The sequence below is a fragment of the Furipterus horrens genome, unplaced genomic scaffold (genome assembly GCF_987537825.1).
Source record: "Furipterus horrens unplaced genomic scaffold, mFurHor1.1.pri manual_scaffold_5, whole genome shotgun sequence".
In the NCBI taxonomy this organism is placed as follows: domain Eukaryota; kingdom Metazoa; phylum Chordata; class Mammalia; order Chiroptera; family Furipteridae; genus Furipterus; species Furipterus horrens.
The window spans coordinates 179,866,675-180,104,449 of record NW_028327175.1 but is presented as its reverse complement, the minus strand read 5'-3'; the positions used below and the strand labels follow the sequence as shown (position 1 = coordinate 180,104,449).

General features: G+C 41.0%; 3 protein-coding genes and 1 pseudogene across 5 annotated transcripts; 2 read left to right on the top strand and 2 right to left on the bottom strand.

Annotated features, from left to right (window-relative positions):
• Nucleotides 1–8,854: 8,854 nt before the first annotated feature.
• Nucleotides 8,855–43,599, top strand: CPN1 (carboxypeptidase N subunit 1). The gene is made up of 9 exons (XM_090279528.1): nt 8,855–9,341; nt 13,297–13,493; nt 17,805–17,960; nt 20,870–21,052; nt 22,314–22,425; nt 33,106–33,245; nt 35,117–35,216; nt 37,396–37,514; nt 43,323–43,599. Exons 1-9 carry the CDS (start codon nt 9,119–9,121, stop codon nt 43,419–43,421), a joined length of 1,329 nt encoding a protein of 442 aa, XP_090135654.1. The 5' UTR covers nt 8,855–9,118; the 3' UTR covers nt 43,422–43,599.
• Nucleotides 38,090–38,966, bottom strand: LOC150010489 (large ribosomal subunit protein eL36 pseudogene; annotated as a pseudogene).
• Nucleotides 43,600–56,551: 12,952 nt separating the features above from the next.
• Nucleotides 56,552–156,978, top strand: DNMBP (dynamin binding protein). 2 transcript variants are annotated; one of them, XM_090278396.1, is made up of 17 exons: nt 56,552–56,670; nt 82,282–82,435; nt 87,809–87,931; nt 94,155–96,149; nt 135,782–135,975; nt 136,805–136,904; nt 137,659–137,806; nt 138,405–138,422; nt 138,786–138,985; nt 140,105–140,235; nt 141,233–141,337; nt 146,320–146,448; nt 148,177–148,509; nt 148,907–149,086; nt 151,137–151,335; nt 153,318–153,865; nt 155,352–156,978. In XM_090278396.1, exons 2-17 carry the CDS (start codon nt 82,291–82,293, stop codon nt 155,535–155,537), a joined length of 4,734 nt encoding a protein of 1,577 aa, XP_090134522.1. In that variant the 5' UTR covers nt 56,552–56,670; nt 82,282–82,290; the 3' UTR covers nt 155,538–156,978. The 2 variants fall into 2 exon arrangements, with proteins under 2 accessions (XP_090134522.1, XP_090134523.1); XM_090278397.1 differs by lacking the exons at nt 56,552–56,670; nt 82,282–82,435; nt 87,809–87,931; nt 94,155–96,149 and adding an exon at nt 114,946–116,260.
• A 15,048-nt stretch (nt 156,979–172,026) lies between these two features.
• Nucleotides 172,027–234,013, bottom strand: ABCC2 (ATP binding cassette subfamily C member 2). Of its 2 annotated transcripts, none has more exons than XM_090278394.1 (32): nt 233,491–234,013; nt 231,526–231,699; nt 214,892–215,017; nt 212,980–213,114; nt 212,665–212,772; nt 212,157–212,212; nt 210,717–210,951; nt 210,083–210,246; nt 209,115–209,292; nt 205,807–206,061; nt 204,659–204,724; nt 202,171–202,308; nt 201,512–201,658; nt 199,877–199,961; nt 199,094–199,163; nt 197,485–197,611; nt 194,749–194,925; nt 193,158–193,325; nt 190,378–190,558; nt 187,983–188,106; nt 187,575–187,710; nt 186,670–186,889; nt 186,364–186,518; nt 183,526–183,681; nt 181,829–182,028; nt 180,255–180,381; nt 178,617–178,718; nt 178,044–178,187; nt 177,019–177,177; nt 176,024–176,190; nt 173,348–173,542; nt 172,027–172,274 (listed from the first exon to the last, which is right to left on the bottom strand). In XM_090278394.1, the coding sequence occupies exons 1-32, from the start codon at nt 233,521–233,523 to the stop codon at nt 172,145–172,147; spliced, it is 4,638 nt and encodes a 1,545-aa protein (XP_090134520.1). In that variant the 5' UTR covers nt 233,524–234,013; the 3' UTR covers nt 172,027–172,144. The 2 variants fall into 2 exon arrangements, with proteins under 2 accessions (XP_090134520.1, XP_090134521.1); XM_090278395.1 differs by having other exon boundaries at nt 199,094–199,160.
• Nucleotides 234,014–237,775: the final 3,762 nt, after the last annotated feature.

Here is a 237,775-nt window from a genome sequence, read left to right as displayed (position 1 = left end):
TTATTCACTCTACTGTTGTTGCCCTGTAAATTGTTCTTTATTTCAATTAGTGTACCCTTTGTTTCTGACTGCATTTTTTTATGCTGTTGAGGTCTTCACTAAGTCCCTTGAGTATCTTGATAACCAGTGTTTTGAACTCTGCATCTGATAGATTGCTTATCTCCATTTTGTTTAGTTCTTTTTCTGGAGTTTTCATTTGTTTTTTCATTTGGGTCCTATTTCTTTGTCTCTCCATTTTGGCTGCCTCCCCGTGTTTGTTTCTATGTATTAGATAGAGCTGCTATAACTCCCTGTTTTGGTAGTGTGGCCTAATGTAATAGGTCTCCTGTAGGGTCCAGTGGCATAGCCTGTCTTATTACCCAAGCTGGGTACTTGAGGTGCACCCCTCACATGGGCTGAGTACATCCTCCCCTTGTAGTTGAGCCTTGGTTGCTGGTGACAGGTCAATGAGAGGGATTTACCCAGGCCAGTCAGTTGTAAGGATTGGCTGTGACCACTGACCACCAACTTCTGCCCTCCATGGAGGATCAGCTATACAGGGGCAGGGTGGTGGTGCTCTGACATGGTTTATAGCTGTCAATTTGGTGCACAGGCCCTGAGGTTTACTTGATGGTGCAGGCCAAGGTCAGCTCCCAGCTGTGTTTTCCCCTGAGCTATAGAGCCATCTGAAACAGCTGCTACGTGTGCTGGGCTTGGAGATTCCCAGGTAAAGCAAAGCTGTGAGTCTAGCTTGGCTGCTGCTGCCATGCCTAGGACCACTTAGCAAGAGGTATGCGAACTGAGGGCTCACTGAGGCTAGCTGTTGCTTGTTTGAAAGGATTTAGGAAGTTGTGAAGTTTAAGCCAAGACCAGCCATTCATATGGAAAAGCTACTGTTAACAGCTGTAAGTTATGTGGGATGGAGCCTCAGGGGATCTCCAGGGCAGGGCAAACAGTGTTAGCCAAGTTGACGGAATCTCATATATGGCACCTGCCTCCCAGGCTGTGGCTCTGTGGGGGGAGGGTTCAGAAGAGGCACAATGGCCTCTGCTCACGTTTCTTTCTGGGAGAAACCTGTCCATCAGCTCTTGCCTTGATGTCAGATACTTCGGTTCCTCCCTGAATACCACTGGTGCCTTCTAAGCTGCCATCTCAGTGCTGGAGCTTAGAGGGAATGAATCTGCGTAAGTTTGTGTGGGGGTTCTTTAAGAGGAACTGCTTGGGACACTAGAAGTTTCTTCCACCAACTCAATCCCTGCTGGTTTTTGCAGCCAGAAGTTATGGGTACTTATCTTCCTGGCACTCGTACCCTGGGCTGCAGGGCCTGGTGTGGGGCTGGGACATCTTGCTCCTGAGATATCCCTCCTGAATTTTTATCCACCACATGTGGGTGTAGGACCAGTCCTTTTCATGTCTCCGCCCCTCCTACCAATTTGGATGGATATGGTTTCTTTAATTTCATAGTTTTCAGACTTCTATTCAACTAGATTTCTGTTGGTTCTGAGCAATTATTGTTCTATAATTTAGTTGTAATTTTGATGTGATTGTGTGATGAGGTGAGCTGTGTTTACCTATGCTGCCATCTTGACTGAAAGTCAAGTTCTAACTTTTGAAACCAATTGAAAGCAAAATAGAAGATCAAAAACAAAAATAAAACTTCCACCTTCAACAAATATGGAAAAAGTTATAAAAACAAAACTATGAAAAATGACTGCCAAATGAAGAATATTTTTACCTAAAATCTGAGAACACAGAGCCAACACATCCCAGCACAGACTCTGGAACAGAAGTCAATTTAACTAGAATTAGGCATCATGTTACTGAGCAGGGATTGAAAAATTACCATCTAAAGATAAATATGTAGTTGAAAAAAACATGAGCATAATAATCACCATCTCTTAATGAATTAGATCCTTTTTTTTTTTTTTTTTTTTTTAGATCCTTTCTTTAGTGCCATTACTTGTCAACTATTATTACATTTTTTTAAGGGACATATTTCTAAAGGTAAGTAATTATTTTAGCTTTCTTTCAACTTTTTCTTCTGTTAAATATTTTTTAAGCATGATTTTTATTTTAAAAGCATAAAGGCTATGCTTTTGTTTTTAAAAGCATAAATACTTTTCTGTAAAATTATTTATCTAGCCTCCTATCTGCAAATTGATTCATTTAACAAATATTTATTGAACACCTAGTATGAGGTAGTAATTATTCTAAGCATCAAGGACAAAGCAGTGAAAAAAAAGAAAGCCCTGCCTGGTGTGGCTCAGTGGATTGAGTGCCGGCCTGAGAACCAGGGGATCACCGGTTTGACTCCCAGTCAGGGTACATACCTGGGGTGGGGGCCAGACCCCCACCAGTTGAGGGCATGTGGGAGGCAACCACACATTAATGTTTCTCTCCTTCTCTTTCTCCCTTCCCCTCTCTCTAAAAAAATAAGTAAATGAAATCTTTAAACACACACACCAACACACACACACACATTATCTCCATGCAACCTACAATTTAGTGGTGAATGCAGACCAAAAAGAAGAACTACATAGTATTACGTAGGGACTATATGGTATAGTACATAGAAATTATATAGTGTGCCTAAAGGTAATGATAAGTGTTATAAAGAAGAATGGAGTAAAGGCTTAGAAAATGATAACAAGTAACAACAGCCAGGGACTAGTTTAGTTAAGGATGTCTGTGCCAACCACTCTAAAATGGTGCTATTAGATCATGGACTTAAATGATGTAGAGGGAAAAGTCATGCGAAGATTTAGAAGAGCATTTAAGGCAGGGAAAATAGGAAGTGTCATCGCCTTGGGGCAGGTACAACCTTGGTATGGTCAAGAAATAGAAAGGACATTGTGGTTATTGCTTACCAGGCCTGTATGTCATTGTAAGAATTGTTTATTTTATTCTAAGTGTGGTGGGAAGTCACTGAAATGTTTTGAATGTGGAAGTAATTTGGTTTAATGTTTTTAGAACAATTGGCAATTGTGTTGGGAATAAACCAGCAGGGCAAAAAAAAAAAAAAAAAAAAAAAAGGAAACGAGGGATATTCAAGGAAGCTATTGTCATTATCCAAGCAAAAAATTTATGGTGACCCAGACTAGGACAAGAAAGGTGAGAGAGGTCAAGGTAAGAGAAGTATTCAGTTTCTAGGTATATTTCAGAGCAGAGTCAGTATAACTTGCCGATATGGGGAGTGATAAAGAGAGGGACTGGGGATGAATCCTAGATTTTGGCCTCAAATTGGATCAGTCATGGTAATAATCTCTGCTAGTTTGGTAATAATCTCTGGCAGTCTGCCAGGTTTTAAGAATAATCCTTAAGGATTGATAACAATGGTTGTTCTTAGCTGATGAGGTGCGGGGGTAGTACAACTTTTCTATATTGTCTGCATTTTTATAACAAACATAATCCATTTTTTACACAGCGCAGGAAGTTATTTTAAAAACATTATTTTTTTTAGGTACCCTTAAGAATGGGAAGCCAGACTGGAAGCAGTTTTCACAATGTACAATACCTGGCCTGAAGGGATGGAGGCATTGTGGGGTTGTGGAAAGCACCACCTCCCTACTTGAGGTAAATATCCTTCTACTTCCTCCACCCATTTTCAAGTTTTAAAGAACTCCTTTTGTGCCACATTTGTCTGGTGGGTTCTTTCTCCTGCTCCATACTTGTATTCACTGGGATTAGTTGAGTAGGATTTCGGGCTCACTGCCCCAGAGGGCACGGGGCCAGACCCTCCTCCACTACTTACTAGTTACTTGACTCTGGGCTGTTGTGGGAATAAATAACTAGAAGTAGCTGGTACCCTGTGAGGAAATCTGGAACTGTGAGGTATTATTGATGTTTGCCTAAGGCAGAGTGGAAACTTGGTGTTCTGGGCAGGGACCACTTTGAGGACACTGAGAAACCAGAAAGAAAGAAATGCCTAAAATCAGGGTGAGGAGGAGAAACAGAGAACCCTGAAGATGCCATTGGTTTGAGCCGATGGTCATGGGCAGGGCTGGCTTCCCAGGATTTGAATCAAGATCCCGGGAGGATGCCAGACCAGTAAGTGCTATGCTCTAGCCTCTCCTCAAGATCCCCAGCTCTGTCCAAGACTTAAGTTATTGGAAGTGTATTGGTTTCCCATTGCTGTAGTAAAAAATTACCACAAACAACCGAAGTTCATTATCTTAATAGTTCTGGAGATCTGAAGTTGGCCATGGGTCTCACTGGACTCAACTCCAGATGTCAGCAGGGCTGCGTTTCTTTCTGGATGCACTAAGGGAGAATGTGTTTCCTTGCGTTTTGCAGTTTCTAGAGGTTGCCTGCCCTTGGGCCCCTTCCTTCATCTTCAAAGCCAGCAGAGGCTGGTCGAATCTTTCTCGCACCTCACCACTCTGACTCTGACCCTCCTGCCTCCCTTTTTTACTTACAAGAACACTTGTGATTCCACTGGGCCCACCTGAATAATCCCTCATCTCGAGATCAGCTGATTAACAAACTCAATTCCATCTACAAACTTCATTCCCCCTTACCATGCAATATACCATATTCGCAGGTTCCAGGGATTAGGGTGTGAGCATCTTTGGGGGGCCATTATAACACCTATCACAGGGGGAAGCCAGGCTCTCTGACCTAGCTCAACTCCCGCATATCCTACAGCAAGCCCTCCCTGGCCCCCCAAAACTAAGTCAGGGGACCCTGCTTGGTGGTCCCAAGTGTTTACATCTTCTTCTGCCAGTGTTGTGCGTATTCACTCATCTGCATCTGTGAGGACAGAAGCTGCCTTTTTCACTCTTGAGTGTCTATCTCTTCACTAAAATGTAGGTTCAGCATGGGCAGGGGTCTTTGCTGGTTTTATTATAGATAGAAAATAATAATATAAGTAAAGACTTTAGCCTTTAGTATATATATAATGAATTGTATTTCCATCACCTAGTATGGTCTCTAGCACAGAATAGATGCTTAAAGCTGCTGCTGCTATTAATACTGCTAATAATATTTACCGAGCCCTTATTATGTGCCCGGCTCTGTGCAAAAGGCCTTACATGCATCATCTTATTTGATCCACTCAGATCATGAGGAAGAAGCTGTTTTTGTCTTTATTCTATGCAGAAGGAAACTGAAAGTCAGATGACCTAAAAGGAAGCTGAACTTGTTTTTAACATCATAACTCTCTGCATTATGCTAAGTCAGACAGAGAAAGACAAAATCTGTATGATCTTACTTTTACGTGGGATCCAAAATATCAAACTCATAGAAACAGAGGTAGAATGGTGGCTGCCAAAGGCTAGGGTGGGAGTGATGGGAAAAATGAGATGTTGGTCAAAGAGTACAAATTCCCAGCTATAAGATGAGTAAGTTCTGGGGATCTAGTGTACAGCATGGTGACTATAGTTAACAATACTGTATTATATACTTGAAAGTTGCTAAGAAAGTAGATCTTAAATGTTGTCACCACACACACACACACACACACACACAACTATGTGAGGTAATGCAGGTGTTAACTAACCTTATTGTGGTAATCATTTTGTAACACATACATATACCAAATTGTCACATTGTACACTTTAAACGTACATAATGTTATTCATCAATTTTTAAATATCATATCCATCCCTCTGACACTCAAGCTCCTTCTAGTTCTGGTTGCACTGAGAGGCATTGTGTGCCCTCTGGCTTCATGGCACATGCTCTGGTACTCTAGGTGGGATCTGGGGAAAGAGTGCAAACCTCAGCCCTGATACACAGAAGATATCCCCTATTTACAATAACTTGAAGTTCAAACAGGCAGGAAGGATGCATCTCTCTCCTAGAGAATGGGAGTCATCTGTTAGCATGAGCGAGGTCCCCATAAGGACTATAGGCACATTTGTCATAGAAATGGGAATTCTGCAGTGGAACAATGTGGAGTTATCTGGGGGCCACTAAGCTGAACCTTCAGTAGTGACAGTAGCTATTGTCCTAGATCAAGGACTTAATGTGTGACAGCATTAGTGCTGCTTTATCAACCTTCTCTCCTGATCCTGCCTTCAACCACCTGGGGTGTCAGAATCTCATTAGCAAATTATGGGATCTTAGCAGTGGGTGTAATCCAGTAGCCCTGTGGTACTGCCAACTTGGTACTTATCTTGGGCTAATTCTCTGGACCATGTGTGGACCAGATTGGCCTGGCTACAGTGTGTTCACCTAATATATCCAAGAAGGAATAGCTGGATAAAAAAGCATACGATTTCCTTGGGAAAATTTGCTGAAGGTAGGGCAGCAGGATGCAAGAGGAAAAGTCAACAATAGGATTCTTATTTCTTCACTCCACAAATGTGCACCTATGCCAGGCTCTGTGCTAGAGACTAGCGATCATCCTGGAGGGCAGCAACAGTGCTACCAGCAGGGCTGCACTATCGTTGTGCACCTGGCACAATGGCTAAGTGCATTACAGGCAAAGTAATATGAATTGAAGATGCAAAGACTGATTATAGCAGCAATTGCAAAAGGACATGAGGAAGACCCAGGATTTGGAGCTGGGTTAAGCTACCTGGGCAAACAGCAGAAGCAATAGCAGGAAGGCAGGTGATGAGGGCATGCTCAGAAGATAGTAGGTGGTGCAGTGGGGCTGCACTGGAGTGAGGGAGAGTGACAAGTCCCAACTGGTAGAAAGGACCTGGAGACCAGGCTGGGGCATCCACTGAAACTCAGTTTAAAAAAAAAGACAAAAATTCTTTTTTGAGATATAATTTACATACCATTAAATTCACCCATTTTAAGTGTACAAGTCAATGATTTCTAGTGAATTTACCGAGGTGAGCACCCATCACCATCGGCTGGTTTTAGAACCTCCTCATCACCCCACCAAGGTCCCGTACGCACATTTACGGTGAGCGCCCCTCCCTAGCCCCAGGCAGTTACTGTTATACTTTGTCTCTGCAGCCTTACTTTTGCAGGAAATTTCATATAAATGGAATCATACAATATGTGTTGACCTCCTTCACTGAGCATAGTGTTTCTGGAGCCCATCCATGTTGTAGTTTCTTGTATTCATATTTTATCCCTTCCTGCTGCTGAACAGTGTTCAATTGTACTAATATACCACATTTTATTTATATACTGGTTGATGGACATTTGGTTAGCTTCCACTTTGGGGCTATTATGAATAATGCTGCCATAAACATTCTTGTGTAGAAGCCTTTATTTTCTTGGGTAGATACCCAGGAGTGAAATTGTTGTGTTGTATGATAAATTTATAGTTAACTTTGGGGGGCTGTATTTAATTATTTTTATTTCTTTTTTTAAAAGCAGCTTTATTTGCAATATGATTTGTATGCATAAAATTTACCTGCTCTAAGTATACAATTCAATGAATTTTTGCTATATTTACAGAGTTGTACCACCACCACAATCTAATTTTAGAACATGCTTCTGCTCCTGAGAAGACACCTTATGCTCATTTATAATTGCTCCACATTTCCACTCCCAGCCCTCGGCAACTTCTCATTTACTTTCTCTCTATATATTTGCCTTTTCTAAACACTTCATATAAGTTGGATCGTATAATACGTGGTCTTTGTGTGTGACTCCTTTCACTGAGCATAATATTTTGAAGGCTCATTCATACTGTACAACATATCAGTAATTCATTCCTTTTCACGTCAATGAAATTCCATTGTATAGATGGGCTGCATTTTCTTTACTCATTCACCAGTTAATGAGTATTTGGATTGTTTCCACTTTTGTCTAGTGGAAATAATACTGCTATGGACATTCACAAATAATTTTTTGTGTGGACATGTTTTCATTTCTTTAACTAGATACCCTCAAGGTGAACTTGCTGGGTTATATAGTAAGTTTATAGTTAACCTTTCAAGAAATTGCAAAACTGTTTTCCAAAGTGGCTGCACCATTTGCATTCTCACTGGCAATATACAGGGTGGGCAAAAGTAGGTTTATAGTTGTAATACAAATAAATAATACAATGATAAATAAAAATACAAGAATAAACTGTTTTATGTACTCACAACTGTAAACTTACTTTTGCCTACTCCTGTGTGTGGGTTCCAGTTTCTCCCTATTCTAACATTTGTTACGTGTCTTTCTTATTATAGTTGTTCTAGTGGATGTGAAGTGATAGTTCATTGTGGTTTTAAGTTGCATTTCCTTAAAGACCAGTGACATTGAGCATGTTTAAATATGCTTATTAGCTATTCATATATCTACTCTAATAAAATATCTATTCAAATATTTTGCTCATTTTAACCTTGAGTTGTTTGCTTTATTATTGTGTTGTAAGAGTTCTTGATCCATTCTGGATATATTATCAGATATATGATTTAAAATTGTTTATCCCCACCCTGTGGCTTATCTTTTCATTTTCTCAGTGGTATCTGTTGAAAGATGTTTGAGGAGAAAAGGGACAAGACAGAGCTGTGCTTCAGAAAGATAGTCTGGCCCTGACTGGTGTGGTTCAGTTAGTTGGGTATCATCCTGCAAAGCGAAAGGTTGCCAGTTGGATTCCATTCAGGACACCTGCCTGGGTTGTGGGTTTGGTCCCAGATGGGGTGTGTAGGAGAGGCAACCTATTGATGTTTTTCGCTCACATCAATATTTCTCTTCCTCTCTTTCTCCCTCACTTCCCCTCCCTCTAAAAATAAATAATTTTTTAAAAAAAGAAAGAAAGCTAGTCTGGCAGCAATATGTGTGATGGGTGGGAAGCCACAGAGAGCTTTATTTTAATACACGTCTTTAAATAGTAATATAGGGAACCAGCATAGGCAAAGTTCCTCAAAATTCTCTGGGAATCAAAGGGTTATAAGCAGCTATTTATTGAAGCCTGTTTACAGTGCAGTTAATCAGTAAACCAGAATCAGTGAAACTACCCAATCTGGGGAAATGCAAAACCGCTTCAAAAGGTTTTACTGCATTAGGAGACAGAGAAATGAGAAAGGAGAGGTGGGCGACTATTCCACAGCTGCATAAATAATTTCCAGCTTCGGATGGGACAGTTCTGAACTTCCTTCCCAGGTGCCGTCACACTGGTTTTTACTGGAGGGAAACTGGGTAGATCTGCTTCCCAGCCCTTAGGTCTTGACTGGTGAAGAAGACAGGTTTTGGGGAGAGGTGGGACTCATTTCAGTAGTTCTTTCTGAAAAAGCCCAGTGAGATGTCAGGCCTGCTCTCAGTCTTCCTCCACGTCCTCCTACTCTGCAAGTTGGTTGCCCCGGTGACCTTTCGCCACCACCGCTACGATGACCTGGTGCGGACGCTGTACAAGGTCCACAACGAGTGCCCCCACATCACGCGGCTTTACAGCATCGGGCGCAGTGTGAAGGGGAGACACCTCTACGTGCTGGAATTCAGCGACAACCCTGGATTCCACGAGCTCTGTAAGCCCTGAGCAGTTGTGGGAGTGGATAGGGCAGGACCCTTGCTTACAAATCCAGGAATGGGGTGGTTTGTGGGGAGGTCTGTGGACCCCCGCCCCCCGTAAAGTATCACCTCTTCATCAGCCTGTGCCAAGTACATTTCCCTGCCTGGCGCTCAAACAGCTCCTGCTTCTGGGGAACTGCAAATCCCAATTCGGCCTCCAGTTCCTTCCTCTTTTCGGTTTCTGGTTACTCAAGACCTTCATGGTCACATGAATCTTCTTCCCTGCTCCCGTCTGTCCCCTTCTATTCTCCCATTACCCTTTCCCCCCCCCTTGGTAGTATTCTGCCTTTCCCTATGCAGTGCCTCTGGAGACAAAAGCAGAAACACTTAGCCCTTCTAATGTGCCAGGAAACTGAGAAGGGTTTAGGGATATTCCTTTGGGGAATGACAGTGAGATCGAGTACGGCATCTGAGAGAGGATTTGAGGTCTGGGGTATTAGTTTTATTGGGCTATTTTTTGTTAGTTTGCTTCTATTATAAAAGCATTGGATGTTTGGATTAAAACTAGAAATTAGAGAAGGGAAAAAAATGAAAAACCTCACTCATAATCTCACCACTCACAGAAGACTATTAATATATTGATGTGTATCCTTTCAGACTTTTTTGTATATGTAGTTACCCCCACCTTACACACACATAATTATATAAAATCAGAGTCATACTATAGCTGCATTTCTCACTTCATAGTCTTTTCTATTGATTGATTTTTTTTTTTTTTAGATAGAGGGAGGGGGTGGGGAGGGGAGATTTGTTTTTCCACTTATTTATGCACTTATGTTGCTTCTTGTGTGTGCCCAGACCAGAGATGTAACCTGCAACCTTGGCGTAACAGGAGGACACTCTAACCAGCTGAGCTACTCAGCCAAGGCCCTCATTTCATAGTCTTTTATGAATGACTGTAAATGTAGATTAGATCTACATCATCATTTTTGGCTGTATAACATTCTATTGTATGGTTGTATTTAACTCTTCGTTTACTGGTGGACATCTGTTTCTAATTCCTCACTGCCTTACTTATAGCGATTGTGACATTCAAGTTATGTCAGTTCCTCCTTCAAACTGTCACCCTCAAGTCGCTTTTCTGCTCCATTTCCACATCCTCCACCCTAGCCCGGACTTCATCACAACCTGCCTAAATGATTGTACTAGGCTCCTAACTGACCTCCTAACTCCTATCTGCCACCACTCTCTGAGCCTTCCATTTAGTGCAGCGATGCCAGAATAATATTCCTAAATACTGATATAATCTTCTCACCCTCCACCCCTGCTTAAAAACCTCCAATGACAATCTCACCTGGTGGATTCTGTCCAAGACAGCTTCAGAATATTACGTGGCTAATGGGGAGTGGGAGGGTGGTGGGAAATGGCTCAGGAAAGGCTGAATGAGTGATTAACTGAGGGTAAGGGCCTTACTTTGAAGCCTCACTTGTATAGTAAGCACCTGCTTTTACTCATGTTGTGTGTTCATTGTGGAAGCTTGTGGATGCAAATGGACATTGTAGGGTTAGCCACCCCTTACTCCATGCCCCGTTCTGGGTGCCCCATCTACTTTCTAGCATTCAAGCCTTTCTTTAGACTTTTTCATTTAGATCCTTCTTTGCTCTGATACCTATAACTCAGCTGTTCATCCTTTAATTCCTTTCATTTATTCATTATTTGTCCCACAAATATTACTGATTACTATAGGTAAGTACTTTCATAGACTCTGAATATACAACAGAGAATAAAACAAAGACCCTACCCTCAAGGCCTTGATTCCAGTTGGGTAAGACTGGCAATACATGGGTGACTAAGTAAATATATATATGTATATATATGAAAATAAGTGCTATGGAAAAAAATAAGCCAGGAAAGTAAGAGAATGTCATAGAGTACTATGGATTGAGTAGGGAAGAGGTCAATGCTACTTGGAAAAGCTTCTTTGTCAAGGTGATAATTAAGACATTTGCTGGTCAGAAACCTGATATTGGGAAGGAAAACCTTTCAGGCAAAGAAATGAGCAGGAGCTTGGCATGTGTGAGAAGCAGCGAGGAGGCCCCTGCAGCTGCAGCAGAGTGAACCATGGGAGAGCACGAGAAGAGGTCAGAGCAGGCAGGAGGAGATCACCTAGGAGCTTGCAGGCTTTTGTAAAGATTTTGGCTTTTCCTTTGAGTGACATGAGAAGCCACTGGAGGGTTTTAAGCAGGAGAGTGAAATGATCTAACTCAGACAATGTAAAGAGCACTCAGAGCCAGGGTGCGTGAGTACAGCCCTACAGCCGGTTATCTGTTTTGATAAATAAAGTTTCTTTGAAATGCAGTCCCGCCTGTTTGTTTCTGTATTGTCTATGACTGCATTTGCTGCAAGAGTTGGGTAGCTGTGACAGGGACAAAAACATAGTCCACAAATCCCAACTATTTACAATCTTGCTCTTTATGGAAAAAGTTTGCAGACCCCTGACTCAGGAATATGCACTTAAATGGGTGGGGCAGATGCAAGAAGTTCAAGTAGGAAATTTATTGTAATAATCCTAGTGTTAGAGTATGGGGGCTTAAACCAAAATGATAGGAATGGTTGTTATGAGAAGTAGTCGTATTCTGCATATATTGAAAGTAGAGACAGAAGAATTTAACATTGAGCACCTACTAAGTGCAAGACACTATGCTAGTTTCTATAGGGCAGTAGTTGCCAACTTTTGGACTCCACAGAAATTAAGAAATACATTTTTAATAAATAAGGGAGATTGGAGGGGACTAAAATATATTTTCCAAATTTTACTTTACTGAGCAAGGATGTTGAAGAATACTACCTGCCATCTGCTATCCCCATCCTTTCCTAAAAGAAGGGATATTTTAACACCAAGAAAAGTAAGAAAGACATAATCTAAGATAAAAAAAAATGCACTAAGATTAAAGACTATACAACTATAGAAAATTCACTACACGATCCTTGTGGGTTATAGACACTTCATTGGGAAAGACTACCGTAGGTATGCTAAAATAAATAACAACAAGTTTGTCCTAAAGAAAATTTAAAATTACATATAATAAAAAAATAAATAAAATGTGTAAAATCAGGCAAAATTCAGAATAGAAAGTGATTAGTACCATAAAAGAGAAGTTCAACAGTGAGTTCACTCCCAGCAGGGAGAGCCCAGGATGGCTTCCCAGAGCCTGCAGGATGTTGAGGAGGATTTGGAAATATGGAGATGAAGAGGTCCAGAATCAGAAAAATCATGGAGGCAGGAAGGTGGGTAGAAGGGAAATCATGGAGGGTGGAAGATAAATTACTTGGCCAGAGCTTTTCTCTTTCCTTTTCAAAGAGGGCAAGAATGATTTTCTTTAAGTGGTTCTGGAGGCTCTTTCCAGAGCTGTTAACATAGCCAAAGATTAAGGAAGGAGACAGAGGTAGATTCCTTCCTACTCTGTGCCTCAGAGCACAACATTCTCAGATATTATGGAGAGATTTTCATTTCCTAAGTATCAGGAAAATTAAGTTTTCAACCAACATGATTAGAAAGTGCCATGCTATCACCTAGAAAATTATATACAAGCAGGCAGCAAGCTACTGTAAATGCTCCCTGAGCTTTGGCCTCTATCACATTAATTAGCTAGGTGACTTCAGACAAGTTAACCTCATCCCTCCCCAGTACCCTCATCCTGAGGCTAATAATGACCACTTCACAAGTTTCTATGAAGATTACTAGTAGTGAGCATAAGTCCCTAGTATATAGTAGAGGTTCAATAAATAGTAGTCATTACTATTCCTGCCACGAATTATTGCAGCATTTGTAATTGCAATTTTTGAAACGAGTTCAGGTACTATTGGAAATGATCCAAATGAAGCCTAAGATTTTCTTGGAATCAAAGGTACTTGCAAGCTTTCTCCATTTATTTTTTTAAATCGTTCTGCATGTTCTTCTCACGCTTGCAGTGGAACCTGAAGTCAAGTACGTGGGGAACATGCACGGCAACGAGGTGCTGGGCCGCGAGTTGCTGCTGCAGCTGTCGGAGTTCCTGTGCGAGGAGTTCCGGAACGCGAACCAGCGCATCGTCCGGCTGGTTCAGGACACGCGCATTCACATCATGCCGTCCATGAACCCAGATGGCTACGAGGTGGCCGCCGCCCAGGTACTGAACCGTGCAGAGAATAGAATCATCTTAAGGAATAAAGTAAAAGCCAGTAGACAATGGTCCTCTCTGTTCCACTGTCACTGTCACTAAGTAATAGAAAAAAAAAAAACAATGGAAATATAATAAATTATGAAGACCCAACCTATGCAATGAATGTAGGCTCTCTCTGAGCTTCATTCCCCTCAACACCTTTCCAGCTTACCTCCTGTTGTTATTGAGAAGGTCAACAAGTCAATATTTGTGACAACACTTTGTAAACTGGAAAATACTATGCAGGTATGAAGAGATATTGCAAAATAAGCCTCCACTGAACTTTCAGCCTCAAACCCTAAATGCTGTGCTTCTTCCCACAAGGCACATTTGAATTTTGAGGCTGGGGGTGGGGTGGGGATGGGGCTATCAGAGAGATCTAGCTTTGCCCATAACGGCAGAGGAATTCCAGATTCTTCATACTTTATTTATGTAGGTTTTTTTCCTCTACTACTATAGTACTCAGCTTTTTAATTCTTTATTTTAGAGTTGCATATGCAGGGGAGACAGAAGGAAAAAATATATCTATGGGCTTTTCCTTTATTTACTAACATAAATTCAAAATGTCAGTGTGCCTAACTTTAAAGCAGTGATTCTTTTGTTGCTGTGCAATAGAATCGTAAGTGAATATTTTGAAATACACATTCCCAGATTCTCTCTCCTCCCTTCCCGCAACTGAATTAGAATATTCAAGGGTGAAGCCTTACACAATGAATATGTTCCTTTAAAAGCTATGTTTAAACCTGATTTGGGTTTTTTTGGGGGGGGTATAAATTAAAGTATTTTTTCATTTAAAAATATATTTATTTAAGGTAGTCTTGAAAATTTTTAATTTTTAAGGATAGACTTCACTGCTTTACTTAAAATATTTTCAATTTTATCGTGGTAAAACACTCAAGATGAGATCTACTCTCTTGATAAAATTGTAAGTGTTCAATACAGTGTTGTTAACTCTAGGTACAATGTTGCACAGCAGGTCCCCAACACATATCCCTGCTGCTCAACCAAATGCCTGCTGTTCAGTGCTTCCCACTTCCCCCTCCCCAGAGCCCCTGGCAACCACCCTCCACTCTCTGATTGCATGAATCTGACCACACTGTCTCTGTGCTTGCATGACCCAAGAGTATTTTAAACGTACTTGAGGATAGGTTAGGGAGGGAGTACAGGCAGGGAGGGGTCTGGAGCCAAGATATTGAATCCAACACAAACTTGACCCTTGCAATCTCACAGCTTCCTACTGACATGACTTAACAAATGAAAAAACCAAACTTTGTCCCTCCACTGGAAATCAGAGAGGTGCTTCGAGGCTTGAGTTTCGAAAAGAGCAGGAAAATATGAAATAGGTGGTGGGGGGCACCCCCTGTATTGCAGTGGGGAAACTGAAGAAGCACTCAGACCTGCCCATATCTTTTGTTGGATGAGGTGGGAGTGGGAGAAAGTGGGGGAAACCCCTGCTAGCCCACTAAATCCTACATGTATCTTTGGGGAGCCAGTCCCTTCCACTCACCTGCTCCACACTTGTTCAAAGGGAGATTTTGGACCTGAATCCAAACTCCCAGTTACCTGCCATACCCAGAGGAAACCTGTCTGCATAGCTATACCAGCAAAATCTGCCTAGTCATCAAACTTTAAAGCCAACTGTGTGTAAGGCAGAATGCCCCTTCCCACTCCCTCAAAGATGTCCAAGTCCTAATCCCTGGAGCCTGTGACTATGTCATGTTACATGATGGCAAGGGGGAATTACGGTTGCAGATGGAATTAAGGCTGCTAATGAACCACCCTTAACCTATTCTGGGATTATTTGGGTGGGCCCAGTGTAATCATCACAAGTCCTTTAGATGTGGAAGAAGGTGGAAGAAGGTCAGAGTCAGAGAGATCTGAGGTTGTTATGCTTCTGCCTTTGAAGACCAAAGAAGGGATCATGAGCTAAGGAATGTGAGTAACCTTTAGATACTGGAGCAGACTCTCCTAAAGCCAGTGAGAGAAACACAGCCCTGCTGACACCTGATTTTAGTCCTGTGAGACCCACTTCAGGCTTCTGCTCTCCAAAACTCCAAAAGATAATGTACTTGTGCTCTTTTAAGTCACTAAGTTTGTGATAATTTGTTACAGCAGTAATAGAAAACTAATACACCACCAACCCTGTTTATGGGAACCTTCTCTGTTAAAGGAATTCCTTACCTGCCTGCCTAACTAATGACCTTGTATGAGTGGTAATACGGACAGGTAAATTAACATAGCTGTTAATATGAACAGGTAAGAGCTAGTTGATACAAATAGGCAAGTAGTGAAAAACCCCTAGAAGCATAAGGAAAAAATCATTATCTCATAGAAGTGAAATATCACACTCCAAACTGAAAAATCAGATAAATGTTTTTCACTGGATAAAATTGGTGTAGAAAACGTAAGATAACTTTTAAAAAAATTAGGTTCTCCATAATATCTAAGAATAAAATATAGGCAGGATGCCTTGAAAAATGAAGAGATCTGAGAAAAATAAAAATTTCTTATAAGAATATGAGACTGGTAGTGTTTGTGAGTTTTTAGCTGCTCAGCATCAAACCAGTCACCCTACTTCTAGGAACAGCCACAAATGGGGCTCTCCTCCCTCATTCCATTGAGCTCCAGTGACACTATTCACCTTCTCCCAAAACATTAAATGGAATTTCTGTTTTGCAAGGGCCTTGAACATATCTCTATTCTATTGCTTTACATATTTCAATTATATAAATATCTGTCTCCCCATATATATTAGGAATTCTTAGAAAGCTAGAATAATGTCTCATTATCTTTCTTCAGTGTCTTTCAGAGGGTCTATCAGAGATGGACTTGAATAAATAAAATATTGGTTAATTAAATCGATAAATGAGTGAATGAATGAATGAATACATGACCAAATTAATAACATTTGAAGTGTTAGCAGAGAAATTTGAAGTATAAGCATGAAGTTAATATTACTCAGAAGAAAGATAAATAAGGATACTAAATTTTAAAATGTGGTGGTGGTGTAGCCACTTTGGAAAAATAGTTTAGCTATTTCTGAAAAAAGTAGTTCTATTACTAGTTATCTACCCAAGGGAAATGAATACAAACATCCATACAAAGACTTGTACATGAATGTTCAGAGCAGCATTATTCACAATAGCCACAAAGTTGAAACAATCCAAATGTCCATGTACGGGGTTGAAATAGTATCCTCCAAAATTCATGTCTACCTTGAACCTGTGAATGTGACCTTATTTGGAAGTAGGGTTTTGCGTATGTAACCAAGTTAAGATAAAGTCATACTGGATTAGGGTGGGCCCTAAATCAAATATGTCTGTTGTTCTTATAAGAAGAAAGGAATTTATACAGAGACACAAACAGATGGAGGAGGCCATACGAAGGTGGAAGCAGAAATTGGAGTGATTCATCTGCAAGCTAGGGAGTGCCGCAAATTGCTAGCAGCCACCAGAAACTAGGAGAGACAAAGAAGGATCCTCCCCTAGAAACTTCAATGAGCATAACCCTGCCAATGTCTTGATTTTAAACTTCTAGCTTCCAGAATTGTGGGAGAACAAATTTCTATTGTTATAAGCCACCTAGTTTATGGTAACTTCTTAGGGTAGCCCTAGGAAACTAATACAGTCTATTAATTGGTGAAGGGATAAACAAAATGTGGTAAATGCATATAATGGAACTCCTCATCGATAAAAAAGGAATGAAGTACTGACATATGCTACAACATGGAGGAACCCCAAAAACATTGTCTAGTGAAAAAAGCCAAACACATAATGTATGATCCCACATATGTGACATGTCCAGAAAAGGCAAATCTACAGAGACAAATGATTCCCTAGGACTGACGTAAAAATGAGGAGTGACTGTAAAGGGGCATGAGGTTTCTTTTTAGGGTGATAGAAATGTTCTCAAATTAGATTGTGGTGAAAGTTGTACAACTCTGTCAGTATCCTAAAATTCATTGAATTGTACATTTCAAATGGGTGAATTTTATGGTATGTAAGCTATATCTCAATAAAGTTGTTTTTTAAAAATAGAGTCCTCATTATCTCGAAACACCCTATTCTTGTTAGAGCTTCTCCTGGGAGCTATATCACTAGCATGTGGTCTACAGGGAAATTTGAACCATGCCACTGGGTCTTTGGATAAGTTAAAGAGGAAAATGCTATATCATTTGATGATAGATTAAGCTAATACCTAAAAAGAACTATACAGTGTTCTTCGAATATAGGATTTAGTCTGGAACCTTCACTTTTCACCTCTCCATTTTCCCCACAGGGCCCAGACATCTCTAGGTATCTGGTTGGCAGGAACAATGCAAATGGAGTGGACTTGAACCGCAACTTTCCTGACCTCAATACCTACATCTACTACAATGAAAAGTATGGAGGCCCCAACCACCACTTACCCCTTCCAGACAACTGGAAAAGCCAGGTATGAAGAGAAATTTGCATACAGAAGCAAGAAAATCAATATCTGAACTTTATTCTGGCAATCTTCACATCAACTACACAAACAAGAGTTAGGCATCAACTTGACTCCATATCAATGTGTCCAGAGCAATAATAACAGTGTCTTATGCCTCCTTGTATTTATTCCCTCCCCCAGTGTAGGGCCCTCTGTGGGGCACCTGCTCACAAAATGTTTGATGTTAGCGGCCATGGTAGTGAGGGAGGTGAAAGTGGTATTATATAGTTGCACAGTATTTTGTAAAATTCTTTCTTAGCCAGCATTTCAGTTGATCATCAGTGTTATCCATTCTTGCATTTTATAGATGTTATACTTATAAAAATAACTTAAATTCACACAGCTATATTTGATGGAATCAGGGTTAAAACCTAGGACTATAGCAGTCTATAGAGAAATCTTTCCTACATGTGAACTGTATGCTCATCAACAATTAGCTATAGAAAGAAGCTCAGAGAGTCTTACCTTTATGTACAGTTTTTCCTCTTCCCTTTCTATCTGAGTCTGGACTACTTTACTGTATGTACTCTCATTTCCCTTACTCTCCCAGTCAGAGGATCCTACTTGATGTTCCCAAGCCTTTCACCCCAGGAGGCCTGTAATGTCACTCCCAGTAAGGTGAATGGTTTCATCTTGCTGGTGGGCCTGCTCCCAAAAATAACTACTGTCATCCTGAGAGCATCACAACCACCCTGTTTTTCATACTGCATGGGATAGTTCTAAACATTCTATTTGTGGATATCTAAACTTAGAGACTGAGGAGAGAAACATAAAACTGGTGTAAGGCTTTCTATTGGGAGTTTTCTAGATGGAATAGTCTCAGTTGGAAATGAAGCAAAAGTCATGTTGATATGTTTAAATTTCAAATAGCAGCTATGCTCTTGGCTCAAGTAAGTACTAAATCAAAAATAACTTTGTACTAGTCAGCACATCCAGCCAAAAGAATGTTCTGATTTATTAACTTGTTGAATTAAAATAAAGTCACTGAGGTAATGATAGACTCCCACTGCTCTTCTGCCTGAATCTTAGAAGATCAAAAAGAGAATGAGAAGTAAGTCTTCATTGCATCTGATGGGACAGGCTTGAGGGAGAGAAGCAGTAAGAAGCCGGCTTTGTTTGGATGGATAACGGCTTAGGACACAGAGAAAGGACTGGTGCCCTTGGTATTATATCCATTCTGATTGGGTAAACTCAACTTTATTCATCAACTTCCTCTTGGCATAGAAAAGATGGGCCTTCACAGCTGACCATTGGTCCAGGAGGAGCCATTAACACATTAACACCACATAATCTCTAAGCACATTTACCCTGAGAAGAGGAAAAAAACTGAAGACTGTAAATTATTTACTTATAATGCAAGTCCAAGTGGATTCATGGATTTTCTTGAAACACCATCACTCACTAGCACTATAATGTGCAAACAAAAGGGTAGAATTTTACTACTTAGACAAGATTGGCCCATATTATACTATTTCTAATCCATAAAATTTGAGTATGACCACATGTCAACATTACAGTAGATGTGTTGGGGAAAGGAATAGGTTGAAAACCATTACTGCAAATCAGCATTTTCCACATTTATTGACCAGAGCCCTTAATTTCTGCAAAGGTATCTCAGAAGCCACTGAAGCAGTTGGTAAATAGGAGAACTCTTTCCTAGGGATCAGAGAAACACCAAGCTTGGGTGCCCTCTCTCTCTCTCTCTCTCTCTCTCTCTCTCTTTCTCTCTCTCTCTCTCTCTCACTCTGACTTGACTTTTTAGAGCAGTTTTAGGTTCACAGCACAATTAAGTGAAAAGTACAGAGAGTTCCCATATACCCCCTGTTTCCAATTACCAACATCTGGTGCCACAGTGGTGCATTTATTAAAAGAGATGAACCTATGTTGACTCATCCTTATTACACAAAGCCCATAGTTTAGATTAGTGGTCACTCTTTGTGTGGTACATTCTATGGGTTTGGATGACTGTATCATGACATGTATCACACACAATGGTTTCACTGCCCTAAGTGCTCTCTTTTTATCTATTTTACATACAGTGGTCCCTCTCTATATTGAGGTTCACTTATCATGGCCTCACTCTATCACGGGATTTTTAAAAATATTATATTTAATTACTTATCGTGGATTTTTTGCTATATCATGGGATTTTGCAGTACCGTATACGTATGTTGTTAACACGTTGCGTACTGGGGTATTTAAATGCCTTCTAATCCTCTGTTCCAGCAGGTTTTTAAGATTTAAATATGGTTATATGGCTAATATTAATGAAATGACTTCACGAAATTAACAATTAAGCTACTACTATCCTTAATTAATAAAAAAAAGCAAATGAAAAATTACTACTGAATGTCTAAATAACCTTATTTAATTGTTTAAAATTACGCGATCAAATGACGAAAATTCTTGCCATCCGAATGCATCGTGTTAAAGTTACATAGGTTTAAGAGTGTAGAATATGTTTAAGAACATAAGTAGTGTTTATAAAAGTGTGGAAAAGGTTAATAAGGGAGTGGGAAAGGTTAATAAGGGACTAGGAATGGTTTATAAGTGTGTGAGAATGGTTTATAAAGCCTTAAAATATATATAAATACTAAAATAATGTAAGGTTCCTACTTCATGGATTTTCACTTATCACGGGGGGGGTCTAGAACGTAATATCTGCAGTAAGTGAGGGAATACTCTATTAGGATTCCACATAAGATTTCATTTTGAAAAAGGGTTCCACCCACTTAATTTTTAAAACCATCATGCAAAAGATCAAACTTTCCCCATCTGCACTTCTCATATCTGGTAGGACCTGTCTTATTCAGACATGCTATCTTCTCAGGCCACTTACCGACTAACTTATTCGAAGGGCTGTCATCTCTCCTCAGGTGGAACCTGAGACCCGAGCTGTGATCCAGTGGATACGCTCCTTCAACTTTGTCCTTTCAGCTAATCTCCATGGAGGGGCAGTGGTGGCCAATTACCCGTATGACAAGTCCCTGGAGCATCGAGTCCAAGGTTTCCGCCGCACTGCCAGTACCCCCACTCCTGATGACAAGCTTTTCCAGAAGGTATGCAGAATGGTGGCTTGTCCAGCCAGCAACCTGGGTCTCAGGGGATGAACACAGGTCAAGTCAGTAACACGGGATCCTGTTAGGTACAAGTCCACAGAAAAGAATTGAAAACACTGCTCACTCATTGAAGCTTAGTCTAGTAAATTACATTTTCTTTTGAATGATAAGCCAAAAATTCATGAAAAAGTAAATATATAGGAAAGCTTTTATAGTATAATCACCACAGTGTAAAAGAAGTACTTAAGCTAACAGCAAGCAAGAAACACGCCAAAAGACTAATCATGCTGGTGGTAAGCAAGTGGCATTATATGTGAATTTGGGGGCTCTAATTTGCAATTTTATGGTAATAAGACTATAAATAAAAAGTAGACCATGAACATAAACATATTTACATGATAGGTCAAAACAGCAATGGAATAAAATTAACAGATTATTTTATAGTTAATATATTATTAATATAAGTTACGTAAATAATAATTAGCTGTTACAATAACATTATTAATTCATCAATTAATGAATTGCATAGAGAATAACACCAGTTGTTGCTTTGCAAAGCAAATATATCTCATTTTGTTCACTGTTATAAAGTAGCAATGAAAGGGACTTACTAGAGATTCTAAATATATTCCCCTCTCTCCAACACAACACTCTCACCCCCCAAACACAGTTCTTTTTCTGCTGAAGGCCTATTTTACTTGCTCCTTTCTTTTACAAAACTTTCCTAGAAAATAGTAACTTAGAAGAGATAAAGGAGTATAAAATGCCAGTTATAAAAGTAGTCACAAGGATGTAAAGTGTAGCACAGGCAATATAGTCAATAACATTGTACTAACTATGTATGGGGTCAGATGAGTACTAGACTTGCCAGGGGGATCACTTCATAAGGTATATAAATGTCTAATCATTATGTTGTACTTTTTAAATATAATATTGGATGTCAACTGTAATTGAAAAATACATTAAAAAATAAAAACAAATGAATTTAAAAAAATAAATGGTACACCTAGTAGGGAGCTTATATATTATCTAGTAAGACAGTGGAAAATTCAGAATACAGGTTTCTTAACTCTAGGCTACCACACACACACACACATACACATATACACCGTCTCTACTCTGCTGGTATTTTCTTTCACTAAAACAAATAATCTGTTGTTTATACCTAGTGGGGTTTCTCAGCTTTCCCCCACTTCTGAGTATGAACATTGCCATATGAACTGGGAACACTCAAGGTCATTTCTGCCCACTTTTCCTACAGCTGGCCAAAATCTACTCCTATGCACATGGATGGATGCACTACGGTTGGAACTGTGGGGATTACTTCCCAGACGGCATCACCAATGGGGCTTCCTGGTATTCTCTCAGCAAGGGTAAGGGGGGGCCTGGTCACAGTAGTGCTATGGGCTGAAGTAGGGTGGGGCTCACTTCTCCTGAATTTATCATTTTTTTTCCTCAGAGAAATGACAAGAATATTATAGCATTTTGCATTCAAATGGAGATCTGAAAACAACAAAGTCTTAAGTTAGTATTTAATGGCATTTTGTGGTTATGAAAATGAAAACAGGGGGCACCTTGTGGCCTTTTAGAACTGGTGGTTAACAAGGAATATTGGGGCGTAGGAGGGATATAATGTTGTCAAGTGGTTAAGTGTGGGCTTCAAGGGTACATTGGTTTGAAACCCAGCTTGTCCACTTACCAGCTACAGGGCTTCGAGCTAATTACATAACCTCTCTGAGCTTTGGTTTCCTTTTCTGTACATTAAGAATAACAATACTTGTGCCATCATTCTGATGGAAGTATTGGATAAAATAGTGAACATAAAGCATTTGAAGATGCTTGACTTATAAACGTGAGGCTGTGTCTAACTGGCATAGAGTTATGCTGCCCATAACAACAGGTGAACAGAGGAGCTGGCTGGACAAAAGCTGTTCCTCTGGTGTATGCACTGTACCCTGCCTGCCCGTCTCCCTTGAGCAGGAGTTTGCTTGGACATTGGCCATTGCTAATGTAGCAGAAATCTCTAGGAAGAGGTTTCTCTCTCTACTCCCTGGGCCTTTCCCATCACCAAGAGTTGAGATAGAACCTCTGTTCTATCAGTAGAGGGAACCTAAGGATAGAAAAGAGGCTGAAGCAGGAAGCTGGGATCTCTTAGGAATCATGTTTAGCACTTGTCTTTCCCTGTCCTCTCAGATATGACCTGACCAGAGCCCAGGTAGCAGAAGGCTTACTAATGAGGATTGAGCTGATAGCTGGTTTTATAGGGAGTGGGGAAGAGGAAGCTTGGGGAGTCACCATGTACTGGGAAAGTGGCTGAAAATTCACTTGAGCACAAAGCAAGAAGATTTTGTTGAACTTTACTTTTTTTAGTTTGCATTAGGAAGGCAATAGTTTTTTCCCCCAAAATATAAGATATCAAGTTTACTTTTTCAAATTATACTTGTTCCTCCTTTCCCATCATCCTCTGGGAAACCACAGCCCATGCCTCCACTGAGAATCGTTGCACCAAATTAAACTGGTACAATTTCAAGATTATTAACGTCATTAAAACAATTGTTCCAATAGCGTGGTCCCTGGACCAACATTTTCAGCATTGCCTGGCACTTGTTAGAAATGCAAATTTGGGAGCCCCTACTGAATTAGAAACTGGGGCTAAGACCTAGCAACCTGTGTTTGGCTGGAAGAAGAAGCCTTCTAGATGACTCTAATGCTGAGATATAATGGTCTATAGTTGTTTTACTACTTTCTGTAACAGCTGCTTGTACACATTAGCTCAGAGAGCAGGTAAAAGTTGATTAAATGGGTATTTTTTCACGTTACTGTCATTTTATTAAGGAGACTAAATATACACTGAAAACAATTACTGAATAACAAATAAAGTACAAGATAATGTTAAATACTATGAATATGTGGTGAGTCACTAAGTAACAAGTTTTCTATATAGACTTCCATTGTTGCCAGAATTTCAAAACTAAAAGGTTTAACATAGAAGTGTGGATTTCTAAACTTCTGGTTAAGATGGAGCTGTAAGCAGGCACACTTTGCCTCAGTGTGCAGCCATAAGAAGGATCACAACTAACCTCAAAACAAAAAATGCCTAGAACCGCTAGAGGATCAAACTGTATGGAAGTCTGACAACCAAGGATTTAAAGAAGAAATATTCACCCAGATGGGTAGGAGGGGCAGAGCCTGGGAGCCTGGGTGAAGAAGACACAGTGTAGTAGTGACAAAGTGGTGGTGGCCAGGGGGTGATGGCTGGCAGAACAGGTAGTCCCATGTTCATGTGTAGTGGATAAAAATCAGGAGGGATACCTGGGGAGTGAGTGATCCCATCCACAGGCCAGACTGCGCAGCCCAGAGTTCTAGCACCAGGAAAATAAAGCCTGATAATTTCTGCCTGTAAAAACCAGTGGGGTTAGGGTGGTGGAAGAAACTGCTGTTCTCTCAGGAGAATCAATTTAAAGGGCTACGCAGTCCTAGAAGATATACAAACCCACCCACTCTTGAAACTACCACCAGGACAACAGCTAGAGGGGCGCCAGTTGCATATGCGAAGTGGGTGAAGGGTCTGGAAATGAACGAGTGCCAAACAAGCCTCTAACAGCCAGGAAGCAGCATGGTCCCCTCTCCAACCCCTTCCCCACGTACAGAGCCACAAAGCAATGAAGCAAGTTGCCCTGTCCTGGTGAATACCTAAGATTTCACTGCATACAACTTAACAGGTGTGCTAAGACAGGGAGTCAAAGCAGCTCTACCTAATACACAGAAAGAAACACAGGGAGGCTGCCAAATTGAGGAAACAAAGAAATATGACCCAAATGAAAGAACAGAACAAAAGCTCCCAGAAAAAGAACTAAATGAAATGGAGATTGTCAACCTATCAGATGCAGAGTTCAAACACTGATAAAAAGGATGCTCAGAGAACTCATTGATGATGGCAAAAGCATAAGGGAAGAAATGAAGGCTACACTTAAGTGAAATAAAGAAAAATTCACAGGGAACCAACAGTGAAGGGAAGGAAGCTGGGGTTCAAATCAACAATTTGGAACATAAGGAAGAAAAAAACATTTGACCAGAGCAGAATGAAGAAATAAGAATTCAAAAAAATGAGGAGAGAATAAGAAGACTCTGGGACAACTCCAAAAGTGCCAACATTCAAATCACAGGAATGCCAGAAGGAGAAGAGGAAGAGTAAGAAAATGAAAACTTATTTAAAAAAATAATGAAAGAAAATTTTCTTAATTTGGTGAAGGAAATAGACATCAAGACACATCATAATTGAAATGCCGAAGGTTAAAGATAAGGAGAAAATCTTAAAAGCAACAAGAGAAAAGCAGAGAGTTACCTACAAAGAAGTTCCCATAAAACTATTGGCTGATTTCTCAAAATAAACTTTGCAGGCAAGAAGGGACTGGCAAGAAGTATTCAAAGTGATGAAAAGCAAGGGCCTACAACCATGATTACTCTATCCAGCAAAGCTATCATTTAGAATGGAAGGGCAGATAAAGTGCTTCTGAAACAAGGTAAAGCTAAAGGAGTTCATCGTCACCAAGCCCTTATTATATGAAATGTTAAAGGGACTTATTTAAGAAAAAGAAGAAGATCAAAACTATGAACATTAAAATAACAACAAACAACTTTCGACAACTGAATCTAAAGAACAAAAACAAACTAAGCAAATAGCTAAAATAGGAACAGAATCATAGATACAGAGATCATTTGGAGGGTTATCATCTGGGAGCGGAAAGGGAGAGTATGGGAGAAAAGGTGCAGGGATTAAGAAGCATAACTGGTAGGTACATTATAGACAGGGAGATGTTAAGAATAGTATAAAAAATGAAGAAACCAAAGGATGTATAAGCATGACCCACGAACATGTACTAAGAGGGGGGATTGCTGGAGGGAAGGGGTGTGCCAGGCAGAGAGGGGCAAGGGGCAAAAATTGGGACAACTGTAATAGCATAATCAATAAAATATACTTAAAAAAAAAAAAGAAGTGTGGATTTTCGTCTTAACTATATAACTTAGATGTAGGAGTTTTCCAGTAGGGTACCTGCTTTCCTGCAAAGTGTAAATGCATACTTTTTAATGCAAATAAATTTGTGCTATAAACACCATTGTAATCATCAGGAACATGTTTTGTTTTGTTTTTTGCTTTTTTTAAAGTTGTTTTTCTATTACAGTTGTCCCATTTTTTTCCCCATTGCTCCACCCCATCCAGCCCACCCCTTCTCCCACAGTCAGTCCCCACCCAGTTGTCCATGTCCATGGGTCATTTATACGTATTCTTTGACTAGTCCCTTCCCCTACTTATCCCCCTTCTTTCCCTCCCCCTTCCCCCTGATAACAGTTATTCTGTTCCTTGTTCAATTTTGACCATTTGTTTGTGTTGTTTATTAGTCTCCTGTATCAGGTGATATCATATGGTATTTTTCTTTCATTGCCTGGCTTATTTCGCTAAACATAATTCTCTCTAGTTCCATCCATGTTCCTTTTTTCTTTCTGCTACATAGTATTCCATTGTGTAAATGTACCACAGTTTTTTTATCCACTCAGATGGTCACTTAGGTTGTTTCTAGCACTTGGCTATTGTAAACAGTGCTGCTATGAACATAGGGGAGCATAAGTTCTTTTGAATTGGGGTTTCAGGATTCTTTGGGAATAATCTTAGCAGTGGAATCACTGGTTGAAAAGGCAGTTCCATTTTTAGTTTTTTGAGGTAATTCCATACTGTTTTCCATAGTGGCTGCACCAGTCTGCATTCCCACCAACAGTGCACTAGGGTTCCCACTTCTCCACATCCTCACCAGCACTTGTTGTTTGTTGATTTGTTGATGATGGCCATTCTGACTAGTGTAAAGTATCTCATTGTTGTTTTTATTTGCATCTCTCTGATGACTAGTGATGCTGAGTATTCTTTCATATGTCTATGCACCCTCTGTGTATCCTCTTTGGAGAAGTGTTTGTTCGGGTCCTTTGCCCATTTTTTAATTGGGCTGTCTGTCTTCTTGGTGTTGGGATGTGTAAGTTCTTTGTATATTTTGGAGATCAATCCCTTGTCTGAGGTATCATTGGCAAATATATTTTCCCATATGGTTGGTTCCCTTTTCATCTTGCTGATGTCTTCTTTTGCTGAGCAGGAATTCTTTAGTTTGATGCAGTCCCATTTGTTCATTCTTTCCTTTATTTTCCTTGCCTTAGGAGATGTATCAGTGAAAATATTGTTACGAAGGATATCTGAAATTTCCCTGCCTGTGTTTTCCTCTGGGACTTTTATGGTGTCATGGCTTACATTTAAGTCTTTAATCCATCTGGAGTTTATTCTGGTGTGTGGTTGTAAGTTGGTGGTCTAGTTTCATTTTTTTGCACTCCCTGTTCAGTTCTCCCAGCACCATTTGTTGAAGAGGCTCTTCGCATTCCATTTTATGTTCCTTCCCCCTTTGTCAAATATTAGTTGACCATATAGACCTGGGTTTATTTCTGGGCTCTCTGTTTTGTTCCATTGATCTATATGTCTGTTCTTATGCCAGTACCAGACTGTCTTGATCACAGTGGCCTTTGTAGTATAGTTTGATGTCAGGTATTGTGATTCCTCCTGCTGTGTTCTTCTGTCTCAAGATTGCTCTGGCTATTTGGGGTCTTTTTTGGTCCCATATAAATATTTGAAGTATTTGTTCTATGTCTGTGAAATATGTCACTGGTATTTTAATAAGGATTGCATTGAATCTGTAAATTGCTTTGGGTAGTTTGGATATTTTAATGATGTTGATTCTTCCCATCCATGAACATGGTATTTGCTTCCATTTATTTGTATCTTCCTTATTTCTTTCTTCATTGTTATGTAGTTTTCTGAATACAGATCTTTTATCTCTAGTTAATTTTTTTCCTAGGTACTTTATTTTTCTTGTTGCTGTAGTAAACGGGATTTTTTTTTTCTAGTTTCTATCGCTGATATTTTATTATTGGTGTACAGAAATGCCTTCGATTTCTGAATATTGACTTTGAACCCTGCTATTTTGCCAAATTCACTTATTATGTCGAGTAGTTTTTTAGTGGAGTTTATAGGGTTTTCTATGTACACTATCATGTCATCTGCAAATAATGACAGTTTTAGTTCCTCTTTTCCAATTTTTATTTCTTTTTCTTGTCTGATTGTTCTGGCTAGAACTTTTAACACTATGTTGAATAGGAGTGGAGAGAGTGGATATCCTTGTATTGTTCCTGATCTCAAGGGGAATGCTTTCAGTTTTTGTCCATTGAGTATGATGTTAGCTTCAGGTTTCTTATATATAGCCTTAATTATGTTGAGGTATACTCCTTCTATTCCCATTTTACTGAGTGTTTTTATCATAAATGGGTGTTGTACTTTATCAAATGCTTTTCCTGCATCTATTGATATGATCATGTGATTTTTGTCTTTCATTTTGTTTATGTGGTGTATTTCATTTAGTGATTTGTGAATATTAAACCATCCTTGCATCCCTGTGATGAATCCCACTCGATCGTGGTGTAAATCTTTTTAATATGTTGCTGGATCCTGTTTGTCAATACTTTGTTGAGCATCTATGTTCATCAGCAATATTGGCCTGTAGTCTTCTTTCTTTGTTGTGTCTTGACCTGGTTTTGGAATTAGGGTAATACTGGTTTCATAGAAAGAGTTTGGGAGCTTTCCCTCTTCTTGGATTTTTTGGAATAGTTTGAGAAGGGTAGGCATTAGGTCTTCCCTAAATGTTCTGTAAAATTCGCCTGTGAAGCCATCTGGTCCAGGGCTTTTGTGTGCTGGAAGTTTTTTGATTACTGTTTCAATTTCACTCTTTGTTATTGGTCTGTTCAGGCTTTCTACTTCTTCTTGATTTAGTTTTGGAAGATTATATGTTTCTAGAAATTTATCCATTTCATCTAGGTTGTCAAGTTTCTTGCCATACAGTTGTTTGTAGTAATTTCTTACAATCCTTTGTATTTCTGTGATATTGATTTCTTCCTTGATGTCATTGTTAACCCATTCATTATTTAATAGCATGTTATTCATTCTCCATGAGTTTGAATGTCTTTGGATTTTTTCCTTGAGGTTGATTTCTATTTTCAAGGCATTGTGGTCTGAGAAGATGCTTGATATAATTTCAATTTTCTTGAACTTGTTGAGGCTTGTTTTGTGTCCTACCATGTGGTCTGTCTTTGAAAATGTCCCATGTGCATTTTAAAAGAATGTATATTTTGCTTCTTTGGGGTGAAAAATTCTATATATATCAATTAAGTCCATTTGATCTAGTGTGTTGTTCAATGCCTCACTATCCTTGGTGTTTCTTTGCTTCAAAAATCTGTCTATTGTTGATAATGGGGTGTTAAAGTCCCCTACTATTAGTGTGTTGCTGTTGATATCCTTCTTGTAGTCTAGTATTTTCCTTACATATTTGGGTGCTCCTATGTTGGGTGCATATATGTTTACCAGGTTATATATTCTTGATGGATTGTTCCCTTAACTATTATGAAATTCCCTTCTTTGTCTCTTTTTATGGCCTTTGCTATGAAATCTGTCTTGTCTGATATAAGTATTGCTACCCCCGCTTTTTTTTCATGTCCATTTGCTTGGAATACTTTTTTCTATCCCTTCACTTTCAGTCTGTGTATATCTTTTGATTTGAGGTGTGTCTCTTGTAGACAGCATATATGTGGGTCATGTTTTCGTATCCATTCCGCTAACCTATGTCTTTTGATTGGAACATTTAATCCACTTACATTTAAGGTTATTATTGACAGGTATTTATTCATTTCCCTTTGTACCTGTGGTCCTCTCCCTCTCTTTTTCTTCTTTTTCTTAAAGCATCTCCTTTAGCATCTCTTGCAATGCTGGTTTGGTGGAGATGTATTCTTTTAGTCTTCCTTTGTCTGGGAAACTCCTTATTTCACCTTCCATTTTGAAAGAGAGCCTTGCTGGGTAGAGTAGTCTTGGTTATAGGCCTCTGTTTTTCATTGCTTGAAATATTTTTTGCCATTCCTTTCTGGCATGTAGTGTTTCTGTTGAGAAATCAGTTGATAGTCTTATTGGAGCTCCCTTGTATGTTATTTGCTGTTTTTCTCTTGCTGCTTTTAGGATTTTCTCTTTGTCTTTGAATGTTGCCATTTTAATTACAATGTGCCTAGGAGTGGGCCTTTTTGGGTTCATCTTCATTGGGACCCTCTGTGCTTCCTGGACTTGCATGACTTTTTCTCTCATCAAGTTAGGAAAATTTTCTGTCATTTTCTGATTTTTAAATCAGGTTTTCTATACCATGCTCCTCTTCTCCTTCTGGTATCCCTATGATATGAATATTTTTTCATTTCATGTTGTCCTGCAGTTCTCTTAAACCCTTTTCATTCTTTATCAGTCATTTTTCATTTTGTTGTATTGTCTGGGAATTTTTTTTCTACATTGCCCTCTAACTCACTGATCCGATCCTCTTCTTCATTTAGCCTGCTTTTGATTGATTCTGCTGTGTTCTTCAGTTCAGAAATTGTATTCTTCATTTCTTCCAGGTTCTTATTGATAGTTTCTATGTCCTTTTTTATGCTGGTGTAGTTCTCAGTGCGTACCTTGCAGCTTCCCTGGAGTTCTTTGTAGTTTCCGTGGAGTTCTGTGTAATTCCCCTGGAGTTCATTGTAGTTTTCTCTGAGTTTGTCAAGTTCATCGAACTTCCTTATAACCATTCTTTTGAATTCCATGTTTGATAGTTTGCTACCTCTGTTTCATCTAGCTCTCTTTCTGGGGATTCCTCTTTTCCTTTCATTGGGAGGTTATTTCTGTGTCTCCCCATGTTAGATGCTTCTTGTTTGTTTTTGTTTATTAGATTTGTCTGCTTTGATTTCCCCCCTTTGTGGTATGAGATTCTGTATAGGAGACCTGGGGGATTCAGTGGTGCAGTCTCTTTGATCTCCTGAGCTTGATGCTCTTGGGATGCCCTTTACATCATTTGTTTATGCTGTCTGGTTGCATTTCAGTTACTCTTTGGTGGATCCTTCTCTCTGGCTAGTTGATTGAGAGTCACTCTGCCCACCTTGCCTTGAGTTCTTTTGTGAGGTGCTGTTAAAACATAAACACACAACCTAGGGAGGAAAACCACATCCTCCAAAATATCTCCCACCCACAATCACACTATCAGCAGCAAATGAGCCAGTATTAATATAGATGTAAAGAGGTTAAAACTATTATACTATAGGAAAAACAGATAAGAGTTGTTTTAAAAGAAGGAAAGATGATTTTTGAGAGGGAAGATGGTAGAATAATAATAGTTGCAAGTAAGGTCAAGGCTATGTGAGACAGTAAGTAATATTTACATTGTATGTTGAAAAAGGGAGGGAAGAATGCAGAATGAAGTGAGAAAGTGAAAGTGTATAGTATTAGGTTTAGGTTTTTATAGCAGTTATATGCTGTATATTTAGTGCGAGAGCAAGGATAAACAAAACAGAAAACAAAAAATATTAAGGAAGAAGAATAGGAGGGAGGGAAGGTAGGAAACAGATTAAAGAGTTTTTCCCCAGTACAACCTTTGGGCACTGTCTTCTTTTTCTGGATCTGCCCCTGGTCAAAATTCCATTGGTTTCAAATCTTCTTTTCTGGCTGGCAGGCTGTGAGGAGATCTAGCTGGATTCTGAGGCTGCTATTCTCTCACTCGTGGGCCTGCCGCAGCTCTGCTGTGAGCCACACCTAGATGAGCACACCCCCACCCCCGGCCCGGTCCTGTGGCACCCTCTATCCCTCCTCAGGCTTGTCTAGCAATGCCGTTCTGCTGGCGAGCCCGTATGCATGCCAATAGTCCCTGCCCAGCCTCCGGTCTCTGCTCCTCCTTCAAAAAAGTCTCTGTGTTGCCTCCAAGATGCAGCACCAGCCTGCGTCCCTGTCTGGCGGAGCGTTGTTGTGCACCTGCGTGTACTGCTTGCCTGCCTGGGGTCCCTACCGAGTCTGCAGTTCCACTGCAGCTTTCCCGTATGGGCCCCTCTCCCCAGCTCAGTTCTGCTTTTTTGTTTGGTGGAGCCTTGTTGCGAGTGCCTGGGGCGCAAGGTTGCCAGTCCAGAGTTGCCAACCAAGGAAGTCCCCACCTAGACTCAGTTCATACAATTTCTCCCAGTCCAGGCTGTTCACTGTCTTCCCCTGCCTCTGGCTGTTTCAACCAAACCTTCTCTCTTGACTCCCTCTGGAACTTTGCTAGTCAGGCACCTATGGCAGGGGGCGGTATACAAGTAGATCCCGGCTAATGAGCTGGTCAGCAGCTGCCCTTTTCGGGTGCAGTGCAGCAGAGGCACTGGGATGGGAAGCCCAGTGTCTCTGCTTGGAGAGCTTGTGCCGAGCTTTCTGCCCTCTTCCCTCTGCTCCCACACTCCCATCCCTGTTTGTGCTATCTAAAATCCATACTCACTCACTCCACTCCATGTATCTACTCCAAGTCCTTCCGCGATGGGAGCAAGCAGACAACACTGCTACCTACTCTGCTACCATCTTCCCAATCCAGAAACATGTTTTAAAGTAATTAATTCAATTGAATGATGTAGGAGATAGAAGCAAAATATAGCTGCCTTCTGCTTTCTCAGGGCTCTGCATTCCTTGGATAACTATTTTTAAGGTTAGCGCTGTGTTCTCAGGAGGAGGTATGTGAAAACAAAATATTTGTCTCATCTCTAACCTCTCAGGTCTGAAGGACATCATTGTCCAAAATAGAAATATGTCTCCCAGAAAGCAGGACATGTACATAGTCTAGTGTTAAAGCACAACCGATAAGCAGACTTTGGACATGGTAACAGAGACAAGAAGTGAATTTTAAGTCATTAAATGGAAAAACGAAGTTCAAGGTAGAGGTGACAAAAATGGGCATTTATGAAGAGAGAAAACTGGAACAATAGAAAGGCATGTGAACTGGGATATTGTGGAAAAGTTTCATGGAGGAGAAATAAATGGAGATCAAGAGTAGAATAGAATTTAATTAGGTGTATGTGGAAAATTTGTGATTAAAGAGAGTTGAGATGGGGCATTTATTGGGTGGGAACCTGGTTGTACAAACCAGCCACTGCCCTCTTTCCCCTAGGAATGCAAGACTTTAATTATCTCCACACCAACTGTTTTGAGATCACACTGGAACTGAGTTGCGACAAATTTCCCCGCCAAGAGGAGTTACAGCGCGAGTGGCTGGGTAATCGGGAAGCCCTAATCCAATTCTTAGAACAGGTAAAACTGAATTCTTTAACTTTCATGGTTACAGAAAGAGAAGAGTTGTTCAATGGTATGTAAGGTTTTCTGTGTTGCTCAGGTCTGACTTTTGATCTGACTCATCAATCAGTTCTGGCTTCTTCTACCAATGCAATGTATCCGTTCAACATCATTGAGCATAACTGTCTGTCGGAAACTGTACGATATGCTGGGGATCTTAAGTATAAACAAACAGATATCTGTCCACGTGGAGTTTATGTTCTAGTAAGAAAAGATAGACAGACAATAAAAAAGGTAATAAAGTTAATTTTATACCATGTTAAATGCTATAAAGAAGGCCAAACAGAGGAGGTGACATTTAAAGAGACTTAAAGGAGGTATGGGAGAGAACCATGCAGATGTCTAGAGAAAAAAGGGTTCCTCATTGAGGACACAAAAGTAACTACAAGGCCAACAACAAGCATATAAAAGATGTGCAACATCGCCAGTCATTAGGGAACTACAAATCAAAACCACAGTGAGATGCCACCTCACACCGATTAGGATGGCTGCTATTAAAAAACAAACAAGCCCTAACAGATGTGGCTCCGTTGGTTGGGCATTGTCCCACAAAATGAAAAGTGGCTGGTTCAATTCCTGGTCATGGTGCACACCTGGGTTACAGGTTCAGTCCCCGGTTGGGGCATGTGCAAGAGGCAACCCACTGATGTTTCTCTCTCATATCAGTGTTTCTCTCCCTCTCTTTCTCTCTCCCTTACCCTCTCTCTAAAAATAAATAAATAAAATCTTAAAAAAACAAACAAGGACAGAAAATAGCAAATGTTGGCAAGGATGTGGAGAAATTGGAACCCTTGTACATTATTGATGGGTATGTAAGATGGTAGTCACTATGAAAAACAGCACTACAGTTCCTCAAAAAATTAAAAATAGAACTCCTGTATGAGCCAACAATCTGCTTCTGGGTAGATAACCCCCAAAACTGAAAGCAGGACCTCAAGAAGATATTTTTTCATAGTAGCAGCATTCATAAGAGCCAAGAGGTGGAAACAATTCAAGTGTTCAACAAGAAATATATGGGTAAACAAAATATGGTCTATACATAAAATGAAATATTATTCTGCCTTTAAAAAAGAAGGAAATTCTGCCACATGCTACAACATAAATAAACCTTGTGGACATTATGCCAAGTGGAATAAGCCAATCACCAAAATAGTAATACCTTATAATTTCACTTATATTACATATCAAAAATAGTCAAATTCATAGACAGAAAGTAGAATGGTAGTTGCCTGGGTTTGGGAAGAGAAGGAGATTGGACTTATTTAATGGGTAGAGAGTGTCAGGTTTTTCTTGTTGTTGTTGTTTGTTTGTTTTTTTAACTTAATCTGTGTTGTATTTGTAGAGTTTCAGTCTTGCAGGATGAAAAGTTCTGGAGATTGGTTGTACAACAATGTGAATATACTTAACACTACTGAACTGTATACTTAAAAATAGTTAAAGTAGTAAATTGTGTGTTATGTATATTTTATCACAATTATAAAGAACTTTTTAATTAAAAAAAAATATGAGGCCAGGACACTAGTGTGGCTGGAATAATCACCAGAGTATGGGAGAGGGTAGCAGGAGATGAGAGCAATCAGCTAACGGAGGCTGTGGCTTTTTTAGATAATGATTAAAAAGCTTCAGCTTTTGTTCTGAATTGGGCTTTGAATAGGCCTATGACATGATTTGACTTAGATTTTAACAGGATCATTTGGACCAGTTTAGGGACTATTAAGATAATCTGTGTGAAGATCAAATGTAAAAGCATACGAGACAGGGCTCTGGGGTACTCAAAAACACTGTACAATGTTCTATGATCGTAGTTACATTGTAGTTTTTTCCTACAGGTACACCATGGCATCAAGGGAATGGTGCGTGATGAGAACAATAATAATGTTCCTAAGGCTGTCATTTCTGTCAGTGGAATTAACCATGATGTCACTTCAGGTAGGTGGCCACTATCTAGTGGGGTGAGAAGGAAGCTTCCACTCCAGCATTATAAAGAAGCCAAATTGTAGCCAGTGAGACTAGCAGGGACATCAAGGTCACTGCGGGGTGGGAGACTGGAGGAAGAAAGGGTTCTAGAAATGGGAGCAGTGAATTAAGAGGCCAGGACCAGGAAGATGCAAATGCAACATCTATCTCAGCATTCAGGAGCCACTTCCTAATATTACTCTGCTAGGTGTATTTTCTGAGTTTCAAATTATTAACAGCTCACATACTGGTGTGAAACGTGGTAGAAAAGAAAAAGACTGTAAAACGGATGTTTAGTCTTGTCCCCGACCCAGTGTCTCACTATAGCCCCATTCAGGGCAAAGTTAGCAAGACGCATTGTATAAACTTGTTGTAGGACAAGACTGATAGAACCTAGAATGGCACAGAATATCTCATGCACAATGGTGTTGCAAACTGCCCCAGCCCAATTTGATCATGCATGACTTGTAGTAGTTTTTTGATTGTTTTGTTTTTAAAATAAAGCAGTAGCTACCAATGATTAAGGGGAGTGAGATCTGCCTGCCTCCCTCCCACAACCTCGATACCAGCAAGGCTCAAGCAGGCCTCTTACAGTTCGGATGATCTGTTTAAACTAAATGAAATGTCAGCATTATGGAGATAACTTATGTTCAAGATGATCCCAACACATCTTACCTGAAAGACTCATTAAGGGCAAAGGCAGTGATATTCTAAAGGCAAAATTCTGCAGCCTCATAGTCAAGTATCAGACCACTGGCTGGACCCAGCACTGGTTAGGGGTCAAAACTCAGGTATATCAAAGAGCTTCAGGGCTTGCTAGATTCATATACCTTATTCATGCAAGGGTAGGGAATGACTCTGAAACACTCTAGCCAATCAACATATATTGAATACCACTAATTTCACCAATAAGGGCCCACTTCCAATATCCATATGTTAAATTAATAAATTGCTCGTTTCCACACTGAAAAAAGTCATTGCTAACATTCATTATACTACTTAGCAAAGCATCTAGTATTGATTAGAAATAAGTATAGCTGAAGCCCTCATAATAGCTGCATCTGGAAGTGGACCTTTCTAATACGCTGCTAGCGACGACTGCTGGATGTGAACCGCAGTTAAGAGAATGACAACCCTGTGGTATGACTGAAACTGTCCAGCATATGCAGAATAAGATACTGCTTTTCCTCAAGTATTTTAAAGTAAATTACAGACATTTAATAGGGGGCAGCAAAGAGACTTTCTCAGAATTTATTGTCTGTCTTATTCTTAATTGCATTTTATTTCAATTATTCATTGCTGTATACTTAAAAGAAATTTAAAGACACGTTCACAATGGATTCAAAAAAGAAGTAATGTCATTAACCAAAATGCTACATCCCTGCCACAGAGAAACAGGCCTCCTTTTGAATTTTATTTTCCCCTTTTGAAGGTGATGGAAGAGATATTAAAAATGGAATTCTCAAAAGCAGACCTTTATTGGTCATTTGGTCCAGTCTCCCCCCCCCTCCAATAAAAAATCACACACACATGGAACACCACTGAGACAGCAGGTTGTCCAACCCAGGGCCACTGCGCCCATTGGTACAGGTTGTGCACCACACAATAGTGTATAGATTTTCCAGGGCCCCTCATTTAGGCTCTGCTTAAGTACTTACAGTTTTATAAAGCAGTCCATTTATTTTTCTTAAAGCTTTGTGTGTCACAATCATTTTTGTTTCTGTTCAGCAAAATCTTCCTCCTGGCAACTTAAACCCCAAATTCTCATACTTATTTCTTTAGGGACACATTTCTTCACAGTAATTTTTCAGACATTGAAACAGAGGTCTCATGCATTCTCTTTACCAGGCAAAACATTGATAGATATTCAACCTTTCTCCTAGTGACCCTTTACTGGACATGGGTTTTAAAGATACAGGGTCTAGAATTAAACCCAACATCCTAAGTGCAGAGCACTGTGAAACTTCTACTTCCTAGAAGCTGAGGCCCATGCTCCTACCACGTCAAATAGCCTGTGATGGTTTTAGATCTTAACCAGTTTCATCATGCTATTAAGAAAAATTAAGCTTGTGGTCAGCTAAAAGCCCCAGATAATTTTTCATATGAAGGCCCCATTCGGGGCAGTTTCTAATCATATTCCTGTAACTTTTAGGTGATCACGGCGATTACTTCCGGCTGCTGCTTCCAGGTACCTACATTGTCACTGCCTCAGCACCTGGGTTCAACCCAGAGACAGTGATTGTGACCGTGGGTCCCGCGGAACCAGAACTGGTGAGTTACAGACAACCAATGGCAGAGTTCTAATCCTTGCCAATCTTCCTCCTTTCAAAGTAAAAAAAAATATTCATTGCTCTCATATGCTAATTTTTCTTCAGTCACTTTCCTGTTGTATCCCTCACCACTTCCTTTTGACTTTTCATTTTCTTCTGTTTAACACAGCATGGTGATACTTCTAAATCCAGCTCCTTTGTCCACAGTCCATGGACAAATTACCCAATTGCTCTCGTCCTCAGCTTCTTCCTCTGTAAGTGGGTGATAACAGTACCTCCTTCACAAGAGGTTGAGATGAGAAAGTGCATATGAAGCATGCAGCAGAGTGACTGACGCATAGAAGTGCCCGACAGACGTAACATTCCAGAAACCCTGCCCAGATTCACGGGCTCCTGAGTTGCATTCTTCTGTGCCATCAGCAAGGGCTACCACCAGATGGCACTCTGCCCCCTTCTGGTGCCCTCATGCCCAGACCACTGGCTTTCCTTCCATTCAGCTCAGCCAACAACCAGCTACTCTCCAATATTCAACTTTCCACAGCTTTCTTTGTATGAGAAGCAAAGAACTTTTTTCATTTACAACCTGGACCCTTTTTTTTTCTGAACAGGGGATGGGGCTCTGTCCTTCTTGGCTGCTGCCTTCCTCTTAGCTGCAAGGACATTGTTCTCTTCCTCTTAGCACAGTTGTGTCCCCACCCTTTTCTTGATGAATTTCAGGGCCCTCTTGTCCTTAGATATCTTGAGCAGCTCCATGGCCTGCCGCTCATAGGGAACCAAGCCTTACACCTCTCGGATCGCCTGCCTCACAAACATGGCATGCTCGGTGAGGCTTGCTCATGTTCTGGGTCACCCTGGGGCCCTTGGTGAGGCGCAAGGCTGTAGGGTAGTGTAGAGCCGCGGCTGCTCCTCCTCAGTGGCTGCCATGGCGGAACCAGCCTGACCCTTTTGAACTTTGGTCATATTAGATTAGGATCTTAGAACTAAAGAGGCTCAGTGATCATGGATGCTAATCCTCAGATTTCTCAAACAAGGAAAAGATAATATGACAGTCTTATTTAATGAGCATCTACAGACCTGCTTTCCCACAAGTCAGCCCTTCCCTAGAGCCTCTTCACTCTGTCCAGTTCCTTCTTTGTACATCCCTAGAGCTTAGTAGACCCTTCCTCCTCTTTCCCTGTTAACTCAATATAGTCAAGCAGCTTGACTTTTCAAATAGTTATAGGTGGGATTTTTAAATGTTATTATTATTATTTTTAAAGATTTTATTTACTTACTTTTAGAGAGAGGGGAAGGGAGGGGGAAAGAGAGGGAGAGAAACATGCGAGAGATACACCAATCGCCTCTCACATGCCTCCAACTGGGGACCTGGCCAACAACCCAGGCATGTGCCCTGACTGGGAATCGAACCAGCAGTCTCTTCATTCACAGGCTGGCGCTCAGTACAATGAGCCATACCAGCCAGGACTAGGTAGGAGTTTTGTAAATTATTTATTGAACAGTTGCTATGTATCAGACACTGCATGAGAGCTTTCCAGAACTATCTCATGTAACATTTACAACAACCCTGTAAGGTAGATAAATGTATCCCCATTTGTGGCTAAGGAAACTGAAATTTTGAGAAGGTTAGAAACTCGTCCAATATTTCAGTGAGTAAGTGGTGGGAGCCACAATTAGAACCTGTCGGGATTTCCAGGCTGTCTTGTTAGCCAGCATGTGACAGGACCTCGTGCTAAGCTTATAACCTGTGTTCATAACCTCCCCCTTTTTAACACAAGATCAGAGTAAAGAGTTTTTAAAATCCTTTGAAAATTCCTCAGAAGTTTCTATAAAGTTTCCTTTTCTCCTTTCCCAGTCCCCCCACTCCCATCTCCTGCATATTTTAAATGACTTCATGTCAGGGCAAGAAGCAAAGAGTAACTCTTCCATTTGTGGCCTGTGCCCTGGTCTCAATTTCCCAACCGACATATTCTCTTTCCCTTTCTTCTTGTGGTACCCTCTGTTCCTTATCTATCCTAAAATCAAATGATGCTTAAGCAGCTGCATGCATGAGTCTTGCATTAAAACAAGTCTGTTCAGTGCCAAATGCAACTAACTGCAAATCTAGTGTAACATACCTTGCTTCAAAATATTTCAACTCCTTTGTCATATAGCCTTTAAACAAATTAAATACCCGTTACTGTATCAAATATAATTCAGAGAGGGGAAGATCTGTCTTTTTTTACATTAAGTTTTCTCTTTTTAAGTATATTTTATTAATTATGCTATTACAATTGTCCCAATTTTCCCCCTTTTCCCCCTTCCTCCTGGCACCCCCTTTCCTCCATCAATCCCTCCCCTCTTAATTTATGTCCATGGGTCATGCATATAAGTTCTTTGGTTTCTCCAGTTCCTCTACTATTCTTAATGTCCCCCTGTCTATTTTGTGCCTACCAATTATGCTTCTTAATCCCTACACTTTTTCCCCATACTTCTCCTCCCCACTCCCTCTATATCTACGGTTCTCTTCCTGTTCTAGTTGTTTGCTTAGTTTGTTTTTGTTTTTAATTTTCAGATTCAGTTGTTGATAGTTGTGAGTTGTCATTTTAATGTTCATAGTTTTGATCTTCCTCTTTTTCTTAAATAAGTCTCTTTAATATTTCATATAATGAGGGCTTGGTGATGATGAACTCCTTTAGCTTTACATTGTCAGGGAAGCACTTTATTTGCCCTTCCATTCTAAATGATAGCTTTGCTGGATAGAGTAATCTTGGTTGTAGGTCCTTGCTTTTCATCACATTGGATACTTCTTGCCAGTCCCTCTTGCCTGCAAAGTTTCTTTTGAGAAATCAGCCAATAGTCTTATGGGAACTTCTTTGTAGGTAACTCTCTTCTATTCTCTTTATCTTTCACCTTTGGCATATTAATTATGATGTGTCTTGGTGTAGTCTTCTTTGGGTCCATCTTGTTTGGGACTCTCTGTGCTTCCTGGGCTTGTAGTTCTATTTTTTTTTTCACCAAATTTGGGAAGCTTTCCTTCATTGTTTTTTAAGATAAGTTTTCAATTTCTTGTTCTTCTTTGTTTCCTTTTGGCACCCCTATGATTCTGATGTTCGTATGTTTAACGTTGTCCCAGAGGTTCTTAAGCCTCTCCTCACTCTTTTTTCCAATTCTTGTTTCTTCATTCTGTACTGTTGACTGTTTATTTCTTCCTTATGTTCCAACACATTGACTTAAACCCCAGCTTCCTTCTCTTCACTATTGGTTCTGTGTGGATTTTTCTTCGTTTCACTTAGTGTAGCCTTCACTTATTCCCTTATGATTTGCTACACTCAATCATTTCTCTAAGCATTATTGTCATCAGTGTTTTGAACTCTTCATCTGACAGGTTGGCTATCTCCTTGTTGCTTAGTTCTCCCTCTGGAGCCTTGATCTTCTCCCTCTTCTGGGCCATACTTCTCTGTCTCCTCAACTTGACAGCCTCCCTGTGTTTGCCTCTGTGTCTTAGGTAGAGCTGTGGCACGTGTTATGTTGTAAAGGGTGGAGCCATAGGTACTCATCAGCATAGGGGGACCCATTTCACTGTGGTGCTATATGGGGGGTGGAGGGATCAGAGAGTGAACAATGCCTTTTGCTCAGCACTCGCCCCTGTTCCAGTCACTTTACTTGCTTCCTGTACGTGACTGGTGCCCCTCTAGTTGTTTCCCTGGTGATGGTTTCTAGAACAGGTGGGTTTTCATACATTCTAGGCCCTCTAAACTAACTCTCCTGAGAGACATGCAGTTTCTTCCACCATCCCAACCCCCACTGTTTTTCACAGGCAGAAGCTATGAGGCTTTATTTTCCTGGTGCTGAAACTGTGAGCTGTGCAGTCTAGCCTGGTGCTGGGATTGCTCCACAGGTGTTCCTTCTGGCTTTTATAATGTGGGACCACTCATTCCACCAGCCATAGCTACTTCCTTGCCTCTGCCACTGCTGCCTCCTCACCTCTGCCACACCGAGTCCTCTCCGTCTGGCTCCCTGTCTCTGCCTTTCCTACTGTCTAAATGAGTATTTATTTATATCTTTGGTTGTCAGACTTCCATATAGTTTGATTTTATGGCAGTTATGGTTCTTTTTTTATTTTGTTTTGAGGTAGTTGTAATCCTTATAGTTGTTTGAGGAAGCAAAGTGTGTATCTATGCCTCCATCTTGCCCAGAAGCTCAGAGATCTGTCTCTTGGATACAATTCACAGATACTCTAACAACTAAGAATCCATTTATTGGTCACAGTAGAATCTTTCTTCCCATTTGAAAGTAGAGATCCACCTGACTGGGGGAAAAGAAAAAGATCATTGACTAGATGATTTTCATGCTATAATTAAGACTCTCTCAGATACCTCCCAGAGTCCAGGGTTCTCCCCTTTGTTTTTTCCCACAGCCTTCTAGATGTCATGCTCCTTTCATTTCCCTCTGTCCTTTCCCCATTTTGTTGTTTCTTGCTTTTTTCTTCTTTTTTAAAAGATTTTAGTTATTTATTTTTAGAGAGAGGGGAAGGGAGGGAGAAGAAGAGGGAGAGAAATATCAGTGTGTGATACTTTGGTCAGTTGCCTCTCACACACCCTCAACTGGGGACCTGGCTCACAACCCAGGCATGTGCCCTGATTGGGAATTGAACCAACAACATTTTGGTTCACAAGTTGGTGCTCAGTCCACTGAGCCATGCCAGCCAACACTCTTTTTTATTTCCCAAATCCCTGTATTACTACATAGGAAATAATAATGACAGTGCCATTGGCTCTGACTTCCCCTTCTTTGGGAAAGTAGCAGAAAAGCGGGCTATGGATTTTTGTGGAAGGGGCAAGAAATAACCCCATGGAGAGCCCTTTTAGTCATAATTTTTCAACTCCCAGCTGGCTTCAGCAAATTGAACTGTTCCAAGGGCTAGAAAGGCAAGGATACCTCAGGGGAGTGTGGTTAGAACCCTGAGCCACTCCCTCTGCCTGTGCTTCCTGGATGGTTCTACAGCTTCTGCGCAGCCAATATATCCCCATTTGTCAGTCAATGTCATTTTTATATCTCTGTGCCACTGCCAGAAGGAAAGTTTCAATGTATTCCTGGAAATGATGCATTAATACATATGGAAATTCAGATTTTAAGAATTCATACTAAAGTGTCGCTGGTGCGAGCCAAGTGTCGCTGGTTCGATTTCCAGTCAGGGCACATTACTAGGTTACATGTCAGGTCCCCGGTTGGGGGCGCAAGTGAGAGGCAACCATACAGTGATGCTTCTCTCCCTCTCTTTCTCCTTTCCCCTCTCTCTAAAAATAAAATAAATAAAAAAACACACAAATAAATAATTTTTTTAAAAAAAAGAATCCACACTAACGTTCTATGTCACCTCTCCTGTCTGTATTTCTGAATGATTATGACAGAACATTTAGTTCTAAGGGCCTGAGGCCAATGCATGCCTGAGCACAGCACCTGTGATTCACACAGTCAGCATATAGGGAATTATTACAGCACCCCAGTTCTTGTCCTAGGCAACATTATTCACAAAATCATGGTTTGAAGTGTCAATATAGTTTTTTTCTAATACATATTAAGTTCCTCCAGACATACTCTATGTATCACCAGTGATTATGTAGCACTTTTGGGGGGAAGATTAGCCAAGCCTATGTGATGCCACCAGTGCCGCTCTGGGTCATTGCTGTGATAGGCCTCCTTAGTCCCCTGCCTGCAGAGCATGCAACTCTGGTGAAACCAGGTCCAAACAGATCTTTCCCCAATTTCAATTCCAAGAAGTTGAAAACTGACTCCTCTACTCTCCTGGTTTCTTCTTCTTTTCTTCCAGGTTGATTTCCAACTCAAGAGAAGCATCCCTCAAGTAACCAAGTCACCAAAGCAGCATCTGGAGGAAGAGTCTTACCAAAGCAAGTACAGCCCTGGGTAGCCAAGTGAAAAGATACAGAGATGGCAGCAGCAGAGTCCCTGACTGAAATCTACAGCAATTCACAGCAGCCTGGGGAACACTTCAGAAAGGCTTTGGTCCTACTCTCTGATCAGGGGAAGCATTCATCTATTTTATTTTATTATCTGGGATGTATTTAAATAGAAATGTATTCAGAACATTTCAGAATGGTCTCCATCTATTCCAAGGGTAAGCCCTCTCTGATATAGAGTACTATATAGATTCAGCGGTGCTCAGTTAAGATCTTCCAGTTGTAGGGGAATGGTTTCGGTGCTGAAGGCTCCATGCCCACCCACACTGCATCCAGGGACTGGCTCTGACCAGCTGGCCACTGTGTTGCCATAGTCTAGTACAGAGTCTGAAATGCCATTGGTACTCCAGGAAGATTACTGAATAAATAGCTGAATTGCAGAGATAATTCATCATTGATATTGTTCCTCCAGGAAGACCAGGTGACCAAATTTGAAATCCCAGAGGGCCCTTTCAACAATAGTCAGTAGTTTCTTGATAAGAAATGGTTTTCACACACAAACACCTAGTCCCACTGTTACCCATTTTTGTACATGGGCCTTTTAGACAATATGTGTCTTTTAAGATATTTTCTGGGTATGTAAGTGTAATGCAAATGCTCCTGTGGAATGGCTCTGCCCGACCCCATGTCAGTGATACACAGCACTCTTGCTCAGTTCCCCAGATTGAACTTGTTTTTCTAAAAGTGTTTCTGAGCACAGTTACTAAAGATTGTGAAGAGATGTGCGGTCTGTCATCACACACCACTCAGAACACAAGTTCATAACGCCCCACTGGGCATGTTGGGGTTCCCAAGCCTTCTGTTCCTAGGGCTCATAGGGGTTTTCACCATGCACCCCATTTCAGGGCTCAGCCTCAGTAGGATAGGGCAGGTTCCAGTCCCCCCACCACCACTTGCTTCACCTCCCCCAGCCTCTCAGCCTCCCCACTCCCCAGTGCCAACCTCAACAAACCCAGCCCTTTCTTAACATTGAGCAATTTAGCTCCTCTCAACGAGTAGTCCTACACATCAGAAAACAGGTGCTCTGGCTGAGACAGCCCTCCCTCTGCAGGAGGCCATTCAAGATTAGGATTAGCACATGATTTATTTTTCTGTTACTTGAGCAATCTCTCAATCTGTGGTCAAAAAGAAAGCAGACAGAAATGTATCTTTCCCCATTTGGAAAGGGTATTCTCTCCTCAGCTAATTGGTCCTTTTTCTACAATTTTTTTTCCTTCCCAATTTAATCCCATATTCCTTGGTTCCTTTCTTCTTATTATAAAGAAGCGGCTACTTAAGAGGGCTCTTTTCAATTCAGTGAAACTTTATGCCTGAGGTTACCAGATACATTCAATTTTTCCAGATTGTCTGAATACCACTTACTTGTTTTCAGGTTCCCTGGTACATAGTCACTTAACAGAGCTAATGTTTGCAGAGTATGGTCACAGTGCTTTTCCTGGCATAGCCTCATTCATTCATTAATTCATTCACTCATTTGGCACTTACCAAGTCCTTGCTCTCAATAAATGCAAAAAAGACCAAGAAAAGATGGAGCATCCAGTGATCTCAGGGCAGCTATAGCCTTTCTGGGAAGACAAATAGGTCATTGCACTGCACTGTCATAATTGCTATGATTCAGCAGACTCTAGGGTTGGGGGGGGGGTGGCAGGAAGCCATTGGGAGGGCTCTGCTATTGGTTTGGGAAGATCAGGAAAGGCATCCCAGAGCTAGTGAAGTCAAAGGTGAGATATATGAAGTCAGACAAAGAGGCTTTGGCCAGGTGGAAAGAAACGGGGGAGCAAGAGTCAGGCTGAGGAGACTGAGAGTACAGAGGTCTGGAGGCTCCGAAGGGTGTGGCATTCAGGGAACTGCCAAGAAATTGAGTTTGGCAGGAAGAGTGATGGGTGGGAGCTGAGTGAGGTGCAGAAGCCGAGGCCACGGGCTAGGGAAGGACCTTTGAACCATATTACAGAGTTTAGACTTTATCTCAAGAAGAACAAGGGGCCATTAAAGGGTTCTCCTGAGGGTAGTGGCAGAATCAGATTAGAGTAGTCACCCTAGCTGTAGCCCCAAGAGAAGGCTGGAGCAGGGCAAGACTGAATCAGTGAAGAGACGGCTGAAAGTCAGATGAGAAGGTGGCCTGAAACCAGGCAGGACAACACAGGTGGAGAAACACTTAGGCAACCCCCAAGTTACTGGGTCCACCCTGGTTATCCAGAGAGCTTCCTGTCAGCTCCCAGGGCTTCCCTAACCTCTTCAAGTCTTCTAGTCTTCTCATTCAGATCCTTTCTGCCAGCCGCCCTGAGGGTCTTAAGCACTAAAGAAGATGTATCCTGAGTAAAATTCACTCACGTTGGATGTGATTATGCAGACAGAATATTATGTGGAAAATACAAAGTCTGGCCATGACCATATAAAAATTTCTCATAGCATATTGAGGAGGAATGTGAAGTCACAGTTAATAGAGAAGAACGGGTAGGATTCAAAGGACACCAAGGAAGGTCCTCCAGCTTTGAGTTCAGCATTTTCCTGGCCATCGCCCTTTCTATTTTATATCTAGGGTTTTATTTTAAAGAGGAAATCTTTTGCACAGAATGTCAGCCTCTATCGACAGTATTTCCTAAAGGGTTAGAATACTGTAGTTAAGGCCATGGATTTTGGGTTCTTACAGACCTGGGATTTAATCTTAGCCCTGCTCCTTATTTGCTGTATGCCCTTGAACAAGTAACTCACCTTCTCTGAGTCGTAGTTACTCACATCCGGGGAAAAAAAATAAAGGTAATATCTATCCCTCTTGGAGTTTGTGAGGATTGAAGATAATACTCTTATAAATCAGTAATGAGGGGAGAACAGCTCCTGTCCCAGATCCTCCTCAGGGGATTATCCCTTGCCAGGTTGGCTGATGATAAGGTAGACAGGGACATTGAGGACCTAAGGGTGCAAAGGAGGTTTTGAAGTAAGGGACCTGAGGGGCTGAACCAAGCCCACCCTCCCTTTTAAAATAAATCTCATGTCCTGGATGGTCTTTATTAGTTCCTCATTCTTTTTAGCACTTTTCCTTCTAAAGTGAAGATTTCATAACGTAATAATTCTTCTCTTCATGTGATTAGATAGGAAAGAATGTCTAGTTTTCAGATAGGATGATACCTAATAACCTTTGGACCTGGTTCTAGTTCCCAAAGAGGTTTCTGTTCCTGTAAACTGTAACCACACTGTCTTTTCATTTTACTGAAAAGACACTCAGTACTCAGAATGCAGCCTGGCATATATAAACTCATCATACATATTGGCTGAGTGAATGATCTATGGAATTATTTTCACATTTTCCCCCTTCTTCTCTCTCTTTTCACTGTTTTTCTTTTATCTAGTATAAGTAATTTTGAGCATCTTTTAAAAAATTATTATAAACCATGGTAGTCAGAATTATAAAATGACTCCTAATGACCCTTGCCCAATATAACCCTTTCCCTTGCATGTGGGCAGACCCTCGGACTATGATGAGATATCCCTCCCATGACTATGGTGACGCTATAATCAAGGTTGCAAGTCAGTTGATTCTGAGTTGATCAAAGGGGAGGTTATCATGGGTGGGCTTGAGCTAATCAGATGAATCCTTTATAAGCAGAGAGTTTCTCTGGTGACCTTGGAGGAAGAAAGCAGACAGCTAGGTTGTGAACTGCCTATGAAGAGGAGCAGCCCGTAGGAGCTGAGAACAGTCCCGATCAACAGGTAACAAGAAAACGGGGACCATAGTCATACACCACAAGGCAATGAATTGTGCCAACAATCTGAATCAGCTCAAGCCAGGCCTGGAGTGCAGCCTGTGAGAGCAGAGGATCCAGCTAAGCAGTGCCCCGACTCTTGACCAATAGAGAAACTGTGAGGTGATGCCTTCATGCTGTTTTAAGCCTCTATATTTGGGTTAATTTATTATGCAGTAAGAGAAAACTAATATATAAAAAAATTCCCAAAATTTTTGTAAATTAGGTAGGATATATAAATAAAACACAAATAACCAACTGTGACCATTGCATCGAGTGGCAGAGCTGCCATGCTCCTACCTGGAGTGAATGTACATAAAACAAGGCACAGAAAAACAAACAAACAAACCAATATGGAATTCTCCTTTTTTTTCCCCTTAGATTTTATTTATTTATTTTTAGAAAGAAGAAGAGAAAGATTAATGTGTGGTTCCCTCTTGTGCACCCCTAACTGGGGACCTGGCCTGCAACCCAGACACGTGCCCTGACTGGGAATTGAACTGGCAACCCTTTGGTTCACAGGCCAGCACTCAATCCACTGAGCCACACCAGCCAGGGCTAGAAGTCTTTTTAAATAAGATGGCTGATGTAGTCAACTTTACCCAGTAGGTGAAAGTGACAGCATTTTCTTTCTTATCTCTGAGAGCAAGGAGTTCAGCTTTTGGATAACTAGTATCTTGCCTCAAATAAGTACCATTATTTGCACCAAATTACATGTTACTGATTTGTGAACATGCACCATTGGCACAAATACTAAAATGAGAAAATGTAAAGCATGTCCAGAGACAAGAGCTCTTCTCTCTTTCCCAAAAGTCAAAATCAATAAACAGTGTGTAATATCCCAGCCTCTTCTATCCACCGTCAGGACACTTAGAAGGAAAATCAGGAGCAGGAGCCCTCTTAAATAGCCAAATTCAGTTTCTCACAGTTTAAAATGATATTGTAAAAACAATAAGATCCTAATACAATGGTGTCACATTTTTTTTATCTGTTGAAGATCCAGGATATGAATTCAAAGCAGCTCCTGTATTGGTTCATTCATCTGACAAAGAGTTGTGTCTCGTTTCTGAATCAAATGCTATGTGAAGATCTGGGAAACAGTGATAACCAGAGAGACAGAGTCTCTACCTCTTTAGAGGTGGAAGAATATAGAGAGAGGTAAAGAATAAAACAAGTTGATCAACAAATACATAAAGACCACAGAAAAAGAAGCAAGGATCAGACAAAGTGATGAGAGGGGAGAGGAGAGAGGGCTAATGGTGGGAAGAAGGGGAAGGGACTAGACAAAGAACATGTATGAATGACCCACAGACACGGACAACAGGGTGGGAATTGACTGTGGGAGCAAGTGGTGGGCTGGGTGAAGGAGGGCAAAGGGAGAAAAACTGAGACAACTGTAATAGAATAAAAACAAAAAATAATTTAAGAAAAGAAAGAAAACAAATACATAAAAAGAATTAGTATCTAAGAAGAAGTGCTGAGAGAGGAAATGTCAGGTGATTTACTTGAGATAGTATGGGTAATGAAGACTTCTTTGAAGAGGTGATATTTGGGCTGAGATGTAAAAGACAGGAAAAAGGAAAGCTTGCAAAGAGTAGGAATAAAAGTTCCAGGCAGAAGGAATAGCAAGCTCAAGTACCCTATGTCAGGAAAGAGCCTGATTGGTTCTAGCAGCTGCATCTCTTAGGTCTAAGGGTGTGTGTGTGTTAAGCCTTCTGATTTATGATCTAACATGCTAAAAGCCTAACCCAGCATAGGTCCAAGAAAAAGGATAACATCCAAGCCATACGGTGTCTCATCATAAATGAGCCAATGAGATTCACTTTTTCCATGGTCACAGAAAACCCCTTAACCTGACCAGCCATCTCAAAAACAAGCATTGAGAAAGCGGACAGCATGGCTTGGGACAATCTGCCATCGGAATGGGGGAAATCAAAGTTCAGGTGCCTGGAGCATCATCCTCACACATGTGGTACTGTGATTTGTCTAATACGCACGCTCCCCACGCACACCCTGCACTGACAGTCCATCAGGCCCACTTCCTGCCTGGAAGATTACTTCATTTCTGCTTTAACACTAACTCCATTCTGGCTTACAAACCATGAGTAAACATTCCCCCTGGGCAAAGGCCTAAACAAACATCAAATCTCTTCCTTCTCCCAAAAGTTAGGTTCCGCTATTTTCCCCCTCGCACTTTCCCTAATTCCTTCCATCACCACTTAATGTTCCTTCCCATGCTCCTTCCCCACGGGATCTTTCCTTCTCCTGCCTTCATCCTCTTCCATTCCCATATGCTCCCTGCACCCCTTACTCTCCCCCGACAAGGCCCTACTGTATGTGGGATGAAGCATTGCACAGAAGCAGGGGATCTTGATTCATGACTGGAGAGACGACCGTCAGTGGAGAAAACCTTAGGTACGGTGCTTGTTTCTGTGGACACAGTGCTTCCTATTGCACAGTCCCAGGCAGGAGGCAAGTAAAATCATCGCTTGGATCCATGTCTGCTCCCCAGGAAGAGGGAGGAAAGGCCTCTTTGATCATCCCATGTGAGGACTTTGAAATGAACAGTTCATCCTGGGCATTAGATCAAAGGAGTTGAGTGAATTTCCTTAAATCCTTTCTGGAATTAGATGAAGTCTAAATAAAGTAAGAAATAAGAGAATCACAATTTTATTATTTTTGCTTGTATACCCAAATAAAGCATTTTACACACATTGTAGTTTATAGCAGGCTTATTTTAGACTGATAAAAATTTTAATGGGGGCTGCTATGGACTGAATGTTTGTGTACCCCCAAAATTTATGTGTTGAAGCCCTAATGTGATGATATTTGGAGGTGGAGCCTTTGGGAGGTAATTAGGTAATAGCAGTGGGGAGCCCCCATGATGGCATTAAGGTTCTTAGAAGAAGAAACAGCTACCCACTTCCTTCTACAACAAAAAGAAGGCCATCCACAAGCCTCACCAGAACCCACCATGCTGGCTGGCATCCTGATCTAGGCTTCCCAGTCTTTAGACATGTGAAAAATAAGTGTTTTCTCATTTTGCTGGGGCCAGTAACTATTTCACCTCAGACTGGCATTTGTGAACCAGTAGTTTAAAAATGGGACCTTTAGTAGTTCAAATTAATAAAAATGTATGAGAGGGTTTCAGACATAATTGGATCTCGGTTCCCCAGTTATGTGGTCTGGAATCTTTCTCCATTTCTAGATTTCATTGCCTCTGGTGGTGACATCAGTCTCACACAGGTTCTCCCCACGAGGGGACTAGATGACAAATGGCATTTCTACCTTGTATTCTACCAGTCTAGCAACAAAATATTGATTCTTAGGCCTGAATCCATAGCACAAATTGGGTAATGTACCTACCTCTAAAACGATCATATTGATTATTATTGGTCAGTCTGTGGTTATATGTCCCCTCCTGGAAGGCAGAGAATGGGTATGGGAGACTGATAGTAGAGGACAGTTGGTTTCCATTAATTAAAAAGAGAACACTCTTACTAAATAAAGGAGCATGGATAGTCATGGACAAAAGCAACAAAGGATATTACAATTTTATTAAATTCAAGCACCATTTTAATTCTACTGTGACTCTTAACTCAAGCAAACTCAATCATGCAACATTTATTAGGCCTACCTATGTTCCAGGCACTTAGCTAGGCAATAGGGATACAAAGATAAATCCACTCATCCCTGAGAGGTAGACAACTTTTTACAATAGTGTCTGAAGCAGTTGAGATCAGTCCCATCACAGGCCAAAGAATCAAAATCCACGTTATCATTCAGTTCCCTATTTTGCTTGGCTAGTGTAGATCTGTTTTAGTATAGGAGGAAATCAACAACCCATTTCTGTGAAATACTGGACACTAATTTCAAACAGATAATTATCATATGGGGTGAGGGTGAGGGGACCATGAACTTGAGTGCAGTTCGACAAGAGACAGCAGCGTGGTCCAGCTGCTTCAGTAGGTAATGCATTCCCAGACTGTGCTAGAGAAGCATAGCATCTCATCCAAATAGCAGAGTCCCGCCTGGCCCCACCAGGAGTCAGCCTTCCTATGAGGTGTGCTATATAGCTCCTGACACATTTTCAGGAAGGACATTGAAGGTCACAATATGTTAGAATAGCCCTGAAGATAAACACCATATTGTCTTTTAGAACTCAGAAGCTTCCTCATAGGGTTCTTCCACTTCTAGGAAAAGAGCAAATCAAGAATTGGCTTTCCTCTTGCCAACTGGGGTCTATTCCTAAATGGAATCAAATGGCTGCTGTTGCCTTCTTCTAGGAATTGGCCTTGCCCTAGCACAAGTTCACTAGACAGATGCCCTCCCTCCAAGAGAACACCAGATTTTTTCTTCCTTTTTTCCCTCCATCTAACCCGAGTCCTCTCCTTTCTGCCCCAGTACATTCTGGCACCATTTTGATGAATAGTTAATAGTATTTCCAAGGGATAGCTCTTCCTTCCCTGACATCTTAGAATACAAGATATTATGCCTTCTATATTCTACCACTAAGTTGTTGAAACACATCTTTAATAATGAAAACAAGAATATATTACTTTATCTGCATTCTTTCCTCTTTTAGAGTTGGACCCCTGGCTATTCCAGGATTAACAGCTAGATGACTTATTTATTAGATTTATTTCATCAGTTTGCTACTCTCAAATTTTTTTCATTGCTAACAACAGCTTATGGCTCTGATGTGATAGATTCCAGAAGGGGGCTGGGGGAGTTGGCTTTGACTTAGGGCCAAGCCAGGCCAAACTGTTAGCGTTGGACACTTTAGATGTGGTATGTCCTGACAGGTTAAATTTAGGTTCGGGTATGAGATCAAAGGATCACTCATCTAAATAATTTTGATCCATGAGATTAATCAAAATGTACAGGAATCAAACCATTCTGTGTTCATTGAGGATTATATGGGGTAGGGGGGCACGGTCGGAATCCACCCTCCCCAATTTTTAAAATTTTAATGTTATACATATGGATATTATCACTATTGTTAACAAAGCAGTTTGAACACATCTATCTCTCTTCAATTGAATATATTTTATAAGGTATCAATGCATTGACTTAAAATCAAACTCCTTACCATGGTCCCAGGCCCAGGATGATCTTCACCCATTTGTTTTCCCATTTCATCTTATAACACTTGCTCTCTTGCTAACACTGGCTTTTTTTTTCTGTTTCTGAAACTTACCAAGTTGTTTTCCATTTCATGGTTTTGCATCTTCAGTTTCTTCTACCTGAAAGGCACTTCCTCAGCTGATTCTTTCTCATCACTGAGATCTCAAGTAAATGTTTACCCCCAGAAAATGCCCTGACAACCACTATATTCAAAGAAGGCTCTCACCTTTTACTTTGGCCCTTTGCAGATCCGATCATCATCTAAACCATGAAACATAGAAAACGTTTTGGATGACAACTTTCACTTTCTCAGTTCTCTTAAGGACTGTATATAACCTGTACCATTCTCCCTGCATAGGAGAGAAGTTAATTCATTCCATACAATCCGTGCCCAGGGCATTAGGGTTTAATTCCCTACCGTGTAATTCAACATATCATCTGGTTTATTTTCTTCATAGTACTCACCAAGCACTGTAATTATCTAATTTATTATTTGTTTATTTATTTATTATCTGTCACCCACTAGAATGAGCTGCATGAGGGTAGAGAGCTTGGTGTTTTGGTCAGGCTGAAACCCAAGCCAGCAAAACCCTGCAAAATACTGGATGCATCACAAGTTAGCCTTGAAAAGCTAATTACTGTCAATTCAATCTGGAGGTTCCTTATGAAAAATTTCAACAAAGAAGCTTTTTAAAAAAGGCTTTATGATCAATTGCTATTTTTGTTGTATTTATGCAAATAATTAGGTCAAATTCATTGAAACAAGATTTATGTAATAAATTAGCCTTAATTTGGCTATCTTTGATAAAAACGAGGGTGATTTTAGAGAGAGGAATTGTGTTTCAATAGAAACTATAATACATAGTTGTGGACAGTAGATTCTAGATCAGCTAATTGTCTTTAAATTCTTAGTTTTCACCTGTAAACTGGACTGGATCCTGAATTTTTCTAGTTTTATTAAATATTTGGCTATAATCCTTTGAACTAATGTTTCATTTTACTCCCATCCTTTGCCTTAGAATTATTGGGAACTAAAACTGTTTTATCCTCCTGAGTCTTATAATTACAAATGATGATAGATGACCTGATATAAACTTCAGGAAAAATTGCCACAACAGCTCATGTCTAATCTCAGTGACTGATGCAATGTAAGCAACACAGAGAATTTCCCTGAACACCTGATAACATTATCAGAGACATTCAAAGGGAAGACCAGGAGAATCTATCAGATTGTCACTGCCTGCCTTCCTTCATTCTAGTAAAAGAAGCTTTGAGCCTCACATTCATAGAAATCTTATCAACTGACGGATTCAGAAACTGGTTTCTAATTTGCTCTGATCATTAAGCTTTATTATTCTTTTGTTTTCATAGACATACTTGCTTATTAACACCATATAAGCCTCTTGTTGGGAACCCATCCACATTACTGCCTCCTGAAATGAGACTCAACAATTTAATTGAACTGACTTATTCTCGGGACTGAATGACTGGATCAATAAATATGGGCAATCTACCAATTTAGCTTCTGGAACTGAAACTTTTATTTAAAGTTTCAAAGGCAGGACTGCAAGAGACCAAAATTTTGCCACCCTGAAGCTGCCTCTGGGGATATTGATTTTAACCTGTTTTTTAAGAAACAAAAAACTCAGAAAGAACCTTTGACCCTCCCCACCTTCCTGCCCAGGAGATTCAGACAGAAAAACCAGCTTTAGGAAGGGAGCCTTTGTTAATCACCTTAAGAATCTTTACCCTAGCGTTAGTCAGGAAGACTCCAAGCCAGCTACCTAGATATCCCCTGTACCCCATTGTTTCTGAGTTGCTTAGCAATAATATTCATGCCAGCCCTAGCAGGGTGTCTCAGGTGGTTGGAGTGTCAACCCATACACTGAAAGGTTGTGGGTTCGATTCCTGGTCAGGGCACATACCTAGGATGCAGGTTCCATCCTTGGTTGGGGCACATATGAGAGGCAGCTGATTGATGTTTCTCTCTCACATCGATGTCCCCACCCCCCCATTGAAAACCAATAAACATATCCTTGGGTGAAGATTTAAAAAAAAGAATATTCCTACCATATATATTCTGCTCTTCATCAACCAACTGTAAATCGCCCGTTCTCAATTCTGAAATCTAATATGTACCTTGTCCACCCCCGTTTTTCTTTGTCTAAAATTGTCATATACCCAAAGTTGCCTCACCATCTTTGCTATTTTCATGCTTATGTGAATTTCCCATGTGCATGTTGTAAAAACTTGATTTTACTGTTGTTTTTCTTTAAGCAAAGGAGGAAAACAGTACAGCAGTTCCTCAAAAAACAAAATAGAGAATTACCATGGGATCTAGTCATGCCATTTCTGGATACATATATACACCACTTAAAACAGAGATTCAAACCTATCTGTATATCCATGTTCATAGCAGCATTACAGTAGACCCTCTCTATATCGTGGTTCACTTATCGCGGCCTCACTGTATCGCGGGATTTTTTCAAATATTATATTTAATTATTTATCGCGGATTTTTCGCTATATCGCGGGATTTTGCGGTACTGTATACATATGTTGTTAAAGTTATGTAGGTTTAAGAGAATAGAATATGTTTAAGAACATAAGTATTGAGTGTCGGCCTGCGAACCAAGTGTTGCTGGTTCGATTCCTAGTCAGGGCTCATGACTAGGTTGCACATCAGGTCTGCAGTTGGGGTCGTGAGTGAGAGGCAAGCACACGGTGATGTTTCTCTCCCTCTCGTTCTCCTTTCCCCTCTCTCTAAAAACAAACAAACAAACAAACAAATATTTTTTTTTTTAAAAAGAACATAAGTAGTGTTTATAAAAGTGTGGAAACGGTTAATAAAGGAGTGGGAAAGGTTAATAAGGGACTGGGAATGGTTTATAATGTGTGGGAAAGGTTTATAAAGCCTTAAAATATATATAAATACAAAAATAAATGTAAGGTTCCTACTTGGCAGATTTTCACCTATTGCGGCGGGGGGGTTGGGGGGGTGGGGGGGATCTAGAACTTAATACCTGCGATAAGTGAGGGAATTCTGTATTCATAAAAGCCAAAAGGTGGAAGCAGATGTTGTGTGAGAAACATCCATTAACCGATGAATGGATAAACAAAATGTGGTATAAACATAGAATAGAATATGATTCCATCTTAAAAAGAAAGGACACTCTGACACATGCTACAATGTGGATGAACCTTGAGGCCATTATGCCAGGTGAAATAAGCCAGGCACAAAAAGAAAAATACTGTTTTGATTCCACTTACATGAAGTACCTGACAGTAAGTAGAATGGTTGCCAGGAGACGGAGGCAGTGAGGAGTTAGTGTTTAACAAATACCGGCTCAGTGTGGGGAGATGACAAAGTTCTGGAGTTGGGTGGTAGTGATGGTTGTACGGCAATGTAAAAGTACCTAATGCCACAGAACCATACACTTACATGGTTAAAATGATAAATTTTAAGGTACGTTCATTTTATCACTTTTTTTAAGGAAAGGAGAAACGATATCCTGGTGAAATTTTTGAAATAAGAGATTCATCCCTGTTATGCATAAACCCTGTTATGCACACACAGGGACAGATTTCTTGAATTCTGACGAATCCCCTATGTAGATCTCAGAAATTGAAGGCGCAGAAATCCAAGCAAGCGTGACTTTGTGGCCATTACTACACAGGGGACTTCACTAACGAGTTCACAGCGTTCTCTCAGCCCTGCCCGGTTCTTGCATTCTGTTTATTTTTTGCTTTTAAATTCTCAACGCTGTCCTGATTTTCCTCAGGAAAAAAGTGGGACAGAGGCGAACGCCAAGTGTTGCGCGCGGTGCTAAAGGAAGCCGCCCGGGGAAGCGCAGAGGACAGCACCACAGACACGAATTGAACGGGCCTTCCCCAAACAGAATTTTGACTGGTTTCTAGGTCGAAGGGGGCCGGGGGGTGAGGGAGCTACAGGGGAGGAGAGGAACTCTCTATCAGCCGGAGCTTCCTGCAGGACCGACGCCCCGCGGGCAGAGGGCGCCCGGGCCGCCCTGGCAGCGTCTGGCGGCGAGGCCCCGGTGCCTCAGTTTCCCCGGGTAGAGGTCCTCAGCACCGCCCTCTCTGACGTCGATGGGTGGGCGGGGCCGGGAGGTGGGCGCCCGGACGAAGTGTGGCGCCTCAGGCCGCTCAGGGCGGAAGCCTGGGCGGGGGGCCGGAGGCGGGGCTGCCGCGCTGAGTCACATTGGATTGACCCGCCCGCCGCTTCCAGGCGGGGAGGTGACAGCGGCCCGGGACCGGCTGCCGCAACAGTCCGCTTCGCCGCCGCTCCGAGGGACCGCCAGCCGACAGAGAGCAGGTCAGGGGCCGGGCAGGGCTGCGCGGGGAGCCCGGATTGTTGTCGGAGGGTTGCGGGCGTAGGGGACCCGCGCGCTGAGGGACGCGCCGCGCGGCGGGGCCTGCGTCGCCCCTTCCCCACGGCGGCCGCTGCCCCGGCCGAGAGCGCCCAAAGGGCGGTGGGGTGCCGGGCCCGCCTCGGTGTCCTCAGGTCCGCGGTCAGGTTGGGTCCTGTGAGGTCCCGGGGAGTTGGAGGGGCCGGGTGGCCCGCAGTCAGAGGGATGCGGACGTGGGCTTTTTAAATGGTGTCAAGCAAGCCCAGGGCTCTTTTCACTGCACCGCCCTGCCACTCCAGCAATGAGGCGGAATTTGAGACCTGGGAAAGAATTCAGTCTTAGCCCAGCCTCCTTATTTTACAGATGGAGGCATTCCTCGGGCATGCTCCAAGTCACCTCCAGTTGGTATAGGAGTTAATGAATCTGTGTCAGGGAGGCCGGGAGGGATGATTCAAGGGGAAGACCAGTTTGGCTAGAGATGCTAGTTTGATGATGGTGCAGTTTTGCAGTTACCCGCAACACCTACCTGCATGCCTGCCACAGGTACTGATGTCCACCAGGCATCAATTTCTCAAAGCACGTAACCCTGAAAAGGATGACGATGATGCTGTCAGTTGAATGAGGACATATCGGGTTGCACATCAGCCAGGTCTGCTGCAAACTAGGCGCTGTGGAGAATGCTTGGAGTGTATGGTTAAACTTTAAATGCAAGAGAAACCTACCTCACTGTAAAAGCAGTCTCATGATCCTTAATTGTGTGTCTCATTCACGCACTAATGAGGGATATTTACAAAGTGTCTGTAATATTGGTAATTTGCCTTTAGGTCTGTTTTACAGTCGTAAGAACGTGTGTATTGAAACTTTTAATAATTAGTGATGCTGTGTTATATGGCAAGCCATTGGTAGCACTAATATTTAGGGCCCGAGTGTAGTTTAGCTCCAACTGTTTGCGTAGCTGAGTTACAGGGGGACAGTAGGACTGATTAATCCATAGCTGTATTTTGCAAGACTGAAGTACCTGTCAGCACACAGGCGTGGTTTCTCCAAGTTAGTGCTGAATTTATTGCTCTCAGCATGAATAGGCTCCAGATGGTGAGCAAGTTCGTTTACCCATTTTTCTCAAAATTATTGAGTTAAAGGATCTCTAAGACCTCCTTCCATCTCTAATGTCCCTGGTTTAACATGTTAATTTGAAACATGTCACTCATTGTGACAACAAAAAGTTTTAAGAAAACAGGTTTAAAAAAATTCTTCATGATGCATAGAGACTCTTCAAATTCATTATTATCCTCAGCCCTCCCAGTTACTTTATCAGTGTGGGGCTAACATAAGTGAAAAATCATTTTTCAAATTACAGATCCTTCTGTGTTGAATTCACTTACATTCAGAGGCTGCAATGAAGTGCTTTGTGTATGGTAGCCAATAGCTCAAATCTGACTTGGGATTAGGGCTTGTGCTGTGCGCAGATATCTTCTACAAAAAAGACCAGAACATTCTGCCTCGGAAAATGTGATAAGATGTCTTTTCAACAGTGTTCATATTGTGTGTATTTTCAGCTGAGATATAATAATAATCTTTATAGAGAATCTATCCTTGCAGCTTCCAAGCAGAGCCTTTCCCACCTCTTGTTTCTTCTTTTCTGGCTCCTTTCTTCTGAGTGCCCCTCTTCCCTGCAGAGACCCTTGTCACATTCCTTTCACCCACATGGCAATAGTCATAGCCTCCTTCAAGCACTGATAGAACTTACTTTACCTTTTATCCACTCAAAAGATAGAAGTCATAATTCTTGAGTCGCCATTTAAGATCTCTCCAAAACTAAGGATAGCTAGTCATTTTTAGAACATAGTGCAAGACTCCATGAGGCTCTAGTTCTGAAGGTCAAGTAGACAGTGTTTAGGTTTTTATCTTCCCTATGCTTGGAGGCTACAATCTAGAAAGCCTCCAGGGCTCAGAGGGAAATCCTTTCTGCAAGATGCATAGTGAATCTTCAAATTCATTATTATTCTCAACCCTTCCAGTCACTTTATCAGTGTTGGGCTAAAATAAGCTAAAAGTGATTTTTCAAATTAGAGATGCTTCAGTGTTAAATTTGCATGGAGGCATTTTTTTAAATGATAAAAAATACAATTAAAATTGAATGCAAATGGAGGTTTGCATACCTATTGCCATGTATAAAGCTTGAATAATTTTTTAGGCTTATTATTTTGTCGTTTCTTGAAGTCAGTTAATTATTACCTACAACATAGCATTATTACAATATTACCTGCTCTGAACTTTTAAAGTGCGCTTGGTCTTCAGCTAAAGCTGAATACTTACAAAAAGTTTCATATCAATTAATATTAAATAGTTTCTTTATTATACTTAGCTCAGGAAGACATCTGAATAGATTAATTTTCAAAATTGGATAACTTAGTCTTGTTGGTTAAGAGTGAATTATGAGATATCAGTCTCTCACCTGGAAAGGCAAAAAGGTCTAAAGTTGCAGCCATAAAATCAGATCGTAGAACAGCTCTGCAACGACAGAGCCGTTGAACAAACCAAGATGTTAACTTTTGTTTGGGTGCTTTATCATTGATGCTATAAAAGTTAACCGTAAAAGGTAACATAAACATAGAGTAGTGAAAGTGTATTATTTAATTTTTAGGTTTGTAGGGTTTTCTAACATGAAGGATGTGACCGCCAAGAACCAAAGCAGCTCAGTGGAGCAAACAGGGCATTGTGCTGGGAGTCTGAAGTTTGAAGGCATGGGTTTTGCCCCTGATTTGTCCATTCACTCGCCAAACATTCACTGAGCACCTTAGGTGCCAGGCACAGTTCTAGGTGCTAGGGATACAGCTGTGAATGAAACAAAGGCCTGCCCTCCTGCAATAGACATTCTAGTGGAGTGTAGGCAGACTCTAAATAACCATGTGAACAGATAGACAGTCACATAATCCAAAGTATTATGGAGAACTTTAAAGAGGTGTAAGTGGGAAAGCGTGCGCGTGTGTGTGTGTGTGTGTGTGTGTGTGTGTGTGTGTATGGGGCAGGGCTACTTTTTATACAGGGAGGTCACAGAAGACCTCTAGTAAGATCACTCTTGATCTACAACATGAAGGTAATGAGGGAGCAGGCAGGGGGCTGAAGGATGAGCAAATTCCAAGCCCTGATGCAGGAGCATATTTGTCATGTATGAGGGATGGCGAGGTAACGGTGGCCAGGCGGTGCCAATGTGGGTGAGGGGTAAGTGGCAGCAGCTGAGAGGCGGTGGGAGTGGGAAGGAACACGTCATTGTAGGCCATTGTGAGGACTTTGGCCTTTACTCTGAGTGAGGGGGAAGCAAGCCATTACAGGGTTTTGAACAGAGGGGCTCATGTTGACTTAGTTTTTAACAGGATCACTGCAGCTGCTGGGCCTGCATAGACAGAAGGGGGTCAAGGGACTTCCCTTTCATACTAGATGTGTGACCCTAAACCATACACCAGAATTTTATGATTCCAAGTAGTATGGAGTATTTCCATGAGAAGTAAAGAGCTTCAATGGCCTGAAAACTTGATGCTGCTCACACGCCTTTAGCTGAATCGCTCCAAACCCAGAGGTAATCAGGTCTTTTCAGTCAAGTTGTCAGGTCAGGAGAACAAAACACTGTTTCGGGAATATTCTCTGCTGATCCCTTTAGTACTTTGCTTATCCCTGAATTTTCCCTTCCTGCTTGAAAAAGGATGAAAAGCTGTTACTCATCAACTGAGTTGGCAACCGAAGTAGCTTTTGTTGATAGGAAAGTTGGAAGCTTTGGGGAAGGAAACCCAATTTTATATTTATCATAGGTCATTTGAATTTTCCTTTTTTTAACATGCAAGGAGTCCAAAAGATTTCTTTTGGTTTTAATTCCTTTATCCCCTTCCCATTCACCTTCTGCATTATAGGTATTCATTCTAATGCATTTAATGTGTTTCTCTTTGTATAGGAGCTTCCAAAGTGGGGGTGTTTGTTTTCTATGTGTGTATTTATTTTACTTTATAATGCTATATTCATTTTGCTTTTTCCCCTAAGTACTGTTTTTAACATCCATGCATATTTCTATTTGTACATCTAATTCTTTGTTTCTGAACGCTGCATTATACTCCATGCTGTGTGTACACAATAATTTCTTCTATACTGTCCTTGTGATAGATACTCAAGTTGTCCCTTCTCCCTAACACCATAAACGTTCTGCAGTGAGCATCCTTATAAAGCTGTATAATTTATCTGTGGGATATATACTTAGAAGGGAATTTCTGGATTAAAGGCTTGCGCATACAGAATTTGAGTATATAGTGCCAGATTCCTCTCCACAATGGTTGCGCCAGTCGCTCTCCCACCAGAAGTGCTTGACATTCCTTATCCCTGTATCCCCCCACCACTCAGCTTTCTCCGGCTCTTTACCTTTTCTAATCTCAAAGACGCAAAGTGATATCTTGTTCTTTCAATTTGTATTTCTTTGATTACTAATAATTTTAAACATCTCTTATACATATAGCTTCTTATTTATATCTTTGCCCATTTTCTATTGGAGTTGTGATGTATGTTTTTGCCGTTGACTTGTAGAAGTAATTTTGTAATATAGATAACCATTCTTTGTCTCATTTAGACTTTGCAGATATCTTCTCGTTGATCATCTATTAATTTTGCTTTTCTTGTCCTTTGAGTAAGAAAAATTCTTAATTTTGATGTAATCAAGTAAGTAAATTCTTTGACTGCTTTATGGTGGTTGACTTTTGTTTGAGAAGTTCCTCCCAGTCCTTAGGTCACAGCAGTATCTTTAATTCTCGAGCCCACATTGCATGTGGTGTTAGTGATGCAGCCCTATTATTCTGTATGTTATGAGCTATTTTTTCCAGTAACATCTCCAAAAAAAAAAAAAAAAAAAAAAAAAAATCCATGCTTTCCTCCATTGAATTGTGGTACCTCTTTCTCATATTTGGTTTCCATGGATACACTGGTCTGTCTCTAGAGCTCTGTTCTATTTCATTGATCTGTCAGTTTTTAATTGCTCTGTTTATTACAGTGAGTTTGTAATATGTCCTCATGACTAGCACAGCAGGTCCCCTATCTCCGGCCTTCATTTTTAAGTTTATTTAGCTACCCTGGAATACCTGATTTTTTTTCATATAATAAGTTTACCAAGTTCTTCCAAAATCATGTTTTTGAAGAATTTTTATTGGAATTACATTGAATTTATAAATTATCTGGGAGAAGCTTGACATCGTTTTGATATTAACTCATTTCCTCCAAGAGCATGTAATGTGTCTCTCCACTTATTTCAGCTCAAAATTTTAAAATAAATTTTGTTTTAGTTGGAAAAGATTTAAAACTAACAGAAGAGTTCTAAGATTAGTACAAAGAGCTTCTGTATATTCCTCACCTAGTTTCACCAATGTTAGTATTTTGCCATATTTGCTTTATTACTCGCTCTCTACATTTCTGTTCATATTTTTTTCTTGACCTATTTGAGTTCGTTGTAGACATCATGCTCATTTATCCCTAAATACTTCATTAGCTCATTTTTAAGTTTTTTAAATTAGAACTTCAAAGTTTTTTTCATAAAGGTCTAGGAGGGTATTCTCGGTTAAATTAATTTCTAAGTACTTTATGGTTTTGTTGCTATTTTGAATCATGTCTCAGAGGCTGCCTGCCAAAATCCTAAACCTATGCCAAGGTTAAGTTTCAAGCAAAAGAAGATTAATAAGTCTTCGGTATTTCTGGAACCTACATATATAAGCTTATGGTAAACACCTCAGGATTCCAATATAAGTTTACTTCACCATTAGATCAACTTTTTCCTCCTGTTGTTATGAGTCAGAATTTAAATAGCTGGTCTGAAGAATGAGAGAGGGCCATATTCAGCATGATAACTATAGTCGTCAGCATGATTATAAATATAAGATATGCAAGATTATAGTTTTCTTATTCTGTGGATCAGTCTCTAATCTGGGTATAAATCTAACCTAAGTATATCTCACGAAATATTGAATAGTTCAGCATGTAGTTCTTCAGCAATCATAACTGTTATGGTACTGGGCAGTTGATTCTCATGGCCATCTCTTTTGACTATCTCTCAGGCATCTCTATATGTTTGGGTTGTTTTTTTCCTAGTTGTAAAAATTACACCTTTTCATTGTAGGAAATTTGCAAAATGTAGAGAAGCAAATCTTTTATCTTGCCTTTTAGTACCAACCCCTGTGAAAATGTTGGTTCTCTCTCTCTCTATCTCTCTCTGTTTTTTTTGATGGGGGGACATGTTTGTGGAGGAGGAGAATGCACTTAAAATTGGGCTGCATAGTTGGAATCACCCCTCCTTTTTCAGAGGTAAGCCATCAACTCTTATGTGTCTTTCTTTGAGTGATCCTCTGGAAAAAAAAAATAAGAAAGAAAAGATTACTTTATAGGAGTTGGGTAATAGCTTGCTAATTACTTGGCAGTTCCCAACAGGCTATGCCTGAGGGAGCCACGGTGCATGACAGCCTGGCCTCATTGTCACAATATGGAGAAGTCATGGCACAAATGCCAGCAAATCACAGACTAGCTTAAGGGATAAGGGGAGGAGAGATCTATTTGGTGTCACTCTGCTTCAGTTCAGTTTGTGCCATCTTTCTTTAGACCACATTTACTTTCATCTTTCAGAAAATAAAGAATATGGAGAAGATAGTTGACTTATTTTCTTTTGACTCTGAAATAAACCCAACACAATTGCCTTGTTTCCCTGATCACCTTTGGCTGTTGTGATGAGTGGTGAGGGAGAGTAGTGAGAGAGGGCAATGGCAGAATTCAAAAGTTAACATTTCCATCAGCTGGTAGATTCAGTATCCAACTGCCCTCGTCACCCCTCTCCCCACCCTTTCACCTTGTTCTGTTTTGTTCATTTTGCAGGAACACCTGTCACTTTCTAAAACGCAGTTGTCTGCCTTCCCCTTCCCTCAAGGAGAAGGTTCTGTAAGGGCAGGAATCTTTGTTTTGTTCCCTGGTATTAAGCATCATGAGCTGTACCTGACACATAGTGTGCCCTCAACAAATGGATCATTAAAACAAATCAATCCTTTAAGAGGAAGCACTACGATACCGAGAAGGGAAATCAAAGGGAGAGGTGAGGAAAGAAAGTTCTCATAGTCTCCTTGAAATACATGGATTCAGTAAGCTGGTAGAGTCCCCGTTTCCACACTGACATTGTAAGCGTAACTGTCAACCCAGCCACAGGGCTAATTTCTCTACATCTGTTTTCAGCTGCTCCTGTGGAGTCACTGGTTTCTGAAAACGGTGTGCCAGTGTCTTGCTGACAAGCCCATCACGGGAGTAAGGCCGAGGGAATAATCAGTGCTGACGCTCTAGCCATGGGTTCTGGGCCCAGCACACGCTGCATTATTTTTACGAGGGGATTCTCTTTGGATAAATGATGTGCCCCATCAGCAGAAAAAGTTGCAATGGATGTGCCGAGTTGGGCTGAACTCCCCAGCCTCACGTCCCATGGCCTCCCCCTTTCTAGTTTATTCTTTCCTCCCATTCCCAGCAATGCAGAAATGTTTTGACTTTTCTGTCATTTCTGGATCTGGTTCAGGATTTCATGATGGACAGTCACGACATATGTATGTACCCAGTCACTTTATTATAAAGCAAGGCCTCAAATCACATTACTAATACTTTATAATGTGCTAAAAAATATACAGTTGTCACAAATACACCATAATGCTATCCTGTATAGACCATTATCAGACTGTTCTCATTTCTTATTCTATGGCTGGACACTTGTTACCTACCTATCACTTCTCCCAACAAATCTTAAACTCCACTGCCTGGCCCTCAAGTCTGATCCAAATCTAGCATATACGTATACTAATTTACTTCCCTGTCCCCACTTTTTACTCTAATCAAATGAATCTCTTTTTCTTTCCTACAACAATAATGATGGTAAAAAGTACTTATGAATTACAATTACGAGTCCTTCCATTTTACTGGGTTTCATTAAAAAATAAATAAAGAATAATAAGATAAATACCCATGTATCCAACACAGAATTTAAGATCTATAAAGCTGAGTTGGTTTTTATATTCGACCCCCTTTTGCCCTTTTATAGACTTAAAAAAAAAGGATTCCCTTTTATTTACATATGACAATACGATGATTGTCCCCTTAAAAAAGCAGCAGTAATTCCTTAATATAATCAATAATTTAGTCGTTCAAAATTTCCCCACTTGTCGCAACTTTTTTTAACCAATTGATTGGTTTGAATTGGGATCCAAGAAATGTACACACATTGCATTTAGCTAGTGTGTTTGTTTTTTAAGTGGCTTTTACTTGATAAGTTCCCTTTCCTTCCTTTTTAATTTCAGTGTTTTTATTACAGTTTACTTGTTGAAGAAACTGGCCTTTTGTTTCCTACATTCTGGAATTTTTAAAATGGCTTTGGACAAAACTTGATTGACCTATGGTGAGTTAACTCACCCTTACATCTTTCAGTCACTACAGGAGGTTCCAAGTTACTCAGCTTCCATAAATAGAAAGGATGGACTGACCCCATATAGCTTGATCTGGCTCAGAGGGCATTTCTGAGGAGTTTTCCAAAATGTTCCAGGTGTCAGGGAATGACATTATCAACAGCAGACCATCTCTAGTTCAAAACATTTTGCCTCCAAAGGAATTTTATAACTTCTATTTGGCAAGGCATTTTCACGTTGCCTTGCGTTAGGGGAAAGAATTGAGAAGTAAGAGAGTAGTCTGGTTTTCTTCTGTTACGTTTGTTGCTTTAAGGATTGCTGGGCTGGTTGCCAGAACCTCCTTGGGATATTATTGTCTTACAGTTTAGATCTGCTTATCAGGGAACAGAATCCCTGGAGGGTCAGGTAAGAGGAGAATGAGTTTACATTAAAACCAGACTTCTGTTAGTGGCTGTTGGGGTCCTGTATTCTTGAGCAGCTAGCTGGACTCTGGAGCATAGTACTAATACATATATTTTTCAGACTTATAGTTTTAATTACCTGTTCTTTTTGCTGCCACTATCTAGATGTTGTTCAGTCATTGTAATATTTGGACCACTATAGACATGAAAAAATTTTTATTTTATTCTTTATTTTTTAGTCTTGTTGCCTTCACTTGCTAGTCAACTGCGATAGTTCTGCAGGGTAGTAAGTCAATATTAAAGTAAAAAGAATAAAAATTGTTGAAGTGTAAATCTGGGTTAATTTACTTATTTGAAGGTTGCAAGACTATAGTATCTCAATGTCAGTATTTTAATTTAGTTTTAAAGCCAAATGGCTAATAAACCAAGGCTAAAAATCTAATACAGAATGAGAAAGACATTAAATAAACTTATTACAACTTTACTTCTACTTTCATTATGAGGCTAATTGGTTATTTTAAGTAATACCTTTGCTTTAATTAAAGGTACTAATAATACTAAATTAATGAAAATTGTGTTAAATTTTACCAGTACAGTATGTCCATTCTTGTATTCTGTAAATGGGAGTCAGGATTGGTCAGTATTCTCTTCTGGTGACTCCGAATGCTTACAAATTAAAATGTAATAATTATTCACAATAAAAGTATTAACCAGAGGTGATTTGCTGCTTTATTGATTATTCTTCCTTGCAGCTATCAGTTAACAATGAAAATAGGCACTTCAGATTCATACCCAATCACATGTAGCAACAATACACAAACATGAGATAAGGTGTGTGAAAAGCAGCCTGTAGACGTATTTGTGCTGTATTGTAAAGCTGTGCCTTGCAGACAACTACCGGTATTTTTGGTGAGGCTAGAGCTTAGGGTATATATGATAGGTGGAGAGTGTTCAGGAATGAGGTAGGGGGCAGGTCATGATGAGCTTTGTATGATCTGCAAAGGTGTTTTAGTTGTAGTTTCCTACAAGTAATGGATGGGAGGCCCCGTGGAACTTCAAGCAGTAGAGAACTATGAGATTTTGTATTTAAAAAGAGAATCCTATTTGCATGTGGAACAGAGGGAGATGAGACTGGTAACTGCTTAGAAACTTACCATATAGTCCCAAAGGAAAGATAGCAAAAATTCCTGTAGAACACCAGCAATCTTGAATTTGTATATTTCAAGGCCCAAAAAACAATTTTTAAAAGGTCAATTCATTTGAAGGATTTAACAGCAGTGCCAATGGTTTTCGTAGAAATATAGGATAATTTTTTAAGAAGAGTAAGTTAATCGATTTTACATTCCTCTTCTATCCTTAGAAGGCATTTGGCAAAGGTTTCCTTAGACCCATGTGCAGGGATCTCATTTGTAAACTGCTGCCAAATCCTTGTGGGTCTGTTGTGAACACATAACTCATTTAGAGCTTAGAGCCAAGGGGGATGTCAATTGCTTTGTCCTTGTGTCCAGCAACCACAGAATCATTATTCCCCCTCCCTCTCAAGAAGACAATAGCAGTTTTGAGCAGTGAGCCAGACCCAGAAGTTGTTGCCTCATCTGTATTATGTTACAATCAGTCTGGGTGATGATGATAGTCCTCCCCCTCCTCCTCCTCCTCCATTATCATCAGACCTTTCTCATAACCAACATTTACTGAGTGCTTACTCTTTGCCAGGAACTATATTAAGTGCTTCACTGACATTATCAAATTTAATCCTCATAACTGTCTATGAAGTAAATTACTATTCTCCAGTTTGTAGATGAGGATACTACGGTTCAGAAGGTTTAAGTAACTTGCCCAAGGTCACATAGCTTGAGAAAAGGCAGAGCCAGCAACTGCATCTAATTCTCTCTGACTGTAGAGTCTGAGCTCTTAACTGTTACATAGTATTACTTAATACATTTTAATAGCAAATATGGTTTCTCTTTTTAAATTTGTCCTTTTATGTAGCCCTGCCCAGTGAAAATCCATGTAGTCAAATACTGTATTACCTACCCCCCATTCCCAGCTCATAGCAGGTATAAAACACAGGTGTAGAACATTTTTAAAACACGAAGTGCAGGAAAACTTCACATGGGGAGGTGTAAAACAGGGAAGATATTTAGATTTCTAGCTTTTATTCAAGGCAGAATATTCATGTATGCCTTCACTATTTTGCTTGAAGTATAGCAATTTCTGAAATAGAGAAACTCATTTTTAAAAATTGATGTAATTCACATAGCATAAAATTCACCCTTTTAAAGTATGATTAAGGGAGTTGTTTTTTTTTTTAGTATAGTCACAGAGGTGTGCAACCATCACCACTGTATAGTTTCATCTAGAATATCTGCATTGCCCTAAAAGGAAACCCATGCTCATTAACAGTTATTCCCCATCTCTCCCTTCTGAGATACTCATGTTCAAACCTATTATATACCAAAACACATCCCAAAGCTATGAAAAATATTTTGAGAATATCTATCCACAATCCCCCTCTCTTTAATGCAGATAACAACATCTGTGTATAGTTTACTATGTGTAAGGTACTATTCTAAGTGTTTTACTTACATTTACTCATTTAGATTTCACTGTCACCCTATGAGACAGATTTGTTATTAAACCTATTTTACAGATAGGGAAGTTTAGGCACAGATAAGTTACCTCAAATCATTTAGCTCTAATAAGGGATGGAGCTAGCATATATGCGTATATCTGAGCAGTCTGGCTTTGTAGTGTGTACTTTCAATCATTACATATGTTTTAAGCCGATCATATTCATATTTCAAAATGGCATGAAGACCTTGAAAACATTATGCCAAGTGAAAGTAGCCAGTCACAAAAGACAACATAGTATATGATTTCATTTATATGAAATGTCCAGAGAAGGCAAATCAATAGAGACTGAAAGTAGATTAGTGGTTGCCAAGGTCTGGAGGTGGGTGGTGGACTATTGGGGGAAACAGGAAGTGACTATTAATGGAAATGGTTTCTTTTCAAGATGATGAAAATATTCTAAAATTGATAACGCTGAAGGTTTTGAATTCACTAAAACCCTGTGAGTTGTACACTTTAAATGAATCGTATAGTATGTGAATTATAACTCAGTAAACCTGTTTTAAAAATATAATATGGAGAAACAATCAGAATGATTTTTTTAGACTACTTTTATCTTCATCTGAAAAAAATTATATGTGTATACATATATATAAACACACTTTCTTTTTTTCCTTTTTATATTTAGGGTGCCTGATCATTGCAACCAGTTCTGATTCTAACCATTATACTTTCCTACTTAAGCATTTCGGGTGCCTGCAAAGTACCTAAAAATTAAAGCCCAACATTCCTAACCTGGATGTTAGGCCTGGAAGACACTGTACAGTTCTGTTGGCAAAAGTAGCATGATCATTGGGAATGTGAATATGTATTTTGATATACATCCTAAAGGAGTTCAGTGTGTTAAATCATTCATTCTGCACATATTTATGGAGGACCTTCTATGTACCAGGAAGTCCTTTAGGTGCTTGATAAACATCAGTGAATAAACTAGGCAAAAAGAATCCCTGCCCTATAGGGTGCACAGGGGATGAGGACTAATCTTTTAGGTTTCATAGAAGAGGTATCATTTGAATTCGATGTTAAAAGGTAATAGAAGTTTATTCAGATGATGAATTATGTATGTTTAACAGAAGAATGAGGTACTCAGCTGCTCCAGTCAAAACATTCAACACCTATATTGTTCTCTTTTTGGTTGTACAACAAATTACAGAATCTTAATAGCTTACTACAACAACCATTTACTTTCATTTTCATAGGTCTGAAGGCTGGGTGGCTGCAGTTCGGTTAATCTAGTCTGGGCCAGGCAGAACTTTATAGGCTTCCATTCAAGTTCAAGTCTGTTTCCCCTTCCCTTCTCCTGAGGGCCCAGGCTGAAGGGACAGTGACTTCCCATGGCATGCTCTTCTCATGGTAGGTTATAGGAACACAAGGGGACAGGCTAAACCGTAAAATGTGGCTTAAAGTTCCTGCTCATGTCATCTCCACTGACACTTTCTCAAGTCACATGGCCAAGTCCAACAAAAATGTTTCAGGGAAGTTCACTCTGCCCACAGTGGGCGACACTACATAAGTATACAGCAAAGGATATGGATACATAATTCTATTACAAGAAGGTGAAGATTTTGAATAGCAATTTGATCTACAAAGTGTATATTATAAGCACAAGAACTAGCTAAGCCTGGCATGAACATGGTATAGGAATGACTAAAAATTGTCAGGGTATGTCAAGGATGTTAGAGGTTTGGGGGGAAATTGTGAATTATGGTGATTCACTGATTCTTGTCTTATTTTAATTCACTGTTGCTGGTATGAATTTTAATTCACAACACTGTACAAAGACATAAATATATCTTGATTTACCTAAATCATATTTTACCTGTTCAAAGCTCTCCTCCACCTCGCTGTTGGAAAATTTAATTTTAGGCAACATTGGAACCCTTCTTCCTTCCCTGCACCCAGTGGTGTCAGAGAGATTCCTAGGTCTACAGGGTTCTAGAGAACTGGAGAAAGAGCTGTGTCTTTAGGCTACAGTGGCTGTTTACTAATATTAGAGAAAAATCTACAAGTCACATATACAAAAGTTTTAATCTGTGGACCCAAGCACTTTAATATGAAACATTTGCAATTAAAAAAAGTTATGAAATGTTTCTATCTCTGATGGAGTAACTGGTATCAGACATCCACGCTCACTGTAAATTAAACAACTGTGAAACTGGGAAGAATATGTAAGGCACTTTTTGTGGGCATTGAACAGCAGGCAGCACAGGGAGATGATCTTCGGAGAGAGGAAACACCAGATGAGCCCTGTTGTCACCCTGACTCTGTGCCTGGAGGCACTTTCCCAGCTACAGCCCAGAGATGGGGAACAAGTAAAAGCAGTGGTCTCACGGAAGTGAGGAGGCAGATATCAGAGTTTAGGGCTAGTGAGATGGCTGAGGTTTGTAGGAGGAGCAATAAATGGATATAAGGTCATGAATTTGCTTAGGGATTTACCTCAAGTCCGTGGCCAATGGCTGGGCCAGACTGTGAGGTCTGACACAGAGTGGCTGCCGTGGAGCTGAGAGTTGAACAAAGACACCCGAGGGTGCACAGCGCTCAGAAATGTTGGCGTTCTAGACCACCCAGAGTGAGAGACCTTGATGGGCACTTACGGCGTTCATTTGAGACTCGAGATAGGACAACTTTAGGAATGGTAATAACGTCCTAGAATGAAGGCCACACTTTAAGACAAAACTGAAATAGACCCACCTGCATGGCACAGAACTAAATCTAACAGGATCAAGAGGATTCTTCCAGTAATTTAATGGCTTATCAAACCAAAAATTCAACACATTAAAGGAACCAACATAATCCAGACCATCTATAACATATTATCCACATGTTTAGCATACAATAAAAATTGCTAAAATACAAAGAAGTGAAAATATGGCAAATAAGCTAAAATGTGACCCCTACTATAGTGGAAAAGATGCATCACATGATGTGATGGCCCAGGTGATGGATTTAGCACATAGGGAATTTAAAACAACTGATGTAAATGTATTTAGATATTTGAAAGGAGAGATGGACATAATAAATGAGTAGATGGGAACATGAGTAGAGAAATGGAACTATTGTATTAAAAAGAGCCAAATGGAATTTCTAGGACTGAAAAGTACAATGGATGAAATAAAAATTAGCTGGATGACTTTAACAGAGCAGGAGGGACACTGCAGAAGAAAGGGCCCAATGAACTAGAAGACAGATGAACAGAAGTTATTCAAAGTGAAAAGCAGAGAGAAAAAGATTGAGGGCAGAGCCGAACAAACCTGTAGTGACTGTGGGACAATACCAAGTAGTTTAACGTACGTCTGTTTGGAGTATCATAAAAAGGAAGAAATAATGACCAACATTTCCCCAAATTTGGTGAAAAACATCAGCCCACAGATCCAGAAAAGTCGTGAACCTCACACAGGGTATAAATATGAAGAAAACTACACTTAAGCACATTGTAATCACCTGCTGAAAACCAAAGATAAAGAGAAATGGGGAGATGTTGGTCAAAGGGTACGAACTTTCAGGTATAAGATGAATAAGTTCTGGGAATCTGATATATGGCATGGTGACTATAGTTAACAATACAGTATTATATACTTGAAAGTTGCTAACACAATAGATCTTAAATGTTCTGGCCACCAAAAAACATTGTAATTATGTGAGGTTATGGATATGGTAACTAATCTTGATGTGATAATCATTTCACAGTATAGAAGTGTATTGAATCGTCATGTTGTATACCTTAAACTTACACAGTGTTATATGCCAAATATATTTTTTAAATGCAACTTTAAATATAAAGGCATAGATATGTTGAAAGTTCAAAAAAATAGAAAAAGGTATACCATGCAAACAGTAAGCAAAAAAGCTGATGTGCCTATATTAATGTCGGAAAAACTAGACTTCAAGGTAAGGAGCATTAGTAGAGATAAAGCGGGACATTTTCTTATGACAAAAGGCTTAATTCATCAGGATGATATAAAAATTCTAGCTCTGGCTGGTGTGGCTCAATGGGTTGAGTGTCACCCTGTGAACTGAAAGCTCACTGGTTTGATTCCCGGTCCGGGCACATGCCTGGGTTGCAGGCCAGGTCCCCTGTTGAGGGCGTGTAAGAGGCAACCAATCAATGTTTTTCTCATGCATGGATGTTTCTCTCCCTTTCTCTCTCCCTTCCCCTCTCTCTAAAAAATAGATTTAAAAAATCATCTAATTAAAAAAAAAATTCTAAATGTAAATTTAACCTAATAACACAGCTTCAAAATACGTGAAGCAAAAACTGACAGAATTAAAGGCAAAAACAAACAAATCCATGCACAAGTCAGAGATTCAACACCCCTTTGCTAGTACTGATATAGATTTAAAAATCAGCAAGGATATACGTAATCTGAATGATGCCATCAGTCACCTTAACCTAACTGATAATTATAAAACACTGTTCTCAACAACCGCACAATATACATTCTTTTCAAGTGCACATAAAGCACTCACTAAGAGCATAAACAGTGCAACACAAAATTAAAATAGCACATGGTATGTTTTCTGACCACAGCAGAATTAAACTGGAAGTTAATAACAGAAAGATCTCTGGATATTTGGAATATTTACAAAGTAAATAACACATTTCTAAATACCCAGAGTTAAAAGAAGAAATCATGTGGGAAATTAGAAAATATTTTTTATTTAATGAAAGAGAAGGTACTACATTAGAATCTGTGGGATGCAGCTGAAGCAGTGTTTAGAGGGGAATTCATAACTTCAGATGTTTATATCTGAAAAGAAGAAGGGCTTGAAAATCTCTTATAAAAATATTCACAGGAATGAGAAAAAGAAAAATTTAAAATAACAAAAAATAATAGAAAAAAATTAGTGAAATAGAAAACAAACAGTAGACATTTCAGAAAACTAAAAGTTGGTTCTTGGAAAAGATTAACAAAATTGGTAACCTCCTAGCAAGACTTAAGAAAAAAGAAAACACAAATTTCTAATGTTATTATAGGTTATACAGATATGAAAGGGTTAATAAAGGAATATTGTAAACAATGTTATGCCAGCAATTTAAGCTTGAATTAAATGTACAAATTTCTTGAGAAAATACAACTTATCAAAACTAATATGACAAGAAGAAATGGAAAGTTTGAATTTGAATAGGCCTGTATCTGACGTCCATATAGGTATGTTATTTTCTTAACATCATACTGTCACCCCTCTATTCTGTCAGAGATATATTTTATATCAGGTGACCCTTTCTATTGTTGAATTTTAGGGATGAACATCCAGATTTAGAACATTAAATCCTTCTCATAACACTAAGGAATCCACGATTCATTGGGTTTGCTCTGTCTTAGCGTAACTGATTCATTCAAATAGAAACTGGAAGATTCTTTATATACATGTTCCGTCCAAGTTCTTTCCTAGTTTCTGTAAATGGCAAGTTTTAGTTTATGTCATTTGTTTGTATAAGCTACTGGTCCCTGTTTTCCATAGTGCTTGGCTATTGGTGCTTCTTAAAAAGATCCTAATCATCCACCCTGAAGATGAGTTATTTTAAACTCCAATTGCAGTTTTTTTTTTTCTTCCTCTCTATTTTTCTTCCTTCAGATCTTTAGTTTTCTGAATTCCTTTCCTGATTCTTCTAAAATACCAAGAATACTTTACTACAGTAAGATAGGCCAAAGAGTAAAGAAACTCCTCATGTCCTTTTAAATCTTCTTTAACAGAAAGACTAGGTTGTACTTCAAACAGATAAGAAAAAGAAACAAGATGTTTATCTCACTGCTCTCTAACATTTATCTTCATAGCTTGGAACATTGGATTAAAAAATGTCCTTGGCCTTTCCTGGAAACTTCCCTAAACACTGCCTGTTCTCACATGTCTGTTGTGCTTCTTGCTATATGCAGCCTCACCCTCAAGTTTCATTTTAGAGTTTCACCTTAATCTGCACTTCTGCACCTGCTAAAGTATGTATTACCCGGGCATTTATTACATACACAGCATAGGGGAGCTGTTCATTTAATGTGTCACTAAGCTACTTAGCTTAGACATGTCCAATGTATTTACTTATGAGTCAGAGATTCTTAAATTTCCTCCCATAATTGAGATTCATGCATAAGAAATGTGAATCTGAGAGGGTAGTTAAGGAACTCTTAGGTTGACCCATTTGAAAATGTTTCTTTAATGTAAATTTCTTCAAATTTGGTAGGTCTTGGGAACTTAGTCTTGCGACATTCCTCCACCAGTGCAGTTTTGTCAAAAAAGCCAAAATTGATGTAGAAATTTATAAGCAAAAAGTAGCTTAAGAACATCGCCTTATTGTGGGGGTGGGAGGTTTGGGTAGAATCCTTAGGTAAGTTAACACAGCTGTACCATAAGAGCCAGTCCTGAAACTTCCTTAATTTAAATATATTTGTATTTGAGTGTTTTAGATAAGAGTTGTTCAGTTTGAATCCTGCAAAGGACTGAAGGGCCCTTCCATGAATGGCAGGAACTCTGATGTGTATCTTGTTCCCTCTGCTGAAGTCACTGCCTTCCAATTTGGGGTGTTTGAAAAAAGCAAAAATGTAATATAAGTTCAACACAGTTTATGACAGCAGATTCCTCTCCTTTTCTTCCCTCGTTTCTCTGATCTCCTGCCTAAGTCAGAACAGGCTTTTCATTTTTTCTTGCAGTCCTGCATTCCGTAGCCTGTAACCTCAGTGCATGTGTGAGTCAGTGCTGCTGTCATCAGGAGGCCGTGAGTGGGCAGAAGGAGCAGGAGGACACATGGGCCCAGGCCAGGCTCCTCAGCCTCCAGGCTGGGTGGGGGGCAGGACCATGATGGGTTCTACTTTTCCTCTTCACCCAGTGCTAGTGACTGACTGCTGACCTTCTGTCCAGCCTGAACTCCTGAGGCGTAAACCAGAGGAGGAAATGCTGTTTTCCTTGCTTTTCTCGTTTCATTCCTGAAACAGATTTAGACTTCATTTTCTGACACCTCTTATTCTTTCACACAAAGGAAAGAGACAGTTCTTTTTAGTCCTATAGTGTTAAGAATGAGAAAACTAGGCTCCTGCTTTTGAGGTTAAATATTCTCTTTGCTAGGCCTTGACATTTTAAAATGCATTCCCATTCCCAAAAGATAATGTTTTCTGGAGATTTCAATTCCAAGACATATGGAAATTTCCAGATGCTCAGGAAAGCATATGCCCGTGAAGAAACCTATACTGCAGAGTGCCCACAAAGAGCACCCTCCTGCCCTGCTTCCTGGGGCAAGCAGAGATGTTCCCATGCGCTCCCGCACCCATTCTGTAGGAGCAGACAAGAAAGGAGAAACCGTTGTCTGTTGTCTTTCAGTTAAGGAAACCCCCTCACGTAAGTTCTTCTGGGAGTCTAGAATTTACACTTGTGCTACAAATTGGGTAACATTAGGAAGAATGCAGAAAGTGTCATTGTTGCTTTTTGAAAGAATATAGTACATTTTGAAAGCTGGGAACCGGGCCTGAAACACAAGCATGTGCCCTGACTGGGAATCAAACGGGCAACCTTTTGGTTCGCAGGCCAGCTCTCAATCCATTGTGCCACACCAGCCAGGGCTCTACATATTTTTTAAAGCTTTCAAAATTTATATCTGTAAATCTTATCTTTCCCCTTGATTTAGAATGGTAGATTTAGGAAACTAATTTTGTAGTTTTCTATATTCTTTTTTTAATGCATAGTTTTCATAAATCCTAAAAATCCTTTTGGGCACATGTCCATCAGGGGCCCAGCAGAATGTAGAAAGAATACCAGAATTGGTTAATTTGAGATGGTCCTACTTAAAACTGAATGGGCAAGTTTAGGAAAAATAATGAAGAATTGCACTGGCTAGTAGGGGAGCCACACCAGGCCTAAGGGGCAGGGAACCATTTGTTACCTGACTCAAGGGTAGGAGCTATTTTGTGGGGGCCTTCCGAGGTAGCTGTGGCCTTTAGTAAACAGTGTTGCCAATTCACAGCCCAGCAGAGAGGGAGCCAGGGGAATGAATACCCTGACCTCGCCACCCTCTACCTTTAGATCTGCTGGTATCACCCATTGGCTGAACCCAGCTGGAAGACTGAGGCAAGGGAGCACCTGGATGCAGTTCTTCTGGGTCAGCCTCATGGAGCACAGAGCAGGGTGGGGGGTGGAGGACAGACCTAGGAAGCTGGGTGGAAGACACAGCACTTGCTTATCGTTTAGGGTCCTCAATCTGTCCCAGGTTCAGATCTTTTCTCAAAAGGCTGCATTGAAAATTGCTTATCATGTTTGACATTCGTATCTGTTAGGGTAAACGTTTTTAGTTTGTGATCTCAGGAGATTTTTTTTTTTTGTGAAGTATGTCCAGACTTGTAGATATGCTGCTTATTAAAAATTACTGAAGTTTCCCAGGCCTTCTTTCACACTCTCGCACCTTTTATGACATACATAAAAAAAAAAAAATCTTTTTATTGTGGGAAATATACACTCGTATATAACAATTTACCATGCTGCCATTTTAAGGGTACATTTTTGTGGCATTAAGTGCACTCACATTCTTGTGCAGCTGTTACCACCATCCATCTTCAGAGCTTGTTTCATCTTCTCAAACTGAAACTGTACCCATTCCTCCCCACCCCCTGGTAACCACCGTTCTGCTTTTTGTTTCTATAAGCTTGGCTGCTCTTGATACCTCTTGTTAGTGATATACACTATTTGTTTTGTTTTGGGTAGGGCTGCACTGAGGACTGTTTATAAATAAGTGGGGTGAGATACAGTTAAAAAATTTTGAAGTTTGACCTAAAGTATACTGTGCCATACATTTAGAAAAGCTGGATTAAAAGAGGTCCTGGCTAGATTGTCTAAGTCTTTGATGTGCAAGTATATTTTATGCCCCTCCAAGACAATATGGTTTATAGCCTTCCTCAAGTCAGTCTATCTATCTTTAAGCCTAAGAATCTCCTTCTAAGATTAGTGGTCAGTAGTCAGGTTATCTGCAGGGTTTTCTATTTTCCAGTTTGGAGCAGATACAGTACTTTGGGATAGGAGTCCAGTTGCATAGGACAATAGAGGAGAGTCTAAAGGCTCTTGGCAGCCACAAACAGGATTAGAGTATAAATATTTAAAGAATACTGAGTTAAGGGGTCATCCAATGATCAGCCTACCCTATAGAGCCAAATTTTTAGCCTGCATGGGAATTTGACTTTATTTGACTTGATGAATATTTGTTTAACATGAGAAAATAGGAAGATCTTGTAAATTCTTAAGTAACTGAGTAAAAATCAGCAGTTTAAAAGATTAACCAGGTTCACTGACAGATTAGTGGGGAGAAAAGATTTACGGTATATCTTTGGCCAAGAAGAGAGGAAAACAATACTTCCAAAAAACAAAAAATAAAAAACTCTCTATAAAAAGATAATAAACTCTAGTTAAGATAGATATGCTGAAATACTAAGGGGAAATGTCTGTGGTTTATTTTTAATTGCATCAAAAATAAAATAAAAAATGTTTGAAATGCATCAAAAATAACCTGGATTAATAAATGGATCAAGAGATCGATGATAAGTGATAATGTGACTGCAATAAGATATTAATGTATAATCTAGGAAGTGGGTATAAAATTTTTTTAACTTCACTGTTTGAACTTTTCATAATAAAATATTGGAGAACCAAAAAGAGAGAAAAATGAAAGTTGAGAAGATTTTGAAGGAGGAATCAGTGAGATTTAAGAGAAGCAACGTTTATGGTAAAAAGAACATGGATATTGGAGTCAGACTGAGTTCTGGTTCTGGCTTTGCTATTTGCTAGAGAGCTAAGTATATTGCTTAGTGGTGGCACTAGGGTTTGAACCCATGCACCCTGGCTCTAGTGCCCTGGTCTCTACCTTGCAGAGCTGCAGCGATACAAGCTCCTAGCTCAGTGTCTGGCACCTGATAGGTTCTCAAATGGTAGTTTTTGCCACTAGTGTACATTTGTGGGTTCCAGAGGAGGACATTAAGAAGTCTTAAGATTTTAATGGTTGACCTGGAAGATTTATATGACAGTTATTCAAGCTGGAAGGTAAAACTATTTGTGGAGAAGAGGTGGTTTAGTTTTAGATAAGTGGAAAAGTAAGAGATTTTGATATGGTTTCATCTATTTTCCTAAAGTTGAGTAAACCATTTGCTCACCAAATATTTGAGTGTTGTATGTGCCAAGCACTGCTCCAGACCAGTGAACAAAACACACAAATATCTCTTTACCTTTAGAGTTTTACATTCTACAAGGGTTTGAGGAATTAAGGATTTTTATATCTCCAATGCAGAAGGAATCTGCAAACATGGAAATACAGGCATTCACCAGCAAGAGAAGGTGTTTTCACAGCAGACTTCTGATGTCCCTAACACCATGCCATGCGGGCAGTTATTTCCTCTGCTGTCTCTCAAGTACATCTGTGCTCTGATTTCCTCTGCATTTCCTTTGACTTCCATCTGGAATTGATGGCATAGTTTATATAAGCTGTTTATGGTTGTTTCAAAATATATGTTCAGACTTCTAAAATGGGCCAGATAGGAACAATTGTAGTTGCTTTTCATAGTGTATTCTATGAATAGAGAACACTGGGGTGAATTTCATGACATTTCACGTAAAACAAGGCATTAAGATCTTTCGGGTCGCATGCATGAATCCTGTAACATAGCCAGGCTCTGACTTCAGTGCCCTTTCAGGGTGTGTATGCCTCAGCGATTACACACTCATTCCAATAGGGTAGGAGGTCACTCAGTAAACGCATTAATGGAGCCGGACCCTCCTCTGCTTCTGAGTCATTTTCTGGTAGAGCAAAGAAGTTCTCAGGGAGAAGTTTTAACTCCTTAAGATGGCAAAGGTTACTCCTCAGTGTGAAAGGGTAGCTCTCTAAATCATCCTAAAGGGCCTATTCTAGTTCTTTACTTGGTATTGAATATTTTAGATAATGAGGTATATATTTAGTCTGATAGTGAGATGGAATTTAAGAAAATGTAGTAGAAAAATAATATTCACCTTGTCCCAGTCTTGAGTTGTTCTAATAATGTATAGATGGCTAAGAGGTTTGCAAAAGACTATGTTTGTTTTAGAAAAAAAATATTTATGACACCACCCTTATGTGGAAGTCTGACATTTGGCAACTTCAGCCCTTTGGAAGATGGCCAGAAACTAAGAACAGGGCCTCAGAGCGCATAAAAAATAACCGTTGAAAAACTCTAGCACTAACACATGTGTTTTACCACCACAGAAGAGTTTGTTAAGCTCTCATTTGGAGCTTGTTTACTTTTTATTTATCTGGGAACTTTCAATAATTTTGGCAGTGTATGCGTGGTTCCTCCCCTTCTCCAATAGATTATAAACAACAACCTAGGAAGAGGTTGGAAAAATTGACAGAGGAGATGAACCGATAGCAGAGCGAAGGCTGACATCAAAAGAGAAAGACTTAGAAGCTAAACAGTACTGATATTGTGTGTTACGACACAGTACAGTAATGTGTGGTTTTCTAATGAACTTGGCTCCATCAGCCCAGGAATAAGTCATGTGCAGTGTCTTCTTTTAAAGAAGGCAGAGAGATGCATAGTGTGTCTATTTTTAAACATGGTCCAAAGTTAACCAAGTTTGACATGTTGAAATGGTAAATAGTGTTTACACTTGAAATAGCACATTCTTTAGTGATGCCATATCAGTGACACAGATTATAGCTTGTAGCTGATAGTGAAAATGATGTTTAGTAATAATTGCAGATACATATGAAGCACCTACTGTACCAGCCCTGTCCTAGGCTTTGGAGACAGACAGTTCTGGGTTCCCAATTTCATCTCTGACTTACTGTGTGACCTTGAACAGATTACATCACCTCTTGGAGCCTGTGTCCTCACATGGAAAAAGGGAAGCAATAATACATGATAGGATTCTTGTGAAAACTCAGTGAAGGAAGTACATGGTACAATGCATGGCACATAGTAAGTGCTCATTAAATATTAGGCATGATTATAAATTATTTTATCATTATCATCATCCTCTTGATGATTGTTATAAAAGTATGATTACCTCCATTTTTCTGAACAAAAAAACTAAAGTCCAGAAGTTTAAGGAATATGTCCAAGGTGAAAATAGCTAATAAGTAGTGGAGCTGGGATTTGAACATTAGTCTCTTTGACTCCCGAAGCTTCATACTTTGCATTATGCTGCCTCTTCAGTGTATGATTATAGTTAGATTTTAAAAAATATTTAAATAAAATATGTGGTACGAGAGGGCAGAGGATGTGGGAAATGTTACTAGCCACTTCTCTTTTCCACTGTAGACTCAAGTCATCTCATTACAGAAAAAAGTTCCATAACACAAAGGTGTTAAGTTTTTACTCAGCATAACAAATTAAATATGTAATGTTTAATTGTTTTGCAAAATATATATTATGTAAGATTCATTAAAATCTTTTTGGTACTCTGCATTAATATACTGAACTATTTATCATATACCTGACATATTTGTCCATATCATTGTTTTTTTAGATTATAAACTTAACAGTTATAACCATTTCTCTCTCTCTCTTTTTTTTTTTTTGTAATTAGGCACTTAGTGTTTTTTTTTTGATATGGTTATAGTTATACATGAGATACAAGTTAGAATCCTCATCTCTACCAACACCAATAAATACTTGATAAAAAAAATAAAGAAAATAAAGAAAGAAAGAAAAATAGACTTGGGGCCTGCACCCTTGGCTACACCTTCTAAAAGACGTAGGGAGAAATGTAGCTACTCATGGCTGACGTTTACAGGTGGGTATATGTCCCCTAGTTATTTCTTCCATTTCTATTGCTTAAACATGTACTTAGGCTCCCTGGCCGCACAGGTCAAAGTAATGGACACATCACCTCGTTCCAGCACATACACTGTAACAGTGTAAGGGTGCTATGCAAATTTGGGCCATAGGTGTCTGGACTGAAAACACATATTTGAAGCCCTGGCTGGTGTGGCTCAGTGGATTGAGCGCCGTCCTGCAAACCAAAGGGTCACCTGTTTGTTTGATTCCCTGTCAGGGCACATGCCTAGGTTGCGGGCCAGGTCTGTTTTGGGGGTCATGTGAGAGGCACACACCAATGTTTGTCTTCTCTCTCTCTCCCTCCCTTTCCTTCTTTCTGAAAATAAACTCTTAAAAAAAACACACACACACATTCTTGAGCTGGTATAGTATACAAAATCTTGTCTGGAGACACCATCTGCATACCTGTTTTTGTTCTTTTTATGAATTTTTATTTGTCATTATGTTTGAAATCTCAGCCATTGAAGCATGGTCCCGCTGCTATTCTTCATGTCTCAGTAAACTTTTTTTTGCAGACATAGTATCAGTAGGTAGGAGCCAGAATGCCTTCAGTCTGAATGTTGGCCCTGTTGCTATGAACTAACCCTGAGCTTGGACAAAATAAGTTTTCTAACTTGCTGAGCCTCAATATCCTAATTTTTAAGATGATTATGGGAAGTAAATGAAATGCCATATTTAAAATCCCTACTTTTTAAATACTGTATTTTTAAAATACCCTGTTGTCTGATACTTGAAAAATGTTAATTTTCTTATTGTCCTTTTTAGGCATATTGAAAAGTCTGTATTTCCCAGCTTGTATCTTTTCCATTACTCACAGGTATAGGTCACTTTTTTTTTTTCTTCTTTCAATTCCAGAATGACTTCGAAAATCAAATGAAAAATGTATGAGAAAATTATTACTTTAAAAGAAAGAAATGAGACTACTTTGATTTTTTTTTTTTTTATCCTCACCTGAGGACATTTTTTTCATTGTTTTTAGAGAGAGAAGAATGGAGGGGGGTGGGGAGAGAAAGAGAGAGAGAAACATTGATTGGCTGCCTCTTGTACACTCCCTAGCCGGAGTTTGAACTCACAGCTTGGGTATGTGCCCTGACCAGGGGTCTAACCAGAAACCTTTCAGTTTATGGCACGACGCTCCAACCCACTGAATCACATCGGCTGGGGCCTACTTTGATTTTTTTAAGCATAAATTTTTTATTTGCCAGATTTGACTTTATTGTAAGTATCTTTATATCTTAAGCTTTATAATTCTCAAGATATAGGTCTATATTACAGTGTCTTAAATAGATATGCTTTCTATTTCTTTTGACCTTTCTCTCCAGGTGTAAAACATGGAGGCCGGCTCAGTGGTTCGAGCCATCTTTGACTTCTGTCCTAGTGTAGCAGAAGAACTGCCACTCTTTGTAGGAGATATTATCGAGGTGTTGGCAGTGGTGGATGAATTTTGGCTTCTAGGAAAAAAGGAAGATGTTACAGGTAAGAAGTTCATAATTCTTCATGTACAAAGTGGACCGTAAGCCCTCCCTTCTTTCCATATTAAAAATAAAGCATATATGGGAAACCCAAGTCAATAAAAACTTCAGGGAGGGGGAGGGGGAGAAGGAGGGAAAGAAGGGGAAGGGTCTAGTCAAGGAACTAGTATAAATGACTCATGGACATGGACAACAGGGTGGGGATTGACTGTGGGAGACGGGGGAGGCGGGCAGGGCAGGGGAGAGCAATAGGGAAAAAATGGGACAACTGCAATAGAACAACAATAAAGAAAAAGAAACAACTTTGAAGATGGTCAAGAATCTGTAGAAAGTGATCCACATTCTGGAAGGCCTGCAACAAGCAGAACACCTGAGAATGTTGAATGTGGAAGGGCTGCAGTCAACAAAGATCCATGACTGACAGTCTGAGAACTAGAAGCTGATCTGGAGATTCCAAAAATTACTGTGTCCAGGATTTTGACACAGGATCTTAGCATGAAACGTGTCATGGCAAAATTTGTTCCAAGGCTTCTGCTGCCAGAGTAGAAGGAACATCTTGCTGCAGTTGCTCATGACTTGATTCAAACCACTACCAATGAACCAGATTTCCTCAAGAAGGTCATAACTGGAGATGAAGCATGAGGCGTTGTTGTCCTATGTACGATATTTCCTGTATCTTCTTCAATAAATGTCTCTAATTTTTCATTAATAAAACAAAACAGTCAGAATCCTTTCATGTTTTCCATATATATTTACTGAGGCTTCTACCAGCAAGGAGAGAACGTCTGTTGTCATTCCATCTCTCCTGATTGGTTCCTTCAAAAGGTTGAAATGGTTAGATACCAGCTGCCCCCACCCCCCTAATTTTATATTCATTTCTTTCCCATCCCTTCCCAGGTTTTTATACTTTGTATTCAACATTGTTATTTCTTTTCCAAAAATATGCATCACTCTTCTTTTTAGAACCCCTGTCGTTTGCCGTTGCTTTTCACTGCTCGTTTTTATCTCTAATTCATGGAATGTAAACTTTTTCCACCCTGTTTTCTCTGGCTGTCTTCACTTAACATTTTCCACCCTTTCTTTCATTCTTTTAAAGGGACCATGTTGTATCCTGTTTACTTCTTCCTAGATCCCTGGTTGACCTCAACTTACTAGAGCTGTCTTTTCCCCTAGATGCATCTACTTCCTGTTTTCCATGCACCTGGTTTCCTTTTTCTGTTCTTTAAAATCTACATTAGCACGAATTTCTTTCATTAATTAGCTTAAGGAAGGGTGGAAGTCTTTCCCCCACACTGTGCCCCTATGTTAAATCCAATCCTTAACTTACATATGTTCATGTAAGTCTGGGTTGGAGTATGTATGTTATACAGTCCTTAGAACAGACTTGGTGACACTTAACCTGCATTTGGTAGATAATAGATTATTCCGCAGTAGACATGATATCTGAGCTGAGACAGAAATGATGAGTAGGAGTTAGCAAGGCAAAGAGGGTAAGCAGAGAGACTTACTAGCTCTAAGCCCCTGGAGCAAGCGAGAACTCGGAGGGACCGAGAGAAGTTGAGAAAGGCAGGACATGTCAGTGACTGAGGAGGGGAATGGTTCTCCGGAGATAAACAGAAGTTAGATTGTGAAGGACAGGGCATGTCCTGGTAAGGAGTTATGGAAATGGGAAACCACTGAAGTGCTTTAAGATTTTTATCAGATTTTTAGGGGCTGTCCTACCCCACTGAGGAGACCCGGGGAGACCCTGGGGCAGGCGGCACTGTCGGGGCCTCCACCTTGATGTCTACAACCAAATTCAGTACTCCTGACCTGTGAAGTACGTATTCTGAAAGGCTGGAAACTGACAGAATGATAGAAGTATCTATGAATGAGCTCAATACTGCCTTCAAATGGAGCTTTAAAAAAGTATTTTTTTTTTAGCTTGTTAGAAGTTCCTCAGAGGTAGGAGAGGATATGACAGGGGTGAATGGTGATGGAAGGAGACTTGGGGCGGTGAACACACAATACAATATACAAATACAATATACAGATGATATATTATACAGCTGTACACCTAGAACCTATATATAATTTTATTAACCAGTGTCACCCCAATAGATTTAATAAAACATAAAATAAAATTATCTGAATCCCCCTCAAAAAAGAAGTTGCTTGTTTACTTTGTTCTTGGCAAAGCTGAGTCTAGTCTGCCTGTTGTAAGTAGTACACATTCACAATTAAAGCCTTAACTTCCATCAAGAAATATAACTGCCCTTGCAGAAATTTTCAGGTCCCTATTATTATGCCTATATTGCTCTTAAAATCCAGTATTTCTTTAATTATTTATAGAAAGAGCCTATATTTCCTGATGAGTAGTTGGAAAACTGTACTATAAGCATTAATAATTATAATAAGTTGCACAATAGCAGTGCAACGTTAATATGCAGTGGGGTAAATATCTGAGGTCTCAGGTGACTTCTGTGCCTTTTTAATAAAGGGTAAAATAAACTTTGTCAGAATAAAAGCTGTATCATGAATTGTGATGCTTTATGTGGGTTTTGTTTGCTTTTATTGAATGGAGTGCTTTGCAATTTTAATTTTTTAATGGTGTTTGGTATCCCTGGAACATTTAAGTAGTTATTAGTGATTAAAACAATATTTTTATCAGATTTTTAGAAAGCTCAAGCTGCAGATTGAAGCATGGTAGGAAGGAGCAAAACCAAAGGTAGGGAGGCAGGATGGGAGGTTGTTGCAGTAATCTAGGTGAGAGGTGCTGATGGCTTGGACCAAGTGGTGGGTCTGGAGGTAAGTGGAGGACAGATAACAGAGATATTTAGAAGGTGGAATCAATGAAACCTTCTGAAGTTTTCCAACTGAGAGGCTCTGTTTCTTTAACACTGCCTGTTAAAACTCTATCAATCTTTAGATTCAAATGCTTTTTTTTGCGGGAGGAGGGGCATTCTTTTTAACAAAATTTAATTTTTTTTTTTTTTTTTTTTTTTTTTTTTTTATGGAGAAGGGAAAGGAGGGAGAGAGGGAGAGAAATATGTCCACGGGTGAGAGAAATATCGGTCAGCTGCCTCTTGCACATCCCTGACTGTGGTCCTGGCCTGCAACCAGGCATGTGCTCTGATCTGGAATCAAACCGGCGACCTTTCAGTTCATGGGCCAGTGCTCAGTCCATGGAGCCACATCATCCAGGGCTCAAAGGCTATCTTTTTCATAAAAATTTTCATATTATTCCTGATCCATTCTCTCCCTTCTCTGAAACCCCATAGCAATTTGTATATCTGTTGTGACACTGTATGTAAAATTGAAATTTTGTTTATGTCTGAACTAGATTTTCAGATCTTTGAGGACCAACACTTACTCATTTTTCCTCCACAGTGTGCCTTGTATAGATGATGCTCGATAAGTCCTTATCGGACAGAATTGCATTCTCTGGATTCTTTTAAAATTATTTTATTGATTATGCTGTTCCAGTTGTCCCAATTTCTTTTCCCTCTGCTCCCCTCCACCCTGTGACCCCCCTCCCTCCAGCTGTAAACCACCCCCCTTAGTTCATGCCCATTGGTTGTGCATATAGTTCTTCTCAACATCTTCCTGTCTACTCCATTCCCTCCTACTATGCTTCTTAATTTTCCTGCATCATCTCCCTCCCTTTCCCCCTTGCCCCTCCCCACTGACCTCTGCCCAAAATGTTCCCCATACCTATAATTCTTTTCCCCCTCTCATTGCCTACTTAGTTTGCCTTTGTTTCGATTCCCTAGCTTCTGTTGTTGGTTGTTGTGATACAGTTTTCATTTTAATGTTCATAGGTTTGATCCTCCTTCTTCTAAACAAGTCCCTTTAACATTTCATATTACAGTGGTTTCGATCTGATGAACTCCTCCAGTTTTACTTTGTCCTGGAAGCACTTTCTCTGCCCTTCTATTCTGAATGACAGCTTTGCTGGGTAGAGTAATAGTGGTTGTAGGTTTTTGCTTTTCATTACTTTGAATATTTCTTGCCAGTTCCTTCTTGCCTGCAGGGTCTCCTTTGAGAAATCAGCTGATAGTCTTATTGGGACCCCTTTGTACATAATTCTTTTCTTCTCTCTTGCTGCTTTTAAGATTCTCTCTTTATCTTTAATTTTTGACATTTTGATTATAATGTGTCTTGGTGTGGTTCTCCCTGGGTCCAGTTTATCTGGAACTCTCTGTGCTTCCTGGACCTGTAAGTCCTTCCCCAAGTTAGGGAAGTTCTGCTTCATTATTCTTTCACATAATTTTTCAATTTCTAGTTCTTCTTCTTCACCCTCTGGCAATCCTATAATTCAAGTGTTCATTCGCTTATAGCTGTCCCAGAGGTTTCTGAGCCTCTCCTCATATTCCTCACTTTTCCTTTCCTCTTTCTGCACTGGTTGACTATTTGTTCCTTCCCTATGTTCCGATTTGTTGATTTGATCCCTGGTTTTCCTTTCCTCACCACTTGTCTCGTATGTATTTTTGTTTATTTCAGCAGGACTAGCCTTCATTCCTTCCCTGTCTTGCTCAAAATTTTTTGTTAGTTCTGTAAGCTGCCTTATGACTATAGCTGTGAACTGAGCCTCAGAAAGATTATCTATTTGTTTGTTGGTTAATTCACATATTTGCTTTCCGGTCAGCTGGGTGATTGGTATTTCAATCATGATTCCTGCCATCCTGACCGTTTTCGTTTATCTTTCCTCCTTGGGCGGGGCTGTCACACCTACACTATCGAGGGCAGAGCCCTGTGCACTTGTCACTACTGGGCAACCGTTCTCACCACACTGTGACACTTTGTGTGGGGGCAGGGGTCCAAGATGGATTCCTGCTGTTCACTCTCCGCTGAGAGACCAGGAACCTCCTCCTCTGTCCCCATGCCCTCTGGGCCTCACAGTCCAAGGCAATAGGGGTCTGCCTTCCTTGGTGTTGGAATCGTGAGCTGATGGGTTTGGTCTGCAGCCAGGGGTGCTCCCCAGGTGTTTCTTGCCTCCACTTAAATATGGGTGCCTGTGCTTACCGCTGTCCTGCCACTCGTCGCTGCAGCTGCTGCTGCCAGCACAGCTTGACCTCTCCACCCCAGCTTCATCCCTCCTACCCATCAGGATGAGCATCACTTCTTTTTATAACTTTATACGTTGGACTTCCATGTAGCTTTATTTTCTGGAACTTCTGGTTATTTCTGGTTTTGCGGTATTTGTAGTCCTTCTTAGTTGTGGAGAGTGACGGAGCATGTCAGTCTAGGATTCCATCTTGGCTGGAAGTTACATTCTCTGGATTCTTATTGAGTTTTTAACTGGGCCCTACAGATGGGCCCAGAAAAAGGTTTTTTGTCCTGATACACAGACCTAAAAGGAAATTTCGGTATTGAAAATGTTTGCTTTTATTTTCAGGACAGTTTCCCAGTAGTTTTGTGGAAATTGTGACCATTCCCAGCCTAAAAAAGGGAGAGAGGCTGTTTGTCTGTATCTGTGAATTTACATCTCAAGAATTCAACAGTCTTTCTCTCCATCGAGGTAAGTTGATCATCAAGAGTAGACTTTAAAATAAGATTGACGGAGTTGGCCCATTTTGACCACTAGATTGTTTTTGGAATTTTTTAAAGTGTCTAACCTCTGGAAGGTCTTCAGCAATACCAAGAAACTGCTGACAGCGATGACAATGCTTTATATTTTAGCAGCATTTTACAATTTCCACAGAATTTTCTCACAAATACATTCTCATTTGGTCCACAACACAGACCTGGGTGGTAGCAGAGTAGGCATTATTAGCTGCATTTAATAAATGATGAAAATAAAATTCAAACAGGGTTACCTGCAGATGAGAAGTTTTGGCCTCAGAACGTGAAGTCCTATCACTCGATTACAAATCCACTGCCCCATGCTGTGGCCGCACTTCAGACTACAGTTATCTTTTTCCTCATAAAAACCAATATAGCTTTCCTAACCACATTACTATTTACTAATGTATAGTAGTAGGGCAGGAACTGTGGTATGGAAATTGAGAGATAGTTGTAAAATAGCCCCGTCTGCAGTAGGTAATGTTATTCAAGTTCTCATCAGAACCAGCTTAATAGGAAACAATTTTAAATGAATAGTCATAGCCAGGTGTCAATGATATTCCAAGTATTTCTCACTTCTTGTACTCTTGATAGACATATGAACTTCTAAAGATGGACTGTAAACTGTTTCGACAAATGTACTTGATCAAGTCCATGCATTACTGCATAAGCACAGACACCAAGAATGTTACACAGTGATGCTGATAATGATCAATGCAATTTTGTGATGACTCAGAGAACAGTCATCAAAATGGTAGAATTTATTGGATATGTTATTAATATTGTTACTTGCTCTTTTGAGTAACACATTAAAGGGGTAGACTTAATTTCTTAAATCCTGTGCACATATGAGAGATCTGAGAGAGGCTGGGGGGTGGGGAGGGAGAGAGAGAGAAGGTGGGGAGACAGAGAAACCTCACAAACCTTCTTCGTCCTTGGTGAATGAGAAGAAAGAAATATTGGATTTTGAGGTTAATTAAAAAATCTATTTTATGAGTTTCTTGCAGTTCACTTTACACTGAGACTCTGCCTGTGTTCTGTATACTTCCTTGCTAATCAGTGTTGGGAAGGCAGGCAGAGATAGATCAAGATGTTGTAGCAGGAACCTTATCTGTCCCTACTCACCTCCCATTGGAGTGCTGTGGCCCACATCAGGCCAGTCAGGTGTGAAGGAAGGGCTTCCCCCAAAGCCGTGCAGAGGATGTGGGTGGCATGGACTTGTCCTTTCTGATACCTGGCTCCTGGAGCAAATAGTGGGTATGAGAATATACTGTGTGACTTGGGGAGGTGAACACACAATCCAATATACAGATGATGTATCATAGAATTGTACACCAGAAACATATAACTTTATTAACCCTAATTCAATTAAATAAATAATATAAGAATTAAGACAAGAATATACTATGTGGGAATATGCAGTATGTCTACAATAGTTGAAGAATTTGAGGATGTGGTTTCTGGAAGTAGCTTTTTGCTTCATAATAACCTCTTATGCAATCAAGTGTTAGGTATTAAAAAGAGAGAGATTTTCTGCTGAATGCCTTCTATAGAAAAACTAGTTCTAATGTGTTCTGAATGTGCTTTGAAGTTAAAATGCACCTCAGGAATCCCAGATTCTCAGGAAGACCCTGGTGTGAGTCACCTGTACTAAGGTCAGGTTGGGTTCTGGAATCTGTAGATCTTATCTTGACTAGCTTTTAACCAATTAAGCCTAATCCATTTAAAGAAATAAGTGGAGCCTAGGGGAAGAAGATATGGGGCAGGGTGGGGTGGGGGGGCCGGTGAGGGGGATACATAGGAAAAGAGAGTTGAAAGATGTGTAGTAGCTTCCAGTGCTTTTATCTTGTCCTCTCTGATATTCTGTTGCCACTAAATGCACTGACTGTTCAGCTCGCTTTCCTTCTGTGCTTTTCACACATCTCTAGGCTCTGTGTGTCTTCTAACTGGAATGCACAAGCCTTTGGGGTGGGGGAGGTTTGGTGTACCTATGCAATTTGTCCTTCTCTGAGAAGTTTAACATGAGGCACAGGAATGGTTTTGGTCTGCTGCATGGGCAACAGCAGACCCTCCATATCACCCTGCCCAGGCTCTGTAGCTTCAGCTTCACTGGAGAGGACACTCCAGCGTCATCGCAAGATGTCGATTCAACACGGGAGGAGACAGATACTGTGTCACTCCCGAGTCGAACTGCACAGCCATTCTCCGCGGTGCAGATAGACTCTTAAGAAGCTACACCATCGTCTCTCGAGACGGACGGCTGCCGACGACAGGAATGGTTTTAATTCCTCTTGTTTTCTATACATGACAGTCCACATTAACAGCTATTAATTTTACTAGTTGACAACAAAATCTAAAAAATGAAAGTATTGTTTTATACCATACATGGTTTTTAAGACTCAAGTCCAGGCTTCCTGACTTTCAAGTTTAGTGTTTAGAATGGCCCTTCTACTTCTTAGACTGAAAATCTCCCATTCGATCAGTGTCTCAGCTCATGAGTAGTATACACTCCTTTATCCCTGTGCTCTAGTATTATTAATCCTGTTGTTTCTTTATATTTCCTTAGTACCTTCACTATAGCAGTGAAGCTTCTCCTGTTCTGTGAAAATAAAACTTTGGTGATTTAATGTATGTCAAGAGGAATTTGGAGTCCTTAAGAGCATGTGGGATAATGTTTGGGATCTGTTTTGTTTTATCATACTGCCTTGAGTTAACTGTTATTTACTTATATTTCAGAAATATCATTGGGATTCATAAGAGAAAATATTACATATTTTTAATTCTAAAATATTTAAAAATCTACATATAATTATAAATATGTATTTAAAAGAGACATTATAGCTTAGAGGAGGAGAATTCTGATATACCTAAATTTAAATCCAGCTCCACAACTAAATAGCTGTGACTTCGGGCTACATACTGAAGTTCTCTTGACCTCACTTTCCTTATCTATAAAATGAGGATAATGATATCCTACCCTGGGGTAGATGTGAGGATTAAATGAATTTATACATGTAAAGCATCTGGCACAAGGTAAGCACTGAATAAAGATTAGCTATTTCTATTATTCTTAGCCTGGGGTTCTGGTAGTTCATAGATGTGCTTCAGGGGACCTTTGTTTCCCAATAATTAGGTGAAGTTTTGTGTGTCTGTACATTTTCCCAGGGAGAGTCTACCTAATCAGAACCCCAGTGATTCTTCCAGTAGGTGTCACCCTTTCTCCTTTGCCAGAAGCTCTCTGATTGATTTGGACTGTTCCCTGTATTTTTTTTTTAAGATTTTGTTCATTTATTTATTTTTAGAGAGAGGGGACGGGAGGGAGAAAGAGAGGTAGAGAAACGTCCCTGTGTGAGAGATAAATCAATCAGTTGCCTCTTGCATGCCCCCAACCAGGGACCTGGCCCACAACCTAGGCATGCGCCCTGACTGGGAATCGAACTGGCATCCTTTTGTTTCTCAGACTAGCACTCAATCCACTGAGCCACACCAGCCAGGGCTGTACCTTGTATTTTGAGTTATATTTAAACTCAGCAGTAAGGCTATGTCTTAGAAGGATCAATGCAGCCAGGGCCACTGATGGTTCTAAAAAATAAAGAGAGGGGGGAGAAAGAGAGACCTCATTCCTGTTCCCGCCAATAAAATGAGAGTATTACAAGGAAAAGATAGAGAAAGAAGAGAAAAAAAATTAATGGGGGTGATGAAATATCACTTATCGTTGCTCTACATAACAAAGAATGTTTATCCCTTACTTATAACCTCATGTTTCTAGGCCACCTCCTCAACCCCCAAAAGGGACCAATAAAAAGTAAACTGGTCAATTTATTTATAAACTGATCAGTTTGTTTATAAATACATTGATAAATGATATTTGTCAGTCAAATCTGTGATGTGAGCTATCAGGATTAAGGTTCCATTATGGCTCATATATAAACCCAAGTAAAATATATGGTTAATCTCCATAAAGTACATAGTCCCCCTGGCGTTAGGATTCAGTGGGGGACCTAATACTCAGAATCAGACTATTTATATTCAGAATCTAAGAAGATTTGCATTCGTTCTTATCATCTTATTCCTAATGCATTTCTGGTTCAAATGAAACAATCCAGCCAGAAGAAACAAGTAGTGTGGCGGCTGGGATTAATTGTGTTTGAATGAAAGGCTCATGCTGACTTAAGAGTCACCATACTTCCTACTTCTGTGTTCTCAAATCTGTCACTGTACTCCGGGAGTTCCTCATGCTGTTGTTTCAGAAATCTAGAAATGACCGCCAGGTAGCCTCCATTCCTAAGGAGTCACCTGGGATACCAGGGGGATTAGCTGCATCACTCTTGCAGATGAAAATGAGAGCCTTCTGTAAAAAAGTCAGTAACAGGACTATGAAATAAGGGTGTTGAGCAACTATCTCTAAAGTGCTTTGCAGAATCTAAATGATGACTTTTTAAAAAATTCACCTTTCGTCCTGGCTGGTGTGGCTCAGTGGATTGAATGCCGTCCTTTGAACCAAAGGGTCCTGGTTCAATTCCCAGTCAAAGCACATGCCTGGGTTGTGGACCAGGCCCCCAGTTGGGGGCGTGCGAGAGGCAACCACATATTGATGTTTCTCTCCCTCTCTTCCTCCCTCCCCTCCCCTCTCTTTAATAAAAAAAAAAAAAAATTTACCTTTATTATATAGAAATAATCAATAGAATGACAGTCTACTAGGTAATAAAGCTTAGCAAAAGAGTCACCCAGCTGAAAATAGGAAAACAAAGCTTATTATAAGGGCTTCATGGAGATCTGGCAAAACAAGGAAAATATTGTAATTCTATAATTTTAAGAAATCCAGTTCATTTCAAAGCCAGTAGAGTAGGAGGTATGGCACGCTTTTATTCTTCTTACTCACCAAAAGACCTATTGTGTATGAACAGTAGTCATGTCTCCAGTGAGTTCCCTTTGTGGTCTTGATGGAATGGCCTTAGAGCTAGTTGTGTGTGTGTGTATGTGGGGGAATCACTTGTAATACTCAGGACCACAAGCTCTGACTGATAGACATTGAATCATACATTAAAGGAATATAGAAACATAGGACAAAGACCCTATTTTTCAGGAACAACTAAGAAAACAGTATCAAATCAGTGAAAATGTATTGGGTGTCTACCACTAAGTACAAAAATTTTACATTAGGTGCTGTGTAGTATATAAAAATACAAGTGTCAGAATTTGTGACGTAAGTGATTGCTTGACTATAAAATGACTCGTATGATTTTACTAGGCGGTTTGCTCTTCTGGTCTTATTTTATTTGGGCCAGTTGCATTGCATTCCTTGATGGAGAAAATAAATGAAGAGTTTATTGCCCATACCCTGTACCTCCAACAATGAACCCTTTTCTGGAGATTTCTTTCTTTGTTCCATATTTAATGTTGAATATAATTTAGTGTGAGAAATTAGATTCCTCTATTTAAAGGACCGTAGTGAACATGAATATATTCTTTATCACGTATAAATTAATTCAGTGGTACAGACTGTGAGAACATTGTTTATATTAGCATTTCTCAAACTTTTTGATCTTAGGATCCCTTTATACTCTTAAAAATTATTGAGACCCTAAAAAGCTCTTGCTTATATGGGTCTATTGATATTTTACCATATTAGCTATGAAAATGAGGAATTTAAAAAATATTTATCAATTCATTTTTTAAAACCCATGACATGTTAACATAAATAGCATGCTTTATGCAGAATAACTAGTTTTATAAACAGTGAACATTTGGTTCTCACAACATTGCTTTATACTTTTATAAATTTCTTTAATATTTGGTTTAATAATAGAAAGCTGGATTCTCATATTTGTATTTGCTTTCAATCTGCTGCAATACATAGTTTTGACTGAAGTGTTTGAAGAAAATATGAGAGTTTTGACCTCACAGACCCTCTGAAAGGATCATGGAGACCTTGCCCCCCAGTCCAGGTCTCGTGGGTCACACTTTAAAAACCACTGGTTTACAGGAATTTTCAGTATATTGCATTAAGTTGTCAGAATTCACTAAGTCATCAGAAGTGTTTGTTTATTCCTTAAAACTCTAGGTGTGTATTTCCTTGAATTTGGTAGATGTTTAAAATGATGATTTGTACTATTAGTTATAGTAATATTCTTCTGGGGTTATGACTGGAGTCATTCTCTTTGCTTCTCTTTCTTTAGGTGACCTAGTGATTCTCGATGGCGCTCCCACGGCCGGCTGGCTGCAGGGCCGAAGCTGCTGGGGTGCCCGTGGCTTCCTCCCATCCTCGTGTGTCCGGGAGCTCTGCCTCTCCTCGCAGAGCCGGCAGTGGCACTCGCAGAGCGCTCTGCTCCAGATCCCTGACTACTCAATGGGGCAGGCCCGGGCGCTTATGGGGCTTTCTGCCCAGCTGGAGGAAGAGCTGGACTTCAGAGAAGGGGACGTGATTACTATTATCGGAGTTCCTGAGCCAGGCTGGTTTGAAGGGGAACTAGAGGGTCGAAGAGGCATTTTTCCAGAAGGTTTCGTAGAGCTTTTGGGGCCCCTGAGGACTGTGGATGAGTCGGTAAGTTCCGGAAATCATGGTGACTGCATTATGAATGGTGAAGTAGATACCCCTACAGGAGAAGAGGAGAGGGGGCCAGAAGAGGAGGATGAGCAGCCAGGGACCTACGGAATCGCCCTCTACAGGTTCCAAGCCCTGGAGCCAAATGAGTTGGATTTTGATGTAGGCGATAAGATCCGAATTCTGGGGACCCTGGAAGATGGCTGGCTAGAAGGATCACTGAAGGGCAGGACAGGCATCTTTCCTTACCGGTTTGTAAAGCTATGTCCTGAAACAAGGATGGAGGAAACCGTGGACCTGCCGCAGGAAAGCAGCCTTACTGGGGTCCCTGAAACATCTTTGGATTGCTCAGAGAACTCTTTAGTAGTGGAGGAAAAAGGACATGAATTGCATGAGTATGAGGCAGAGAAGTCCAACTGTATTATTCCTGAAATATCTCCTTCTCCCCTGGCTCATCTGACCTCTGAATCTGAAGTAAACAAAATCTCTCACTGGGATGAGGGCAGCTCCAGGGGGCCCCTGAGAAGCCCAGGTACAGGGCATGAACAGTCTTCTGTCACAGACTCCTCCATGAAGGATCCTCCCGAGGTAGTCAATGGTGTTTCCTGCCAACCTCACGTACCTTTTCATCCCCAGCTGCCGAAAAACCAGTGTTATTCTAGAGCAGGAAGGAGCCACCCAAGCTCAGAGCAGTTCTCTGACCCTTTTCCTCTAGAAGCAAGGACTAGAGACTATTCCAGCCTGCCTTCCAGAAAAACATACTCGCAACCGAAAACCCTTAAGAGGCCAGTGTCTCCTCTTCACAGTGGCTCCTCTCCTTCAGCCTCTAGGGTGGTCAGACCTAGCCAGTTGAGCCCTCAACCCCAGAACATGGCAAGGTGTGCCAAAAAGCACCACACACCCAAAGAAAAAAATGCTTCCCGCTTTTGTTCCGAGATGAAGCCTGGTCTGCAAGACAAGGCGCCCACCTTGGAAGCATTAGTCCTTCCACAGGGAGATGGCAGCGTTGACCTGGATTCTAAGTTGACACAACAGCTGATAGAGTTTGAGAAGAGCTTGTCAGGGTCCGGCACAGAACCAGATAAAAGTTTGCGCCACTTTTCAATCATGGACTTTAGCTCTGAGAAGGATATATTTCGAGGTTCCTCAAAGCTGATCACCCAGCGGGAGCGGCCTGAGAGGAGAAAGGCCTTAAGGCCACCACCACCCCGTCCCTGTACTCCAGCATCTACTTCTCCCCACTTGCTGGTGGACCAGAACCTGAAGCCTGACCTGCCCTTGGCGGTGCGGCCCTCTCGCCCAGCTCCCCTGCCTCCTGCAGCGCAACAGAGAGTGAGCGCGGTACCCGCCAAGCTCCTAACCAGTAACCGTGCTAGCTGTGAGACCCTAGAAAAAGAGGCCCCTGAGACTATGGAAAAGACTTTGGACCACACTTCCCAGTGTCCCTTGGTATTGGTGAGGGTTCAGGAAATGGAACAGGACTTGGATATGGATAGCAGAGCTCAAGAAGAGCTAAATTCAACGCTGGAAGATAAGCAAGAGGAATCCGTAAGGGCAGAGACTCTTGAGAATCTTGAGTTCTATGAGAGCAACATTGAAAGTTTAAATATGGAACTCCAGCAACTTAGAGGTAAGTGATGAGGAAATAATATATACTTGTTTCTTGACACCTGTAAGTCCAAGTAGCAGCCTACCCATGTTTTTTAGGGATATGTTTCCATCTTTGATTGACTATTAAATATGATTAGCTTTTTCATTACCTAATTTCTTCTATCATCACAATTAGACTTCTCAGTCCCTATGTATCCTATGACCACTGTGGCCTCCTGACTTTGTTTGAGGCTCAGATACAGAAACTTAAACCTCAGTGGCATTTATACCTCCTATTCTGCTATGACATCCTTAGCAGTCATGCAGATGGGAAGTCCCCAAATATAACTTCCGTTAACTAGGCTCTACTGAGGACTGAGATGTTTAGGCTAAGACACATGCGAAACTACATCTTACGTCTTTGTGGTCTAGGGACTAGATTTCAATAATAATAATGGCTAACATTTATTAACTTATTAATAAGCATTTGTTACCATTTACTTACACAAAGGATCTTCACAGCCACCCTGAAGGTACTGGCAACTTTATAGATGGAAAAAATAAGTTATAGAGATTAAGTCAGTTGCCAAGGGAGCAAGGATTTGAGCTTATGTTTTTAACAACTCCTGCTCACTGCTTCCCATCTTGCACATTCAGAAGTTCAAACACTATCCTTTAATTCGGGGTGACCAGCCTCTGGAGACTTTGTATTCACCAGGCTGCCAGGAGAAATAATTTGCAAAGTAGGAAGAGTAAGAGAGTGAGACAACAGGAGAAGAAAAGCAGGTGGTGTTACAGAAAGAGAGGAAACCTGTATCTAAAATATGCTCAGGAGAGGACCGCTGTGCATGTGCACACCCTTCTGAGGGAACTGCAAACTCAGAGGCACGGAAGTAGGCTGGGGTCCTGGAGCAAGTTCAGTGTGATGAATTGGGGAGTGGCTAGGCTGCTGGGCCCATGGGTCAGTGCACTAAACAGGGGCAGCAGCATTTGCCCTCAAAGCTAAAGCACGAGGATGAGACCTCAGAAAGGTGCCATTTAATATGAGTACCTGAACTCTTGGGGGAATGCCAGATACCTTGATGGTTTCAGAATGCCTGAGGAAGAATTCTAAGGAAACTTTGGCTCAGCACTATATCCCCAAAGCCATAGCAAGCCCAAGGATTTTCCAGTGCCTTCAATACCTACAATTGAGATATACTTGTAAGTTATTCTTGCATTAGATATACAAGTGGCAGAACAAAAGTCTCCCACATTCCAGGTAGCAGGAATTTTTTAATAATGTTACTTTTGAGAATTAGTAGTGTTCCACATAAATGCTATATCTTCAGTCCTTAAGAACATCATGCAATGTTTTTCAATGGATATGTAGATTAATGGACTGGTACTAAGTGATGAAATCGGCGTAATTTTTAAATTCAACTGGTCTGCTTTTTCAGGACTAATTTAATAATTCTATTAGTGTTCTTACTGTTCTTTTGTTTTTTTTTAATTCTAAAGGATTAATACTGTTAAAGATCAGCAGTAGGTGGGTAGGGTCTTAATCAGAAAGACTTTTCTTTATTTGAATACACTAAATACCACATTCAGTGTATTAATGTTGACTTAATGTTGATTGTCATATCATACATCATATCATATATCATATATGAATTGCCAGTATGATGAAATTACTTATTCCTTGCAATCACTGACAGTGTCTCTTGAGGTCATCTTTTTCTGTCTTCATAAAAAGCCTTTTCAACAATAAAGTTAGTCCCTTGAAAGAGAGGAAATTAATCAGTTTAAATACCAGGATTTATCACTCAAATCCAGTCTTGTATAGCCTCTAATCTTGAAATTTAAGGCCTAAGATTTAAAGAACTTTTGGTGCAGCATTTATCTAATTCTGATTGGTGTTTTTGTTGTTTTTGTTTCTGTGCCTCTCAATAAAAGTTTTAAGAATACTGAGAAGATGGGTACTGAGTGTTAGTCAGTGTGTCAGTCAGTGTGTCATTTCCCACACACCCAGCATGTGTTCTATAGGCAGTAGACTCCTTAAATACTTGATGAATTTAAGTTAGTTTAACTGAATGAAATTGAAGTTGCCTGCTCTATACCTAAGAGCTTTCAAAGATTTTGTATCTCTGCTGTTATTTTGAACTTGAACTGCTAGGGGGATGGGGACTGTCAGTGCAGAGATGTCAGTGAGACATAGTTCATGGGTAGCAAAATAGTCCTGTTTTGTGCCGGAAGCAAAATGAAGTTATTTATGGTAGCTATTCCTCCTCCTCTAGCTCTTCCTCCTCCTCCTTCTTCTTCAAATAAGAAAATGTATGGGCAAATGCCTAACTATGCTTATCACACAATAGGCATTTAATAGGAGTTGGAGAAATTAGAAGAAAATACTATTAAGAAGCACTTCTGATTTCAAGACTTAAGTATGAAACTAGCTACATCAAAAGGGAATAAATACTTTGAATGAATTAAATTTAAGTATGACATGATATACAGATTTTCACAGTTTTTTCATATCTGAATCTATTCAATATTTATACCATTCTTCATATGGCTCTTTCTTAAAACTATGGAATTATGAAGTCAGGAGGATTCATTTCCTATAAACTTTTCTTTTCACGTCTGATGTGTTACCTTTCATAGTTTCTTGTTTGCTGCAAATACCTTTCAACTTGTTTTTAAATTTGCTTTACATAAGGTAAAAATAAGGTTTTATAGTCTGTGTATGATAATTCCAAGATATTAAGTAGTGGTGAGACTGTTTTTCATGCCATGTGGTTCTCATTAGTGTAGTCTAGACTCCCTGTATGTCTGACTATCTTTTACTGTATGTTAGTCATTGTATTTAGAAAATTATAAGACCTGAGAGGAAGGCACCTGACTCCAGAGAGGATTTGCATTTATTTGCTTCTTTCAGTTGTTTGTGGTCAGCTGTTTCCAAATTCCTGAAGGACAGTAATCTTTAGGGTTCAGGAACAAGAAATTATAATTCCTGGTAAATCTTAAAATTATAAATTATTCTGTGTTTTAAAAAACTATTTACATGTTCTTAAATGATAATAGTAGTGACCATAATAATTAACAGTGAATAATTTTCCCATATTAGGAATGTATTAAAATTTTTAGAGATTTTTATATATGTACATATGACAGAAATATATATGAAGTGCATTTTATTATTACTATGAATCAAAAATTGTGACAAGATTTTATATTTTAGTGACATGTAAAAGTGTTTTCTTTCTGATAATAGACTTTTTTTTTTTTTAAGATTTTATTTATTTTATTTTTTAGAGAGAGGGGAAGGGAGAGAAAGAGAGGGAGAGAAACATTAATGTGTGGTTGCCTCTCGTGCACCCGCAACTGGGGACCTGGTCCTCAACCCAGGCATGTGCCCTGACTGGGAATCGAACTGGGGACCCTTCAGTTCGCAGGCCAGCACTCAATCCACTGAGCCACACCAGCCAGGGCCTGATAATAGACTTTTAAAGTGTTTTTTACTTTTTATTTTAAAATCATTTTAAATTTACAGAAAATTTGCAAAAATAGGACAGAGCTTCCATATGCCCTTCACTGAGCTTCCCCTAACCCTAACATCTTACATAACTATAAAATATTTATCAAAATAAAAATTAACATAATAGACATTTGATAATATAAAAGATTTAAAAGAAGGGAAAATTAACAAAATAATTGTTATATTATTTTTAAGTTATAAAATAATTTCTGAAATATTTGGTATTTAAAATTTATCCTTTTTAGAAAAATTCTTGTTTATTCTATTACAGTTGTCCCTATTTTTCTCCCTTTGCCCTCCCTATCCAAGCCCCACCCCCGCTCCCACATTTAGTCCCCACACTGTTGTCCATGTCCGTGGGTCACTCATACATGTTCTTTGACTAGTCCCTTCCTCTTCTTTCCACCATTCCCCCTTCCTCTTCCCCTCTAGCAGCTGTCAGTCTGTTCCCTGTCTCCATGCCCTTGGTTCTGTTTTGCTCATTAGTTTATTTTGTTCATTCAATTCCTTTTATAAGTGAGATCATATGGTATTTGTCTTTTGCTGACTGGCTTATTTCACTTAGCATAATAGTCTCCAGTTCCATCCGTGCTGTCACAAAGGATAGGAGTTCCTTCTTTCTTTCTGCTGTGTATTATTCCATTGTGTAAATGTACCACAGTTTTTTAATCCACTCATTTACTGATGGGCACTAGGCTATTTCCAACACTTGGCTATTGTATATAGTACTGCTATAAACATAGAGGGGTATAATTCCTTTTGACTTGGTGTTTTGGAATTCTTAGGGTATATTCCCAGCAATGGAATCATTGGATCAAAAGGCAGTTCAATTTTTCACTTTTTGAGGAAATTCCATACTGTTTTCCACAGTGACTGCATCAGTCTGCATTCCCACCGACAGTACAGTAGGGTTCCCTTTTCTCCAAATCCTCATCAGCACTAATTGTTTGTTGATTTATTAATGGTAGCCATTCTGACAGGTATAAGGATATCTCATTGTGGTTTTAATTTGCATCTCTCTGATAAGTAATGTTGTTGAGCATCCTTTCATATGTCTATGGGCCATCTGTATGCCCTCCTTGGAGACATGTCTGTTCAGGTGCTTTGCCTGTTTTTTAATTGGATTGTTTGTCTTCCTGGTGTTAAGTCCTATGAGTTCTTTATATATGTTGGAGATTAAACCCTTGTCCCATGTATCATTAGCAAATATGTTCTCCCATACAATCAGTTCCTTTTTTATTTTGATGATGTTTTCTTTAGTCATGCAGAAGCTTTTTAATTTGATGTAGTCCCATTTGTTTATTTTTCCTTTATTTCCCTTGCTCTAGGAGATATATTGGCAAAAATATTGCTACACGGGATATCTGAAATTTTACTGCCTACGTTTTCTGCTAGGATTTTTATGGTACCATGACTCATATTTAAGTCTTTTATCCATTTTGAGTTTATCCTGATGTATGGTGTAAGTTGGTGGTTTAGTTTCATTTTTTTGCATGTACTAATCTAGTTCTCCCAACACCATTTGTTGAAGATGCTATCTTTATTCCATTGTATGTTCATTCCCCCTTTGTCAAATATTAACTTGAGACATGGGTTTATTACTAGCTCTCTATTCTGTTCCCTGATCTATGGGTCTGTTCTTTTGCCAGTACCAGACTGTTTTGATTACAGTTGCCTTATAGTATATTTTGATATCAGGTATTGTGATCCCTCTAACTTTGTTCTTCTGTCTCAAGATTGTTGTGGCTATTTGGGAGATTTTTGATTACTGCTTCAGTTTCATTAGTTCTTATCGGTCTACTCAGGTTTTCTGCTTCTTCCTGATTCAGTTTTAGAAGATTGTATGTTTCTAGAAATTTACCCATTTTTCCCAGGCTGTCCAATTTCTTGGCATATAGTTGTTCATAGTAATTTCTTATAATTCTTTGTATTCCTGTGGTATCAGTTGTTATTTCTCCTTCATTTTTAATTTTATTTGGGTCCTCTCTTTTTTTCTTGATGAGTCTGGTTAACGGTTTTTCAGTTTTGTTTATCTTTTCAAAGAACCAGCTTTTGGATTCATTGATCTTTTGAATTGTTGTTTTAGTTTCTGTGTCATTTAATTCTGCTCTGATCTTGATACTTTCCTTCCTTCTGCTTGCTCTGGGCTTTGTTTAGTGTTGCTCCTCTAGTTCTTTTAGATGTAGGGTTAGGTTGTTTATTTGAGATTTTTCTATCTTCTTTAGGTAGGCCTATATTGCTATGGACTTTCCTCTCAGGATTGCCTTCTCTATGTCCCCATAGATTTTGGGTTGTCTTATGTTAATTTTCATTTGTTTCCACATACTTTTAGATTTCTTCCTTGATTTCATTGCTAAACCATTCATTATTAAATAACATGTTATTCAGCCTTCATGTATTTGAATGTTTTTGAGTTTCTTTCTTGAGGTTGGTTAAAAAGTTATCCTTAAAGTAAAATGTTAAATATACAAGGCATTAGTTGATTGGTCTAATGGTATTACTTTTTGTTTTGTGATTAATATTCCAGATATAGAAAAAAGTTTCCATTTTGCATGGATATTGGTTAAATTGTTGAGTGTATCTAAAAGCATCTTCAGGTGGGGCCATTAGGGTACATGCTGCTTCATGTAAGCTTATTTTCTTTTTTATCAAATAAAATATTTCATCTGCTTGCTCTGAGTTTGGCTTTGCCATTGAAATGGATATTATTTTTGCTGATTCAAATTTTATACTAAATTTGTGACAGTATTCACATCTTCTCTTTACATTTCTATATTTACAAAGAACTGTAGTTCTATAGGAAATAAATAGAACTATAGCAAATAAACTCTGGAAAACACTGGGCAAACATTTGTGGGTAGTATTCAAATAATGGAATATTCACCTCTCTCAGCAAGATTTAGCAACCCTACGTAGACTCATGTGTCACAACTGCCAATTAAGGACTTATTTTGCTTCTAAAACTTGATATTCTTGGACCATCACTTATAAGATTTGTGTAAAATATACTGTGCAAATGAGCTTATTAATATTTATTTTACTTGCAAGAATGACTCACTGTTGGCACACACATAGCACAGCAACAGCTATAAGCAAAACCAGCTGATTAGATTTAATTACTTCTCTGTGTACTGCTGTCCCGGTGAACCTTTATCTTCTACTTTGTGTCAGTATTTTCTGCTGTTGCTTTCACCTTGACAGCTGTGGATTCCCTCAAATTAGTAATGTTTCTCCTCCGCTGCCTTGCGGCATACCTCTTCAGGGGAAAGGCTAAGGGAGTAAACCCCTACAGAAAATCCGGAGCCGGAGTCCCTAAGGCAGTTTGACGTTGTAGTCAACACCGGCAACTCCTGCGGCGCACCTGAAGCCAAGCTGTATTGACTCCGTCTTTCCCTTGGACCCTTCAGCTGCGAAGAGAGGGGGGGTCTGCTGCATGGGCAACAGCAGACCCTCCATATTACCCTGCCCAGGCTCTGTAGCTTCAGCTTCACTGGAGAGGACACTCCAGCATCATCGCAAGATGTCGATTCAACACGGGAGGAGACAGATACCGTGTCACTCCCGAGTCGGACTGCACAGCCATTCTCGGCGGTGCAGATAGACTCTTAAGAAGCTACACCATCGTCTCTCGAGACGGACGGTTGCCGAAACCGAAAGTAATGTTTCTACACTTACTGTTAAGCTTGATTCTCACAGGAGTGTTATAACATTTTCTCTGGGTTCCCAGATTTCTCAGCTAATTCTCCTTAGGATTCAAAAAGACATAAATTTCCCAAGAGTTGCTAAGAAGGAATTCCCGCATGGAAACACCAGTCATTCTCAGTCCAGTTCCACCTTAAATTGACTTCAAGCCTTACAGTACCTTGGACGACCAGGGACCCCAGCTGTAATTTTGCAAGAGGGCTAGTCCTTTGGAATATTAGCTTATTACATGAAAGGTCTCCTGTTAGACTCCTCATCTTGCAGCTCTAGCTTTGAGTTTTGGGCTCCTCCCCAGAGGGCTGTTGATTGAAAGTTCCATTTTCTGGGATGGGCAAGCACCCAGGGGCATTGTGGTTTCTGTGGTTATTTAGCTCTCTGGATTCTACTTTTGCTTTTAGTTTTGGCTTATACATTACCATCTTGTCAGTGGTTTGATCATTTTAACATGTTTTTTTTTTTCTACTATTTTCTCTAATTTTTAAGCTATTTTTCTGTGAGAAGGTTGGTTCAAATAACCGAAACTTCAATTATTGGAACTAGAAAGCCCAGTATTAGTTTTAGATAAGCCAGTGTTTGGCTCTGAGAATTAGGAGTTTTAAATTTGGAGTCATTATGTGGAGTCAGTGTAGAATATTAGAAGGCATTTAGGGTGATAGTGCATTGGGGAATGAAATGTCACTTTGTTGGCTTCAGGGTGTTACTCGATTCGACCACTCATTCATTCCAGCAAATGTTTTTTGAGTTTTTACCATGTGCCAGGCACTGTGCAGGGTCTATACCACGGTAATCAACGTGAATGTGTTCTCTGCTTTCAGGAGCTTCTGGTCCAATGAATTGCTAGTTAATAAATTACGTCCATATCTAAAATACAGTACCTTCAAATCTGATAAATGGATTGACTTCTGAAGCACTGGAAACACATCAGGGTTAGTCCACAGACTCGGATTTCCCAGAACACGTTACTTTTGGAAGCTCTGACTAGGCCTGCATGCTGCACTGGGAGAATCTCATTTTGCATATCATAGTCCTTTTCTTTTCTTTTTTTTTTAAAGAAAACCTATTTATTATTTTATATTTTATTGATTATGCTATTACAGTAGCTCTGATTTTCCCCCTTGGCTCATCTCCACACAGCACCCACTATACCCTCAGTCAATCCCCCCCACCATTGTTCTGTCTATGGTCATGCGTGTAAGTTCTTTGACTACTCCATTTCCTATACTATACTTTACATCGCCGTGGCTGTTCTGTAACTACCTATTTACACTTCTTAATTCCCTCACCTCTTCACCCATTCCTCCGCATCCCCCTCCAATTTAGCAACCATAAAATGCTCTCCTTAGCCTTGATTCTGTTTCTGTTCTTCTTGTTTGCTTAGTTTGTTCTTTAGGTTCAACTTTTGATAGATACTTTTTTTTTTTTTTTTTTTTTGCTATTTTATTGTTCATAGTTTTGCTCTTCCTTTTCTTAAATAAGTCCCTTTAACATTTCATATAATAAACCCTTCATCCATCCTTTGATTCTAAATGATAGCTTTGCTGGGTGGAGCCATCTTGGCTATAGCTCTCTGCTTTTCATGACCTTGAATATTTCTTGTCAATTCCTTCTAGCCTGAAAACTTTCTTTTGAGAAATCAGCTGACAGTCTTATGTGAATTCCCCTGTAGGTTCATAGTCCTTTTCTGTCTGTAGGAGGGGCTCACATGCCTGAATCTGACAAATAGGGTTTGCGTTCATTTCTTTACTCAGTAAATATTCCTTGAGTACATGCTGTGAGCCAGCCACTAGCTGTACATTGATTAATAAAACAGGCATAGTCATAGTATCATTCATATTTGTGTGTCTTTGAAACTCTAGTGATTATACTGATAATAACCTGTACATTTAATCACTGTCTGTCTTGCTGCCTTTGAATCATGGCTGTAGTTCCTTTTGGTGTGGGCTGTGACCCATGGTTCTGGATCAGTGGATGGCAAACTAGACTGAGTCAGCCTCTTCTACATCAGGAAACTTGTCCCTAACCTTCTCTCTTGCTTTTATAGTAATGCCAAGAGGAGAGATGACAAGAGACTCTTGGGGTAATTTTTAATTTTAATTTAAATGACTATTGCAAATCACATCAGAATATGTTTTTCAGGAAATTAACATTTTCAGCAAGATATTGGATTGGACCTAAAGCTCATTAAAGAGAGCCATTAGATTAATAAGTTGGAGAATTAATGATATGGAACAATGACATCTTTATACTACAGTGATATATAATACCCTAAACAGATTTTTTAAATTTGAAAGTATGGTTTTTCTACATACAGAAGCAAGTTGTTATTCTGAAGACTCTTTGGAATGCTTCGAGTATAAGAATTCTTTCTTAAAACTAGTAAAAGGTAATAGATTTAAATAGCCAAATAATTTTGTGGTCTTTCAAGATAAATTTTTATGTAAAAGAAATAATAACCTTTCTTCCTACTTTGTCAGTACATAAGAAAAAAGCAAGTATCCTTGGCTGTATAACATCTGGTTTGGGGTGTTGCCTCGGTAAAAATTAGCTCAGTTACTTCTAATGGACTTTATCTTGGTATAAAACAGCAACCATAGTCAGAAGCCATTAGAGACTGCTAATTCAGGACAGAAACTAGTTTTTATTTTAGGATAAATGGTTTAATATATGTGAAGAAATTTAACTTGAAATAGTTAGCTTAGTTTTAATTAACCTGTGAATCACTATTCTTTGCAGTTTGCAGTATGGGTTTTTTTACCCTCAGCTCCAGGCCAAGGGGTGGAGAGACTGGAACAGATCCAGGGACTTGAAGTATCGGTTTCAGATTTCACTGAGGATTTGCAGTACCAAGTGAAAGGACTGGTGTCTTGCTAGCATGGACTCCCCAACAGACTAAAAACTCTGGGCAGTCATTTTTTCAGTAAATATTAAGCTCCTATACTATGTGCCAGACAATATTCTGAGGTTACAGCAGTGATCTCTGCCCTCATGGGGAGAGAGAAACAAGAAGTAAAAATCTGTACATAGTAGAAGGCAAAAGAATCTGTGGACTCAGGGAAGACCTCACTGAAAAGTGACATTTGAGTGAAGATTTGAGTAATTATAGGGAGCCAGCCAAGCCTTTTTGGGGGCGGTGGGTAATTGTTCCAGGCAGATAGGACAGTAAGTACAAGAGTGTGTCTGGTGTTGGAGGAATAGCAAGGGGGCCTTTTCAGCTAGAGCAAAGACATGGGCTTTGTAGTACACCGTTCAGGGTAAGACAAGAAACCACGGGAAGGTTTTGAGCAGTAGAGTGATATGATCTGATTGACAACTTTACAGAGTTACTCTGGCTACAGTGTTGCTAACAGAAGTGTCACAGAGAGACCAGTTAGGAGGCTAGTATAGTCATCCAGGCAAGGGATAATGGCAACCTTGACCAGGATGGTAGAGTAGAGATGAGAAGTGCTCAGTCCTAGGTCTGTTTTGAATTAGAGCCAATAGGACTTACTGGTAGATTAGACATGAGGTGTCAGAGAAAAATAAGAGTCAACAGTGACCCTGAGGATGATCAACTGGTAGGACTGGAGTTTCCAGTAATTTCTCAATTAATAATGAGAACTGCAGGAGATGCTGGTTAGTGGGGGAGGTGGGACTGGGCAGAGGTCAAGAGCTCAGTTTTGGTTACGTTGAGTTGCCAATAAGACATCCAGGTAGAAGTATTGATTAGCCAGTTTGGTATACAGGCCTAGAGTTCAGGAGGGGAGAGGTTAGGGCTGGTGACATAAATTTGGGACAAATAGATTTTGGCAGCATATAGATGGGCATTATTTAAAGCCTTGACATTTAGTGAGATTACTTTAAAAGGAAAAAAGTATACATAGAGAGGAAAGACTAAGCCTCACGATGCGTCTGGAAGATAGGTGCTGAAAGCGTAGAGTAGTAACAGCAATTGTAACTAACTGAGCAATTATCGTCAAACTGTATGCTAGGTGCTTTTATGTACTTCTTTTTATCCCCCAAAATGTCCACATTTGAAAGATAAGAAAACTGAGGTTTGCCCAAAGTCTCAGTAAGTGACCCAACTGCAGGTCTGTTTCATTACCTGGCCTTATGTACTGTGCCACGTTTTGACGTAAAGAAGGTGGTAGGAAACAACACTTGAAAAATATCGGATCCATTAGGGCTTAAGGAGGTGGGATCCCAACTGACTCTTGGCCATCTTCCCAAACCTTATGCCAGGCATAATATTTTTTTTAGTATTCTCAGCTATTGAAACTATTTGCTAGATTACAAATATCCATGAATTTAAGAGCGTGTATATATATACATTGTTATATATTTTTAAACTGTTCACTCCTTCTTCACAGGTATACTTTTGACTGCTAGCTTATCAGGAAGTAACTCAATTTCCAAAATGTTTAGCCGTTCATGCTAGTCACCTCCCCAAGCTGCTCACAGTTCCATTTCCTTTATTTGAACCCTCATTTAACTCATATTTATAACCCTTTACATTCATCTTAAGGTTTAAACTCTAAAATATCCTCAATGAGTCACACAGCCCTATTCCACTTAGAACATTTATACCCTTGAGAGTATATCAGATTTCCCCCAAACACCTCTTATTCTTCTGTATTCCAGACGTTGTTTCCTTTTCCAATACTCCCAGATTCTTTTCTCTGTGTTTCTGCCTTCCCTTCTCTTAGTCACTCATCAGTGCTTGGTTTCTTCCTCATTTGCAGCACTCACCTTTAGATCTTAGGTGTCTTTCTTTCTCATTTCCAGACCCTCTTCCTATACAACCAGAGACTATAGCAGCATTAACATCTATGAGTAACTTTAGCCATAAGGATGGATCTTCTTTACAACTTCTCATTAACCCTTAGGCTGAGAGGCAGCAGCACTCAATCGGAGTGAAATCACATTCCCAGTTATATGAATATTTCTTCGGTTCCTACTGTGTGCTAGGCAATTGGTATACAGGAGAAGCCATGGGTCTCGCCAGTGTTTAGAAGTGTGACTGACAAGGGAGATGAACTAGCAAAGGAGACAGAACAGCCAGTCCAGGGAAGGAAGGATTTCAAGAAAGAGAAAGTGATGGTGTCAAAAAGCTGCTTAGATGAAGCCTTATTTGAAGAGAGGTCTTTGCACAACGCTCTTCCTGCACTTTGAATTCCCACCATTATGTATTAAATTCACCAATAAAGAGTGAGCCTACAGAACCTTAAGGTCCCACCCTCAATCTCAGTAACAGCAGAACCCCAGGCCCACACCTCTGTATACTCAGTTACCTCCAGAATCATCTAAAGGACCATTGGATTCAATGACCTTGTCGAAAGCAGCTTCAGTAAAGTGATGAAGAAAGGGCAAAAAAGCCTTATAGGAGTCCCTCCGTTTTTAACAGGAGCTAAGGCAGAGTGTGTGGATACAGATTCAGACCAGATGGGAGATTTGGTAATGAAAAGATGAAGAAACAGGCTTAGAGAGTTTAAGTGACTTCTCCAAGATTACACAGCTTATAAGAGGCAAAGTCAGGATTGAAACCCAAGGCTAGCAAAGCCTGCGCTCTTAACCTCTCAGCTGTACTGCCCTCTGCCTCATGTCTAGCATGTGCTCAATAAGTGCTATAAGCATCAACTCATTGAACATGTCAGTACCTACTGTGTACCCCATGTACAGAGCTATGTTGGAGGTCGGAAGATAAGTTAGACATGATCCTTGCCCTCAAAGAGTTTTCAGTATAATAAAAGGATATAAACAAGCGTAATGCAGTTTTGTGCCACATAAATGACATTTTGGTCATTGTTGGTGGTCTCATAAGATTATAATGGAACTGAAAAATTCCTATCCCCTCATGATGTGGTAGCCATGGTAACATCCTAGTGCCAAGCATTACTGTTTTGTGGTGGTCTCAGTCTATCCATAGTAATGCTACTGACTCAGAAATGTCTAGGGGAACATACCTGGGCCCTGATGAGCTTCCCACAGACACCTACCCTTTCTAAACCAAGGTCACGACTGACCAACTCTATAGTTCTTTCATTATGATTGCAAGATGGCCTTCAGCAATAACTATGAGAAACTTTGAAATAAAAAAAGTTTATTACAGGCTCTGGAGGGAACAAGGCCCACCAGTGGGCACACGGAGAGGTGGAGGGTAGAGAGAGAGAGAGTTGGCCTAGGATTCTGCTTTTATTGGGGTCGAAGGTAGGGGCCTTAGTGACACCAGAAAAGCCAGTGTCTGTGCTGCCTGTCATCGACCAGACCCAATAAGCAGAGACAGGGATTGAATCTTTATGGGCACTTTATTCAATGGTCGGGCGATCTGAGAGGACAGTGGATTTTACCCTAACAGACTGTCTTAAATTCCATTATAAATGAGGCTCTTTTTATAAGGAGAAGAAAAGTGTAGGTAAGGGGTTTGGAATTCAGGAAAAAGTTAATTGGATAAAAGCTGCAGCATTCCTTCATCTGTGTCCTGGGCGGTGGTCATCTCACCTAGGAGTACAACGGCTCAGATACCATCTTGATTGCTTGCAGGCCTCCTGAGGCACAAAGGTGGAATTGCTTATGGTCTCCTGGAGTCAAGGTGGGTCATACCTCCAGTTCTTGAAACAATAGCTTTTTACATGCATTGATTACTAAGCTTACTAGCTGTTACCTGAAACTAAAATTTTCCTACGTTTGAGCCCCCGTCATTCGGGTTCTGCAGGCTTATTCTTTATTGGTGAAGTTAAAACATAAGAGTAGGAATTTAAAGTGAAGAGGAAAAAAAAGTGCCCCAAAGTGTCAGTATGAAATCAACCAAGACCTCTCTAAAACAAAGGGGTCTCAGTGGGGGAGGTAGTCTGGGCCTTTATCTAGTCTTGGGCTGGCCTTGTGTTTATTCCAGATAGCTGTCTTTGAAGTGGATTCCTCTTTGAAATCGATGCCTCAGAAATCAAAGCTTAAGTCAGGAACTTAGGAGGCAAAAAGAATAACCCTCTGCCAGGGTTTCCACATAATTCCTCACACGTTTGTGTTCATGCTGGTGTAAACCAACCTTCTGGGCCGCCAGTCATATATAAAAAGTATAGCACCTACAATTACAGTAGTACCATCTACGTTTGTGGAAGTGCACTCTATGATGTTTGCACAAGGACAAAATAGCCCAGTGATGTATTTCTCAGAACACATCCCCATACTTAAGAGGCCCATGACTGTGCAATAGCACACATAAGATGAGAGAGATATTTGCAGTCCTCTGGAAAATGACAAAAAGTCTAGGGATCACATAGTGTCATTGGGCAGTCTTAGAAAGTGAGGAGGGTAAGTCATCGGACTGGACGTGTGGGCCAGGAGAAACTTTCCTCTACCCTCAAGGTTCTTTTGTCTGGCCTAATAATCAAATAGACGTGAGACAGATTAGCAAGAGAAAATAACCAAATTTTATGCATACATAAGAGAGTCAGAGACCCCATTTGCATGAGAAGTCCAGAGACAGAAAGGAAACAAAGGCACATAAAGATATTCTGAGCTAGGGATGAGGGTTTCTTGGGGGCTTCAAAGTGTCATTAACGAGTGGTAAGAAGAGCAGATGTTTAGTGAATAGAAGTTTGTTCTTCTCTATAGACAAGTCCAAAGAGGATCTGATAGCTCCTGTTATGGGCAAGGCTCCTCACTTCAAGTTCTTCCAGGTAATCAAGGGAGGGGCAGAAGTTTCTACCGAACCCTCAGCTAAAGTAACCTTTAGCTCAAAACAATCCACATACTGCAGAAGCACAGCTTGGGGTGACTAGTTCTGAACCCCCACAGGCAGTTCCAGAGACATTAACAAGAATTTAGGGAATTACCTGTCCTTGCTAGTTTTACAGCCTCATCCCTTTTCTTCCTTAACCTTCCCTTTATCTTCTTCTTTTCTCTCTTCCTCCAAATCCTGCTGCCCTATCTTCACTTCTAGTATTTACAGCAGGGTTTCTATCCACTCTGGGAGTCTCATAGAGAGTCATTATCGCTGGACACCCACCTTCTAGTAACAAAGGACAAACATCAAGGGTGGAGTGCTGCTTTGGGGCTTTTGAAATAGGGGAGGGTTACTCTCGTGTCAAGTGAAAGGGAGAGCTGAAGGTCTATAAGGTTGGATTTCACCAGCAACACTGGGATTGAGAAAAGTAGGAAGGTTATTCTCTTCTTTTCTCTCAGGCCACATTTCTTTGCTCACAGATTTATCATATGAAAAGAGCAACTCAGTCACAGTTTTTGATAGTTCTGAGTTATAGTAACGTGGAGGTAAAGCCCAGGGAGTTTAAATCTTTATGCAAACTCTCTCTTTAATACTCTAAAGGCAATAGGAGTTAGAAAAGGAGAAGAGGGCACTGGTGCTGTGGCTCTGTTGGATGGAGCAGTATCCCGTACACCAGAAGGCTGTGAGTTCAGTCCCTGGTCAGGGCACATACTTAGGTTGTGGGTTTGATCCCCAGTTGGGATCTGGGGCAACAGATTGATGTTTCTCACATTGATGTTCTTCCCCCACCCCCAGTCTCTCCCTAAAACCATTCAATATATCCTCGGGTGAAGATTTTAAAAAAAGGGAAAACAGGATGGCAGGATGAATCCCATATTGTAGCCAGCTACTCATTCTTCACTTATTCAAAGGTCATTTCTTTTAGCCTCATGTAACTTCTTCTACTGGGCCATTTGATAACTAGTATCCTTATTGCCTATAATTTATCCTCTTTTTTAGTCTCTTCTCATTGTTGATTTACTAGGTGCGTTTCTCATCATCCTATCTTTATCAAAGATCCTTAGTTGCTAAAGGGAACTTTGTTTTCCCTAACAGTTAGGGAAAGATTAATCTCTACTTGTAATCTTTACTTAGAAATAAGTAAGACCATAGCATTTTAGATTAAAATGGCAGAGAAACCATTAGCTTCTTCATTTTACACATAAGAAAACTGATAGCCAGAGAAGTTAAATGTAGCTACAAATTGTTTACTGGCAGAAATTGAACTTATAATGTCACTCTGCATAACACATGGTGAAAGCTATCCTCCCAGATGATGTTGCCATCCAGTTGGTGTGGTGAACCAAATCAAAGTCTTTATTGGGTTTAGGCAATAGGTTTTAGATTATTGAGCCACTCGGTACTGGACAGCTTTCTGTTACAGTGTGGGTCTAGGTGGTGAGGAAAAAAGAGGGCAAGGGTGTGTCAAACTTGCCTCAGTAATAATGTCCACCTCTGAATTAGGCCGTGATAGGGTGTATTTGTTTACTTGGTTTGAGGGAAATTAAGGTTTCACTGTATTTTGAGATAGTCTGCTGCTACGAAGTCAAACAAATCTGGGTTCAAATTGTGGCCTTACCTTGTACTAGCTTTTGTGATCCTTGACAGGTTTTTCAAACTCTCAAAGATCGTTATCTGTGATAAAATAAGGATAATGCAAGACACTTCTTGCAGGGTAGTGAAGAGCAAATAAAATTTATGTCAACTACCTAACCTTAGCCTGACCTTAGTACATAGTATGCACTCACCACCTAGACTCTTGCTGCTACTGCTCTTGGTTTGGAAGGTGTAAGGGAACAGAACAGAAGAACAAAAAAAAACTGAATGAAAATCAGAAGATGTGACAATCTACAGGTTCATTCAGTAACTTTTAGTAGAAAATCCAAAAGGTGTGCATAATAGCACATTAAGAATTTGAGGAAAGTAAAAGGAAGTCGTGAGGAACATGAACCATGGGTTTTTAAAACTACAGGAATCAGGGATGTCATTGAAGCCTCTGCCTCATTTTATGGGTGGGTGATTCAGTTCCAGAGAGAATGAGTGGTTTACCCACATGTAAATATCTAATTATTGACAAAGCACATAACCACAATCGCCTCGGGGTTTTTTATATTATTTTACAAATAGGGATTAGATAAAAGTTCAAGGAATCATTCCTGGACATGATGACCAGATAGCTAAAAGAGTAATCTTACTAAAGACTCCCTTAGCATGTTAACTCTCCTACTCAGAAACCTCCAATGACTCTCTATTATCCATTGGATGAAGTAAATGGCATTCAGGTCCCTTGGCATCCACCCTAACCTACCCCTCCATCCTTACTGCATTACTCTTCCCACATATTATGTCCTTCAAACTGTTCCCCGTATCCTAGCTCTCCACATGTAGAAAGTCTGTGGATATCCTGCTTATGACTGAAGGCACTGTTCAAAGGCCACCACTTCCATGAACCCTCCAGTGGCCCCATCAGGACTTTGCTCTGTTGCCTTTGCCATTGGTGTTTATTATAGTACTTATCACACTCAATCTTATTTTATAGTGTGTTGCTCCTGCACTGTAAGAGGCAAGGACCAACTAGGTCATCTTTTTCTCTTCCGCAGTGCCTCACACATATTAAGTACCTCTCTCATGTTGGTTAAATTCAAATAGGTATTTTTATACCCCACTTTCTGGTTTCTAGCCTCCTTCTTTATTTATCCAAGTCTTAAATCTGCTGTATGAATTAGTTGGAAAAGATATTTAGGAAGTGAATGGTTTTGATGCTTCTCTGGTGCGAGGAGTATCAAGGGAAGTGTGAGTGTATATAACTGTATTCTTCTGGCAAAGAGTTTCATGCTCTAAAATTCCCCATACAGCAGATCCTTCAGTGGGATGTCCAGCGTTCTGCAGGCAAGAGCTTATGGTTTGAGTGTACACTAATTGACAATTTGAATCTCATAAAAGAGCTCTCAAAGGAGAAAGGGTTCTGCCTCTAGCTAAAGGGACGGGAGTCCCAGAGTTTCGGATGTCTGAGGGTTAGAAAGCTAAACTGGGAGGATGAGGATTGAAGGTCCATTTTGAGCTGTCCATGAAAACATTTATTTATTTAGTTGATTCGTCGTCGGCAGCCGTCCGTCTCGAGAGACGATGGTGTAGCTTCTTAAGAGTCTATCTGCACCGCTGAAAATGGTTGTGCAGTCCGACTCGGGAGTGACATGGTATCTGTCTCCTCCCATGTTGAATCAAGTGCGATGACGCTGAAGCTACAGAGCCTGGGCAGGGTAATATGGAGGGTCTGCTGTTGCCCATGCAGCAGACCCCCCCTCTCTTCGCAGCTGAAGGGTCCAAGGGAAAGACGGAGTCAATACAGCTTGGCTTCAGGTGCGCCGCAGGAGTTGCCGGTGTTGACTACAACGTCAAACCGCCTTAGGGACTCCGGCTCCGGATTTTCTGTCGGGGTTTACTCCCTTAGCCTTTCCCCTGAAGAGGTATGCCGCAAGGCAGCGGAGGATTTTTGGAGTCAGAGTTTTCCTTCTCTGATGTGCCCTGACTGGAAGATCGAACCAGCGACACTTAGCTCGCAGGCCGACGCTCAATCCACTGATTACTACAGGATTAAAGAGGCAGATGAGACTGATATACGACCTCACCTCGGGCTGTTAAAGGGGGCCGTTTCTCTTTCCCACTGCTTTTTCTGCAAAACATTTAGAGCAGTAGAATACTTCTACCTTCAGTTCATAAAGCAGCCAAGCCAGTTTGACCAGCTTGAGGGAAACACCAAATAAGGCTGCCAACTCCAATCACATGAACACTAGTTACTAATTATCTTCTGGTCTCTGTGGGGAAAGATATAGGTGCTCACTGATTGGATCCTGAGGTTGAAATAACTCCACATGTCTCCGTGCTCCAACCGGAGCAGCAAGAAGAGTGACTCCAATGCTTTGGGAGACATTTTAAGGACAGATACAGCCGTAGGCTAAACTGTACCTGTCCACACTCCAGCCCAACCCAGGCCCATGGAAGAGAGAAGTAAAACTTGTATCTTTAAACACACTGAACATGTGTGAAACCCATGAGATTAAAAAAGAAAGAGGAGCTGAGAAAAAAGGGCACTGGGGCTCCAGCTGGGAGTATGAAGATTGCAGGAGTCTACAGAAAAGGGACCTTACAGGGCCGGATGGACTTTACAGAGAAGATGACTTGGATTCCAGGTACCAAATCAGAAGGCGGAATCGGCCCTACAGGAAAAGGCATTGTGGATACTGGGATTTTGAGCAGAGTGAACCAAGCTATATGGGCTATGAGGAAGTGAAGGAAAATGGAAAGGACTGTATGTACCAGCCAAGTGGGACTCGAGGCTATGATTGTTATTGGAATTCAGAAGATGAAGATTTGGGGAACCCGAGCCCTGGAACTAAGGATAATTGGCTTACAGGAAGCCCGGGTGTAACCTGGAAAGCTGGAGGATATGGGGAGACAAACAGCTTCGCAGGTTGTAAGAATCTGAATTATAATTCTGAGGACTGTAAAGAAACTGAACAATGGACTGGCTACAGGGTTTTGGATGACTCTTTAGGGAATTTTGGTCAACCTCAAAAGTGGCATAAGGACCACAGGAATTTTAATTACAATCTTGAGGATTGTAAAGAAACTAATATTTATTACAATGACCTCAGCAATTTGTATCATGTTCCTGGGAGTTATACTAATGGCCAGCCTGTGGATTTGAACGGTGTCAATGAAGGTAAGGAATTTGTCAGATACTATGAAGGGGACAGAGATGTTTATCAAAATGATAAAATCTATCCCAAAGCAAAGACTCATATCATGGAACAGAGTAATTTTGAGACACAAAATAAAGTCTACTGTGATACTCTGTCTGCAAACTGTGATTATGAACTTCAGAACTACAGAACAGATTCTGTCCATCAGATGAAAAATTTGGAGTATAATGGCATTGACAAACCAGGAATGACGGCACTTGGGAGCCGAGGGATCACCCTGGATGTGCTGTGGAATCAGCGGGCTGTGGGAGACCAAGGAGAAGATCATTGTGGCATTCCTCAGGGCTCCTCATTAGAGAATAACACCTGGCATTTAGAGCAAGGGGGAAAGTTAAATGGCCCAGAGACCTGGAAAAGGAATAGTTGCTTCCGTCGCACAGCACCCAGCACCCTGAGATGCTCCGAATTTGTGCAAAACAGAAAGAGGACCCAAGGTAAGAACGCAGTTAGCCAAAACGAAACAAAGCAAAACCAACAAAATAAATAAAGAACACAGTTACTTTTCTTAGAAGTAAAATCTTGGAAATAGATAAAAGGTACCAGGAACACCTGCGTCCTTAGGGAACTAGGATCCCGGAGTTCTTAGTAAGTGTATCTTGAGTGGTAGCAACCTTAGAGATTTAATTCCTTTGGGAGGCACTTTATAGAGCGGAAACATATGTAGTGCTATAAATGTGTGATGTGACTTTCAGAATTAGTGTTCTCACGGGACCTTTCCTTCACCTTTCTTGATTCCATCAGGCATCTCTAACCCCAAATATATTTTCCTTCTTACTTGACGATTTCAGTTTTATGGGGATGGCAACTTCGTTAACAGGCACCAAGCAAAATTTACTTTTCTGGCATGTTCTTTCTCTGAATCCTTATACTTCTTTAGACATTGGTGGAAAAGAAGACTTGTTTTTTGTTTTCGTTTTTTTATTGTTGACACTATTACAAATAGCTCCCATTCCTCCACCCTCCTATTGCCCCCCTTCAACTTGTTTTACGGATTGCTCATTCCTTGACATTCAGGAATCTTAAGTGAATGATGAGCACTGGAAACTCTTGTGGAATCCAGAAGATTATACTCTTCTTGGTGCTTTGTACAAGTTAGATATTCAAATTATTTTATCTCACTGAGCCTTAACTAAGTTATCTGTAAAATGGGGCTATTAAGAGTCTTTCAGTATGTAGAGGTAATTTCTTCCTTGCCAGTTTGTCTTCTTTCTTCCAGTTCTCTGAAAAATGTTTATTTTATTTATCTGCTTATTTATTTATTTAGTTATTTTTGCTGCTCTTGGTTTTGTAATTACTGGATTCGTCATTAAACCTTTACTTTTATGATATACGTTACCCTCATGCCAAGTAGATCCTGGTTCTGGCCAATTTGGGGTTGTCCAGGTTATGGCCAGGGGATGGGGTTAGAGTCAGAAAATGGGAACCATCTGAAAAACCCATCTGACACCTTCCTCCTACAAGGAAAGTTTCTCATCTAAGTCTCCTGCAGCACAGGCTCACTGGTTAGACTGGTGGGGGTTGGGGGGTGTCAAAGACTAAAAAGCTAAGTTCCTGGTGTGAACCGGGAACTGACAGTGGCTTACCCCATGGTCTGCCAACACAAGCTTGACCTCACTGGAGTTTCCAGGCACCGCTGCGCACAAAGCAGGCTCTCTGTCTTCATTTACACTGGTAAAAATGAAACCAAACCCGGCTTCAGTTGGGAGGCCAGGTATTTAGCAGCTGGCCACTTTTATTTTTCAAGGTGGATTTTTGCTCTGAAATGATAGGTATTGGATGACTTCCAAATTACTTCCAGCTCAAAAAATGTCTGATTCTGTGATTCTGATGTTGGGTTTCATATTGTTCTTATTCCCTTCCCCCACAGCTATTCCTTAAGTGAACTTTGTTTCCTATCTTTATTTCCTTATTGTATTAAGCCACCTAACTGTAACCAAAGTGTGTTTATTCTGTTTGACTAACAGGAGTCAAACCCTTCTCTCTGGGGTGTCACAAGGTGCCCTATGACCTCTCTGAAACCAGCTCAGTTCCACCTATATCATTTTTATTTTTACAACTTTTATATTTAAGGACTTAACTTTTGGTAGAATATTCATATTCAGCTCAATTGATGCCCCTTTTTATACCTCTGGTATCTTCTGTAACCTATAACAAAATTTTGTTTTTTACCAGGATCTTTGTGCTCTCTAACGTTCTCTGCTAGCTGTCTTACAGCACATGCGCCACTGCTTGTCCTGAACCCTACACAGCACAACACACAATTACGGAGAGGAAACAAGTGTTACTGGTGTTCAAATCTCATCTCCACCGTTTACTAATAGTGTAACGTTAGACGAACTACTGAACCTCTGCACTTTGGATTCCTTATTTGTAAAGGAGTCCAGCTCGTGGTGAGATAATTTGAATAAAACACTTAAATCACATGTCTGGAACATAATAAGTGCTCATAAATTATGATTTCTTCATCTCTTATGACCCACTTTCCTTTCCACTTACAAGTTGCCCACCCCTGCCAGACTGCTTCTGCATGGTCCCCTCCCAAGATCCTCATTAAGCCCCAATTGGGTGCCTGACCTCTGACCCTGTGTTTGCAGGTGTAATTATCCAAGTGGTATGGCCTGTCCCTTTCTCCTCTCTCATTCTGCCTCTTACTCCATCTGAGAAACAAAGAGCTGTTTTGTGGCTGCCCCCAGCCTGACTCCAGGCTAGAAACCAGGTCTGTTCTACCAGGATTTGCCTTTTCCTCTCCTGTCTTATCAGTTCATTCTCCCCTGGAGGCCTCCATCTTAGACATTGTTAGCAAGGTCTTTTGGGGTTTTGCCCTTAGTCCTAGGATGTGACCCCCAGCCCTGGGCAGTGATCCTTACTCCTAGGTGCTGCTCTTCTGGGGTCTCAGTGGAAAACTGGAAGTATTTATTGAACCTCCTAACTTGGAGGGACTCAAATTTCACACTGTCTCCCCAGCCCCAGACAGTTGTGAAGGTCTGCCAGGCTTTTCTGGCCTCCAGCTGTTACTGCTTTCTTCCGAGTTCCCCAAGTCTCTTTGCCCGGCACAATGCAAGGATTTAAGGTGAACTTCTACACAGATTTTTGAGGCTGTTCTTTCTTTGGCTTCTTCCTTCTCAGGATTTCTTTCAATATCTAGCCACTTTTGAGCCCCATACTTGAGCCTTTGACTTCTCAGCCCAATGAGACTGCTAGTGCTTTTTTCTTTATTCCCCCTCATGCTAAAAGACAAGGGATTGCCTGCAGGGAGGGGAGGAAACCAGAAAATTATGGGTCTTACCTAGTTTGCTTCCCTTGTTTCCAGTCTCTTCCAGTTTCTGCCTGCTTTTGGTTGTTTCCTTTATATAGTTATTTTTTAAAATATCTTGTCTAGAGTTGCTAATTGAGGTTAGTACAATGTAAGCTACTATTCTCCATGGCTAGACCAAGTCAGCACTAAGGTTTTGCACTTGCTAATAACATAAACAGTTATGATAGGAAGGGAACCTGCTGCTTCACATTCCACATTAACTGGGTTAAAAGTGATATTAAGATATCAAAATGAAGAACTCTTGCAGAGAGAAATACGAAACTGGAACTCAGATGATAGTTAAGGCTAGCAATTCAGAGTTGGGTGGCTGCCTCACAGAATCCTTTTATATTATTACTTGAAGGACTTTACATACACCAAGTCCAGTGTTTTATAAATAATGGATAACTATCCACAAGTGGGTCTTGAAGTCCATTTAGTGGGTTATGACTAGTATTTTTGAAAAAATAAAATAGAAGTGAATAGAAAATTTCAAGCATATCTCATGTAGTAAAAGTAAGCATGTAATGCTTTTGTGCGTGTTTGTAACACATGCATACATGTATTATGTAAATGTATATATCAAGTCACAGTGTGAAGTGTGGGTCACAATAAAGAATGTTTGAAAAAGCTCTTAAATCCAAGCCACTTATTTTATAAATGAAGAGACAGAGCTCAGAGAAATTGAAATGTGTGTCTGAAGTAACCACTCAGTCCTTACATCAGAAATAGAATCTGTGTCTCTTAATTGAGTGCATCCCAGAGCTGAAGCCAGATGTGCAGCTGTGGGTTCATTCTGCACAAATGAGCTTAGAAGAACAAGTAGGTATTGTGTTAGGGGAACCAGAGGAGGGGCTTCAAATGGAGGGGATGCATCTGTGTCATAGATGAGGTGAGGGAGGAACAGGAGTAACAGGCACAAAGTGTATTACAGGGAGTTTAGGTGATGAGGCTGGAAAAGCAATCTCTTAAAAGTTTGGACAGCAATTGCAGTGGAGCAGCAGAATCCAGGAAAATCTTCTGCTTTGTTCTTCTCCCAAGATAAGAAAAACTTGAATAGATTGGAAGGCACTTCTACCATTGTTGCACAGATAGTTCAAAGTTTTTGGATCTGATAGTCAAGGTTTCTTCTCATTGCAAGCATGTGAACATGATATCTCTGTATCTGCTCTGTGTATTCAAACTACTGGAATAAAATATCTGCTAAAGACATTAGCTTTTTATCTTGGTTAATTTCATACTCTGATTACTAGCCATGGGTATAGCAGATGCCATGAGGTCACTGCCACTGTAGAGACAAGGGGGCATATTCACAGACATTAACTAGGCAGTGACAAATGGCCAGCAAAACAACGGTAGATTTAGTAATAGTAGTGGTAGTAGTACTGACTTAATTTACATGCTTTAGAGTTTTCAGAGCACTTTTTTTTTCAATTTTTAAATATATTTTATTGATTATGTTGTTACAGTAGTCCCAATATTTTTTTCCCCTTTGCTCCCCTCTGCCCAGTACCCCCTTCCTCTCCAGCAATCCCACATGCCTTAGTTCATGTCCATGGGTCATGCATATAAGTTCTTCCGCTTCACCCTTTCCTATATTATTCTTAACTTCCCCCTTTCTATTTTGTACCAACTAATTATGCTTCTAAATCCCTGTACCATTTCCACATTTCTCCCCCCTCCCTCTCCCAGCTGATAACCTTTCAAATGATCCCCACACCTATGATTCTGTTCCTGTTCTGGTTGTTTGCTTAGTTTATTTTTGTTTTTATTTTTTAGATTCAATTGCTTTTAGTTGTGAATTTATTGTCATTTTAATGTTCATAGTTATGATCCTCTTTTTCTTAAATAAGTCCCTTTAACATTTCATATAATAATTGCTTGGTGATGATGAGCTTCTTTAGCCTTACCTTGTCTGGGAAGCACTCTATCTGCCCTTGCATTCTAAATGATAGCTTTGCTGGATAGAGTAGTCTTCATTGTAGGTCCTTGCTTTTCATCACATTGAATACTTCTTGCCAGTCCCTTCTTGCCTGCAAAATTTCTTTTGAGAAATCAGCTGATAGTCTTATAGGCACCCCTTTGTAGGTAACTCTCTTCTTTTTTCTTGCTGCTTTTAAGATTCTCCCTTTATCTTTAACTTTTGGCATTTTAATTATGATGTGTCTTGGTGTGGTCCTCTTTGGGTCTAGCTTCCTTGGGATTCTCTGTGCTTCCTGGACCTGTATGTCTATTTCCTTCACGAAATTTGGAAAGTTTTCCTCCCTTATTTTTTCACATAAGCTTTCGACTTTTTACTCTTCATCTTCTCCTTCTGGCACCCCTATGATTTGGACGTTGGCACGTTTAAAGTTGTCCCATAGGTTCCTGAGCCTCTCCTTATTTTTTTCAATTCTTGTTTCCTCATTTTGTACTGGTTGACTGTTTTTTTTTTCTCCCTTATATTCCAAATCATTGATTTGAACCCTGGTTTCCTTCTCTTCACCATTGGTTTTATGCCGATTTTTCTTCATTTCATTTAGCATAACCTTCATTTCTTCCCTTATGCGTTTGCCATACTCAAGCATATCTGTCAAGCCTGTGAGTATCTTTATCACCAGTGTTTTGAACTCTTCATCTGTTAGGTTGACTATCTCCTCATTGCTTAGTTCTCCCACTGGAACCTTGATCCATTCCCTCTTTTGGGCCATACTTCTCTGTCTTCTCATCTTGACAGGCTCCTGTGTTTGTTTGCCTCTGTGTCTTAGGTAGAGCTGTTGCTCCTGTTATATTGTAAGGGGTGGAGCCTTAGGTATTCATCAGTGCGGTGCGACCTGTTTCACCACGTTGTGGTGCTGTGTGTGGGGGAGGGGTCTGAGAGGGAACAATGGCGCTTGCTCAGCACTTGCTGTTTTCCAGGCACTTCTCCCACTTCCGTGTGGGACTGGTGCCTCTCTCGCTGTTGCCCTAGCCATTGTTCCCAGAGTGGGTGGGTCTACAGATGTTCTAGGGCTGTGAGGGCCCTTTAAACAAGCAGACTCTGCTGAGAGACCAGCACTTTCTGCCTCCATACCACTCCCCACTGGTTTGCATAGTCAGAAGCAATGAGGCTTTATTTTCCCTGGCGCTGGAACCATGAGCTGTGCGGTATGGTCTGGTGCTGGAAGTGCTTCCAGGTGTCCCTCTTGACTTTTTAAAATGTTTGACTGCACTTTCTGCCGGCCTGCCACTGCCACCACTGCTGCTGCCACCACAGCATGTCCTCTCTCCGCCTGGCTCCACATCTCCTACCTGTCTGGATGAGTATTTCTTTTTTATATCTTTGTTTGTTGGACTTCCATGCAGCTCAATTTTCTGGAACTTCTGGCTGTCTCTAGTTTTGAGGTAGTTGTATTCCTTCTTAGTTGTGGAGGGAGACGCAGCGTGTCTGTCTAGGCCTCCATCTTGGCCAGAAGTCTCTCAGAGCACTTTTTGCAGCTCTTATCTAATTTCATTCTGTTCTAATAAACATTCATGTATTTTTATCTAGTAAAGTTATTGAGGGCCAAATAGTATGTTACATTCTAGACAAAAATTACCTAAAGATCCTGAGGAGGGGTGAGGCTGTTGTTCCAATCCAAGTGGACTTGAAATCAGGTATTCTGTAGACTAGCTTGTTCACTTTCTTTCGTGGGCCATCTTTCTCTTGACAGTTTTGCTTTTCTCTGAGCTTCTGCTTTGGTTTCCTCTTACTACAGACCAGCACTTTCTGTTTACTCATAGTTTCTGCTCCCATTTCACTTTAGATTAAACATAACCATAGTTGTCCCAGTACTGTGTTGGGCCATTCTTGCTGCTCTGCTTCTCTTCCTATCTGATCTGCCTCATAGTTCTGAATTCAAATTCCCAGGAGAGCAAGAATTTCTTAGTTAGTCCTTGCCATAAGAATTAACCATTCATTGATTAGGTATGCATCCATGGTCAATGGAAATTGTGAAGTCTGGGATAGGGGTCATCATCTAAGTTAAATCATAGCTACAGCGAACTACTTACTGATGGCGCCAGTTTGGTATGTAGTGGTCTCCGAGATATGTGTGTGTGTGTGGAGGGGGGGTGTCGGGCAAGTGTTTTGACACTTGGCTAGCCCAGACCAGCCCCAGCATTTTATAAGAGGGTGTGAAGGAGGTATCTTTGGTTGTCACAATGGCAGGTTACAGGCGACTACTTGTGTTTAGAAGGCAAGGACCAGGGGCACTAAAATGTCTGAGGTATTTAGGACCATCCTACACACTGAAGAATTGTCCTGCCCCAAATGCCACTTGTGTCCCCGTGGAGACATTGGAGACTATGAGTAAGACTTGTGCTTGCCTTCAGGATCCCACAATTTCAAACAGAAATAACATATAAACATAATTAAAATACAATTTTATAAATGCTGTAAGGGGAACAATTAGATCACTTTTCCCAGCTTGGCCCTACTACCTGTGTAACCCTGTTTAAATTATTTTATCTCTCTATGCTGTAGTTTCCTCATCAATAAAACCAGATAACGTACCTACATGATAGTATTATTATGAGACTTAAGTGAGTTTATAGAAAAACAAGTACTTGGAATAATGCAGTAGAGTCTTGCACATAGTAAATGCTAAATAAACATGAGCTGCTGTGATCATCATCATCACTGGACTGGCACATAGATTCCACATCCCCTCTGAATTCAGTTTAATAGTATTAACTCGTAATTATACTTGGCACTGTATGAAGCATAGGGTTATCCTGAAAAGGATACCTACCCCACACACATGCACACACATAGGAGTTTACAGATCAGTTGAAGAGACAAAATGTAAAAAATATGAACAATTAAATAAAACACACAAGTATATAACATAGACAGTAAATGCAATGGGCAAGCATGTGGAGGAAAGCCCAGTTTTTACCTGGGTTATAGGAAGAGTTTAGGAAGATGTTTGAATTTAAGCTAAAGCTTAAAGGAGTAGTAGGGGGTTGAGATATGCAGAGAGAAGCAGGGAGAACATTCCTGGTTGAAGAAACTACATGAGCACAGATACATAGTTGTGGTGACAAAGAGGAACACAGTGGCATGAAGAACTAAAGTATTGAAATCTTAGAAACCAAATGGGAGCCTGAGGAGTAAGTCAGAGCTGGGCCTGCACACGGTGAGTCATCCTCTCAGATGTAATCACTGAGACTGAGTAGATGACTTCTGGGAGGAAGGGAGTGGCTAGGGGAGAGAGCAGGAGTCTAAAAACTGAGTCTAGGGGTTGCCCACTGCTTGGGGGCAGCAGGAGGAGGGGGGCCAGTAAGAGGGCAAGATCACTTGGGGGTGTCAGGAGAAAACCAGAATTGAACGTAAGAGAGAATGGCCAACACTTTAAAATGTCATGGGAAAATCAGAGATAAAGCCATTGGATTTGTAAAGGAGGTTATTTGATTACTGAAAGGACAGTCTGACTAGAATAGTGACAATACGGAATTAATTGCAAAGGGTTTAGTGGGGGGATGAGGTCATAGAGGGAGAGCATGAAGACCAGTCTTTCAAGACCATTCACAAAAAGAATCAGAGAGATTTGACTATAGTTGAGAGGGTGGGGGGCACAGAGCTGAACAAAGTTTCCATGTGCTTTTTTTTTAATTAAAAATATTTTTACTTTTCAATTATAGTTGACATTCAATATTGTATTAGTTTCAGCTGTCAGGATATGGGTTAGATATTTATATAACTTACAAAGTGATTCCCTCAGTAAGTCTTGCACCCAACACCATGTATAGTTATTAAAATATTATTGACTCTATTCCCTAAGCTGTGCTTTACATCCCTGTGACTATTTTGTAACCGTGTTCCATTTTTAAAATTGTTAACACCGTTACAGATGTCCCCCATATCCTCCCTTTTGTCCCCTCCACCCAATTTGTACTTCTTAATTCCTTCACCTTTTTATCCAGCTCTCCACCCTCCCCACCATCTGGCAACCATCAAAATGTTCTCTGTGTCTATGAGTCTGTTTGTTCATTTATATTGTTCTTTTATTTTTAAAGATTTTATTTATTTATTTTTAGAAAGAGGGGGAGGGAGGAAGAAAGAGAGGGAGAGAAACATCAATGTGTGAGAGATACATAGATTGGTTGCCTCTAGCAACTCCCTCAACTGGGGACCTGGCCCGGCAGCCCAGGCATGTGCCCTGATTGGGAATCGAACCAGTGACCTTTTAGTTCCCAGGCCTAGTGGCTATATTGTTCTTTAGATTCCACCTGTAAGTGAAATCATATGGCATTTGTCTTTCTCTGACTTATTTCACTTAGCACAGTACCCTCTAGGTCCATCCATGTTGTCACAAATGGTAAGACTCATTTTTTATGGCCAAGTAATATTCCCTTGTATATATATGTACTACTTCTTTATCCATTTGTCTTTTGATTGGAGCATTTGCTCCATTTATATTTAAAGTAATTATTGATACGTATGTAGTTATTGCCATTTTATGAATTATTTTCTGATTGTTTTTGTAGTTCTCTGTTCCTTTCTTATTCCCTTGCTCTCTTCTCTTGTATGTTGTTGACGCTCTGTTGTGTTGCATTTGGATTCCTTTCCCTTTACTTCTTGTATATCTCTTGTATACTTTTGGTATGTGGCTATCATGGTTATCATTGGCTTCATATATACCAAGCTATGTTTATAGCAATCTGTTTTAAGTTGATGGTCGCTTTAGTTTGAACATACTGTATAGTCACTACCATTTTTACTCTCCCTCTCCATCTTTATGTTTTTGTGATTTTTAAATTTCTTTTGTGTGTATGTTTGTGTGTATCCCTTAATTTACTGTTATAATTACACATGACTATCTTACTTTTGCCTTTTAACCTTTGTATTAGGTGTATCATTGGTTGATTCACTGCTTTTATTGTTTGCCTTTGTCAATGAGAATTTTTTCCTTTGTAGTATTTTCTTATTCATATTCTTATTTCCTCCCCCTCTTCTCCCTCCTTTTTTTTCTTCTTCAAGAACTCCCTTGAACTCCTTCAGCTTTCTCTTGTCTGGGAATCTTTTTATCTGCCCTTCCATTCTAAATGATAGCTTTGCTAGGTGGAGTGATCTTGGTTGTGGGTCCTTGCTATCCACCACTTTGAATATTCTGTGCAAATTCCTTCTGGCCTGCAAATTTTCTGTTAAAAAATCAGTTGACAGTCTCTGGGAGCTCCCTTGTAGGTAACTAACTGCTTTTCTCTTGCTGCTTTTCAGATTCTCTCTTTGTCTTTAACATTTGGCATTTTAATTATGATGTGTCTTGGTGTGAGCCTCTTTGGGTTCCTCTTGTTCAGGATTCTCTGCACTTCCTGGACTTGTATATCTATTTTCTTTGCCAGATTAGGGACGTTTTCAGTCATTATTTCTTCAAATAGGTTTTCAGTTCCTTGCTCTTCTACTTGAGGTACACCCCTATGATGCGGCTGTCGTTACGCTTAACGTTGCCCCAGAGATTCTTTAAACTATCCTCATTTTTAAAAATTACTTTTTCATTTTACTGTTCCAATTGGGTGTTTTCCACTACCTTGTCTTCCAAATCATTGATGCTGTCCTCTGCTTCCTATAGCCTGATGTTGATTCCATCTAATGTATTTTTTATTTCAATTATTGCATTCTTCATTTCTGACTGGTTCTTTTTTATCTTTTCTATTTCCTTTTTAATGTTTCCTATCTCTTTGTTGTAGTTCTCACTGAGGTCATCTATTTTCCCCTTAGCTTCATTGAGCATCCTTACAACCAGCGTTTTGAACTCCACGTCTGTTCAATTACATTTTTGTAATTAAAACGTGGAAGAGGATTATAATTCAGATCAAACTTATTTTTTGATGTATAGTTATAAAACATACATAAAGTGTTTTGAGAGCAAATGGAAGTAATAAAAGTAAACCACCTAATAGAAGCTGAAGAAAATCTGGTTTTGTAGAGTAGGATAGAAAAGTAGCCAGAGGGCCATGTAGATGAACAAATTTTAAAACATCACTGTAGTATTGTTATTAAATAGGAAAATATAACACTGGAAATGGCTATGCTCTATGGAGAAGACATATGACCCAGAATAGGACTTGTCATTTTATGGAAAGCACTGGCTTGGGATGTTTGTTTTTAATATGCAACGTTATTAGCTGTGTGGTCTCAGGCAAGTCATTTCATTGTTTTGTGCCTGCTTCCCCATTTGTAAAATGAGAATAGTAATAACAGTTTCCCTCAAGAGATTTGTTAAGTATAGCATCAGGTGTGTGTGTGTAGAAAATAAAGCTTTTCATGTCAAGCTTTATTGGTTGATTATAATCAAATTTTGCTTAGTAGGCAGTGATAATTATTTCTAATTAATTATTTTACAAAGTATCTTTGCCTTCTTGATAACATGACTTCCTCTGTCTAAAGATGACATAATAATAACCTCACAGTTTTAAGCACACCAATAGCACACCTCTCTAGGACTTATGTGTATGTGATAAGTGTTCAAAAATGGTGTTTCAGTTGATGCTAGTTTTAAACTTGCTGTCCCAGCAGCATAAGAAATTGCAGACTCTGATTCTCCTTCGCTCTTCTGTCTTGCGCCTGGAAAAGGAAAAGGGAAATGAGAGGCTTCCCGCTAGATTTCCCCCGAGGTGGATACCCTCCCAGCAGGGATTGGACTCCAGGCTACTTGCCAAAAGAGGCGGGGCAGTTACTGAGCAAAAGTCACAGGGAAAGTTTTTTCAGTTGCTGCAGAGATTCAGGGCCTGAAGTTTGGTGATCCTAGAAGAGTCACGCTAGAAGTGCCTTGCAGGGGAGCCAGTGACCACAGTGCTAAAAGTTTTACCTTGAGCAAACTTTCTCCAATTAGAAGCTGTGTAGGTGCAAAAAGGAAAAGAAGTGGTGGGGGCTGGGTGGGCTGGCTGGAGTGATGTGGTAAAATGGAAAACCAGGATTTACAGTTCCTCCAGTTGGGCCTGGGGAGGAGATGAGCAGATTTACAGACTGCTTCCTCTCGGGGTTTTCTAGACAGATTGCCCAGCAGGCAGTTGTGTTTGGCTTTTCTCAGAAGACTAGCAAGTTGTCGTTTCAACAGCATTTTATTACTCATTTTCTTCAACATTGTAAAGGGATTAGGTCAGGAAAGAAAGCTCAGTTTATTAAAAAGTGAAGAAAGAATTTGAAATGGATTAACTGGGTAATTGTAAGCTGTAGATATTAGAACATTCTCATTTACAGCATATGTTCCTTTTTTTACTTTATTATTCTTTGTTATATCAGCATTACAAGTTCACTATAGAAAAAAATAGAAAATACAGTAAATGAAAGAAAAAATGTCAGAATTTCTATCATGTTCAAGACTTTCATTTTCAAACATTTGCAGTGAACATATTTTCCCTTTTTAACAAAATTGCATTTATTTCATAAACTATTTTGTAATCTGCTTTTTTCACTTAATAATACACAATGTTCCATATTAATAAATGTAAATCTGTATCTCCGTGGCTATAATAGTATTCTGTTACACAGATATGCTATAATTTATTTACCCAGGCCCCTCTGGGAGAAATTTTGGTTGTTTTTCTTTAGGTCATTTCTAAATTTTTTATACATTGAAGAACATTCCTCTATGTACATTTTTGTGCACTTACCCAATTATTTACATACATTAAATTTCTAGAAGTAGACTCCTCGCTTAAAAGGCTTACCTTTTTTTTCTTTTAAGTAGAGAAAGTACTAAAGGTTTTTACTTGCTGCCCTTTCCCTTTGGGTGCCAAGTTTCTTGAGCTTACCAAGAAGGAGCTAAGGTTTCCAAGAGCGTGCTCTCTCTGTACCTAAGTAAGATGATCAATGTGTAAGTAAAAAAGATCTATCAAAGGACATGATTTAAAAAAAAAAAAAGGCCTTTCTCTTCATTTCACATAATTTCTGCCATAACTTACCTGCAGTACTATTAACTATTTACTACAGATTCAGTTCTGCTGAGGAGTTATTTACATTATACTCAGTGGGGTTTTATAGCTATAATCCTATGAACATATACATCTATGTTTAAATACATAATTGTTCACAGTCTTAATGGTGGGTGAACTGTAACTCTACAGGGGTTAAGTTGTGCTTTAGATCACTCGCACTGTGGTATCATTAGCTACCAGGTGGCCACCAAAACCCACAAACAAGTAGAATTCCGGGTCACGACTTCTATGACTTGCATGGAGACAGACTAGTTATTGGTCAGGAGCACAGCATGGGCTCAAATCCCGGTCGCCAGCTTGCTGGTCTAGTTACTGAACTTCTCTTCAACCATCATCTGGAAAGTGGGGGTGTTAGTGGGGTTGTTATAAAGATGTAGTAGCTAATATTTGTAAAGTGCTTAGAACAGTGCTAATACATGGTAAGTGCCATATAAATATTTGTTAAAATAAAATTTAAAGCTAAAAGGAATTAGGGAAGCAACCACACAGAGGCTGACCACCAAGCCAAGAAAGTCTCACAAGTTAATGCTACGAATTTAGAAGCTGTGGGAAGGGCTCTTCGCCCTAAGTTGTCCTCTCTCAGATTGCTTAGAATTTCACCAGTGGAGATGTATCTTAGCATGGCAGTTTGTTTTAAATTACTGGCAATACATTAATAGATTTTTGTGAGAATAAAATAATTGATCTTTCAACCTCATCCCACTTCCCTCCCTGAGACAAATTCTGATGAGTTTGGTGTGTTTGCGTTCCAGTCCTTTTTCTGTGCACTTACATAGTATATGTACAGGGTGGGCAAAAGTGGGTTTACACTTGTGAGTACATGAAACACAGAGTTCACTCTTGTGTTATTATTTGTTAATTATTGTATTATTCATTTGCACTACAACTGTGAACTTACCTTTGCTCACCCCTATATATTCAATATATGGAAATATGTGGGAGTTTTTTGCAGGTTTTCCTGTTTTTCTTCTCTCTCCCTCTTTCGTTCTTTTTTTCTCTCCAAAAATGGCATATTGTTCCGTGACTTTCTTTTCCTTGGTGTCTTTTAAAATGTGTTTGTGAGCTGTGAGCAGGGCTCCCAGTCCCTGTGAATACCCTGTGCTGTCCCTGCTGCCTTGCGACCAGCCAGCTGAGATATGCGTTCTGATGGCTTTAGGGCAAAGCCAGGGCCAGGCCTGGCCTGGGAGTGGGATGCAGAGAGGTACTGGTGCAGACAAAGTAGGCAAGTGCTGTCTGCCAACCAGCTGTGCCTCTTAGGTATCATAAGAGATGGATAGGCCTTTAGAATTCTTCCCTAAAAAGAGCACCCCAAGGCTCCTCTTCTGCTTCTCAGTCCAGTTAGTGGAGGAGTCCAGCTCCATCCTTTAGAACCGGCCCTGCTCTGATAGCCTGGGGGACTCAGGGCGATTCATATGTAAATATGGGAAAGCCTAAGGGAATTTTAGGGGCTCGGAGAGCATTCCAGAGCTCTGCAGAGGAAGATTCCTACTCTGCCTGCTAATGTTCGAACACTAGGCACCACTGTACAATGCGTCAGACTTTTGGCGCTGCAGGTACCTCCCGGGGTTGCCAGAGTCCACACAAAAGCAGGTAGAACCGTCAGCCTCCTTCTCGCTCAAGTGCAGCTGTGGGACCAAGCCGGGAATTCCAAGATTTTCCTTATCAAAGACAGCCGACTTTCAGAGCAAGAGAAGTGAGTGACTTTTTTACTTAACTCTACTTTAAAGTGTGGTTGTGAGAGCTGTAGGAAGCTGCGGGACGACTGACCCCCTCCTTAGGGCACTGAGGAATGAGCCTGGTGATACAGAACTAACCTGAGAAGGTGGGAGCATCTTGAAAAGGAGGGGAGTCGGGCTCGGGGTGGGTGGGGAAGAAACTGGAAAGGGGAACAAAAGAACAGATATACCCACCGTAAATTGTTTTATCACTGCAAGTAAATTTGTGCATCAGCCCCAGCCCCTAACACCTGCAGGGTCACCCGGGGAAGAAAGCGGGACATTTCACCCAGCAGGTGCTGGGCCACAACTTCCTCGTGTGCTTCCTCCTCCCCAGATTTATTGTTCTTGAAGAAAAGTAGACTGTTACGGTATCTGAACACAGGATTGCTACTTGGTGCATTTTACCTTACCTGGTGCAGATGGCATTTTCTGGCCCACTGTGGGAAAAGGAATACGTTCGTGTTGAGTTATTACCTTGTTCAATTCCCTCAGCAATTCTACAAAGCACATATTATTATTTTCATTTTGGAGATGAGGAAACTGTGGCCCAGAGGTGGAAAAATGGACTTTCTTGGGGGCGACCCCAGCTGAAGAGTGGAGAAGTGCAAGATTCAAAGCTTCTGGTCTCCTCTGCAACTGGCTGAGGGTAGAGACCGCACTTGGTTGTCCCAGATACTAAAATTGCAGCTTAGACATTTTGCTAAGAATATATTTGGAATAATGGGAAAGCAGTCTCACATTTGGAGTCTTTTCAAGCCAGATATTTTTAGTTTGACTTAATATTTAAGTATTAATTAATATGTGTGTGGAGCCTGCAGGTCACCTGCATCTTCAGAAACACCTAGGATTTTGTTAAAAATGCAGATACCTGGGTCCCGCCTGGACTTGCTGACTCTTGAGTCTCAGGGGTGGTGCTCAGGAAATGGCCATGTAACAAAAACGTCCCACTGGGGGGTTTTAATCATGCTAAAGTGTGTTTGGTTTTGTCTTTTAAAGGCTGTGTAAGAGTTTATAAATTCTCCTGCAAATAAAAGGCATGCTGGTAGTTTAAAGGAATTGTTAACATTTTTTTCTTTTAATACAAATAAAAATCTGACTGAGTCTCTTAATGTAAGTTGCTGGCTTCTGAATGATGAGTACTTGCTGGTGTTTTATGCTTTCAACTACTAAATTAATAGAACTTTGATTTCTGGAAGATAATAGTTTCCAGGGAATTTTTAAGATTTGAAGCAAATAAGCCCCCGATTGTTTCTAGTTGATACCAGGTTAGGGGGGCCAAAATGGTACATGATTAAGTACATAGGATTTGGATTTAAATATATTTAAGTTCAAATTCCAGACTGCTGTTTACTGACTATATACCTGGGGCAAGTTGGCCAGTCTCTCAAAGCCTGGGTTTTCTTATCTATTAAATGGGAATAATAATAATACTTAGAAGTTTTGGCATGAATATTGAATGAGTTCAGGGACATAATATGTAAAATGCATGGCACATGGTAGAAATTCATTAAATGTTCTTCCTTTCCAGAACTTCTTAGTCCTGTATTAAAAATAAGTTTCTTTTACAAATCCTGAATCATTACTTTGTACACCTGAAACTAACACAATATTTTATATCATTTATCTCTCAGAAAAATAAAATTAAAAATAAATAAATGATTTTCTCTTCTCAACTTGCCCCTTTTGACATTATATTTGGGACTGAGATTCTATTGCTTAGAAATTGGAAAGAAAATTTAAAACAAGGCTATTGAAAATAAGTTTTACATACACTACAGTTAATTTAGAATTATAATTTAGCACTGATGAAATAAGAGTTATGTTTGAAATTTTGTCATTCATTCTACCAAAAATAAGTTCAAGAAAGTATTTTTCTTAGTATCTTTTTAAACCTCACTTTGACTAATATCAAATTTACAGAAAATTGCAGTTGTACAAAGAACCTCCTGAATATCCTTTATTCAAATCTGCCAGTGTTTATTTAACATTTTGCCATATTTTTGTTTTCATTCTCTCTCCACGTATGCACACACACATACACACACAGTTTTTCCCCCTGAAGTATTTGAGCGTAGGTTGCATATATCATGGCTCTTACTAAGCTTCGGTGTATATTTTATATGAACATGGTATTCTCGTACATGAGCGTGTAGATATGCCATTTCAGGACATTTTAAATTGATTTAATCGTTAATATAATCTAAGAGTTTATATTACAGTTTTATCAGTTGCCTAGTAGCGTCCTTTGTAACAATTTATTTTTCCCAGATCAGGACCCAATTCAGAATCACACATTGCACCTGTTTGTCATCTCTTCAATTGTCTCGATTGGGAACTATGCCTCAGGCTTTCTCTTTCATGATGTGATATTTTGAAGATAACGAATCCTCAACTTGGGTTTGTCTGATGTTTCTTCAAGGTTCCTTTTAGATCATGCATTTTTGACTGGGATACTTAATCAAGGATATTGTGTTGTTTCCAGATATAACATATGGAAACACATGCTGTCTCTGTCCTTTATTGGTGATTTGAATTTTGATTACTGAGTTATGGTATTGTCCATTTCTGCACAATATAGTCATTATTTTCATCTTTGTAATTAATAAGTAATTTGTAATAACTAATTCAAAACTATACAGATACCCTGATCACCATCAAACACCACCACCAGCACCATAGTCATTCACTAATGATTTGTGCCTGAACTAAATTTTATTCTGATGGTTACAAAATGATGATTTTCTAACTCCATTATTTTTTCTATATTCTACCACAAGAGTTTTTTCTCTCATTTATTTATGTACTTACCTATTACCAATATGAGCTCATGGATCCTTATTTTAGTCAATGGAATAATTCAGTGCTTATTTATCTTGTTAGACCCTGGCTGGTTTGGCTCAGTGGATTGAGCGTCGGCCTGCGAGCTGTCGCTGGTTCGATCTTCCAGTCAGGGCACATCAGAGAAGGAAAACTCTGACTCCAAAAAACCTCCGCTGCCTTGCGGCATACCTCTTCAGGGGAAAGGCTAAGGGAGTAAACCCCGACAGAAAATCCGGAGCCGGAGTCCCTAAGGCGGTTTGATGTTGTAGTCAACACCGGCAACTCCTGCAGCGCACCTGAAGCCAAGCTGTATTGACTCCGTCTTTCCCTTGGACCCTTCAGCTGCGAAGAGAGGGGGCGTCTGCTGCATGGGCAACAGCAGACCCTCCATATCACCCTGCCCAGGCTCTGTAGCTTCAGCTTCACTGGAGAGGACACTCCAGCGTCATCGCAAGATGTCGATTCAACACGGGAGGAGACAGATACCGTGTCACTCCCGAGTTGGACTGCACAGCCATTCTCGGCGGTGCAGATAGACTCTTAAGAAGCTACACCATCGTCTCTCGAGACGGACGGCTGCCGACATTTATCTTGATACTTAAATTATACCAGATTTGGCCAGTGGGAGCCCTGTTGGACATGGCCCCTCATTTTGCTGAGCACTTCCTTACTTTCTACCATGACATGTTTCAGGTTCATTTATACCCTTCCTGCTCAGCTCTGGAATTCGCCATTTCTCCATAGAACTCTGGTTCCTTTTGGTGGAGAATGGTTTTTAGAAATCAGAATCTGGATTGCACTTTTTAAACATAGGAATTCCTGAATTCTTAGAGAAGGGGCAGTGGAGAAGATTTTTGGAGACTAAAATCTGCTGTGAAAGCCTAGTTTTCGAAGGTAGTTTGAACACTTGTATTTTGTATCTTAGGTCTGGGAAAAAAATTCTTGTAATTATATGGAGACTTACTAATATATTTACTTACCAAATCTAGAGTTGTTTTAAGTGGATCTTAAGGAATTTGAAATAAACAACAGAGATTGCTTCACTGTTGAAATTTGTTCAGTTGTTTATTTGAGTATTTAATGTTCGTTTTAATGAAAAAATGCCATCCCATCTATATAAATAAGTCTCATCATATGTCGCTAAGTAACAAGTAAATAAAACACTAATAACAAGATACATGTGTTTATTTTCATATTTAGATCATGAAGTGTGGTTCTGTAGAGGTTCTTTTATTTGGAAATACCATTAAAGAACTTTATGTTTATAGGTCATATGTATCTTCTAGGACATTTGAAGTAACAAAACCTACTTGTGAAGCTTTAGTAATGTTTTGGTAGGGAGAATCTAAATAATTATTGCATATTTTATTATATTGATGTTAATTCACCATCACATGGCTGGAACACAGTGGGTTCTGCAGTCACCCAGATCTCAGATGGATAATTTGTGCCTAATTCTTGTCTTGCCCTTATTTGGCATTATTATGTGCCACATAATATTCTTTTTAATGTGCTATGTCAGCAATTTTCAACTGGTGTGCTGCAGAATTTTTAACAGAGTTCAGGGGAACTGACCTCTTCTCCCTTAGATTGTCAAATTTAAAAAATGGTAGCAGCCAATACAACAATAGCCATCTGGTGTCAGTGAATCAGATTATACCTTTTTGTTGTTGTTGTTAGATTGGCAAAAAATATATTTTTTGGTGTGTTGCAGAATTTTAGTAATTAGTTTATGTGTGCCATGAGGTGGAAAAGGTTGAAAATCACTGTGCTGTATCAACGTTTTTAACTTATAGTTTGGTATTTCTGCTGCGGAGATCGTGGAATGGATTTTATACCTAATTAAAGGAAAGCAATTCTTGATGGGAACAGCACCTTTTCCAACCTCTTTGCCAAGGAAGTTGTGGACACTGATGTGTCCTCATAAAATGGGCCAGCTGCTCTTTTTTAGGACAAATTCTAAACACAGTATCACACAGATGGAAGAAGTTCTCTCTGCAGCCATGGCCTTCCAAGCTCTCATCAGTTCATGATTAGAAGTGGCTTGTGGGATCAGGTTTCCTGATTGTTGACAACTGTGGGGCCTTTGGTTCTCAAGGACTGTGTTCCTTTCAGATCAAACTGGTGAAGAATCCTGCTTTAGCACACAGAGAGATGCTGACCAGTTTACTTTTCCCTTCTAGAAATGACGCTTCTCACCTCTCAGTCTTCCTCAACGGTGGTCCCTTCTGGGGCTGTGTCCACTGAAAACCCAGAGCAGCGGATGCTAGAGAAGAGAGCCAAGGTAGTAGAGGAACTTCATCAGACGGAACGAGACTACATTCGGGATCTGGAAATGTGTATTGAGCGGATCATGGTGCCCCTGCAGCAGGCACAGGTGGGAGCTGTGGGAGTGAGTTAGCTTTACTTTAAACTTGGTTCTCCAAGCCTGAAGTATCAGAATAGGGGAGCTTTCACCACAGAGATTTATTGTGTTTGAAGCAAAGGCTATGGCTACTGCTCTTCATTCAAGGGTCTCAACATATGTGTGTCAGCTTCAGCCATCAGCCTCCTGTCACTTCTCAAGTCCACTCTTAACTTATCAGACTTACTGCAGTAACACCCAGGACATTTTGGCTCCTGAAAACAGTACCAGCGAGTCTGGATTGTTGTTTTACTGGAAAGGTCATATAATAATATAATGAAGCCTGGGGATGATGGGTTACTGGCTCTAGCACCTGATTGTATAAAGTTTATTCAGAAAACTCATAACTGTCACGTGCATGTGTTAGGTACTTTTCTAGATGCTGGAGTTAGAAAAACAGGCTAACAGTGCCCGGGGATCTACAGTCCTTAGTGCTTGTTACTTGACCCCTGGCCTGGTTTTGGGTTTGGGTTCCTGGAGCAGTCACTTCCAAGAACTTTTATAATAAGTGGGCAGTGCCATCAGACTCTGGGTGGTGGGTGAGAAGATGTGTCCCAGTATAATTATAGGCCTAATTGTTTCCACAGTCATTTCACTAAGGTAGTGGGGACAGTAGTTGGATCAAGGACAAAGGAGGACACTAAAGCTAATGCTGGATGTTTCTGTTATGGAAACTTCATGAGAGTGAGTGAAGATGACCTTGAATGTCTTTTGTATCATCCTTGAAGAGGTGTTTCTAATACAAATGATATGCTATTAATTTCACTTCCATGCATCTCTACATTTTGTTTCCGTTTCTCAGATACCAAACATTGATTTTGAGGGACTTTTTGGAAATATGCAGATGGTGATAAAGGTCTCAAAGCAATTATTGGCCGATCTGGAAATCAGCGATTCTGTAGGTATGAGCTCCTGCCGTTGTTTCAGAAACAGCTCTGTTTTTATGTTTGTTTGTTTGTCTTTTTAACTTCTTGGATAGGAGGCAGGAGCCGGGCCTTGCTGATACTGAGTAGTTCTGCTAAGAAATGAAGTTTCAGTTACTTAGTTCGGAGGTTATTTAGCCATCAGCTTCTCCTCTTTGCAGCCTACTTTGAGGCGATATAGAATGTTAGCAATAGAAAAAATTTTAGCTATCACTTAGTATGATGTTTTTCAGACTTAGTATGATGTTTAATAAATATAGAATGTATTATATATATTTAATATAATAAATCTCACTTAAAGTCCTGTGTGTTTAGTTTATGCATGAAGAAGAGGTTAGAAACTGCTGCTGTAGTAGGATCTCTTCATCCCTGTGAAGATTTCCCAGGGGCTTAGGCTTAGAGAGCAGGGGGGCCCTCATTGGTTCTCATCACATACCTACATGGAGGATACTTGCAGACTCCTTACTCTGCAAGGGACTAGAGACTGTTTCAGGGACCAGCTGTGTGTGTGTGTGTACACAGAAAACTGCATGGAAGACATGGTTCTCTTAAACTTTGCTCTAAGTAGAATTTTAAACCATTACATGTAAATTTCTTATTTAATTTGATGGATAGTCTTACTATCATTTTTTGTAGTAGGATTTAACTGATATTAAAATTTGCTTCTACGCCTTACATTTAGGATACTGAGAAGACAGTCTAAAAACACTGTATGTCTATGTGTATTTCAAAGGTCCTGTGTTTCTTGATCACCGGGATGAGCTTGAGGGAACATACAAGGTTTACTGCCAGAATCATGATGAGGCCATCTCACTGCTGGAGATCTACGAGAAGGATGAGAGGATCCAGAGGCACCTTCAGGACTCCTTGGCAGATCTTAAGTATGAGTTTTGACCACTTCACTTTGATCATAGCTCTTTAGTTCAGGCTTTTGAACATCACTCCCATGTATATGTCTAGACTTCTTCTGATACCCATCCATTTTATTTCAAACATAAATAATATCTTAATATAGGTCTTATTAGGTAACTTGCCTTTTCCCATCATATATCATGGAAATATTAAGTGGCTTCCTGCTTGTACTTTTGCTTAGTCACTTTTATCTCTACATACAAAGTATTAAGTGAGGGTTTTCAGGTAAGAAGTAGCCACAAAGGTAGTTTGGTCCAAATAAACAGAATATAGATAAGAAGAACAAATTCATTTATTCTTGACCATCAGGTGAGATTCTCCTGGTCTTAGGGAGGCAGGCTAACATATATATCTAACTAGATCAGAGTGAAGTTAGGGGCTTACTAAGTTTTAAAAATAGACTACATATGCTACCATAGACATTCATAATTTCTCCTTTATCCCATGTAATTTTTGTCTACCCAACTACTAGGCATTAATGTTCAACTGACGCGTTGTGAGAAGAATGTGAAAATCAGCATTATCTCTAATCAGCTCTCTTTTCTTTTCATGCTCACTGCCCTGTAGGAGCCTGTACAATGAATGGTAAGTTCCCTCACCACTTGCACAAACTCATTTCTTTATTTTCTTCCTGATTGACAGAAACCTAGAAGTATTGTAGATTTACCTTGCTATATTTTTCTCCATAGCACTTAACACCAAGTGACAGTTTAAATGATACTCATTTGTTTATTGCCAGTCTCTTTCCATCAGGACAGGGACTTTTTATGGTCAGTACTAAATCCCCAGCACCTGGAACAGTACCTGGTATTTATCAGGTGTCCAGTAAATATGAATTAATGAAAGTGGAAGTAGGATGAAAGAGCCATATTTAGGAATAACAAATACTATCTGTAGGCCCTGTATTATTTATTCACAGTAGACTAAAGTCTGTTTCCTTCTCTATAGGGGATGCACAAATTATATTAACCTGGGCTCCTTCCTCATCAAACCAGTACAGAGAGTAATGCGTTACCCACTGCTGCTAATGGAGTTGCTGAATTCCACCCCAGAATCCCACCCAGATAAAGTGCCTTTAACCAGTGCGGTCCTTGCAGTCAAAGAAATCAACGTTAACATTAATGAATATAAACGTCGAAAGGATCTGGGTAAGAAAAGCATACTTGCTCTTGAGACTGTTTTCCTCAAAAGAATTATTTTAGTAGAGATAGACAAGGCACATTTTAGGTTATAGGGCTTTGATGAAGAAACAGTAGTAGAATTTGGGAGAAATATGATATGAAGAAAGAGAGCAGTAATAATAAAAGCACAACCATAGAATATTGGAAATAGACATTTCTGATAAAGCTTATAGCAACAAGACTCTTTCCCAAGAGATATGAAGACTGATTAGAAAATGGCTCATCAAGGGTTCCTTCAAGCACAGGTGATTGCCTTCTCAACCTATTGAAGGCAATCCTTCTCAATCCATGCTTACCTTTGTTTGCGTGGCACATCTGGTTGGACATTTTACTTTTGGTCTTCTTCCAGAAAAGCCCAATATGGCCACATCTCTGTATCTCATCCGTCCTGCCTACACCCAGTAACCTGCCTGTCTGGTCTGAGCTCCTCCCGTCCCCTCCCAGCACTGCACAGTCAGTTGCCAAACCACTCACTTTTCCTTTATAGCGTAGAATGAACTAAACCATTTCTTTTTCAACAAATGTCTTGTCAAGGTTCTAATTTGAACACTCCAGTAGTGTGGTGGCCATGCTAAACTGATGCATTATTGATATCCTCAGAATCTATAATATAACTTCTCTGCCTGTCACTCCACTCTTCTCCTTGCTTTACCTAAAACTATTTTCTCTCCCTTCTACTTCACCCATTCACCCATGTTCAAATGTCATGTTGCTGTGGCTGTAAGAGCTTTCTGGCCATCTAGCCCTCTGTCTTGGTTCATATTTCCTATTGTAATTTCATCTTCCACAATGAAAAAGAGTCTTGTACTGCCCTACAGGATTCCCCTTGCGACCCATCTACTGTGATTTCCAGTCTTTTCTGCTGATAATCCTATAACTCTGTATAACATTTTTATGGGCTGAGATAATTGGATAATTCTGTCTGCCCATAAATGGTGATTTGGATTAATAATTTATCTTTACTCATTATAAGTTCATTGAAATAAGCACTAGCTCCAGTTCGAGTTGTCTTGCTTTGTAGCTTGTTTTGCAGTCCATCTATGCTCCAGAAAGAGCTTTCTTAACTCAATTTGACTCACTCCGTAGTCCTCAAGTATCGGAAGGGCGATGAAGATAGCCTCATGGAAAAAATTTCTAAACTGAACATCCATTCCATCATCAAGAAATCCAACCGAGTTAGCAGTCACCTAAAGCACCTCACTGGCTTTGCTCCACAGGTGAGGGTCTTGCGCGTGAGGGTTCAGCATGTCTTTGGCAGCTTCTCAGGGCTCCATGGAGCAGCCTGATTGTGTCAATTGGGATGACTCCCCTCTAAATGCCTCCCCTGGTGCTTGCTGGCTGGGGGACACAGGACCCTGCAGCTATGGGGTTGTCAGCCCACCCACCCAGTGCTCTCTCCGCACCTTGGTGAGCTGCCATTGTGCACAAACACGAATCAGAGAGCCAAAATCAATCATTATATAATAATTATTGTGGTTTTAGACACCCATAAGAAGCTTATAATGTATTTAGGGAGACAATTAAAATTGCAGACCTATTAAGCTAGAAGGGATGTAAGAGCTCACCCAGGTTCAACACCGTATGTCATGTAAAGAAATGTAAAGTCTGAGGAACTGAGTGATTTGAAAACCAATTTATAGACCGTACTGAGGATAGATCCAAGGTCTCCAGCTTTCACTCACTATACCGTGTGTACATGATACCAATAAGGGACAATGCAAGCTAGAAAAAAGTCAGTTGCTAAGTTTTGCAGTTTGTTCTCTACATGCTGTAGAGTACTTAAGAAAATGAGCTCAGTGAGCATGAACTTCATGTTGCCAAGAGATTTAATCTGAACCTTAAAGGAAGGGGGCAGGTTGGGCATAGGAAAGGAGAGGGCATACCAGACAAAGCAACAGCACTGGGGTGATGGCACAGAATCAACAAATGTGGCAGATGCCACAGAGAATGGTGAAGAGAGAGGCCTGGCCGACCAGAGCAAGGGTTTCCATCAGGAGCAGAGGAGGTAAGGGGTGGGGGTGGGGGGGGCGGGGGACTGTATTTTGGAGATCTTTCAAAGCCACATAGAGGTGTTTAAATTCAATTTAGTATGATTCAGGAAAATATCAGGTTTCAAATTTAAACAGGAGATGTGTTTAAGAAAGATACGTTTGCCAATAAGGAAGATTGAGGGAGAGTTCCGATCTGCTAATAGTACTTGTTTATTTTGAACAGATAAAAGATGAAGCATTTGAAGAAACAGAAAAGAACTTCCGAATGCAAGAAAGATTGATCAAATCTTTTATCCGAGATCTGTCTCTCTACCTCCAGCATATCCGGGTGAGTGACGACATTGCTCTAGTTAGGCTCATACACAGTGTCTCTTGGTCCGCTTTCCTGTTCATCCGGCATATTGCTGAATGTTGACTAATCTGGATTCAAATGACCATTATGTCATGACATATCTTTTATTATATTGCGTTGGCCAAAAATTTCATTTGCCATAGTTTTTCCTATAAAATAAATTTTTACCAATAACTTTAATGATATCTTTGCTGGATAGAGTAATCTTGGTTGTAGGTCCTTGCTTTTCATCACTTTGCATATTTCCTGCCAGTCCCTTCTTGCCTGCAAAGTTTATTTTGAGACATCAGCTGATTGTCTTATAGGTACCCCTTTGTAGGTAATTCTCTTCTTCTCTCTTGCTGCTTTTAAGATTCTCTCTTTGTCCTTAACCTTTGGCATTTTGATTATGAGGTGTCTTAGTGTGGTCCTCCCTGGGTCTAGTTTGTTTGGGACTCTCTGTGCTTCCTGGACCCATATGCCCATTTCCTTCCCCAAATCTGGGAAGTTTTCTTCATTATTTTTTTTGCATAATTTTTCAATTTCTTGCTCTCCCTCTTTACTTCCTGGCTACTTTATGATTCGGATGTTGGCACATTTAAAACTATCCCAGAGGTTTCTAAGCCTCCACATTTTTTTCAATTCTTGTTTCCTCCTTCTGTGCTGGTTGACTGTTTGTTTCTTCCTTGTGTTCCAATTTGTTGATTTGAACTCTGGTTTCCTTTCCTTCACCACTTGTTTCATGTGGGTTTTCCTTCATTTCAGCCAGGATAGCCTTCTTTCTTTACCCATCCTGTTTAACTTTTTCTGTCAAGTCTATGAGCATCTTTATCACCAATGCCTTAAACTATGCATCTGTTAAGTTCTCTGTCTCCTCTGTTAGGTGCACTGTGTGCTCATTGCTTAGCTGTGTCACTGGGACCTTGATCTGCCCCACTTCTGGGCCATACTTCTCTGTCTCCTCATCTTGACAATTTTCTGTGTTTGCCTCTGTGATTTGGGTAGGGCTGTCACATCTGTTACGTTATAGGGAGTGGAGCCTTAGGTATTCATTAGTACCGATGCCCGTTTCACCACATTTTGGTGCTGTATCTGGGGAAAGGGTCTGAGAAGGAAGAGTGCCAGCTGCTGCCACTTTTCCAGGCACTTCTCCCCCTTCTTGTACTAAGCAAGCTGCCTCCTTTTCAAGACTGATAGCTTTGTTCTTTGTCCCAATCCGCACTGGCTTTCACAGTCAGCAGCGATGCAGCTCTATTTTCCCCAGAGCTGGAACTGCAAGCTACATGGTCTGGTCTGGGGCTGAGATCTGTCTGGTTTGGGGCTAGGATCTCTCCTCAGGTTTAAACTGTATGACTTGGTTTTTCACCGTGGCTACAGTCACTGTGCTGCTAGCCGCGCCCACCCTCTGCGCTCCTGCCAGTCGCCGCTGCCGCTAGCCTTGCTGCCTGCTGAGCACTGTCCAGTAGTTGCTACTCTGCTCCTCTTTCTCTCTATCCCAGCACCACCCCTCCTACCTTTCTGGCTGATTATTTCTTTGCTGAACTTCCCTGTAGTTTCGAAGTTCTGGATTTTCTGTTTTTTAGTTTTGAAGTGGTTGTAAATTCCTTGTTAGTTGTGAGGAGATGCAGTGTGTGTATTTATGCCTCCATCTTGGCCGAAAGTCAGTAGGTTTTTTTTTAACATATGCTGATGTGACAGCTGTCACAATACAGTCTAACAAATTTGTTTCAAATGAAGTTAAAGACAACTAAGCACTACTAGAGCCATTTTACGGGAAAAAACTAAATGAACTTTTTGGTCAACCCAATAGGTTATTTAAAAGTTAAATAACCCTTAGAAGATCATCACTTTGTATTACTTTGCAAGTGATCTAGCTCTTCTTCCATCTCAATCTTCCCTACCACCTATTTTACTGTCTTCTGTATCTAGTTATGTAAGAAGCACTTAGCACAGTTCATTTTGTCACAATCACTTGAAAGATAGAATAGTAAGGGAATAATAGTTCCTAGAGAAGTCTTCCTAATAATATTCATTTTCAACTTATTTAGTTGCTATTCAGAAGGCCTCTAAAGTTGTTGGACCCATGACTGGGTCTGGAGAGCTGGAGGAGCTAAGGAGTTGAGGCCCAGGCAGCCCCTTGTCCCAGGACAGCATCTCCTTCGTGCAGTCAGAGCCAGGACTGGAATCCTTTCTATTCATAGTTCTAACTTCTCTACTGATTTCATAGAATGGTGTTTATATACATATTGATACGTCCTTTTCCCTCACATGAAAATCTTATCCTATGAAACAATTTTCTTAAAAAGAGGTCCTTTGCTTTAAGGAAAAAAAAACAACCCCTTTTTTTTTTAATTACGTAAAATAGTGTAACATTCAAAAGGTATCAAAGGGATACATAAAAAGTAAAAATAATGATTCTTCCTGTCTCCTAGTCATCTTCTGTGAGGCAGGCACCTTTTATTAGATTCTCCTCTCCTATCGTGTGTGCATGCGTGTGTGTGTGTGTGTTACACATTGTTGAACACCTTTGGTTTTGCACTTAAGAGCATCATTTTGGAAGTCAGTCCATACCTGTATACACAGAGCTTCTTGCTCTTTTTTTTAACTGCATAATATTTAATTGTACGACATGCCATAATATATTTAACTAGTCCCCTATTGATAGTCATTTAAATTGTTTATAGTTGCCCAAGAGTAGAAACATTGTCACAGGAATATCCTTATAGATACATAATATTCTGATCTATGTGAGTCTATCTGAAAGCCCAGAATACTAGATTTTCTTAGCCAAATCATGACAGTGTAAATTTTGCTAGATATTGTTAATGTGTGTGTAAAATACATGTTAATGTATGAAATGATTTCCCCATCTGTTGCTCACACACAATGTTATCAAAATTAAGCTGTCTTTGTCTAAAAAGATAGGTAATAAAAACATGCTATTTTAATATAATTTCAATTTTCATTTATTTGAAAGAGGTTGAGGATATTTAATTATTTTCCCTGTGATCTGTTTATATTTTGGGGCACTTATTTATTGATTTGTTTGTCTTTTTCTTATTGATTCATAGAGCCTCTGTATATAGTGGAGAAAATAGTCCTATGTGTCTAAGATGATGATTTACAAATACTCCCCCCCACACACACAATTTGTTGACTTACGCGTTTGCTTAAAGTGTTTTCTCTGTGTAGAAAAGTTTCATTTTTGTTGAGACTAATGAGACTTTAATGGTTCCTTAGTTCTGTGTCACACTTAAAAAAGACCTTTTCTATTCTGAGATAATAAAGACAAATATCTCCCATGGTTTAGTACAATGGTCATTTCATTTTTTTAATATTGAAGTTATTGATTTAGCTGGGATTTACTTTAGTGTACAAAAGGTTTAAGGGAGGGATGCGACTTTTCAATTTTTTTCACACCTGGTTACCTAACTGTCATCACTTACTGAGTAATCCCCACTGATTTGAAGGGCCCCCTACATTTTCTTTAAATACCGAACTCTGCCTGTTCATGTTTTTAAAGTGTAATTAGATAAAAATTAGGGTTCATAAAACTTTTAAGGAGCACATTGGCCTCAAGTAAGAGATTTGACAAGAAAATATTGGGACAACTACCAAGTATGTTCTCTTATCTGAGGACTTTACCTTACAATTTCTCTGTTTGGTACTCCCAGCTGTTGGCCATTTTTCTCCATGTTTTCTAAATGTATAGCAAGTGAACACCTAAGCCCCCAACTCTTAAAGGACTCATCTCCATAGCAATAGTTGGACATGTAACACTGACAGTCATTTGATGGGCATATCAATTTGGTTCTGATTGCTAACAATGGAAATTAAGGGAGAAAATGTCAAACAGTTTTGTCACTAACAAAATGAAAAAGCCGTGCCAATAATAATATTAGATAATAGATTGGCTGGTAGAGCCAGCAAGAACATAAGTTGAGGGACATTGACTGTATCATTTGGTCTCTACACTGGCATATGGACTGATATTTTGTGACTTCACAACATCCCTTTAAAAAATGTAAGAGGAAAATCATGTTTCACATTTGTTCTCCCACTCAGGTGAAATTAGAAAGATTCTCCACTTTTATCTTTCCAACAAAACACTGGCTTTATTTATTTGTACAGATAGAGGACTTAAAGACAAAAGGTCTAAAAGCTTGGTAAAATAAAATATCAAACCAATGTATGAGGCACTGATATTTTTGGCTTAGGGATTTCATTTACTCTTGAAATATATTAATGGGGTTTTAGATTTTATTTGGGTAGCACCAAAATAATAAACTTTCTCTGAACTTAAATAAAGAAGGCAAAAACCCAGCATTATTTCATGTAGCCAAAGAACACCAGCCTGGGATTTAAAAACTGTTGGGGTCAGTCAGTAGGTGCTTACCATACAGTCACTTATTTTTTCTTTTCTTTCTTTTTTTTTTTTTAGCATCAGTATAATTGAGTCCTGCCTTCACATTAATAAATTATATTATGTGTAAGGAGGTATTTTTGCAAGGAAAAAGGAAGAGCAAGAGCAATCAGAAGTGCCAGTGTCCGGTGTAGGAAGCAAGGTTGTAATTATCCACAGGGCAGTGGGCCGTTGATTTTAGAATGTGACAGCGTCAGCCATGACTCAGAGAGGAGAGGTGATTGTTCATTGTCATAATCCTGCAGGAGTCATCCTAACTCTAGGTTAATAATTTACTTTCAATGCATTAAGAAACCCTCCAATTAGGGACATAGGGAAATGCTAAAGAGATGATAAAAACCCTCACCAGTTTTTCCATAACTAGAAGTCAGGCTTTTCCCTATGCCCATAAACCATAGTTTCTGAGACTATGCTTGTTTCGAAGCTAAAATGCTGCCCTGTAAAGGAAATTGTTAATTCTGGAACCCTTTGTCTCAGGCTGCTATCCAGGATAAATGATGGAAGGGTAGGAAGTTCTGTTTGATCTTATTTGCATTTGTTTCTAACTGGCCCCCAGGAATCAGCCTGTGTGAAAGTGGTGGCTGCCGTGAGCATGTGGGATGTGTGCATGGAGAAGGGGCACAAGGACCTGGAGCAGTTCGAGAAGGTGCACCGCTACATCAGTGATCAGCTCTTCACAAGTTTTGTAAGTGACTGTCTTCAACCCCCTTTTCATGGTCCAGTCCTCTTTCTGGGTTCTTTCTGACATCCAGCTCATGCAGACGTTAACTCCACAAAGATGTATCCTGTGCATCAGGAGTCCTAGCCATCCTCTAGGGCAGCGGTTCTCAACCTGTGGGTCACAGCCCCTTCGGGGGTTGAACGACCCTTTCACAGGGGTTGCCTAAGACCATCAGAAAACACATATATAATTAAATTTCGTTTGTGATTAATCACTATGCTTTAATTATGTTCAATTTGTAACAATGAAAATACATCCTGCATATCAGATATTTACATTATGATTCATAACAGTAGCAAAATTATGGTTATGAAGTAGCATTGAAAATAATTTTATGGTTGGGGGTCACCACAGCATGAGGAACTGTATTAAAGGGTCGCGGCAGTAAGAAGGTTGGGAACCACTGCTCTAGGGCATTTGTATCAGGATTTTATATTCAAACATGATTTTCGATACGTTAAAAGGATAGGTAACACCTATACATATTCACACAAATTTTTTGTAGCTGTGATCAGCCTCATTTTAGGGGACAAAGGAAAACCAGGAAATGTAATCATGGATCACTGTTGATAACTGATCAAAAGAAAACAACTATTGGAATAATAACATAAAAAGGAATGTTTGGGAATAGTTAGGTTAACAAATAGATCTTTGAGATTATACAGACTAGAAAGAAAGTACTAAAGGCCAAATTGCTTGGGAAAATTCTAAATAGATATATAGTTAACCCTTGAATAACACAGGTTTGAACTGCATGGGTCCACTTATACAGATTTTTTTCAATAAATACTGTAAATGAGTGTTCTCTTCCTTATGATTTTCTTAATAACATTTTCTCTAGCTTACTTTATTGTAAGAATACAAATTATAACATTAGTAGTATAGTTTTGGGGAAGTCAAAAGTTATATGTGGGTTTTTGACTATGCAAGAAGTAAGTTCTATAATCCCTGCATTGTCTGAGAGTCAGCGGTATATCATATTTGTTTGATCCCGAGTAGGGAGAAATGGGCGGGCTTGATGGAGTCTTGGAGATGTCTGGATGGCTTGAAGCTGCAGGAAATGTGCACATTTAGGGAACTTAGAGGTGTTTTAATATGAGCATTTTAAAAAATAACTCACTAAGTACCTATGATTTTTATGTGTCAATACCCTGTCCTTAATGTCTGTCCCACTGAAAAGAATTAAAGAGAAAAATCCTTTGAAAAATGAAAACAGATACGTATTACCAACTAGTTATGATCAGAAAAGGTATTATGGGTATGAGAAAGTTTTTCTCTCCCAGATTTATGTAACAACTAAATTTTAAGTTCAATTCAAGCTACACAGACCTCTGTGCATAAGAAGTGATACCAGATAGACCGTCACATCCAGGTTGTAAAGCAACCATCATATTAATGTGTGGGGTTTAGCATTTGTTACCAACCACAGAGCTAGGGAGGGATTTGCATATTTTGAACACTCTTTGATGTGTGCAGATTGCTGGGTGAAGAGTTATAAATTGAGAAGTTCTGTGGAGTTTGTATGTATGTACATAGGGTATTGGGTGAGCAGGACACTTGGATCTGCATGGATGTAGCTTGTGCACTAAGAGTAAAGCAGGCGTTACAGGACATAACAAAATCAGCCTGAAGACTATTTTGGAAAATAGCAAGTGTGGAATACTGAGCCACGTGCCTTTCTTGTCCCTACAGAAGGAGAGGACAGAGCGGCTTGTCATCTCCCCCCTAAATCAGTTACTGAGCATGTTTGCAGGGCCCCACAAGCTGGTACAGAAGCGCTTTGACAAGATGCTGGACTTCTATAACTGCACAGAGCGGGCAGAGAAGCTCAAGGACAAGAAGACCCTGGAGGAGCTGCAGTCGGCCCGGAACAACTACGAAGCCCTGAATGCGCAGCTGCTCGATGAGCTCCCCAAGTTCCACCAGTACGCCCAGGGCCTCTTCTCCAACTGCATCCATGGCTACGCTGAGGCCCACTGCGATTTTGTGCGCCAGGCTCTGGAGCAGTTGAAGCCACTGCTTTCAGTGAGTTCCTTACTCCCTGCCCATGGAGAATTCATCTCCAAAGTTCTGGTGTTTCTCTGGAAATGGACAATAGAGCTGTTTGAGATATTATTCAAACTAGGTAGATTAAATATGTTTGTAAGTCAAGCCAGGTATGAATTGGAATTCTTAATCCCTTGATGGTGCCGATAAAAGCCATGTCTTTTAAATGGCTCTCTTTCTGCCATGAGCAGTCCCCAGAAGAGCCAGCCAGCTTGCCTGCTTTGTCCCTTGCATCAGGCTGCAGTGTTGGTAGTTTACAGAGTGAATGCAGTTGAACTTGAGCTTCCAGTTGGTTTTAACAAGACTTTGTCAGTCCTGGGATCTTTCATCCGTGTTCTCTTCTTTCCTCTATCCCTGCTCTTTCCATGGACTCCAGTTACTTAAAGTGGCCGGCAGAGAGGGAAACCTTATTGCCATCTTCCATGAAGAGCACAGCAGAGTTTTGCAGCAACTCCAGGTTTTTACCTTCTTCCCAGAGACTCTTCCATCTACCAAGAGGCCGTTTGAGAGGAAGACCGTGGACCACCAGCCTGCTCGAAAGCCACTCCTGGGCCTGGTGAGTGGAGAAGTAGAATAGGGACCTGTGGCCTAGTTAAGAATGTGAGCTCTGGAACTAGGCCACCTGGGTTCAGATCCCAGTATGGACACTTAGCTCACTGTATGTCCATGAGCAAGTACCTTAACCTCTGTACGTTGGTTTCTTCATCTGTGAAACACAAATAATAGCCCTGGCTGATGTGGCTCAGTGGATTGAGCCCTGGCCTGAAAACCAAAAGGCTGCCCGTTCGATTCCCAGTCAGGACATATGCCCAGGTTATAGGCCAGGTCCCTTTCCCTCGCTCTAAAAATAAATAAATAAGATCTTTAAAATAAATAAATAAATAAATAAAACATAATAATTATAGCTGCATCATAGAGTTATTATGAGGTTTAAATGAGTTAATATATGTAAGTACCTCAACCACTGTGCCTTGGTTTCTTCATCTGCAAAACACATGATAATTATAGCTACATCATAGAGTTATGAGGTTTAAATGAGTCAATATATGTAAATAAATGGCCTGGTGATTAGTGAGCACTATGTCATTGTTATTATTTTTACTATTGATGGACCCAGCTCTGTCTCTGCAGATTAGCAATTTAATAGGAGTTTAAGTATAATAAATGGAGAATAAAAGTTACTGAGTTCTCATCTATCATGGGCTCATTCATTTACTTACCCATCATTACCAGACATTACCAGTGTGCCTACTGGTACTTAATAGTGACCACCTGCAGTTTTCTCACCCTTGATACATATTTCCAAATACCCTCTAAAAAGCACTATCGGATTTTAGCCTGTACAGTAAAAAGTCAGTCAAGTGTTATTACTTTGATCAATTAATGAAAGGGACTGGTTTAAGAGTATGTCAATTAGGCCAGGCCTCCCTATTTTTGATCATGTTTTAGAAAAGGTAATTATAGTTTGTGATTGACTGCTTTTTTACTGTCACGTAGCCTTGCTCTGAGAAATCACCTAGAGGCCATTTTAGGATTAAACACCAGGCTTATTGAAGGAAGAGGGGGAAGGGGGTTGGAGAGAAGAGGAAACTCCCGGACTGACTCAAGGGCCTGTAGGAACAAGGGGAAGGGGTAACGGTAACTCCCAGTCCACCTCACAGGGCCTGTTGGAGCAAGAGGAAAGGGGGAGTGGAAACTCCCAATCACCCATGTGGCTACTAGTGTGTCTGCAGGCACTGTCTCTACACCTTGCCAAACATACCTTTTGGTTAGGGTGAGTTTACCCATCAACACATTCAGCAGGTTACTTATTTCTCCCTGCTTTCCCCCCACCAGGCCAGTCAATATATCGTTCTAGGTCCATCAACATTTCTTCTGAGAACAAGCAAATTCCATTTTTATTTCCTATGGGAGAGGCTATGTCCAGGTTAATTTGCATATGATTCATTTGCATATGTCAAAAGTCCAGGTGGGCAGTCCAGCTGCTACCACATTCTGACATTTACCTGGAGTTATTTTTTTTAAAACTCAATTCCTCCATATTTTGAAAACTTTGGTTAAGATATCCCAGATTATGAGGTCATAATCTAAAAGATAGGATTTGTCTTTGTTTACAATAGTTTTGCCCCAATAATCTCATAGACATTAATTTGCATTACCTTAAAAGGGGAATCAAATTTATTACTACTTTTACTTTACCTTATTTTTATGAGTAGTATTTGCTTTTATAGGTGGGGAAGTCAGCATGAGGAAAATCTCAGCTGTTTAGCTTCATAGAACAAACTGTAAGACCTAGGAATATTAGGTATTTTGAGTCCTTAGGTGGCACTTTAATCACATTTTTATTTTGTCAGAAGAGAACAGAATAAAACTGTGTTAAAGTTCCTTAAGAGCTGCAAAGGCACCAAAGCATGACATGAGGTCATGATTTTTACCCAGTCACACGGACTGACTTGGGCACAGACGCCTCTGATAGGAGCAGTGAACGGCTGGCTCTCATTTGCCCCTGTGTCTGAGGCTCAGACCATGGGTCAGGATTAAGTAGGGCTGCTGGAAGAATGACCAGGGAGAGCTCTGTTGATGGTATTTCTTGTGTTGCCTTTTAGCCAACTTACATGCTGCAGTCAGAAGAACTCCGGGCCTCTCTCCTGGTGAGGTACCCCCCAGAAAAACTCTACCAAGCAGATCGGAACTTCAACGCTGCTCAGGACCTGGATGTCTCACTTCTGGAAGGTGACCTGGTGGGCGTGATCAAAAAAAAGGACCCCATGGGCAGTCAGAACCGCTGGCTGATTGACAATGGAGGTAAGAAAGTTGGACATCAGATGACTGTAACTCTAAATGAGGACGAAGTGCTTTGGGCTGTACCTGAATCCTGTCTAGGCCAGGAAAAAATAGAATCTTTAATTAAAGGAATAAGTAACCTTAAAAGTTCTGTCCATCTCTAGAGAGTATAATGCCCAAGGCATGACTGAAACAAAACCTGTCTTCAGTCTTGTTTTTGTTTTTTACAAATTCCGGAGGAGATTCCGTCCTCCCCTGCAAGGCCTTGCTGTGTTTCACAGCTGGTGGGGCCTGAGCCCTTGCAACCTGTTCCGAGCAAACCACAGCCTGAGCTGCCTTCTTCCAAGTTCTATGAATGTGTTTTATGAGTGTGTGAATTGAAAGCCTATAAGAAAGGGGTTCTGTTTGCTTTTTGAGTTTTTTCCCCATAACAGTCCCACTTCATGACTATTTATGAAATGACTTTAAGAACAGCTCACAGCTTTTTTTCTGGTGGGGGGTGAGGTGAGGAAGGAGTACAGAATTTAAAGAAAAATGCAAAGAATAATACTGACTCACAATTCTTTCCCCACAATCCCAAAATCTGAAAAGCTTTGAAAAATCAAAGTTGTTTTTTGTTTTTTAAGAGCTCATTTGCCAAAACTTGCCTGATCTGAACTCATTTGGTGGCAAAAAAAATGTGGTCAAAGTGAGATGAGGCTATTCATAATCTTGACTTATTCCTTTTGGATTTGAATATAGGGAACTGACCCAGACCCTGATGGGGATATTATGAAACATATAATATATGTACTTGATTACCTTTCCCACATCCAAAAATCTAAATTCCAAAACACATCTTGTCCTAAGCATTTTAGATATGGATTATGGGCATATATAATAAGTATCTATGTTCACATTGCCCAGAATAGAACATTTTAACATTAATTAGTTTCATTAAAAATATCTGTGGACTCCCCCCCCCCCCCCATTCTCCTTCTTACCCCAAAAATAGAAATTGAAATGGGAAAGGAAGGGACAAAGGCTGGGGCCTTCCAGAGTGACGGGCAGGTGAGAACCACTGATGGGTTCATGGACAGATAAACTCTTTGTAAAGATCCAAGCTGTTCAAAGTTCTCCATCAGCCTTGGGGTTTGTAAAATGGTTGCAAGAAGGCCACAGTATCAGGATTGGCTGTTAGACCCTCTGTCCCTCACCATCTGCACAGGGGACCCGTCCCCATCATCCATCAGGTAAAACAAAGGTGTGCCAGTAATTTTTTAGCTACAGGAAACACATTGAAGATCAGGGCAGGAATGGCTGTTGCTCACATGGGGTTACATACTCTGGGTCCCTGCCTTAACAGATATTTCTTTCTTAATATTGCAAAACATTTTCCTGTTGATTAAGGATCTCAAGCCCTAATTTATGCCTCCGAGTTTTAGCGGCGGCATCTTAGGCAACTTACTGAAGCGAACATGTGCAGCACATGTGTGTTGTGTGTGTGAACAGCTGGTCACTTCAGACCCTTCTCACAGCATCCGCACCACATCTCCAAGCCAGAGGCGGAGATTCAGTGCTGTGGGTGGGAAGAGGGCCGAGTGGCATGTCTGAGGGGCTTGGCCCCAAAGAGGATGGTTTTTCAAATCCCTCTTTACGACACTGTTTATTTGAACACCCCCTTCGTGAAGTTGTGCCTCAGTTGTTTTTTCCAAGATCTAGATATTTTAAATTGTGCTCATTCTTCAGCTCGTCCTTGTTATGACTGTTCCCTTGACTCTGCACGAGGCCTCTGTATTGCTCACTGTTTTGAGGTTGTAACAGGAATGAACTGGCGTTTGGTCTCCACCTACCCACATTGTACCCTGGGACTGCAAGTCTAATCTGTTTTGTCACTGCGCATCTTATTTTGTGTGTCTCACTATTAATCCAGCTTTAAAACATAGTTTCTTCTGTGTTGATTCCTCCCTCCTCCCCTCTTCCTTCTACTAAAGGCTCTTCATGTGTATTTTTCTTCCCCATAGTCACCAAAGGCTTTGTGTACAGCTCCTTCCTGAAGCCCTACAATGCCCGTCGCAGCCACTCTGATGTCTCTGTTGGCAGCCACTCCTCCACCGAGTCGGAGCACAGTGGTTCTTCCCCCAGGTTCCCTCGACAGGACAGCAACAGCACCTTGACCTTTAACCCCAGCAGCATGGCTGTGTCCTTTACCTTGGGGCATTGCCAGAAACAGCCTCAAGATACATCTCCATTGAAGGAACTTGACCAAGGAACTCTCAATGCTTCCTTAAAGGTGGGCAGTTCAGAGAGCAGCCCTCCCAGCTGCCCTTCAGAGCCGCACTCCACCTCCCAACCCATGCCCTGGGACTCCACAGATGTGCCCGGAGATGCTGACCAGCCCGCCCCCTCCCTGAGGAGCTACCGAAACCCTAGGCATCCAGAAATGGCTGGCTACGCTGTACCAGGGCGAAATGGGCAGGGTAAGGACCTGGTAAAAGGATGTGCGAGAATAGCCCAGGCTCTGGAAGACAAACACGAAGAGCCAGAAAGCAGTGAGGCACAAGGCAACCAGGTGAGTGCTCCCTGCTCGCCATGCAGAACATGTGGCAGGTGCGTTGTGGGTGCAGGTAATGCTTTTTCAGGAGTGGGGCCGAGTCAGAGGCCTGGGGTGCGATCTGGCGATGGGCTCACGGACAAATGTTGTAAAGCACACAAAGGAAGTCACTGCTGTGGGAGTGAGCTCAACACCTCAGGCCCTTTCTGTGGCTGACTAGTCATAGGCGATTTCTGAGCCGCTTCTCTTTGTCCCTGGGCATTTACAACGGGTTATGATGGTGACTTTTCCAGCTTTTCCAATTCACTAATTCCTTTGTTGTGTAAAGTCTGCTATTTAACCTATTGTTTAGTTTTTTTATTCAAATACTGTGTTTTTAGTTCTAGAATTTAGAAATAAAATTCTAGCTCTGTTTCAGTTTTTCCTCTTCCTTTTTGTAGTGGCTTGTTACTGTTTTGAGGATTTGAATATAACCTTTGTATTTGAACATTTAAACCTGCATATTTTAAAGCCACTTCCAAGTTCACAGCTAAGATGTCCCTGGTTCACCTGCTTGTTTTCTTTGCTCAGTCTTGCAGCAGTGAGTTGCCATGTCTGTTCTACAACATTTGTCTGTGAGCTCATCTCCTGTGGGGGTTTGCCTTTGTTCAGACTGGGTCATGTCAAGCTCTGGATTTCAAAGCACAAGTTTTCACACTGGTTTCTCAGCTCAGACTCACCACGCCGCATTCCTCAGCACTGCAGATGACCCTAGTGCCTGCCTGTTGCTCTCTGATGAGTCTGTTACTACCCACAGCCCAGGCCAGACATCCCAGTTCTGGACCCACCAGTGGAGAGTTTTTCTAGACACACTGAGAGGGAAGGAGGGAAAATGGCCCTTTCTTAGACTGACTTTGTATGGGGAGCTCAGTTCTAGCCTCATCAACTCCCGCCCCTGACCAGGTCCTAAACGCCAGCCCTCAGCCGTGTGTTCACCCTTGGGCCACACTGGCCTCACGGCTTCTCCTTCTGATCACGAGCACCGCACTCTTTGCCTTATTTCTTTGTTATTGGCACCTAGAGATCATCCTTTTTAGCTTTCAGGTTAGTTGTGTATTTTTTTTAAGTTTCTGAAATTCAGAATTTGTATGTTTGGGGTATGGAAGGGTATCCTTATATCTCATCCATCTTACATATTGACTGAAGGTTCCTTCTTCTACCCTTTAAGGCAATTCTGGTGTGAATTTTGGTTTTCTTTGACTGTGTCCTGTGCATTATGGTAGCCACGAGCTAGATGTAGCTAACAATGATATAATTTAAATTTACGTTAGTTAAATAAAATTTAAAAATTAAGTTCCTCTGGCTTACTAGCCATGTTTCAAGTGCTCAATAGCCACATGTGGCTAGGGGCCACCATATTGGACGGTGCAGCTCTAGACCATCCCATTACTGTAGCAAGTTCTGTTGGACAACATTCCTCCAAGCAGTTTCCCATTGTCTAATTCATTTTTTCTCCCTCACACAGGTCTATTTTGCTGTCTATACCTTCAAAGCGCGGAACCCAAATGAGCTGAGTGTGTCAGCCAATCAGAGACTCAAGATCCTGGACTTTAAAGATATTACAGGAAATACAGAATGGTGGTTAGCCGAAGTCAATGGGAAGAAGGGCTATGTTCCATCCAATTATATTCGCAAAACTGAGTACACCTGAACCTGTTCTGCTTCCCACTCATCCTCACTGCCCTCACTTCCTTCTGCTGAAGGGTGCTGGTGGTCCACTGAGAGGCCTGCTCCAGTCACGGGCCCTGTCTGCATTGCTTAACCATGCCACAGGGGGACGAGAGACATCTTGTTCTTCTTGATTGGGTTCTCAACCTTGATGCTTACTAGAATTGCTAGAATTTGCTATGAATCCTTGGGCTTGAAAATTCTGTGACCGTAAGAAGAGTGTCAAGTCCTGGGGTCAGCCTATGGAAATGAGAAATTTCCAATCAGAAGACCAGTATCCTCCATATGCTGGGAGCTATGCAATAGCGTTAGAAGACATTGGCATTGGTTGTACCATACTGAGTTTGGGGTGGCCCCATGCTCCACGATCACCTGACAGAAACTGACTTGGATGAAAAGAATACTCTGGAAGCCCTTTTTAGGCTGTGCCTCTGGCTGCAGCAAGGAGTTTGCTGAGATTGCACTGGTGTTTCAAAGCTTCAGTGTCTAGCACACATCCACACATATATGCCCGCCCCAACTTCTACACATCCTTAAAACACTACCCTGTGTGATCTTTCTTATTTCACTGCATTTCCAGATTGGTTGTGCATCATTCAACTGCTTTCTTTCTCCTTTTGAAAAACATTGAGAATCTTTTATTTTCCTTCAACCTTGATCTGAAAGGTTCTCATTTCTTTTAGGTGCAGACATCTACACCTTTCTGACAGTCACCTCTACTTTACACAGTCTGTGTGATGATCTCTCCTGGCCACCCTCTTTTCTGCAATGCAGTAACTGATAGGTTTTCTTAGGAGAATAGGATCACTCCGTTAAAAGGACTCACTCTGCACTGGGCTGAAACCAGTCCAGTCTGGTGGGAGACTAGATACCTTTCTTCTTCCTCCAAGCACACTGCTATCCACAGGTGCAGAAAACTAACACACGTGTCTTATTTAAATTAGGATAAGCAATCCTAAAAGTAGCTTATCCTAGACTTGGAAATAAGCATTTTCTGTTTTACCTCTAACTTCCATGCTTCAGAGAGCAGTCTAAGCCAAAAAGATCCTCAAGTGCCTGATAGTACCTTTCTCTGGCCTCAGGGAGATATTTGCTAATTTTCACACGGAGACTCCCATGGAAGTTTTATTTGAGCAGGGCTTTTATTTAAGGTCTGCCCCACATATGAAGCCTACCTTGGAACCAGAAACTATGAATTTTGTCTTAAGAAGGGAATTAAGAACAGTCTTACAGCCCCTGTTCTTTCAAGTGCACCTTCGGCCTAATCATCCTGATGAACCAGGAGACACCTGAGGACTCGGGAGCCCCCATGTGTCTGTGGGTCTGTCAGAAGGCAGCAATGCGAGCCTCTTGTGAATAGTGTTTATATTTGGAGATGTTTCTGTTGAAGTAGTTATTTTATAAATAAAAGCATTTCTAAGGGCCACGAGTATATTTTCTTGATTTCCCTCCAGGAACCTTCCTCTTGGATTTCCTAATATCAGTGGAATCACTGTATACTCAAAAGACGCCTGTGCTGCAGGTGATTGCCTCTTCATTTTAAAGCATTTTATGTTATAAAATCCTGGCAGAACAGAAGAGCTGAATTCTTGAAGCTGGAATTCCTAAGAGCTATTTTTTTCCTGATATTACAGATGTGGAAACTAATGTGTTAGAGGTTAACAAGGCCATACGGCAGTAGCTGGGACAATAGGGTCCTGGGGCAGATGTAGCAGGAGCACTGGCAGAGGTGGGATTGAGGGCCATGTGTGGGTGACTGAAGCAATTGCATGATGTTAAGGGACATAAATGGTTCAATAGGTAGACTGGGAAAGAAACTTAAGGTCAACGCATTCATTTTATGGATTAGGAAAATGGGAGTCAACAACATTGTGACTTGCTCACACCAAGTTTCTGATGGATCCTGATTTTAAACTTGGGCCTCAGGCCAACAGGCTGAGTCTTTACACCTTATTTTGGAGCCAGACTTTCTGACTTCAATCACTTAAGAGCTTTGTGACCTTGGCAACTTACCTAACCCATGCTTCAGTTTCCGCATCTGAAGTAGAGCTGGTAATCCTGTCCATCTCATGGAGTTGTAAAGATGGAATGGAGAGTGCTAGAACATCGCCTGGACGTAGTCAACAGTAAATTGGACAGCCTTGAGGCCCAGGGATTTAGGTCTGATGAGTCTGATCATAAACTCCTGTAGTTTCTTCAGTGGCTTGCCTGTTTTAGGAAAGGTAAATGGCAACAGGATGATTTGGAGGGAGGATGATCAAAGGCAAGAAAATTAATTGTTGGGGGGAAAGTATCTGATTTGAGCAGAAGATAGAAAATGGAAAAAAAAATCCATAAAGAATATGAAATTGATGGACTCACTGGCAAGAGGCAAGTCCTTGAGATGGGAGCAAGGGTATGAAAAGATGAGTTTTGTTTTAAAACGCCACAGGTCTATCAAGTGTGGTTTGTTTTGTGCTGAAATTGGAAGATGCCTTTTATTTTCTTTTTTTTAAATGTGCTTTATTGATTATGCTGTTACAGTTGTCCCAATTTCTTTTCCCTTTGTTCCCCTCCACCCAGACACCCCCCTCCCTCCAGTTGTCCCCCCTCTCCTTAGTCCATGTCCATCGGTTGTGCATATAGTTCTCAACATCTTCCTGTCTACTCCCTCCTACTACACTTCTTAATTCCAGCATCATCTCCCTCCCTTTCCCCTCTTCTCCCTCCCTGCTGACCTCCCCCCATAATGTTCCCCATACCTATAATTCCTTTCATACTCTCATTACCTACTTAGTTTGCCTTTGTTTCAGTTCCCTGGCTTCTGTTGTTGGTTGTTGTGATAGTTTTCATTTTAGTGTTCATAGTTTTGATCCTCCTCCTAAACAAGTCCCTTTAACATTCCATATAATAGTGGTTTGGAGCTGATGAACTCCTTCAGTTTTATTTTGTCCTGGAAGCACTTTCTCTGCCCTTCTATTCTGAATGACAGCTTCACTGGATAGAGTAATTGTGGCTGTAGGTTTTTGCTTTTCATTACTTTGAATATTTCCTGCCAGTCCCTTCTTGCCTGCAGAGTTTCTTTTAGTCTTCTTGGGACCCCTTTGTATGTAATTCTCTTCTTCTCTCTTGTTGCTTTTAAGATTCTCTCTTTATCCTTAATTTTTGACATTTTGATTATAATACATCTTGATGTGGTTCTCCCTGGGTCCATTTTTTTTTTTTTTTTTTTTTTTGGAACTCTATGTGCATCCTGGACCTGTAAGCCCATATCCTTCCCCAAGTTAAGGAAGTTCTGCTTCATTATTTTTTCACATAATTTTTCAATTTCTAGTTCTCCTTCACCTTCTGGCAACCCTATGATTCAGATGTTGGCCCGCTTATAGCTGTCCCATAGGTTTTTGAGCCTCTCATTTTCCTCAGTTTTTATTTCCTCTTTCTGCACTGGTTGACTGTTCCTTTCCTATGTTCCGGTTTGTCGATTTGATCCCTGGTTTTCTTTCCCTCACCACTAGTTTCGTATGTGTTTTCTTTCATTTCAGCAGGACTAGCCTTCATTCCTTCCCCATCTTGTTTAAGATCTGCTGTTAGGTCTGTAAACATTTTTATAACCACAGCTCTGAACTGTGCCTCAGAAAGATGTGTATTCGCAAGAGGGAGGAATTAATCTATCTGCTGAGCCGTTAGATATTTGCGGTCTGGTCAGCTGCGTCACCGGGATCTCTATCATGATCTGTGCCATCCTGACAGTTTTGTGTTTACTTTTGCTTCCTGGGCGGGGCTGTCACACCTCCTACGCTATAGGGGGCAGAGCCCCCTGCACTCGTCACTACCGGGTGACCCTTCTCACCACACTGTGGTGCTTTGTGTGGGGGCAGGGATCCAAGATGGATTCCTGCCGTTCACTCCCTGCTGAGAGACCGGGAGCCTCCTCTTCCATCCCCACCTTCTCCAGGCCTCACAGTCCAAGGCAATGGGGGTCTGCCTTCCTGGCGTTGGAATCGTGAGCTGACAGGTCTGGTTTGCAGCCGGCGGTGCTCCCCAGGTGCTTCTCACCTCCCCTTAAATATGCGTGTTTGTACTTACCGCCGCCCCGCCGCTGTCGGCGCAGCTGCCACCGCCAGCACAGCTTGACTGCTCCACCCTGACTTTGCCCCTCCTACCTGTCCGGACAAGCACCACTTGTTTATAACTTCATATGTTGGACTTCCATTTATTTTCTGGAACTTCTGGTTATTTCTGGTTTTGCGGTAGTTGTATTCCTTCTTAGCTGTGAAGGGAGATGGAGCGTGTCAGTCTAGGCCTCCATCTTGGCCAGAAGTTTCCAGTGTGTTTCCAAGTGTGGTCTGCAGCAGCACCGTCATCACGATGACTTGGGACTTGCTGGAATGCAGGCCCCACCTACTGAGCCAGGTCCCCGGGTGGTTTGTGTGTCATTAACATTTGAGAATCATCCATCTATGCTTTTTTTTTTTTTTTTTTTTTTTTTTTTTAGTTCATAAGTATATTTGCCCAATAAGAGCATTTCTTGTTGTAAAATTTGGGGAAAGCTAAATAGATTTCTGTGGGACTTCTCAGAGTTATTAAAATGTGTTGCAATTTTTTTTCATTGTTGACACTGTTGCAGATGTCCCCATTCCCCCTCTTTGGTCGCCTCCTAGCTCCTGCTTCCCCTTCTCTCTCACCATCACCACTTTCTACGCTCAGAAAAGTAAGAGTTATGAAAACCAAGGAAGGAAAGGGTGCCAGATGTTTCAGACGCAACAGGGGGAAATGTTATTGAAGCAAATTTCCAAATCCAGTTTGCTGCTTACTTCCTCATGAATTTCCTCCGTTTCCTGACTAGAAGTAGCTCTTCAGTTGTGTTTTCATCCCAGTCCTAGGAGAACAGGGTGGGGGTAGGGGGAAATCTTGTCATCTGTAATGTGTAGATTTCTGGCCTCTTGAGATTACTGTGACAAGTAAGATGATGTCTGCAAATTTTTGTGCACTGTGGGCTCTAGAAGTACATGGTTTTAATAAGGATTGAATTTTGTGTCACCCTGTTTCAATTAATTGCGAAGCTGAGTCTGGTTTTGTGGGTTTTGTTTCAAGGTCAGGAATATAAACAGGCCCGGAAGAACACCATTGTGCTCTGAGTTGTTTCACTTGCAGACCCTTAGGCAGGAAACCTTGAGATTTATATACAGCATTCCAAATCCTCTAGTCACCAAACACTACTCACAGGGTTTTAAATTCTCCCGTCTGTTAGTATGTCATGGTGATGTTTTTACTGTCTTCACCTTTGCTAGTGTGACAGACACTCAGTGCCACAGAGCAGGATGATAATCTCCAATTCGAGCCTCTGCATTGTTTCACTGAGCCCATGGAAGTTTTTGCAATTGTTTGTGATGATCAATATTAGTGTTTTGCATATATCAAGAAGGGAGTTTTCCACAACAAACTGCAAACTTAGCAAGCTACTTAGGGTTCTCCATTTCCTACCACCACTCAGAGGTGACCCTCAGGGAGGAAGGAGAGGATTTAGTGCCCACCCAGAGGTAAGTGGAGGTGGTGAGGTGGTGAGAGGGTGCCAGCACTGATTAGGGCAGCAGCAGTGTGTTCATGTAAGGCAGGGGCGGGGAACACACCCTCCCCCCACAAAGGGCAGGAGGAGGGGTTTGAGCCGCACATATGTGACTGCAGACTGCCCCCTTGCTAAACATGGTGGCTGGAAGAGGGGCAAAGGCAAACGTGGCTGACACTGGCCCTCATTGGTTGGAAGGCTGGGCACTCCCACTGGCATGGGATTCTGGGAGAGAATTTTTGAAACTGAGTGGCTGGGAAGCAGAAACTCAGTTGGTTCTTTCCCCTCCCCCCAGGTGGGGGGGGGCGTGTCAACAGTCACCAGGAGGCCTGCCTCAGTGGCCAGTGAAGGCTTGTGAGCAGATGCCTGGGGGCACAGACTCCAAAAGATGCCAGAAGCTGGGCAGCCAATGGAGACCAACCAGCTAAGCCACCTACATTTATATGTTTGGATGGGAAAAGAGGTTCCTGGCGCAACCTTGAACTGAGCGGGCAGAGGATGATGCTTATTTTTCTTTGGGTGTCTTGGAATGGGCTTTGAGGCAGAAACTTGCCATTATTTCCACAGACCTTGGTGATAATAGCACTGTGAACAGATTTTTGATCTTGTGTTATTTTCAGTTCTTGAACCTGTGTAGTTATCATGACAGATATTTAAGTAGCTATTTTTGATATCATACTCTGACTTTTCCTTTCCCCTTACTTTTGTTACTCAGATATTTTAGTTAGAAACTTGCCATTAAATAAAAGATTCCTTTCTTTTCCACCAAACTCTGTCTTTGGAGATTTGCCTGGTAGGCGGCGAGTGGTAGAACCCTCCCCCACTCTAACATATGCACACATTGGTTGGGTTCTGTAACATTCATTTAGGAAAAATTCATCGGAAGTGGGCAGAGGCACACATGGGACTCAGCAACTGACTCAGCAGGACCATGTCCTGAAGCTGCCCGTGCACCACCACACCTGGCCATCCTCAGGATGCCAGAGGAGTCAGGCTCCAAGCCTTTCCCACGGCAGCCACTCCTCACATTCAGGATCAGGGAGCCGTTCAGGATCAGGGAGCCGACAGAGACTCCTGATCTGCCACAGCCTCCTCCAGTTGTAGGAATCATCATGACTCACTTTAACCACGGACCCTCCTATGGCCTCTCAGATGAGATTAAAAATGTGATGAGAAACGGAGAGCTTTGAAGATGCTATGCTGCTGCCTTTAAAGTGGAGGAAGAGGTCACAAGCCAAGGAATACAGGTAGCTTCTAGAAGCTGGAAACAGGTTCTGGCCTGAAGCCTCCGGAAGGAACCAGCCCTACTGATACATTGACTTTTTCCCAGTGAAACAGATTTTGAACTTCTGACCTCTAGAACTGTAAGATAGTAAACTTGTGTTGTTTTAGGCCACAGATTTGTGGTAATTTGTTACCGCAGCAACAGGAAACAAATACAATACCATAAACCAAACTAGCTTTGATGAAATTGCTAATATTCTCCCACTGAAGCCAGTATGACAATGACTGATCTTTGCTAAATCCCACTGTAGTTTGAATTTGTAGAGAATTACGCCATCTTTTAAGCTCAGCTAAAAGTGGCTTTTTTTTTTTTTTTTTTTTTTTCACTGTGTGGTTGCCTCTCACTCGCGCCCCCAACTAGGGAATCTGACATGCAACCTAGTAATGAGCCCTGACTGGGAATCGAACTAGTGACACTTAGCTCGCAGGCCGACGCTCAATCCACTGAGCCATAGCAGACAGGGCTGTTAAAAGTGGTTTTTAACTGTGTAACTGTATAACTGTGTAATTGGTTAGCTACATAAGTGTATCAGGCAAATATTTATGGGACTAGGAGGTTTCTTTATGATGCAGACCTAACAAACCAGTTCATAATGCAGCCACACTCAGGTGCTAATTAACAAAGGAGCCAAGCAGGCAAGGGTGTTGGCATCATGTATGGGGAGAGACATCTGTCCAAGGGTACACCAGCAGACAACTTGACAATCTCTGCAGATGGATACCAACAAAGTTGTTGCCTAGAGAGAACAAGTAGCTATGGGCTTATGCAGCAGGTGAATGTCCCAAAGACTCTGCTACAGCAGAGCTCATGGTTCATAGTGGATGCTCAGGAGCAGAGTAGCCAAATCGCTGTCATGGCAAGGACCAAGGTGTCCATCTGAGAGATTATCAATATGGTAACCAAGGCCTTGATTGTTAAGAATGCAGGAAAGGAGCTCTACTTTAGTCCATTTATAAAATTCTGTAAGAACAAGACTTCCAGCCAAGATGGAGGCATAGGTAGACATGCTTCACCTCCTTCCACAACCATTAGAAGGATTACAACTACCTCAAAACAAAAAAACAACCAAAACTACCAGAAACTGTGTAAGTCCAACAAACAAAGATATAAAGAACTAATACCCAGACAGGTAGGAGGGGTGGAAACAGGGAACCAGGGAGCTGAGGAAGAGTGGACACGGTGTGGTGGTGCTGGTGGCAGTGGTAGCCACAGCAAGGCAGTGGCTGTGGTCAGCCAGCAGAAAGTGCAGTCACACATTACAAAAGCCAAGAGGGACACCTGGGAAGTCATCGCAGTCCCAGGCCAGATCATGCAGCTCATGGGTCCAGAGCCAGGGAAATAAAGCCTTGTTGCTTCTGGCTGTGAAAACCAGTGGGGTCTGGGGTGGTGGAAGAAACTGCCGGTCTCTAAGGAGAGTCAGTTTAAAGGGCCCCCAGGGTGCTAGAACGTATGCAAACCCACCCACTCTGGGAACCATCACTAGGGCAATGGGTAAAGGGGCACAAGTTGCATACTGGAAGTGAGTGAAGTGACTGTAAAAAGGGTGAGTGCCAAGCAAGTGGCATTGTTCCATCTCAGGACCCTCTCCCACATACAACACCACAAGGCTGTGAAACCATTCACCCCGCACTGATGAATACCTAAGGCGCCGCCCCTTATACCAGGTGTGACAGCTCTACCTAATACACAGAGGCAAACACCGGAGCCTGTCAAGCTTAGGAGATAGGGAAGTATGGCCCAAAAGAGAGAGCAGAACAGGCTTCAGAAGGAGAACTAAGCAATGAGGAGAGAGCCAACCTAACAGACCCAGAGTTCAAAACACTAGTGATAATGAAGCTCATGATGCTCACAGACATGACTGAGTACAGCAAAAGCATAAGGGAAGAATTGAAGGCTATAATAAGTGAAATGAAGAAAAATCCTCATGAAACCAATGGGGAAGGGAAGGAATCTAGGGTTAAAATCAATGACTTGGAGCATAAGAAAGAAAGAAATAGTCAACCAGTACAGAATGAAGAAACAAGAATTGAAAAAAAATGAGGAGAGGATTAGGAACCTCTGGGACAACTTTAAACATCCCAACAACCAAATCATAGGGGTGCCAGAAGGAGAAGAGAAGGATCAAGAAATTGAAAACTTACGTGAAAAAATAATGAAGGAAAACTTCCCTAATTTGTTGAACGAAATAGACATACAAGTCCAGGAAGCACAGAGAATCCCAAACAAGCTAGACCCAAAGAGGACCACACCAACTCACAACTTAATTAAAATGCCAAAGGTTAAAGATAAAGAGAATCTTAAAAGCAGCAATATAAAAGAAGAAAGTTACCTACAAAGGGGAACCTATAAGACTATCAGGTGATTTCTCAAAAGAAACTTTGCAGGCAAGAAGGGATTGGCAAGAAGTATTCAAGGTGAGGAAAAGCAAGGGCCTCCAATGAAGATTATTCTATCCAGCTAAGGTATCATTTAAACTGGAAAGGCAGATAAAGTGCTTCTCAGGCAACGTAAAGCTAAAGGAGTTTATCATCTCCAGGCCATTATTACATGAAATGTTAAAGGGACTAATTTAAGAAAAAGATCAAAACTATGAACAATAAAATGGCAACAAACTCACAGCTATTAATAACAGAACCTAAAAAACAAAAACAAAACCAAACTAAGCAAACAACTAAAACAGGAACAGAACAGGAGATCATATGAAGAGTTATCAGTGGGGATGGGGGAGGGGAAGGAAGGGGAAAATATTCGGGAATCAAGAAACATAACTGGTAGATACAAAATAGGGGGAAATTAAGAATAGTATAGGAAATGGAGAAGTCAAAGACCTTATATGCATGACCCATGGACATGGACTAAGGGAGAGGGGAATTGCTGGAGGGAAGGGGTTAATGGGCAGAGGTCGGCAAAGAGGGGGGAAAAATGGGACAACTGTAACAGCATAATCAATAAAATATACTTTTAAAATAAAATAAAATTCTGTAAGAACCAAAATAGTCTTAAGTCATTTTTATTTTCTTCCTGCAAGTCTTTTTATGCTTATTTTAGTAAAAGAAATACTGCCTTATATATACTCCTGTTGTTTTCTTTTTTATACTTGTTCCCTAACTAGTTGCTTTCTGCACTGTAACAGTTAAGTTCTACAGCATAACCAATTACTTGCATATAGAGCAAAAAGGAATATTCTGAAAATGAAGTGCTTCTAATTCTTTTACGCAATTTTACAATCTTTTACTTGTATCTTCAAACGGTATTCAGCCTTAAAAAAACTGTTTAGTGTCTAATTTTTTAGTGTATTTTATTGATTATGTTGTTACAGTTGTTCCAATTTTCTTTTTGCTCCCCTCTGACCAGTAACCCCCTTCCTTCCAGCAATCCCAGCCCCCTTAGTTCATGTCCATGGGTCGTGCATATAAGTTCTTTGGCTTCACCCTTTCCTATACTATTCTTAACATCCCCCTGACTATTTTGTACCAACCAATTATGCTTCTTAATCCCTGCACCATTTCCCCATTTCTCCCCTTCCCCACTCCCAGCTTAACCCTCCAAATGATCCCCATACCTATGATTCTGTTCCTTTTCTGGTTGTTTGCTTAGTTTGTTTTTGTTTTTATTTTTTAGGTACTCTCGTTGATAGTTGTGAGTTTGTTGTCATTTTAATGTTCATAATTATGATCCTCTTTTTCTTAAATAAGTCCCTTTAACATTTCATATAATAAGGGCTTGGTGATGATGAACTCCTTTCACCTTACCTTGTCTGGGAAGCACTTTATCTGCCCTTCCTTTTTAAATGATAGTTTTGCTGGATAGAGTAATCTTCATTGTAGGCCCTTGCTTTTCATCATTTTGAATACTTCTTGCCTGCAAAGTTTCTTTTGAGAAATCAACTGATAGTTGTATAGGTTCCCCTTTGTAGGTAACTCTCTTCTTTTATCTTGCTGCTTTTGAGATTCTCTTTTTATCTTGAACCTTTAGCATTTTAATTATGATATGAGTTGGTGTGGTCCTCTTTGGGTCTAGCTTGTTTGGTACTCTCTGTGCTTCCTAAACTTGCATGTCTTATTTCCTTTGCCAAATTTGTTTAGTTTCCTTCATTATTTTTTCACATAAGTTTTCAATTTCTTGCTCTTTCTCTTCTCCTTCTGGCACCCCTAAGATTTAGATGTTGGGATGTTTAAAGTTGTCCCAGAGATTCCTAAGCCTCTCCTCATTTTTTTCAATTCTTGTTTCTTCATTCTGTACTGGCTGACTGTTTATTTCTTCCTTATGTTTCAAATTGTTGACTTATATTCTGGTTTTCTTCCCTTCACCATCAATTTCGTGTGGATTTGCCTTTGTTTCATTTAGCATAGCCTTCACTTTTTCTCTTCTGTATATCTGTCAAGTCTGTGAGCATCTTTATCATTAGTGTTTTGAACTCTCTGTTAGGTTGGCTATCTCTTCGTCACTTAGTCCTCCTACTGGAACCTTGATTTGTTCCCTCTGTTGGGCCATACTTCTCTGTCTCTTCAACTTGACAGGCTCCTGTGTTTGCCTCTGTGTCTTAAGTAGAGCTGTCGCATCTGTTACATTGTAAGGGGCAGAGCCTTAGGTATTGGTCAGTACAGGTGACCTATTTCACCATGTTGTGGCACTGTGTGTAGGGGAGGGGTCTGAGAAGGAACTTGCTACTTTCTCAGCACTCACGCCTTTTCCAGGCACTTCTCCCACCTCCTGTGTGGGACTAGCACCTCTCTAGCTGTTGCCCTGGCTGTCGTTCCCAAAGCGGGTGGGTCTGCAGATGTTCTAGAACCGTGAGGCCTCTAAACAAATGGACTCCACTGAGAGACCAGCAGTTTCTTCCACTGCCCCACCCACACTGGTTTTCATAATTAGAAGCAATGATGCTTTATTTTCTCAGCTCTGGAAGTGTGAGCTGTGTTATCTGGTCTGGTCCTGGGAGAGCTCCACAGGTGTCCCTCCTTACTTTTAAAAATGTGTAACTAAGCTTTCTGCTGGCCTGCCACTGCTGCTGCTGCTGCCGCCACCACACTGCATCCTCTTTGCTCTAGCTCTGCCCCTCCTACCTGTCTGGATGAGTTGTTCTTCTTTATATCTTTCTTTGTTGGACTTCCATGCAGCTCGATTTTCTGGAACTTCTGGTTGTCTCCAGTTTTGAGGTAGTTGTATTCCTTCTTAGTTGTGGAGGGAGATGCATGTATCTACCTACACAGCCATCTTGGCCAGAAATCCTTTAATGTCTAATTTATGTAGAAGACTAAATTCATGCTTATAATTGAATGTGGTCTTTGCTAACTAAATCTAAATTATAAAAGTTTAGAAATTTAAATATCAATGTTTGTACAATATTTTTGGTTAATTTAAAATAAAGACACAACCAGTGTGCATTTGTGATTAAATGTATTCTCATCCTATTACCTGAATGAAATGAATTTCTTCAGAGGGTATTTCAAAAGGCACTTATACAAAACTAGCCTGCAAAAAATTGAAGTCTGATTGGTACATTTACTTTTCCTGCTTGTGCCAATGTGTCAATGTGGAGTTACTTTGTTTTATTCAACTCTTTGGCTATATTCTTGGCATTCATTTTTCCCATTCAATTAAAAAAAAACATTTTTGAACAAAATTATGTGTATACTTGCTATATTCTAGCCACTGAAGATAGAAAAAAAAATGAGTAAGAAATTATTTCCACCTTCAAGAGGCTCATAGCTTAGTGAGAAAGACCCAAACAGAGAAATATCAGTCAAAGTAATAAATACAGTAAAGGGAGTTAGGTGCAGAGTATTTTTAGTTGTAAACAAGAGTCCCTACCTCTGGTAAACTTAGGCAGAAAGGAAGTTTTCAAATGATAGGTAGCTTGTTGTCTCTGGGAGAGTAAGCAAGCCAGATGTGAACATTTGAAGCCAGCAATGATGCTCAGCATCACACTACAATATCACTGGACCTTGCAGCTAGAACCACCACACTGCTACCCCTGGACAATAGCAGCGACTGTCATGACTGCCATCACCTTTCCCAGGACAGATATATCACTGGCATCTGAATCAAAGTCTGGCGCTGCCACATCCGATTAATGGAACCTAGTCACATGGCTGCACCCTAGTCTCCCACCAAGAATCTTAAGTTGAGGAAGTCCCCAAACACAGAACTGAGGTTCAGTTGCTGAGCTTCCCAAACAATTGAATATCCACTACAGCACTGAAACTAGGTTGGCAGTGTAAGAGAGGGGATCAGGAAAGGCTATTAGGAGAAGAGAACCTCGTAGTTGAGTCATAATGAGTTAGAGGTACTCCAAGCAGAAGGGATAGATAAGCAGAAGGCTAGAGTCAAAAGGTGTGTCTGTGTGAAAATCTAAAAGCCTTTTAATGTTGCTGGAGTTTAATGTGAGATACGGGAGTTAGAAGAAATGAGACTAGATCAAATGTTAGGGAACTTTGTTATACGATACTAAGGAATTTTAACTTTATTCTGGATTGCCATTGAATGAAGGGTTTAAGCAGAAGAGTTTTGCATATTTGATCACTGGTAGCCATGCGTGTATGAATCTGAGAAAAACAATACAGGAAATAGGGATTCCTGTGCCGTCAGACTATTAGATGAGATGAGAACCTGAATGATGGTGAAAGGGATGGGGGTAAAGGAATAAAACTTAAAGGGCCTGGTGGCTGATGTGATTGGAAAAGAACAAGTTAAGAGTGATGGGGAGACTTCTGGCCAAGATGGAGGCATAGACAGACATGCTGCATCTCCCTCCACAACTAAGAAGGAATACAACTACCTCAAAACTAGAAACAACCAGAAATTCCAGAAAATCAAACTGCATGGAAGTCCAGAAAACAAAGATATAAAAAAGAAACACTCATCTAGACAGGTAGGAGGGGCGGAGCTGGGCAGAGAGGATGCAATGTGGTGGCAGCAGCAGCAGCGGAGGTGGGAGGTCAGCAGAAAGCGCAGTCATACATTTTAAAAAGTCAGGAGGGGCACCTGGGGAGCATTCCCAGCTCCTCACTGGACCTCGAAGCTCACAGTCCCAGCACCAGGGAAAATCAAGCCTCATTGCTTCTGACCAGTGGGGGTTGGGGTGGAGGCAGAAACTGCCGGTCTCAGCAGAGTCCGCTTGTTTAAAGGGCCCCCACGGTCCTAGAACATCCACAGACCCACCCAATCAGGGAATGACAGCCAGGGAAGCAGCTAGAGGGGTGCCAGGCCGGTGTGGAAGTGGGAGAGGTGTCTGGAAAAGGGGTGAGCGCTGGGCAGGCGGCATTATTCCCTCTCGGACCCCTCCCCCAAACACAGTGCCACAATGTGGTGAAACAGGCCACCCTCTATTGACAAATCCCTAAGGCTCCACCCCTTACTACGTAACAGGAGCGACAGCTCTACCTGGGACATGGAGACAAACAAACACAGGAGCCTGTCAGAATGAAGAGACAGAGAAGTATGGCCCAAAAGGGGGAAGGGATCAAGGTTCCAGTGGGAGAACTAAGCAACGAGGAGATAGCGAACCTCACAGATGAGGAGATAGGCAACCTAAGAGATGCAGAATTCAAAACACTGGTGATGAAGATGCTCACAGGCTTGACAGATATGCTTGAGTACAACAAACACATAAGAAAAATGAAGGCTATGCTAAGTGAAATGAAGGAAAATCCACACAAAACCAATGGTGAAGGGAAGGAAATTGGGGTTCAAATCAATGATTTGGAACATAAGGAAGAAAAAAACAGTCAACCAGTGCAGAATGAGGAAGCAAGAATTGAAAAAAATGAGGAAAACTTCCCAAATTTTGTGAAGGAGATGGACATACAGGTCCAGGAAGCACGGAGGGTCCCAGGTGAGCTGGACTCAGAGGGGACCACACCAAAATGCATCATGATTGAGATGCCAAAGGTAAAAATAAAGAGAGAGTCCTGGGGGCAGCAAGAGAGAGGCGGAGAGTTGCCTACAGGGGGCTGCCTATAGGACTATCAGCTGATTTCTCAGAGGACACTTTGCAGGCAGGAAGGGACTGGCAAGCAGTATTCAATATGATGAAAAGCAACCTACAACCAAGATTACTCTATCCAGCAAAGCTATCATTTGGAATGGAAGGGCAGATGAAGTGCTTCTCAGACAAGGTAAAGCTAAAGGAGTTCATCATCATCAAGCCATTATTATATGAAATGTCAAAGGGACTTACTTAAGAAAAAGAAGATCAAAACTATGAACACTAAAATGACAACAAACTCACAACTATCAACAACTGAATCTGAAAAATAAAAACAAAATCCAACTAAGCAAACCAGAATAGGAACAGAATCCTAGGTATGGGGATCATTTGGAGGGTTATCAGCTGGGAGGGGGGAGGGGAGAAATGGGGAAATGGTGCAGGGACTAAGAAGCATAATCGGTTGGTACAAAATAGACAGGGGGAAGTTAAGAATAATATAGGAAAGGGTGAAGCCAAAGAACTTATATGCACGACCCATGGACATGAACGAAGGAGGGTGGGATTGCTGGAGGGAAGAGGAGTACTGGGCAGAGGGGAGCAAAGGGGAGAAAAATTGGAACTACTGTAACAACATAATCAATAAAAAATTAATTAATTAGTCTATTAATTAATTAACTTAAAAAAAACAGAGTGATGGGAATAAACCCCACCACGAAGGGGGGGTCAATAGGGCCTCATGTCTATCTCCAACCTGACGCTAGGTCAAAGGGAGGCATCATGCCACAAGCTGGCTCTTGCATAGAACTGTGGTCTGAAGTCACACTAGTTGCATAGTTTGAGACCCCTTCAAGGAGAATTTAAGTCAAAGAAGTCCTGGGAAATGCCCCCAGAGGACAGGCAGGCACTTTCACAATTTTTCTTAGGACAGCTCAGGTTCACCCAGCCTCAAAGAATGTCCACAGATACAATGCTAAGCAGAGTGAGCAGCTTACTGTCAAAATCCACCAGGCAAACAAGGAAACAAATCACCATGAATGAGAACAAGCAGAAACCTCATATTGAAACTGCAATAGTAACCAGGTAAACATAAATGAAAGCCTCATCAAGGTACCAATTCATACTCATCAGATGGACAAAGTGTTTCAAATTGGCATTGACCGTTTGGAATTACCTAATATATATGCATGTAAACATGTGCACACCCCTATTCCTGCATTATACCCTAAGTAAGTCTCACACATAACTCAGGAATTATATATCAGAATGTTCATAACAGTATTGTTCATCATAGAAAAAAAACCACCAAAGAACTAAGCCTACTCCTGACCAACACTGAAATGGATGCACTGTGGCGTATTCACAGGCCGCTATACTACAGAGCAGTGAGCATGAACTAACCCCACTGTGGGCATCAACATGGATGGATCTCAAAAATAACATTGAACCAAAGTCATAGAAGAAGGCATGCAGTATGAGCCAGGCCATTTACATAAGTTTTTTAAAAAGGTACACATCATTTAAAGATATATACAAAGTGGTAAAACTAAAATGGAAAGCAAGGGGATAATTATCATGAAATTCAGGACAATGGTTGTCTCTGGGGGGTAGGTAGCAGCTAGAAGGAGGTAGAATCGAAGTGCGGCCATCGGGGGATTCTGATGGAGCTGGTAGCATTCATTTCCTTAACCCAGGTAGTGAGTACATGGGTGTTCACTTACGATTCTTCTTTAAAATACACATTTTATACACATTCCTCTACATTTGATAGTTCCCCAAAATAAAAAAGGGATGATCCTTCTAGTCCCTTCTGAGCCATGGGACCTGCTGTCACAATGCTGTGCTGTTCCCATGTTGAATGCCAGCTTCTTTGGCCATAAAATAAAAGGGGCCAGGTCTTCCCAGCAGTTCTTCAGGGCTGCCATACTCAACAATCTTCCCATTGTCCAGGACCATTACCCTGAAACAAGGAAGAAGGAAATGCAAGTCTTAGAAAGCAGCATCTTGAATCTGGGCATTTGTGTGAATAACCAGCACTCAGTCGTGGTACAGTAGTCCCTCTCTATATCACAGTTCACTTATGGCCTCACTGTATTGCGGGATTTTAAAAAATACTATATTTAATTATTTATCGCAGATTTTTTGCTATCTCATGGGATTTTGCGGTACTGTATATGTATGTTGTTAAAGTTTTGTAGGTTTAAGAGTGTAGAATATGTTTAAGAACATAAGTAGTGTTTATAAAAGTGTGGAAAAGGTTAATAAGGGAATGGGAAAGGTTAATGAGGGACTGGGAATGGTTAATAAGTGTGTGGGAAGGGCTTATAAAGCCTTAAAATATATGTAAATACAAAAATAAATGTAAGGTTCCTACTTCGCAGATTTTCACCTATCACAGGGAGGTGGGGTCTAGAAAGTGATACCCGTGATAAGTGAGGGAATACTGTACAGTCATTCATACAAGGCTACAAGGCAGCACAAATGAATGAACTGCAGCTATCTGGATCAGCTCAGATGAAATCCATATAAAATGTTGAACAAGAGAATCAAGTAGTAGAAGAATAGACACTATCTGAGCCCATTTATATAAGCTTATAAAAAAAAAGGTATGCTTTGTTTAAGGTAGCCTATTCTCCCCAGTTCCTAAGATTACTTACATTACCCCCCATTTTCAAAGTAACCCATGTGAGGAACAGAAAGCAGTTTATAGGGGTCACAGCTGAGACCCTTAGCTGGGAAGGTCTGTAGCCAGTGCCTGCCACTCAGCCTGAGACTCCACCTCCCCGTACTCAATTATGGTGATAGTTGTACAGTTTTCCATTTTTCCCTCAAGGCAGTTTACTTAACCCTGTTGGATTTCATTAACTTGATCTGTCATTTTGTGCAAATGACTTGAAATTTCTCAGCTGCCATTTCTTCATCAATAAAATAATGGTGGTTAATCCTTCTGCTGTAAGATATCTCACAGCCGACGCTATTAGTGTTGACAAAGGGCTAAGCCGGATCTATCAAGCTCATCCCCACCCCACTCACTTGTCACTGTCCATGATGGTGTGCAGCCTGTGTGCAATGGTCATCGTGGTGCAGTGGGAGAACTCCTTTTGGATGGTTATCTGGATGAGGTGGTCTGTCTCGAGATCTATTGCAGCAGTGGCCTCATCCATGATCAGAATCTTGGATTTCCGAAGCAGAGCCCTGGCCAGGCACAGTAGCTGCCTCTGCCCTATGCTGCAGACAAGGGCAGAAACCAGGCATTAGCCCCAAGGCCCACGGAATAACCTGGGATGGGATGTTGGGCTGACAAGACTCGACGAGACATTGAAAACCCATGCTCCTAACTACCCGCCCCCTGCTGTCCCGAACGCCTTAGCCTCTTCCACTAGCTGATCATTTTTGCCTGGGCAATGTTTGCCAAACTTTTCCAAGTAATTAGAAGACCCAAGTACTTAATTTAAAAATTCATATTTGTGAGCCCCACAGTACTCCATCAGAATAGGGAGGAGCCAAGAAATGTGTATTTTTAATAAGCACCCCAGGCAATTTTCATGTTTAACAAGTTTGGAACACACTAGCACAGGAATAGTGCTTTCCGTTTGGCTGCAGTGATATCCCAGCACACTAACCACAATTCCGAAATAAGATGGATGCCCAAGTTCATTTCAGCAGTATTTGACCTGACACCATTAAGACAAGGTGACACCACACCAGAATGCCCCAGTGGCATTTCTTAGTGGTCTTAGCAAATCCATCTGTTATTTTAATGTGTAATTCTAGTCTCAAGGCTAATTATTTGTTCAAGGCCTTCTGCCTTGATTAGAGATGTAGCTATCTAATGAACATGATGTCTTGGTGTGAGATGCAATGTATGTGGAACTTGAATATGCTTGTGAAATGCAAATCACTTTAATTTGTGAAGAGCTGGTAATGAAGGCTGGACCTCTTACTTACATAAAGAAGCTCTGGGAAATGATGTGGAGGAAATATTCAGTAATTAGCTGATTGCTCTTTCCTGCTGTGGCCATTAGGGAACATATTAAACAGAGGGTGGCTAGACTAAAAGTTCTGTAATTCTCTGGGAGAAAATTTCTGCAGATGAGAAGTCACCCAAGATGAACTTCCAGTTTTTCTCTGTACTGTAAAAACAGAGGCAACTGCAAAACTATTTCCTGAACTTACACCAAACTCCTGCCTTGTTCTGCTGGGCCTCATATCACAGGCTGCTGCTGAGGCCCCATTGGGCTGGGCTGCTGTCTCTCTCTCCAAGCTGATTGATCTCCGATCTCTCATCACTCATCAGAGAAATTTAAGTTTCAACACCTCCAAACCAAGGCACTGGAAATGCCATTTAAGTGTCTCCCAGCATGGACAGAGAAGGACAATGTGATATTTTGTTCTTACAAACTGTAAGTATCAAGGTCCGTCTGTCACATCCTGGCAGAGGGTCCTACATGGCCCCACATGTCCACAGCATTTACTGCCTGGCATTGAGTCGCACAAGGCCTGTCTTCTCCATGACATTGTAAGTGCCAGGAGACCAGGGACTGTGTCTGTGTCATCTCCCTCTGTACCTCTAGTGTCTGCATACAGTAGATGCTCAATGTATATTTGTTGACTGAATGTTTGAATAATCTATTTCATGGGCTTAAAGACCCATCAAGTCCTACTAGTTCCCAGACCCACTGCAGAGGGAAAACAAACATGGCAGCCTTCTATCCCAAAGCTACACACTGAAGTGCTCTGGGCCCCTAATTCAGCTGGTCTGGGGTACAGCCTGGGTACTGAGATTTTTCAGAAGATTCCTGAGTGATTCTAGTGTGCAGCCTAGTTAAGAATCAATGCGCTAGGCATTGCTTCTCAAACTGTAATATACACAAAGATTCTGGTCAAGAGCCTGAGAATCTGCAATTATTACAGGTTTTTGGGTAAAGCCAGAGCTGCTGATCTACTAACTGAGTTACTGAGCCTCCCTTTTTAGATGAGTTTCACTTATTAGTGGTCCCTGCCCTGCTCACCACTCTGGGACTGCAGGAAGCACTGCCTCTGAGCAGTGGCTTTGGCTGAAGGCTGAAGTTCAGTGTGTGGAGGGAAAAACCCAATTGCCACAGGGAAAATGCTGGGTCAACTTATTAAGTGACAGGATAAGTGAAGGTCGAAAGTGTGAAGTGTTAGCCTGTATAAAGAATCTTTGGGAAGGTAAAAAGAACTGTGAAGTTGAGAGTCTCTCTGTTGGTTTAAGGTGTTTCAGGTGCCCATGGATCCTGCAGACACCATGTCCCCATCACCTGCATGACCTTTAGGCCAGGTCTGCTCAAAATGGATGCCCACAGCAACCCCTAGGATCCTTTGGGACGCCCACGTCCAGTCTATACCATATACCAGTGAAATCAGACTTTCTGCGGTTGGACCAGGTGTCACGATTGTTCTTATCCTGATTGCAGTGAGCAGCTAAGAGGAAAACCTCCAGAATGGCGGACCTGTGAACTCACTTTGCATGATGTCTTGAGAGGGCACATATACCAACAAAGGTTTTTCTGGCGTTTCCATGCACATTCACATCTGTCCTCTCATGACATCTTCACCGCATGCCCACTTTACACGGGAAGAGGGCAAGTTCTATGATGCCAGACACCCTCTAGCACAAGGAACCAAGCAGTCGTTCCCCTCACCTCCTCTCACTGCCTGTGGGGCAGGTGTGTTAGGAAACATTACCTAAGGTTGTCACCGGCCTCTGTCAGTTCATGGGACAAACCAAGTTGCAGGCTGGCCACAAAGGATTTGAGGTGAGCCAGCTCCAGGGCCTTCCAAATCTCCTCATCGGAGTAGTTATTGAAAGGGTCTAGATTCATCCTCAGGCTTCCGGAGAACAGGATGGGATCCTGCAAGTCAAGGGATGAAGGGGCTGTTGGGGCTAACGGCAGAAAAGGGACTAGCAGTACTTTGTGGCCAGGAGAGAGCGAGTAGGACTGGCCCGAGAGGGAAAGCTGGGTTGCAAGTTCCACACTCCTAAATAAAAACTCATGGTGTGGAGGTGGAGGGATCCAGGGTGGAACAGTCACAGGAGAAGAATTTATTATGTCTTTGAAGAGGCTGGAGAAAAGAGTGCATCAAACTGAGCTAACACCAGACAAACCAGAACCACCCCCAGAGACTTGGCTGCAGTGAGCAGAGGGATATGGTTCTGATGAGGACCCATATACCAGCCAGAAGCCTCCAGGGCCGTCCTTATTTGGTGGGGTCCAGAGAGGAACGAGGGGCAGCCTTTCTTGCCAATGCACCAAGCGTTGGCTTGCTGGCAGAAACCTGCAGCACACTCCCTGCCCTATCTTCTAACCCCGTCAGATGAAGAATATAAAGCTTAATGGTTTCAAGCTTCAGTGGTGAAACTGCTAATGCTGATTGCAAAGAGCTTTGCAAACCGTGATGGGCTATAGAAATGCTAAATAATCATCTGCTTTATTTGACTTCTGTTGTGTTGCTGCCACCTACTGGCTACATACAGGCAGTCACACTAGCATATTACCAAAAAAACGCAGAACTTGTTTTTGTAAATTCTGGAACCAGTGAGTCTTAGGGAAGGGACTAGCTCAGGTACTCTGGGCAGACTGCAGAAAGAACACTGCTAACTGAATCTACATCAAGAAGAAGATGCACACATTTCTTGCATCTGTCCCCTGCCAAGTGTGACTGTAAGTTCTAGAGCTCACCTGGGGGATGATGGTGAGCTTCTCTCTGAGGTCATGGAGCCCAATGGAGGCGATGTCTATGCCATCAATGACGATCTGGCCACCTGCAGCCTCTAGGATTCTGAAGAGGCTGTTTGTCAGGGATGACTTTCCAGCTCCTGTCCTGCCCACCACACCAATCTGTAAAGAGGTCCTTTGCAGGTTAGGTCGCCATGCAATCCTTGGTGGATATAAATGCCGCGTGGGACAGTCAGAATCACAGGTGGAAAGAGGCAGTGATTGGCTACTTTTATCTCTAAGATGTTAAACTGATTTTGGTTTTGGTGGGGAAAAAAGGGCCCAGATGTCAGAACGAGATGGCTGTCCCATCCCACCTCCTAAACTGTGGCTTGCTGAGAACTACAGTGACTGTTGGAAATGGACACATCAGCAGCTGTTATAATTATTATTGAAAACGATAGATTTTTTTTAAAAAAAATCCTTGTTTAGAAGGGAGGGGAAGGAACAATCAGGCCTGCCATCAGCTGAGAACCAGACCCTGATCTGGACCTCAGCATCCTCACCCAGACAGTTTTGGGTCCTACATCAGACCCCCAGATCCTCAGAGAACAAGAACATCAAACGAGGGTGCAGGACTTTGCAAACCCGAAGGAGAACTAGGCCATTCTCGCTGCAGGGAGAACCTCCACACTGATGTTCTCGTCAATTCTTTCCCCAAGCCGTGTGCTCCCTGACTTCCTCTTTACATTCCCTGGCCCTCTCACGAAATGAGCCCTGGTCAGCAAGGGGAGAACGAGGCAAGGAGGGCGGGGAAGGGCTGAGCTAAAAGTCCTTGCAGCCCCGTAAGTCCGCTTGATCACGTGTGGATATCCTGCCCTCTGGTGGTCGCGCTGTCTTACTACACTTCCCCGCAGAGGAAGTGCCCGGATCCTGTCACTATATCGCAACGATGAGGGCCCAGAGTTTGGTTGCCCACCCCACCTCTGTGTCCAATTGTCCTTCCATCACAAGGACTCACACCCCAGCCTTTCTTCAGCTCTACCTACCTTCTCCTGGCTCTTGATGTCACAAGTGATCCCTTTCAGTACCAGATCCAGTTCAGGCCGGTACCGTACTTGGTAGTTGTTAAACTGAATCTCCCCTTTGCTGGGCCACCCTGCTGGAGGCCTGTTCTCAGTCACCCAGGGTGCCTGGCAAGGAGACAGGAGAAGTGCTTTATATGGAGGCAGCTCGCTGAACAATCCCCATGGGGCTTGTGTCGCAGAGCAGTGGAGGGGTAGCAGTGTTTCAGCCCCCTGTGGGTGTCTACATTTAACAGACTGAACTAGACTGAGACTTCCAGAGGTTCCTACCTTATTCAGTTGCAGAAACCCTGTCTCACAAGATCTCCCAGTTGAAGCCACCATTTAGCTTACTACGTTCTAAGACATGACCTCCCCTAAACCATTTCCTATTCTAAGGTTCAAGAAATTGGGTCATTTGAGTAACAGCAAGGGAAACTTTTAGCGGAACCTTTATAACCCCCCACGTGTAGCCTCCAGATAAGGTGAGAACGCTTTCTCGAAGGAGTCACATATTTTTCTTTGCCTTGTCCCTGGGTTTCTCTAATACCTTCTTACCTCATTTTCCAGGTTTATGTACTCATTTATGCGCTCAACAGCCACAATGTTGGTCTCAACATCTGACGTCATCCTCACTAGCCAGTTCAGGGTTTGTGTGATCTACAGAGAAACCAGAAGACTAAAGATCATCTCAGGCTCAGAAGCCAATGCAGCTCATCGGACCACAAAATCAATTCAGGGGCTGCTCTGCGCTGAGCATTATGCTGAGCTCTACGAGACAGCAAGAAAGGTGTAGGTACCAATGTTCATTCACCTCCTTGAAGGAGGAAATGAGACCCGTGCATCGAATGGCTGGAGGACAACTCAGTGCTCAACTGTGTGGTGCTCACGTGAAAGGCAAAATGAGCTTGGGGTGCCTTGGGGCTAACGCTGGGGCTGGAGAGGCTGGCAGTTGGTGCAGTATGACCAGAACTTGGCTCTCCTGCCTGTAAGCTTAGTGTACTTTGCAGAAATGGTGGTGGGTGGCCTTCTGCAAATAGGGAAAAAATAAGAAAAAAAACCAGGAATGAAAATGCCTTCTAAAAAGCTGCCTCATCTCTGCTCTCAACAATAGCTCTTTTGAGAACCCAGCCCTCAGGGTGGATCCTTGTCCTCCATTACCCCAGTAAACTCCAGGTGCCATGCTGCCATTATAAAGATGCACCGAACCACCAGTAAGGGGGTTATCCTGATCCAGTCCAGTCTAGAGTCTTGGGAAGCTTCTTTCAGACAAAGACTCAAACCAGGGAGTTTTTGTTGAGTGAATGGTGGTTAGAGAGAGGGAGAGCCCAGGATCGTGGGGACCAAGAGTAGGTGAAACAACATGAAATCATTGATATTGACTGTTTTTGTTTTGGTCAGTCTGATTCTCTGTCTCATCTCTCCCAGGTTAACAAGCCTGGGTGGAGAAAGAAGCAGCAGCACAAGGAACCCAGTGGCACTATGGTGAACAACGGCATCCTCTGGGTGTCTGCCATGATCACCTTGGGCCTTATTAACTTCTACTGAAGACAGCACCACATAGAGTGTGCTGGTAGCTGGGCAAACCTCCAGTATATTAGTTTAAAAAGATACCATGAAAGATGACCAAAGGACCCATTAAATGAGTATCATATATTGAACATTTACTGTAGTGCCAGCCACTGTCTTAGGTGCTAGGAAATAACATCTAACATTTAGCCCCTAGTCACTCTGAGGATGTAGTATAGTTTTATTGAACTCTGTGTTCTCTATTAGGATTTCTCCAATTATTCTGAAATCTAAGAAAAACAAACAGAAGAAAATACTTACTAAAATGACTTTCTGGTTACTGCTATATTATGGAAAAGAAACTAATATATTCTCTCCTTTGACTAGATCAAGCAAAGAGGAAAACAGACAGGGAACTATTAGATGGACTCATATGAAATTGCTTTCTTAATTCCCAAGGGCAATAACATTTCTGTCCAGATGACTCCGGTACCTATTTAGAAAGAGTAAGGAGAGTGCCCATGGGTTACACAATTAGAAAGAGACGAAGCTGGGGTTTGAATCTCAGCCTCCCCTAGTGCCTCTGGATCTAGAAAAGAATCAAGAGCATGGACCTCATGGCACACTTTGGACACAATTTAAGACTCAATGCATTCATTTAACCGAACTCCCAACCCTCAGACTCACATTGAGTGCATTGGACAGAACAAAGCCCACAATGTTCCCACTTAGGGTATCTCTATAAATAACCATCATCAATGATGAAAAGAAGACAATCAAGTTTGCAACCAGCTCCAGACGCACTGCAAGCCACCTGTAGAACAACAAAACCAGAGAGAGAGGTGTCACTGGGAGGTATTCACTTTCTTACCTGACCCAGTAGTAGAGGTGTTTATAGAACATTCTAGAGGGCTTGAGATGGTAGAATAGTGTTCCTAGCAGGTGCTTCAGTTTGACTCTACCATGTATTCCTAAGTCTTTCAAGTTGGATTTTAGAGAATAAATTGCACTTTAAAGATACTAGAGAAGTTTGCTAAACTAAGGGAATCCTATGGTTCAATGTCTCCCAAACTTGTCAAATCATAAGAATCATCTGGGGCAGTTGTTAAAAGTATATAAAACCATGCAAAAAACAGTTTGGCTTCTACCCCAGGAGATTCTGACTCAGGGGGCCTAGGATGGGGCTCAGGAACCTGCATTTAAACAACTGTTCCAAGTGACTTTTGATCAGATGGGGAGATAATGCCATAGAGAATCCACATGGAAGCAGCTCAGCAGAGGGCAACAGAGCCTGTCTGATTTCATGATTTTAAAAAGGCAGAGAAGAAGGTGGGGTGGAGAGAAGTTGGCCGCGACTTGGGGGATCGACTGCAGAGAACCAAATAGGATATTACAGATATGGTTTATAAAAATTTTTATAAAAATTGACTTTCCCAAATAAAATGTATTTAATAAATTTGCACCAATAATTCTAGCACTGTGCAAATAAATATGATACATATTTACAATAGGCATCCAATAGGATTGATTTGTATGCCTGTTTCCTTCTTGAAAAGTAGCTAAGAAATCAAATACTTTTACAATCAAATTCCTGGTCTCTTCATGTTCCAACTAATACCTCCAGACCATGTTCAAAGCACTCAAGAATTTCACTTCCTCTACAAGACCTTATCTCTTCAGGGACCTACCACTTCTTGCCAGGGTCTAGTGATGCTGGAGAAATGAAGAGCGCTCACCCTCCTCAGGGACTTTCTTCACAGGATGTGAACTTTCCAATGTCATCACTGGCTTTCTCTAAAAATTCCCAGATCCCCTCCCTCCAACCTCTGCTGCTTTTGCCACCCTACAAAGAGTTGTCCTGCCTGTAGAAAACCATGCATTCACTCCCAGGAAAGCAAACAGAGAATACCCAGGCCACACGACCCCTGCGCAGTACCTGGGTTACACGGTGCTCACAGATGTTACTGGGCTTGCACCACAAGCCTGTGAGTGGGGCTGTGTTCTAGCCATTGTCAAAACAAAGAAAATGAGGTTTCCTTCAGAAAGGTAAAGGCGATTCACCTGGTGTGGTAAATGGCAGAGCAGGCACAGGAACCTGGTCTCTGACTCCAAAGCTCACGCTTTCTTCTCTCTCCTTACATTGCCGGTGTGTTTGGCCATAGTGACTTTCATATCACTGGCTATGTCTGCTGTCCCATAGCTAAGTCATACATGCAGAGCCCCAAAGTGCACATTTGGGTAAACACCCAGGGAAACCTCACCTGTTGGAGATAATCCAGGAAAAGACACACTTCTGGTTAGTGTCAATCAGCACCTCATTGTGTTTTAGAAATCGCTGCTGGTGCTGAAACGCACGGATAACAGATAAGCCTGACACAGTCTCACTGAAGAAGGAGTAGAGTGGGGATCTGGTGACAGAGTCCAGGCGTCTCAGCTGGCGGGAAGTGGCCACATAAAAAATCTGGACCCCAAAAGGAAGGAGTCAGTTAGTCACACAATCATGTCACATAGGCCGCACCTCTTCCTCTGTGTGACCCAGTGTTCTTCACCTTGACAGTCACAGCCCACACTGAACAGGACAGAAGCCTTTGGTCTCACCTCTGGCTGGAAGAACGATGAGAGAGGCTCAGAGTAAGAGGAAGGTGGGAAGATCTGAGGTTGGTGGGGGACAGCAGAAGATGAGGAAGAGACTGTAGCACAGCCTTAGTGGTCTGAACTTCCAAACCACGTAAGGAGTTTTGTCAGCCTAATCCATATTCTCCCCAAGGATCTGCATATATTGTCCAAATGACAGTTTTTGGGCAGCAGTTAGAAAAAAATGGTCTCCAAAACAGCTATGTAAATGCATCTGGGACCTAAGTGGTGTGGAAAGTGGAGATGGTCAGGAAGTGGCCAGAGAAAGGCATGTGGAGGTTTGGATAAAAATTGAACAGAGACAGGTGTTGTGGTGAAAGACAGTTCTGGAGCTGTGTGGAATGTGGAGGGTTTAAGAGCCAGAACTGGGTGTGACAGAGAGCGCAGGCTGGCTTTCTGAGCCACGAGGGCTGAAGGGGGAGGTTCGGTGGACTGGGTTAGTAGTGCTGCTAGATTCCATGAGGATTTGTTGAAACTAGGGAAGAGCGCAACATTTGAGAGTCAGAATTCAAAATGTTATACCTGAACGTTTTCTCAAGTATCCTGCATCTTATTTATTGGTTCATTATTAACAGTCAAAAGGCTGTTACCAAGATGACAACGTACCTGAGGGGGAACCCAATACAAACACCAGGAGGTGGCCCCTCACCGCAGGCCACAGGCCGTCCTTGACAGCAAGGCCAGAATTGTTTTCCTGTTTATCCCACAGGTAGGTGGTGCGACAAGAGTTCTTTCCACAGCTTTCCTCCCCTCATCAGTTTTTTTTATGGGCATGGAGTCCCTTCCACTTGCTCCAGTTTTTCTGTGAGTCTTGGCTCTCAAGCTACCAGTTCCCTCAAGAACACATTGAAATTGAGCCTAAGTCATTCAAAGACACCCAGTGAAACTGGATCTGCCCTGATGTGAAGAGATGGAGTTCCTGCAGAGACACATCTCCAAGCAGATTAGCCCAAGTCAACCAAGGAAGTAACCATAGCAACCAATGACCTAACCATTTTGGGAGTGGGGGTTCTTGTAGAGCTTCAAAACTTTGTCCAGGGCCACCCTCATGGTAGTCTGGGATGTAAATATCAATATGCCTCACTTAAGCTTCTCAGGGGACAGAGTTAAGGTTAGATTTGCTGTGAACCATGACTCTATTGGTGCTGCCACCTCAGCTTCAGACAGTGGCCTGTGGGCGCCTCTGGATATCCATATAGGAGTAAATAACAAAGATGCTGAAGAGGAGAGGGTGACTAGCGATAAACAAAGGAAAAGATGCTCAGGAAGGAGCCTGGGCTTTATAAATAGAGAGGAGTAGAGACCCAGCCATTTCCAAGCCTACCTGAACGGACACGTAAATGATGCCAAGAGGAATGATGATGATAATGAAGATTGGAGTGGCCATGCAAATCATGACGAGGGTGCTGATGATCCCCAGGAAGCACAAAATCCAGCTGCGCAAGGATGTGGGGAGGGTGTCGTCTACTGTGGAAATATCCTAGGGACACGCAGTTAGGAAAGATGGTATATTGATGAATTCCTACAGCATTTTAGCTTTTCCTGATTCTAGTAGGAAGTATGTTCAATTCTGAGTTCTCAGTGACTCCTTCATTTAATCACTTCATGATATTCATTTGCAATAGACTGTTCTGCTCACCCTGAAAACCAATCTAATTTCTGTAATGTCTTTATCTTTCTAAATCCTTCCAAACAGATATGGTAGTCATCCTTCAATAGATTTGGCAAAGATTTTTACCCTTGGCAGTGAAATTCCCATTTTTCAAATTTTTAAACCATTCATAACCACCCTAAGCTAATAGAGCCTTACAAGGTAAACCCTCCTCTAGCCAAGTCAGTTCAATTACTCTAACTTTACACAGGTCCCAATTCTGTTGAGTACCTTGAATAGAGCCTGGCATAGCACAAGCATTCAACGAACATTTGTTTGGTGGCTCCAGTCAGGAAGCCCTGCCACACACACACATCCCTGACTAAGGAACCCGGCAAGTTGTTGTTTCCTCTGTCAAGCATTGGACTTCAAGGGGAGAGGAAGGTGGATTCCTGCCTGGTTAGTGTTCTAACCAGAGATAATGGATGTGTCTTACCACCATATCACCTTTATGTCATGTTGAATAAATAATTGAGCAAATGAGTGGATGGATGAATGGTGAGTATACACAAGAAGCATAGGTTATATTTTTGGGGTTCCCCTTGCCTGTATTTCTTAGAACCTGTTGATTCTAAGATTAGTTATATGTGAGTATCAAATTGATTCCATGTTATCTCTGGAGTGTCCCAAACTGGGTAAGGGATAACAGCTTCCAAAGAGAGTCCTGAAGAGTGGTTGACTCCTGAGTCTAACTTACCCTTCCCAAAGTTACATCAGAATGTAAATAATAATATGTCCAGGGCTGGCAGAAAAAAGAAATTCTCACCAGCTATCAGTTTTATACACATTACTTTTGACTCTTAAGTGGCACAAATTCTCCTTCTTTCCTCCACCTGCTCTTAAGGGCTCCACCATCAGTTCTAGAGGACCTTAGGTCAAACTATCCTTTATGAGCCCGAGCCACTTCCCCCACAAAACTCACTATATAATTAGTGGCAGATTCTTTTTTCCTGCAAAAACAGTTAGCAAAATACAACTGTTGCCTAACTAACTCAAACTAAGATCTCTATGTTCTCTTTTTCAGAAGATTAATTATATAATGTGTCAGAAATGAGTTATAATTTTTGCAAAGTACCTGTGTGAAATCTTCCTATCCAAAATGGTGCACTTTTAAAGGTTCTGTTAAAGAGCAGAGAGCTCACTAAAGTTGTCTCCAATGACATTATGCCCACAATTTTTGTCCCAAAAGAAGGTGATAAATGCCCACTCTTGAAGCAGTCAGTGTCCCCAGAACCTGGCAGTGGGCTATGAGCTAGCCTTTCTGTGTCTGCTCCACAACCACACAAATAAGGGTCCAGAGCTGCTCAGACATTTTAAGATATGTACTTCCTCTTCTACAGAGGACTGAAAGCTGTGCAGGTGATCATTGAATACTACTCAGAATTGCCTAGTTTTTGCCTCTATTCCTAGAAGTTCCATATCATATGCATTAAGATTCAATGAGTTTGGTCCTGGCTGGGTAGCTCAGTTGATTGGAACATTGTCCTGTACACCAAAATGTTGCAGGTTTGATTCCCAGTCAGGGCACATACCTAGGTTGCGGGTTTGGGGGTTTGGTCTCCAGTCAGGGTACCTATGAGAGACAACCTATTGATGTTCCCCCTCACATTGATGTTTCTCTCCCTCCTATCCACTCTCTCTAAAACCAATAAGTGTGTCCTTGGGTGAAGTCAAAAAAAAAAAAAAAAAAAAAAAAAAGAAAAGAATCGATGAGTGTGGTCTGGCCCATGGAAGAAAACCATCTATGTAATATGAACATTTATTGAGCATCCCAATGGTTAGTATTGTCCTTGGCTCATAAAAGGTGCTCAATAAATGTCATTAAATGAATGAATGAATGAATGAATGAGTGATCTGCAGTAGATGGAGACAATGTTTTAGAACCTCATTAAAAGGACAGGAGGCTCTCTTCCACTTTCCAGACCTAATTTACTTATTTTTAAAGCACAAAAGGTAGAGGCCTCAGGAATGGCGGTGGAGACCAAGCAAAGGGTTATCCTGCTATTCCTTTAATCCATGTCATAGCCGGTGATAGTGCTCTTACTTGGGTTTTCCCCTCTGCACACCACTTCTGCTCATCTCCCCCTCCCCTCCCCATCTCTTTCGTTAGCTTCTATGACTTAAGTCTCACCCTTTCTCGCATTTCCCACCCTAAATCACCCAGTCTGACTTAGTACCTCTTTCCTCTGTCACTCTTTTGTACTCCCAGAACACCATTGTACACATTGTTGTTGTTTTTGTTTTACCACATTCTGGTATAATTCTTTATTTCTTTGGCTGTCTTACTCACTCCATGGTGAGCTACCTGAAGGGCCAGAACTGTTCCTTCCTTTATCCCCAGGGTCCTTGAGACCTCACGCAAAGTACTCAAGAAATAATTTGCATGCTGATGGACAAAGGAACTGGAACTACACAGTGTTGCCCAGGGGGACATGAGCATTCTTTCCCTGTCAGAAATAGGAAGACCCTCAACATACAAACAAATAATCTTGAAGCCCTTGAGATACTTACACCAGCAAACCTGTTCACAATCCTGCCTATGGGTGTTGTGTCAAAGAAACTCATGGGTGCTCGAAGGATATTGTTCAGCAGTTGTTTGTGAAGGACACTTGATGCATGGGCGAAGCTACGGGCACTCCAGAGATTTGCTGTGAGCACAAATATACCTAGAAATGGAACCAGTTTAGTCAGCACCATGCGCAGGGATCCCTGAAGTCTCGTGCCAAGGACACATGGCAGTTCTTTTCTTGAGTCCAGGCAAAGTGCCTTGACCATACAGATTATGTAAGGAAAGGCTATTATAGCCATCAGACATACCTTGCACTAGTCCCAGAGCTCCATAGACACCAACTCTCATGTCCCTCTGAGAGGCTGGATAGTTGGTGCCATTGTAGGTTTTAGAGTCATTGGTCCAAGCACTGAGCCAGAGGTTGGATCCAATCAAAGCCACGAAATTAATTACATAGGCAAGGATGATGAAGAAAATTGAATACCATCCTACTGCTCGTAGGTATTTCACGTAGATGGAGAACTTGACCTGCAAAGCCCCCACCTCAATGTTAGTAGAATTCATAATGGCTTTTGGTGGAGAATTACCTAGAATACCAATTATAAGGGGGAGTGGGATCCCTAGAAAAAAATGGATCACAAGTAAGAGAATTTGGTAGCCTGTGGTTATCATTTCTGCGTTGGGCCAGGATAATAATCAATGCTTAAATACAATGTAAGGTAAATAACTATCATATTATTAGTAAGCTTCTAGATGCAATTAAGAGGGGAAGATAGAAAAATGGAGTGGGACAAATGGAGTTATACTGCAGACACTGGATGTAAGACCTTAAATTTAAGACCTTGGTTTTAAATTTTGTTAATTTGAATTGTGCACTCTGAGATTGATGTATTAGTGATCTCTAACTCCCAAAATTGCATCTCAAAGCAGTTTTGTTGTTTGTTCTACGTATCAGAATGTAATCAAACACTCATAAAATGTGCTATGAAGATATTCACAGGAATAGAAACATATTTTCATTCATCATGGAAATATGATTTGATAGAAAGCCCAGAGTGTCTACTAACATTTCAATGATGAATTTATTTAAAGGTTTGCAAAGCATGCATAAGACATAGTCCTTCTGTAGATGTGTTTTCAAATTATCAGACTGAAATGTTGGGATCCCAAGCCTCATATCACCCCTAATGGTACTTTTCACTGTTGTATTCACCTTTCCAGTTTGTATGAATTCCTTCTTAATTAATTTTTGTCCTTTCACTAGTTCTTCCTCCTCCTTCTGAGTATTCATATTCTGAGTTTTCAAGGAGTTTTTCAGGGGATTCAGAGGCCTGCTATTGGACCTAGATCTGAGAAATTGAAAAGGGGAAAGCTTTCCTGAGCATTTAGATGCATCCTGAGGGTCTTCTTACAAGCATATGTCACAGTCTCTGTGATTGCATCAAAGTTTATTCCCAATCAGGTGGCTGTGGGGAAACACACTACCCCAACCCTCCTCCCCAGACAAGGAAACAAAGGAAGAGCTGGGAGTGTTCATGGTGTCCACTATGCACACAGAAAAAGAGAATGATCACGTGGAAATATGGAATGGATGGGGGCACCAGTTAAATAGGTGACCAACCTGCGGCTAAGCGTTCGACGAAGGCTGTTTTCTCTTCTCATGGTCAAGGAGGCCACATCCTCAGGGATTTCCTCCACACTGGGCATCAGCCCGCAGTCGTCTTCTTCTTCGCTGTCCTCGTTGACTAGGAGACACATCAAAGGTTAGAGAGAGAGCTAGACAGAGCGCTCATGGCCCTATGAACAAGGAGAGAGATGTCTTTTCTGATATTGTTGGGTTCAGCAAGAGATCCCAGATGTACATACAGGCTGGGATCTTTTACTCCAGAAATACCACTTACTGGTACATTTTCTCATTGAGAAATACCAGAATAAAGGAGAAATAAGTTAATATTCCACTATAAGATAAAATGGTCAAAAGGAGAAAAATGTTTCCAGAAACTTCTAAGTTCCTTTGGAGCAGGAAAGAACTTTTAAGAGGAATAGTAGACAAACACAAGAGTCACAATCCTCAGAACTGACTAAAGAGCTAAGTGTAAATTTAAAATGTTCTTGAAATTCCAATAATTTGACAAACCTTTAGAAACTTAAAGCATTTAAAAACAAGATTTGAAAATAAAATAAAATAAATGTAAACATAACCTGGACATCAGAATGCTGGAGTAAGGACCTCCAGAAATTGATACCTCCATATAAGCAATAAGAATAGCAAAAAATTGTCAAAATAAACTTTTTCATAACTCTGAAATTAGTCAAAAGCTTGCAGTAATCCAAGCAACATTTATTTTTTAAAAAATGACTAAATGTTAGAACAGTAAGCTTTGTGATAGTTTAATTTACTCTATTCCCATTCCTCTCGCCTCAGATCTGCTGTAGCCTAGAAACCAAGAGACTCACAATCATGTTAATGATAAAAACCAGCAGCCTGGCAGCTGCTGGAGGAAACAGGCTGATTTTGGACTCCTGAAAACACCCTGCCCCTGGAAAACCCCACTCACAGGGCTGTTCTTTATTGGATCTGACTCAGAGCCAGCTAGCTCAGACAATCAGCAGCAATTGTTTAACAACACAGTTGCCTGAGGTTGTCATACAATTGGGGTAAATAAGAAGCTGACCAAAACCTTAAAATGAAAAGCTGGGAATAAGATATTCATAAGGAGCTTTGATATCTTCAATATATTCCTGGCAATCTAGAATGTCACACACATGTGTAGGGCTATGCAAATGCCCAAGAAAAATTTGACAAAGGCCCTATTTTCTTATCTCTGGATAACCTTCAGGCTCTGTGTAAGCAGGGAAAAAAAAAAGCTTAGGCAGAATTGTAAATTGCCTATTGGAGTGTTAAAAACATTCCTCCACCTATTCTCCCAGCCTCTTAGAAAAGGCAAAATAACTTATTGGTTCCCAGCACTTAAGGAAATAATGTTCAGTTATTAACTAACCCCTCAGCCAACTAAGCATAGACTTCAGTCACTCCATGTGACAAACAATACAAACTTAACAGAATAGTTCAAGAAACTAAGCAGGTGAAACAATACGACCAACCCTGGCAGAGGAAGGGAGAGACAGAAATCTTATTTCCAGAATGATTATGTTATTTAAATGACCATTTTTCAACAAAAAATTAAGAGTCATACAAAGAAGCAGGAAGTTATCGGACCATATACAGGGAAAAAGCAGTCGACAGAAACTGTACCTGAGGAAGCACAGACATTGAACTCACCAAACAAAGACTTTAAATCAACTATTATAAACATTTTTAAAGAACAAAAGAAAATCATGTCTAAAGATCTACTGGAAAGTACAAGAATAAGTTCTCACCAAGTAGAGAACATCAATAAAGAAAAAATTATTTAAGAAGAAAATAGAAATTCTAGAGTTGAAAATTACAATAACTAAATAAAAAATTTACTAGAAAAGCTCAATAACAGAGTTGCTAAAGAGTTTAGGCATGTGACTTGATCCAATCAACAATCTTAACAAAGTGCTGCCAACTTGGACTACAGGGGACAAAGATGAGAAATAATGAAGGGACACTGTCAGAACTCTGGGATTCTGCAGGAAGAAAATGGGTCAATAGAGCCATGAACATGTGTTATCTTTTAAGAAAAGGGGAAAATGTCTCTGAAGGCAATTCAGGGTTTGGCTGCTTCTCAGTTCCAGAGATTGGGACCCAAGGCTGGAGGGAAGGGCTAATCACCCCAAACTTCCAGTCATACCCTTCTAAACAGTGCCCTTTGATTACACGGCAAAGACCAGATAAGCAGGATGAACCTCCAGCTTGGCTCAGGCATAGAGTTTCTATGTCTGTGTTTCTTTATGGAGACACAAAACACAGACAGAGCAGATTTTGGATAATTCACACTCAAATCTAGTCCAGGAGGTAGATACTGGCTTACCACTCCCATTCCTTTGCCATACCCAGATTCTACCCTATTCCAATCATCCTTACATACCTGTGGCTTCTCCTTCAGGACCCGTCTGTTTTATAAATGTCTTCAGATTCTTAGCAAACAATCCTTTCTTGGCCAGCAGAGTGCTGTAGGACCCTTTCTCTGAGATGGTGCCATTCTCCAGGACCACAATCTCATCCACTTGGGGAAGAAAGTGAATGCTATGTGTAACCAAGAGTCGAGTCTGTAAAAATAACAGTAAGTTGTGCTGATAACCCTGTGTCTGCCACCTTCCTTGTCCTACTCTAAAGAAGGAAAAACAGATGCCTCAGTTTGCTGCTGGGACTTTGCTTCAAAATGTAGCCCTGACCACCTGGCCTCTTTTAGTTCCTCTTTCCTTCCTAGCACCTCATCCTAAAACCCGGCCCATGTGTAAGATAAGACTATTGTCATTGTAGGTGTATTCAAAGTTATTTTTTATAGTCATAATGAGGTATGCCCTACATATGTTCTCTTCTAGCTTCTTGGGTAGCCAGGAGTTAGACTTAGGAATGTCACTTGACATAAGTAACTAAATAATTAGCTAACTAACTGCCTCTTTCACTAACAAGCTAACAGACCGAGCTAACAAGAACGGCCCAGATTCTTTCAACATATGAGTGACATTGAGGGGCAAGAAACTGTCTTTGGCCCAGGCCTTTCTTGGTGTGAGATACCACATTCTTGTATTCCTGTCTATTGATGAACCACATTGACTACTGGAACAGGAACTCTACTCTAAGAAAGACAAAATCTTATGGACCAATAATTAGGCTCAGGTAGGAGCCATGGGGCTGAGAAGAGCTTCTGAAAAGATAGCCCAACCCCACTATCTCTCTCTTCTTCACAGACCACAGACACTAGGTCCCTCTTATCGGGAAGACCCAGGAGATGGTCATTCTTCAAGTCTCAGCTCCAAGCCAACTCTTCTGGGACACTTTCCTGAGTCCACAGGCAAAACTTGGGTTCCTCCAATGTTTCCATTGTAGTGTATGTAGAATGCCATTAAAATAATTCTTGTATTATAATATTGTGTTTGTTTTTCTGTATGTCTTCCTATTAGATTGTAAATTCCTTGATAGCAGGGACCAGACATTTACCTACACTTGTCCAGTTTTTGAAACAAACCAGGAACAGGGTAAGTATTCAGTTCATTAATAAATGGAGCCAAGAGACCTTAAAGACCAAACTCATGAGCAGGAATAGGAGGAAGAGTGAGTTCCTGTTGACTCATTGATCCAAGAGAGAAGCAAAAGATCTCAGTAAAACAGCAGCCCAGTTAACCCTGCCATCCTGACTGGCAACATTCAGAAAATCTTGAAGGGAACAGGCCAAATACCAATAGTCTTACTGCTTAGTGCTGAGGGGGATGTTGTTATTGACAGTCCCCGCTCTACTTGTTGTTGGTGAGGAGCATATTCAAACTCTTGAGGGGCTCTGTCTGCCCCTCTCTCACTTGGTTCACTGTGTCAGGACAACTGTGTTAACTTGCCTGTGGCATGAAAATGCTGATTTCCCCCTACTGCCAGCTTTAGTGGCTTGCTCTGGCCACTTTCTCTGTGCTGTCTCACAGTGGCATTGGGAAAATCAAGTGAGACAATGCAATCAAAGTGATTAGCACAAGCCTGGGACATAATAATTACTCAAAAACTGTCAGCTTTATTTCCATGTTCAGGTTGAGCCATCCTTTTCAGGCACAGTGTTCCTATATCTTGTGAGGGATCCAGGAAAGTGCCTTCTTACAGCATGGCTCTAACACCTACAAGTTCCTCCATAAAGTGAGTTGTTGGGTCATCTGGGGCGTTTTCTGACACCAGCTCTCTGACTCTAGCTGGGTGTCCAACAATTCAATTCAATTCTGACACTAACTACCTGGAATGAGCACAAACGCCACAGTTTAAGACCTCAGTCCCGCAAGACACCCTGACTTCAGATGCTACTCACAAGGCTTGAGCCACCCATGCTTCTGGCAAACTAACTATAAATCAGGGATCCCTTAGACCCCTTCTCAGCTGATAATATGCTAGAATGGCTTATAGATCTTAGAAGAACACTTTACTTACGTTTATCAGTTTATTATAAAGAATACTACTCAAGAGAGTCAAATGGAAGAGATGCTTAGAGCAAGGAATGAGGGGGTGCACATTGGAGCTTCCGTGTTCTCACCAGATGCACCACCCTCCCAGCACCTTAATGTGTTCACCAACCCAGAGCTCTCTGAATCTCCTTGTTGAAGAATTTTTATAGCCCAATCTCCAGCTCCTCCTCCCATCCCCAGAGGTCAGTGGGTGGGGCTTAAAGTTCCAAACCTCCTATCACGTGGCATTTCTGGTGAACAGCTTTGTCCTGTGAGGGTTCCACTCTAAATCATTTACTAGCTCAGACTCCTGTAGTATGTAAAGAGCTTGTTATGAATAACAAAAGACACTCCTAGTATCACTCAGGAAATTCCAAGGGTTAGAAGTTCTATGCCCTTCTAACAAAGGGCATAGACAAAGACCACATATATTTCTTATTATACCACAGGTCTCAAAGTATTTTTTATTATAATCAATTATCCTAAGAGGCTCAATGACCAAGCCACAGAGTAAGGCTAAAACTAGCCATGACCTCATGATGGGAGCCCTCATGGGGTCAACTCCTGGAAGACCAGTCTGAAACTATCTCCACCACAGCCCAGGGAGGCAGGTAAATAAGGAGATCTACTTCAGGACAGCAGCTGTCCTAGCAGCTGTGTGCGACGACCGCCCCCCCCCCCCCCGCCCCTATACCTCATGCCTTTATCACTTAAAATGATTTCTTACCTTGCCTTTCAATAGGCCATTTGGACCCAAGACCTTATCAAAAATGTGTTTTCCCACATGAGCATCCACAGCTGACAGGGGGTCATCCAGAATATAGATGTCTGAATTTTGGTAGGTAGCTCTTGCCAGGCTGATCCGCTGCTTCTGACCCCCACTGAGATTTATACCCTGAAGAAGAAAATCATTTCTATTAAGCACTATGTCATAGCCCTGCCTTCACAGAGGCTATTGAGGAGGGCTAAGAAAAAGATTTGCCTCAATAAGGCAAAAATCTTACAAGTTCCTTTATAAAAATAAACAACTTTGATTCAACTAAATCACTTTAGGCCCAATAATTAAAGGTAGGCCCAACTTACCATTTTCTACTATGTAATTTACTTATTTTCGTTGCTTCTTGGCCCATGAGAACGTAGCACTATACCAAGAAGAGTTTTCTCTACTTTGTTCATGGATGTAACTCCAGCACTTAAAATAGTCTCTGGCACATAGGTACTCAATAAATTTATGTTAAATTAACGAACAAAATCACTCTAGAGCTATACCTTCACAAGTCTTCTAACATTTCAAGATCTTAGTCCCCAAAGACTGCTATGGACAGGTTTTGTAAAAGAGAAAACCACAGGCCCAAAACAGTGTCACTTGGGCTAAAGCCCAGAATACCAAACTTAGATTTAATACCTGAGCTAATTTCTGTCTCAAACTCTCCCAGTAACATAGTCTTAATCAACCATTTTGAAATTTTCTGGGCAACACCAATATCCGTCAGGCAGGACCTTCTCCACCTGTCCCCCACCTGCCAGCCCTCAGAAAGAGGAGGCAATCTGTATGACAAAACCCTTCCCTGATTCCTTTCTTTCAAAAAAACAGATGTCCCAGTGCCACCTGAAATAATTTCTTTTTTCCCCCAATAGCTTCCTTTCCTCACCCTTTTTTCTATTTTTGTACAATCGTTGGCATGCCCTTGGAGTTAGTTGTTAGATGGGATGCTGCCCCATTCATAAACCTCTTAATAAAGCCCATCAGATCTACAAGTTTACTTGGTTGAATTTTGTTTTTCTAACAGGACAGAGGGTGAAAACAACCTAAATATGTGATAATCAGGGATTTCTAAACAAATTATGGCAAATTCATATAATGGATATGATATACAACAGTCATTAAAAATCTATTTTTAAAGAAGGCATTTAATAACATGAGGAAGTAACTCACACTAAATATCTAACTGTTCAAAGGAGATTACTAGAACCCTTCTCTGATGCTAACTAATATACAGAGTAGAGTCAGGACACCTAGGCTCTGGTTCCACTGCTGTTCCTCCACCATGATGTCAACCTTGGGCCAGTCCTGGATACTTGGGTCCTAGCTTCATTATCTTTCCTTTAGATTACATAGTATCCCTGTATTTGCTTCCAGGTACACAATTTTAATTTCTGAGTTATTTGTATAAAATATTGTGCAAACTCATGTTTTCTGGTATTTGTTCCAAACATGACCACCAAAATTAGTCAACTATTTTACTCCCATTTACTTCTTTGCCATCCTCACATTTTTTTTTCTTTGCTATTTCTTCACCCTTCAAGGTTCTAAGTACCTTCTCTCCAATCTCAGCCAGGTCTCCTCCAGGCAGCACTTCCAAGTCTTGGAGGAGGGCACAAGCCTCTAGAACTTGCTGGTATCTCTTTTCATCTAACTCTGATCCAAAAAGGATGTTGTCCTTTATGGTGCCATTCTGGATCCAGGACTGCTGTGGGACGTAGGCTATAGTGCCCTGGATGGGAAAGGATCAGGCCATATGTCAGTTGTACCTCCAGAAATGCAGGGGTGAAGGAGGGGGTGGTAGGAGCTGGGAGGATCAAATGGAGCTTAGATTTGAAGAAATGTACGTCAGGTTGACTGAACATCTGGTATTTATAAATGTGCTTGCATTTGTTGCATCAACCAGTGAGAAAGAATTTAGTCTTGCTCATCATGTGAAGCCCCCTTTGTATGACTCTCACTTTTTAGCCTTGACCCTAAAAACTGGAGGATGAATGCACATACGGTGTCTAAAACAGGGTTCCAGTCAGGCCCCAGTGAATTTACTAGGACCAACAGAGGGCTAGCACTGGTGGCGGAGCGGGACAGAGGACACTAGGAAGCAAGAGCTAAGAGATTGGAAATAGCGTGCAGGCTAACGCATGAAGCAGATCATGTCCAAAGAAAGATGAGCTTGACAGATGTCTGTGTTTGAGGAAAAACTCAGTTATGGGGTAGTAAGAAAAAACTTCCTAAAAGGAGTTAAGACACAGTTAAATCTATAGATTCTGCATAGATACAGAGATCAGACTGACGGTTGCCAGAGAGGAGGGGGTTCAGAGTCATGGGTGAAAAAGGTGAAGGGATTAAGAAGTACAGATGGGTAGTCACAGAATAGTCACAGGGTGTAAAATACAGCAGAGAGAATATAGTCAATGATGTTATAATAACTATGTATGGTACCAGGTAGGTACTTGAAATATTGGGGTACCACTTTATAAAGTATATGATTGTACAACCACTATGCTGTACACCTGAAACTAATATAAAATAATATTGAATGTAAACTGTAATTTTAAAAAGTCTGTAGAGTCTGCTCTGTGATGCTGCATGTTGATTTAATGCAAATTAGCTTATTAGTGAATGGTAAATCAGGGAATAATGTCAGTATAAAGTAGATGTTCTTAAAAATGGTCTGATGCATCACGATTGAGATGCCAAAGGTGAAAGATAAAGACAGAGTCCTGGGGGCAGCAGGAGAGAGGCAGAGAGTTGCCTACAGGGGGGTGCCTATAGGACTATCAGCTGATTTCTCAGAGGACACTTTACAGGCAGGAAGGGACTGGCAAGTAGTATTCAACGTGATGAAAGGCAACTTACAACCAAGATTACTCTATCCAGCAAAGCTATCATTTGGAATGGAAGGGCAGATGAAGTGCTTCCCAGACAAGGTGAAGCTAAAGGAGTTCATCATCACCAAGCCATTATTTATTATATGAAATGTCAAAGGGGCTTACTTAAGAAAAAGATGATCAAAACTATGAACACTAAAATGACAACAAACTCACAACTATCAACAACTGAATCTGAAAAAAAAAAAAAAATCCAACTAGGCAAATCAGAATAGGAAGAGAATCCTAGGTATAGGGGTCATCTGGAGGGTTATAAGCTGGGAGGAGGAGGGGGAGAAATGGAGATATGGTGCAGGGATTAAGAAGCATAATCGGTTGGTACAAAATAGACAGGGGGATGTTAAGAATAATATGGGAAAGGGTGAAGCCAAAGAACTTTTATGCACGACCCATGGACATGAACTAAGGGGAGGGGGTGGGATTGCTGGAGGGAAAGGGGGTACTGGGCAGAGGGGAGCAAAGGGGGAAAAAATTGAAACTACTGTAACAACATAATCAATAAAATATACTTTAAAAAAAATGGTCTGAGCATGTCCATGAAAAGCAATAAGGGGAGTACTTCCTCATAATTAAAAAGAAGGCTCAGCAATATATAAAGATCTTAAGGAAAACAGCTAAAAATCTATAGGCATGCTTCTTTTTGGTGTATGTAATGACTGGTTAAATGATTCAAAGTATCTATAGTTTCCCTTAAATGTAGCTCTCTGGGAAAGCTGAGAGTGCTGATGAAGATGCTGTGAAGACCTTCTCTGTTAAAAACATAATTAATAAAGATGTCTACACCTAACATCAAATTTCTGTATTGGAAGCAAGTGCCCCCAAGGCAGGGAGTGGGAGGCCCAGGACTAATGGGGATGTTGCATACAATTGCCAGCAGAGAATTTACAATGTCACTATTTTTGTTGTTATTGTTTTACAGTGCCACTGTTTTATTGGTATTGTTGTTTATTTTGGTGCCCTGATTCCAAAGTTATATAAAAGTTTAATAATCTGTTCCAACTCTTTCCCCAAGGTCTGGTTATTTTTATTGCATAATTTTGTGGAATGTGAAGTTTTCAGAAACATATATTTAGATATAGCAGAATTTGTCTGTACTCTAAAGGAAGACATATTTATTCAAAAGTTTTCAGACTTTAGTATGCATATGAGAATAACCTGGGTAGCTCATTAGAAATAAAGATTCTTAGAATCTACCCCTTGAGTCTGATTATATATGTGAGGTGGGGCAGAGAATCTACAGGTTACAAGCCTACCAGATGTCTCCAAGACCTTTTACCTATACGGCCACACGATGGCAGTGGTGGTCAGATTCTAGTCCTTAGTGCATTCTCCCACCTGAAGAAGCAGCACTAAGTGGCCCGCATTTGAGCATCAGTCTTCTCCTTGGCATTCCCTCTCACCTTGATGCTGATGTGCCCATGAACATTTTCCATTTCTCCCAGCATGGATGACATCAAGGAGGATTTCCCAGAGCCCACAGTGCCTACCACAGCCACCAATTGCCCTGGCATAATGTCCAGGTTCACACTGGAAGAGAGAAGTACATTTGAAGGAGATAAGGGGATTTATTCAAGAGGAGTTCCAGCCACTTCTTGGACTCTCTATGGGAAGTCTGGTATTTGAAGTTTATCTCTCAAGACTGGAAAATTTGTCTTGGATATACAAGACTCCAAAGTGCTTCTTTAATAATTTATTTTTAAGCTCTATGAGCCTAGAAAGTGAACCCGAATGTATTCAACTCATCTATAAACTATTTGTGCCAAACCTGGGTTTCCACTGGAAAAATTCTCTTAGACCCAACATGGTACCATTGAAGAAGAGCCTGGAGACCTGAGTTCAAGTCCCAACTTTGTCCCTGCTGAGTTGTGTAATAGTGAAATGTCTCATCCTCTTGACTCTCATTTCTAAACTAATGGTTTTGGACTAGATTAATGTTTCCCAAACTTGGCTCTTCAATGAGACCAGCCCTTCAATGGAACACTTGCTGAAAGCACAAAATACTGCCTCCTCCCCTGGAGATTTGGCTGTGTCTGCCTGGGGAGGGGTCCACACTGGGCTCTGTGTCAGCCCTATTGTTTGAGTTCCTGGAATATTAAGAACCCCAGGAACTTGTTCATAGTCTTTCTGAACCTGCCCATTGAGCTGAACTTGTTCTAGATTTATATTAGCAAATGGGGAGCTATATCCAGTCCTCTCTCTGCAAAGTCAGACTTTCAGGTTACGGGCGTTCAGAGGAGGAGGTTCTGCCCTGGCACATCCTGGGATAAGCTCCAGAGTCCATGTTCAAGGCTGTAGAAATAGCAGAGGAGGGTGGAAAAGTCTGACTGTAGCAGGGAGGTGATAAGGCGTGCTCGGTTGTGAAGGAGAAGGATCTGCCTGCTCAGGCTCCTGGTGTTGTCTGTGTATGCTGTACTCGGTGGAGGAGCTGGGATTCTGTTACACGAAGTACTTAAGAGACATATTACATGCAACATCCTTGCAAGAAGGGGTTGGCTTAGCACAGAGGAAGTGGCCTCCAAGGTGGAAAGTAGGGATGGGTTATTTAGATGTAAAACTCCAGACCTGAAATTGAATCTTACAGAGACAGCTTCTATTGTCCACTCTGGGAAAGGAGCTCCAATGTTCTTAATTACATTCTTAAATGAATAAATGAAATTAAACCGAGTTCAGGTTCTTGTGCGTATCCTCTACCACACCTGGACACCTGGACCACCTGCCCACTGTGCTCTTCCTCCAGCCACAATCTGGAGAGCAATGTCTTCATGGGTTCTCAGCTGGACTCGTGAGGTCCCACAGTAGGAACGAAGGGTGGCAGATGCATTTAGGAGCAAAGAGGCTCAGGATCTTCGCTGTCAGCTCATCCCTGCAGCGGTGGAGCCTGAGCTGGTATCTAACTGACCGTGTACACATGGCTTGTCTCCCCATGTGTGCTATTACATGGACTTTTTCTATCACAGCACAGGCAAGGAGAATCCTAAAGAACAGCAGGACGGAAAGAAGGCAACTCACTCTCGAATTGTGGCTTCCAAATCCTGGTCCCAGGTAAAGGAGGCCTCAGAAAACTGCACCACTTTGTCTGCTGAGAAGAAGGTTCCTCTTTTAGTCAGATGTAGGACTCGACCGGCCAGTCTGCCCTTTCTCAGCCCTCATGTGTCCCTCTCTGCTTCCCCCAGCAAAGCCTGAGATCACCTCTGTCAGGTGCTGGCTCCCACGCTAGTGAAAGCTCCTGGGGTAGACCAGAAGTTGCCTGTGTGTACAGAGTCCTTTTCGGTCCAGGAGTCCCAGGCCTGTTGTGAGCCTAGATTTCAGACCTACAGACCCTCTGGATACATTCCCAGGCCCTGTGGCCTGGTTGCCAGGTATAAATTCCACCGACATATCTACATCCAGTGACTCCCTACTGTGGATTCCAGACCCACGGCTTGCTCTGGCTGTGGCTGCCCCCCAACCCTTGAAGCTCCAGCACCTGAATTTTCCTTCGCTCCAAGTCTGCTTTCCCAGCTCTGTAGGCTCAGCTCCATCCTGACTTCTGTTCTCTGGATCCTTTGCAGGATTTTCCTACTTATCCTCAGAACAGCTGACTTAAGCTTTCTTTAGCAATCTGGCCAAGGAATCTGTTCTAAGTGAAAACATAATTTAAGTAAAAATAATATGCTTATATGCAAATGCACGTTCAAGATAAGTCCCCTCACTCCATCTTTCAGCCAATTTGCTGCTGCTGAGCCCTTGTATTGAAAAATTCTGGTGCCAGCACTGTGATAAGTTTGGGAAGCAACTTCCAAATTCATTTACCAAAATTGCAATCACGTCGAATGGCAGATGTGTCCAAGTCATCCCCTCCCAAGTACTTCTCCAGCCGTTCTTTGGAAACAGTGGCCTAGAAAAGAACACAAAGAATCTCAAGAATAAAAATCCAATGACAAACACAAACAGGGAGAGAATTTTGACTTTGTCTTCAGCCTCAAATGTGGAAGGAGATTGTCTATCTGCCAGACTTCTTGCCTATAACTTGCCACGTGCTGCTGGGCCCTCCTCACCCCCACTACGGATGCAGTCTCACCCCAACCCTGGGGCCAGCCCATCCCTGTGCACGGAGGCTAATGAAGATGCTCTGTTTCAGCCCTTCAGAAAACTGCTCTCTCCCTAATCTTTGCACCTAGTTCCAGAAAGTGTCTCTTGCCTTTCTCTGAGATAAAATGCTAACTTCTATCTGGTTCTGGCAACTACGCCCCTGGCATGGGCTCAAATGGGTCATCATGCCTTGATGACCCGTTTAGCATCCTAAGTGAGCCCCTGCTGGAACTCTGTAGAGGAACTGGCTGTGGCACACTTGGACGCAGACCACATAGGTCAAGCTTAAATCACAACTGATCCACGGGTTGGCAGAACATGAGAACTTGGGAAGATTTCCAGGACAGTCTCCAGGATGTTTCTCATCTGCCTCCCCATCTCCCAGGGAGGCAGTGGGGAGGCAGTTTCCCATCACCCTCTGGGTTCAGGTGAAGCATGGGGCTTTCTGCCTTGCCCTCTCCTCAGGGTACAACCATGGACTATGAACCTGCGCAGCTGTTGCAGGCACCAGCTGCTCAGGAACAGAGCGTCCCGCTGCTCCGCTGCCCCATCATCTGGCCTCTTTTGTTTCAGTGTCATCTTGTGGGACAGGGATGTAGGGAGCTGACAATTTTGCTGATCTTGCTCCTACTGTCTACACAAAAAACTGAATCTGAAAAGAGCATGTTGTTCCTTTATTGGCCGCACGTGTCAGCTTTCCTTAACACCTCCCACCCCCACCTCTAGGACAGAGAGGCCTTCTGCTGAACCCCAGCCTTTCCTCTGGCCTGGGCCGCCTGTAGCTGGCCACCTCTGCAATAATCGCAGGCCACCACACCCGTCACCCTGGCTGCCTCGCCAGTCTACCGCCTGCCCCGTGGTCTTCCCCCCGAGGTCTGTCATCTCGGTGACTGGGCTCAGTTTTCAGGACCCAGACGCTCCTCTGGCCCACCCAAGGCCTCCTGAACTCCAAACTCATTTTCTGACAGCTCGAGGCTCCCCAGTTGCCCTTGGTTTTGCCACCCGATGGTGTCATACAGAGAGAGGCTCTTTTCTCTCCCTCCATTCCATAGCTCCCTAATGCTATGTACATGCCTGGAGAGCCTTGGGAAAATGCGAGGGACATGTTCCAGGTGCCAGGCTTAATCACAGATGCTTTCACAAGCATTTCTTTCACATGAGGTAGATGGGAATTTTTAATTGTTGTAGACAAATGGGCTCAGGGAGCTTGTGATTTTACTAAGATCAAACCATTCTTCTTCAGAGACCAAACAATCTGTCTAGTGGGAAGTTCACCTTCAGAAACTAGAAATGAGACTCTAGAGTCTAAGGCTTTTAGTCAGAGATAATCAGTGAGCAGGGAAAGTTCCTGCATACCTGGAGCATGGAGGAGATTACCATGGGAAGCATGCTCATGGGAAAACGTAGGATATTGAAGAGGGTGATGGAGGTGAAGGCCTTCTGTGCATCCAAAACATTATTGCTATCCACCAGGACGTAAACTGAAAATGTGGTCACAGATACCTGGAAAAGCAAGGCCATGAACAATTTATTCCTAAAAGGGCTCCAGCAGCCTTGGGCTAAGTCTCAGGAACACAGCAGCTGAGGGGATCACAGGGATTATCTCAACCTTCCCATGTTGCAGATGAGAAAGCCGAGTCCTTAAGTGGAGGAAATATCTTGCCTGAGTCATAAAGTCATTTAATGGCATTGCTGGGGCCAGAGCCTGGGTCTCCTGCTCCTATATCAGTGTTTCTTCTACTATCAACTCATGCGCCCTCCCCAAGTAGAAAAGAAGCCCTCATTTGCAAACTATTCCTGGATACCATTTTCGTGCTGACATCCTGGTAACTTGTGCTGGGCTCCCAGACCACTGAATTGTACACAAGGGCATGAGGTAGGAGGAGTGGCATCAGGAGTAGAGGAGGGCAGGGCTTCCTTGATCTCCAGGCCAGGCCTAAAGGCTCTGGGCAGTCTGTCTAGGACAGACCTCCATCTTCAGGAGGCTGACCTAGCCCCACAGATGAGTCACTTACCAGAATTGGAGTTAAGTATAAGAGAAACATCATCAGAGACTGCATCTGCCCAAAGCTGAGCAGATTCTTGAGTTCTTTCTTCCGAATGTCGTAGACTTGGTTTCTGAATGAAGGTTCCCAGGCAAAATATTTCAGGATCTAATAGGATAGGAAAGAGCACAGTTCACCCTGTTGCCCTCAGAGGACACCAGGTATGTCTCATCCACCCAGGTTTTAGGATATGGTCCCCAAAATTTGGGGAGGAGTGGAGAAATAGAGATTATAAAGTATGACTACAGAAAGGGAGCTTGTATTTGTTGACAATGAACTATGTACAAACATTTTATAAACATTATTTTACTTAATCCCTATAACAATATAAGGGTGAACAACTGTTCCAATCTGCCCGGGGCTAAGGACTGCCCAGGACACAGGGCTTTCAATGTGAAACCTGGAAATTCTGGGCAAACTAGGGAGAGTTAGTCTCCTTCTTTTGTAGAATTATTGTATTCATTTTAACTATAAGGAGACAGGCTGAGAGAGGCTAAGTGACTTGCTCCAAGTCACCAGCTAGCTATTAATAGAGCTGAGACTCAAAACCAGGCCTTTTCATTTTGCTACATTAGCAGGAAGGCATATCAGAGGTCTGTGTGGAGAAATATCTGGGCATTAAAAGGGGCCCCCATTTCATTTCCAAGAACTTTGTGGTGATGTAAAATGCATGAATTCAAAACCACGTGTGTTAAAAAAGATCGCACTGGTCACCTTTGGAGGATGAAATGCATTATTTCGAAAGCTGGTAAATAGAGAAAAGAAGAAAGCATTTTCCTTCCTATCCTGTACAGATTTTATTTTAAGATAATCAACTAGTTGATTAAGATAATTCTTTTTTATAGAATTTTAGCTAATCAACGCCAAAGGAATAACAGAATTAAAATATCACCCTTTCGCAACTCCTAATAAAATAATAGATCAAGGCAATGACAGTGGTTTTTCAACCTTAGCTGTATATTTGAATCACTTAGGGAGCTTTTAAACTATAATAAATGCCTGGGGCTTACGCATGGAGAGTCCAATTTAAATGAATTGAAGTAGGGCCCAAGCCTCAGTGGGTTTTAGAAACTTACCAAGGGATCAAAATGTGCTGCCAGGGCTACAAATCAGTGCTCTAGGTGCAAGGATGGCAGGACACGTAATGAGGGATGAGTCTAGACCGACAGCACCTGGACCCTGGCACATTCATCATCACTGATTTTGGAAGTACACAGCACAAACAGAAAGCACCCTTGCCACCCCCCCACTCCCCTCAAATCATACCTGAATCTAATCAAGTTTTAGATCTAACTACCAATTTACAAGAAATACAGGAAACAAGGCAACTTGGTTTCTCCAATATGACCAAAAAAAGGGGGAGGTACTATGGCAGATCAGAGAAGGAAAACTCTGACTCCAAAAAACCTCCGCTGCCTTGCGGCATACCTCTTCAGGGGAAAGGCTAAGGGAGTAAACCCCAACAGAAAATCCGGAGCCGGAGTCCCTAAGGCGGTTTGACGTTGTAGTCAACACCGGCAACTCCTGCGGCGCACCTGAAGCCAAGCTGTATTGACTCCGTCTTTCCCTTGGATCCTTCAGCTGCGAAGAGAGGGGGGGTCTGCTGCATGGGCAACAGCAGACCCTCCATATTACCCTGCCCAGGCTCTGTAGCTTCAGCGTCATCGCAAGATGTCGATTCAACACGGGAGGAGACAGATACCATGTCACTCCCGAGTCGGACTGCACAGCCATTCTCGGCGGTGCAGATGGACTCTTAAGAAGCTACACCATCGTCTCTCGAGACGGACGGCTGCCGACGACGACGACTATGGCAGATTAAAAGCACTATCAACTAAATGCCACATGTGGATATTCTTTGGGTCCTTATTCAAACTAACCAACAGGTTTTTGTTTTTGTTATTGTTTTGGAGGCATTGGGGAAGTTTATTGGTACCAAAAAATGACTTATTTTTTTTAGATGTGATAATGGTATTGTGGTTATGTTTAAGAACTGAGTCTTCCCTTTAGAAATATACACAAAATATTTACTAGTGAAATGACAAGACAATCTGAGGTTTGCTTTAAAGTAATTTAGCAAGGAATGAAGTGGGGTGCAGAGGGTATAGTTGAAACTAGTTAGGTCATGCTGATTATTGCTGGAGCTGGGTGATGTCCACGAGGGTTGATTATATCATTCTGGTGACTTTTGTGCACATTCAACAATTTGTAAGGTAATGTAAAAAAACAAAACAAACCACTTAGGGTAAATAAATAAAAATCAGGGTTCAAAAGAGGGCCTGAGAGGGATAAGAGGTGAAGAAACAGGAGACTTGTGGGTAGATGAATCAGGAGTCACATGACACCTCATAGGCCTAGAAGCAGGAGTCCACAATGTCTGCCAAGGTTTGCTAAGGCCAAGACCCCAGAGCTGCTGTCATTGCACACAGAGGAGGGTCACCTACGCTCGGCTTCTCACCTTGATCCCATTGAGAATCTCATTCATAATCTTTAAGCGTTTGTCTTTGTTCTTCATATTTTTTACCTGCCAGGAAGAAAGAAAACATAAACAAAACACACTTCCATGTGAGAGGGTCCAGATTTGCTGCAGATGGTGAGTCTCAGTGGCACTTGTGGCTGTCTCTAGGTAAGAACTTGAGGTTCCCACTGATGGGATGTGTCTTTCCCACTCTCCTCTTTTCTCACTCTGCCCCTGCTACACCCACCTTCTTTCTGACCCCTGAATGTGCCAAGTTCATTTCTGCCCGCACTGCATAGACTTGCCTATGACATCTTCCCAGGTTGTTTTTCTCCAGGCTTGCTCTTTGGTGGTCAGGCTTGTGTTGTTCAAAGCTCAGCTCAAATATTCCCTCCTCACAGAGGACTTTCCCGACTCTGTAGTCTAAAACAATCACCCACTCACTTGCTATCACATCGCCCTGTTTGACCCTCTGCATAGAGTTTTCATGCCCTGATATTTTTCTCCCTTGCTTTTGTTTGTTTATGGCTCAAGTCAAATGTAAGCTTCACGAGAACAAGAACCTTGTCTGACTTGCTGCTGTGTTTCCAGAAAAGCAGGATGCACAATAAATACTATCAAAATAATTTGTTACTAAATGAATGCATAATGGATGAATGAATTATGTAGACCGTGGGGTCTACCCACTCAACCTGTGATTTCTGGCAGAGCTAACGACCATCCACATGGAACTCTGCCGCCTAGTGGTAGGAAGGTTGATTGCTAGGGTTTAGGGTTAAAATTTGAGTCACTCGTGCGACTGTTCTGTGTGGTTGGTTTGTATTGCTATGGTGAAGAAACAGGGTCAGTAATCACTGTTCTAAGAAGGGCCCAGTGAAGCAAGGTAGAAGAGTTATATTCAGGGTCCCTGGGAAGCTCTTCCCTCTCCAGTCAGGTTCTTCCCTCTAACATGAACGAAGATAGAGTGTAAACCATAAGAGCAGTCAGAACATGAAAAGGGAAGACAGAGAAAGCCAAGTTCATTTGGGATGGTGGAAAGTCTTTCACCAGTTTTGCCTTGCTCACACTCCCACCGAGTTAGAATAAAAAAAGCAAAAGAATTTAGACTTTGAAGAAGGTGTGTATATCCCTAGAATGACTCTGTTTACCTGAATAGCCTTATTCTTGGTGGCAATTATCCCATTAGCTGGGATTAGGAGCAACATCACCCCAACACCTGCTAAGACAGAGGGTCCCAGCTCTACCCATAGGAAGTAGATGGCTAAGGTAATCTGTAGAACATTTGACCACAGCAGGTGGATGAAGCTGGTCACGTCCATGAGCTTCTGGGCATCCACAGACATCAGGTTCACTGTTTCTCCAATGGTGTACTGTTTCCTTGCCCGGTTGGATAGGCTCAGTGCCTAAAAATAAATATTGAGATTGGGACCCATGGACAAGGCCAACGATACTGGGAAGTATAAGGGGAAACTTGGGAAGTGAGAACACAGCAGAAGGATGGGCTCCATATGGACACAACTTTTTCAAGGAGCTGTACTTTCTTGCCTCCAAATTTTACCCAGTGTTCTCTCACTCTTGACTCTTCTTTCCTGCTATGCTCACCTCCTTCAACCCCACCTCCCACCCCCACACTTCTTGGTTCAGAAAATTCTTATTTATTCTTTAGTGTCTGCTTAGATAGAACATATTCTTAGAAGACTTCCCTGATTTTCAAGCTTGGGTTAGATACCCCTCCTGTGTATTCTCATAACATCCTGTGCCTACCTCTGCCATTACATTCATTGCACGGAGCTGTAATTGTTTTGTTTTTCTATTTCCCCACCAACTCTGTGAGGACAAGGGTTACTAGATCTGTGCACTTCACTACTGTATCACATGGCACACAGTAGGGAATCAAACACTGAAAGACTGATCAAATGCAGGCATGACGAGAGGAAGCATATACTGATTCTGGCCTTGCAGACTTTTGATGTGGTGCTGTTATTTGGAGCCATACTCTTATGAGGAGGTTGCAACCATTCCCAAGAAGGACAGAGTCCTTAGAATGGAAAGGAAAGTTGCAGGGTTCACACATGTGAAGCAAAATGACTTATTGTCAGAAATTTGCTGGCAATGTCTAGATCTCTGAATCTTGTAGTATGAGCCTCCTGTTCTCATGTTAAAGAGATCAGAGCGCTGATACCCACAAGTCTGTCACTTACCACAATGAATGCCTGGCACAAATGCCCCCTGCTAAGGAACTAGGGTTGGGGGTGGGGTTACTGAAAACAGCTTGCGCTATGCTCAGCAAATCACCATATTCATGGAGGAAGGAGAGCCTTCTTCTAATTCCCATAAAGAGAGAGTATGGGCTACAAGTGGCCTTAGATATTCACTTCAATGCTTCTCCTAAAAGTTCTATTGTCATCTTAAATTACCAATACATTCTTTGGGACATACCAGGATTCTTGGTTGTAGAGTAAAAAGAGGGAAATTTCCTAAAATGTTAAGCTACCAAGGGTCTAGAGAAATCAGTCCACTTCTATGCCTCCACTTTCGTACGAAAAGAGAGACAAAGTAATATCTAATTACCCTTCCAGATTATCACTATACTTTTCTTTTCTCAATAAACCTTAATGAAGTGGAAAAGTCATTGATTTAGTCCAATAGCCCTTGTTTGGGGGCAGGTCTTAGCTACACGACTGTAGGCATTGAATTGCTCTATGCTTTAATTTTCTGCAAAACAGGGATAATGCAATTATTTTATAGGGCTATGGATTGGTAATGGGTATGAAAAATGTTTCATAACATTTCATAAATGAAGCATTGCCTAAACATAAGAAATTAGTCAATTTAAAATTCTATTTTAGTAGCAACATTTATATGTCTCATTAAAATCTCTATTTTAGCCCCGGATGCTGTGGCTCAGTGGATTGAGCACTGGCCTGTGAACTGAAAGGTCACTGGTTCAATTCCCAGCCAGGGCACATGCCTGGGTTGTGGACCAGGTCCCACATTTGGGGGTGTGCGAGAGGCAAACTATCTATGTTTCTCTCGCACATTGATGTTTCTCTCCCTCTTTCTCCCTTTCTTTCCCTCTCTCTAAAGGTAGATGAATAAAATCTTTACAAAAAAGCTCTATTTTACAAATTCCTCATGAATTGTAACTGTTACAAAACCTGGGATATATTCATAGTCAAAATAGAGGGAATGAATCATCACAATTGTAAAAGTGTACATTCATAGAAATGGCTAAGAGAGCCTAGTTGGTGACCTCATATCCTGCAAACCAGCAGAAATTCAATATAAGGGAATTAAAACATTAATTTGGGAGAAGGCAGATGCCAATGTGAGGGTCTCAGGGAGGTTTCAGACTTCTGACCTAAAGACACGCAGATTACCTGTCTGGGTCTCTTGAAGAGTCAACATCTACTCAGGGAAGACAAAGACACATCAGTGCTGTAGGCGAAGGAAGCAAAGGAGAAACCCAGCAGCTGCCATAGAGAAATCACTGTGCTGGAAGTCTCTAGTGGTGCAAGAAAACCAGCAAGAAAAGGTACCTGTTTGGTGTTGTGCACTATAAAATCTCCTGCCTCTTCATGTATAAAATTTCCCCTCAGGCTTACAGTCACTGATCATAACTATTCTGTTTTCATTTCTTTCTTTTTTACTTATATCTTCTTTACCAAGATAAAATGACTCTATTTTCATTTCTTAAAGGACAAAATGAGACTCCACCTTGGTATCTAAGATATAAGAAAAATACAGTTGCTCTGAGACCGTAAAATGTTAAAAGCAATATACCAGAGGGAAGACGGGCAGATCGTCTTAAGGAGATGAAAAAGCTCTCGAGTGTGCAGAGCTCAGAGGGTAGACGGAATGTATTTACAAATAAAATAAATAAATAAATAAAACAAAAGAGGAATTACGCAGTGGGGGTGTTGCTCAGCCACGAAAGATTTAGCAAAAAGAAGTCACTGGGCAAAGTGGGTGTGGGGAGGTGGAGCGTTGGGCCAGAGAGCATTCTGCGCCATGGCAAAATTGTAATTTGAGATGGATGCACCAGGCCTTGTGAATGCTATTTCATGTCGTATTGGACTTAAATATTGGTGGTTTTAAGAGTCTGCCCTTGGCCAGCTTCTTTTCTGACCTTTCACTTTGTGGAGAGACATAGGAAGAAGGACAAATATGCAAGGCTTTAAGGCTGAAAGGCAGACCCTAGGCAGAGAACAGCAGGCCAGTTTTCCCCAGGAACATATCCTTTCTCCCCACCCCCAACACACACACACACCTATGTCCTTATCCACATTTGTCATATTTTAGTTTCCAAAGAAACATCTAAAGAAGGTTGTATGGTTAGTCAAAATCAAGTGTTAAGGTCAGTTTTTATTTTCATCACACTTTCATCAATCTTGTGCTAGGTGGTCATGTTTGCGAAGGGGCTTTTCTTTGGTGGTGCCTGACAGAGTTCACTTACCTTTTTATATACAGAAGCCATGATGGTTGTCCGTACATTTACGCCCAACATGAAGCAATGTTGAAAGTAACACTGAAGGCACAAAGACTGGATGAGGGCCACAGCAAAGAAGAGGATTGAATAGAGGTATCCAGTCCACACGTAGGTGTCTCGTTCATTTGAGAAGGAGATCAGCAATCTGCCAGAGCAAAACCAAGTAAGTGACGGCCAACAAGCCTCCAAGGGCTCCACACTCCTCTTGCACAGCCAGCTACCCGGCCCTACCCTGTAGGTAACAAAGTGACCAGAATTGTCAATGCTCTTGGAAGACTGAGTGCCACAGTCATGCCAGCGATCTTGCTCTGATGCGAAGATGAGCAGGAAGAGCTCAGGGCTGATGACCCATGTCTGGGAGGTGGGATTATGAATGATCCACGGAGCTGTCACTGCAATGCTTTGTGCCTGGGAACAGAGGCTGTACGGGATAAGTTGATCAGTTCCTAGGCAATGTAAGCCTGGAGAGGAATTAGGACATGTATCCAGAATGAGTTAGAAGGGCTTCCCTTGGAGATAGTTCATGCTATAGGTCCAAGCAGACAGTTGCGTCTTGTCATGATTAACCTGAACCTGCTGTTGACGCCTGTGACTGTGGAGCGATGAGGTTACCGACATGAGGCACAAGGCTCTCCTGGGGAATGCTGCCCCCCTCTTGGGCATGGCTAGCCCACAGCAGTTTTGATTAACAAGAAAGAGTCCCTAACAAATGTCCAGCTTTCTATGCAGAGGTTGGGGGAGTGGGAGAGAAAGACTAAAGAACACATCATCTTAGATTTTGAAAACTGCTTGATCTCTTCACACACACTACACTGTATAGTGAAAGACGATTGTGAGCATTTTAAAAAATGACAATTTCATAATAAGCTCCTTCCTGCAGACACAGGGGAAGAAGGGAAAGTGGCAGAGGAGACAGCGCAGGCTCAGAGACTCACTTCAGCAGCTGAGGATTCAGAAACATGAGCAGGTCATACACCAGCTTCAGCAGGAACGACTTCAGGATGATGATGTAGAAAGTTTTGAAGAGGGTCTTGATCAACCAGGATTTAGGGAAGTCTTCTGTGGTCCCAGACTTCTTCTTTTTCTTTTTAGCTTCTTCCTATGTACACAACCAACAACAGCAGTACATACACGGTGCTGTGGAGCATAAGACTTTGTCTTTCACTATTAAGCCCCTGAGCACTGCTGCCTTCTTTGTACAGGGTTTGGTGACACACAGTGGCACTCAATAGATATTTTTGAGTGAAAAAGTCAGTGACTGAACTGCTAATGCTAAATTCCATTAAGGTACAAGTTCTGGTAATGCTCAGGCATTATTTTATTTTATCTTTCTATTTTAAAAACATTTCATTATAGAAGGTTTCAAATATACCAAAAAGGAGAGGAAATAGTAAATTATACCTCCTTGTATCCATCACTAAGGTATTATTAGTATTATACTAATAATAATATAAAATTCACTGCAAAGTATAAAGTGATGTAAAATGTGAGGACAGAGTTACCATGTCCCTGATATCCTCTTGCCTGAGTCATACAGTGCATTTGTACAGACCCTCGTGGGAGAGTTACCAGGACAAGGACATCTTGGCTTTGACTCTGGTTCTTGCTCAGGCCATGCAGTTGGGTTCCAGAGTCCCTCTGAGCGTTCTTCTGCCTCCGCCTCTGCAGTGCCTGTCTGGCCTTCAGCAGCTCTCTTGCCATGGATGTTTCAAATTTGCTGACTAACACCTTGGTTTTATTCTGTTCGTTGACATCCCAGATATCTTCAAGTGTCAGGGGTTGCTTGTAGCCTTTCCAAACAATGCTAGAATAAGAGTGATGCAGAGGCTGAGACCCTGCGGGTTGGGTCAGAGGCTCTCTCCTGGACACCTCTATCAAATCCCACCTTCCAGTTCTGGGTGGGAGGGACAGGTGAATGAGACTTGCCCTTGTTCATTGCCCCACCTCCTGACCTTTTGATCTTGACAGAAGAGTAGGGAGAGCAGGGAAGGGATCAGGTTGGGGGAACAGAAGGTGGTAGAAGACAAGAGAAGAGAAGAGGAGGAGCACTATTGAATTAAGAGCCAAACGAGCATCGCCTCTCCCTCTCCCTTCTCCTTCCTCCTCAAACACTAGCTGCATCTGCGGCTCTGGTGTCTCCTTGGGGGCCTACACGATGTCATATCCTTAAGGAACTGAGCAGACCTGGAAGACACTTCCAGATTGTCTTTCTATATCAGAGCTCTTCAACCTAGGATTTGAAAAAATGGATGGAAAAAATAAATCGTGTCTTTATTTTTAAGAGCTTCTAACTGATACTTAAGCTTTCCTTCTGATAGGAGCAAAGGCACCCAACCAGAGTTGTCAAAGGGGCTACCTGAGCCTTTGTCTCTAGGAGAAATCAAAGATGTTTTCAAGGTTCATTTACACTCATCGCTGCTTTGAAATTATGGTCATTATATGACCCATCACAAGATCTTGTTATTTAATGCATTAATAAAGAAGCACTTGTATTACTACATCATACATGTGGTTTAAAAAATATTTAGGTAACTATTCTTCAACATATTTGTTTTCTTTTATGATCCTATGTCTTTAATCTTATGCATTGAAAACATTATCTAAGAAGGGATACATGGGTGTTACAAGACAAAAGCTTTTGTGAAACCACAAAGGACAAGAATGCTGGTTCCAGATCCAACTAATTCACCCCTTACCCTCCAAATCTGTGCCACGCTGCCTGTCCCCACATCCCCCTGTTCCTGTTCTACTGCCTCCTCTTCTTACAGCCCTTTCTTTTCTCCAGGGGGCCACAGGCTACCGGGAGCAAATCTCCCTCCATCTTCTCAGTGTCCTAGTCTGCCTGATGAAGAGACTGAACCAAATTGATCTGTATGTTTTAACATTCTCTGACTCTAAGTAGAGAAGAAATGGAGGCACAGGAGGCATTTTGAAAATTAAAATTTCCATTACTTGCAGAAGAGTGAGGGGATGGGAATAGAGAAAACCCAGTTTCCAGGCATTTCCTACCTGTCATACCAACTAAAGGTAATTTTACTCAGAAATGAGGCCGTGAGCGATGGATTCTGTAAAATACACACACACACATACAAATAAGACATAGATAAATTGGAAACAAGAACTCCATGGGACTCTAAAATCAGAAACTGATATAATGTTGTGTTAGAAACTGTATATAATACTGAAGTAGGCTGGTCAATATGTATTTACTTGGAGACGATAAGGTCACCAGTTGAATGATAATTAGACCTTCTGGCATAGGTGTATGAATTAATTGTTTATGTTAAAGATTTGTGGGTCAATGTCAAAGTCAATATTTCCATACTCTTGTCACCTTCTGTTTCCTTAAGTCATAAAGTGGTCTTTACTACTGTATTCTGGGCTCGGGGGACCTCCATGAGACCTAGACATCTCAGGGGATCCATATGAGACCTAGACACCTAGACCTTTACACCTTATGTTGTCAAGGTGCCATCCAATTAAATAATCTATGAGGTGGGTCTATTTCAAGACTCACATCTGATGAGTCGTCTTTTTCTGAAAATGCTGAGAAGATCAGGATCAGGATCTGTAATGCATAGCAGATGAAGAACAGGCAGGAGTAGGCTAGACTGGAATTGCTGTCCTATGGGAAAACAAAACAAAGATAAAATGAGCCTTTTATCCAAATTAAGTCTAAATAGCCCACAAATGTCAATATTTGTGATGAAAGCCTATATCAAATCCCCTAAATACAATTCTATCCCAGAGCTCAACTTAATTTATGTCATTGACTCTGACTGAGAAGTTGCCTAGCAGGTTCCCCTCATCTCACCTTCTCATTCCTCCTTACCTTTAAGAGCATCCGGATCAGAGTCTGAAATTGGAAAGTGCCACAGAGTATTGAGAGAATCCAGAATAGGGACAGGAACCAAGAGTCCTTCTGCACACACCATCGCCTGCCATGTTGGATCAGTAGAACCAGGAGCTAGAGAGAAATTCACATTAAGTTCTGAAAAATACTGGCACTAGCGAAGGACAAGAAGCAAAAGGGATGTCAGAAAAGAGAGAAACAAAGGAGGGTGACAGGAATAGACTGTTGCACTTAATCTGCAGGCAGACAGCATGCAAATGCCAAATTGTAGATTTCCTCTCTGATACCTCCTAACTTTCTCTTTTCAGGGCCTCCACATTCTCCCTGGGACCCTCTTCCTCACCCCATCTCTAGTCACCGCACTTGGGCGGGGAGTTAGCAAAGAAAGCAGAGGGTCACTAACTGGATTTTAATGGTGTTACTTCGGGAGCCAGAAAAATCTTTCCAAGACCCAAGTATGTTAACTTCAGGTACTACAGCAGTCAGGTGGTGGAGGCAGATTCTGCTGGATAGGTGCAAGGTGTCTATATCATGATTTTTAAATAATATCACAGACTAAACAATTAATAACAACGTCCCTTGTAACATCTCACTTAGATATAGTTAATTAAATGTTGGTTTCCTAAACTCAATAAACCAATATTGAGCAATTACAAATTTCCATGGTATAAATACTCCCACTGTATGGGCTTCAAGTTCCAGCATGATGTCACTAGATACAGCATACCACCACCTAGACCCTTCTTTGTTTATTTAACTTAATTTTTTAAAGATTTTATCCATTTATTTTTAGAGAGAGGGGAAAGGAGGGAAAAAGGGAAGGGGAGACAAGCATCAATGTGTGGTTGCCTCTCATGCAGCCCCAACTAGGGACCCATCCCACAACCACGCATGTGCCCTGACTGGGAATCGAACCGGCGACCCTTTGGTTTGCAGGCCTGTGCTCAATCCACTGAGCCACACCAGCCAGGGCTCTTTGTTTTTTTTAAACAGCATTAACAAACAATATATCTGCAGAGGCCAGACAGACCATGTTACTGAGTGACGTTTGGGAGACTGTACTGAGCACATGCCTGGTCTATTGAGGGCAACAGCTACTCAGTCCTAGTTGACCATTTTCCTGTGGGAATGTAAGCCCATAGTTGCCAGACACTCTTATTTTTAAAGAAAGACTGGAAATCCAAGTATGAGGCATCTTCCTCTTTTAAAATAAAGGCATCTTGTTCAATTGCTTTTAAAACACCAGATAGACAGTCCCCCAAAAACATGTTTGCAGAAGAAACATTAGTTTCTGTCATCAAGTTTATACAATAACTCTAGACACAGTGACCCATTGATTACAGTCTATAATCAATTTAAAAGTAATATTTACAGCATTTAAGAAAAATTTTTTTAGCAATAAACCTGAATTTCACATATAATCCTTAGATGACAACATATGAGAGCATAAGATACATATCTTAGTCACTAAAGCTAGTACTTATCCTGAGGAGAGGGGTCTGTAAACTAGTGTTCAAAAGATGAAAACTGCCCTGGCTGGTGTGGCTCAGTGGATTGAGTGCTGGCCTGTGAACCAAAAGGTCGCTGGTTCGATTCCCAGTCAGGACACATGCCTGGGTTGTGGGCCAGGTCCCCAGTTGGGGCCGTGTGAGAGACAAATGATTGATGTTTCTCTCCATCTCTTTGTCCTTCCTCCCCCTCTCTCTAAAAACAAGAAATATATGAAAAGCTAAAATCTGTTTCACCCTATTATAATCAAGCTTTGCCTCATCACAGGTCCCTTGAAAAAGGTAGATGAAATTGGACTTTATTTCATTCCAGAAGAGTACATTTCAGCTAGATGACTGAACAGAGCTTAGATAAACAGGGAAGAAATGGTGATGAGCCTTACCCATGTGCCCAGGTAGAGGCTTGGATTGGTATATCTAATGGCAGGGACAGTGGCTTGTCCAGAGTCTTCTGTGAGTGCAAGGACCAGCTCTACAGCTGCTAGAATAAGAAGAAACCCAACAAGCACCTGAAAAGGAAAACAGACCACTGTTAGGAAGATGTTATTTTTTAGAATAAAATGGTTCCAGTAATAGATGGTAAAAATGGTATGCAGTGATTCAGATAACACACTCAAAAAATATTTCTGGCATGAATGGAGACATGTAGTTCAAGCAATGGAATAAAGTTCAAAGTATGCTATCATAAGTGTTTTTGAAGACTGTTGAGTGTGGTGGTTTTAAGATAAGTCCACAAATTCTTTGATATTCCTTCCTTCAAAGAAGCTCCCCTTTCCATGAGTGTGAGCTGAACTCAGTGACTTGCTTCTAATGAATAAAATATAATGGAAGTGACAATGTATTACTTCTAAGACTAGGTTCCAGAAAACAATGGGGCTTCCTCCTTGTTCTCTCAGATCAGTCACTGCAGGGAAAGCTGCCGGTCCCATCCCGAGGACATGCAAGCAGCTTTATGGAGAGGTTCACCTGAAAAGGAACTGAGACTTCCTACCAACAGCCATGTGAGTGAGTTATCTTAGAATCAGATCTTCTAGCCACAATCGACACTTCAGATGACCTTAGTCCCAGCATACTAATGATAACTTCATGAGAGACCCTGAAGCAGGATCCAGAGAGCTGCTACCAAATTCTTGACGCAGGGAAACTGCGGGATCAAAACTGTTTACTTTTAAGCTGCTAAGTTTTGGTGTAATTGGTTACACAGCAATAGATAACTAAGACAATATAGATTTAAAAGGAGGATCTCTCACTCAAGTTGGGATGCCACTATTACGTTTTGTTGGTCATTAGTCCCAGCCTTTTCCCCATATAAACTTTGAAGTTAGTATTTCAAGCAGTTGCAACTCTGTCACCTAAGATGACTCCAAGGCAATCAATATTTGTCCTATGAGTTCATGAGACATGACACACATTGTATTGTTCTAAAGGACCACTCCCACTCATCAGGATGGAGAATTATTAGATCTGCTGAGGAGGTCCACCAGTACCTTAACTGTTAAAATGAAGATCTTTAGTACCATCTCACCTACCCTTTCAACTCCCATCAATCTGTCCCTCCTCATTCCCATGTTCTGTTCATCCAGAATGACTTGGTCAAAGATACTGAGCCCTCTGTAATGAAAATCAGCCAAGGAGGGAGATGAATCACTTTTAACTATAGAACTAGTGCTATTATTTCACAAGGTTAGAGTCAGAAATAAATTGATAAGGGAATGCATGTTTCTCAAGTATATAATATGCTACACAGTATTGTGCTTTCCTCACATGAGACTTAATTTGGGGGGAAAAAATTGCTTTTGAAGAGGCCAGTTATGTTTGCCTTTAGGTAAATTAGGAGATAAAATAGCACAAGCTGGAGCTAAAGCATCCACCCTTGAGGATGACTAGGTGAAGGGAAAAGGAGGGGACCTTGCCATGAGCTTACATATATTAAACTCATACAAACTGATTAGAAATATACAAAGCAAACCATATCAAAAAGGACCAATTTACATTATAAAGAACTTCTAAAAGTAATTTTTAAAAACCAACAAACTAACAACCAGTGCAAAAAAGTAGAATATAAATGGACAATGTAAAGAAGAAATACAAAAGGCTTTTAAACATATGAGAAGATGTTTAACCTCACAAATAATGACTGCAATTTCAAATCATGACATACCATTTTTCACTTAACTGATTAGCAAATATCAAAAAGTTTGCTAATAGTAGGGGAAAGGTTTAGTAAAGGAACTAGTATAACTAACCCATGGACATGGACAATGGAGTGGTGACTGACTGTGGGAGAAGGAGGTCTGGGTGAGGGGTAGCAATGAGGGAAAAAGTGGGACAATTGTGATAGAAAAGCAATAAAAATAAAATTTAAAAAATGTTTGATAATAAGAAGTTGGTCATACAGAAAAAAACCTTGACTGAGGGAAATTCACACTATCTATAAAAATTTTCATTTCACATACCCTTAACTCAGTAATTTCATTTCTAGGAGTTTATCCTACATACAAGCTCATACACACAAAGCTATTTATTACAGCATTGCTTATGATGGTGGAAGGTTAGAAATCGCCTAAATTTCTGTCATTAAGGCCCACAAAATATGGTACACCCAAATCACAGGATCTCAAGTAGCCAATAAAAAGAAAGAAGCAGCCCTGAGGTGTGGCTCAGTTCATTGGGACATTGTTTCATAAACAGAAAGGTTGCGGGATAGACACCTGGTCAGGACACATATCTAGGTTGCAGGTTCAGGGTGCTTACAAGAGGCAACCGATTGATGTATCTCTCTCACATCAATGTTTCTCTCCCTCTCTCACTCCCTCTCTTCTCCTCTTTCTAAAAAATAAATAAACATGTCCTCAGGTGAGGAATAATAATAATAATAAATAAAGAAGCAGATTGTTATGTGTCAAATGGAAAAATCATCAAGATACAGAATAGTATATATGTGACATTAATATTGGTGTGAAAAAAATATATGTTGGTAGTTACTTGTACAATCATGAATTATCTCTGGATCTGGTTTTGATGGTTGTCAATTCAAACAGGAATGAGTAACTAGAATATCATGTGCTCTTTTGTACCTGTTAAGTTTTATAACACTCTCTAAATTATCTATTAAGAAGATAAAAAGTTAAATACATAACCCCCCCACTTAAAAAAATAAGAGCAAGTGACATGAGTAGACAATTACCAAATGAAGAAATAATCTTAACATGTTTTTAAAAATGAATTAATACATATAGAAATGCAAAGCAAAGAAACAGGATGCCATTTTGCATATAAAAGTAAAGAAAAATATACTTACATAATGCTAGCAAAGGTGCAGAGAAATGCACTTTAATGCACTTTTGGTGAGACTATCAATCGATAAAAATCTTCCTAGAGTACAAAAAGTTTCCTTTGTGTTTCAAAAGTCTTAAGCTGCTTATATACTTTTACATAGTAATTCTACTATTCTGAAAAAGTGACTTGAATTGAAGACAAATATTTATGTACAGGAATGTTAACCGGAGTCTCATTTTTAATGGTGAAGAACTTATAAAACCTATAACTCAGAAACAGTGGTGGAGAGGTTTGTTGGGAGGACTTAATACTGCAAGAGTTGTTAAAATAAGTTATGGTATTATCATGTGATGAACGACTTTAGTCATCAAAATTATGTTTAAACATAATGTTAACACGGGGAAATGTTTTTTATATCATCTGAAGCAAAAAAAAACTAGACTACAAAACTGCATATACAATGAGTTCAATTATATTTTTAAAACATGCATAGAGAAAGATAGGCATTTCCTGTCCAAGATGCTAGTTTTAGGACATTTATCTCCCATCCTTCCCTAATCCATTGAATGACTGTCTAGTACCCAAGAAATAAATCCATGATAGCACTGAGAGTATGAATGAAGAAGGGCAAACTCAGGAGACCAGATACATTTTAGAAGACAAAAAGCAAACATGCCAACTGTGGCAGGTAAAAGCAGAGAAAACCATGGCCCAAAACACACGCACAAAAAGGCAACACTGAAGGACGATTGAGATCGACATTACTGGCTGCTATGCTTATATATTCTCTCTGTTCCATCAGACTCCCTCTCCACTCTTGTTCCTTCCAGCCTAGAGCGGTAAGTCTGCTGCTTAAGTGCCAGGTCCCTCTGTAATTACAACCTCTTCACATTATCCTGTTTTGCCTCAGCTGTCTGTTTTCTGTTGGGACCCTGACCAGTAGTGTTGCCTCCTCAAAGCCATTCTCCTCTTCCTAACAGAACCCTCCTTTTATAAAATATCTACCCTACTCAGTTCAGCCATATGTTTGGGTGGAAGCTGTACCAATATCCAACCCCACGAGGTGAATTAAAACCAGTTATGAGGGTCCCATTCCCCTGGCCTGTGACTGCTTTTGCCATGGACATGTGACAATTCTGGCCAAAGAGAGGTGGGGGACAGCTTGTGGGAACTAGCTTGTGGGGGTTTCTGGGAAAAGTTTTCTTCACCATTCAAAGCGATACATAGATCCAGAGAATAAAGAACTCTTTACAACTGAACAATAAAAAGGCACAAATAATCCAGTTAAAAAATGGGCAAAGGGTTTATTCAAAGAATGCATTTTTCCGGACTTCTGGCCAAGGTGGAGGCATAGACCGACACGCTCTGCCTCCCTCCACAACTAAGAAGGATTACAACTACCGCAAAACCAAAAATAATAAGAAGTTCCTGAAAATAAAGCTACATGGAAGTCATATACAAGTGATGCTCTTCCAGACAGGTAGGAAGAACAAAACCGTGGCTGAGAAAGATCGGACTGTGCTGGAGGTGGCAGCCACAGCAGCGAACAGTGGGGACCCGGTAAGCAGACACCTGCATTTGGAGGGAGGAGAGAAACACCTGGGAGCCGGCCCTGGCTGCAGACCAGATCCCTTGGCTCTCGATTCCAACGCCGGGGAAGGCAGACCCCATTGTCTCGGACTGTGGGGATGGAGGAGGCTCCTGCTTCCTCAGTGGAGAGTAACAGCAGGAATCCATCTTGGACCCCCGCCCCCATGCAAAGCGCCACTGTGTGGTGAGAAAGGTCACCAGGTTGTGACGAGCACATGGGGCTCCACCCAATACAGCATAGGAGGTGTGACAGCGCCCCGCACAAGAAGAAAAGATAAACAAAAGAGTCAGAATAGCAGAATTAATGATTGAAATACCAATCACACAGATAATGAAAAAACAAATAAAGGCCTTGACCAATGAACAAATAGCGAATCTTTCTGAGGCTCAGTTCAGAGCTATAGTCATAAGGCAGCTTACAGACCTAACATGGGGCTGAATCAAGATAGGGAAGGAATGAAGGCTAGTCCTGTTGAAATGAACAAAAATACATACAAGACAAGTGGTGAGGAAGGGAAAGCCATGGATCAAATCAACAAATCAGAACATAGGGAGGGAACAAACAGTCAACCAGTGCAGAAAGAAGAAACAAAAAGTGAGAAATATGAGGAGAGGCTCAGAAACCTCTGGGACAGCTATAAGCGAACGAACATTCAAATTATAGATTGCCAGAGGGTGAAGAAAAAGAACTAGAAATTTAAAAATTACGTGAAAGAATAATTAAGCAGAACTTCCATAACTTGGGGAAGGAAATGAACTTACAGATCCAGGAAGCACAGAGAGTTCCGGATAGGCTGGATCCAGGGAGGACTACACCAAGACACATTATCATCAAAATGTCAAAAATTAAAGATAAAGAGAGAATCTTAAAAGCAGCAAAAGAGAAGAGAAGAGTTATGTACAAAGGGGTCCCAATTAGACTATCAGTGGATTTCTCATAGGAGATTTTACAGGCAAGAAGGGACTGGCAAGAAATATTCAAAGTAATGAAAATCAAACACCTACAACCACGATTACTCTATCCAGCAAAGCTATCATTCAGGATAGAAGGGCAGAGAAAGTGTTTCCAGGACAAAGTAAAACTGAAGAAGTTTATTAGAGCCAAACCACTGTTATATGAGATGTTAAAGGGACTTGTTTAGAAGAAGGAGGATCGAACCTATGAACATTAAAATGAAAACTGTATCACAACAACCAACAACAGAAGCTAGGGAATCGAAACAAAGGCAAACTAAGTAGGCAACGAGAAGGGAAAAAGAATTATAGGTATGGGGAACATATTGGGGGGAGGTCAGCAGGGAGGGGAAGGGGGAAAAGGGAGGGAGATGATGCAGAAATTAAGAAGCTTAGTAGGAGGGAGCAGAGTAGATAGGAAGATGTTGAGAAGAACTATATGCACAACCAATGGGCATGGATTAAGGGAGGGGGACAACTGGAGGGAGGGGGAAATCAGGGGGGAAAGAAATTGGGACAACTGTAACAGCATAATCAATAAAATAAAATTAAATTGAAATTTTAAAAAAAAGAATGCGTTTTTCCAAAGAAGGTATACAAATGGCCAAAAGCATATGAAAAGATGCTCAACATTATTAGTCATTAGGGAAATGCAAATCAAAACCACAATGAGATACCACTTCACACCTAGGATAGCAACAATCAGAAAGATGGACAGTAACAAGTATTGGTGCAGATGAGTACAGTAGCCCCCCTTATCCTCAGGGGGATACATTCCAATACCCCCAGTGGATGCCTAAAACAGCAGATAGTACTGATGCTATATATACCATGCTTTTTTTTTCATATATATACATAACTTTATGGTTTCTCTTTGGCAAATCTGAACTACCAGCATCAGTACTCTTGCACTTTGGGGCCATTATTAAGTGAAACAAGTATTACTCTACACAGAGCTCCAATACTGAGACAGTCAATGTGATAACCCAGACTGCTACTAAGTGACTAATGGTGGGTAGTGTACATGGCGTGGAGACAAAAGGATTATTCCTGTCCAGGTGGAACAGAGCTGGATGGTGAGATTTAGTCAAACTACTCAGAACAGCATACAATTTATAACTTATGAATTGTTTATTTCTGGAACTTTCCACTTAATATTTTTGGACTGTGGTTGACCACAGTTAACCAAACCCATGGAAAGCAAAAGATACAGAGGGACTACTGTGTTGGAAACTCATATATTGCTGGCAGGAATATAAAAGGGTGCAGCCACTTTGGAAAAGAGTGTGACAGTTCCTCAAAATATAGACTTTCCAGAGTTACCAAATGAATCAGCAATTCCACTCCTAAGTATTATATATACACAAGAAAATTGAAAACCTATGTCTATCTAAAAACTTGTACACAAATATTCCTAACATTATTATTCAAAATAGACAAAAATAGAAATAATCCAAATGTCCATCAGCTGATGAATAGATAAACAAAACATGGTGTACCCATACAATGGTAAATTATTCAGTCATAAAAAGGAATGAAATACTGGTACAAGCTACAACCCGGATGAACCTTAAAAACATAATGCTAAATAAAAAAAGCAAGACAAAAAGGCTACACTTGCATTTATATATAAAATAATCAGACTAGGCGTATACAGAAACCAAAAGCAGATTTGCAGTTGCCAGGGGGTAGGGGGATGAGGGAATGAGAAGTGACTGTTTAATGGGTACAAGATTCCAATTTAGGGTGATGAGAAAGCCCTGGAAGTGGATAGCAGTGATGACTATACTACATTATGAATGCACTTAATGCTACTAAATTGTATACTTTAAAATGGTTAAAATGGTTAATTTTATCTTATGTGTATTCTACTACAGTAAAAAAAAAAACTTTCAAAAACTGAACTGATTTATGCTACAACATGTATAAACCTTGAAAAACCATATGCTAAATGAAATAAGTGAGACACTAAAGGTGACATGTTGCATAATTCCAAGTCCATGACACGTCCTGGATAGGCAAATTCATAGAGACAGGAATAAATTTATAGTTGGCCAGGGACTGGAGTGGGGAGGGGAATAGGGTGTTACTGCTTAATAGGTAGAGAGTTTCATTTTGGAGTGATGAAAATATTCTGGAGTTAGTGGTGATAGTAAGTATACTAAAAGCCACTGAATTATACACTTTAAACAGGTGACTTTTATGGTATGTAAATTATATCTCAATAAAGCTATTTTTTAAACTCATACATAAGGGCACCTGGTGGCCTCTTTATCTGCCTCTGGACACTGACATAAGGACATGATGCCTGGACCTGCTGCAACCATCCTGCAATCATGTGTTAGCTTCATAATTGGCTTGATATGCTGAGGTAATCAGAAAAAAAGATGAAAACAATCAGCTACCTGTTGATGTTGTTGAGCTGCTACATTAACAAATCCTGGACTTGCACTACCTCTGGACTGCTTGATATATAAGATCATAAATTCTTTACTGTATGACTTGCAGGTGAGTCTTAGCAGATATAAATCTGTTCTCTGAGTCAGCCCTGGCAGCGAGTAAGAATGGGAAACTGGACAGAAATCAGAGTTCTAACTGAAATTCTGTGTACAGAACTGGTACAAGCCAGTCATTTTCTTCTCTCTCCCACACCCACCCCATCACTGCAAACTGACAACTATATTTACCACCATCACCCCCAAACAGTCTAAAACAGAAGTACTCTCTAAAGAAATCAAATCCTTTTCCTGAAAAAGGCCCAGTGGGCAGTGTGGGCAATGGTGCCCCAGAGTAACTAAGTTCACCTGGCACGCAGTAGAGAAGCACAGCCCAGGATCCTGTTCTTGGGGGAAGCCCAGAAGTCCAGACAGCTATTCAGGATTTAGAGCACACAGGCAGCCCTCCCACTGACAAAAGGCCAGATGGGGAGGCAGACTTATATAATGGCAGAGGGACCTACTCCAGCCACATGTATTCATTAACATGTAAGCGTACTTAAGAAACAGAGCACTACCAATACTATCAAAGAAGATAAGCAATATAATTAATCAGAACAACTGATTCTGGGATGAAACAAACAGAAATTATTAACTGAACAGAAAAGAATTTTTAACTGTTTTAAAATTAATGTCCTATGAGAGACTTGAGAAGACATTGCATCCATTAATAGGTTGCTGGGTTTTTTAATGGCATATTCAAAAATTAAGTAGAATTCTTAGAAATAAAACCTGTGATTGCTAAAATAAAAGCTCTTCAGGATGACAGGAAGAAAAAATTGGAGAAATGTCTCAGAACATAGGGGAAAGGAGTTGAGAAGAAGAAACAATTCAGAGTCCAATATCCATCTCAAAGAAGTTCTGAAGAAACAGTTTCAAAATTGGAGGGAAGAAAATGAAAGGAGTAACATATTAAAATTTCTCAGAGATAAGAAAAACATGAGTCCTTAGGAAGAGACGTAGAACCCACTGAATAAAAAAAAAGACCCATGTAAACGGGCTCTGGTAAAATTTCAGGATATCAAGAATAGATAGCATAAAAGTTTCTAGAGAGGATAACAAGGAATGAGAAAAATCCTAGTTTGGTAGCTCAGGATTCTGGGGAACAATATAGTGACATCTTCAGAGCTAAAAATATATTTTTGGGGCCTAGCATTCCATATTCAGATGAACGTTTTCAGAAAGTGAATCCTTAGAGACTTTATATACTGTTGTGCTCTTTGAAATTTTCATTTGAGGATGTTCTCCAGACCCAAGAAACTTAGGGACACTAATTCTATCATCTTTACAAAGAGGCATCAAGATGTAGAGTCTAAAATTGATAGCAGATTATTTTTAGGTGTAAAGGTAACCACCAGAAGAACTGAAAATAAACAGAATTAAAAGACTGAAAAGCAGGAGAGAGAAAGGAAGCTTGGAGTTGGCTCAAGAGAGCAGCAATACATATATTTTTTAATTGACAGATCAAGAAACACAGGTATAAATACATTATTTGTAAATATGGAGGTAGTCATCAAAATAATTTTAAATGGAGTTCTGGACAATGGGACTTGGGAGGTGATAGGGTGAGAGACTTTTTATTTTCTTTTTTAAGAAAATGGAAGAGAATATACCAAAATGTTAACAAGAGTATATCAGAGTGATATAACTGTCAATAGATTTAATTTTCTTCCTATTTCCCAAACTTTCTACAATAACCACGTATTATTTTTATAATCAGAAACATAAACACACTTTGCTTATTTAGGATCAGGGAAATCTTGTGGTTGTTTAATGATTACCAAGTCCTTAATAGCCTTTGCCCTTGATCTCTGATTTATTGGAGGAATTTCAAAGGCACATGTTTACTAAACTAAATTTCCTAAGGAGATAGAATCACATTGGTATTAAAAAAGAAAGGAGAGTGGCTTGGCCATATTTGATATCTCTCCATCTCTTCACAGTCTTCCTTTTACCTGCCCTTCCTGAATGACAAGGTACTCTGGATGAATCTTCTACCCGTTGCAGAGAGTGTCAACTTCCACTACTTCCCTGGCAGACAAAAGTTTCAGGGACCGTATCCCACAACAGTCCATTCTATTACCAGGCAGTTATTATTATTAGAAAGTTCTTTTGTATATTAGCCAAAGTCCACTTCCCTAGAACAACCTCCACCCACTTACCTTGATCTTATTCTCTGAAACTTTTCAGAATGAGCAAGGCAATCTTCTATGTTACACTTCTGCAAATATTTGAAGATGATTCCCGCGTCTCACTGGCTAAACAACACACTCACTTTGGCTGCACATCTTTCTTGCAACTCAGCACGTCCACAACCTCCAGGATCAGATTCCTCTTTTGTTCCCCTAGACTATGAATTTATTCACTCACTCATTCATTCAGTCATGGATTCATTCACTCACTCATTGATTGATTGATTGATTCATTCATTCATTTTGTAATCCAATACATTCAGTTATCTACTGTGCTTCAGGTCCGTTTGGTAAGGATGCATCTTTAAACAAATAAATTTGCCGTCTCTTACCAGCTTGGTCAAGCAAATGGACTTAGTTCAGATGAGGTGAACACTGCATTAGTAATGAAACAAGAATGGCAGTAACAACTACTCAGGAGACTGAGAGAGGAACAAATAGCCCGAAGGCAGGTAGAAGAGGAAGCAGATGAATAAAAACAAAACAAAATAAAATAAAGTTGAGAAGTGAGTTAAGAAGAAGGTTCTCATGGAAGAGGTGAAGTTTAACTTGGTGAGGACTTTTATTTCTGACTTTTTCAGAAAAGAGACTAATTAATTTGAACTTCTTAAGAGAAAGCTAATCTGTGTTTGTCACTCTCATGGTAGAGAGCAAAAGGGTAAAGTATAAGTGATAAATGGAGCTCCTGAGGCTATGAGCAAGGATGAGTGGATTATTCACTACGGGGGAAAAAGTTAATACATTGCTTTTCTTTTTCTCCACAGAGATTTTGTTACAGAAACAGGGGAGTCCAAAAATCCCCAGAGCTTGCAGCTGGGGGATGGGGAGAAGGAAGCAGCTTTTGGAATGCCTCCACATGCCTGAGGCTGGTGGCTACTGTCTTTCTTATGCAAATGGATTTAATGCATCCAAAGCCTCAGGCAGATGGGAGGAGTCTTGAACCAGGGGATGGTATGGAAAGCACACAGAGCCTACGTAAGGACCTGTGAATGGTCAGAACTGTTTGCAACGCCCACTGCGTCAGATGACGCAGTCAGGGATATATAAGCAGCTGCAGACATTTTAGACTCGGACTCTCTCGGACTCTCTCTCTGGCTCTCGCTCGTGCTCTCTCTCTGAGACTCTTGCTCTGAGACTCTCTCAAGCTCTCGTTCGGGCTCTGGCTCTCACTGGCACTCTGGCTCTCGCTCTGGCGCTCTGACTCGGGCTCTCACTCTAGCTCTCGGGCTCTCTCGCTCTCTCGTGTGCTCCCTCCACGTGGCTTGGTGACGGGGCCTTCTCCATGTGGCTTGGAGAAGGGGTCTTCAGACTGCTTTAAGAGGCTCTCGCCATGTGGTTTTGAGAAGCAGAGGAGATCCGCGCGGTTTGCAGGAAGAAGGCAGTTTACAAGGAGGCTGAGAACCCAGGCGGTTCTGCATTGAGAGCTGGAGGGCACCACAGCACAGAAAGGACCTCCCCAATCAGATTTGAGTGACTGGCAGCTGCTGGTAAAGCTGAACTGTGTTTGGAAAGTAGGGAAACGGTTTCTGTGACTTTACTAAAACTAGCTTGGTTTGGAAGGGGGGGAGGCAAGGATATGTGTTTGTGGGTGTTTTAAAGAGCATAAGACTTAACAACAGAAATCCGCAAATAACTAAATCTATGTAACTGTTAAATAAACAATTCTTTTTCTTTTCACCAAACTCTGGTATTGAGAGTTATAATTTTGGCGGCGGGCAATCGGGCCCCTAACTAAAGAGCCCATGGGTTTGTTTTCAACTGGAGCAGCCCAGGGGTTCTGTAACAATTTGAGTTTATAACAGTTAAACAAAATGTGATATATTTATAAAGTGGACTATTAGTCAGCCATAAAAAGGAATGTAGTACTGCCCTGGCCAGGTGGCTCAGTAGGTTAGAGCATCATCCCATACAGCAAAAGGTTATGGGTTTAATCTCAGTCAGGGTCCATACCTAGGTTTGATTCCTGGTTGGGGCACATATGGGATGCAACCAACCCATGTTTCCATCTCACATTGATGTTCCTCCCCTCTTTCCTCCCTCTCTCTCTCTCGTTTTCTCCCCTTCTCTCTCTAAAATCAATAAACATATCCGTGGGTGAGGATTAAAAAAAAAAAATGGAGCCCTTACTGGTGTGGCTCAGTGGGTTGGGCATCATACAGTTCGCCGGTTCGATTTCCATTCAGGGGCACATGCTTGGGTTACAGGTTCATCCCTGGTTGGGGTGCATATGAGAGGCAACTGCTAGATGTTTCTCTCTCACATCAACATTTGTCTCCTTCTCCTTCCTACTCCCTTCTCCTCTCTCTAAAAATAAATAAATAAAATATTTTTTAAAAAGGAATGAAGTACTGATAAATGTTACAACATAGGTGAACCTTGAAAACCTTATGCTAAGTAAAAGAAGCCAACCATAAAAGACCACATACAATTTCACTCATATGAAATGTCTAAAACAGGGTAACTATAGAGACAGAAAGTAGATTAGTGGTTACTTAGAGCTAAAGGGAATGAGGAGATAAGGGGTTTCTTTATGAGGGAATGAAAATGTTCTAAAATTGACTGGGGTGATGGATGCCCCTATCTATAAATATATTTTAAAAATGGAATTGTTTTTAAATGGGAGAATTGCTTGGTAACATGAATTACATTTCAAGAAAGCTGTTTTTTAAAAGTTAATTAATAGCCATGATTAGGACAGGATACTGATTTACTCATTACCCAGGCCTTTCTTGGATGCTCCAGACCTGACTGACTGTACTTTTTGGACACCTTCAACAACCTAGTATGCAATCACAGTCAGCCATGACAGTTCTGTTAATTGCTATGACAAGACTGAGGTAATGGGGTATAAAGGAACATCCTTAGGAGGGGCCCAGAATGCTCCAAACCACAAGTCTGAACACTTGGATAAGGACTCCATCTGCACACCAGTGTGAGTGGGACCTCCACCCCTCGTGGGCTATAAGAACTCAGAGCTCTTATCACCCCATCAATGACCAAACTTGGCTGTGGCACAGGCTGTGGCCAGAGATCTGCCAGACTTCAACTTCGTCAGATGCATGCTGCCACTACAGTCACCTGGCTTGAGACTGACACCTGTCTTTCCACCTGCAGATACCACTAGTGATAGAGACTTCACACTAGATGCTCGCTCTGCTCATTTCTATCACATAAGCTCCCCCTCTCTGTGTGCAACTTGTGTATGACTTTATTGGCTTACTGGGGAGATCTCCCATAATAAACCTGGCATTGTGGAAAGATATAAACATGTCTGAGTGACTCCTTTTGAGATACTCCCTTGCTCACATGTTGACTTTGACCAAAGCTCTGACTCATTCCCAAGGGTATTGAAGCATGTTGTTCAATGTTAATAGTCTAAAACACTCTTGCCTCAACTCCTATTTCTAGAGTGTGTTTAATACCAGCATTCAATAAGTGCCTACTGAGGGCTAGGCCCTATCCTGAGCACTCAAGTCAACAGAGCAGACAGTGACCTTGCCCACAGTTCTCAGACATGGTTCTTTCCCTATCCAGAGCCCCACAAAACCCCCACCAGCCCCATCTCAGAGTGTCAATGCAAATCCCACTTCCTTTGACCAAGTTCCTTTCTTCCTTCCTTTCTGAGTGCAGGTAGCCTGGTCATTGGTGTGTATGTTCACAGAACTCTGTGTCTAACTCCCCTTTCTAAAACCCCGTGGAAGAACTTCCAGTCAAAATTGCACAACCAGAAGAAGGATCACAACTAATCTCAAAATAATAAACACCCAGAACTTCCAGAAAATCAAACTGTATGGAAGTCTGACAATCAAGGAATTAAAGAAGTCATATTCATCCAGATGCGTAGGAGTGGTAGAGCTGGGAGCCAGGGCAGACAGGACATGGTTTGGCAGCAGCGAGGTGGTAGCTGTGAGGCAGTGGCTGGAAGAACAAGTGGGCCCACATTCACATGTGGTAGATAAAAACTGGAAGGGATACCTGGGGAGTGAGCCAGCCCAGCTCCAGGCCAGGGTTCCAGTGCCAGGAAACTAAAGCCTCATAACTTCTGGCTGTAAAAACCAGTAGGGGTTGGGGTGGCAGAAGAAACTGCTAGTCTCTCAGAAGAGTCCATTTAAGGGGCCCACATGGTGCTATAACATACACAAACCCATGCACTCTGGGAACCACCACCAGGGCAACAGCTAGAGGGGTGCCACTCATATACAGGAAGTGGGTGAAATAAATAGAAATGGGGTGAGCACTGAGTAAGCCTCCAGCAGCCAGGTAGTGGCATTGTCCCCTCTCCAATCCCTCCCCCATGTACAGAGCCACAAAGCAGTGAAGCAGGTTGCCCCACCTTGGCAATCACATAAGACTCTTCCCCATACAATGTAACAGGTGCACCAAGAAAGAAAGTAAAAGCAGCTCTACCTAATATACAGAAACAAACACAGGGAGGCTGCCAAATTGAGGAGACAAAGAAATATGGCTCAGATGAAAGAACAGAACAAAACCCTAGAAAAAGAGTTAAACAAAATAGAGATAGCCAACCTATCAGAGGAAGAATTCAAAATGCTGATTATAGGGATACTCAGAGAACTCACTGAGTAAGGCAAGCACATAAGAGAAGAAATGAAGGCTGCACTAAGTGAAATAAAGAAAAATCCACAGGAAACCAACAGTGAAGGGAAGAAAGTGGCAGCTGGGGTTCGAAGCAACAATTTGGAACATAAGGAAGAAATAAAGAATCAACCAGAAAAAAATGAAAAAATAATTTTTTTTAAATGAAGAGAGAATAAGACAACTCTGGGACATCTACAAAAGTGTCAACATCCGAATCATAAAGATGCCAGGAAGAGAAGAGAAAGAGCAAGAAATTCAAAACTTATTTGAAAAAATAATAAAAGGAACCTTCCCTAATTTGGTAAAGGAAATAGACATACAAGTCCAGGAAGCACAGAGAGTCCTAAACAAGGAGGAACCAAAGAGAACCACACCAAGACACATCTTAATTAAAATGTCAAAAGTTAAAGATAAAAAGAGAATCTTAAAAGCAGCTAGAGAAAAGCAAGGAGTTACCTGCAAAGGAGTTCCCATAAGACTGTCAGCTGATTTCTCAAAAGAAACTTTGCAGGCAAGAAGGGACTGGCAGGAAGCACTCAAAGTGGTGAAAAGCAAGGGCCTACAACCAAGACTACTCTATCCAGCAAGGCTATCATTTAGTATGGAAGGGCAGGTAAAGTGCTTCCCAGACAAGGTAAAGCTGAAGGAGTTCATCATAACTGAGCCATTATTATATGAAATGTTAAAGGGACTTATTTAAGAAAAAGAAGAGCAAAACTATGAACAGTAAAATGACAACAAACTCATAACTGCCAACAACTGAATCTAAGAACAAAACAAAAACAAACTAAGCAACAACTAGAACAGGAACAGAACCATTGACATGGAGATCATTTGGAGGATTATCAGCAGGGAGGGGGAAGGAGGAGAAGTCGGGAAGAGGTGCAAGGATTAAGAAGAACAATTGGTAGGTATAAAATAGACAGGCGGATGTTAAGAATAATATAGGAAATGGAGAAGCCAAAGAACTTATATGCATGACCCATGGACATGAACTAAGGGGAGGAGATTGCTGGAGGGAAGTAGGAGTACCAGGCAGAGGGGGGCAAGGGGCGAAAATTGGGACAACTGTAATAGCATAATCAACAAACATATACTTTTTAAAAAAGTAGCCTCTATTTGCAACTTTAAAAAAATAAATCAAATAAAACCCTCTGTAAAGATCAGATGGATAGGAGGAAAAATCCTAGTGGAAAGAAGCAGATGGTTAATCTCCTGAGGTAGTAACATCAATTGAGGGTTTTTTATTTACCACAAGACTCTCTACATTAGTCAGTGAAGCTTGCTGAAGGGCTACTCCCCTCATTCCTCCTGGGCTCTCTCCTTCGGGCCCTGCTCTTCCCATTGTTTCTTCACTCAGGCATGTCACTGTACAGCCCTCACCCTTTCTCCCTCCACTGTGAGTGGTCATCTAGACTTATGGAAGTTGTGGAAGAATGAAAGCCCCATTTCAGATCCAAGTTTGGAGAGATGGCCTGAATGATGCAGAGGACACATTACATAGTCCATTTTCACCTCATGATAGGTGCCAACTGAATTACAGCCTCCTGATATATTAAAACAGCTTAGAGATAGGAAAACCTGTGTTCATTTTTCAAATACTGAAAAGACAATACGTACCTACGTATTTGATTGAGTACCCATTATTGGTGTTTAGGGTGTTCACTATCCATAACATTTCTGAGTCACTATTCTTTTGCAAAAATCAAAGTCACCTTGTTTAAGAAATCTAGCAAGGGACTAGCGAGGTATAGGGCAGGTGGAGGGAGGGATACTCAGGATATGGCTCTACCTGAGAGATCAGCACCTGGGAAAGCTGGTTAAAGACAGAAAAGACACTTTAGCCACCAGGAAAATGTCTCTATCGTGCACCAAGGGATTAGTCAGAAAATAGTGGGGTTTCCATACCTGCTTAACAAGGTAGAGTTTGGTTATAGAAGATCTTTTGGTCCTGGATCTATACACACGGAGAAGCTGCCAAGGGGCCAGGAGCCAAAGGAAGCCCAAGGGAATCCACACCAGAACAGTTTGCTCAAAACAAAGTGGCAGGTCCGCCTCCGGGCTGTCCAGCAATGAGGAATTCTGAGGGACCAAAATGTAAGGATTGCTGGTTACATGTTTGTGAAGACAGAAGAGAGCCATAGTCCATACCCTCCACCTCCAACCCATTTCCAAACAATTTTAACTCAGTTCTATATCTACATCCAGCCTGACCCTTTAACTAGCTATATTTTTCTATTCATTTCCATTGATGTAAATTTATCATTTAATGATGTTTAGTGACTTTTTGGCCAATTCAACCTCTAAAGACCTTTCTTCCTGGGATTCTAAGCAAATTTCCCTACCAGTTATTCTGACTAAACTTCACCACTGTATTTGCCAAAGGGCCGAAAGAAGAGGGACAGTTCCCTAATCCAGAGGGGAGCATAGTTCCTTGTGATATAAAAACATCTTATTCTAGTTTTCAGCACTGAATGAACTCACTGCAGGCAGCCCTGGCCAGGTGGCTCAGTTGGTTGGCTCAGTTGGTTAGAACGCCGTCCTGTACACCAAAAGGTTGCAGATTTGATCCCTGGTCAGGGCACATGTTTCTCTCTCACATCCATGTTTCTCTTTCTCTTTCTCTCTCTCTCCCCTGTCCTCTCTCTCTCCAAAATCAATAAACATTTCCTCCAGTGAGAATTTTTTAAAAAGGCAGGCAGCATGCTTAAACATACTCTGACATTTAGACTCCCAAGGGCTTATGTCAGAACCCAAGGGGGCCTTCAGCACAGAAGTGGCGGTGACACTAATCAACAGAAGGCTTATTCCCGGTAAGTTCTGTACTAGTCTGCGTTCTGTAATAAAGAGGAGTGTTTTGTGAGTTGCGATGGGGGGTGGGGGGCACTAGTTTTTATATCTGAGCCATGTGAGGGTAGCTTTTTCTCTCCTGATAAATATTTTTAAATTGTTTTGTGTGACTGCGTAGATTCCTTAAAGAGAAGGTTGAGGTGCCCTGACCAAGATGATCTGCCAGATAATTCTCAGAGAGAATTCTCAAGGGTTGGCCTATCAAGCTCTACCTTCCTAGAGAATATATTTCTTGGCCTTGAGGGCCTTGGGGCCCAGGGACATTCTAAGATGGGGAAGTGCTCCCCTGTGCTCTGCTACCTCATTTCTGCTCTTCTTATCTCTCCTTGAGGTTAATCAACTTTAGAATTAAAAAGACTTCTTATCTAAGATATTTAAACTATTTAGCAATCTAGGTAATTCTAATGCTGATGCTAGGAATGTGTAGACTACACCCACAGAATCACTAAATGCAAGGTTCCTTCTCATTCTCCCTTTCCACTAAACAATTTGATTTTGTTGCTCACCCTGTATATCTTGAAATTCTCTGCTCTAATGTTTCAAGAATTCGTCTTGGTGTTTATGATGCCCATTATTGTATCCCTGGACTCAACTTCCAATCCATATCACTAATTGCCAGTTCCTCTAGAACAAAGCATTACTGTTTTAGCATTAACATTTCTCAACAGGACTCAATCCCGGACCTTCTCTTCTTCCCCCTACCTCACAAATTACTCAATTCCCACTCCTAACATGGATGAAATTGGAAGCCATCTCCCTATTTCTCTTCAGAGAGGCAATTTTGTAGATAGCTTATCCAAGAAAAAGAGTCTGGGATACACAATAAACATTTGTTATAAAATAAATAATTACTTCTTCCAGTTAGAATATCCTCTGGAGATATTATGACATCCTTTTATTTAAAAAATACTCTGAGCTTTAAACCAACTGCATATCTAACTTCTCTGGATCTTATTGGTGGCCACTGTAAGCTAATCTACTGCTTGTTCTGAGTTTGAGAAGAGGATAAGTGTAATTTCTTACCCAAAAAGTAGAGTTGCAGAACTTCTCCAGCATGATTCCTGAAGCTCTTCTGAAATGAAGACTCCCCCGTATGACTCTTGTTTCTTATTGACTCTTTTCCTCAGAGAAGGTGGAAGGTGAGTAGCAATGTGTCGTCTCCCATTCTGATGTTCCAATTCAAGGCAGGTCTCCTGACCTTTCATCTCAACAATTTAATTGTTAACCTTGCTGAAAGGTGTGTTTGCATGATCCCAGTGGATAGACACGTGACTGAGGAGACTCAGGACAAGTACATTCACCAGTTCCCCAAGTACCAGAAACCTATCTAGGTGCAGGCATATCTAAAAGGAACCACTGAAAGATGCCTGCAGAGCCAACTGACACATCAGGAGTGGGGGAGGACACACGATCTAAGGCGAGAAGCCTTGGTGGAGGGGTATGCACCCCTAAACGTGCAGTTTCACTTCTGTTTAAAGCCTTAGAATTCATAGAAATATGGAGTATCCTAAAACATAGAACTTAAAATATGGCTTAAAATAGTGTAAACGTTGAAAAAGTCAGGTTATGAAATAGCATATTCAATGTGAATCTACACATTTATGCAACACAATGTTAATTTTAGCTGTAGAATTGTAGGTGATTTTTACTTTCCTTTTTGCTTGTCTGATTTTCTGTTTTTTCTATAATTATCAGCTATTATTTATGTAATAATATTTTTAAAGCAAATTTTTGTATGTGCTAAAAAAAAAAAAAAAATGATGTAAATCTTACCGTCCTAACCAGTACTAAATATATTCCCCTTGTTGTGCAACCAATCTCCAGAACTTTCTCGTCTTGCAAAACTGAAACTCAATAACCATTAGACAACAACTCCTCATTACCCCCTTCCCCTAGTAAAGCAAGTGTTCTTTTAAAATCAATCAATCAATCAATCAATCAATTGAATTAAACCAGGTCATCCTAGCTTTTGCCAGTGTAGCTCGGTTGGAATGGTGTCCCATGCACCAAAAGGTTGGGGATTCAATCCCCAGTCAGGGTATGTACAGGAGGCAACCAAACATGTTTTTCTCCCTTCCTCTCTAAAATCAATAGACGTATTAAAAAACAAAACAAAACAGGGCATCCTAAATTAACAGCGTCCAAACATGCTTGCCAACATATTTAAGGGCAAACACCATCATTTGGAAAACTATGGGTAACCATTTTGGTCATCAACACAAAAAAACACTTCTGGCCCTGGCTGGTATGGCTCAGTGGACTGAGTGCCATCCTGTGAACCAAAGGGTCACCAGTTCGGTTCCCAGTCAGGGCACATGCCTGAGTTGTGGGCCAGGTCCCCAGTTGGGGGCACGTGAGAGGCAACCACACATTAATGTTTCTCTCCCTCTCTTTCTCCCTCCCTTCACCTCTCTCTAAAAATAAATATATAAAATCTTTAAAAAAAAAAGCCACTTTTGTGTTCTACGGGTATATACCGACTGGATCTAGAGATGAACAAGAAATTAATGTATATTTTAATGTATGCATACACCCATATATATTCTAATGTATACTTAATACCTGGCCTAAGGATAACTCTACCTCTGGTTGCAAATAGTAAAACTATTTACCACTCGTACCAGTGAATAGTCTCTGGATTATTAACATTGAAAGATATATAAATTTTATTAGGACATTTATTCAGTTATCATCCAATGAGGAAATAACCATAGATGGACTTCCACACTTTTCTGGTGCCTATAACAGGAGTCAAATGATTTGGGCCTTGGGATAAAATCATGCCCAGGGTCAGATGGAGGCATGATATCAGTACACTGGCTTTGGTACAGATCTCTGATTACATCAACAGAAACAAGCTATAAAGATGACAATCATAAAAATTTAAAACTCTATCAGTGAAGGCAGAAAGAATCCTAAAAGAACCAAACCAGGGGTTGATTTGGTTCATGGACAAAATCCAGCTGACCTCTGTTTTTGTCTGACCCTTGTTTTTACATTTTTAACTATAAAATGGGAAAAAAACTATTCAACATAAACAGGCTTTCCATAAGAACTTTTTAATTTAGCCTCTTGGCCCACAGAGCCCCTAATATTTACTATTTAACCTTTAAAGAAAAAGTTTGCTAACCCCTGAACTAAACTTCAAAAGTGGTAAGACCTTGCTCTGGCTGGTGTGGCTCAGTGGATTGAGCCCCAGTCTGTGAACCAATAGGTCACCGGTTCAATTCCTAGTCAGGGCACATGCCTGGGCAGTGGGCCAAGTTCCCAGCTGGGGCTGTGCAAGAGGCAAAGGATCAATGTTTTTCTCCCTCTCTTTCTCTCTCCCTTCCCCTCTCTCTATAAGTAAATAAATAAATAATATCTTAAATAGCAAGACCTTTATAAGATAGAAGAGAGCCACAAAAGAGAGCCACGACAGAGCAGAGAGGAGAAATCAACCACAAATTGGGTTCAGGAGAAACCAGCCTAACTTCTAATGACTTTCCGGTTTATGTGTGAGGCTGGCCTAATAGAGTTTACAAGACCCCCAGAAATAATCAGACTGCACTACCCCCAACTCTTTGTCACACTGGTCTTCACCACCTGCTGAATTTAGTACTACAATACTACAAAACAGGAGGGAGCAGCAGTTAGGAGAGCTGAGAGGAAACCCCTAGGCCCTCTAAGCTTTCACCTATGGAAGACTTAGAGCTGACAGAAACCCCTCCAATGCAATTCCACCTTCACAGAGAGTAAGGCAGTCCCAATCATTCTTGGAATTACCAAGGGAAGCAGTGGCAGAAGGGCTGAATTAAATCTCCCAAGAAAATATAAAGCAGGGTACAGGACTCAAGACAAAGAGAGCTCCACAACAACCCAGATAATTTTATCAAGATTTTTCCCACCTGAGTCCTACCATCAGAACCAAGAGAAGCAGATGGCCTGAAGGTGTACCTTGTCTCTGCTTAGATCCCTTTGGTCTGCAGCTCACCTTCCCTGGCTCATCTGGTGAGTGCTATAGATAGTGATTCAGTTTCTCAGCTCTTACAAGCCAAGTCATTTTTCAGATAGGCATTTATTCAATATTCTTCCCCTCTGGTGTCAGTGATGCAAGATTTTGGTTGTCTGAGCATTGGTGGTGATTTCTACCAGGTGGAATTCATTCTGTGGCAGTTGGCCAACAACAGGAAAAACAAGCTTATTAACCTTGTTTGTTTATTTTTGTCTGTTTGTCTTGAAGATTCTGGTATTTACTGGTATTTATAAGTGTAACTCTGAGAAGTTAATATCATGTCCTTCTGATCAGAGATAGAGTTTGCTGTGCATATTTGCTTTATATGTGCACCAACATGGATTCCTATAATTCTAAGAATCAGAGTCTTCTTCTTCCCTCTAAATCTGTAGATTTTTTTTCATGTTTACCCAATAGTTGTCAATATCTGAAAAATGCAATTCCTATACCAAGGATGATGAAAATATATGGTGAGTCTATAGGAACTTTTGACTTTAATAAAGGACAATATCTTAGGGGACCCTTACAAGAGACAGGAACAAAATCCCTAACATACAGGGATCAGCTTTTTTGATTAGCATATTAAAGCCTCTATGTGGACCCACGGAACATCAAGAAAGACCAAAACAATGATGCAAGCTTGGTCCAATTATTGTCTCATATGATTATGTTTTATGATTTCTCTACACCCACAGTATTTGTTCTCCATAATTAGTTCAACTAAATTTAGACAGGAATTTGTTATATTTACTTTCTAGTTCCTCAATATGCACACTGTAAACTAATCTTATATAGTCAGATGGTATTCTCATACTGATCACATAAATGTATGAATACATAAATGAAACCTGGATAAAAACAAAGTGCTAAATGTTTGTTCGGGATTTGCAATTTTCCTCATACTTTTGCCTTCTTTCACTGTTCAGTATTTGAATGATTAAATGTTATATGGCCATTATCCTAAGCCAACATCCAACTAATGATATTTTCTCAAAAAGAGAATGACATCTTCATGTCTGAATCCATTCCCTTAGGAGCCCATATTAACCAAAAGGGAGAATGAGAAATTCTGATGAGAAAAATTAATGAAACTAATCTGGCTTACCTAAAGCTAATGGTACCTGGGAAGACAGACAGCTTGTCATACATGCTTCAAAGCCAAAGTCCAAAGGCTTTTCAGAAATTTCACAGATATCTGAAATTGTTTTCCATGACTCAATCAGCCTACTCAACACTGGCCTTCCATACTTTGCCTCTTTAATACCCTCCAGCTAATAAGCTTAATCAAGAAAAATCTTTACTTTTCCAAAGCTG

What these genes read in the sequence shown, in the direction of transcription:
- CPN1 (XM_090279528.1), top strand. Translation starts at nt 9,119, where the DNA reads ATGTCAGGCCTGCTCTCAGTCTTCCTCCACGTCCTCCTACTCTGCAAG. An exon ending in ATGACAAGCTTTTCCAGAAG is followed by an intron (nt 21,053 to 22,313) that starts GTATGCAGAATG and finishes CTTTTCCTACAG; the next exon opens with CTGGCCAAAATCTACTCCTA. An exon ending in GTCCCGCGGAACCAGAACTG is followed by an intron (nt 37,515 to 43,322) that starts GTGAGTTACAGA and finishes CTTTTCTTCCAG; the next exon opens with GTTGATTTCCAACTCAAGAG.
- DNMBP (XM_090278396.1), top strand. Translation starts at nt 82,291, where the DNA reads ATGGAGGCCGGCTCAGTGGTTCGAGCCATCTTTGACTTCTGTCCTAGT. An exon ending in GGAACTCCAGCAACTTAGAG is followed by an intron (nt 96,150 to 135,781) that starts GTAAGTGATGAG and finishes TTTCCCTTCTAG; the next exon opens with AAATGACGCTTCTCACCTCT. An exon ending in GTGAGGCACAAGGCAACCAG is followed by an intron (nt 153,866 to 155,351) that starts GTGAGTGCTCCC and finishes TCCCTCACACAG; the next exon opens with GTCTATTTTGCTGTCTATAC.
- ABCC2 (XM_090278394.1), bottom strand. Translation starts at nt 233,523, where the DNA reads ATGCTGGAGAAGTTCTGCAACTCTACTTTTTGG. An exon ending in TTGGAAGCCACAATTCGAGA is followed by an intron (nt 197,612 to 199,093) that starts GTGAGTTGCCTT and finishes TCTCTCTTCCAG; the next exon opens with TGTGAACCTGGACATTATGC. An exon ending in AATTCATACAAACTGGAAAG is followed by an intron (nt 186,890 to 187,574) that starts GTGAATACAACA and finishes GGGGCTTTGCAG; the next exon opens with GTCAAGTTCTCCATCTACGT.